Genomic DNA, 288,358 nt, shown 5'->3' on the forward strand with positions numbered 1-288,358 from the left:
TTACTAGACGGTTTGCTACATTATAAAATTATAAAATCAAACTCTTGTTTTCTAATCATTGGTAAATCAGCTTGATTTAATACAAAACTTGTTTTGTAATGCTGCAGATTTCTCCGTGTTTTCAAATAACTCTGCAGATTCCATCTGCTTGTGTTTTTTTAATTAGCTGCTGCAATTGCCTGTTTTGTCAAGCTTGATATAAATTTTATATTATAAAGCAAAAAAAAAGAAAAAAAAGAAAAAAGAAAAATAAATCAAAGTTTATCAAGCAGACTCTGTAAATGTGTTGTTACAGGCCACCTCAATCTCTGTTGAGCAGCAGTGAGATTCCAGGGGTCTTGGCAGTGAACCAAGGTTTGTGTTCCTTTGGAATGAGGCACAGTGGAAGCTGGTGTCTTTATGAAATATGGTTTATTTTACACATATTTGCAGCTTGATGGAGAGAGTGAAGAACAGTATACCCCAAGAGTGTCTCTCATTGCTTCTCTCAGCACCGGCAAGCTTGGGTCCAAAACAGTAGCCAGCCCTGCTCCCAGGTCTCTGTGTGTAGCCTCACTCAGCCAGTGCATGGAGTTCAGGCCCCTCTTTTCTCCTTCCTGAAAACCATTGTTCAGAAACCTTAGTTTCAAAGGACACCTTTTTTCCTATGGTGACATAACGCCCCCTGTTAACCTCCAGGGTAGAAATTGGGATTGCCTATAGCAGTATCTACACAAATCGTGAGGAGTACCACTATATCCAAGATTGTTGCTAAGAGAACATTAGAATTCCTTTTTAGCTTTCAGTTAATGCATGGCAAATATTCCATGGCTTTTGTATTTTGCAGTATTTACTCTGAAGGACAATTAATATACTATGAAGTCAGTTCAGCCATAATTACACAAGCAATTCTATGCTCACAGCAGTTCCAGAGATATGCCACAGCTGTCCAGGTAGGACAACCACCATATCCAATAGACTTTCAGCCTAGAAAAGTGGGAGGGGAAAACCCACAACTCAGAGAATACAAAATACAGTGGGAATATGGGAAAATGACAAAATGAAAACACCATTGCTCACCACCATGTACCATGTAGTCAAAACAAAATAAAAAAATTCCTTCCAGTAGCACCTTAAAGACCAACTAAGTTAGTTCTTGGTATGAGCTTTTGTGTGCATGCACACTTCTTCAGATACCATGTACCATGCCAGTGATGGTGTCCAAACACCACATGGATATGTAATGAGCTAGCACGCACAATATGAACCGGAAACACGTATGTTGTGTTGCCACCAATGGTGTCCTGTGGTACTGTGATTAAACAGAAACACTCAGGAGATCACTCATTCAAATCTCTTAATGGGTAAAACATTCCCACACCCCACAACTGAAGAAAGACATAAAATCAGGTGGCAGCAACAAGCAAGGTTATGCAGCACAGTCTGCAAAGTGGGCACAGCCATGGTTAGGAAGTTGTTGCTTTAAGATGTCCATGTGGGAACTTTACCCCCTTTAATCGTATCCATCTGTTATTGAAAAGGGGATAGTCCATTGTGGGGGCACATGAGCATAAAAGCATTTGTTCCCATATTCCCAGTGAAAACATCTCTCACCTCTTGCAATATTGGCTGGGAGATCTTGCATGTGGGATTGTACCATATATCTGAAGTCCTATGTACACTTTCCTGCCTTGAACACAGTGGGGTTTACTTCTTAGTAAATATGCACAGGACTGAGCTACAAGTCCCAGTGATTTCAATAGAATATTTAAACATGGGCTTAAATGGCACCAATTATGGGATGCAACCCCATAAGCAGCCAATTTTAGATGAACTAGTTATGCAGAAATCTCATTCTGATTCTGTACAAAATTGACTTCTAAAACAACAGGTTTACCATTGGTGTGCTACCTTTTTGCAGGTTACATTTTTCCAAGTACACAACTCTGCAGGAGACTTGCACATCTGAATGCTGTAGAGAGGCTGATTTGTGAATCTGCCTTCTCACTTTCACAAATTCAAATGAGAAGTACAGGCTAAAACTTCCCAAAACATTGTTTGATGTGAAAATAGAACTCATTCCATGCTGCCCTGTCACACACAGTTCAAATAATGAACTCCAGATGACATATAATTGTTTCTCCAGTCCTGAGAGAGGACAGAACTTTGATTCTCACACAATATCAGGCAGCAAAATTATGGTACAGTTGTGAAGTCTGGCATCCGATGGATCCTCAGACATTCCTGGTGCAGCCCAGAAACGTTTTTCATAGAATCATAGAATCATAGAGTTGGAAGAGACCACAAGGGCCATCGAGTCCAACCCCCTGCCAAGCAGGAAACACCATCAGAGCACTCCTGACATATGGTTGTCAAGCCTCTGCTTAAAGACCTCCAAAGAAGGAGACTCCACCGCACCATTGGGCTAGAGTTCTGTGAGGATTGCCAAAGGTTGTATGCCATTGACAAAGATCTGAGCAGCTGCTAGACAGGCACAAATATATTGAAATTATGTATTTTAAAGTTCTGTTCTTCCTTATAGGCATAACATAACACCATTAGGAGGAGTTTGGATTTGGATTTGATATCCCACTTTATCACTACCCTAAGGCGTCTCAAAGCAGCTAACATTCTCCTTTCCCTTCCTCCCCCACAACAAACACTCTGTGAGGTGAGTGAGGCTGAGAGACTTCAAAGAGAAGTGTGACTGGTCCAAGGTCACCCAGCAGCTGCATGTGGAGGAGCGAGTTCCCCAGATTACGAGTCTACCGCTCTTAACCACTATGCCACACTGGCTCTCAAAACCATCAGGCTACCATCTTACAAAACCATCTTACAAAAAACCGTCTTACAAAAACATCAGGCTAGAACTTTGGAGCAGACGTCTACGGGCTCCACTCAGCAGAATGACCAAGAGATTGCCCAAATGCAAGCAATACACATCACCATATAAAGAGAATCCCTGCCCCATTTTAATACCAATGGAGTCTAGAGTCTGAGGTTACCTAACTGTACCATTGGTCATGGCTGAAGGATGACTAGCTTTCCTTTGGATTGTGGCTCTAGATAGCTGGTTACCTACAACAGGTCCTGTCCTTGTTTACCCAGAGGTAATCCTGCTTGTTCAGTGGGGCTTATTCCTAAGCAAGTGTGTGTACAGGATCGCATTCCTAGTACAGAAGTAGGGCTTCCCCATTGCTGAGTATGGAAAAGGATGTAACTTTACATTTGCAGATCTCTCATCACTCTCTTTTGTTCACACAGCTTTTTTTTAAAGACTCACACAAATATATTTAGTGCTCATTTTTATTTTTACTTTTATTTTATTGGCTCTTGTGGCGGCTTATAACAATAAAAAAGTTAAAGAGAGGAATGCAAATAATAAAAACCAATGTAAAAACAAAATAGTGGAAAATAAAATAAGCCAAGCAGTCCTGAACAATCAGAAGCAATTTTTAGCCAGCAGAGCACAAAAATTCTCATCAAACAGAATAACCTCTGCAGGAGGGCTGGGGGAGTAGCTGCTACTGCAGTTTCTTGACCTGTTTAAATAGTTTCACTTATTTCACTTGAGAACTCTGCAAGCTTGTAGTATTAGCCTTTAAGGATGATATTACTGTGTGGGTAAGTTTGGCTTGGGAGAGAGACAAATGGATGAACTGGATGTTCCAGCCCTGGAGAAAAGCGATAGTGACACAGTGATTTGGCTTCCTGGGAACTTGGAACCAGTGATCAACTCCATACTACAAACAAATGCAGAAGTGACAACATGAGACTTGCAGGAAAAGCGATGCAGTTAAAAATCATTACAGTTGTGCACAACATATCAACACGAACCCACAAAACTATTTTGTGAACCTATGGAACGTATCAACCTTGTGCATTCAGGCTTTCAGCCTCATGTACTATATATTTTGAAAATTTATTTGTCTTTTTGTCTGTCCTATATATACCGTATTTTTCGCTCTATAAGACGCACCAGACCACAAGACGCACCTAGTTTTTAGAGGAGGAAAACAAGAAAAAAAATATTCTGAATCTCAGAAGCCAGAACAGCAAGAGGGATCGCTGCGCAGCGAAAGCAGCAATCCCTCTTGCTGTTCTGGCTTCTGGGATAGCTGCGCAGCCTGCGTTCGCTCCATAAGACGCACACACATTCCCCCTTACTTTTTAGGAGGGGAAAAGTGAGTCTTATAGAGCAAAAAATACGGTACTTAAGGCACCATAAGCAAAGTGTGCATTATGGTTCCTGATATCAAGGAGAAAGTTTTTTGTCTGTTTGGTTACAATTGGACACAATTTTGAATCAAGATGGCAGACTGAACATTTTAAAATTACATTGAAATGTTACACTGATTTCAAAATAACACTGATTTCCCCCCTTTTCTTATAATTCCTGAGCAACTACAGGTAGTTTTAGCTAGTAAAACCATACATGATCTGTGTATGTCATCACTACATTGATAAATTGTTGTTATGCCAACATTTCCTTTAGGCAACTGACAAGAGGACCTTCCATGAAAACATGAATTTAGAGAAAAGTATCATTTTGCCTAATGTTAACAGATTTTACAAACTTTTAAAAAATCTGAATCTGTGTTGTTCAGAATTGTCTTGTTTGCTTTGTAATATCATGAATACTTGGAGCATGAGAAAGAAGTCTTTTCTTGTCTGGGCCATAGCAGCAGATTTATAGTTGTTCCTCATCCCTTACGAATAAGTCATTATTACGCAGGCCCATAGGAGCCTCGCAGTACATGTATGTCTACTCATAAGTAATTTATAACTCAATTTCAAGGGGGCTTATTCTCTACTAAGTGGGTCTAGGATTGCAGCCTTAGGCATTTTGGCAAAGTGAAATAATTTCCCCCCTTGCATCAGATCCTGGAGCTCTTTTGCTGGGCCACCCTTCCCCATCCACTGCTATCTGTCAAAAGCTTGTCAAGTCCCTTCACTATCTTTATTCTCAGAGTCTCCCAGAAAGGTTACCCTTATGAGGTTCCAGTTGGCCCTCAACTGCAGCTCTGCAACATAAAGAATGTAAGTTTATTTATTTTTAAATGAAGGCTGGGATTCTCTGGATTCTCAGAAGAGCCTACGGGATATACAGGAGGGACTCAAGTGCTGCAAGTTGCTTTCCCTAATTAATGCAATTTGGAGAGTGGTGCATAACTATGTAGTCACAGGTGCTTTCTTAACAATTGCATTTATCTATTGCTTTTGAAGGAGCCGCACAGCAGGTATATTATTATTATGTTCTCCTAATTTCAAAACTGAAGCTAAGAGAGATCAATGCAATCCTATGCATGGTCTCAGAAGTACTCCCCATTTAGGATATGAGCCTAAGACTACTTAGTTCATGGCTGAGGAAAGCTTTGAAGTGGAGACTTTTGGGCTTGCAGCTCACACTCTGACCCAGATCTAGACCTTTGACCAAGATCTAGAACTGACTTCTGTATTTATTTTGGGAAGGAGTGGGGGTGGATTTCAAAGTAGCTTTGGATGGCACTGGGAGCTCTAATTCTGAAGGGCAACATGGCATACAGCACCGTCAGCTTGCATGTGCCAATATTAGAAACTCGGAGACAGCTCTCTGAAACAGATGGACTTTTTAAATGGATGTCTGCATGCTGAGATAAGGTCAGAAATAATGAGCTGGTTCTGAACTGAGGCTATGAATTAGCAGCTTAAAATGCAGCAAGGCCATTTTCCCCAATGTATCTCAGGTTTGCACACTGTTGTACACACCAGAGAGGGGGCAGGGGTGTCTCTACCCAATGCACGTTACCTGTGTGGTTTCCCCCAACCTTGCAACCCCCTAATTCCTTTTCACTTCTATTTCAGTGGTTCCCAAACTCCCACTCCCCCACAGATCACTTGAAAATTGCTGAGGGTCTTGATGAACCATGGAAATGATCCCCGCCCGACTGTTACAGCAGTTGTAATTCCATTGAATTCAAATTGTAATACAATAAAATATAAGATATAAACAATACAAATACAATTAAACATAATACATATTTGCTGTGATGGATTTTCCAGCTTTCATTTTCAATCACAAATGCACAGACATGTCAAGTACCACCCAAATAAAGCTCACGGACTAACATACATAGTTATGGAACCCCTGACCTATTCCATTTCAGCAGGCCAATAATATACGGGATATTATTTATTTATTTGTGATCACATCACAAATCTATGTCTGGCAGAACAACCGAAAAAAGTGTGCCAATTTTTGTTCTTGTTGTTAAAGCTGAGTATTATGAGACAATTGGAACCCTGAATAATAACGACATATATTATTAGTCATGCTTAATAAAATGTAGCTTGGGTTGCAAAAGGGAATATCTTTCCTTTTTTAGGAAATTGGAGGAACAATATGGTTTCAATTATCTTTGTAAAGGACTTGAACAAAAATACAGAATACTTGTAATTAGGAGATGCGCGGAACAATTATTTTTTAAAAAATGATTAAACATTCCACACTCATAGCAATATTTAATAAGATTTCTGTTGGTCTGAGATGAGAGGGCAGGATCATGGAGCCAGTCACAAAGCATTGAGCACCCCAAGCAATTTTGTATATACAGCATTGCGTTAACCAGCAGGAGGTTGCAAACTGTTGTGATGTGAGCAGCACATGTAATGCTAATAGCTTGCACTATAAGATGCACTACAGGGTGGTCCAGTGTGTGGCCAAAGGGGCACATGCGGCACTTGGTGCTTTTTTTGGTGGCCCTCAGCAAAATTTGGCACTCCCCAGTCCTTGTGCTGCCTTCCCAAAGCTGGGAAAGCGCTAAGTAGGCTTTTGGATGGAGGCAAGAGGACTAGGACCTTGTCAGAGCCCTCAAGCCTGCTTCCCAAAGCCCAGAGCCTCACTTGCTCAGTTTTTGGAAGGCAGCATGAGGGCAGGGGAAGCATCAAATGTTGTTGAGGGCCACAAAAAAGGTATCAAGGTCTGCATGTGTGTTGGACTATGAGCAATAAGCACCATTATCAGCATCCAAGCATCCAGCCTAAGCACCATTATCAGCATCCAAAAAGAATGGGTTGGGATACTAGAGATACAACTAAGTGAAGGTACTCTCTTTGCAAACAAGTGAGCCTTACACTCCTCTTCACCTAGCTGGTAGATAAAGAACAATAGCTGGTGTTGTGGGAGAGCTGAACTAGAAGCAGGCAGAAACTAGAGAGACAGAACCATGCTTGATTTATGCTGGCATCCAAAGCCGTGACTAATGGGGAAGCAATACTATTTGGGGTGTTAATGCTGTGAGCCCTTTCACCTTAGGTTTAGGTTGTCTATAAGTCTAAATAAACCATATAGTCTAAAGACACCACAGTCTCCACTTTCCCCCATTCCAAGGAAACCAAACCCTGGCTAAGCACTTGAAACCTCTGGAATCTCTCACCACTTGGAGACTGGGGCAGCATGTAACATTAACAATAAAAAGCTTACAAGAAATAACCTTTCTCCAACTTCTAGCTGTGCTGTAACTTCAGAAGTCAGGGGAAGGACACTCTGGCTTTTTTGTTCTTCACAAATGACATGTGGAAACAGCTGTGGATGAAAAAGTCTGGCTAATTAAAAAATAGTATTATAGCTAGAGGGGTTGGGGGATCCACATGTTGCTTGACTCAAACTACCTTCAGCCCCAGTCAGCATGGCCAATGGCTAGGGGTGATGAGAGGACCCACAATATATGGAGGGCCACAGGATCCCCAGTCTATGTAGTGCACTTCTGAGAAATAGATTCTAGAACAAATTCTTAATAGTAATTATTATTCTCAAAAAAACTCCCTACTCTGTTGTATTTTCCCCAGCTCACTAATTTTTCACTAAGAAAGCTACAAAATATACATTCTCCAAATATGATAAATGGCAATGAGAAATGCCCCATTTATTTTTGTACACTTTTGATCCCAACAAGTACTCCTGAAAGCCTTTCAGATAAGAGAAGTCTTATAGATCATCATGCTTAAAACTGCTGTGTTCTCAAGGCTGCTTGACTTCTTGTTTATCTTTGGCAATGAACAGGGGAGATCACGCAAAATGAATTCAGTTGGAGCATGACTGTACTCATTTCCAACAAGAAGATGTTTATTATGATTGTCTTCCTTTTTCTGGAGAGATGCACTGTGTGTGAAAGTGAGGCCTCATGTGACTTGATTTTGAACTTGTTACTAATCTTAGCCAGATGGTCAACTGAGAGAGGTTTGCAAAAAGGTTGATATGTATCATTTGTTTTTATTTAAGAAGCAAGAGATGCCGACCATGAAAGCCAGAAAAAATATGGCATGGATGTTTAGTTGTTCAAAACTTGAGAATTAACTGTGACAGTTAGAGGCTATAAGTGCTAGAAATTGTGCTAAGGGCATGGAAACTAGCCCTTTCCTAAATTCCAGTAGTCATGATTCTTGTGATTGATCTAATTTGATCTGCCATGTATTGATTTTGCAGTCTCAATAAATTAAAGAGAGGTTCTTCAGTGGAGTTGTGTTGATTTATATCACAATTGTATGTTGTATTTTCCACATTTATTTGGCCCAACAAAAGGAAAAAACTCAAAAGGAATGTTGCAAAGAGACACATCCCAGTACAGATGATGCATCAACGAAAAGGGATACATACACACATAGCCCTGTTTGGTATTCATACCAATAAACAATCTAGTGTGGAGTAGAGGAGACTAAATCTAGCTCTTCCGCCTGAATTAGCTCAGTGCTAGCACATATTCTCTAACAGACCTACATGTGGACAACCGTAACAACAGAATAATGGGAGGAACTATAAACACAGCACCTATCTCCATTGGCCGGTTATTCTTCCACCAAGGAATATGCCCACAGAAGTGTCTTTTGTGAGCATATACTTCCTAACTTGATCAGGCACCAGTGTCCAGATGGGCAAAGAGAAAACTTTATGCAGAAATAAGCAAACCCCCCCCTCCAAACCTTTCTACTCTACAGATGGCCCTTCATCAGGTACTTTGTGTGTATCTTGAATCTAAGTTCTGGGATCCTCATAGGCTATGTACACACTATACCCCCTTTAAGAATTCTGGGCACTCTAGTTCACCTGTCACATAGTTACAGTTCCCAGCAACAAACTACATTGCCCAAAATTCTTTGAGGCATGGGAGCCAACTCCCAGGAGCCAAGCGAGCTCTGCTCTCCCAATAAAATATTTGAGGGAGTTGAGCCCCCCCCCCCCAAGTTGATGGACATTGCCATTGAAATGGTGTGCATGCACTGTGTCATGTGGTCCATTATGTATGGTGAGGGTTACCTGGGCCCCCCAATGTTTTGTTCAAGTTGGCACCCCTGCTTTGAGGTAAAGAATGTGCTTCAAATTTGCTTTGTGTTGTGTACACAGCCATAAACAGCAGATCAGGCGGCAATGCTGTTTTTCGTGGGGGAACATGTGAACCTTCACAGTCTGAAGGGGCATTGCTGAGGCACGGGTTACCACCTCAATAGCTGTATCTGATCTGATCTATAGATTATTTATTTATTTAGGACAGCTCATGGTTATACGCATATTCCTAATTTACAATACTTACAAGCAACAGCCACTCAGTCACACAGCAGACTAACAAACGCGTGGAACTAAACCTAGCAACAAGCCTACATGCTAACTCTGTCCTCATATGTACCCAGACAACTCTGCTACAGGATCTAGTAATATTTGCTACAACACTGTTTATTCACTTTCAGATGGAATACATGTTATCACCTGCCAGCCTGCATTAAACAATAAAAAGATACAAGTCAAAAGAGTAAGACACAAATCTCACAATGTAAATGGTAATATTAAGAAAGCATGGTGAGACGATTTCAGCATCCCAGTACACACCAAAACTGATCTGAAAGCTACCATTTTTTTAACAAAGGATTTTCAGAGGGAGATTCTAGCACGGAATGACGATTTAAACGTATTAAGTACTTTGGCAAAATATTAACAATATTTATTTAAGATTATTATTATTATATATATATCCAGCCTTCCGTCCAAGGAGCTCAAAGGGGTGTACTGTACATGCTTCTCCCCATTTTCTCTTCACAACAGCCCTGTGAAGTAGGTTATTCTTGCCTAATGCCATCATGTGGTGGTAGTGGGATTTATTTGGGAAACAATGGACCCTGGGCTGGCTCAGCCCCACCCACTCCCTAACTCCAGAAACCCCTGACTTCATATCAACTTAGCTTTGTAGCCAATTGAAACAAACAAACAGCCCATAATTTATATAAATTCCACTATTCATGCAACAAGGAAGGGTAAGAAATCACGGCATAATTCAGCGCCACGTAGAGATGGAAAGAGTACCCTTAAATCTGACAAGATTATTTTATTGTTTCCTCAGTGTTCTACTGTGCCACTTCACATAAGATTAATTTCCTGCAGTGAAGACACTTCTATGTAGGAAACTGCAGAAATCATAGGTGAAGACTGATCACAGGTGACAAATCCATGTGCAACTATTTCATTATGCACACTGTGCTATGTGTGTGGTAAAATATCTGTCAGATATTTAATGCAGGGTGAAGCAGACCCCAGCCTTCCTGTGCTCCGAAGAGCACAAAATGCTATTAATAGCAACTCTGCTTCTGAATAGATGTGGATAAAAGCTGAATGAATTTGCTACCAGGAAAGGCCTTGCCTCTTTCATGTTAAGGTTGGTTGTATTTTCTCTCCTCCCACTCAGGAATTTAAAGGTTGCCTTCCGGTTCTTGCATTACTTTTATCCACAACATGTACTCTGCTGGAGGAACATTTCAGGCAGGCACGTGGAGCCACCTGTCACTCGTGTTGGACAGTAGCTGCTGAATGAACGTCACAGCCTATGAAGTCAAGGCACATGCTCAACCTACATTTCTCCTCATGGATAATTAATAAGTGTTCTTGGTAGAAAAAAGGTTATTTATACCCTGCCTCTCACTTGCATGTCAGTGAAATCTCACATGTAGGCAATTATGGGATACTGTCATGAGCACCCAGAGATGCCTGCTCTCAGTGGAAAATAAAAGCCTTCAGGAATTTGCTTTCTTTTTTTAGCACTCCACTAGGGACTAGCTGATGATATCCAATTGCAAAGCTCACGTGGAGTTGGGAAGTACGAAGGATGTTGCAGATGTGAAACTTTAGTTTAGAGCCGTGCTTAGAATAAATGAGTGCATCTTGTCTGACGGTTCTCCTTCCAGATTTTCAAGGAATAGGTTGTGTACAGGGCTGATGTGGCCTCAATGGCTAGAAATGTCCTTTACCAGCTGTGCCTGGTGTGACAGTTGCTACTGTTCCTGGACTGAGAGAGCTTGACCGCTGTAGTTCAGGTACTGCTGACTTCAAAATACCATTGCCATTATCAGAGAACAAGGGAGGTGTTCATGGTGAGTCCTGCACCTCTTTAAAAAGAAAAAAGGGGGAAATGCACTGCACATTACCATCCCTTTTGAATGAACTTACAGGGCCTTACAAAAAGTGAGTGCTGCCATACTCACATCCCAATAGATAAAACCTCTGTTTTCTTCAATGAAAAACACAGATTCCCTCAGCTCAAAATTCCAGAATGTCTATTATCTCCTCTTAGTGCAGAGTAACCAGAGGACTTTGGGTTGCAGAACTGTCTGTGTCAGTCTCTATCTCCCTCCTGTCCTGTCACATCATTTCTTAGAGTTTCATTTCTTATAAGCAGCATGCGAAAAAGGAAGGTTGCATATTTCAAAAATGATTATCAAACTACCGTATTTTTCGCTCTATAAGACGCACCAGACCACAAGACACACCTAGTTTTTGGAGGAGGAAAACAAGAAAAAAAAAAATCTGAATCTCAGAAGCCAGAACAGCAAGAGGGATCGCTGCGCAGTGAAAGCAGCAATCCCTCTTGCTGTTCTGGCTTCTGGGATAGCTGCGCAGCCTGCGTTTGCTCCATAAGACGCACACACATTTCCCCTTACTTTTTAAGAGGGAAAAAGTGAGTCTTATAGAGCAAAAAATACGGTATATAGATCTGATCTTCATTTGTATGTGCTGACAACAGTACTGCTTTGATAACTACAGAAAATATTACTGCAAGTTTTCAAAGGTAAAACAAAACATATTGTTCTTTATAAAACTTTGGAGTACGCATGTTAAAAAGGTGACATCTAGTGGTAGTATCAAATATTGGCAATGCTTACAATCCTAGCTGCCCAGTTTCTGTGATATTTCAGTCTTTTCTTCCTCTCCTTCTAATTAGAAAAGGTAAATTGATCAGATTGACGTCTTAAGCACTGCTTACCCCTCTTCAAGTGTTCCAAATGGGGTTAATTAAACACATGATAGGTAGGCAGTGGGAATGAGCGAGTTAATTCTTGTCTAGTGTTAGGAGCCTATCTTCAGTGGGGAAACTTTTCTATCTGTGGGGGCTCCACACACATTTTTTTGTTGGTTATAGTCATGCTTAGGTATTCACCTACACACATAGGGTGTTAAAATAGAAATGAGAGCAAAGGCACTCATGCAAGTCCTATCCCCAACACCTTTGGGCACACAAAGCGCTTGTCAGACCTTTGTGTATTTACCACTAAGATCTGAAAAGGGTTTTAAAGTGTGTTCCGTTGAATCTCCCTGAAATCAAAACCCTGATAGCACATGGGAAGAGTAAAAAAAAGTATGACAAGTGGGGTGCTGCAGGGTTCTGTCCTGCACCCATTGTTGTTCAGCTTCTTCATAAATGAAATAATTGAAGGGATGTTCATCAAATTTCCAGGTGACAGCAAACTGGAAGGGGTAGCTAATGCCTCAGAAGACAGAAATAGGATTCAAGGTGACATTAAAAGACTGGAGAACTGAGTCAAAAGTAACCAAATGAATTTCAATATGGACAAATACAAGGTTCTGCACTTAGGCTGGAAGAACCAGCAGCAAAAATATAAGATGGCTTGCCAGTAGTACAGTGGTACCTCAGGTTACATACACTTCAGGATACATACACTTCATGTTACAGACTCTGCTAACCCAGAAATAGTGCTTCAGGTTAAGAACTTTGCTTCAGGATGAGAACAGAAATTGTGCTCCGGCGGCACGGCAGCAGCGGGAGGCCCCATTAGCTAAAGTGGTGCTTCAGGTTAAGAACAGTTTCAGGTTAAGAACAGACCTCCGGAACGAATTAAGTACTTAACCTGAGGTACAACTGTATATGTGAAAACCTTCTGGTTTTCCATTGCATCCTCCCCAGTCAGTGAGCTTTGTATACTCATGCATACTGAGTATGCTTAGTCCTCACTGTGACGTTTGGGTCCCCACCCATTCTAAGGTTTTCTTTTTCCTATTCTTTTTTTTAAAGTAGTTTTTAGTGCCTCTGCAAAATCTTGTGCTGGGTTCTGCTTCCAGGCTCCCCACAGGCATTTGGTTCGCCAATGTGAGAACGGGATGCTGGACTAAGAAGGGCTCTCCTTTCGTCGCAGGTTCCGCATTGGCCCGGGGAGCGGGCCGGCGCGCGCTTCCTTCCTCGCGCCTGCCCGCCTTTCCAACCCACGCGAGCGTGAGCGGCGCGCGCTCCCCCCCGCCCCCCGCCGCCACCCGCGCGACACGGAGTTCTGCAGTTCCCCTTCGTCACGCCGTGGAGCCCCCCCCCCCGCGCGCGCGCGCCAGCCCGGGCACCCCGCACTTTCCCTCCACCGCCGCAGTCCGAGAGAGACCTGCTGGTGGGAGGAGGCAGGTCTCGGGAAAAGAACAAGAGCAGCAAGCCGAGCGGAGAGAAAGCGGCTAGGGATGCCCGGACGGCAACCGCTCCCAGCCTGCGGCAGGATGGCGAGGCGGGCAGCGTCGGCCAAGGAACCAGCAGCGGGGGCTTCCGGTGGGCTGAGAGGACCCGGAGCCAAACGGCAGCAGCTTCCCCTCAGGAGGCGTTGCTGAAACACCTCTCCTTCCCGCCTCACAGGGGGAGCGCCAAGTTCGGACTGCAGGGAGGGACCACAGCGACACCCCCTCCCACACTTTCCTCAGCGTCTTTCACCTGCGTCATGAAGCATCGCCCTCCTCCCTTCGCGGCTGCGGGCGCTCGCCCTTTTCCTTGACGCCTCCCTTTGGGGTGGCGCGCGCTGCCCCCTTCCCGCCTTCCGCTCCGTTCTGTGCCCCCCCCCCGCCGCGCCGGACCTTCTCTCCCTCCCCAGGTTGGCCCATCCTGTGTGGGATACCCTCGCCCCGCTGACCATGCCTGGGAGTCCGTCCCCGCTGGTGGGGCTCCCTGCTCTCCCGAGGCCTCGCTCTTGGCTTCGTGGTCTGTCTTAGCAGCTGGTTTGGCTTGGCATCCAGTCCGTGGGCAGCCTGCTTTTTCTTTATTTTTATTTGGGTGGGGGTGGGGTTTGCACCTTCAAGCCTGGGAAGCGCAGCCGCCACTTGCAGCCGGGGGGAGGGAGGGGGGTGGCCTGCCTCTCTGCCCCGGAATAGGAGGATGTCTCTCTTCACCAAGGCGCTGCGAGTCTCCAACCGCTCGATTTTCGTCTTCCTCTTCTTCTTTTCCTTCTCCTCCTCTTGCCTGTATTTCATTTATGTGGCTCCCGGAATAGGTAAGAAGGGATCCCCGGCTTGCGTTTTTTCAAGGTCGGTGGGTGGGATTAAAGGGCATGTCGTTCCAAAACGGCTCCAAGGATTCACCAGGGACTTGGTTCATTCATACATGTGCACATGCGTGTTTTTTCTTTCCTCCTCACATGCGATTCTCCATTGAAAAACATTATGTTTGAGATTGTACTAGGAGCTGATGATCAAAAAGTCTATGTTGTTTGATCTTGTGGTGGCTGATCTCACACTTGCCAGTCATTATTACCTGATGCTGCAGGTGTTGAGTGAGCAATGCACAAGTGTGAACTCATAAATTGACATGCTACACTGATGCAGTTTCATTGTGTTGGGTGAATGGCAAAGCATACGGTGGTCAAACATTCCTGTGTGTACACAGTCAATAAATGCATTTTGGAAGTACATATGTTTTCAAAGGGATGGATTGTTCTTGTCCTTGTGTTGTGAGAGATGCACACTTGTCTGTTATAACATGCTATTACAGGAGTAGGGCTTCTAACAAAAGAAAATACCAGTTTTACCTGCATTCCGTTTGGTAATTCTAGTTGGTGATGAAATCAGATCCACTCTTCTGCTCATTATGACACTTGAATATATAAGACTTGTGAGATATGGGAGCGTGTTGGACAGCGCTTGTGACATAGTTTCTAATGAGAACAGCCCATGCAAATATGCTGAGAGAGCTTTGGACAATTTTACATTTTATTTCTATAAAGCCTGAGTTCTCAGCCTTTCCACACAAATACTCTATAGCAGTCATTTAAAAACAATTCCTCCTGCGAAAAATATTGTGGCCACATCTACTACATTAATCCACTTGTAGATGATTTGAAAACTTCCCTTGGTCCAAATTACAACAGCAAGATTACTGGGTGGGGTTCCATTTAGATCTCTCATAACTCCTGTTTTAAAACAGCTGCACTGGTTGCCATTTCACTTCTGGACTCATTTCAAGGTACAGTCGTACCTTGGTTGCCGAATGCCTTGGAACTCATATGTTTCGGCTCTTGAACGAAGTGAGTGTTCCGGTTTTGGGAAGCTGAACATTTGGCGTGGCTTCTGCAGCTTCTAATTGGCTGCAGGACGCTCATGCAGCCAATCGGAATCCGCGCCTTGGTTTTTGAATGGTTCTGGGAGTCAAACAGACTCCTGGAATGCATTCTGCTCAAGAACCAAGGTACGACTGTACTCTCATTAGTTCCTAAATTCCTAAATCAGGGGTGGTGCATCCCAATTCACTACTTGAGGTGAAATGGGAAGTTCCAATTTGCCTTGCTGCTGCTGCTGCTCCTGGCACCACCTACTTGGCTCCTGTTGTCCTATCTGCTCTGCTGCCACCACGCGCCCTGCCTCATCTGACATGGGCAGAGAAATGGCACAATTTTGGGAAAGATCTTGCCCCAAATGGCTTCAATTTTGCCCCAATTCAGCACCAATGGTGGAAGTGGCAGGGCAGAGAGGCTTCTGCTGCCTGAAGCAGTTGCTTCACCTGCCCCATCTGGGCCAGCTCTGTCCTAAACGACTTGGGCACTAAATACCTGAAAGACCACCTCCTTCCCTACAGACCCCCTTCAGGTGTTAAGATCAACAGAGGGGCCATATTGGTTCCGGATGTAGTCCCCCAAGAGAGGACATTCTCTGTAGCAGCGTCTAAGTTGTTGAACTATCCACAGAGGTGCATCCAGCATCTTCATTGTACAGCTTTTGGTGAGTGCTGAAAGCATACCTGTTTAACCTGGCTTTTGACATATTAGATGAGGGTATTTTTAAAGAGGTGGTGCGCCACTCTCTCCTTAAAGGCAATTGCTTTCTCTCCCTTCTCCAGTGAAGTATTTGTCACTCCCTGGATCCACCCTGTCAATCCCCTACGGCAGTATTGGCCAAACTTGGGTCTCCAGCTGTTTTGGGACTACAGTTCCCATCATTCCTGACCACTAGTCCTGTTAGCTAGGGATGATGGGTGTTGTTGTTCAGAAACAGCTGTAGACCCAAGTTTGGCCAACACTGCCCTAAGGCTAGCTCTAAGAAGCTAAGATGGGCCACCTTCTCACAGTACATTAATCTAAACTGATCCAGTATAGATGGAACGGATAGTACTCTAGTTGCCTCCATTGGACTGGCTCCAACTCTGACTCTAGTCACCAATCCTCCTGTGTACCTGAAATACTAAGGTGATCTACATGCCCCACAGTAATGGCAAGGGCATTCAGGAGTGATTGTTTTGGTGGTTCTACTTCTCATCATTCTACAGTGAGACAAGAGCCTTGAAAGGGGCACCAGCCATGTCAGTCAGAAAATCCCCCAGGGCACTCAGGAATCCATCTGGTTCCATTGGTCTCTGAGGGTGAACTAACCCTTGCGGAGTGGAGTTACTACATTTAGCTCACCCAGAGAATGATCCACCCATGACAACAGACTAACAGCAAGCCCACAACCTGCTCAGTGGCAAGACTAGGTTGAGAGTATGCCCACCCACATTTGTTGGACCACTGATGCAGTGAGACAGCCCCATGGTTGTCACAGAGGCCATGTGGTCCTTAGCTGGCCCATTTGTGGCAGCCTTAGCCTGAATATTAAGTTTCCCAACACCACCATGAAAGGGTTCTCCAGCACCACATGTCAGACAAGCTCTGTGAGTTTTGTTAGGAAGGTTGAAGAGCAGTGGGGTGGATGGCACACAAAAAAACCCCCTCTCTGGCCCAACACCACAAATTAGACTACATAAACTACCTTCAAACAGAAGTGATTACTTCATATGCTTCTTGGTACAATTAAGTAGGAAATCTGGAAATAGATTTGGATATGAACTTGTCTCAAAAAGGGAGAATATAAAATTGAGAAGATCCTATATGATTTAGGATGTATCAGTATTCATGATAGTGCATAGTATTCAGTAGGAAAATGAATCTTTTCTGGCGTAAGTCCTAATATTTACTTGCACTGAACTTTCATATTGTGGAATGACTACCTATTTTTACAATCAAGTTCACATTTCTTTATACAGCACCCTTTAATTACTAATTGAACAAAATTGATTTCACGTTGGTTTCAAAGGGAATATGTTTCCTTAGAGGATGTCTGCCTGTGGATTAAACTACAGTGCAGTGGTGCAATAACAAGTTTAATTGATTTAAGTAACAATAATCTAGTTGTGAAAGCCTCATGACTTTATGATACCTCCTTACCTTTTCTTTGGTTCTGATGTGTGATTTGGTTACCATATTGAAGTGTTTTACTGTGGTAACTAAGGAAGAAATTCATTGTAGTGCTATGGCAAAAGTTCTATCAGCACAAGCGTTTCAGTTTGCCAGATGGAATGATCCTCTGTCTCCTCCCACTGTGTGCTGTTCTGGGGGTTCTCCTGACCCCCTCAAATTAATTTGAGGTGTGTGTACAGGGGGCTCACAGGGGAAAGGGGGGAAAGCCCTGTCACACTAATGGAAGTCCTTGTGCAGGCTTCCATTCACGTGACTCGTGAGTTGAATCCGGACCTAAATTTGTTTACATTCAGGATAATAATTCTGTATTACAGGATATCTAAAATGACATGGACCAAACTTACACATGTCCAACTAGTTTATGTGATAGTTTGCATTCTTGATACTAGCATTGACATTTCAGCTAGCTGAAAACACAGTTTGAGTTCTTCTTACAATTTATGTTACAACAAAGGCTGCTTTGGGTAAATAATATTTTTATGTACAGTCGGGTCTGATTCATATCCAGCTTTTGCATGGTTGTTCTGTGGCATGCCAGTAGCCACATAAATCAAGCAACAATGTGTTTTTTCCACTTGGGAAGAGAAAATGGCATAAGCAGAAATCATGACAGCGGGTTGGCAAACTTATTATGCAGGTTTCCCATAAGCATCTGGTTGACCACTGTGAGAGCAGGATGCCAGACAAGATGGACCCATTGGCCTGATCCAGCAGGCTCTTTTCATATTCTCATGTTTCCTCATTATAATGTAACTGTTGTATCATGATACAGGGGCATGCAGAAGCACATCTGATGGTATGGCTCTCTTCTCTGCTTGCATATACCGTATTTTTCGCTCTATAAGATGCACTAGACCATAAGACGCACCTAGTTTTTGGAGGAGGAAAACAAGAAAAAAAATATTCTGAATCCCAGAAGCCAGAACAGCAAGAGGGATTGTTGCGCAGTGCTCCCTCTCACTGTTCTGGCTTCTGGGATAGCTGTGCAGCCTCTTCAGGGCAGCGGGATGAAGGCTCCCCGCTGCCCTGAAGAGGCTGCGCGCGGCTAAGCCAGAAGCTAGAACAGCGAGATGGAGCGCTGCACAGCGATCCCTCTCACTGTTCTGGCTTCTGAGATAGCTGCGCAGCCTGTATTCGCTCCATAAGATGCACACACATTTCTCCTTACTTTTTAGGAGGGAAAAAGTGCGTCTTATAGAGCAAAAAATACGGCATATTATTTGACAGAACGTGCCAGCATTGTCAATGCTGACTGCATCCATCACTTGTTAAAACAGAGAGATGCCAGATGTCAGGCTTATAAGTAATTCCTCCTTCTTCTTTCTTCCCTTTGCATAAAGTAAGTTCAAAAATATATTACCATGTTCTCATATTTAATTGATTTTTTTCAGAGTTAGTGAAGAAAAAGACAGGTACTCTACACTGAATATTGAACTTTGTACATTTCACTTCCAACTATTATTGAGGTCCCACAGCTTTCCCCCCCTTTTTTCAGTGCCTTAATTCATATTTGGCAATGACTATATATATTATTATATTATATTTGTCAATCATGTAATTGTGCAATAATGAGTAACATTTATAGTTTCAGTTTCAAATTGAAGCCAATTTTGAATGATTTTTCATCTCTCAACAGCAAATACGTATCTATTTATGGTTCAAGCACGAGGTATAATGCTGAAAGAAAATGTGAAAACAATAGGGCATATGATCAGGCTGTACACTAATAAAAATGCTACTTTAAATGGCACAGGTAAGAACGTTATGCTTTTCATTTTTTAATCTTATAACATTTTCATAACCATCTGTTGAGTGAATCGTAGATTACAATGCATTTGTTTATTGTAAAAATTTCTAAAATGCCCTTGAAATAGATCCTAGTATAGCATATAATAAGATTGGAATAAGAATAGAATAAGAGCAGCAAGAATAGAACCCAATAAATGCAAAACATAAAAGAATACAAACTAAACAACAGCAGCTGAAAACAAACAAAGACAAACTAAAGACAAATGTAACCCTTTTAAAATGTCCAGACAATCAGAAAAACCTTAATCTGGCACCAAAAACATTGTAATGTCAGAATCAGATGATTAATAGAAAGGAAATTGTTGATGGGAGCTAGACATTTTGATTCCAGCACACTAATTTGACTGCAGGTTTGTTTCTGGGCTGAATTCAAGGAACTGGTGTTAACCTGAAAGTGGTTTGGGGTCTGGGAAATCTAAGGACTGCCTTGTTCTGTATGTTTCTCCCAGCATTCACCAATCATCACCTGAGGCTCTGCTCCAGATCTCTTGAAGTTGTGAAGCACAGCTGATGGCAAACTGGGCTAGGGTATTCCACTTTGTTAATCAGGCCATATCGCCATATGGTTTCAGGCAGTTGTTGAAACATGATTGTTCAAAAAGGACGTGGCTGATTATTTTTTTGTTCTGCCTGGCTGTTCTGAAATTATTATTGTGCTGTGGGCTTTTGGGGGTGGGGATTGTTTTTCACATAGGGATTGTTTTTTATCTTAGAATCTTAGAGCTATAGAATTGTAGCTTTGGGAGGAACCTCGAGGTTCATCCAACCCCCTACAATGCAGGAATCATAGCTAAAGAATACCTGACAAATGGCTTCTCAACCTCTGTTTAAAAAACCTCAATGAAGGAGAATCTATCACCTTCAGACGTAACTTTTCCCACTGTTGAACAGCTCTTACCATTGGAATGTTCCTCCTAACATTTAGTTGGGATCTCCTTTCTTGTAATTTGAATCCATTGGTTTGGAACACCAGAAAATATGCTTGCTACATCTTCCATGGGACAGCCCTTCAGATATTTGAACATGGCTATCATATCACCTCTCAGGCTTCTATTTTCTAGGCTAACCGTACTCAACTCTCTCAACCATTTTTCATAAGGCTTAACCATTTTGGTTGCTATCCTTTGTACACATTCCAGCTTGTTGATATTCTTTTTAAACTGTGGTGCCCAGAACTGGACAAAGTATTCCAGGTAGAATACTGCTATAGTCAGTAATAATATTTTATTAATTCTAATTCTGTGTTCTACAGTATTAGCTACCCCTCCCAGTTTGGTGTCGTTGATGTCAAAATGCCTTCATCCAAGTCATTTATAAATATATTGAACAACATCATGCTCAGGACATAACCCTTTATCACTCCACTGGCGTTCTTGAAATACTGTTTTTCTATTGTATCTTTCTGAGTTCCTCAGAAAGTATATGAGAGAGATGTTTTAAAATTAAATAATATGCAGATGGCAATGCTACCTTATAAACATAGAAACAATTGTGTTTTTTCTTTCTCTTTTAAATTGAAATTGTATTTTTTTCTATGAAGATTACCCTGAAGGCAACAATTCAAGTGATAACCTTGCACAAACTGTGATGTACCTTCCAGAAAATTTCACTTATTCTCCTAGCCAACCTTGTCCGGAAAAGTTGCCCTACATGAGTAAGTTCACATTGACATATGATCTGTTTTGCTACAGATTGCTTTGAAATAGTCTCTTTCAATAAAATGTATTGAAATTATTTCCTAGATGAGTATGGATATAATTTATATTAAAACTATTTCTTAGATGAATATGGTTATAATTTATATAACTAGAATCCTCAAAGTAGAAGAAAAACAGGTTAGATTTATTTATTTTTAATAAACAGAAAACTGTTTAGTAGAAAAATAAGTTTTGGAAGTTCATACCACAGTTCAGAGCTGGCTATGAGAATGCATTTTTTGAAAGCAGTGCATTCAGGTGCAGTGTTCTTTTCAGTTAGAGGATTCTGTCATCTTGCAGGAGAGAACTTTTACCCATTGCTGCATTTAACCGCAATTTATTTTATTTATTAATAAAAACATTTACCGTATTTTTCGCTCTGTAAGACGCACCAGACGATAAGACGCACCTAGTTTTTGGAGGAGGAAAGCAAGAAAAAAAAAATATTCTGAATCCCAGAAGCCAGAACAGCAAGAGGGATCTGGCTTCTGGGATAGCCTCTTGCTGTTCTGGCTTCTGGGATAGCCGCCGAAGCCTCTCCCGGGCAGCTGCCCTCTGTTCCTTCCCCCACCTCCCACAAAAACCAGGCAAGAGCCGTGAGCTCTTTAAAGGGAGTGCGGCTTTTGTGGGCTTTTCTACGAGGTGGGAGAAGCCCTGTCAGCATGCCTGTCAGCATTCGCTCCATAAGACGCACACACATTTCCCCTTACTTTTTAGGAGGGAAAAAGTGTATCTTATAGAGCGAAAAATACAGTATAAACCACTATTCATGAAAAATATCAGAGTGGTTTACAAAAGTTATATGTAAGGAAGGCCATACAGTGAAAACCATATGATTTATTTATTTTCAATCAGAAATCAGCTAATTATTATGGAAATTGCCTGATGGAATAGAAAAGTTTTCAGCCCACTTTTCAAGATTGAAACATTCTGAAATAGAATGATCCTGTTGAATCTCTATTGGAAGAGTGTTCCACAAGACTGGGCCAATGACACTAATAGCTTGAACTCAAATGGGGACTGCAAAGGAAGATCCCTGCTTAAGGGGGTTGCAGTTGGTGGCAATAAACTTTTGGAAGCTCTGAGGTGGATCCAATTCTAGCAGGGCTTGCATTTGGTGCCAAACATTAGAAATGTCAAAGAAAAATAAGGAGTGCTCTTAAAGGCTCCCAATTGTTCCGTTTGTACCTGCCCCGCACTTAATTTGGCCAGTATTTCAGAGGTTCCCCATGCCTGACCTATGGTGTTTATATATTTTAATCACAGTAGTGTTTTATTTTAAGTGATAATTATGAATAACTTCAGGTTTGTTTTTTAAATTCACATTAATACTTCATTCTTGTCACAACCCAGGAGGCTTTATTGATGTCAATATGAGTGAAATTGGTTTGGATGAAATTCAGAAGATATTTTCAAAAGATTTAGACATTGAACCAGGTGGTCATTGGAGGCCCAAGGACTGTAAACCACGGTGGAAGGTGAGGTGAAGGTGAAGATGATATTTTCTTAACGTCTAAAAATACTTCTTAAATGTTTCAGTCTATGTGCAGCATGATCTAATAAAGCTAGGTGATTTTTTCAAAGTCTTGGCATGGTTTTTCTTTTGCAATACTGGAACACATCTTCAAAATGATATAAAATATATATGTTAAGTATATGTGTAATTTGTGTTTTTCAGACCAGAAGCTGACATTGAAATGTAGTTTAAAAGTAATACTGTATGTATGATAGATGCAGGGTAACAAATACACACATACTCATACACACATACTCATTGTATTTGAAGGTTGCAATACTCATTCCTTTTCGGAATCGCCATGAACATCTTCCAATATTTTTCCGACACCTGATACCAGTGTTACAAAACCAAAGGCTGGAATTTGCTTTTTATGTTGTTGAACAGGTGAGCGGCTTTATATTTGTTTTAGAATGAATTCAAATATATTATTGTAAATAATGCATTGTATCTATGTTAATCATGGTTTCCAAGGTGGAATCTACACACATATAAAAAACGCTATGAAAATGCTTTTTTAAAATAAATGTTTTAAAATAAATGTCACCATCTAGTGCCAGATTTGTATATTGCACTTTACAACACATTTAAAACGTTTTATTTACAGCTGTGTAGCTGAGTCCCAGGTGGCGCTGTGGTCTAAACCACTGAGCCTAGGGCTTGCCGATCGGAAGGTTGGCGGTTCAAATCTCCACGATGGGGTGAGCTCCCATTGCTCGGTCCCAGCTCCTGCCAAACTAGCAGTTTGAAAGCACGTCAAAGTGCAAGTAGATAAATAGGTACCACTCCAGTGGGAAGGTAAACGGTGTTTCAGTGCGCTGCTCTGGTTTCGCCAGAAGTGGCTTAGTCATGCTGGCCACATGACCCAGAAAAACTATCTGTGAACAAACGCCAGCTCCCTCGGCCAGTAAAGCGAGATGAGCGCCGCAACCCCAGAGTCGTTCAAGACTGGACTTAACTGTCAGGGGTCCTTTACCTTTACCTTTTAGCTGAATCCCAAGAAATATTACTCTTGCAAGGTTTGGGCAAAATTCCTTAAAATGTTTCCTTTAATCAGGTGAATTAAAAACTAATTATTTTGCTTCAAAAGATTGCATCTTAGTTTATATAATTTTAACTGTGGCATTGCATATCTGGTTTTGTGGGTTGTTCCAAATCAGCTGTGATCACTCAGTCAGTAGAGCATGAGTCTCTCTCAGGGTCATGGGTTCGAGATCGGCATTGGGCAAAAGATTCCTACATTGCAGTGGGGTTGGACTAGATGACCCTCGTGGTCCCTTTCAACTCTACAATTTTATGAATATATCATACTATGACTTTAACAATGTTTCTGCTACTCTGCAGTTAGAAGAGGAATGTAGCCAGGGGTGCCAACTTGATTAAAATATTTGGGCGGGGGGCCCAGGTAAGCCCCGCCCTGTTCAATCAATCACATGACATGTCATGCACACCATTCAAATTGCAATGCCCATCAACTTTGGGGGGCTTGGCCTTCTCAAATATTTTATTGGGGGGGGGGAACGTTTGCTATGAAGTAGCAAACATTATATATTAAGAAAACTTTTTATGTTAAAGTTTTGTATATATCTAGCTTATGTCAATAGTCAATCCTTTTATGTCAGTTCTTATTTAACACATTTACAGCACTATCCTAACCATATTGCCTAGAAGTGCCATAGAATTCAAAGGGGCTTAGTCCTGGGTGAGGATTACAGTCTTAACGTCTTGTTTTTTCCTCTTATTAAGACTGGAACACAGCCATTTAACCGAGCAATGCTCTTCAACATTGGTTTTAAAGAAGCCATGAAGGATGGTGACTGGGACTGTGTAATTTTTCATGATGTGGATCACTTACCTGAAAACGATCGAAATTATTATGGATGTGGTGAGATGCCACGACATTTCGCCGCAAAGCTGGACAAATATATGTACATGTAAGTAATGAATTCAATTAATTTGTGATTGTAGAAAATTCATTCTGAATCTCTATAGTTATAACCAATGTTTACAATTAGACAAAGCTTTGCGATTAGGAAATGGCACAACATTGGAAAATAAATATTTAAGTCAGTCATTCCTCCTGCTGTCCCACAAGTATGGGTTAAATTTAGTACTACTAGACATTCCTTGAAACAGTATAAAACAGAAAAGTTAGTATTTGTGTATAACAAAAGTTAAGCAGTTCATGCAGACGATCTATGGATTAAAAGGCTCATGCATTCCATATAACTTCCATATATGACTATGGGTTTTTAAGCTTTGGCATAGAATTTGGTAATTATAAATATGGATATGGCAGTGAAAAAGTTTTGGACTGTAACTACTTTGAGGTACATCTCATATCTCAAAAGTTCAGCATTAACTTGCAAATGTGAAGGTTTTAAAACACGTTTAATTGACAAAATGCGTACAGTTTTATTACCTAGCCCTTCTACTGAGGCAGTTTCCTTTCTATGAAATTGGGCTTTCTAAGATGTTTCCTTGTTAACCTTATTGACATGTATTGCATTGGCATAGCTATGTAGTTACGTTGTGCAAATAGGCTGAAAGTCACTCCCTATCATTCTTTGACAAACAACCCTCCCATAATAAAACTTGCTTAATAGATGAAATCACAAAAAACTATCTCTTCTCAGTGATGTATGCACTTCTGACTAAATTTCTCCCTTACCTAAAAACCTGTTCCCGTAGCTTAATCTCGCAATGGCCACGGCAGATTTAGTTTCTATCTTCTAAAGCTCCTGGTCTTTGTGATTCAGCTGCCCATTTACTCCATGGCTGTCTTTTATTCCTATGGCTCTCAGCCTACATTTTCCCTCACACCTTGCATATGTTTATTGCTCAGCTGCTTTATATCATACCTCCTTGCTTTTATTTTCTTGCACTTTACAGATAGTCACTGCTTTTGTCTAGAAAAAATACAGCATCAAAAGATTATGGCTGGGTTCTATAGGTGCACACCCAATATGATTTTTGCTTCCTCCCCTATGCTTTGTAAAGTAGATTCTCATGCCATATCACAACCTGCTTTTGAAAGTCTCTTTATTTTTGTTTTAAATATATTATTATGTGAATAGGGGCTGCTCCTAAAACATCATTTGGTTTCATGGAGCTAGTTGTGCCCATATTTTCAAAGCTTTATTTTACACTTGTATGCCTAAATCCAACCTCCTGACTATGTGGTTAGTGTTTTCCTTGTGTGATTTCTATGAGATGGTGTCTTTGTACACAGCTGTAAGATGACCTTATAGAAATACACTTGGCTTCTGCCTTTATTGAATTGATTTAACAAAATTGTGAAGGCTTTGATTTTAAAAGGTATATTCATTTCTTCAGAAAGGTTAATTGTTTGTCAAATGTGGAAAGTTGTAGGAAGAAATAATTATTTTTACCTAAATGCACTAAAGAAAATGAAATTTGCCTGCTGTCATTTTCAGTCTTCCATACAATGAGTTCTTTGGTGGTGTAAGTGGACTAACAATAGAACAATTCAAAAAAATCAATGGATTTCCAAATGCTTTCTGGGGATGGGGTGGAGAAGATGATGATCTCTGGAACAGGTGAGTGTTTATAGAATGTATAGGTTGATCGCCTAGATGGAAGTGACTTTCAAGTTATCTTCTGGCATTGAGATAGAAGATTTATTCAGATGTGCAGGTGCCTATTAGACACTTGCAAAATAGTATCTAACAGTCATTTAACATCATGCTAATTCCTGTCACTTTAATGGCACATCAAAGCATTTTCTATTATTTGTTATTAAAATTTATATGATGCCCTTCATTATAAAGCAATCTGAGGATGGGGCACAACACACAACATTCTACATACAAGGCATCCTATTAGGCAGTCCAGATGGTAGTCTCTTTTAAAGAACTTCAAAGAAACATAACTAGGATAAGGATAAGTTTTAAAAGTGAAGTAAACTCAGTATATGTTTTGGAGAATTTTCTTTAGTTAATAAGTAGGCTATAAACAAAAGAAATGTCTCCCCTGCTCATGTTTTGAAAAGTATGACTGGATCTGCCTGATGGAACTGATGCCAGCATGTTGGAAAACTCTTCCGTTCTTCTGCGTGTTCCTGCTGTCTCACTATTGTTTTTCCAGTTTGCAGTTGCAGTTAATTGGAAGATGTGTGTTTTTAAAGACTCTTGCCAATGTTTCTGTCATGACATTTCCTCTTTAGTAGGTTGTCTAAAAACATTTATGTGAATTTCAGTATAATCTGAGAGCGAACACGTAAATCAAAGTTTATTACCCTTCCCTAACAGCTTAAAAATAAATAAAAATAAAGACATACATGTTCTGTATAGGTCAGAGACAAACAGACATGTTGCAGGATGAGTCTTGCACATTCAGATGTTTTGCATAGCTGACCAGATAAGCTATGTTCAGTTTTAAAATGTCTGACTGTAGTGAATATCTCAAAGATACCTTACATCCACAAGATTTACTCCAATTTGTGCAAATTGTTCGTAGGATTGCAACCACAGTCAAAATGGCTTTACAAATCTTAAGTTTTTCTTACACATGTTAACCTTTTCAATTGTAGGGTTCACTATGTAGGATACAACGTATCAAGACCAGAAGGAGAGCTAGGGAAGTATAAGTCTATTCCTCATCATCACCGAGGAGAAGTTCAATTCTTAGGACGGTAAGAAAAATGGCTTAGTGTCAAAATGCTCACAGGAGATTTTGTTTTCGGCATATTATGCTGTTAGCTGCAAAACATAACAGTTGCAACTATTCAGTGTGGTATAGTGGTTAAGAGCGGTAGACTCCTAATCTGGGGAACCGGGTTCGCGTCTCTGCTCCTCCACATGCAGCTGCTGGGTGACCTTGGGCCAGTCACACTTCTTTGAAGTTTCTCAGCCGCACTCACCTCACAGAGTGTTTGTTGTGGGGGAGGAAGGGAAAGGAGATTGTTGGCCGCTTTGAGACTCCTTTGGGTAGTGATAAAGCGGGATATCAAATCCAAACTCCTCTTCTTCATGTATATAGTTTTTTCACATGCAAAACATGTCTCAAGTTTATCATTGTTATTCCCGTTGTGATGAAGATACGATTTAAAACCCTGAATGATCACAGTTCTAATTCCTGTGGTGATCTTTCATGAGAAGAAGAGGACCTCCTCCTCTTCACATGAGTGGAACTCAAACTCACGGAGGGCTGTCAGCACAATAAAGATGGCATGACAGGACCTTCCGTGCTCTTGGGTGTGTGGACAAATATCCAAGTAGAGTTTACATCTTGAGTAACACCATGGTTGGTCTAGGATTTGAATTGGTTGGTTCTGATGTCAAAATAAGCACTAAATAGCATTAGCTTATTTTGTGTTCGCATATTCCCAGCCATAGGCCAATAGCCCATATCTGGAAGTAAGCCCCATTGAATTCAAGAGGACTTACTTCCTCATAGAGATGTATATGGTTGCACTGTTAAAGTTGTTGCGCTGGGTAAGTAATAGTATGCCATATAACCTGTAAGGTACTGTTCATATATTGTCAAAGCTTTTTTTATTTTGAATATGTTTACATTTGATAAACAATTATCTACTTGTTTGAAGGCTGAAAATCACTTTCAGATTGCAGCCATTTACAGTAAACATGACTTTCCATAGCTTTTAGCAATGCTCCTTACTTTTGCTCTCCACAGGTATAAACTATTAAGATATTCCCGAGAGCGTCAGTACATTGATGGGTTGAATAATCTGCTATATACACCTACTGTTTTAGTCAGCAAATTGTATACAAATGTAACAGTAAACCTTATGCCAGAACTAGCTCCTGTCCAAGATTATTAATGGAACAGCAGAATAAATGGATCAAACATTTGAAAATATTGATTTAAAACCGCAAGTTAAAGACATCACATCAGATATTTCTGAAGACTTAACAAAAGAAGTCAAATGGTTGTATGTATGACTATGTGCCAGTTTGTGAAAAGAAACCCGCCTAGTGGCTGCTACTTAAAATGTTTACGTCATGAAACCAACACTATTCAAGCCTTGTTTGGGCACGTTTTTCACAACAGAAACCACTCGTCTCAACTGTAATTAACAGTCGTGTTGCTTGTTTAGAAGTCAAGAAAAATCATTTTACCCAGGAAATATGCTTTCAAGAAATCACAGTTAAAATGAAGTTTTTAATATTTTTCATGTTATGTAAATATCTTTTAAATTAACAAGCTTTTGAACATGGCAGCATTCAAGAGTTCTGTATGTGCTTGAGAATACTTGTGTTCAGTCTCTTGGATTTTGTTTATTGGCATGAGATAACATGTAAGCAGTTAATTCTAGACAAAGGCTTCGATTGGTTTACAATGAAGGACCAATTTGCTGCTTATGGTTGTAAACTATTTTGAGCTCCTATATGCCTACATGCGTGATTTTACCACTAATTTTTCTGTGAATAATCCTTAATTTTTTATTCTATTTATTACTTAGGCAATGCCATGATTCCCTGATTATGCTTGAATTAATATTGTTTATGCATATTGCATGTACATTTTGGGAATCCATCAAGGATGTTATTGTGTGCCAATAGTGTTGGTATCAGATTTATGCCTAGTCAGTCTATTTATTAAGATATTGCTGCTTGTAGATTTCTTTTTAAAATAACTCCTTCCCACCTAAATGGAAAGTGCAGATATATGTGCTCATTAGAAGAGATTAATGAGTGATAATAGGAGGGGAATGATGGCAGAAATTCTTAATATGAACAGAATGAAATTTTCAGAACATTTGCCATTGGTTCAAATTTATTTACATTAAAGTCGCTGGAGCTGGGGTTACCCCAAGGGGGAATGTTTTGAAGATTTCTCACGTAATAATTGGCATTAGTGTCAAAAGCTTCTCTTTTTAAAGTTGTGTGCATTTTCTGCAACAACCTTTGACTCTTTCCTTCATGACCTCTAGAAAGAATGAGCATTCTCTGTGTTCTCTAATTTCACCAGTTTTTGTGGAATGGGTGAAGATCACCATGTTATAAGTGCTATTATTTAGTATATTCTTATATTAGTGCAGTTAATACCACGTGAAATTACTTCTTTAGAGCCTCAGCATAATTTTTTTATTATATGCTGTGCATAGTTAAACTGTGGCACTTGCTCTCTCAGGAGGCAATGATGTCCACCAACTTAGATGGCTTTAAAAGAAGATTAAACCAATGTATGGAGGAGAGGGCTGTCAATGGCTACTAGTCATGACGGCTATGCTCAACATCCACAGTTGGTGGCAGCAGTGCTTCTGATTGCCAGCTGCTGGAAACTACAAGCGGGGAGAGTGCTTTTGTGCTTGAATCCCACTTGCCGGTTTCTGAAAAACATCTGGTTGGCCTCCCTGAGAGCAGGAAACTGAACTAGATGGGCCATTGGCCTGATCCAGCAGGCTTGTCTTATGTTATGTCCTTATGTTATGTTATGATGTTGCAAGAGACACCTAAATAGTATGCAGAATTTAACTGGGCATTTTACACAGTTAAATATGAAGAGTTCTTGCTGAAAAACCAATGATGTCAGGAAGACATGATGTAAACCGGGCATTTAAAAGAGTATTTAAATTTTATCTAGATCTCTACATTGGGTGTTCTTCTTCCCCTCACCCCCAATTCATTAGTGGACTTTTACAAAGTTAAACATGCCACACGTTTACCAGATTTAATATGGCCACATTATTTGAATGCAAATGCTTAACTTTAAAATGTCAGCTTGTTGCATAACTTTTATATAGGTATATATTTATATATATATTATGCCTTCATTTTTAATCTATATATATAAAAAATCCAAGATACATTGTACATTATTTCCTGGTTGAACACACCATTCTAGAGCAGATCTTAATATGCCATGTGCCTTTAAAGTAGCATAAGACTGGAGCTGGGAGCCATTCATATTCTTTATCCATGGCCTCTTGTAAAACCCCTAAAAAGTTGAATTTGGTCTCTGGTTTCCAGTAGTTGACAATTAAGAATTTCCAATAGTTGACAATTAAAAATGCCTATATTTGGAAATATGATTTTTAAGATTAAAAAGAGAAATTATAATTAAACAAAGTAATGATAATTGTGTCACTTTGAAGTTTGCTGAGAATACTAACTTTACCCCACCCCTCTTGGTCCTTTAATATTTTGGGCTAAAATTAGAGGTAATTGATATATGGATAATAAAACATGCTTTTCCCCTTGGATGTCTGGGTCTGTTCCAGAATCTTTTTTTTTTTTTTTTGCTCTTACATTCTTTCTTTATTTTTTTTTAAAATATATTTTATTTGGGTTTTTAAACATAAATGCAAAAATAAAGAACAGTATAACAAATATCATAACATCTTTTCATAACATCCTTGGACTCCCTCACGCCTCCCGCTCCCATTTGCATCATTGTCAATTCTTGCCAGCAATTTATCATCTTGTTTACACTCTTGTGTCAAATTCATTTAAATATAATCTATAAATTCTCCAAAAGGTTTATAATTTTTTCTCAAATTTACTTATCATCTTAATTCTTTCTAATTTAGTGGTGCACAATTATTTATGATCTAGCATCCTTTCTTAACATTCAACCAAATTACAGTGTTTTTTAAAATAAATCTTGAATTTCTTCCAATCTTCTTCAACCCTCTCCTCTCCCAGGTCTCGGATTCTGCCAGTCATCTCTGCTAGTTCCATATAGTCCATCAGTTGCATCTGCCACTCTTCCAGTGTGGGTAGTTCTTGAGTTTTCCAATTCTTAGCGATGAGTATCCTTGCTGCCGTTGTTGCATACATGAAAAATGTTCGGTCCTTCTTTAACACCTTCTGGCCGACAATGCCCAGAAGGAAGGCCTCTTGTTTCTTGGTGAAGGTATACTTAAATACCTTTTTCAGCTCATTATATATCATTTCCCAGAAGGCCTTCACCCTAGGGCAAGTCCACCAGAGGTGAAAGAATGTTCCTTCATTTTCTTTACATTTCCAACATTTATTATCAGACAAATGGTATATCTTGGCAAGTTTAACTGGGGTCATGTACCATCTATATATCATTTTCATTACATTTTCCTTCAAAGCATTACATGCAGTGAAGTTCAGCCCAGTGGTCCACAACCTTTCCCAGTCCTCAAACATAATGTTATGCCCAATGTCCTGTGCCCATTTTATCATAGCCGATTTAACCATTTCGTCTTGTGTATTCCACTTTAGCAGCAAGTTATACATTCTAGATAATACCTTGGTCTTTGGTTCTAACAATTCTGTTTCTAACTTCGATTTCTCCACCTGGAACCCTAACTTTTTGTCATTTTTAAAAACTTCTTTAATCTGAGCATAATGTAACCAGTCTCGCACTTTATCCTTCATTTTCTCCAAACTCTGCAATTTCCAATTGTCTCCATCTTTTTCTAATATTTCCCAATATTTTGGCCATTTGGCCTCCATATTGGGTCTTTTTCGGGCCTTAGCTTCCAGAGGTGAGAGCCACCTTGGAGTTTTATTTTCCAATAAGTCTTTGTATTTTGTCCAGACATTAAACACTGCTTTCCTGACAATATGGTTCTTAAAGGCCTTATTGATCTTAACCTTGTCATACCATAAGTATGCATGCCAACCAAAAGCATTGTTAAAACCTTCCAGGTCCAGTACGTCAGTGTCTTCGAGAAGTAGCCAGTCTTTTAGCCAGCAGAAAGCTGCGGCTTCATAGTACAACTTTAGGTCTGGCAGGGCAAAGCCCCCTCTTTCTTTCGCATCTGTTAATATCTTAAACTTAATTCTGGGCTTTTTGCCCTGCCAGACAAATTTAGATATATCTTTCTGCCACTTCCGGAAGCACTCCGCCTTGTCCACAATCTGTAGTGTTTGAAACAAAAACAACATTTTTGGCAATACATTCATCTTAATAGCAGCAATTCGGCCTAACAAAGAAAGCTTCAGTTTTGTCCAACTGTCCAAGTCTCTCTTAATTTCAGACCAACATTTTTCATAGTTATCCTTAAATAGACTCAGATTTTTTGCTGTTATGTTTACCCCTAGGTACTTTACTTTTTTAACCACAGTTAGTTCTGTTTCTCTCTGAAACCGTTCTGACTCTGTATCTGTCAAATTTTTTCCCAACACCTTAGTTTTCTGTTTATTTAGTTTAAATCCCGCCACCCGACCAAAGTCTTGTATCAGTTGCAATACTCTTTTTGTACTAGATTCTGGCTCCTGCAAAGTCAAAACTAGGTCATCTGCAAAGGCTTTAAGTTTATATTGTTTCGCTCCGACCTGAATCCCTTCCACCAACCGGTCCCCTCTGATCATATTCAAGAGCACCTCCAGAACCGAAATGAATAACAGAGGGGAAATCGGGCAGCCTTGTCGTGTTCCTTTTTCAATTTTGAACTCTTCTGTAACCACATTGTTAACTATCAATTTGGCCTTTTGTTCTGAGTATATTGCATCAATCCCATTCTCAAAACCCCGTCCCACTCCCATTTCTTTTAAATTTCCCTTCATAAATTTCCAAGAGATATTATCAAAGGCCTTCTCCGCATCTATAAAGATTAACACTGCTTTTGTGTTTATGTCTGTTTGCAAAAGTTCCAAAATGTCAATAATGTTCCTTGTGTTAGCAAACATGTGTCTACCTGGGAGAAAGCCTGCCTGATCTTTATGAATTACTTCATTTAAAACTCTTTTAAATCTACTTGCCAAGACGTCTGCAAATATTTTGTAATCCACATTTAAAAGGGAAATGGGACGATAGTTCTTGAGTTGTGTCTTTTCAGTTTCCGATTTTGGTATCTGAAATCTTGTTAAAGAGTTGAGCTTGTATTTTTTCATGTAAACTATGTGAATTGTTAAAAAAAATGTACTTGCAGCATATCAGAGGAAAGTGTACTTAACATTATTTTACTGTTCCAGCTGTGAGATGCTCATTTAATGCACTGAAAACTAATGTTGGAAATTGTAAAGAATCATGCTATGACATTTTATTTTGCACATTAAAATGTTTGTACTTTTAAAATACATTGTCTCTTGAAATGTAGTGTGCTAAAAACTGATGTACTGTTACTTTTAGTAATATTGCGTTCATTTTGTTTGAAATACTTTTGATATAGCTTACAAAGTGTATTCCTTCAATTTCTTCTCTTTTAAAGCACAGGTTTTAGGAGAGCTCTGCATCATTATATTGTACAAAGTTTAAATGAAAAGAGGTTTTAATCTTTTGTTATTATTATTTTTCCTTAGAGTGCAATCTGACTAAGTCATATTCAGAGTAGATCCACTGAAACATGTGTTCTTATGTGAGTCATTTTTACCTTAAGTCTCTTGATTTCTAACTCAGTGCAAGCAACAACACTTAGTGCCTGGTTTTAGAAACATGCCCTTAATTACCCAATATACAATTCAGCTCATTGCTCATGCAATTTCTCTGTGCATGCACACCTAGCTATCTTCAGGTTCCTGAAGGTGCTTTTCAGGTTAGCTTTTCCTAAACTACTGGTAGTTTGATCACTGATTTTACATGGGAATACAGTGGTACCTTGGTTTTAGGACAGCTTAGTTTATGAACAGCTTGGAAATAGTCAAAACAAAACAAATTCCTTCCAGTAGCACCTTAAAGACCAACTAAGTCAGTTCTTGGTATGAGCTTTCGTGTGCATGCACACTTCTTCAGATACACTGAAACAGAAGTTTCCAGACCCTTCTATATAGTGAGAAGGTGGGGAGGGGTATTACTCAGAAGGGTGGTGGGAATGGGTGATTGGCAGATAGCTGTGATGAGCCTGTTGACGACTCTTAACGACTGCAATAGGTCTTACAGGAAAAAGCAAGTAAGACCTATTGCAGTCGTTAAGAGTCGTCAACAGGCTCATCACAGCTATCTGCCAATCACCCATTCCCACCACCCTTCTGAGTAATACCCCTCCCCACCTTCTCACTATATAGAAGGGTCTGGAAACTTCTGTTTTAGTGTATCTGAAGAAGTGTGCATGCACACGAAAGCTCATACCAAGAACTGACTTAGTTGGTCTTTAAGGTGCTACTGGAAGGAATTTGTTTTGTTTTGACTATGGCAGACCAACACGGCTACCTATCTGTAACTGGAACTTGGAAATAGAACACTGCAAACTCAGAAGAAGGTGTTTCGGTTTGTGAACTTTGCCTTGGAAGTGGAACCTGTTGAATGTGTTCCATTTGTAAATTGAGTCCCTTCTGCTAATCAGAGGCTTCCTGTTGAGTCTGTTGGCTGTTGAGTCCCGAGCACCCACGCAACACAGAGGTGATATTTGGAGCTTATGTTTTTGCTATTTTTTGTGTTTTTGTTTGTGTGGTTTTTTTTTACTATGACTTGTCCTTTGTGCACATAAGAAAAAATAATTTTAATTTTTATCATCTACAATACTGTCTTATTTATTTTATAGTACAGTACATTGATTATTGCTTTCATTTTATGGATCAGCGGTCTCGTTAGATAGTAAAATTCATGTTAAATTGCTGTTTTAGGGGTTGTTTTTAAAAGTCTGGAAAGGATTAATCCATTTTGCATTCGTTTCTATGGGAAAGTGTGCCTTGGTTTTGGAACAGACTTCCGGAACGGATTAAATTTGGGAACCAAGGTACCACTGTAATGGCTTGGACTCTACATTTTTGCTCCTTTCACAGAAGGCAAGTTGCACTCATAGTGGAAACTATTTTAAGAACACATTCCATTTGTGTGTGTGTGTGTGTGTGTGTGTGTGTGTGTGCGCGCGCATGTGCATCACTAAGAACACTGAGTGAGATCTTCAGTACAATGTCTCCTTCCCTGCCACTTCCCTCTGCATTAAGTGTGACTTATTTGCCAATGGCACTGCTTTCTCCAGGCTTCCTGGAGTGAGCATAGATGTGCCAGCAGCTTGATGTGCAATGGGTATAGACCCTATAAAAATTGAGAAAGGACCGTGGGTGCCTCATGAGCTTTTGTTAAACAAAACCGGATCTTGTTTTGTAACACAGAAAATGACACAAACTATTTAGAGAAGAAATATTTATTGATGCATTAAAAAAAAAAAAAGTTTTAGCCAAGATGTTAATGCTAGATGCTACTTTAGCAAACAAGCCATGGGTTATACAAATTAACTGCTGCCTCTAATATAATCCTACAAAAGTGGAATAGTAGAGAGAATGTTGTGAGAATAAAGTATGATGTCACTCCTTTGGGTCGCTGACAACAGCTGTGGTTGAATAAGAATAGGGACTAAGAAGAGCAGCAATGGTGTAATGACGATGACCAGAATCGTTAGCAGTAAAAACCACCTGCAAGAGGAAAACACTTAAGTTGGTCAAGCAATGCTTTTTTCTGTAAAAACCTGTATTAAAAATATTAATTCATCATAAGTTGCCTACAAACTGTCCAAGTGCTCTGACTTGTCTGGTATCCTTGGACACGCCAATTCATTTCAATAGAAGGAATACATCTGTATACAATAAAAGAATATAAAGATTGACTTCATCTGTTAAAATGAATGGCAATACCTTTGCAATTTGGGAATCCTTATATGCACATACTTGTGAAATAATCATTGGATAGGGACAGCTTTGTTTAGATTTCAGTTAAGAAGTTAATGAAAATGCTGGAAGGCATTCAGTGTGATACGGTGACTCCATAAGCATGCTAAATTTGGTTGCAAAATTTACAGCGACTTTTTAGTGCTGAGAATCATCTTGTCATTGATTGGTGAAGATATGCTTTTTATGTGGTTAGTTAATTAAAAAACCACTGAATGCATTGCACAAAAAAAACAAGTTGTTTTTATAGAAGTTTTAAGGAGTGCCCAGCTTTAACCAATATACATATTGTTTCTTTCTAAACATGCATTTGAAATTAGAGAGGCAGTAAAATATTTATGCTGTTTAACAAGAAGCACCATAGAATCTTAGAGCTGGAAGGGATCCAAGGGTCATCTAGTCCAACCCCCTGCAATGTAGGAATATTATGCAGTGAAAGGATATTATGACTTGGGGGCTTTCCTAATGTTTTGCACTTTGAGAACCAGCAGAAAAACTGATTTGGCAGAATCTACTTGTTAAGTCATGATGGCCTATTTTGTCTACATTTTTCAGGCACTGAGCCCTTCCTTATGCATGTGTGAGAAAGTTAAGGTAAGCCTGTAAGCTTACAATGTCTAACCAACAGAAGTTGGATTGTAACATTGCTTTAATTTTTTTTAAAAGTTTGTTCACTATTTAAGGAAAGTACCGGTATACTTGTAGTTCAGCTGGAGGTTCATGTATACAAATGCAAGGTTTATTGGTTTTGTACAGGGTGAAGTTCTGATAGATTTAAGGGCAGATTTGGATGTGGCTTTTTTTAGGGGATCGGACACTTAAAATGCAGCCACTCCTGTAGTCTACACATACGGAAACCTTCAGCTTTCATCCTCTTCTCTCCCCACTCCTGCTGCATAGTCAATAGCAGTAATTACCCAATCAATTGGTCCCATGATAATATTTGACTCTGGAAACTTACTATATTGTGGGATTTAAACAACTCTGCCAGTGGCTTGCATTATGGCTGCGGGAGGACAATGACCCAAATACTCACATCAGCATATTCATGAAATGGAGAAACGCCAGCTGCCTTCCAGTATGTATTGGTGTCAAACTGGACCTTGTACAAGCCTTCTGTAAATTGTTCATCTGTTGTAAGCTCATGGATTTCCCCAAATTCATTTGTTTCCCTGTAATACAGGTGTGCAAAAGTAGTAAGGATGGTATCTTTTTATATAATTTTTTTTTCTGATACAAGAAGTGGGTTGGGACTGTTATGGAGCACCAAATTTTCTCAACAAGACTTCTGTGTAGTCATGTATAAGACTGCTTTAAGTTGCAGTTCAAAGTTCGCTTGGAAATTCATTCACTTTCATTTCATAACTAGCCAGATGTCAGGGATATGCGCAGTACCGGCACCTTTTTTTTACTAGAAGAAAAGCACTGCACCTCCCTCTTACCAGCTGACAAGGCTCTAGGTGTTCTAGAGTGGGTGAGCAGTTTGCAGCCCTGTCTCCATACGTAGCTTCCTGTGAGGATATTGAAAAGGTTAGTTTTTATTCTTTTTAAGAGAGCAAACATCTAGTCTTCATAGTTGCAGAGAAATATGGCTTTCAAATGCAGATTATAGTACTAGTCATGTTCCTAGGAAGTCGTTCTGTGGTAGGTCATGTAACAAATAAGTTCACTTTACAAATGCAGGATGGGTGTGATGGTGCTCCCATAGTGATAAGGCAGAAAGTTGTTCCTGTTGCTGTGAGTAAACCTATATTATCTGTATAAATCCTTGGATATACCAGTGAGGTTTGGAACCAGAAACGTGGTTGGTGGTAGTGTTGTGGATTCACACAATTTGGAGGTGCCGTCTCAGCAAGGCTGACTTGCTCCTCAAGGCACTTTGCATGCAGGGCAACTTACCCAGTAGCAAACTCCTTCCAGGTGCCATCTTCAGCTCTTTTGGACACTTTTACCAGTAGGCTGGTAGCTGGTCTTCCTTTAACTGCATCCAGGACTTTCACCATAAGAGGACACTTTGAGTCAATGGAGCCATGGGAAACCTTGACCTGGCAGAAGAAAATATCTATCAGAGTGTCTGTGGGCCATAGCCTATTTCATGGGCATAAAGAACACATTACAAATTCTTCAACAGCCTGTACACATCCAAGAGCTGTCAAACAAACAAACAAATTAACTTGGGCTAGGAGTTACTGCGAACATTTATATACGCATAGACATGAGATGCAGCTTTGAGAAATGGTCTGTTAAGAGTAATTAAAAGCAAGCACAAAAGACAATGTTCTGCCAGTTCAAGCTTTGCTTTTAGCAAATAGATATTCCTCTTATTCCTCCCTCCACACTTTACTCTGATTTAAAGGTTCAGTGGGTCTATCATTATTAATGAATATTCAGCTAGCACAACAGTATTCTTGAAGTTGACATACATTTGAGCATTGCACTATTAATGTTTAATTATTAACTGTAGTCAATTGAGAATCAAACTTTACAACTCACTGTAAATAAAAGTAAAAATGATTTTCATTTTACAGAGTAAGAAGATGAGCTGCAAACAATTATCAGATTTGCCACTGTCACAAATTGCCTTGGGTAACATATTGCACGTTTTTAAATAATGACAAAAAATAATGAATAGTGTAGTAAAATAGAACAGACCTCTTACAAACACTTACCTGTGTGTAAATCCCCTTGAACTCAATGGGACTTACTTCTGAGTAGACATGTATGAACAGAATTGCACCAACAGTTGCTTAAAAAGCAGTGGCCTTGTAAGATTTTATGGTAACATACATTTAGAATATGCATATATGAAGAACAAATAGAGAGCTATTATTTTTTTTTAATGACAAACTTAACCAACAGATCTAGTTTTCTAACTATAAATGGCAGGTGCTAAAATTTTCCTGCATTGTATAGTAAGAAACCTTGGGATTTATGGGTACCTTTCCTGCGAACAACTGATATATTGAAAGGTGAAGTTGTCTGCAATTCCTAAGAGACAGCTACGTATCACACTGTGGCAGGCATGTGACAATATCTTGGACTATTCTTTTAATTTCTTCAGCATGATTAAATTACCAGTTGTCAGCAGTTTGGTACATATTATTTCACAAATAGAATGTGTCTCCAGCAACCTGAAAGCCATTCTAAAGTACCTTGGTAAACAATGCAGCCATCAAAAGATATGGACAGTTCACTATGGATCAGCATATGTGGTACAAATTTGGTAATAAGCTTGCAAGAAGATTGTACTCCCCCCCACCGAGAAACTGCTGTACCACTAATGCAATACTTACCAGTGGCGTAGCTTCAGTGATGTACACCATTGCAGCCAAGCAAACGAGAAGCAGAGAGGAGGAGGCCATGGTGTTATATGTGTGTGTGCAATCAGCAAAACCCTGCCAACAGCTATAGGCCGGTGAGGTTTGAGTTTTTATACTCCATCCTTCTGCAAAACAGCCTACTTATCAAGTGCCCGTATGACTTTAAACCTGCTGATTCTGATTATTTACTTAGTAAGCAGTCCAGCTGGGCAGTACTTCCATCCATTGGCCTTTTGCAGAAATCCATGGGATTATAGTATATGGAAGGAAAGACTCCACAGGCACTGTGAGTAAGCCAATGAGTAACCCACACAAACATGAACCTTGCCTATTGGGATTAGGATGTTTGGACCTAAGAGTGTGTGTGTGTGTGTGTTGGTGTTGTTGTGGGGGGCAGGGAACTGTTAAGCAACTGTTGTTTGCTTACATTTTACGGGCCACAGAATGTCCATTGCTTGTGGAAATATCCAACTTGGGAGTCAGTCTTCCTTGCATTCTTACCTGTAATGGGCTATTGGGGCATGATAGATCTTGCTTTTCTGCAGTGCGCCAAGTACTGTCATGATTCCTATCTGCCATTCTATAAAATTCTGGGGTTCTCCTTGGGGCTTGTCACTGCAAGATGTTTAACTGTTTTAGTACCTGATCATTCACATTAGGAAGCAGTCTGCATTGCAGAAGCTGACAGTTACCCCCACCAAAGCAATGATGAACTGATTGTGGCTGTGTGTCTCCATTAGTGTAGAAGATATGTGTTGCCTGCGATGCAAAATGCTGCTGAGACTTACTCAGAGAGATTCTCCTGCCATGGACAATGGAACTCTTTCTCCATGTCCTATAATTAGCAACTACTCTCTTGATCCACTGCAGTTTAACAGCATCTGCTGCTGCTGCTGCTGCTAGCAGGTGATAATGGTTATTTACATGCTGTGAAAAGCTCCAGCTGGTGATTTTGTAGATCAAGTTGTTATTAAAGGCTCAACATCAAGTTAGGCTTTTCTCATATTTTGAAATTTTTTTTTTTTTAAAGTTGTTATTGTACAATACAGAAATAATTTCTATAAGGTTACAGTAAATAAAATCCATCATACGGTTGTACATAGCCATGGTGTTTATCATTCTCAGACATAGAGAACATAGCCTATTTCTCAGATTGCTTAGGTCCTGACAGAAGAAGCATAGTTATGACACAGGCCTTCCTTCTATAATCTCCCATGTAGAGACAGATGATTAAGTGATAACCTATATGTATTTGTGGTTTTAACATTATTTATTTGAAGTATTTTAACTCCAATCTTTAACCAAAAAGGCTCCTAAAGCAGCTTCTGAGCTTCAATAATAAGACAATCCTTATTCTCTAAAAGACATGGCACAAAAAGAAAACAGATTTGGAGGAATGAGAAAGAAAGCAAACTTGAGCACTAGATCTTAGTTACAAAGTGCTTATAATGGCCAGCTGGAACTGAAAAGGTTTAAGTAAAGGTGGAGCTAACAGGTGTTGATCTTTCAGCAGAGTTGATAGAGCAATACTGCTTCTCTCTCTCCCTCCCTTCCTCTCTGCTGTAGCCTGATGGCAGCCTGCTGCCAGGTGACATTGATGAAGGGAGGACCCTGATGGAGCTGGCTTATCAGCTGATGGTGGCCCTTACCCCTCTCTCTCCTGTAGTCGGATGCAATGGCTGCTCTCCATATGATAGCTGAGGGATGGGAGGCCCAATACAACTGAACTTTCAGCACAGCTGCTTGTGGCCCAGCTTCACTTCGTCTGCTGTAGATTAGTTGCAGCTAACAAACAGCAATCCTTCCCTTCCAGAAATCCTGCAGGATTCTACACAACGCCCCTGTTTTCACTGGAGAAATGTGGAAGGCCATGGAGTTATGTGACCCCCCGAGCCAAGGAGATAAGTAACTCTATAAGCTTTAGAAGATATCTGAAGTCAGCCCTGTATAGGGAAGGTTTTTTAATGTTTAATATTTTACTATGTTTTTATATGTCTTGGAAGCTGCCCAGAGTGGCTGGGGCCACCTTGTCAGATGTGTGGGGTATGAACAAAAATATTATTGTTGTTGCTGAAGAATAGAACGTCCCTATTTTCATCAGAGAAATGTTGGAGGGTATGGAACACTCTCTCTTTTCCACCTCCTGTCCCTTTTCTTTTTTCCCTTTCATGTCGCTTAACACATCATGTAAAGTAGGGGTGGAGGACCTTTAGCTCCCACCAAGGGGTCAAATTTGGCTCACAAGGCCTTTTTCAGGAAACCGTGGCCACCTGCAACATCACTCCAATGGAGGGCGACAGCGGCAGATTGGCATGGTAGCGGGGATTGATTCAGCATTAGCTGCTCATACCAGTTGCCCTGCTGGAAAATAGTGCACACAGCCACGGCAGCAGGATTTAGTGCCTGCTCCATTTGGCTGTGCGTGCCTGTTCCCCTGCTTGAAGCAAGTGTGCACAGCCAAAACTCAGTGCAGGGCTGTTTGAAAGCCCTTTTGCTGCTCTTTGAACCTCTGAAAACCAGAGCACTGGACAACACTTGCATGCTTGTGTACATATATTGCTGGACTTGGTGGGCCTTTGAGCTGACTCAGCAGGGCTCTTAAATTTTATGATACGCTATCACTGAGTATTTGCCGCCAGCTTTAATGTCCGTATTTGCAAGTCTTCAGTCTGACACTTTAGTCCTTTCCACTTAAAATATTCCCTTAAAAACATCAGACCCATTTTTGTTTCCTAACACTGAGTCTGTTATAAATACACATCTGGTTGGATTGTATATGGACCAGATAGAGAGAAAGCTGGCTGAGCTTACATCCTGTTGAAATCTGTGGAGTAAGTTTTGCTTATGACTAGCATAAGCTCCATTGATTCAATGTGGGTGAGCATATTCTGAACTGGGGCTTTTACTGGGGCTTGTTTTGGGTGTGCTGATGCAAGTAGAACCAGAAACAGGATCCAAGATGATCTTGACAGGCTGGAGAACCGGACAAAACTAGCTAAATTAGGATAAGAGACATTCAAGGAGTGAAGGCTATGAATAGCTAAGTAGCCATGATGGCTCTGCTCTGCCTCCACAGATGGAGGGAGTATGTTTCTGAACACCAGTTGTTAGAAACCACAGGAGGGGAGAGTGTTCTTATGCTCAGATGGGCTTCACATAGACATCTGGTTGGCCACTGTGAGACTAGATGAGTCATTGGCCTGATCCAGCAAGTTCTTCTTATGTTCTTAAACAGGGATACGTGTAAACGTCCACACTTATGTCAGATCAGATGCACAAATATAGGATGGGCGGTACATGTAAAAGGTCTTGGAGGGTTTAGCAGAGCTTAATCTAAACATGTGTCAACAGTGTGATGTGGCAGCAAAAAAGGACAGTGTAATTCTAGGTTATATGAATAGGTGTATAGTTCCTATATCATGAGAAGCAATGGTGCTGCTCTATTCTGCTTTGGTCAGACCTCGTCCAGAATCTTGTATCCAGTTCTGGGCACCACAGTTTAATAAAGCTATTGCCAAAGCAGAATGTGTACAGGGTGGCAAAGGAGTCCTGGAAACACAAGCAAAGTCCCACAAGCAAAGGCTGAACAAGTTGGGTGTGTGGTTCACATGCAGAAGGGGTGATGGGAGTTGTAGTTCAGCAGCCAAAGTTTCCCCTCACCTGCTGTAAGTAGTGGATTTCCAGATTAGGTGACCTCTGAGGGTTCCTTTCAAATATATCACTCTGTAACCCAGGTTGTGCATGTGATTTCAAATCTGGAAGAGGTCAGTTGTGTTTAAGTCTCATGGAACATAGTGCGGCAATTTAGCAAATTGTGTGGGGCAAATCATATTTTCAAAGCAAACCTCCATTTGGGCTCCAATACACATATGAAGCTCCCATTTGTGTTGGCTTGGTACATGCAGAGGAGAGCATACATGGAGTTAGTTACTTGTGCTGCTGAAGTGAACAGGGAAGCCTTTGTGGTTCAAGTGTGGAACTTCCATGCACATAAAAGGAACCCTAACATTACGAGGTGCTAACTTTGATTCCAGTACTCATAAGTACCTAGATTGTCAAAGAAAGTGTCAGTTCATAGTCCACTTGTTGCAAAAGGTGGCTTGAATCAGTGCACCTGGAAATGTGACAAAAACAGTGGCCTGTTGGGAATCAGACGAAAGCAAAGGATTAGTTTGTATGTCAGGAGTCAAGCTTACTCATCGGGGGGGGGGAGGGAGTATTTATGGAAATATTTATTATGGAAATAATCCACAAATATTCAAACACGTAGTGGATTATCTAGATTCCAAAGCATTTGAAGTCCACCCGCTGCTAGTTAAAGTAAAAAATTCTAATAACAGGACCTCCCTAGAAGTAAGTTTTGTTCTTGAAATGAATTCTTTTCCTTTCCTTTTGGTTAATTCTCTTGTTTGCATCAAAGCTGTTTCGCTGTTGCTATGTACTTAAATCTCATATCTCTCCCCCACCCCACAAGTAAGCCTACTGGCCATTTTCTCATTGCAGTTGATTTCCAAAGGTATTATTTTGTATGAATAGTTTCTAAGATGACGATAGTAAGACTCCTGTAGCAGACTGGAGAAATAGCATAAGCTACACTTGCTAAAATTCCCTCTTCTACACATCTATGAAAGGTCTTGGAGTCAGGTCCTTTTTTGCACCTGACATCCCCAAAAGTAAGGTTTTCATCAAGATTTGTTGAACATAGTTATGTTTCTTATATAAACTTTTTATTTTAATTTTGAGGATTTAAGTTGCTCTCAAAGTAAATAAGGTATCAGACCCTCGAAGGCTGTAGTACTGGACCCACTTAGCCAAGTATGGTAGGATTGTGCTGTCAATCAGCTTCAGGATGCATCAGCTTCAAAAAGACTCTGGGCTCATCCACTCTTTCCAGGCATGGCTCTTTGAAACATGGAATAAAAATGAATGTGGCACAAGTCACATGTATAGGTTTATTTATCAAGGAGTTTCTGCCCTGAGATTCAGATGTCAAATTTAGATTATGATGAAAAAAATGAACAGGGTTTCTGCCCCATTGTTAGTTGTGTACAAGAGGGAATTTCAGCTGGTGTGTGACGAGTTACATGAAAGGCAGAGGAAAAACGAAATGAATTAACAATTAAAGGTGTGGCAGCTCTGTTCTCCCTTTCACCTGGTCCCCCTGTGTGCAGCCTCATCTTATGCATATTTGCTTATGTGTAAACCTAAGTTAGGAGTAAGTCCTTAATTCAAAGGGGTCTATTCACAAGGAAGCATGCACAGGATTGTAGCCTTGGTACTACTTAGTGATTGTATTATTAACAGCTGGTGCTGGTTCTTTAACAGAAGTATGCTGTGCTGGGCTGCAGTCATCTTAATGCACTGCTTAAATGGATAGTGAATTTGGGCTTTGGTGTGTTGAGACTTGTACTTTGCTTGTTTGTGCTTCTTGCTAAGATCATAAACTGCTTAGTCAATGGATCTGTCTCAGGCCCTGTTCTGGTGCTTAAAACCACTACAAATAGCAACGTGGAAATGGCTGTCTTATTTGCTAGCACTTCAGAGTTCTGCAGTTTATCTTGATGCGTCTTTAGACCTTGTGTAAATAGTGCTGTTAGGCTGACAAATAGTGAGCCACATTAAAAGCTATCAACACAATTTGCTGTGTCTGTGCATGAGAATGTTCTGATAGATTGCACTTGGCTGCATGTTGATGTCTTGGTCTCAGTGTTCATTCTGATAAAGCATAGCGGAGAACAAGCTATATCATGTTGTATGCATAACCTGTACAAGTGGTCAAAATAATGTGTATGTGTGTGTACTCATACCCAAACTATAAGCAAACCCAAATCAATTCAGACTGGTGACTATGTGTTAACACACATACTGTACACACATCTGTCTGGTGAATGCCCAAATTGTCCTTCATACTACAGTGGTACCTCGGGTTACGTACTTAATTCGTTCCGGAGGTCCGTTCTTAACCTGAAACTGTTCTTAACCTGAAGCACCACTTTAGCTAATGGGGCCTCCCACTGCTGCCGCACCGCCAGAGCACGATTTCTGTTCTCATCCTGAAGCAAAGTTCTTAACCCAAGGTACTATTTCTGGGTTAGTGGAGTTTGTAACCTGAAATGTATGTAACCTGAAGCGTATGTAACCCGAGGTACCACTGTATAGAGATAGTAGCAATTTGTTCAACCTATATAATGGAATATTCATGCCTTGTAGCAATTCCTGCATGCCTTTTTGCTGCCCTCTGTCACTTGTTAGTGGTTGGGATATTTGCAACAGCATGCCGAAATGGAGTGGCTTGGATGTACAAACAAATAAAGCAAATGCATGCACATTTAACCAGTGAGAATGTGTATACAAGTAAACAGACGTGTATACAGAAGGATTCTTCACATGCTGTGTTCACATATTATGCAGGGGGCACGGCAGGACAGAGTGAAATCATAGCAGGAAGGCCCACTTCTGCCCCTACTTGCATTCACATAATGTGAAAGAGACAAGATGCATATAAACTGTAGTCATGTAGGCTTTTGCATGTGCAAAAGGGGATTCTATCTATTAAAGGCTCCCTGATCCCTTGTGTACATTGCCTACTTGCATATACTTTTATTGTACGTAAGCTGTTTCACAGGATATGCCACACATGTGCAGGAGCAGAAACAACAGGAAGGACCCCGCTCCCCATTTATAATGTAATATGTGAAAAAGTCTGAAGAGTACACATGTTCCGTGTAATATCTGAACAATGTACCTTCAGTAGTTACACCCGTGATAGCTATTTGGATTCATCTTAATGTGGTCTTCTGGTAAGTCAGAAGTCTTTTTCTAAAATTAATTTAAGAATGCCAGTCACTGACTAATCACCCTGTTGATCTCCTTAAACCCTTCTCTCAAATATTTCTCTGCCCTACATTGCTCTAAAGCTATTGGTCTTTATTGCATACCACTGGCAATTTGAGCAAGATATAGTGGCAGTTTCTGGACTCAATGGTCCAAAATGAGGATAGAATTCCTGGGGGAAACTTCACCTGTTGAATTTCTGCATGTCATGGTGTTGAAGTCTCATGAGCTCCGCCCCAAAAGCTTTTCTAGGGAAAGTGGCAGGGCAAACAGAAAACCACTCAGACCTGCACTTTCTAGTCATGGGACAAGCAAAGTGTGGCTGGGCCCTGAGAGGGTGGCTGGGGGGGAGAGAAAGACAGATACTAACTTTTCTGAGGTGTGACACTTAAGTCCCTTAACTGAAGGACTGTCATGCATAATTTGATTAGTAGTATGTCAAGCTGTTCCTTTCAGGTATTCCTCATTAAGATAGATGTGTACATTTGGCAACATGTATGTCGCTGTTGTGGAGCTGAGATTTACGAGTAGCAAAGCTAATGAGGAAAAGTATTCACGAACATGAATATAGAGGCAGGAAACATCTGAGAAATGTGTTTTCCCTCAAATACCAATTAAAGATTTTGCCTTTTCACAAGTTTTTCTAAAAAGCTTGGTTGTAGCTTTTTGAATTGGTCCTAAAGCTCATAAAGCCTTTTCCCTTTCCCCAAAAGTAAACTTCCAAACTGAGCCAGAAAGCTAAGAAATGATCAAATCCATTCTAGATCACAATGTAGCCCAGAGATAGCCATTGGCTGGACAACAACTCCCATCATCCCCAGCCATTGACTATGATACCAGGGGCTGATGGGAGCTGTAGTCCAACAAATGCCTGGAGAACACCATTTTGTCTACTCATGTGTAGCCATTAAAAAAAGGAAAAGAGCAGCAAATATGAGACTGTAGAGAATGTCGCCAACACATTCCACATTGTGAAGATTCAGCTCTCCTTATTCCTACTTGTGGTTATCTGTGTGAAAAGGTGCAATCTACATTGTCTAAACCAGGCATAGGCAAACTCGGCAGTCCAGATGTTTTGGGACTACAACTCCCACTATTCCTAGCTAACAGGACCCAGTGGTCAGGGATGATGGGAGTTGTAGTTGGCTCCAGCCTACCCTCTCTTGGACCATGCTTTGTTCATTGCTGAGGCTACACCTTTCTTATCTTTCCTTCCCTACTCCTTACTTGCTCTTGTGCTGCCCCCTCAACCATACTGAATGCCAATTCTTACTGACTTTTCTGTGCCCGATCTACATGCACTTTATTGTGCCTCCCCAACCTTGGTTTGAAAACATTAAACCTCTGAGAAGCGATCAAACTAGCTTAGCTACAGAAGGCAACACACTTGCACTTCCCCCCCTTTAAAAAAGGATTACAGTCATTGGAGGTGAGAGGTTGGCGTTTTTATTTTCATTTTGATTTGCAAAACCAAGAAGGGAGTACTGGGTAATTTTTATTTTATAATACCAAATTTGTTCTATGTTTGCCAAATTGCCTTTGAATTTATTGTTACGTTCTGTAAACTGCTTTCTCCTGCGACCTCCATAGAACCCATGTTTTAAATGTAATGATAAGTGGGTGTTTGTGGTAAGCTGCTTCAGGCACAAGTCACTGTGGAAAGGCTGCATAGAAATAAACTCAGTCAATCATCTAAAAACATCTTTAAGGATCTCCTTGAAGACAGCAACCAGAGGGGTAGACATGCGCAAGGTATTTCAGAGGTTGGACCAACCACATAAAAGGCTTTGTCTCTGGAACTCGCCAACCTAACAGCTCTCACTAGTAGACCAGTAGCAGGGGCTCAAATGCTGATCTTAAGGCTTGGGCAGGCGTATCTACACATGGTGTGCATTATCCCTCCTACCCTTTCTTTTTGTGGTGGACAAAATTGTATACGGAGTTTTTATGGATGCTTTGATCATATGTGATGGTTACTGCTCAGTGGAGCGCATGTATGAATGAGCTTTAACCTTGCTCCCATGTTGCACCACATGTACAGAGTGTGAGTCTTGGGACGGAGATGTGTAACCGATGCTCGGTCAGGTAAAATGCTTGTGAAATTGGCTTATTTGCAGGGATTGAGTATGTATAAATAAATAAAATAAAATCCGCCTTGCCGGCTTCAATCCGTAAGCCTGTTCCTAAATGCTAGCCAAATAAGATTAACAGATCATAAATTGAATTAGATTGGCAGTCAGTACCTTTGAGTAATTATAAATTTCATTTGCTGTTTGCAGCCCCCCCCCCACCTCTAATAAACATTTCTCACTCCCCTACTAGGATAGATTATTTTTTCTGGCAGTCAGCATGACTTCTCTATTCATTGCCCTCAGGACTGTTACATAAAATGCTTTTCTCCCCCCCCCAGTTTTTTTTATATATAAAAAGGGATGGTAAAACTATTCAGTCTTATAACCTCTGTGCATGTTGTTATACAGTACTTGCTGCCTGCCTGGAGCTTGTGGGGCTGCACATGGTCTATTAGCATGTTTAAATCTGAAATGTGCATAATGTTAACAGCAGAGCCATTCTTTCACTAAGACCAGGGTTCCAGAATGCTCTGGGCCAAGAATAGATTAGTCCACCCCATGACTTAGAGTAGGGAGATGGTGAGTGGGAAGGAGAAAGACAGGGAATTTTGGAAGGAAGAACACCAGAAGGACTGAACAGAGCCTGGGAGTGGCTAGCCATTCTCCCTCTTGCAGAAATATGGAGAACCAAACTTAAGATTGGGAGGGGGGGGGGAAGAAACTGAAAGAAACCAAAATTGACAGATTTGCCCACCTTTAGTTACAAGAACTGTATAGTAACTTAAATAACATGTGCTTGAGCTTGTCCCCCCCCCCTCCTTCCGATTCCTATTTACTTGTTTTCCATGTCTTCTTCAATTGTGTGCCTGAGGCAAGTGCCATATTGGAAAAGTTTTTATAAGTTGCTCCGTGAACTTTTTTGGATAAAGGACAGAATTATAAATGCCTTATATAAATAAAACTCCAATGCCTCCGTATTTCCAATCTGTCGTCTTAAAAAGTACGGCACCTGAAACAGGGCACAGGACTCCATATAAGGTCTGCCTAGTGTGGAATAAAGTGGAACAATAACTTCTGATGACTTGGAAACTATGATTCTATTAATGCTGCCTTAAATTACATTAGCCTTGTTCGCAGCCCCAACTTGCTGTTAGCTCATGTACAGCAAATATGTCACTGGGTCAAATCTCAGCCTTCAGAAAGATGAATGTATCAGCATGTAGGCATAATGCCACTACCTTGGTGCTCTTGAATCTCTTGCCCCACTGTCCACTCTAAGTACAAAAGATGTTTCCAGGGCAGGCTCAGGTTAGAATCCTAGAATTGTAGAGTTGGAAGCATCATATAGTCTGACACCCTGTGATGCAGGAATCTCAACTACTAGATCATATATGACAGATGGCTATCCAACCTCTGCTTAAAAACCTCCAAGGAAGGAGAGTTCACCACTTTCCAAGGGAGTTCATTCCACTGTGTGACACCTTTTAATGTCAAAAAGTTCTTTTCTGTGCTCACTGGTAATTTACTTGTGTTTCGTCCCCCTGCCCTTTTGAAAATGAGGACATTTGCTGCCCCTCCAGCCTGCAGGGACTTCACTTGCTCTTCAATAATGATCAAAGATTATAGACAGAGGCTCTGAGATTATATCTGCAAACTCCTTTAGTACCCTTGGGTGCAGCTCATCAGGCCCTGGAGATCTGACTTCATTTAAAGTAACTAGTTGTTCCCTTACCACCTCTTTTCCTATCCTGGGCTGCAGCTCCCTCCTTGCACCATTTATTCTGTTATCACCAGGCTGGACACTGCTTTCCTAATGAGCGAAGTCTGAGGCAAAGTAGGTGTTGAGCAGTTCTGCCTTTTCTCTGTCATCCAGTAGCATTTTGCTGTCTTCTCCATGCAGAAAACCTACTACTAGTTTGTTCTTGCCTTAAGCTCTCTTGCAAGCCTGAGCTCATTCTTTGGCCCACCTGACCTCCTCCCTGCAACTGTTGGCTACTCGTGTATATGCCTCCTTTGTGAGTTCCCCTTATTCCATTTCTTACACATGCTCTTCTTAAATCTCAGCTCATCTGTAAGCTCCTTATGCAGCCAGATCAGTTTCCTTAAATGCTTTCCACATTACTTTAATTGGAGTTGTCTTCCTTTGTGCCTTCAATATTTCTCACACCCATCCATCTTGGACCCCTCTTTCTCTTTGACTATTTCTGACCTTGGGATCTCACCCAGTAGTTGCTTCAGCTTTTTGAAACTGGCCTTCCTAAAGTTCAGAGTGCATATCTGACTATACTAAGCTTTCCCTTGCCTATGTTTCTAGATTCAGACAGGTAGCCATGTTGGTCTGACACAGTCCAAATATAGGGGGAAAAAATTAAAAATTGTCCAGTAGCACCTTAGAGACTAACTAAGTTTGTTCTTGGTATAAGCTGAAGAAGTGTCCATGCACACAAAACCTTGCCTATGTATCATGAAACCCAGGAGGACATGATCACTTCCTCCCAAGCTTCCCAGTATTTCCACTTCGTCAATCAGTTCCTTCCTGTTGGTGAGGATCGCTTCTTCCACCTTCTGGCAAATGAAATCATCATGCATTATTTGCTTCAACTTTTTGCTTTTGTTATCTTTCACAATGGAGCAGCTCCTGTTTCTTATTCTGCCTCCCTGCTGAAGGTTGCTGTAGCAAACCTAGGCTGAACATACAGACCGTGTTAGTTTTAGTCACTTTCAAAAACAGGGCATTCCTTACATGTAGCTGTGTGCTGCAGATTGCTTAGGCTTTTAGGCACAAGTCCGCCTCTAGTATCCTCCATAGTAAATCCAGCAAGCATGGTAATTGTGCCATCTAGTGGTGCAAACGAGGAAGGATGGTGATGTGACAGATTTGTATTGAGACCGAGGAACTTGGGTGAGTGAGGCTTATTACTTGACTCTGGCCTAATTTAATCTCCAGTTAGAAAAACAAGCAACCAAAACCTGAGAGCTGAAAGCTGTTGCTCTACTACTGCTTGACTAAGAGGCATCCTAAGAAATGTATTTGAGGGCTGTATGCAACTCTAGACACCCTTGCCCCCTAGGGATGCTTTCAGACAGCGGCGTAGCATGGGTTGTCAGCACCCGGGGCAAGGCAAGTAATTTGCGCCCCTAACCCCTAACCTGCCGCCGCTGCCAGCTTCTTCTTGCTGCTGCCTGGGCTGCTGCCATGGGGCTCTGCTACAGCCTGCGCCCGAGGCTCTTTGGCGACTCCGGAGGCGGCGAGCGCCCCCCCAGATGTTGCGCCCGGCCCCCCCTGCACCCCCGCTACACCACTGCTTTCAGATACAGTGGTGCCTCGCAAGACGAAATTAATTCGTTCCGCGAGTCTCTTCGTCTTGCGGTTTTTTTGTCTTGCGAAGCATGGATATTAGCGGCTTAGCGGATTAGCGCTATTAGCGGCTATTAGCGGCTTAGAAAAAGAAAAAAGGAAAAAGGAAAAAAACTGGCAAGAACTCGCAAGACGTTTTTGTCTTGCAAAGCAAGCCCATAGGGAAATTCGTCTTGCGAAGCACCTCAAAAACGGAAAACTCTTTCGTCTAGCGAGTTTTTCGTCTTGCGGGGCACCACTGTAGAAGGCTCTTTTGAATGCTAGATGTGTTAAATTAGTGTGCCTGTGACTCATTATACATGTGGAGTATATACTGAGCTGATCATTGTTAGTCCTAATTCTCAGCGATGTGACAAAATATTACTTGGAAAGTGTCTGCCTGTGACAAGAAATGTATTAACTGTGCAATCCTATGCATGTTAATTCAGAAGTAAGCTCCTAGAAGTTCAACTGGGCTTGCTCTCAGGTATTATTATTATTATTATAAATAATATTTATTAAACATTTATACCACCCTCCATCCAATGATTACAGGGTGGGTCACAACATAAAAATACAAAATGAAAACACAAAATACATAATAAAGTAAAAGCAAAACAAACCAGTAATTCCCCTGCCATAAACACATTTAAAAGACAATCAGCCGAAGGCCTGGTTATAGATACATGATTTTGCCTGGCGCCAAAAGATATGTAATGAAGGCACCAGGCAAGACTTCTTAGGGAGACCATTCTACCAATGGGGAGCCATTGCAGAAAAGGCCTGTTCTTGTGTTACCACCCTTCAGACCTCTCATGGGGGGAGGGAGTCCTTCAGGCATTGCAGTCCTGAGCCATTTAAGGCTTTATAGGTAAAAAGCAGCACTTCAAATTGAGCCCAGAAACTAATTGGCAGCCAATGCAATTGGTTCAGGATCAGCTGAATATGCTCAAACTATCTTGTCCCAGTGAGCAACTTGGCTGCTGAATTCTGCACCAGCTGGAGTTCCTGAACTGTTTTTAGAGGCAGATATACATATAATGCATTGCAGTAATCTAACCTAGTAAACCCCACTGAGGAAAGCAGGACTCCCATTCAACCAAAAATGTATTGAATTGCACTGATGTGAAATTTGTGCACACTTTGTCAGTCACAGGCTTATCATACCAGCTGAGAACTAGACCCATGTCTCAACACTTTAATCAATAATTGGCTATACGTTCAATTTAGTTTCTCAACAGAAAATGTATTTCTCCCTTGTGTATTGTTAATTTGCAAATCTATGAGACAGCAACAAATTCTTCCTAAGGCTGCAATCCTGGGAGCAAGTCGGATGGAACTCAGTGGCGCTAATTTCTGACATGCATAGAATCTGGTTGCATGTTATTACATTACTTTCAACAATGGGCTCAGCAGTGACTACTAACCTTTGGTGAACTGTCCTCAGTAATTGTTACAGCTGTCTGAGTGGTTACATAGGGTGCATTTTTAAGCAGTTAAAATAACCGAGCAGTGCAATTATAATTTCCCCCTTTTATTTGAAATTCCACAAAAATACACAATGTAATCCATCGACACCTCAAAATTGAGATCAGTGCAAAACCACAGCTTGTTATCTAAAATAAAAAGATACCGCAAAGCTCGAGATCTGCAAATTCCATGATTAACCCTTGAAAATGAACAGGCTATACTCCAATTCCAAATGGAAAGGTACATGGGAATTAACTGTAAACTCTGCAACAGCTACCAGTGCAGTCTTAAATCTCAGTTCATTAGAAACAACTCTCCACAGGTGAAACTGTGGATTAAAACTAAAGTAAAGCTTAAAATAAGCAGTATTTCTGTCATATAAAATGTTCCTTAAATGTAAGTTTATCTTGTCCAAAAAGATTAAAATACATTTACCATTATATACATTTTATCCCATTCATTTTTGCTTTTCTTTGAATTATAAAATAGATATGTACAGAATAATAGATGAAGGAAAAAGGGAATAGGGCAACATACATTTATAGCACACTCCCCCTGCCAAGAATCCTAGGAACTATTTGTTGTTAATGCTGGGAATCGTAACTTTGTGAGAGACAAACTACAGTTACTAGGATTCTTTGAGCGTGTGTGTTGTGCTTTAAAATGTATGGTGTGTATGCAACCTAGTTCAGTGGCAGTACACCCAATCCTATTTATTGCTTTTAGCCAAAGGGCCTGAGAAAATGTAAGATACATATATAAAAAATATAAGGCACTAAGTGGTTTTTATGGGTGAGTGGGGAAGGGGTGTGAACCCAGTCCTCCTTGGTCCAAGCCCAATACTCTCTCTGCTACACCACATTGACTGTACTATACAGATATACACAAAATTACTTACTGCACGTTTGTGGCATTTGAAAAAGCACCCATCCCGCATGGGTGGGTTCCATTCATTTCAATGGATGAAGCCAATCACTGAATATGTGAAAGGATCAGCTGCCTCCACTGAAATGAATGGGACAGCCCTTGTGGCTAGTAGAGTTGAATGAATACATCAGAACTCTTAAGGATCCTGATTCAGAGATGTCAGATGAGCACATGTGCTTGTGGTTTTAAGTTACATTTTTGTATTGTCCAGCAGCTGCAACTTGGGCTAAACCTATGCTTAGCCTACATGTTGCAAAAGGAGCACAATATCTGCTAAGTGTAGGAAGGAAAATTAGACTGCATTCTTGTTTTCACTCCACCTCTTTTTACACTCATATGTGCTTTTTTCACTTAGAAGGACATTATTTTGAAAAGCAACTTAAAAATGAAGTGAAATACCTAGAGAACATACGTATTTCCTGTTGATATTAAATAGCCCGAGCAACAAGCCATCTCAGCTGTATTGTACATTTAAAGCTGCAATTCTAACCACATCCGCCAGTGAGTAACCCCCTCTGTGTTCAACCTGACTTACTTTTGAGTAAATATGTTTAGGACTGCACTGTTTGACAACTTAACTTTGAAGTCAATATGACTAATTAAGTTAATACTTTGCTAATTGGGCATTGCTAAACACACAAGGGAACAAATCCAAGAGCGACTTAATCTTGAAGCAAGGCATTTAGGATCACACAGCTAGTTAAGGTTTGCCAATAACCAACTAAACCAGTTGGACTGCCATCCAGGTCCTAGCAATGTATGCTAGAATAGAGGCTCAGGATGTTAGCAACGTTCTTTCTGGCTATGCAGCTGGAGTAGTTCCTTGTTGCTCCAAGCCTATGTTACTACAATCCAAGTTCTTTTACACTGCAATGCTATGAATCTTATACTCAGAGGTCCTACTGTATTCAGTGGGACATACTTCCTAGAAAAGTGTGTTTAGGACTGCATCCTTAATCTCGGTCTCTCTTCTCTGGGCTTTGTGTGAGTTTTCTTGTACAGAAACTACTGCAAGGAAAGCAAAGCAATTCATTTAGACCCTGAGAAAACAAACCACTAATCCCTATCACTGTTAAATGTAAATAAAAACTTATGGATGGAAGCATACCATCTATGAGCGTGTGTACTGCACAGTGCTGTATTTAACCCTTGAGGACTTGCTCAGTGTAGAACCAGGGGGAGGTGCTTCCTGTGTGCTGCCTTGGTTAAAGAAAGCATCTGCGATCAAGATTTGTCCCTGTCTATCACTCTCAGGGTAGGTGGCTTGCTCTGATGTGCCCCACATGCCAGGGGTGGGTGTAACCACCCTCTCGGTCACTACCACATTCTGTCCTCCTGCTAAATTGGGGATGCTCAAGGAACCCTTTAGCTCAGAACTAGGTACAAGGACCCTCTCCCTTTCCCTTACAACAACGTAGTTTGAATCTGTAAGGTCTGGAAAGACTCCAGAAGGCATTTCTAACACATCCTGCAAGTTAGAACCTGGAGCAAGCACTCTCTCTGTCACTACCACATTCTCTTTAAACTGGGGGTCAAAGATTACTGGAGGGGGTATTGCCCCATAAGATGTTTCTGTCACAACAACATTGCTGCTGCTGCTGCTAACCAGAGGGTTGGGTATACGTCTAACTTGCTGCAAGCCAGGTGTAGATTCAAAGGTAGTCTCAGTTACTGTCTCCTCGGCCACCATTTCTGAACCAAATCCTTTTGTGGCATCAGGTATTTGGTTGCCAGAGCCTGAAGTATAGGTGTGCTCTGCATTTTGCTGATGCAAGTATTGCACATCAGATTCACTTGCTGCAAGAGTAGGAGTTAGGTCTTTCAGGCCTTGAGAGGTGTGTAGTCCAGCTTCCATGCCAATACGTTTGCCCATGCAGATCTCAGCCAGAGTCTTAAATTTATCTCCCAGGTCATCCAGGTAATGCTCATCGAAGTCGCCCTCAATGAAACTGCAGCAGCCAACAGAACCATGGGGAGAATCTCTTTCTTCCTCCTGAGAGTAAACGAGTAGGCAGTCTTTTGCGAGGTGCCCTTCATCCTCGTCGGCAAAAGCATCAGCTTTCTAAAAATGTGGAAAAACAAGAACTGTGAGCGCTTGTGTTTCGGAAGATATAATTTTCTTTAATGAAAACAGCAGTCAGCTTGGTTGGGTGTGACACAAACTCCTTCAGGCAGAAGGCAGTGGTTTGGGGCCTTTTAGCTTAGTGAAAAGGCAACATGACAGAAGTGTATATGATTATGCAGGGCATGGAGAAAGGGAATAGTGAAAAGTTTAGCCCCTTTTCTCATTTCTAGAACTCATGGACCCCTGTTGCATCTAGACATCAAAAGAGTCAAGACAGACAAAGGAAGAACTGCTCCTCACAGTACAAGGCCAAACATTGGAATCTGTTCCCACAAGAGGCTGAGATGGCTACCAGCTTGGCTGGCTTTAAAAGAGGATTAGATAAATTTGTGGAAGATAAAAATATCAGATGCCCTGCTGGTAAGCTTCCCATTAGTATCTGGTTGGCCACTGTAAGAACAGGCTCCTAGATTAGATGGGGTCTGATCCAACAGGCTCTTCCTATGTTCTTAACAAAGAGAAACCCACCCATTTTGCAGGTGAGAGAGCCAGGCATAAAATTCTTGATATTTTCAGGGATGGGCATTTATGGGAGAAAAGTGACAGCAGAATGTCTGCATCTTATCTTCCCCACCCCCACTCTCCTTTTTAAAATTGTAGTTTGCCCACATAGTACTTTTGGAAAGGAAAGGCTTGCAAGTTCCATGCCCCAGGGAAAAATATGCAATTTTCCCCTCCTTAGAAATTGATGACAATGCCATCCCACTTCTGGGTAATAGAAGTTGTGGCATTTTTGGCTTAACTCTGTCAGAGACAGCAGGAGCAGTGATGTAGGGCAGAATTTCTTTCCCCCAGTGCTTTATTTTTCTATAGAAATTTCCCCCTTTTCATATGTTCCTTAGTAACAATGAATGAATGCCCATTGCAAATTAAAGGTAAGCATGGCAGTCTTCAAAGTGTTTAGATTTGTTTAATGAACACAAGTAAAATAAATGTGCTATATTAGATCACTTTTGAGGACATTGGGAAAAATCCTGATGCAAACTGAGAATTTTAGGGAAATGGTGATAATTTGCATAGGGAAATATTCACATTTTCCAGGAAACCCACAACACTGCATGTGAGAGATGCCCAAACCAATCCTAATAAACTAAGGAGTGGAAAATACAAAGGTCCCAGAATTAAACAAAACAGGGGAAGGGAAAGTCAACCAAGAGAGGAAGCATCTCACAAAAGTGGAAATCTTACTTCAGTGAAGTAGCTCCTTAAGAATTCTTCATTCACGGCTCCAGCATGTTCCATGTATCTGCTATCCATTGTCAGGATTTTCTGTGCTGCCATGTCTCCCCCTCCTACTCCTCTTGCTCCTGCTATGGTTGAGCCCCCACCAAAATCCATGCCTTCATGATGTGCATGAGATGTACGGGCCTCCTCCCAGCGCCTTTCGATGGTTGTGGTGTTACGCTGTCCAAATGCAGAAGAGCCAGAAACCACAGCGCCTCCTGCCACGCCTAAGCTTGACGATGCATTTCCATTTCCCATCCCTGAGGCCGAGTTGTTCACAGAAGTCATGTGGCTTAGGCTGACGGCAGCCTAACGTCAAAGAGAAAAATAAAACTGTAAAACTACATTCATTTAAGGAGGCAGGCTGAAGTCACAATCAAACAACATGCAGCAGGCTGGGCTGGGCGAGGCCAGCTAGGAGGGAAATGCGATTCAGGAACAGATAGTTTATTTGCTTCCTGCTTGGAGAAAAGAAAGAGCAGATTTGTAATATGCAAGAGGAACAGATCCCGAAAGGTTTGGCTACTTGCATGGGGGTCTGCAGGAATGTTACCAGGGTGGGGGAAGTAAAGTATGGAGTGGCCCAGTGCATACCGTCTCAGATTTCAGGTTCTACAGATGCTAGAGATCTATGATTTAAAAATGAACTCTGAAAATCTGGGGATTATGGTTCATCCAGCAGGGGACAATGTACCCCTTGCTAGAGCACCACCCCATATACAGTGTCCCCCTCCAAAAAAAGCTCCTTTCAGAACAACAGAGTTTGTAGTTAGGCAGCTTTCCAGGTCAATGGGAATATCTGCTGGATAGCAGAACGTCTTAGCAAACTTCCTTCCCAAATGCTTCTGTACAGCTGCGTCAGAAAAAGTAGCCTGAGAACAGCTGCCTCAGCCTGATCCTGCCTATTTACAAGCCCAGAAACTTCACACTAACCTCACCTATGTTTGTACAACTGTTTTTACACACACACTTTTTAATTATGTAAATGAATTACCCCATACCTATTTAAACTGATAAGAGAGTAAGCGCCATATTGTTCTAAGTAACTCAGCCCATTGTTGTCTAAAGCAGACTCTTCTGCTGCAGCCCATGCCTCCTATTTAACTCAGCAGGATTTACTTCTTAGCAGACATGCATTAAGCAGGATATCAACACTCCTTGATGCCATATACAAAATCAGGGCAAAACACAAGATACCTTGTCTTCAGGGGCTGCCCCTTCGTTGTTCCATATTCGCAACATTTCTTCGCTGTTATCGGGTATTGCCACAAAGCCTTTTGAGGCACCTGATCCACCAAAGCCACACGCCAGCAGTAAGAGAGGCACCACTGCAAAGGAACACGGCAGATCAACGAACCACCAAAGGCTGAACTTGCAGAAGCAAATCCTAAATATCTGTTCATAGCCCATTAAATATAACAAAATACTCCAAAATCCACTCGAAATATTACAATGTTCTCTAAAATAGAGCCATGTAATGCAAACATTGCACCACGAACAACAGGATGTACCAATTCTGTACTATTCTACACTTTCTGATGGCTTAGCACATTTTAAAATTCCAGTGAGGTGAGAGCACTGCAGAACCAAACATGAACAGCAGCAAGCAACTTCCATTTGCTTCAGCTTGCAGGCCTCACACATTCAGAGTTGTGCATGTTCCACAACATTACCACAAAAACACAGGATTTAGGTACAAATTTTGGCAACTTCAGGGTTTTTTTTCTAGCTCTCAGACAGTGAAGAGAGGCTTGCAGCTATGTGGGAAAGCAAGCAGCCTGCAAGACTCCAGCAGAGGGGCTGAGCACCCTTTCCAGTGATTGGCGGGGTAGGCGCCATAGTCCCTTGCATATTTAGCAAAAACACAATTTTGCTAGATAAGCAAACATGGGTAAATCAATCCCCACAGCTGCAGTGGTTGCCAGTTTATTTCCAGGCCAAATTCACGGTGCTCACCCCTGGGGTTTAAAAGCTGAATGACTTGCGCTCCAAATATCTGAAAAACCACCTCCATCCCTACATCTTGGGTGTTAAGTTCAGCAGAGGGGGTTCTCTTAGTAGTTCCACCATCTTCAGAAGTATGGCAAATGTTGACTCGGGAAAGGACTTCCTCTGTGGCAGCCCTTAAATGGTGGATCTCCCTTCACACAGACGTGGTTCCTACCATCTTCATTGTGTAACTTTTGCAGTATGCTGAAGATACACCTCTCTCCTCTGGCCTTTGACGATTAAAATATTTATGTGGGACCCACCTCTTCAACCTTTACTGTACTGCTCTGTGGAATTGTAACAGCTGCTTTAATAACTGTACAAAATGTTTTACTTGTTTTTAATAGTACAGTTATAATGTTGTAACCTGAGCAGGTTATAAGTGAGGGGTAAGAAATCTAATAAATAAAATAATTTGCAGAATTCATTGCTTCTTGGAACATTATTTTGATTATTATTTTAAATGAACAGTGTTCTTAGTCCAGACTTTAACTAGCTACTTCTAGATTGGAAAGCCTCGTGGCTTGTTGCTTGTTTTTTGGTCAAGCTGCCAAACAACATTTCACCTCATATGAAAGTTGAATTTTTGATAAAAGATAGGAAGAACAAGGATCAAAAGCTTTAAAAGGAGTGGGAAAGGTATATCAGAGACAAATAAAATTTTAACAAAGTTCCTTAAATGTATTGCTCTATGTAAAAGGTCAGAACATTAAGCTCTCTCTTAAGTCCTATCGAGAAATGGGAGAAAACCAGAAGGGGCTTAACTTTGGTTGGTTCACGCCCATAAAGCTTGCATGAAGATTGCAAGTCCCCGCAAGGAGGAGTCATTGTGTCAGAGTGCACAATGGCATTCTGCCAATTCTTCTGGAATAATGCTAGTTACTTACACAGCAGCAGCAACAACGCCAGAATTATCAGAGCAATTGCTGCAGGTCCTAGAAAAACTGATGAGCCAACAATTGCTGCCCGGCAACCACCACCTTCTGCACATTCACAAACATCCAGTCTTAGAGTTTGATACTCGGGACAGCTAAGACCCTGGTTATCTTTCACCAGGAGTGGAACTTCATATGATCCAGGCTTCAGATTCTCTGGTATAAGCTGTACTCTAGATCCTTCACAGGGAAAAAGACAGTAACAATAAATATAAATATAAAGCAATGTAATGTAAGTAGCTGAATGCATGACAGAACTGTGAGCAGATACTGACTTTAGGGATACCAACCTGATGTTCTGAAGTAAATAGTTATATTATGGAGATAAGCACATCAGTTTCTAGATTACCTAATTGTTGTAAGCCACCTTTGGCAACTGTATTTTTGGCAACAGGGATGGGAACCTGCGGCCCCTGAGATGGTGGTCTACAACTTCCACCAATGGGAGCTATAGGTCCTCTTATAGGACCACAGGTAGACACCCCAGGTCTACACAGAGACATCAGCACAATGTTTAAAGAGCTAAAATTATCAATGGATGCTAAATAGTCTTTAAATGAGCATCTCTGGTGTTACAGCAATTCCGCAAGTACCCAGTCTGTCAACCAGACAGAATATGAAGAACAGTTTTCCTAGATGTGTGTTAATTCCTTGCAGCTATGGCTTTGGGGTATCTTCCCAGCCTGTCTCAAGGAGAAGAAGCAGAAAGACCACAGAGGATTTCTCTTTCTCTACAACCAGTGCCCAAATGAGGAGAGGGGTAGTATCTTACATCTTTTCAGGTATAGCTGAAACTTTTCCATTGCCTTCAGAATCTGGCTTAATCTGAAATGAAGTTGCTCAGCTTTCAGATAGCAGTAAGTGCAGAGCATTTCTGGCATATTTCAGTGGGAGAGAAATCTTGAGAGAGATGCTTTCCTAGCATGAGAACTGACCACGAGGATCTAAGCAACATAGTGGTGTCTGCTCTTCAGACAAATAATCTCGGCCACTCAGCTACAGATGTTTTATTCTCTGCCTCTGGTGAAGCTAAGCCCCTACTTCTGAAGCTACACTTCAAAGCAATGCTACTTTGGCCAGCGCATGTTATCCAAGAGAGGATTAGCCGAGTCACAACTAAAATAACAGGCTTGTACCCAATGGATGTGAGTTTTAAGCTTGGTTTTAATATTGGTTTTAATGCTGCAACCTGTCTTGGGATCTAAGGGGCAAGTAATAAATAATCATCATCAACAATAGCTGTCCTTCCGGTTCATGGATCTCCCCTTGCACAATGGGACTGCCCCCTCCTCCTAAATCTGTTTTGGAAATGCACGGGGGCACACAGGAGGCAAAGATGGGTAGGGTAACAAATGCAAATCTTACCTAGTACAGTCAACTAGTTCTTACACACCCTCACCCCTGTCGTGAACCATGTCACAGTGACTCATACCTACCATCCACTCTGATTATCCTCCACTTGTCTGACACTCTTTCAGGCTCATCAACAATAGTGAAAGTGAAAGGGCCACGATTTAGATAACCTCCTCGATTAGTAACAGAGACGTTAACAAACTTTGCATGGGTACAGACAGTTTGACGTGGAGTCACAATGGTCGGGCAGTAGAGAGTAGTATTCTGTACCTGAATAACAATGGTACCTGTAGCCGTTTTTGGAGGCTGGTCTGCAAAATATGTAAGGTAAAGCATTTGTATTTCACTGCTTAAGAATGCAAAAACATAGTTTTATCAATGTAGAATTTCATTTGCTTCTTTGAGTGTATAAAAGGTTTTAATTTGAATTCAGTGTTCGATTTGCAATCCATTTCAACAACACAATAACTGAATATAGGATGCAATTCAAACCCATGGAAATGTTTGCTTGGCAATTATTTGAGTTGCTGGAGATGACTACCATACTGTTACTCCAATTCTTCAGACTCTGTGGGCCGTCAGACACTTTATTCAAGACTAGCAGCCTTGTATCCAGCATTTCTAGGAAACTCTACAAAAGCAAAAATATCAGTGCAATGTTGAGAGGTCCATTCTGCCATCTTAATCCCAAATGGCATCCAACTGTATCCAAACATAGACGGAAACCTGCTCCTTTATCTTGGGGACCATCCTGCAAAATTCCTTACAATATCTTAAAGAGTGTCCATGTGCATAGCGAATAAACAACTTTCTAAAATACGTATTAGATTACAGGGACTCTAATGTGAAAAGCAGATACATGTGTGTGAAGTTTGCCTCCTGGCCTTGGATTAGCAGCACATAGTGATGGAGCATTGACATTTTTGTGGAATCATATTCACATCATCAAGCCTCTACCACTACAACATTTGCCTAAATGCCAATGATGCTCCAGGTACTTACTGAAGGAAAAACTCAGTCCCTACTATCTACTCAACAGAGGTAAATGACCCTGGCTCTCTGCCCAGTCATGAAAAGCAACACCAGTCTCTCCTGAGCATGGAGAGAGAATCCTGATTTTTGCCTTCTCCATATCCCACCTCAAATGAGGGAAGAGCCTGTATGTCTCCCAAGCCCACTGTGAATGCCAGAGGATTTGAGGGAGGCAAGACAATTGATGGCAACCATGATTTATGTCCGGCTAGTAAGTGTAGCCAAGATTTTTGGAGCTGCTGGTCCCTGTGCAGAAACTTGGGAAGTTGCTTTATACAGAGACAGACCAGTGGTCCATCTAGCTCAGCCTTGTCTATGCTGACTGGCAGTGGCTCTCCATGGTTTCAGGTAAGGTTCTCTCTTAGCCCTATCTGGAGACACCAAGGAATGAAGCTGGGACCTTCTTCATGCAAAGCAGATGCTGCACCACTGAGCCACCACCCTTCGCCAAAGCTTACAGGTCAGATGGTTGCTGCCACTTTCCAAATCTAGCTTTGGGCTTTAACAAATTAAGATGTGGAGTGTGAATGAAAAGCCTGATGAATTACTCTTAAGGAAGAAATGGAAGAAGCATCACTTACCCTTACTTATAGCCAAAATTGTTGCAGTGTAAGTACCGTTGACAAGAAAAGATGAGTCATAGTCAATCACTCGGTTAAGTTTGATTTCAGCAGTCCTAGAGTCTACTGTAAACCAGTTCGCAATGTCCTGGCCTTTAACATACCTGTGCAGATTTTTAATGTATGTTAGAATGGTCACAGCAATCGGTGTATAAAGAAAATACTTTGCTCAAAGACACACATGGAACCAGGCAGAGGGCCTTCTTGGTGGTGGCGCCCGCCCTGTGGAACGCCCTCCCATCTGATGTCAAGGAAATAAACAACTATCTGATGTTTAGAAGACATCTGAAGGTAGCCCTGTTTAGGGAAGTTTTTAATGACTGATGTTTTATTGTATTTTTAATAATTTGTTGGAAGCCATCCAGAGTGGCTGGGAAAACCCAGCCAGATGGGTGGGGTATAAATAATAAATTACTACTACTACTACTACTACTACTACTACTACTACTACTACACAGGCTTGGTGGATGGTGAAACATCTTCATTTAGTTTCATCCAACAACTCAGAGCCATTTTCCACATTAAAAAATCATAGAAACATACGTTTTATGATGCATGTCAGTGTAGCACAAGAAGATAACATAGACATACATTTCTGATGGAAGTCATGCATTTATAGGAGATGCCTGGAAACTTCATGTCATCCTAAGTCTGCACAGGAAGAATGTGAATTCATGTCATTTCTTTTGCTTCCCCATCAGGTCCCCATCATGCCAGAAGACAGAAATGGGGAAGAAGGGCCACATCCTGTTCTGGGCAACCTTCTGGCGGCCACTTTTGCCTCTGGCCCCCTGCCCATTACAGGGATGCAACCAGGGGCAAAAGTAGGCAATGCAACAAATGAAAAATTCACCTTTATACAGCAGGCTAGTTTCTGTACACATTCACACCCCTGTCTCCATCCAGGTAGACAACAGGCATTATCAGAGTTCAAGGTCACCTTCCATCCAAGTGAAAACACTTCCGGAAAGGTGTGGATTGGGATTGGTGAGGGATGTGGCCTGGGGAGAGTACGAAGGACCAGGCAGAGAGCCTGGAGGACTGCATTTGGCTCCTGGACTGGAGATTTTCTACCCCTGTCATAAGATGTACAGATGTATCATAAGATGACATGGGTGGGTGCAACAGAAATAGAGCCACTCTATGCATAAAATCATTGCATCTTGTGGGTGCTGCTATTTGTTTCTTAAGTGTGCGACTGCAACCTACAGATACTGCAAGCAAAAGGCAGTGGCACAAATGAGGCAGAGACTGAGGCCTGTATTCACTCAAACTGAATGCTGCAGTTAAGCAACTCTTCAGTGATTTGCCTTGGTAACAAAGAAGAAAGGCATCTCTTACCTGATGTTTTGTGCTATCTTTCCAGTATCTTCATCATAAGCTTCGAAGCGCCCAATAACCTGGTTCACTTTCATTGTTCTATTTGCTTGAATTGTAACTCTGTTGGGCTTAAATACAGGGCCTTCAATCACATTTTCCACCTTAATTTTAACTGGAATTGGTTTTGCTTGGAAGCCCTTAGCAATAATTGATTTGTGATATGCTGCTTTGTTAGAAACAACAATATTCAAGTCAATGTTCTGCAGCTCTTCATAATTAATTTCCTGTAGGGAGAATGGAAAAAAAACCCCCAGCAACAAGTCAGAAAAGGTGCACTCTGTATTCCAAGCTAGAGAATAAGCGTTAAGACTTCACTTTCATTATCACCAGGGGAGGCCCTGCTAGAGTGTCACCACCTCCTGCAGTCCAAGGGGCAGCAGGATATGGGAGGGCTTTTCCTGGCTAAGAACTCCCTTCCCTTGGTCTTGCATATGGCACTGTCCTCTTTTCATCAGTTAATCAAGATGCACCTCTTTGCCCAGGCAGATGAATGATTTAGAACAGGCTATGATTTCTACTGATGACTTAGTTACGGTTTTAAGTGATGTTTCAAGGAATGCACATATCCTGCTCTGGGACCCTAAAGAACACATAACAAATTCAGTCAATCAGTCAATCAATCAATCAATCAATCAATCAATGCTCCATGTGTGTGTTTATACCTGCTCTGGTTTTGGGCCACTTCCCGGACAAGTGAATGATATATGCCAAAGTCCCTAGATATTTAGAACATTATAAAATATATTTGCATTTTTCTTTGGTATTCACAGTGGCATCATGGAAGTCCCACATACACCCTCTTTTCTTCACAAAACATTAAGCTCTGGGCATTAAATAGTGATCAGAGGAAGCTGCATTTTCCATTTGTAAGATTTTGTCTTCTTGGTAGAATGCAAACAAAGACAATATATCTATGGTTGCCACAGCAGGCTTTATCACAGGGTTGTGAAACATTAGCTCCCTTGACTAGAAGGCAGTATTAAGCCTCTGGATTGGCCTCACTGAGTATATGTAGCCATATGGTATTACAGCCAGTTTGGAAGTATATCCTGGCTACTTTAGGTGCAGAAAGCTTATCCACATCAGCTAGCACCCTCCCTTTCAACATTTTTTCATGCAGTTAATTTTGCATGTCTGCATTGGGACCAATGATTCAAAACACAGCCTCCGCAAACTAAACACTAACCTTAACCAGAATCAAAACTCCTTCATTGGTATGCGAATCTGTTTCTATACGGAAATAACCTCCTTCATTGCCAGACACAATGGTGAAGTTTGCCAGCCAGTTATCAGTGTACTGCTCATCGTCGTCAAAGGCCCTCAGTCGCATAATCTCCACATTAGCTGTATTTTCTTGGACGCTTCCATCATACTGTAAGCATACAAGATTTTAAATGTCTCTTCCATGTTATCAAGGCAGTAAAGGCTGTTTAGCACAAATGCATGCAAGCCTTCCAGTCAGATCACTTCACTTACCATGCTTTTTTCAAGATAAGGGATATTGTCATTGACATCCAAAACCTTGATCTGTACCGTTGTCCGTTCACCAAGCCCTATTGCATCTCCATCTCGGTCTCTTGCTTCTACAATTAAGGAGTAGCTACTTTGCACCTGCATGATATTCAAGCAGCTATGTGTAAGTAAATGAAACAGCATACTAAAATAAATCAGTATCTACCATCAGTTGCCAAATACCACTGTTTGGAGCCAAAAGAGATCACTGCCAAATACCTGGGAGCCTCCAAGAGCCAGGTAGTGGAGGTTTATGTATAAAAATATTTATATACCACCATTTATATATGACAATATCAACAATAATTGTTACTGCTCTTTTAGATACATTTTGCTGAATTTATTTTTAAAAACTATTTATTATTAGTAGACATGCCTGATGAACAGCATTTGTGGGTGCTCTGGCACTCATCACGGTGTTCCGTTGCGCCAGAAATGGTTTAGTCGTGCTGGCCACATGACCCAGAAAGCTGTCTGCCTCAGCCTGAAGCGAGATGAGCGCAGCACCCCATAGTTGTCTGTGACTGGACTTAACTGTCCACGGGTCATTTACCTTTATCTTTCCTACATGCCTGATACCCTTCCCCCCCATTGTTTTTGTATGCTGCCCTGAGCATTTTTAGAGTAGAAGGGCACTTTATACTATTTCCTAATATCAGAATCAAGCAAGCAAATCAGTTGATCAGGATTACGGTCTTAAATATTATGTTATTCTGAGGTAATTTATAAAGCGACATCAATAGCATTTTTAACTACATAAATGAGAAACTGGATAACACAGGAGAGGAAAAAACATTTACCTCCCTGTCGAGTTGAAAATGTGAAGTCCGGACCTCGCCTGTCGATCTGATAACTTCAAATGCAGGTGGATTGCTAGGCTCTTGAGAAATAATCTTGAAGGCAATTTTGGAGTTGAGGTTGCCTGGCTCATCTGCATCGGTTGCTTCTATCTTTATCACAAGAACACCTAACAATTCAAATTAAACTTAATTATAAAGTCCTATTGGACAAATTATATTGAAACGAAGGTTTCCAAATGCCCCAAATACTGTACTGAATTTTATATGGTGCACTCAAAGATTTAGGTCAGGTACAGATGCTTGGTCAAATAACATACACTGGACCAGGGATAGCTCTCCAGTTGTTGTTGGACTCCAATTCCCAACAGCCCCAGCCAGCATGGCTAATGGTCAGGGGTGATGGGAAGTACAGTCTAGTAGAATTGGGAGGACTACAAATTTTCTGTTCCTGCACTAGATCAAGACATCTAAGTCCTAAGGATTTGTATAACTTAAGATTTTTCGACGAAATTCCCTTGGAATAAATTATAAAGAATGCACTAACATTGTATTTAAAAAAAACACTATGTTAATACCAAGACTGAATAAAATCACATTTAACCCATGGTTTGACTAGTGCTCATGGCAGTGCTGCCAATTTGCTCCCCCCCCCCCACAACATAGTTCTCAGTTCCTTGTCCCATAGTTTCCTTCTGATAAAGATGTTAGAAATAGATGCAAATCAATATCCTGTCCCAAAGAGCTGAGCTAATACTACTGTGGCTTTTCAAAACAGGCAGATTTATTATTCTTATTATTTGCCTCTGGATCTGGTAGAATGGACTGCATCTCATCAAACTTCAAAATGCTTTCATGTTCGCTCAGATAGGGCTGGAATGCACAATACCATTCCCCAGCTGGAATCCCTAGCCATGGTAGTGGGTAACAGCTTGTCTTTCCTTCCTGCCCATTTGGCATAACTATCCTGCCTCCGACACCATTGTCTTACTTGGGCATTCTCCCTCAAGCAACTGCACGGCCATGCTTGTTGGCCCCACCCCCACTGTCCTGTCCCTGTTGTGCTTTCCATGCATTGGGAGGGAAAAGGTCTGAAGCAGAGAACCTGCCCTAAGCACACAGACTCCCTGTACTATTTAGAGCCCCAAGTTCTAAAGCACCATTAAAGACTGGCTTGCATGTAGGGTGTTGCAGTTATTTGGGAGTGCAGACCACGATTTTCTTAAGAGAAACCACAGCATGTAAGCATGTAGGAAAGGTGCACTCTTTCCCCTCTGCTGTGAGTAGACCTTGAAAAAATGTCCTAGCCCACCCCCATCCCCACTATGCAGCGAGCTCTTTTGTCCAAGGGGCCATTACAAAAAGAGACCTGCTAGCTGTAGTCGGAAGTAGCACAATTCAACATTTTCATTCTTTAGGGGTAGATAATAAAGTCTACACAGTCACTCTCAATGCACTCTCCCTTCCCAAACTACCATAATTATCTAGGCAGCGTCACATAATGAAAGAAAGCTTTGGTTTATTTTATCATTCATCCTGTGTGACCAGGGCAAGGTAGGATGTGAAAGAACAGGGCTCTTGCATCTTTAATAGTTTGCAGAAGAAAGGATTTCAGGTGCACCTTGCACTATTAATCTCTGCTACATTTTCCAGCATCTTCCCCTCTGAAGACCAACCTCAGATCAAATGCGTGTGATGTTCCTAACCTATTGCAATACCATGACCCTGCACATCTGTGTGAAATCAATGAAAGAGACACATCTGCTACTAAGTACAGGTTTTCAACCATAAGCAAGGGACCAAGAGATAGGGTAGTTCGGGAAAAGTACAAGGATATGCACAGAAAACAAAATTGCTATCAAGTTAGAATGAAAGTATTAAACAAAGCTCCAAGACTTACCTACTTCAGACAATTCTTCAACAGAGCCCATAAAAACTGACTTTGAAAACTTTGGGTAGTTGTCATTTATGTCTTTAACTTTAATTCTCAAGTCTAATGGTTTTTCCATGTGATTACCGTACTGATCCATTGCGTAACCTTTCAGCTGGAAGAATATTGGCAGAAAAGTAAATAATGCATATGTGTGAATTCAAATCAATACAGTAAAAGTTGAATGATGGCAATTGACATCAATCTGAGTGCTTAATAAGAAAAGGAAGTCTAATTGCTTCACTTACATGGAACATTGGCGTTTGCTCCCGATCAACTATTCTTGTTATGTTCAGGTCTCCAGTTTTTCCATTAATCACAAACAAATTATATGGTGGTTCGGTGACTCCTGTGCCTGAAATAGTGTAAGTAATAACTATCCCGGGTTCACCTTCATGATCAGATCGTATCTGTAAGGAACATGATTAAAATAATGTTCAGAGTTTTGGGAAATTAAATGCCCCTGTACAAATAAACAAGATAATTTTTTTATAAGTAGAATATCTTGTGCACCTTGTGCATTAGAAGCCTCTTGAGGACCTATCCAAACAACATGGGAAAGGTAAGGGGGATGACATACACAATCATGCTGCGGGTTGGGACAGCACATGCTCCTGCTTTCAACCATCACACTATCAGGCAAACCCCTGAACATGGCTAAAGAGGTGCGATTGCATGGGAATTGTCAGAGAAAACTTTAGGTAGAAGGGAGAAATGTGGAGCTCAGAGAGACACTAGGAGGAATGGTGGCCATATTTATTGGGAAGTAAGGGTAGGAACAGGCTTTAAAGTGAGGACAAAGTTAGTGGAGGATGTGATACCTCATGTCACCATTGAAATGCTATCAGTACAGAACAGTTTGATGTAAAATCCAGTATTTAATCAGCAATCAATTGACTTGCGTTCCCTATTCCTTTGTTTACCTATGCTGCTTTCTAGAGCAAAGCCCACACAAGGTGACTATAAAGCAGTCATAGGGTTACAGCCAACCAAGTTTTACCCAGAGTAGATCCATTGAAATGAATCAACCTAAGTTAGTTATGTTATTTTCAGTGGGTCTTCTCTGAGTAGGACTAGCATTAGATACAACCCACAGAAATTAACTATTTGTTTTTGCTAAGAAGACCAGGAAGGAGGTGCTATATGATGATGTCAAAGAGATACCCATTTCCATAGCAAACCTGCCCCACATCTCTCAGGATTCTGTTCATTTGGCTCTGACTTACTTTAGCAATTGGGTTCTTATTTTCACTCTCTTCGTTGAGGAGGGCAGGTGGGACAATCCATTCCCGCTTCTGTCTAATGTGACCATCCGAATGAAGGAGCTGCTTGTTTCTATCTCCAGGAATCTGTCAGGAAAGCATATATTTTGATAAATTTTATGTCCATTAGTTTTTCCAAGTTTGTTTCTGTCAGTATTTTTAGTGAATATTTTATATTATTCTATATGAACCCCAGAGGTTTTTGTTGACTAAGCAGCATATAAATCTTGTTAAATATAAAAAAGATGGAACACTGTGTGCATGTCAACATCCTGAATGAACATCTATAATGAACAAGGCTATTTTAAAAGTGCATTTTTGTATTTTTCCATTTAACAATTATGTGGGGCTCGTTAGAAAAAACAGATGAAACTAACATACTGTGCAGACTAACGGCACAATCCTATGCACATTTTTTCAGAAGAAAGCCTCTCCTGGATTTTAATACCATGAAATGGTTTTCAAAGGGAACCAGCCATGTACTCTCCACCCTCTAATATTCAGTGGCAAGGTCTGAAGGGGCCTTGTAATCATTTTTGTTTGAACACACTTACAAATTGCCTATGGAAACTTGCTGCTGAATGCAGTGAAGTCAGGAGTAGAGGGGATGGGGTCATTGTGCACAGGTCCCCCCCCAACTGAACACACTTTTAATTTAGTGATGGACCTCACTGACATGTTATTGCATTTTCAGTGAAGCCCTACAGATGGCAATTTAAGGGAGGAATTCAGTGTTGCACTCTACTGATGGTTCCATTTCTGCTTTCCAGATTGTATGTGTCAGGGTTTTAGGGAGAGAGGAGACAGAGAGCGAGGGCGAGGAGGAAGAGGACGACAACGAGCCGAGGTTGTCCCAAAGTCCGTCTAGCGAATCAGAGGATTCCCAGAAGGGAGCCCCCCTGGTCAGGCCAAGGGGCAATAGAGAGGGAAGCAGTCAGAAAGAGGGGAACGATGAGGGAATCCCCAGTGGGAGTGGCAAAGCGGGACCAGCTCCCCCGTCGGAAAGGAGTGGAGGGGGGGGGAGTTGCCAGTGTGTCAGAAAGAGCAGGACAGGAAGGAGGAAGGGGGAGGAGTTCGGAGCAAGACGTCCTGCCTGAAAGGGAGGAGTGTAGTACCGAGAGCAGCGTAACTGTAGAAAGGAAGGTCAGAGGCAACGTACGCGCGCCAAGTTCAAATATAGAGGCACGCGGAAATGAGGAGAGCTCTGAGGAGGAGCCTGGTGCCAAAGCACGAAGGAGGGGGGAGCAGGCGGGAGAAGACTCAGCCTCTGGGGAGTCCCGGAAAGAGGGAAGACAGGGGGGCAGGAAGACCCTGCGGAAAAGGAAAGAGAGGAAAAGGTGGAGCAGTACAAGCCTCTTAAATTGGTGCAGGGGAGGGACGGACTCAGAGGGGACTTCTAACATCTAAGGGTAACAGATGCGGAGCCACGGAGTTTGGATGTAATGACGACAATGATCTTCAATAAAACCTTTTGTATATAGCTTGGACTGGACTTTGGTCTCTTGTGAGCTGGGACCCAGGGTGGCTCTGACAGAAAGTCCCCTCCTCAGAACGCAAAATTTTTTTTTTGCAAAGCTCACGAACGGTGACAGCCATGAGTGCGGAGGAGCAGTTGACGGCGCTGCGAACTACAGTTTCCGAACTCACTGCTGCAGTCCTTGCGTCTCAGAAGAAGCATGACGAAATGGAGAAGCGCTGCCAGGACCTGCAAACAAGGTGGGAACGTGCAAGCAGGGAAGGGTTCCCAGGGTCCAGATCAGAGGGGATTGGACTTGGACGGAGGGGGGGCAGCCTAGTCACCCACTTCGATGGGAACCTGAAGCACTACCCCAGTTTCAGAGCAGACGTTTTGTATGCATTGCACTTGCTTCGTCATGACTTTAAAGATGAGGAGGAGAAAGTGGGGTTTATTGTTTCTCACTTGCATGGGCCGGCCAGAGACTGGTTGCGCAATTTGTGGCGTGAAGATGGCCCTGCCCGCCGCGATGCAGATGAATTCATTAAAGCGATGGATGCCTGCTTCCAGTCTACTGTAGATGTGGATCTTGCACGCAGGGAAATTTTTGGATTGCGGCAAGGCAAAGCCACTGTGCGTCAGTACCATTCTAGATTTTTTGCTTTACTGACTGCGCTCAGCTGGGAGAAGGATTGTGCACCTGTGAGGGATTTGTTCTGGGAGGGGCTCAGCGGTCCCATTAAGGATGAACTTGCCAGGGGAGACAGACCCCAGACCCTGGAGGAGCTTGTGCAGAGGGCTTTGGCGATTGGGATACGGCACGAGGGACGTTCTTGGCACACTGAGGAAGAACGTCAGGTGCGTCCACCAGCGAGGACGTCTTCTTTCATCCCCAGGGAGTTCAGTCAGTCACATCCTTCGCCGCTGGGAAGGCAGGGGGAGGAGCCCATGGAACTTGGTGGTGCTAAGGCTCAAGCAACAGCCAGAGCCCCAGCTTCCGGTGCAGTGAAGGCAAAGCCTCCTAGAGGGACCAGGAAGTGTTACATTTGCGACAGTGCACAGCACATGGCGAAAGAGTGTCCCCAGAGGCTGCAGAAACACACTGCAGCTTTAGCAACTGTTGCAGCAGAAATGATGCAAGCAGAGCAACCTCAGGGAAACGACAGTGCCTGGCTGGAAGCAGAGCTGCTGGGGCTCAGCCAGGCGAATCTGTAGAGCAGTCCCCAGCGCTTTTGCAACGCACAGACCCTTTACCACCCAAGCCAGCGGTGCAGCTCACTGCAACACTTCAGTTGCCGAATGGAACCACCCTGGAAGTCCCCATCACGATTGATTCTGGGAGCAACGCAGATTTTGTGGGGACGCACTTTGTCAAGCAGCATCGCATAGCGCTTCTGCCAGCGACAACACCTCTGAACGTAGTCACGGTGGATGGCAGGAAATTGCTAGGAGGACAAGTTGTGCAACAGACGCCTCCCATGGTGATGAGGATTGGAAATCATCGAGAAGTCATCAGCTTCAATGTCACCCGCCTTTCAGACACGCCTATAGTATTAGGCATGAGTTGGCTGGAGAGACACAGTCCTGCTGTAGCGTGGTACCAACGGCAGATCACCTTTTGCTCATCGTACTGTGCTCAACATTGCATCCAGTCCAGCCAGGAGGAGGGAGCTGAGCAGCAGTTGCAACTTGGCATGGTGCAGGCAGTACCCCGCAAGTACGAGGGGTTCCTGGAGGTTTTCTGCGAGAAGGAAGCTGACCAGTTGCCGCCCCACAGGCCTTATGATTGTGCCATCGACCTGGTGCCAGGGGCGCAGTTGCCGACTGCAAAGCTGTATTCCATGTCTGAGGACGAGATGCAAGAACTCAGGGAGTTCATAGAGCACAATTTGAAGCGCGGATTCATCCGAGAATCGAAAGCGGTGGGGGGCAGTCCTGTTTTCTTTGTAAAGAAGAAAGACACGCCCCAGAAAAGACTCATTGTGGACTATCGATTCATAAACAGTAAGACCAAACCCAAGGCCTTCCCCATGCCCAAGATAGATGATCTCCTGGCAACCGTAAGGAAGGGGAAGATCTTCACCAAATTGGATCTGCGTGGAGCGTATAACCTCATACGCATCCGGGAGGGCGATGAGTGGAAGACGGCCATGTTCACGCCTCTGGGCACGTACGAATACAGAGTTATGCCATTTGGTCTCCAAAATGGATCTCACGTCTTCCAAGCATTTATGCATCACGTGCTAGCGGGACTTCTCTACAAGAAATGCGTGTGTTTCCTCGACGACATCCTGATCTTTTCGGAAACGGAGGAGGCCCATGAGAAGGACGTAAAGGAAGTCCTGCAGAGACTACGGGAGAACAAGCTCTACGCCAAGTTAGAGAAGTGCCAGTTTGATGTGACGGACGTGGATTTCCTAGGCTACAAGCTGTCCGACAAGGGGCTGGCCATGGACAGCGCCAAGGTCCGCGCGGTGTTGGACTGGAAGAGCCCTCGCAATCGGAAGGAAGTCCAAAGATTCATCGGCTTCGCCAACTTCTACCGCAAATTCATCAGAGGTTTTGCAAAGGAGACGGCAGCGATCACGGACACTCTCAGTTCCAAGAAAAAGAGGTTCGTGTGGACGGAACAGGCGGAGCGCTCTTTTCAGAAGCTTAAAAGCCTTTTCGCCTCCGAGGAGCAGCTGCTGCACGTGAATCCAGGCAAGCCCATACGACTAGAGACCGACGCGTCAGACAGAGCGGTTGGAGCCGTACTCCTGCAAGAAGATCCACATGGAAACTGGAGACCCGGTGCCTTTTACTCCAGAAAGCTCAGCAAAGCGGAGCAAAACTACACCATATGGGACAGGGAGCTGTTAGCCATTCACGCAGCTTTCAAAGCGTGGCGACACTTCCTCATAGGAGCCAAGCACACAGTACAGGTCCGCACGGATCACAAGAACCTAGAGTATTGGCGCACGGCGAAGCTCCAAAGCCAGAGGCACATGCGCTGGGCGGAATTCTTCGCGGATTTCGACTTTCGGATAGAGTACGTCCCAGGAGATTCCAACGTTATAGCCGATGCGCTATCCAGGAAACCGCAATATCTCGATGAAGCGGCGCCTGTAGCAGCCAAGCACATTTTCGCACCGCAGGCGTGGTCGTGCGCTGCCGCCACAGTAGATCTGGACGCGGTGCGACGCGCGTTGCAAGTGGATCAGTTCGCACAGTCCAAGATGGAGGAATTGCGCAGAGGTGTGCAGAGTGGCGAAGAGTTCCAACTACGCGACGGGCTGCTAACTCGCAAAGGTGCCCTCTACGTGCCAAGCGACGAGCTTCGCGCAAAGGTTCTGCAGCAGTTGCACGACGCCCCCAGTGCGGGCCACTTCGGTAAGGAGAAGACAATAGAACTGGTGGCAAGAGACTTTTGGTGGCCCCGGATGCGTGGAGAGGTAGCGGATTACGTCGCCAGGTGTGACACTTGTCAGAGGTTCAAGCCAGTACACCAGAAGCCAGCGGGGCTGTTGGAACCGCTGGAAACGCCACAGCAACCGTGGGAGAGGGTAGCTCTGGACTTCGTTACTGACCTGCCCAGCTCCAGGGGGAAGACGGCGGTACTGGTGGTTGTGGACCTGTTCACCAAGATGGCGCACTTCATTCCATGCGCAAAGGTGGCGACGGCGGAACAGACTGCCAAACTCTTCATCGATCACGTGTTCAAGGTGCATGGGCTGCCGCAGTCCATCCTGTCCGACAGGGGGCGCCAGTTTGTTTCCAATTTTTGGCAGAAGCTTTTAGGTATCCTGAACGTCAAGATCAACCTCACGTCGGCGAGACACCCACAAACCAACGGCCAAGCTGAGAGGGTCAACGCGATCATGCAGCAGTACCTGAGATGTTACGCCAACCAGCGACCAGCAGTGTGGGTGGACTACCTGCCGATGGCAGAGTTTGCCTATAACAACACGAAGCACGCGTCCACGGGGGTGACGCCGTTTTTCGCGAACAATGGTCGTCATCCCAGAACCTTCCCGGGGTTCGTGGCACCGGGAGAGGGGGTGCCGCAAGGAGCCGACCAGTTTGCAGCGGAGCTGCAGGAGGTGCACGAAGAGTTGCGGAGACATTTAGAGCTGGCCAAGCAAGCATATAAGGTGCAGGCTGACAAAAACAGGAGAGAGGGAGAGGAGATCCAGGTGGGGGACTGGGTGTGGTTAGCGGCCCAAGCGATGCCAGCCAAGTCGTTGGCCAAGAAGAAGCTGGGGCACAGGCAGTTAGGGCCGTACCAGGTGGAGGCTAAAATCAACCCTGTAGCCTTTCGACTAGCCCTCCCCGAAGGTTCCAGAGTGCACCCGGTCTTTCATAGATCGGTGCTCACTCCCTACAAGGCACCGCACAGGTTTCAGGAGTCTGACACAGTCACGCAACAACACACTAAGTCACAGGAGAGGGAGAGGGCGCCTAGGGCCGAACCACTCAACGAGGTCACAGAGATCCTGGACTCGAGATGGGGGCAAGAGGGAGTAGAATATTTTCTAGTCAGAGAGGGTGCCCCAGTCAGTGCCAATGGTTGGGTGCCGGGCTACGCCTTAGACGAACCTCTTTTAAAAGACGAGTTCCATGCCCTTTTCCCTCATAGACCCATGCCAGCCGAGTACTTTGATGACTGGCTCTTTACGCCCACATGTTCAGGCAGCACTTTCCACGGCTTTTCTTCAGCCGAAGAAAGGTCGCCGGACTCCAACTCGCCCAGGGGATCGTGTTCGGGGGTGGACACAGAACCCTCTTATTGGTGGGACGAGCAACCAGAGGAGGACTGGCGCAGGAAATGGCTGACGGGACCTTGGCAGGCAGCACCGGACCAGGTACCAATGGAGGAGGGAGAAGAGAACACCTTGGGTCAAGAACCCGAATTCGAACACTCGTACAACGAACTGCAAACAGAGGAGATGGAGGTGCAGAATCTGTATCCTGCGTCCGCCTCCGAAGTGCGGCAGCTTCCACAACCTGCACCCGATGAGCGGAAGGGGGAAGGGGGGGCTTCGAGGGGGGGATGGATGTCAGGGTTTTAGGGAGAGAGGAGACAGAGAGCGAGGGCGAGGAGGAAGAGGACGACAACGAGCCGAGGTTGTCCCAAAGTCCGTCTAGCGAATCAGAGGATTCCCAGAAGGGAGCCCCCCTGGTCAGGCCAAGGGGCAATAGAGAGGGAAGCAGTCAGAAAGAGGGGAACGATGAGGGAATCCCCAGTGGGAGTGGCAAAGCGGGACCAGCTCCCCCGTCGGAAAGGAGTGGAGGGGGGGGAGTTGCCAGTGTGTCAGAAAGAGCAGGACAGGAAGGAGGAAGGGGGAGGAGTTCGGAGCAAGACGTCCTGCCTGAAAGGGAGGAGTGTAGTACCGAGAGCAGCGTAACTGTAGAAAGGAAGGTCAGAGGCAACGTACGCGCGCCAAGTTCAAATATAGAGGCGCGCGGAAATGAGGAGAGCTCTGAGGAGGAGCCTGGTGCCAAAGCACGAAGGAGGGGGGAGCAGGCGGGAGAAGACTCAGCCTCTGGGGAGTCCCGGAAAGAGGGAAGACAGGGGGGCAGGAAGACCCTGCGGAAAAGGAAAGAGAGGAAAAGGTGGAGCAGTACAAGCCTCTTAAATTGGTGCAGGGGAGGGACGGACTCAGAGGGGACTTCTAACATCTAAGGGTAACAGATGCGGAGCCACGGAGTTTGGATGTAATGACGACAATGATCTTCAATAAAACCTTTTGTATATAGCTTGGACTGGACTTTGGTCTCTTGTGAGCTGGGACCCAGGGTGGCTCTGACAGTATGATACCTCCTCTCCTCCCATGTTCTGTTTTGGAGGTCCTCATAACCCTCCAGAGAGGATTTGGGGAAGAAATGGTGGGGGGCAGGAAAGCCCTATTGTACTAGTTATGATTCCTCTAATATGCCGGGTTGGTTGAATCTGGTGCTAAATAATTTATTTTCAAAAGTATATATTTTATTTTTTGTATATAATACCTGGAATCTCTTATTTTGTAAATAAATGCAAGAATACTTTTCCGTAAGGCTTGAAAAGCTTCCCGTGTGTTATTTCAGTGTGTTTATTTATTTTGTGGAAGTGGTTAGGCATTTAACATTTTGTTTCCGCAAAACACCATCCACTCAAAAAGACATCTTATGAACTACATACATTCCCTTCTAGCTCAGTTCATTGCCCCCTCTTTGCAGCTTCATTTTGGAAGTATTTTTGTTACATTCATTACAATTTCACACAATCTCCTACCTCTATGTGAAGTCCATTCCCAAAGATGGCACAGCTCTGAAAAAAAAAATAGAGAAATGCATTTTTTAAAAGCTACAAAACAAGCATGAGAGTTAAAATTACTGTGTGCAGTGTCAGAGAAATTCAGCAAATGCATTACTCCTTGTTTGTCCACCCAGTAATGTTAAAAATGAATACAATAGAACAAACAGTAAAGCTTAAAGATTATCTTATTAAAATCCATCCAGGTACCAGCTGGTCCTGCTTAGCTTCCTGTGCTATTGCTAAGTGTAGTATGGCCAAATTCAAAACAGGCTTAATTTTATTTCATTCCACATTTAAAAGAGTCATGAGACAAAACACTGCTATTTGGCTTATCAATTCTATGAATAAACCACCATTGGAGACTTTGCCCTTGCTTCAACTCAAGCTTGATACGCATATTACCATAAATGAACAGCTGCTGCAAAAGTTCACAAAATGGCAGCCTTATACCAAGTTCCTTCCTATAACAAAAATTATAGAGATGCTAGTATTAGAGAGATGTAATTATGGATGGCTCTCCCCTTCACACGACTGAATGATTATAGCTTAACAAGCTGAGCCAGGATACACCACTGTTAGGCTGCAGTTCTCCTTGGGCCATTTCCCTTCCTGGGCCACTTCTCATCCTTCATCCAGGAATGCCTAATGATTTTCCTGCCACTTGCAGCATTTGTAATACATTGCGCAAGATGCTGTATGATATGTGGCTGTATTTTTATTGCTTCTTTTCTTTTCTTATATTTTCCGGTATTACAATTTGAATTTAACACAGGAAGACAGAACACAAGAATCAAAAGAAACAATGAAAATACATTTACAAATCAATATGAATATTTCATACAGACGTACTGTGAACTACCTGAAAGCTCACAGACCACTAATGGTCTGTCAACCACAATTTGGGAACCCCGGTATGATTTCTCAATGTTTTAAAATGTAAATCGCTAACAAGTGATTAATAAATGTAATTTATCATCATCATGCTGCTCTTTAATGACCTTCTGCCAGATGATGGTTAAAACCTTTCTGCTCAGCAGGGCTTTGGGGACATGAATGATATTAAGCCCCTGCACTAGACTGGGTTTTAACTGGCTGCACTGAATTGTTTTCATTGCTGAACAACGTCTAAAATAACTGCCTCATTCATATATTTCTGTATTGGGCTGCTTTTAGAAATGTAGATGAGAAAGAAATATTTAAAACAGATAGATGCTGTTTTGTTTTGGAGAGCTCAGAGTGCTTTATGCCCAGAGCAATAAGATAAAGTTGGCTATTTTATTACCCCCTTTTTAGGTGGAGACTAAGGAGGCCATCATGACAGAGATGAGATCTGAACTAGGGACTTTGAACTATGCAGTAGCATTATGGCAGTATACTTCCTACAACAAGCCCAGAGAGAGAGAGAGAGAGAGAGAGAGAGAGAGAGAGAGCGCTGAACAAAGAAAGACTATTATTTACAAGAATAATTTCCTGTCAAGTCCCACGTTTCCATAACCATCTCTTGGCAAACTTTACATTCAACAAACCTGCATTTGCCTCTCCATGCCTTGAAGTAAGAAACAGGGCATGGGTGATATGTGTTAACTGATCCAATCAAACTGAATTTCAACAGGCAGGTGAAGACTTCTTCAAAATCTTCTAGTAACCACCCTAGAAGCCTGTGCTGCAGCCCTGAGCTGTGGCTCCTCACATAAGAACCAGGAAGGAAAGACTCCTTCATTGCCAAGTAAACCTTGGGTATTTTCCCCACATGCATACCTGGCCTCCGCTGTCTGGCGTTCACCCAGATGTGCACCTAGTCAGGCCTCAAGGAGCACCCTCCAGGATAATGCACTGGCAGAGACCTGAATTGGTGCCCCCAATCCAATTCTGCTTCAGTAAACCTAGGCTTTTTTCTGCTTCCTCACCTGCCTGAAACCAATGCAAATCTGGCAAGCAAGCCACACCTCTTCCTGAATGCAAATTAAATTTGCCCCACAGTATGGAGCAGGCAAAAAAGGAGACCCTATGATAGGGTGCCCCCCAAATCCTACTCGGCCTACAGCTCACACTGCTTAAATGGAGGGTAGGCACTTTGAATGCAAAAAGGATGAGGTCAGTGGACGTGCAGCCTTAAAAAACCTCATCCTATTGGCTCACAGGGGGCCATGTGACCACCCCCTCACCTTTCTCCAGGGAGGGGTGGGGTCAAACACTCTCCAGCTAAATTGCAGGAGTGACATTCTCCTATTCTGTATATCAAATCCATTTATTCATTTCTGCCAACTCCTGATACATGGATAGCCCTGAACTGGAAATTTTCTGTGTGGTTTGAGAGTCTACTAGCCAGCAAGTCATGCAATACTTGCTTAAATAGTGTTTCATCCAATATAAGCTCTGTTGTGGCACCTGAACCTGCACCAACCTTGTGGTTTGTGTACTGGCCACCTGTGTCAGCAGCAAGTCAGCAAAGTAAGATTAGATTTCACAAAGAGAATGAAGACAATCCATGCACAAGTCGCATTTACCACATGGCAGTATGGTCAACAACATGCATCTTTATAAAAAACAATTTAAGTTAATCAGCTTTCATTCATTCAGATCATGAGTTCTGCTGACTTTTCTTTCAGAACGGGATCATAAACATGCCAGGGCGAAAACAGAACTTCCAAATAAAAAGGAAGAGCTTATTCCCATATCAACGTTTTCTGATGTTGGGAAATATGCTTTACATTCAGACTTTTAACATCAGAAGACACACACCCTTTGTAAGCAACTGTAAACTGTGTTTCAGGAACTGGCAGCCTATACAATAAGTATTCATTTGGGCAGCTCCCTAACTTCAATGCAGACATTTGTGTGTGTCCATATTAAATCGTTGTTTTGCAAGTCCCAGCACGCTCCCAAGTTGTGTTTCTAACCTAGGGGAGGTTCTGTTCCAGGGTGGATTTCTTTGTTTTGGGTGAGAAATGCATTTTCTTTGTCTTGTGTGAAAGCTACCCTGCCCTTGCATTACTAAACGTTCTGTCATAACACAGTTAAAACTGATTCATGCATTTTCTCGGGATTGTACAGGTATGAACCAGCAGAAGGTTCTGTAAAGCCTTCTGAGATTTAGCTCAAAATGGAAGTGCTTTAAGTACACAGACGACAAAAATCTTTTCTGCACACATAGAGAACTTTGCACACCTTCCCTTACAGACATTTCTTATGAGATAAAGTAAAGCAGACTTAAATTGGGATTTTAATCCCACAAGCAGGAGTGTTCTATCATGTTGAACCAACTTGGGAGTCAACATTGCAATTAATATTTGTACAGTTGCTAAACATCAATGCCAAATGGGCTGGTCAGACTAAGCTGTCACACAGAATTGCTTTCTGAAGTATTTCCACTATCTAAAACAAATCAGAAAGCAGCCTTGCAGTGAAACAGTAAAAGCTCCACCACACACTACAGTTCTCTTTCAATGCACTGTCCTGGAATCTGACATGTTTCCTTTGTTTTTTACATGCAAGTGGCTCTTGAAGGGCCAATCTAGAGAGGCAGTTAAATGTGTCTGTAACATGCATGTTTTAAAAACAACAGCAATAGCATGAGGCTGGTGTGGACTGATGAATTATGAAGACCACAGCAGACACACAGAGAGAATTTAACACTTTCATCTGTACTGCATTCCTGCAGAAAAGTCCTCTTTTGAAGCCAGTTTTCTGTTCAGGGTGGGAAGGAAAGGCATCATTGGGGGATTTCCAATGCAAACACCAATTGCAGAGGAGAGATTAAATGCAAGGAAACTTCTAATGCCCCATGTAGATAACCATCTCTTCTCCCTCTCTTCTCCCTCCTTTTTACTTTCCTCCCTAAGATGCCTGCAGGCTTACTGTCTAAAGATAAGGGCAACACAAGTCTTTATTTCTTAATTTTTGAACAGCACCTAGCAATTTTAGGTGCTTTCTAAAAACAGCAAGGGTTGTACGCATACAAATGCAGGATGCGAATGATACAAATGAATGTATCAAAGAGACGCATGAAGAAAACCAGTATGGCTACAATTTTGTCTTGAGCACATATATACTTTGTGGCAAGCAGGGGATCATGCTGCCATGTGTTATGCCAAGGGTGGGGCACCTCTGCTCCATGAGTCAAATTTGGCACGATTCCCAATTTGGGCCATGAGGCTGTTTTGCCCAAACCACACCCACCTGGCTCACACCTGATAGGTGTGGGGCAGACAGAGATGCAGGTGCAAAAGAACAATTGTGAATCAGCCCCAATGGGTTTGGCTGTGCTATGGATTTCCTGATCAGGAATGCAGCCATTCTTGCCCAAGGTACCAACAGTAAGTTGCCCCAGTGGGATCAGCTGTGCTACCGAGCTCTCAAGGAAGGAGACCTCCCTTCCCTGCCCAGCTGAACTTCTGACTCTTACCTGCCTTTACTCACCATTCATGGAGTTGCCAGTGTTGGCACTGGGTCCAACTGAAAGGCTACAGTTCAGCCAAGGGCTTCATTTGACCCTCTCCCTTTACTTAACCCTCTTTCAAAACAAGTTCACACTAAGCATGTGTTTGGAACACCCTATGAATTCCCATTAACCTCAACCACAAAAAATGCCTTTTAAATAAAAACTACAACCATGTAACACTACTATTGGACAAAAGCACATACTAGATTATCTCCTTGACTTTGCACAACCACTTGTTTCCCAAATCACACAGCACAAATGGAGGAAACTTTCCAGAAAAATTAACCCAGCAAATTCTATGGAAGTAAAACACACACCATCTGCCAACTGGTCTCAAATGTTTAACTGGTTCAAAATAAGCCAATTATTATCATTTCCACCCCAAATTTGGCACGGACCATCCTCAAACCCACCGCTCATACACTGACAAGTTTCAGATCAGTCTACTAAACCATTTTCCTAACTATACACCATAGAACATGCCCCCCTCGATCTCTAATCATAATGGTGGCACACAAACCAGCCGATTCACTTTATTAACATAGTGCCATAACTGTAGCTCTAGAATTACCATTCAATAAATACAAACATTACTATGCAACAAATACAAAAAAAGTGTGTTTGACTTTCCCTCCCTAGTGGGAAGAATAAGGTCATGGGAGCACAGAGCATGTGCTCTCTCCTCACCCTCATTTAGTTTCAAGCCTTCATTTATCTGCACTGTCACTGCCTTGCTACAGATTTATGATTGTTCAATAGTGTTCCTTTTATTCCATTTTATGCATCATGCCTGCATTTGGGGGTGGGGGTATCAGCATGTCCCTTGTCCTCACATGATACAGGTAAAATCTTGTCTGAGGCAGGAAATTAAGGTCTGCCTATATGCAGGTGATGTAGTATTAACAAATACTGAAGCTGAAATATGCCTAATAGAATGTTTAAATATTGTTGATGGATTTAAGCAGACAACAGAATACAAATGACAAAACTTTTAGCCTTTCATCTTACAGATGAAGAATTGAGAGACTTAGAAGATAAAACAAAAATTCAAGTTAATAATAGATCATTTAGGGATTGCCTTTTCTAAAGCAAACAAGCAATTATTGAGATGTAAACTATAGACTAGAGGGCAAGATCAAGGAGAAATTAGAGAGGAGACATTTACATTTTCTGGAAGAATTACAGCAATAAAGTCAAATATTCATCTACCCCCACCCCCACCCCCCACATATTACTTTAGCAATAAAATAAAATTGGATTAATGGCAACAGCTGATAAAAAACATGAACAAAACTAATGGGTATAAACAGGAGAAAAGGGACCCTTTCTTTACTGGATATGAAGCTACTTTCAAGCTAATTGTCTAGTATGGATCTGTGAAGTCTTTCTTCTGTAAGGTACTTAAAATATTCTATATCAAAACCACAGGAGCAGGAAACACATATATTTCCCAAAAAAGAAAAGAAAAGAAAACACTGGTTGTCGTAGAAACAGATCAAATGTTAGTGTCGACTGAAAACTACCGTACCTTTTATATATAAATAAATATAATTGCCATTTTACATTAGCAGTTTCATCTCTGACCTGAAGAGTGACCTTTCCATGTTGGCATGCAAGATATGAGTTTCTGTGTTATTAAGCATTTACATCAATGGCATGGCAGGATTAAATGAAGGTCACTTGCCACATATCTTCATGTAAGGATTTACGGGATAACTAAATGATAGGTAATTAGACCCAGAAAACTAAAACCAGACAGAGAAGTAAATAACCCTGTGCTGTGGAAAAGGAAGTGAAACAGTTCCGTATTTACTGAGGAAGGACTTGCATCTATGCATATTTACTCATGAGAATCACTACTGTAAGTTCAAGAGTAAGCTGTAGTGAGTTCAAGTGAAGCCTCTGAAAGCTGCCCCTGCTATAACAAGAATGTCAAAGAAACCCGCAGGAAATGAATATCAGAAGGGAGCAAAGAGATGTGTGTATTTGCATATGTATATAAATGTGGGTGTGTGGGTCAACTGAGTTTTTTACCAGAGTGAAAGAAAGCATAATTTAACCCCTACAACATGGTAACCAACAGTAGGCCTAGATGCTCTTGCTGTGTATAAACATATCAGACCTCAGTAGCTGCCATGGAATAAATCATCAGCAAGAAGTTCCAACTACTGACCTTACAAGAAGTATCTATGAACATGATTAACATATAGCAAATGGAAATCACAACATTTCTCTAGAGCAGCTTTTCTCAACCTGTGGGTCCCCAGATGTTGTTGAACTACAACTCTCATCACCCCTAGCTAGCAAGGCCAGAGCTCAGGGATGATGGGAGTTGTAGTCCAACAACATCTGGGGACCCACAGGTTGAGAATCACTGCTCTAGAGCATGGATTTCCAAATTGGGTCTCCAGTTGTTTTTGGACTACAATTCCCATCATCCCTGGCCACTGGTCCTGCTAGCTGGAGACCCAAGTTTGGGAAACCCTGCTCTAGAGATAACACACGGACTAATGTGCCAACTCTCCACTCTTAAGTCAAGGGGGAATTCCAATACTGGGGAAATTACATAAAGGCTCAGTTTGCACCTAACGCTAAGCACAATTGTGAATGTGAGAGCATGTAGGCTCTTGGGGAGGAAGCTGCAGGCACTTTGCTCCTCTCCTCCAGTCCTGCCACTGCTGTGAGCTAAATCATGCTTTGGCTTAGTGTACTGGCTTAGTGTACTCTCCTCCAGACAAACCATGAGCTGTAAATCAGCTCATGGTTTGTCAGGAGTGAGATAAAGAGTGAGCCTGGGTTTGGATGACACACGAAGCTAAATTATGGCTTAGCTTGCAGAAGTGGAGGTGGGTGCGAAAAAGGCCATACTGTTTCTCTCAGACTGATACTCAATCCATTCCTAGAACAATATGTAACATGTAGTTTGCTCTTAAGTAAGTCAATGGCATCTCGGCATTATCAGTTCCAATGCTGAACATATGATGTATGAAGAGGTCTACTGGAGCAGATCTAGGCTCCATCTAATTCAGGCCATAGGTTTTCCATCCCTACAATAGCTTATCCACAGTTGCTCTCCAGCAACTGCTGTTCCGTGACATAATACCTCTGCAACTGCGGGCTCTATTTAGTTACAGCTACTGTACTAGTCCTCCATGAATTTATCTAATTGGCTTGTAAAGTTGCTAAAGATAGGACCAAAAACACACCTGTCACAGAGAATGTGATAATAATTATAATTAAAATTATCATGTCTTGTGTGAAGAAGTCCTTCCTTTTGTCTGTCCTGAATCTAAGGTAAAGGTAAAGGTACCCCTGCCCGTACGGGCCAGTCGTGTCCGACTCTGGGGTTGCGCGCCCATCTCGCTTAAGAGGCCAGGGGCCAGCGCTGTCCGAAGACACTTCCGGGTCACGTGGCCAGCATGACAAGCTGCATCTGGCGAGCCAGCGCAGCACACGGAAACGCCGTTTACCTTCCCGCTAGTAAGCAATCCCTATTTATCTACTTGCACCCGGGGGTGCTTTCGAACTGCTAGGTTGGCAGGCGCTGGGACCAAGCAACGGGAGCGCACCCCGCCGCGGGGATTCGACCGCCAACCTGACGATCGGCAAGCCCTAGGCGCTGAGGTTTTACCCACAGTGCAAGCCGCGTCCCAAATCTACTTCCAATGAATTTCAAGGGGCTACTACAAATTATATTATAGTGTAAGGGGTGGGGGAGGCAGTCTATGCCCACTTTATCCATATCATGTATACATATTTTTATTGAAATATTTACAAGCTACACTTCCTTAAAATTTCAGGGTGGTGCACACCATACAGATGTTACAATAAAAACGTTCACAAAATGTTAAAACAAGATTAATAATAATAATAATAATAATAATACATTACTCATACCCTGCCCATCTGGCTGAGTTTCCCCAGCCACTCTGGGCGGCTCCCAACCAAGTATGAAAAATGCTTTGAAGGCCTGTCTAAATAACACTGTTTTTATGTGACATCTAAAAGAAAGCAGGGATGAAACCTGCTGAATCTCTACTGGAAGGAAGTTACAAAAATGCAGTCACAAAAAATAAGGCGGGTCCTGAAAATATACATTTCAGGTGTCAAAGGTCAGTGGAGAATCATCATTCCCATCAGCAAGTTGCAAGAGTGACTTGTCTACAGGTAGGGATTCTTTGTATATGTTGGGAAGTATATTCTGTTCTTTATCATTACATCATTTTTTCTAGGGCTGAACCATGACATCAGTAAGATGTTCCAGGGCAAGTTGAATGAAACCAGTCAGACAAATTCCCCCAGGGCACAATTTAAGGAATGGTGGTTGCATGGTGTCTATTGCTTCACAAGATGTGTAGGAACCAACACCATTTTCTGGAATCTTTGTCATTTCCTCAAAGTTTTATATGAGTCAGGACAAGCCTGGGTTCAGTTTTCCTATGTAAAGTACACCACTTGAGGAGGAGGAGGAGGAGGAGGAGAAGAAGAAGAGTTTGGATTTGATATCCCGCCTTTCACTCCCTTTAAGGAGTCTCAAAGCGGCTAACATTCTCCTTTCCCTTCCTCCCCCACAACAAACACTCTGTGAGGTGAGTGGGGCTGAGAGACTTCAAAGAAGTGTGACTGGCCCAAGGTCACCCAGCAGCTGCATGTGGAGGAGCGGAGACGCGAACCCGGTTCCCCAGATTACGAGACTACCGCTCTTAACCACTACACCACACTGGCTCTCAAGAGATGTTTCCAGACATGTAGATACCGAAGTGTTTTAATCTGCTGTATTTTCCTGATAATTTTAATTATTTTAAAATGTTTTTAATTGCTTTGAACTGTTTTTAATTGGCAATTCTAATATTTCTTGTAAACCACATGCTACAATCAAGAGCTATATAAATTTTGTAAAATAAATATTTGCAAAGCTGACAGAAACAATGATTTATTATTATTATTATTATTATTATTATTATTATTATTATTATTATTACTACTTTGAGGAAGGAGTGGTTTCAGTTCCAAACTTGTCTATTTCAAGATGATCTTCAATAAGATAAAATATGTGGAACTGAGTGTCTGGTATTTCCAGCAGTAGGCGGGCGAGGAAAAAAATTATTTCTTCTAAGAGAGAGAGAGAGATCTTGAACTATCTTGGGCAGCATAAGCCAGAGAAAACACTAATTGCTTTTACAATGATCTTGCAAATGCCCATGAAAGTAGAAACAGAGTTGGAAGGGAATCCAAAGGCCATCTAGTCCAACCCCTTGCAATGCAGGAAATTCAACTAAAGCATCCACGATAGATGGCCATCTAAACTCTGCTTAAAAACTTCCAAGGAAGAAGAGTCCACTGCCTTCTGGTGGAGTCTGTTCCACTGTCAAAAAGTTATTCCTGTTGTTTAGTCAGAATCTCCTTTCTTGTAACTTGAAACCATTGATTCAGGTCCTACCCTCTGGAGCAGGAGAAAACAAGCTTGCTCCATCTTCCATGTGACAACCCTTAAGATATTTGAAGGTGGCTACCATATCTCCCTCTCAGCCTCCTGTTTTCCAGGCTCAACATACCTGACTCACTCAACCGTTCCTCATAAGGCTTGGTTTCCAGACCCTTGATCATTTTGGCTGCCCTTCTTTGCACATGTTCCAGCTTGACAATATCCTTCTTAAATTGTGGCACCCAGAACTGCACACAGTACTCCAGGTGTGGTCAGAAAAAGGCAGAATAGAGTGGTACTATGTATTACTTCCCTTGATCTGAATACTATACTTCTGTTGATGCTGCCTATAATAGCATTAGTGGTTTTTGGGTTTTTTTGCTGCTGCATCACACTATTGACTCATCTTAAGCTTGTGGTTCACTAAGACCCCTTTTCATATGTACTACTAGTAAACCAGGTATTAGTTTAAATGATTAGCTTAAAATGTTTTACTGGTTGCTAGCCCACATATTGATTCTTAACCATAAGAACCTAAGAGAAGTCCAAAGTGAACCAGACCAAGTGTTCATCATCTAGTCTGGCATCCTGGGTTGTATTCAACTAAGCCCTACTCAGAGCAGACCCACTGAAATGAATAAACCTGAGTCGTGTTTATAAAGTTCAATGGGTCTACTCTGTGTGAGACTAGCATTAAACACCACTCACTGTTTCCTGCAGTGACCAACCTGATGATTCCACCAAGCAGCTCACAGAGAGGGCATGAAGGTAACAGATTTCTGCCCAACAGTGCCCTCTCCGTGCATACTGCTTCTGAATATGGCCATTCCATCACTTAAAAAATAAAATATTTACATTTACATCCTGCCTGTCCTCCAGGGAGCCTGCATGAGACTTCCCCTCCATTTTCACAACAACCCTGTGCAGTAGGATAGGCTGAGAGGTCATTCAGTGAGCTTGCTGGCCAAGTGGGGATTCGAACTTGGGTCGTCTCCACCCTAAGAAGCTACCTTTTACTGAACGGGACTATAGTTCATCCTAGTACTGTCTGCCCTGGCTGGCAGTGGCTTTCCAAGGATTCAGGCAGGAGGAGCCTCTCCCAGCCCTACCTGAAGGAGCCAAGGATTGAACCTGGGCCCTTTCACATGCTTCTTGGCCTAACACAACCTAACCACTACACCACACTGTCTAATGCCCGGCAACAGATCTCCATGTTATGTAGGGAACACCACAGCTAGAACAAAGTAAAACAACACCAACACCCCCCCCCTACAGTTACTTTCCTATTTACAAAGACTTTCCTTCATAGCTACCTGGCGGTGACCAGACAATAGATTATTATTGTCGCTCCACCCCCACCCAAAAGGCTCTTGGCAGAACTGGGAGAGACGGCCAAACTAGCAGCAACTTGCCTGGAGGGCTTCAGCTCCCGCCACCCAGACGGCAAGTCAAGTCCCCCTCCCCGCCAAGTCGAATCTCTTGACAGAACCTTCCGCCTGAAGTTGCTTGAAATAAAAGCGGGGCTCCAGGTTGCGCTTTTTAGAAAAATCAACGAGCGCGCGCGTGGGGAATCCCCTTCCCCCTGCGACGGCCGAACCTCCAAGCCACCCATTTCCCAACGTTTCCCGCGAAGGCGAAGTTTGTGACCCCGCAGGCCGGTTGTGACCTCGAGAGCCCCTCGGTGAGGGGCGTTTCCGGGCGGGCGCGCAGCCATTCCTGCCCCCGCGCAACCTCCTAGCCGAGGTTCCCGGGCGTGGCGCGCGCTCCTGCGCTCCAGGAGCAGAAACCCTTCCGCCAAGCAGCCGCCAAGCCTATTATTCGCCTGCGGGGCGACCTTTTCCCTCCCTATGCTTCGAAGTGCACAATAAAACTGGGAAAGTTAAGCTCTCTCCACACGCACACAGACACCCCCCCCCCATATATTTCTCGGGCAAATCGGATCGTGGACAAACTCCGGGTGGGCTTCAGAACTCACCACGAGCAGCAGAATCCCAGGTCCGAGATGGCAAGCCATGGCGAGAGCCCTTTGCTGCTCCCCTCCGGCTCCGAAGCCCAAAGCAGCAGAAGCAGCGGCCCGCCCGGAGAGGAAGAAGTCTCGGTGCCTTCTTCGCTGCGGGCGTCCAGCTATGCCTGCTCCTTCCCCCGGTGGCGGTGATAAGAAAATGGGGCCGGCCGCAGCTCCGGCAGGAAAGGCGAGCCGTCGAGGGGCGGAGTGTAGCGCTTTGGGAGGGTTCACCTGGAGGGTGCGCGGAGCTACCCCGCCCTCTGGCCCTGTGTGATACGGCCCTACCCGGTGCAGAGGCTTTTGGCTCCGGAAGGCAGCCTTTCTCCAGAATCGTTCCCGCCTTTGATCTTTTCCGAGGGAGAGAGAAAGCGAGGAAAGGGGTGTTTTGTCCGCCCTTGGGTTCGCAGCCAGAGACCTTTCTGCATCCAGCAGAGCCTCACTCTGAGAAAACCCACGCAGCAATCTCTCATTACTCTCCCAAATTCCAGATCACCAACAAAAAGAAGATCTTAAGCTTAAGGCACTTTGATCTTTCCCAGAAATATCCTGACATCTCCTCCCCACTCCTCGCCTTTAACCTTCCAGCCGGAGGAAGAGTTTTGAGGAATCCCGAAGCTTGTTTACTTCTTTGTGACTGTACGTAGTCCTAGGGAACATGCAGGATGTGAAGGAAAGAAGAAAGCAGAGAAATTGCTGTGAAATGGGTAACACTGGAGTGACTCTGGACGAGCCACACTCTCTCACCCAACCCTATCTCGCAGGGCTGCTGCGAGGATAAAATGAGATAAACCCTTTGCATGCTGCTAAGTGCTCATCTGAGGAAGTATGAGACACAATTTAAATTAATAGGAAATGAAAGAAAGAGGAAGAAAAGTGAATAGACTGGAGGAGGAGGAGGAGCAGGGAAAGAAGGGTGTTCAAAAGATACAGATAAAGGACAAATGTGAGGAATATTGATGGATGGAAGGATGCTACTGTGCTTGATTATGCATGTCACATTTTTGTAACGCATCAAGGGTTCACTGATAATGTATAACATTGGTTAAATGTTCATCAAGTATTGTATAGCATGATCCTAACTGAATGGTTAGAAGGTGGCTGCAGTGCCACCTTCTGCCCATCTGCTGGGCCACAGGACTTCTGCCACAGAGAACAAACCAGCCATTTGTGCCCCTTGCAGGCTATCACAGTGGAAAAGCAAGTAAGGCTGCCAGAATCCCCAGCCAGAGACGCCCGATGCCTTACATAGGCAGGTTTTGCCAGTAGCTTATAGTCAAGAGGTCTCCAAAGTTTACACAAATGTGCACGGCAAGTAATTACAATAGTAATATACACTACTATTTTCAATGCTTGCATCTGACTCTTGGTTCACTACCCCATGGAATCAAAACTGCAGGAGGCAAAGTTGAGATCAGTTAAATTATAAACTCTGAAGCTGTTGGAATAAAAGATTATCATTTTGTTACCACATAGTATGTACAACGAAGAACCCCGTGTGATCACTGAGTGTGTTTAGTCTCACAGCCATTGTCTGAATTGTGCAGGCTGTGATAAAGTTCTTTAACTTCATGGCTGATTCACCTTTATTCTGGCAGTTGAGCTTGCCTGGGACAGGTGCATGTCTGTAAACACAAAAGAAGTGCCGGGGACTGAGATCAGTGGTGTCTGTTCCTTGGTGTGTGTTCACTGTTATGTTCCTGAGTGCTTGGAAATGAATGCCATTCCTTCATGTGTGCACTTAACCACCACAGCAAACTCTCCTTATAAGTAGCTGATGAATAATGTATGGGTTGGCCTCAGTCTCAGAGATTTGCAGGTGCGTAAATGACAAATGGGACAGAGTAGTGAACTCCCTCTCCTGGTCACCCACTAACCACCATTTAGTTGATGATATCTTGTGTTTCAGACACATAATTCTTCTTCACAAGTATTCAGCTGGATTGCTTCAGTAACATTCGAAGTTCTAGTTCATGGGTAGGCAAACTAAGGCCCAGGGGCCGAATCTGGCTCAACTGCCTTCTAAATCTGGCCTGCGGACAGTCCAGGAATCAGCATGTTTTTACATGAGTAGAATATGTCCTTTTATTTAAAATGCATCTCTGGGTTATTTGTGGGGCATGGGAATTCATTTATTACCCCCCCAATATAGTCCAGCCCCCCACAAGGTCTGAGGGACAGTGGACTGGCCCCCTGCTGAAAAAGTTTGCTGACCCCTGTTCTAGTTGGTTAGTGACTCTCTTCTCCCTGTTTTTATTCTGACTTGTTCTTATAACTATTGTACCTTGTTGTTATAATTATTGCATTTTTACCCATTTTTATACTACTGGTCTATTACCATAATAAACTGATTGATTGATTGAATCTTAAATAAGTTTAATAGTAGTGAATTAGTGAACTTTAACAGGTTATTAAACTTAAAAGAGCATTTGTAAATACTATTTGTAAATAGCAAACTAAGGTAACTTTAGACAATTGGCTTACCAGGGCCCCACTCTTAAGATGGCCATGTGCATCACTTTGCTTATTTGTAAATGTAGCAAGCCATGGATATGCCTGGTAAGTTTAAAGTGAAAAACTGCAAATGCGCATAGTGTTTCTTTTTCTTTTTTAAAGTCAGGGTTGACAAACCGTTTAGTAATGTTAGGAATGTAGGAACAGTAGCAACACATGGGATGGTGTGGCGGGGGGGGGGGGAGAGAAAAGAAAAATGTGTGTTACTTATATAGTATAGTGTATACTATATCGTATAAACACTATACAGTATAGTGTATATATAGTATACACTATTTGCTTTCGTAGATTTTCACGGGTACAGGAATGCAGGTTTTGGTGTCCTCGGGTGTCTTCCCGTGTAAAAGTTGGGGTGTCTAGGCGACGTTTCGACGAGGTCTCACTCGTCATCTTCAGGCTGGTGCTTTCGGCTTCTTGTTACTGGAACAGAGCAGGATCTCAGTGTTTGAGTTCCTATAAATACTGTAGAGGGGGTGTGGTGTATAGCCTCCAATGTTCTGGGCAGAGAGGAAGTTCCCAGGCTAGAAAAGGCACACTAGCCTGGGAACTTCCTCTCTGCCCAGAACATTGGAGGCTATACACCACACCCCCTCTACAGTATTTATAGGAACTCAAACACTGAGATCCTGCTCTGTTCCAGTAACAAGAAGCCGAAAGCACCAGCCTGAAGATGACGAGTGAGACCTCGTCGAAACGTCGCCTAGACACCCCAACTTTTACATGGGAAGACACCCGAGGACACCAAAACCAGTATACACTATATATCATTCTTTCCATCATTCTGGGCACTGTAGTTTGTTAAGGATTGCTGGGAATTATAACTCTGAGGGGAAAACTACACTACCCAGAATTGGGGGCTCCCCATAAGGCCTTTAAATCCATGTTCTACTTTTCCCACTGCCCCAAAGTCTTACCCTGAGGGCACCACTGATAGACTGGACTTAAAACTCAAGTTCAGATGGATTCATGAAATGGGCCCTGCTTATTTCTGTTAACTATAACGCCCGCCTTTTCTATCCTCTTGAATCTCATACCCTCCAACTTAGCATTAAAAAACTAGCACAAAAATCAAACCCACATCTTTTCACTCGCTTTCCCAAAAGATCCATTTGTATTGGCTGACTTCGCCTGTCTCAGCAAGCCCAGGTTAAAATTTAATATGGAGGAGCCTTTTTTGCATGGAGAACAATTTCTGCTTTCCACCTCAACTGCAAAAATAATGGTGAAGTCATTTTCTTTTATGAATGCAGATTGCTGTGTTGTGACTGAATGCTTACAACAATCCTTATATTCTCAGTGAAACTTTTGCAGATCGTCATTCACAAATGCCACACCCGTCTCTAGCTGAGTAAGCCAAAGAAATGGCATTTGCCATCACGTAGATATGATTACCGGTAACTCCTTCTCAGGGAGCTTGGGAAAAAGACCAGGGCATATCTTAGACTGACTCACCTAGTATCTGATTCTGATGACTCTGAAAGGGGAAAAAACATCGAGTTTAAAGTTCTAATCTAGGGCTACATACGCACCAACCCTTTAAAGTATATTCAGAGCACATCATTTCCCTCAAAGAATTGTGGGCCCTGTAGTTTGTTAAGGGTTGCTGGAATTGTAACTCTGTGAGGGATGAACTGCAGGACCCAGAATTCTTTGAGGGAAAAGGATGTGCCTTGAATTGTGTATTCCCAATTTGAGCTTCTAGCTCTCTGGTTTATTATTCTATGATTATTTTATCCTGTTTCTAGCTTCCTTGTGTTTATTATATTCAATGCTATTTTTCTAGAAAAAAGTGCCAGAACTCACCATGAACGCCTCCCTTGTTCTCTTATACAGTGGTACCTCGGGTTACATAAGCTTCAGGTTACATACACTTCAGGTTACAGACTCCGCTAACCCAGAAATAGTGCTTCAGGTTAAGAACTTTGCTTCAGGATGAGAACAGAAATCGTGCTCCGGCGGTGCGGTGGCAGCAGAAGGCCTCATTAGCTAAAGTGGTGCTTTAGGTTAAGAACAGTATCAGGTTAAGTACAGACCTCCAGAACGAATTACATTTTTAACCCGAGGTACCACTGTAATGACAATGGCACCCACCTGAGAGATGCTGGAACTGAATTCCGGCGAGTTCCGGCTGAAAAAAGACCTGATTATATTGCTTTACTATTTATGGTGGGTAGGGGTTAAAGGTTGAAAAGCAGTACATAAATGCCTATGTAAACAAAGTCTACAAAAACCTGAAATCTGTTACTCCATAATTGTCTGGTTGTAGTATGTTAAAGTGGAGATCCAAAGTTTGCTGAATATTGCTATTAAGATGTAAATATTGACTACAGCCAGTCAGGTTTTTTTTAACATCTAAAGACTCAGAGAATAGATTTTGTACTTCAAAGAAAAGATATGATAAAACACCTTCTCCACCCCTGGTATTTCTCAAACATGGAAAAATATATCGGTATATAAAATAAGGTAGGCTGCAGAACAGTGTCTGTAACAACTTCCCCTTCAAGAAAGTTTTGTGTGGACCTTTTTAAAATATATATATACATTTTATTGAGTTTTCCTTTTTTACATTTCAAATTAAACATTTTGCAAACTTTAAAATATCCAATGACTTCCCTTTCTTCTCCTTCCATGGTTCATATTACATATCATACTTTCCTGCATATTTTACTCTAACCATTCATATCAATTTTCCACTTTTACATCAATCAAATATTATTTATTCTGTTGAATTTATCTTAATGCTGCCTGCGTTTTCAGCTGTGTACAATTATTTTCCATATATTCAATAAAAATTTTCCACTCTTCTTTAAATATGCATTCTTCTTGCTCTCTTATTCTCTGTGTTAAACCTGCAAGATCTGCATATTCTGACATCTTAAACTGCCAGTCCTCTTTACAAGGGACCTCGCTCACTTTCCATTTTGGGGCTAACAAAACACAGGCTGCTGTTGTTGCATAGATAAATAATTTTTTCTGGCACCTGGAAATTTCTGTCTGAGTTATTCCCAACAAAAAGGACTCTACTTTTTTAGGGAAGGTAAATTTAAACTTTTTTTCAACTCATTATAAATCATTTTCCAATATTCTTTCACCTTTCTACATGTCCACCATGTGTGGACCTTTCCCAGTTTCGTTGACTGCTAAAACTTATTTTGCTTTCAATCAATTTCCACAGGAATTGGTATATGCTGCTTAAGCTGCCTGTTTACCAATCAAACATTATCTACTACAGTGGTACCTTGGGTTACATACGCTTCAGGTTACATACGCTTCAAGTTACAGACTCCACTAACCCAGAAATAGTACCTCGGGTTAAGAACTTTGCTTCAGGATGAGAACAGAAATCGTGCTGCGGCTGTGCAGCGGCAGCAGGAGGCCCCATTAGCTAAAGTGGTGCTTCAGGTGAAGAACAGTTTCAGGTTAAGAACAAACCTTTGGAACGAATTAAGTACTTATCCCAAGGTACCACTGTATTGCTGACATGCTGCGTTAGGAACATGTTGTGTGTTGCGCTTTTGGGTGTATGGATGTATGCATATCCCCATCCACCCTGTGACGTGATCTATACATGTGTCCTATTGTTCTACTAACACTGACATCACTGGCTTGCAAAAGAGATCATACTCATTAGGATTAGCATATATTGCTCCATCGAGATCCTCAGGCCAATTGAAATTCATGGCATATGCAACTCCATTGCATCATGTTAGCCCTGCTCCCACCTTTCTTAATCCCTTTTAATTCATCATTGAACTCATTGCCTTTCCTTCCTGGAAGTTACCCTGGAAGTTGCCCAAGCAAAATTGCCCTCAGTCCATACCTCAGTTTAGCCCTCCGCAGATATGTTCTATGTGTGCTACCTTTCAACATAGTGTGCTCGTGTGTGTGTGGGTATGTGTCCGCATCAGAGTTTACCTGCTGGACCCAAGCGCCTGCAATGCCTCACCTGCACATGGTCCTCATAGGGATATATGTACATACACCCTGATGCTCCATTTATGCTCCTGATGCTTGGGGTCCAGAAACCAAGCATGCTGCAGATAGATCATAGCAGCCTTAGGTCGGCCAATTCAGTAGATCAGTGTCTTGGGGAGGCCACATTCCTTGGCACATCCCTGAAAAGGTTTCAGCCCTCCGGCAAGTGACTGAAACGGATACATAACCAATGCCTGAACCAAAAATTCTACCTACACCTGTAATCAATAAAGTTGTGGCCATTTTTAATCCAAATTGTTGTCTGTTAAATGTGATTCTATCACACCTCACTTGGGTCATTTGCTGGGAGGAGTGGCACTGCTACTGGGACTACGACTGTCCCTCCCCCTCCCTTTTTTGACATCCCTCCCTTGCACTCAAGGCTGGGCTTAGCATGTTGTCTGTAAGGTGTGTGTGTGTGTGCAGTACAGTGGTACCTCGGTTTTCGAACAGCTTAGTTCTCGAACTACTTGGAACCCAAATACTTCAAACCCAGAAATGAGTGTTCCGGTTTCCGAACATTTTTTGGAAGCCGAACGTACTCCGATTTGCGTGCACACTTCTGTTTTGAGCGAGCGGCTTGGCCCCAACAGTGACTGCTGCTGCTGCTTCCTTCCCTTCCCTCTGCTGGCAAGCACCTCTTTCCTAGGTACAAATTGGAGTTAAGCAGCTCCTCGGAATGTAAGTGACTCCAGAGTAGGGAGACTTGGAAGTTGGCTGCTCTCCCCCAGGGAGCAGAGAGGGGCGGTGTTTTTTTGGGGGGGGGAGCGTGTGGTGGGGGAACTATGCTGGGCCTCTCCTTCCCCCCTGTCCCAAGCCCGACCCCAAGCGAGGTCCAGGCGAGGCAGTGCGGACGCCGCATTCCGAGCAGGGGATAGGGCGCTCACACTGCGAGCAGGCTCCAGCCCACCCGGCTCAGCGTCTGCCGGCTAGGAGCGCAGCCGCCTCCTCCTCTCCATGTTCCGGTGCTGCTGTCGCATCCCGGTGCCGCCTGCCCGGGACTGGGCAGATCATGATGCCGGAAAACATGCAGGAGAGAGAAGGGGGGTTGGTTTGGGCGCGGGGAGAGAACTTTTGCCTCCCTCCCCCCCCTTTAAACTGCCCCTTCCCGCCCTGATCCAGTTAGCCACCTCCTTCCCCACACGCACTCCACGCGCTCCTCGTTCCTCCAGTTTGAGTGTTTCCACCCCTACACTTAAATTCCCCCCTCTGGTCTGGTCCCTCCAATGGCAAGACTGGTAGATCACTGCCAGTTTCTGATACTGGGTAGTACAGGTAGATTGCATGGTTTATTGCTTTCATTTTATGGATCAATGGTCTCATTAGATAGTAAAATTCATGCTGAATTGCTGTTTTGGGGGGTTGTTTTTAATTGTCTGGAATGGGTTAATTCATTTTGCCTTACTTTCTATGGGAAAGTGCACCTTGGTTTTGGAATGCTTTGGTTTTGGAACAGACTTCTGGAACGGATTAAGTATGAGAACCAAGGTACCACTGTATGTCTTATCTCACTTTGTAATTTCCTTCAACACCCTTTCCCTTTAGAGTATGAATACCTTTTCCACCCCCTTCTTTGTCTTCCAGCCATTTTTGCTCTTCACCCAAGGAGCGCAGGTGGTGCTGTGGGTTAAACCACAGAGCCTAGGACTTGCCGATCAGAAGGTTCGAATCCCCGCAACGGGGTGAGCTCCCATTGCTCGGTCCCAGCTCCTGCCCACCTAGCTGTTCGAAAGCACTTCAGAGTGCAAGTAGATAAATAGGTACCGCTCCTGTGGGAAGGTAAACGGCGTTTCCATGCGCTGCTCTGGTTCGCCATGCTGGCCACATGACCCGGAAGCTGTACACCGGCTCCCTCGGCCAGTAAAGCAAGATGAGCGCCGCAACCTTAGTCGGTCACAACTGGACCTAATGGTCAGGGGTCCCTTTACCTTTCAGGAGCTATTGGTGCTGGCATTGGCCTGACCGAAGATGTATGACATACATATATGGGGCAGGGCAGGCAAGTGAGAATATGGTACTGTGGCCCACCTGCAAGTGGCCCAAGGTCCAATGTTTAAAAAACATTAGGGTTGCAGCACAAGTATCTCTATAGATTACAAAACACTTCCATCAGTAAAGAAATCAAACAAGTTTGGCCAGAAGTTTTTATTAAACCGAATATTATTTTACATCTTCAAATATAAGCTTGTTTGCCAGTTTATTGTAACCACAGAGCTTCAGTAGTTTACTCACAAACAAAGCAATTCTTTAAAAAAAACAACAAAACCCGATCACAGCAGAAAACAGCAATAGGGGTTATTACTAACAAGTGCTTTAGGTACTTGAAGGGCAATGTTATTGCTAGTTGATAAGTGAAAAAGCAAGTGTTAAAGCCTATGTTTGCTAAGTATTAAACAGTTCATTTCTAAGGCGTATCAGTGCATCGTACTATAGACAGACAAAAACAAACCAACAAACCCTTATTTCATTAAAAAAAGGTTTTGTATTAGGATTATTTTTATTCCCAGACAGTAGTTTCAATAAACATGAAGAGAAGAGTGAAAAGTGACTGTGCTAATTACAGCCATGCAATTCTAGGGTACTAATATTTTAGACCAGCTTAAAATATATTGTGTAAGGAAGTACGTTTTTTAAAATAAAAACACCTATGTGCTGATGTCTATTATCAAATGAGTGCATGTTTCTTAAGAGAAGCTTATTTGTTACTGGCAGTCCTTGTTGTTAACACACAAAAGAGAAAGAGTTGCCTTGAAGTTTAGCTTCTTCGGGACTTCCTCATGTGTACAATTGTGGTTTGAATGAAGACTGCTCAGCAGCAATGGTTATTTACATTTATAAGTAACCATAACCAAATCAAAATTAATAGCCAACTAAATATTTTAAATACAACATAATTATTCGGACAGAATGGAACTATCTTGTACAATTGAAATATGCCAAAATGGTGACTGTCTCTGACTGTGGGCATAACTGCCAGTGGCGTAGCGTGGGGGGTGCAGGGGGGGCCGGCCGCACCGGGCGCAACATCTGGGGTTAGGGCAAATCCACGGGTTAGGGGGCGCAAATCCACGGGTTAGGGGGCGCAAATTACTTGCCTTGCCCCGGGTGCTGACAACCCACGCTACGCCACTGATAACTGCACTCACAATGACCATATATTTGCTCCTACAAGGAATTATTGAATCAGTAGTTTTGTGCCATAGAGCTCTAATAGTGAATTCTCAGGCCACCTACTCAGCTATAATTCCCAGGATTCTTTGGGTGAAACCATAATAGTTAAACTGGTCTAAAATTTATAGTGAACATTTGCCCTTGTAAGTGCTGAAAGCTATTGAAACTGAATAGATCCACAGAAATACAAAGAGAAACGAAGTTCTGTTTCTGATGTTTTAAAAACCTGTGTTGAGAAGTAGCCAGTAAATGGTTGAAGTGGAATGGCTTTGTAACACAAGGAAAGTCAAATATAAGGACCAAATAATGTTGCAGGAGCTTCATTAGAAATGGATCCTGTATTGACATGACAGTGGTGGTTAATGAGGTTAATCCAAGGCATCATTATTGCTAATTGGAAACTTTTCATTTTCTGGCTGTTCCACTACACACATTTATAAAACAACAGAAGGAAACGAAACACTGGGAGCACCTTTAAGCAGCCATAAAAACCAAGGTCCTTAAATTTCTTTAGATGTCTACCAAATATAATTAAGGCACTTCCAAGGTAAAGAGAACAGAGTATTATAATCTGAAGGGGGGGGTGTGGAACAATCATTGAAAAGAACAAATATATTTACATTACAGAGCATGTTGTCGATGCTGCAGTTACTTTCGGCTTACATATGGTAAATAACTAAGCATGTGAGCCAGAACCCAAAGAACTTTTCTAGGGCCTTTGCATGCCCAATGAAGCACCCTATGCCATATCTCCAATAAACATGTAACTGTCAGTCGAACCAACAGATGTGCCTTTACCTTCATGATCATATATAAAGTGTTAGTTTGTGATAAAGCATAGGGATATTCTTCTGGGTGCATGCAAACAGGTTCCCTTTGGTGTTCCCGAAGAAGCACTTTGGATCCTGGCCAATATAGTCTATATTTTCAGTATTTTATTGACTCAGCTTTGTGTGCATTTAAGCTTCCATGAAAGCAATAAGCAACATAGAAAAGATTTGGGTAGCTGTGCAATCTTATGCTTGTTCCACAAGTAATCCATGGTTCAGTGTGGGGACTTACTCCATGGCAGGCATAGGATTTCAGTTTTAGGGTTTTGCAGCAGCTTGAAAAAGTTAATAGCAAATATTTAGCCAGAGATGTTAAGCTTTTGTCGAAATACAGATTTATCAGAGCAAGTTTCTTCAGAGAGAAACCATTCAATAATCAAATTTGCTTTCGAGATATGATACAACAGGCTCGCTTAGTCGTACCTGTGCTCTTGGCTTGTTATCATTTTTTCCCAAGTATGTGGTTCCTTCTGCCAGTATGCCGTGCAGTTTAAGCTCTATAGGAAACTAAGTAGAGGGATGGTAATGTATACTGTCAGAAAGGTAATTGTTTCATGACCAGAGTGGTTCCTGTAGCTGGCCAGGAAGCGTTTGTATCCATCATATACAAAGTCATAAAGAGTGGCTGATATGTTCTGAGAACTGATGGCATTCAATGGGGTCTTAAACATGCATCATTCATCAATATTGCAATGACCTGTAATAATTTTGCTTAAACCAGATACAACCTGGAATCCTCTGCTGCTAGGGCTGTGTGTTGTCCTTAAAAGAGCTCATAAGAGCCTGCCATTCTGACTGTGATATCACACAGGATTTCAGTCTGTCATACGAAAGTTGATGTATTTTGTTTCTTTCCTCTTTCCCTCACTTTGTTACCTAGCGCCTTCATGTTTGCCAGCTAGAGAATTGAACTGTGCATTACATCTGATGTTACTACTTGGAAGAGATTCTATGCAAGCACTATGAAATACACCAAGCAGTTCCAAAACTGAGTGAAACAGTCCGGACAGTGTTCCTAAGGGAGCTGTTCCTAAAAGTCACCTTGAGCACAATTCCATTTCCTTTCCAGGCTGGTAAAAACAACTGAATAATGTGGCGAGCAAACACAGGGTGTTTTTAGCAAATGACATTAAGAAGGCACCACAATGGACCCACAATGCTCTCCAACACCAATGATGTATTAAAAGTCTGTGCCATTGGCTCCTGCATTATATTCACTGCCATTTGTGGATGGGGGGCGGGCAGGGTGCTAGAGTGGTCCTATATTGGCAGTGATTCTGCATTTCCTTTTTGGTCTGCATAGCTTTAAGAAGTTTTCAGGCAAGTGTCTCTCCCCCCCCCCCATGTGATTTGCTATGTATAAATAATAACATTGTTCAGTGGCAAATCTCTCTCTTAAAAAAAGGGGAGTTTTGCAGCAAGAGGCTTTATTGATTCGAATACTGAATAGTGCTGTATTTTGTCACTCGCCTTCGACTCGTACCAGGAGAAGCGGATCCTATTGTTTGGCTAAGGAGATTATCGGGACTCAGCATTTGACCTGTGATGCCACTCATGCTGCCAACACCGCCACTCATTCCTGCCCCTGACACTACTCTTTCAGTAACAACCACATTGCGTCCACCTGATAACTCAGAAGGGATGCTACTCATGCCACCAATGCCGCCACTCATTCCCGCCCCTGACACTACTCTTTCAGTAACAACCACATTGCGTCCACCTGATAACTCAGAAGGAATGCTCAAATTGCCCTGCATGCCTGCAACAGGTCGAATCACTCTTTCCGTCACCACTACATTTGACCCCTCAGACAGGTCAGGAATACTCATGGAAGGGGGTATCCTTGCATTTGGAGCAATCACCCTTTCTGTGACCACCACATTGGACCCATCTGGTAGCTCTGGAATATCTATCATGCCATGCAAATCAGTGACCGCGCCAGGAGCAAGCACCCTTTCTGTAACCACAACATTTGATCCACACAGAGGATCGACATTCATTGTAGGAGGTTTCATTGTTGGCCCCGTTGTATACGTCTCAGTCACCACTACATTGCCTTGGAGCATAGGATCAGGCCTTGGAGGCTGTACAGCAGAAGTAGTTGTGTAGGTATTTTCAGTAACAACCGTCGTGCTGCCAACAGGAGGAGGTGGAGTCATAGTTGAAGATGTATTAACAACGATGGTAGTTCCAGGCGGTGGCAGGCTTATATCGAGATCAGGATTGGGCAAAGATGGCCAATTTGAGTCAGTATCTGGGAATGCCTCAATTTGCACACCCAGGCAGATTTCTGCCAAGGTCTTAAACTTAGGTCCCAGTGTATCTAGATAGGTGTCATCCAGATCATCACCAATAAAACTGCAACAGCCAATGGAACCAACAGGAGAGCCTATACCCTCATGATCATATATCAGGAGACAGTCATTTGCAGGTCTGCCTTCGTCTTCGTCAGCATAGGCAAACGCTTTCTAAAAATGAAGAAAGGGGAAGACAGAATTGAAGTCCTTGCTTTCTTGTGATCAACATGGAGAAGAAAATAAATCTATTAGTAAGAAATGCAATGCACTGCTATTGAGCACCAGACAGAATATCAGTGGTTAAAAAATGTGCAACTGGAGTGATTAGATTTGTTCAGATAAATTCCTTCTGCTGTTAGCCAAAGGTCAGGCATGCAGAGTTTATGTTGAGGGCAGAAGGAGAAATTGATGTGCCTAGGAAATGATGTGGCAGGGGCAGATGTGGTCAGATACAACCAGCAAGTATAACTTCTCTGCACCCAGAAATACACTTGGTGCAAAGCATCCTAAAGTCACCACCTTTCCCTACCACCCCTCCAATTTGCTAAAGCAACTGCATTCAGCAACTTGGATAAAAGCAGTTTGGAGTTATCTGACCCTGAATATAGTCCTGTTTACCTGGGACTGAAATTTGCCCTACATATACTGGCAAGGACAGTTGCATACAACCATGGTAAGGACTTGTCCCAAACTGGCACATTTAGTAAACTGCCTGCGTTGAAAGAGATGAACATGGGCTACCTCCGAAAAATAGCTGTCCAAGAAAGCCATATTCACGCCACTTTCTCTGTATTCTTTTATGGTCCCTCCATATGCTTCTTTTCTTCCTGTTGTTCCATAGCCTGTAGTAGTTCCATAATCAACATTCGTTCCATAGCCTTTAACTGCTCCGAGTCCGATTGTTTCTTCAACTCCTGTACTCACTCCACCTTTATACTTAGTTGCATAGATATCTGAAAATTAGAAACAACAACAACCCCATATTAGTTTTCCATGATGCTTTCGGAGGAACAGTGGTAATTTATGTAGCCCCCAAACATCCTGGCCTAGTAGCCAATGCGGAGATGAATTCAAGCCACTTTAAACCCCATTAATATGGGCAAGCAGTAGTGGCTGGTGTCCCTTGTGTCTGGTTAGGCAAAAGGTACCGTATTTTTCCATCTATAAGACACCCCCATGTATAAGATGCCCCCTATTTTGGGGGACTCAGATTTAAGAAAATGGGGGAAGATGTATCCGTGTATAAGACGCCCCCTAATTTTTGACATTATTTTTAAGGGAAAAAACCTAGTCTTATACATGGAAAAATACGGTAGGTAGTGCTAGAGGTAATGACAGACTGAGCCAGCTAATTCTAATTTTGCACCCATCCTCTTTGTTTCTGAGTTCTACAAGGGCAATCTTGAGACTGAAGAGGAGGAAGCTGACAGCCAGTGCCACCATCAAGAAAGCTGGCAGAGGGGGGCTGGTTGAGGGCAGATTGAAGTTGTTGGAGCAGTGCATCCTAATAGGCCAACTGCTACTAGTGCTCATATACAGTGGTACCTCGGTTTACGAACAGCCCAGTTAATGAACTCTGCAAACCGGAAGTAGGTGTTTCTGTTAGCGAACTTTACCCTGGTCTACGAATGGAAGCCGAATGGTAGAAGGGCACTGGCGGTGAGAGGCCTCATTAGGGAAAGCGCACCTCAGTTTAAGAATGGTTTTGGTTTAAGAATGGACTTCCAGAATGGATTAAGTTCGTAAACCAAGGTACCACTGTATAGGTGTATCCTCCCCCCTCCCCCTCCTCTTCTTCTACTTCTTCTTCTGTGAAAGCCACACGACGAGCAGCTTATCTGTATGGATGAATGCCATATGTACAAAGGAACATCTGTTGATCTCTGGATTTCAATGGTATGGACTTCAGTTAACGTTGGAGGTGCTAACAAGATCTAAACCAAGGTTTCCCAAACTTGGGTCTCCAAGTTTTCAGGCTACAAAAACAGCTGGAGACCTAAGTCTGGGAAACCCTGATCTAAACTATAGTAGGCAAACACAGGCTGTGGAGCTGGGTTATGCTTCTGAAGCTGCCCTGTATCTCCAAGCCTTTTGTATTATCCTTCCATATATCCACTGGAAGGAATAAATATGAAAAGTATTATTTACCGAACTTACAATGTCTGTTTAGCCTTACCTGAGGAGTCACCATAGTCGCCCATGCCTGTATTTGCTACTTGCCCGCAAATATTTGAAACATCCTAAAAGAAGTGAGTAAAAATAAATTTTAAAAAGCTAGTTTAAAATTTGATTTTTTAAAAAGAGATGTAAATACAAGGTTTTTGGCTTGATTCAGAGGACCACAAGCATAATGGGAAACTAGACAGGCATTAGAAGCTGATGTTGGGTTGGAGTGGGAGCATTTACCTAACCTCCCGGCAGCAGCGCTGCTGCTCACAGGGAGTGAAGGTGGGACAAGGCAGTGGAGGGGGAGCCAATTTGCATAAGGCTGACCCTGCTGCCTGGCCCCTCCCCCTCTGCAGCAGCAACCCACCTACCAGGAGGTCAGGTAAGTGATGGGATTATACTTCTTCTGAAGGAGTGGGTATGCAACTTTGGAGTACTTTTGGATCTGCCGCTGTCACTTGTGGCTCAGGTGGCCTTGGTGGCACAGAGTACCTTCCATCTGCTTCAGCTGCACCCCTACCTAGACAAGGATAGCCTAACATTAGTTGTCTATGCTCTGTTGACCTCCAGGTTAGATTACTGCAGCATGTTATACATAGGGATGCCTCTGAAGACAATTTGGAAAGATCAGCTGGTGCAGAATTCGGAGGCCAGGTTGCTCACTGGGGCAAGACGGCTTGAGCATATAATGCCAATCCTGGCTCAACTGCACCAGCTGCCAATTAGTTTCTGGGCCCAATTCAAAGTGCTGCTTTTGACTTATAAAGCCTTAAAAAGCTCAGGACCACGCTACCTCAAAAACTGCCTCTCCCCATATGAAGTGAGCTGGACCCTGTGATCACCATCTGAGGCCCTTCTTAGTGTGCCTCCTCTGTGAGAGGTCTGGAGGGCTGCAACATGAGAACGGGCTTTTTCTGTGGTCACTCCCTCTTAGTGGAATGCTTTCCCCAGGGAAGTTCACCTGGGCTTTGGTTACATATCTCTAGGTGCTAGATAAAAACACTCCTCTGAGACATTTGGCTAATTAAAAAATCTATGGCCTTTTAAACTGGGGGTGGATGGGGGGAGAATTATTTTTTGCTTGTTATTATGGTATGTATTTTTGTGTTTTTATATTGTAAACCACCCTGTGATCTTCAGATGAAGGACGGTATAGAAATTTTAATGATGGTGATGGTGATGGTGATGGTGATACTGCACCAACCTCCCTGCTGCCTTGCTCCTCCCTCCCAGTAAACAACAGTGGCCCACCTGTCAGGAAGCTAAGCACAGCAGTTCCACCCCACCTGGTGAGCTGCTTCTGCCTGGGAGACTTGCCTCAGCTGATCCTAGCAGTTGGGCAGATCAATATGGAGGAAAATAGTCAACCATGTAATATGTTGTTTTGCTATGCTTATTTTGGTTGCTTTTATATTACTTGGGAGTCAGCTCGGAGTGAAAACACTGAAGAGTGGAATATAAATGTTGAAATGGAATAGACGGGACAGACAATAATGGTTGTGCTGGGAAGTCTGACAGGTCCATCATTGTGTTAGAGGCTTCATATTGATAATGGGATAGAGCCTGTAAAGCTTTCTGAAAAGTTATGAACCAACCCGGTCTTCAGGCTGTGCTCCTTCAATTCCCCATGAATGAATAGCTCCTTCTGAACATTCAGGCACAGGCTCAAATCCAGCCCCAACGCCACCAGTAGGACCAGATCCACAATAGCCGCAACAGTCACTCTGTGACATCAGAATTGGAACCACTAATAGAAGAGGTAAAAGAAATTGATGCCGTTTTTAAGTATTATGGCATATATTTGTCTTCAAATATAAATACACAACTTAATTTCAAGGAATGATAAGTTCTGAGACCCAAGAGTAATTTTGAATTAGACAGAACCAAGAACCCATTGATTTCTAACGACTTTTATGTTTCTTTCTTTCTTTTTTCTTATTTACTTTTCTATTATTTCTTGTCAACAGCACATACTATGTTACAATCATGCACAAAATAATAAGAAAGATAACAGCATATATATAAAACATGAATTACAATAATAATAACTTATCTATATTCATCCAAATTACTATATATCTTTACTTTTACTTCCCTTCCACTCTTTCCATGGTTTACTATTTGCTGTCCTTTTAACTGTGTTTTCTACTGTTCTAAATTATTTTCTCTTACCATCTTTATTTCTTAATCTATTTGTTTAACCATTTTTATGTTTCAATGATGAGCATTATGAACACCACATTATTTCTATTTATCCTTCTTTACATGAACAGGCATGGCTGAGACGGCATCAGGTGCCAGGATATAACTCTGATTCAAGTAGACCAGTCAGCCCACTAGTGCTGGGATCCAATTTAACACCATTCCCATTGCTGATACAGCAGCTGCCCTGACAGCTACATGAGCAGGAGCAGCACTCCTGTGGCAACTGATGCATCTCTGGATCTGCTTTGCAGGTGCAGTTGGGAAGAGCCATAGCTGAGTGGTAAAGCATCTACTTTGCATGCAGAAGGTCCCAGGTTCAATCCCCAAGATTCCCAATCCCCAATCAATCTCCAGGCACGGCTGGGGAAAACTGCTGCCTAACACCCCAGAAATGCTACTGTCAGTCAGTGTTGAGACAATACTGAGCTAGATGGAGCACTGGTCTGAATCAGCACAAGGCTACTTCCTATATTTTCATTGTTGCACCCAGAATTATCTGTTTGATGAGGCATCTTAAGGCTTTTTGGAAACAAGTAAGACAGCTATTTGGCCATTGACTCTGCTTAAAGGTAAAGGTAAAGGGACCCCTGACCATTAGGTCCAGTCGCGGATAACTCTGGGGTTGTGACACTCATCTCGCTTTATTGGCCGAGGGAGCCGGTGTACAGCTTCCGGGTCATGTGGCCAGCATGACTAAGCTGCTTCTGGTTATTCAGAGCAGCGCACGGAAATGCCGTTTACCTTCCCGCTGGAGTGGTACCTATTTATCTACTTGCACTTCATGTTTTCGAACTGCTAGCTTGGCAGGAACAGGGGCCGAGGAACGGGAGCTCACCCCTTTGCGGGGATTCGAACCACCAACCTTTTGACTGGCAAGCCCTGGACTCTGTGTTTTAACTCACAGCACCACCCACGTCCCTCTGCTTAGCCTTGTGCATTAAGCTATGGTAGCACACATTTCTGTGTTAAATGCAGCACTTGATGCTTCCTTCAAGGCAAGGTTGTGATTTTAAAGTGTGTGAACATAAACATATAATTAATGGGACTCCAAAATCTTCAACTCTCCTCTTGTCAAAACTCCTCATTTCATGGGAAGGTACACAGAGCAGCTTTCATTAATGCAATAATGTTATAGCAAAATATTAAATAAGTAAGATCAGTGGTCTAGTTCCCTTTTAAAAAACACACAGAATTCCAAAGAACAAACAAACAAAACAGAAATAGTTAATTTAGTTTCAGTAGAATACTTACACACAAATATTAGTCCTCCGAGGAACATCAGGCCAATGGCTGTAGCACTAAGTGTAGTTTCTGCGCCTCCTTGTCTGCCCCAACCATAACCATCATAACCACCATAGCCACCATAACCACCATAACCACCAGTGCCACCATCACCATAATCAATAACACCACCAGTGCCACCACCGGTTCCTCCTGTTCCGTCATCTCTTCCTCCTCCTGTTCCTCCCCAGCTGCCTGCTTCCTCACCAGTTCCTCCTCCAGTTCCTCCTCCACCAGTTCCTCCTCCACCAGTTCCTCCTCCGCCAGTTCCTCCTCCGCCAGTTCCTCCCCCTGTGCTTCCTCCCCAGCCAGTTCCTCCTCCGCTGGTTCCTCCTCCACTAGTTCCTCCCCCAATGACTCCTCCCTGGCCACCTCCACCAATAACGCCTGTTCCACCTCCTGCCATTCCTCCTCCTCCTGCTCCTCCTCCTGCTCCTCCTCCACCAGCACCACCACCACCAGCACCACCTCCACCTCCTCCACCAGCACCACCACCAATAATAGTAACAGTGATTCTTCGAGTGGCAGACTTGACACAGTTCCCATTGCGGTCACAATGACAGGCTTGCAAAGGAATAACCAGTGGCCTATCACAGCTTCTGCCACTGTTGTCGAACACTCTAACTTGGACCTCATGAATGACAAATTCTATATCCTGGGAGAACAGTGCTGCTGAGGTATCTGTTTGGGACGGGGAAAGGGAAGAAACAAAAATAATAATTTAGATTAAGAATTCTGCTTTGGAATCTCTGCTCAGGGTCAAGTTCATGTTCCTAAATAAAGTTAGCAGTCCTTACGAGGGCAGCCAAGACTACATTAATCTCTCGGGGTCACCTCCAACATAGTGCTGAGTAAGTGTGCTGTCAGCGTTAGGATTTCCTCTTGTACAATGGGATTTCCTCACCCTCTCCTTCCCATGGATTTTCACTAAATCTGTTCTAGGAGTTCTGTCAACCCTCAGGAGCAAAGCTGGGGAGGGCACAGGGAGCATGTGGGGGTAGGAAGAAGGGGGAAGTCCTGATGAGCAAGCAGAAATCCATGTGCTGATGGGAGCCTAATCCTGTGCGATGTAGGAAACAAACCTCAGAACCCATCTGGGTGCATTAAGAAAGCACATTTGAGTTTCTTTCCTGCAGCACAGTGGAGCTATGCCACTGACTTCTCTCTTTGCTTACCCTCCCATTCCCTGGGCTGATGAAGTTAATTAGCAATGTCTTGTAAGAATTGGCCATCAATTGATAAAAGTGAATGGGGGCAGGTACCCAACAGCTACATTCATGTTGATCACAGAGAAGCCAGAGAGCAGGAGAGGGTTATTTGATGGTCATGCTTGGAGAACATGTCCTCTAGCAAATGCTTTGAGCAGCCTTCCCCAGCCTTCACACACCTACCCTCTAGATGTTTTGGACTACAACTTCCATGAGTCTCAGCCAGTGTGGCCAACAGTAAGGGATGATGGGAAATGTAGTCCCAAAACCTGGAGGACATGAGGTTGAAGAAGGCTCACTCTCAGGGATGCTTTAATTGATTACAGATAGTGCAAGACATTTGCATTATATTGAAGCTGAATTACATAACATTACACAGTTGTACCATGCCTTTGCCCAAATGTCTTTGCTTGCTACAAACTCAATAGATGTTTCTCCCTTCCTGTGGCCCAGATGCTCAAACTCAGGCGTCCCCAACCTGCGGCCCTTCAGATGTTTTGGCCTACAACTCCCATGATCCCTAGGTAACAGGACCAGTGGTCAGGGATGATGGGAATTGTAGTCCAAAACATCTGGAGGGCCGAAGGTTGGGGATGCCTGCTCAAACTGTTGTGTAGGATTCCCACATGCCCAAGTTGAGAGTGACCAGAAAGCACACCGATTCTTACAAACTTACCATACAAAGAAATGGTTGGTGCAGGTATAGGAGGGAGGTGTTGGAAGGTAAAACCAGCTTAGAAAGTCAGGCAAGCATTGACTGGCAAGGTGATCTCTACATATAAATGTACTCACCATTCACTATTCTGATGTTCCATGAACTTCCTGGAGACTGTGCCACTATTGTAAATTTAAAAGGTGGACCATATGGATGGCCATCTAGATCGTGAGCTGTGATTACCGCTGTTGGATTGTCCACACATACTCTTCTGATTTCGTCTGTTACAGTAGGGCAGTTGTCATTGACATCATCAATAGTAAGCACAATGGTACCAGTAGCTGTTGTGAAAGGACTGTCTGTAATAAAAGACATCTATATGAAGATGGTGGGTGGGTGGAATCAGGTGCATCTTACTAGTCTATATTGCAGAAGAAAAATACTCCTGGTAAGCAAACAGCATGGCAAAACTACATTTGTACAAATCAGAAAAGTAAACAAGTGGTTGATTTTATTGTTTGAAGTTAAACAGCTGTTAAATACTCAATGGCTGATAATGGGATAAAAAGCGGGGGCGGGGCGGAAGGCTGTCTACAGACAGCATTTTATTCTAGAATCAGTGGAGACTTAGTACATTGTCCTCACACAATCTAGTTTTATGGGATACTTTTTGGTCCTCAAAAGTGCTTCTTGAGAAACTGGTTTCATTATGAAACTAAAATCTCATTGCAGATTGATTCTGCATTACCCTGCAGTGTGTCCATTTGAAAACTGGTGAAAATAAATGTAGGCAGTCCCAGTAATGGTGTATCTGTGCAAGCAAGAACTTTTCCAGATTCAGAAAAAAAACTATGCTTTTTTGTCACAAATGGGTTAGCAAGAGAGTGGGAATAAACAGGCAGCTCCCACAATGGAGGGATATAATAAATAGTATCTCCCAATTACAGATAGGTAGCCGTGTTGGTCTGCCATAGTCAAAACAAAACAAATTCCTTCCAGTAGCACCTTAAAGACCAACTAAGTCAGTTCTTGGTATGAGCTTTCGTGTGCATGCACACTTCTTCAGATACACCTCCCAAGGTATTGGGAACAGTGATTTTAAAAAACTTGACCTTGGAGTTAGGGTTGAGCAATGAGGTGGCCAGGTTTATTGATGGCACCAAATTGTTTAGGATGATAAAATTAAAAAGATGGATTGCAAGGAGCCTCAAAAGGAGCTCTCTGAACTGAGCAAATGTGCATTAAAATGATAAATGCAATTCAATGTAAGTAAGGGCAAAGTTCTGCATACTGAGGGCAAGAATTCCTTAATTGACATTTGTGCTAAAAGGGTTTGAACTGGCAGGGACTGATCAGGAATGAGACCTTGGGATAATAGTGGATAATTCAATGAAAATGCCAACGTAGTGTGTGGCAGTTGTGAAAAGGGTGAATTCAATGTGTGGGATTATAAGCAAAGGAACTGAAAATAAAACTGCTATACAGCTGCACAGTGGAACTGCACTTGAAATGTTGTACACTGGTCACTTTCTCTTGAAAATCGTATTTTGAAGCTGGAAGAGGTGAAGAAAAGGGCACCCAAAATGATCAAGGAGCTGGAACTACTCTCTGATGTGGAAGGGTTGCAACATTTGGGTCTTTTTAGTTTTAAAAAATGGCAAGTTAAGGGCAGAGGACATGGTGGAGGTATATAAAATTATGCATGGTTTGAAGGCAATGGATAGAGAGACATTTTCTTTCTTAGGATTCTAGAGCCTCTTAGGATTCTAGGACCTGAGCTCATCCAATGAAGCTGAATGATGGAAGATTCAGCAACAAAAGCAAGTAATCCTTCACACAGCAGAATTACAGAATTTGATTCCACAAAATATATCAATAGTCACCAGCCTCAATTCTTTAAACAGGATCAGGGGCAATATACTTCTGAATAACATTTGCTGAGAACCACAAGTGAGGAGAGTGCTTCCAGTAGGCATCTAGTTAGCCACTGTGAGAACAACATGCTGGAATGGATGGGTCTTTGGTCTGATCCAGCCCCTGCTTCTTATATGATCAGTACTAGTTCACATATGATAGTTTACATGCCTCTTATAATTTGGATAGTTTAAACAGGATATCCTCGGATATCAAGATCAACACCACTGAACAGCAGCACTGAACTGCTAGTAGGAGAAATCTTGTAGAGCCCTGTATCTCTTTAAAGCAGGCATAGGCAAACTTGGCCCTCCAGATGTTTTGGGTCTACAACTCTCACCATCTCTAGCTAACAGGACCAGTGGTCAGGGATGATGGCAATTGTAGTATCAAAACATCTGGAGGGCCGAGTTTTCCTATGCCTGCTCTAAAGCCTCAAAAGCACCTCAGTGGCAGTTTGTGTCTCCATTCATTTGAAAATATGGGTATCTTTGTAAACATTCTGTTGCATGACTGAGCAGCATGCATTTATATTGTGCTTTCAGTTTCTACTGTTGGAAGCTGAAGAAGCTGAGACAGAAGAGAGTTTACACAAAGAGGAACTCAAGAAGTGTGGAGTCTTCAGAGGTGATTTATGGGGAATCAGTTTCGTGTGTTGATTTGAAACTACCATACCAACATTTGGGTGCAGTTGTTGAAGGGGGAATATTTGTATATTTAGCTATTTGAAACCCACAAAGGCAACTTTCTTCACTAGCTCAAAAAGGACTACGAGATAGTTGGAGGAACTATCTCAATTTGCAGAATTGCATTTCTTCAAGCTGTTGCAGACTTCCTGTAAATAGCAAGGAAAATTATATTTAAAAAACCAGCTCTTTTCTTACCTCTAGTAATAGCTAGCAGCTCTGCAGAGTATACCCCATTGACTACATAGATTGATTCCCGATCAATCACTTTGTTGAAAGAGATGGCACCAGTTGTTGGGTTGACTCGAAACCAGGCGGCTGGATCACGTCCCATGACGTAGCTGTTTTTGATTAGCAGAAATGAATTGGGCTTCATTTTAAGATGTAACAGTGTTTACATTTGCACAAACTGACTGATTTTATTTGCTCAGTTTAATAGTAGAAAATACTGTTATGTGAGAGCAAACCTTTTTGTTGTATCTTAGAGTTTCCACATATTATGCAGAATGAGCAGAGGTGACAAGACTTTGCTGAAGGCACTTCAGCAGTCATCTGTAATGGGTGCTGAAACTGTGTCCTGCAGGGTCCTGAGCAGGGGTTGGACTTAACCTAGAAGACCTCTGATTGTACAGTTCCTACTTCTGCTATAGCAGGCAGGCACAATCACTGTAGGTAAGAATAATGAGTCTCCAATTTTCATGTCACCAGGAACTCCTCATGTCTGGGAAGGGCCATAATAGAACATCTGCCTTGCATTGGTTTTCATACTAAGATAACACTATTTTTATTGCTCTGTGATTTGCTATTTTAGGATTAATAATGTGCATTATTAGCACAATTAAGTATAAATCAAGTGAAAATGGGTCTTTCTTCTGCTGGAAGCTTGGGAGTCAGAGATGTTTCTTGGGTCTAGACTGGTTGAAGACCACTGGGATAGACCATGCAGCAAATATTTGTTGTGACTAAATACTAAGGTTTGAATGTAGGTAAACTATAATATTCTTTCAACAGAGGCCTCAAGAATATAAATGAGTACCATTAGTGGATTTATTTATACCACAGTCATTTGGAAGTCTCCGTCTCCACAAAACATTGACATTTGAAATTCAGAACTGTAAATGCATTCCTTTAAAAATCAACCATATAACAGCCACATTTCATTTTTGACAAACGCAGTTTAAAGAGCAGAGAAAGATCAACTTTGAAGGTCACCTATTGTATACTAAATGCAGACCCTCCAATGTCCCAGTTTTGCGGGGACAGTCCCAGAATCATAAAAGCCATCCTGGTTTCTGATTTGATCCCGGAATATCCCAGATTTTCCTTTTCCTTCCCTCCATATCTCAGAAAACAATTAAAAGTGGTGGCGAGATCAGACCCCCACCCTCCATCCTTTTTGGAAACAAGAGCCTTTGCTTTCTCTCTGTGTGTGTATGCATGTCTATGTGTGGGTGCAAAGATGGAGTCCTGCTTATACTGAACACACACACACACACACACACACACACACACACACACACTGATAAGTCTGAATTCTTGGGGTGAGCTACAAAGAAGAATCCTGAAAACAAAGCCTATCTTACCGGACGTTAGTAGCAATTTTTCCAGTATCCTGGTCAATAGCTTGGAATGTTCCAACATCATAGGTAAGTATAGTTTTAGTTGTTAAGCTTTCAGGTGCAGACACTTTTATTGAAGTTGGATAAAATGCTGGTCCTTCCACTACATTGGTTATTTGTACTGTAATTGGTGTACCCTGAGAAGCCGCTGAATATTGATATTGTGAAGCCACTGAAGAATGGAAAGGAGCTATGTTTCGCACACCAATACTTAGTGGTATGCTTGAAAATTCTTCATAGTTAATTTCCTAAAACAAAGAAAGAAACAGGATGTAATGCATGCTGTTCTCTGGTCCTTTACACAAGGTATTATGCACATCCATTTATGGATAGTAAAATCATACACATAGCATTTTTATTGTTAGAAAGCCATTCGCTGGAAAGTATCTTGTATTAAAATCATTTGCTGCTTGCATAACAAGACTCTTCCAGAAAAGCTGAATGCAGCGAAAAGGAGAGCCAGCACATACAAGTCAAATCCAAATAAAGCAGTCAAACGATCTTATGATCATTCTGTTTTTTAAAATCTGTTTAATAAATTCCATAGATTACATAGGAATCAGGAAGTTTCCCCAGATGTGCTTCAGACAGAGCACAGATGTTGACAGATGACACAAAAAATGCAGGAAACATGAAAAGCCATTGTCAGTCCACAGTCCTGTGTGGTTGATTAAGAACCTGACACATGTGGCAAAACTGCATTTCTAGCCTTGGCTCTTGGTCATACCTGCAAAAGAGCAGCATGAAAATCTGGGGAGCACCGCTGATATCACCCCCAGAACCATGCATATCACTGACCCCACACCTTCTACATCCATACACTGAGTGTGAAAGTCTGCAGATAAGTAATGTAGCCATGTCCCATGCAGGACTGCTGATTGTGTAGACACCCTTTGCAAACATGCACACTTGAGGTGTGCACAACACGGAGATGAATTAAGGCACTATATAAAGCAAGTCAATTGGGAAGCAAAGCTGAAGTTTGGAGATGGGGAACCTGTGGCTCTGCATGTGTTGTTGGACATGTCCCATCAGTTTGATGGGCAGGTATGATGGGAATTGTAATCCAGCAACATCAGGAAGGCCCCAGTTTCCTCACCCCCTGCTCGAGAGCTTATTTTATTGAGAGACTACAGTTATCTCTCACTCTGTGTTTCTTGGACAATATGAAAAAGAGTGGATATTTTCTACTTTCAATAAACAGTTATAGGATCAGAATTTGACTTTCAATGAAAATAGGAAAATTCATACCTTTATAACCCTCAGGATACCCTCGTTAGTTGCTCTGTCTAGGACTATGTCAAAGTTGCCATTTTCATTTCCTGAGATAAAATAAAATTCTGCAAACCAATTATCTGTATACTCTTGATCTAAATCAAAAACTTGTATTCTCAGAGCCTCTTGATTGAGTGTATTTTCTACAATGGTAATTGCGTACTAGAAAAGAAAGAAAACAATTGTTGACACGCATGCATGGGTTTCCCACTAACTTGAAAGGCAGTTTGCACATGGCTGCTACTCATTTCAAACTTGCTATGAACACTAATGATCTGATATGTATCATTTGTCACTCATATGGATACAATTAGCTGTACGGAATGAAACAGTATCATGCTTACTTATGGCATAGTGCACAGCAATCTATGGGTGACTGGGATAACCACAGCAAGCTGAAGAAAAGTGTTTTTAGAAGGTCAAAGTTCTCTCTGATAGCTGTGGGACACACACAGGTGGTGCTGTGGTCTAAACCACTGAGCCTCTTGGGCTTGCTGATCAGAAGGTCGGCAGTTCGAATCCATGCCATGGGGTAAGCTTCCATTGCTCTATTCTAGCTTCTGCCAACCTTGCAGTTTGAAGGTGTACCAGTGCAAGTAGATAAATAGGTACTGCTGTGGCGGGAAGGTAAATGGCATGTTTGTGCACTCTGGCTTCTGTCATAATGTCCCATTGCGCCAGAAGTGGTTTAGTCATGCTGGCCACATGACCCACTAAGCTGTTTGTGGACAAACGCCGGCTCCCTCAGCCTGAAAAGCAAGATGAGTGCCACCCCCCTGGTCACCTTTGACTGGACTTAACCATCCAGGAGTCCTTTACCTTACCTTTTTTACCTTTTGAAGCACACTGAGGACTTTATTTTTTTTTAATTGGGAAAAATAAACTATAATATATAAATGCAATGAATCAAAACACAACTCAGCTTGCTATGGTAATCCCACCGATCCATTTTTTGTTTTGCATATTTTGTTGTTCTCAGCAGCTCAATATAGAGTAACTCCCCTCAACTCCCTCCTAGTTATTTATTTTCTTTGGTTCTCTGCCATATGATTTTAATCCATAAGACGGGCAGCAGGAACCTTGAAGTTGCCCACCAACAGTTAGTATGTGTAGACAATCTCAGCTCTCTTCCATGCAACTCTGTATTTCATTTCCTGTATTTACAAGTCAGTTCGTAAATCATATGGTTTCAAAGCATGCAATCACTATTAAACTTTATTTTCCTTTGTTTTATTTAGAAATATACTGTATACCTATTCTTTTAGGTATGCAGTTGAAACGCTAAATGTTTTTATGTGCAAAATCCTTTATTTTGTGTGAACACGCTATGAAAGGTCAACTCCTGAGAGTTGGTCTAAAACAACCTTCGCCAACCTGGTGCCCTCCAGATGTTGTTGGACTTGCATTTCCCATCATCCCTGACCATCAGCCATGTTGGTTGGAGCTGATGGGAGTTGTAGTCCAGCAACATCCCCAGCTTGGAGAAGTCTGGCCTCAATAGTTGTCAGCTTAACATTATCGCAGGTTATACGACATTAGTAGGGTATTCCTTTCAGTGAAATACAGATTCATTTTCCGTTTATTTTATTTTTTTGAAGGGAAAGTAGAAACTAGGCTGATAGTCTGGACTGCTTCCATTTCTACTTCCAAAGGCATATAAACCCACCCCTGAACACCCCTCTTCTAGTTCCTGCTCCTAGAAGGTATTGCAGAATGTGGAATTGATTGTTGCTGGTGATACTGCTTTAGTCAATAGCTTACCGAGCTCTGTGCACATGTTGGAAACTGATCATTTACATCAGTTACAGAAACCTCGCAGGAACATTCAGATGATATTCCATCTGGACCTCCATCCCTGTCTGTGGCTCTCACAACCAGACTGTAGCTTGCATGTTCCTATATAAAAGTGAGGGGAAGGAAGGAAGACAAATGTTTAAACATTCACATTAGTGAGAAAGCACATTTCTACACTGTTACGCTCTTTAATCTCATCATGGAAAGTGTTTTACATGGACCATATTTTGTGGGAGGGATTTGGGTGTGTACTTGAACTTTAGGTAAAGGTACCCCTGCCCGTATGGGCCAGTCGTGTCCGACTCTAGGGTTGTGCGCCCATCTCACTTAAGAGGCTGGGGGCCAGCGCTGTCTGGAGACACTTCCGGGTCACGTGGCCAGCGTGACGAAGCTGCTCTGGCGAGCCAGCACCAGCGCAGCACACGGAACGCCGTTTACCTTCCCGCTATAAAGCGGTACCTATTTATCTACTTGCACTTAAGGGTGCTTTCGAACTGCTAGGTGGGCAGGAGCTGGGACCGAAAGACGGGAGCTCACCCCGCCGGGGGATTCGAACCGCCGACCATGCGATCGGCAAGCCCTAGGCACTGATGTTTTACCCACAGTGCCACCCGCGTCCCACAATTAAAGTGGACTGAAGCGCTAGTAAACAAATCTCTCCCCCCCTTTTAAAAAAGAATCTAACTTATTGTGCTTGAAAGTGAAGGGGGAAGTGAATTGAAAAGTGTAAGGATGAATTTTCATTTAACAGCCCTGCAAACAAATAAGAATAATGCCTGAATAAAGAACAGAGGATATAAGTGAACTTCAGTGTAAGGTTTGTGCAAGAAAATCAGGACGAATTCTCAATAAACTGGTTGTCTGGAGGGATCCTATGATGTGATGTAATGGGAAAAGTTATGAAGCATTTTAAGTGTCTTGTTCGTCTCTATTTCATTGACATCATTTTTCGCAATCTCATTCAATTTTGATGCAGAGTTCAATGGCATTTACTCCCAGGTAAACATGCACAAGGTTACAGCTTTCTGCATATCCGTCACATCAACCCATCTTATCTTTCTGATCCCCCGCCCCCCCCGGCTGATTTTCTCTTCCTGAATAGATGCACAATAGCCAATTATTTTGTGCTGACTTTTCAGAAAGCTTTCTTAAGTCCTGAATAGCTCTTTCCCCTAGCATACAAACTGCGGTATTTCTCAGGAAAAGCAATGTATTTTTACCTCTCTGTCAAGGATATTTGCAATGTGAAGTTCTCCAGTCTGTTTGTTCAAAATAAACTTTGATGGACCTCCAGGATTTTGACTCACAATCTTGAAAGCAATTTTGGAATTCAGGTTATTTGGCTCATCTGCATCTGTAGCAGTTATTTTCATCACCAATGTGTCTGGAAAGAAGGAGAGGACCACTCAAACAAAAACCTTAAGAGCTGCACTTCAGTTTATTAAAACTGTAAGGATGCCATAATTTGTGAATTCTCCAATATCTTACTAAGAGGCATTTTCCAAAATATTAGGTATGTGTCAGGGAACTGCCATCAGGGAACTGCCAGAGGGAGAGAGCAAGCTCCAGAGGGATTCCAGAGAGTGTCCCGGGATGGGGAGAGGCAGCCCATCTTCTGGGGAAGAGAATCAGCGTGGTACCAGTAGAGAAGGGGGGCAGATGGGGGAATCGGCGAGGCGGTCCCATGACTCCTTGCCGGGGACCAGCGGGGAGAGTAAGGGTCCTCCGCTGCCTACGCCCTCCTTGCGCAGAAGGCTTCCGCGCAGGGAGAGTAGGAGGAGACTAGGCGTCAAAGAGCTTCTTTGCTGGAAGAAGTTTAAGAAACACCCACTGACGGATTCTGCCAGCGATTGAGACAGCCATGGGTGAGTGGCTGTCTGGACAAAAAAGGTTCAGTGAGGCAACCCAGCCAGGTGTTGGTACCGGCTTACGCCCGAGCAACCCCTAGAACCATTACAGTATGTTTCAATGAAGTTCCCCAGTCTCTGCTAATCTGCAGCACTACAAATGTAGCAAACTCTGATGTGCCTTTAAAATGCATCATTTTGGTTATTTCTCTAAAGCAGGGACAGGGAACTTCTGCCCCCCCCCATGTCTCCAGCTCCCATCAGCTAGCATGGCCAATTCTGAGGAATGATGGGAGTTGTAGTCTAGCAATCACCTGGAGGGACTACAGTTTCCCAGATCCCTACTCTACAGACACAGGGTTTTGGCCTGCAATCCTAAACCCACCCAAGAGCAGCCCCCATCGAACGCAATGAGGCTTACTTCTAAGTACAAGTGCATAGAATTGGGGAAAGGGCAACTGAATGAGGTGGGTGAGGAATCCCAGATTGAAATGGAATATTATGAGAAAGATAGATGCATATGTATTTTATCCAGTGGCAGAAATGGCTACAATGTCTTTGTAATGTACTTACTGTCCATGCTGCCCTCTGAAATTGACCCTGAAAACACAGATTGTGTAAATATGGGTGAATTGTCATTTACATCCAGAATCCGGACTCGAAGGTCAAGTGGTGTTTCCACCGATTGTCCAGTAACAACATTTATAGCAAAGCACTTAATCTGCATTAAGAAATAAAAAACAAAAAACAAAGATTAACTTAGAAGGCGTCTGTAGTATTCTTTTTTCTTTTTGTAACTCTTAAAATTCTGAATAAACATTATTTAAAAAAAGAAGACGGCGTATGTAGTATTCAAAATACCTAACACCATTCATTTGTTAGGTAAAAAAATTAATCTAATTTAAAAATACTGCAGGATTAATAATAATAATAATAATAATAATAATGTTAACAACAATGTATTATAAAATACAGTCTGCCTTTCAAGGTGAATACCAGTGAGAAACAACAAAGCAAGCATAACCAACAAAATCAGCACTAAAAATAAAATGAGTGAAAACAGCAGAATGAATAAAAAACCTCCATAATAATTGTCCAGTAGTCACTTATGTTATAAAATCATCACCATTAGTCTACAACAAAGGAATTACCACATTTTTCTCTAAATTTTTGAAGTTTAAAATAAGGGGTCATCTTATATATGGATAGTGTATAGTGCATTTTCTTAATTTCGGGTTAAAAAAAATAAGGGTCGTCTTATACATGGGGGCGTCTTATACACAGAAAAATATGGTATGTGTTGCTCCTTAAAAGGCCCTGTAGTTTCCACCAGATGCATTTGTGATGTTAAGGGATGTAAGAACAACCCAGCTGGATTAGCCAAGTGGCTCATCTAGTCCAGAAGCCTGTTCTCACAATGGGCAGCCAGATGCTCGCGGGAAGCCTGCATGCAGGACCAAGTTCAAGAGCACTCCCTCCATCTTGGGGTTTCCAGGAACTAGCATTCAGAAGCATACTGCCTCGGACAGATATTCTAGTTGTAGGTAGTAGAGGGGGAAAACGTTATAGTTTTGCAAACACATAGTACTTACAACAAACATTGGTGTCTCCTCTCGGTCTACTATTTTTGTTATATTAATTTCCCCAGTCTTTTGATTAATGATAAACACTCCAACAGGATGCTGATCAATTCCTACTCCAGAGATTCTGTATATAAGTGACTGAGTTTCTTCACAATCTGATCGGATCTGCAACAGAAAACAAAAATTAGCTATGTTTTTCTCAACCCTAGATTTACTTATGTATTTATTTAAATGTGTACAAATGGCTCTATATTCAAGGAACATTCTCGTGAGATGGCCTACTCAAATCAGTAGTGTAGTAACAAAACAAAAAAGGGGGGGTGTAAGATTTTGCTACTTGTTTCATGCAGCTGGCATACTTTGGTGCTGGTTTAGATGCAGACCTTGGCTTAATAAACCATGGTTTATTAACCTAGGAGCAAGTGTCATTCCTGCAGTGTCATCCCCATCTTCCCAATGCCCCTTTCTCCTCACACGCCAGCTATGACATTTTGATTGTTGTTTCTTTAAACCATGGTTTCCCGCTATCTCCAAAATGCAAACAGTGGTTTCATCCTGGTTTATTCATCAAAATGTGAAACCAGGATATAAGTGCATATAGAGGATGGGGAGGTAGCACTAATTTTGATTACGTCCCCCAAGCCTCCAGGGCAAATTGAAGGGGCACAATGAGTTGAAGGGGGATGGAGGAACAGACAAGAGTTTCCTCTGCTCCTTGCACTCCAGGAGTGGAACTCTCTGGAGGGGCTTCTCCTGTCAGCAGCTGAAACTTCAGGTTGTTAGCCGGTGTATCATTTATTGTAGGCCTGTCCAACTTCCTAAAGACTGCAGTCTACTCCCAGTATAAAACAACTGGCAGTGATCTACCCATTGTCATGGGTGGTGGTGGTGGTGGGGAGAGTTGCTGAGCTTTTTAAAGGACAGGCTGGATTTCTTGACCTTTTTTGTGGGGGGGGGGGAGGTCAGAGATGCTGATCTTATTTTTAGGGCAGAGTTGTTGAGAGACACTTTTAGTTATTATTACCACCACCACCCCCCAGACTCAACCTTGAAGAAGAAAATTCCAGCACCGTGTCTTGTTACAAAACATTACGGTAGCGGACTTCCGGGTCGGCGCCATCGCCGAATGGCGGACTCCCTCCGAGCTCCGGAGGGAGCCTGCACGGCAGGGGCTGGGTCCTACCGCACCGGCGATGCGGGGACCCTTAAAAACCACGGCCACGGGGGCCGTGGACATGGAGACTCGGCTGACACCGTCAGCGCCCTCCCGACTCGTGAAGGAGCCTTTTTAAAGGCTACGGATCGGGTGCCGGGGAGAAGCGTGGTGTTTTGAGTCCTCTGCTATCCCTGCCGTGCGAAGCCGCATGCCATTCGGCGGAGAGCGCTGGCTTCTTCCTTTGAAAATTCGGACCTAAAAGAACAACCTGTAAGTAATTGGAACTTGGATTAAAAAGAGGGACAAAAATTTTAAAAATTTCGGAGCGAGCGGGGGAGGCGCAAAAAAGGAAGTCAGCCACCCCCTCCATTGTAGAAGGGTCAAAGCAAAGGATCTGATAACTAAGATCGGAGTAACATCATTTTGGCAAGTTTTTAACCTCACGAGTGAAGAATATGAGATTGAGCTGGAGGAGGAAAGTAGAATTCGGACTTAAAAACAACCCCCCCTGGAACCCCGGGAGCGATCGATGACGGAGTTTGGAGAGGAGAAAGGCAAGTTTTGACAGCTGTCAAAGAGCTGTCAAAGCGGAAAATAAGATAGAGACTATGTTACAAGGACTTTGCTGGTTATATTTGTTATAAATTGGATACAAATTGTTTTAAATATGGATTACAAAGTTACTAGGGCTAATGGATGCGATCTGGAAGAGAACTCAGTTTTTGCAATCCACCTAGAGGAGCCGAGGGATATTACAAATTTTAGCTGGAAATTGGAACTGAACTGTTTATCTCCTGGGAAACTGCAGAAATGGAACATTATTATGACTACAGAGGCCACTACACCGAAGAAGACAATGGAATTATCTGTTGTGGAATGAAAGGAACTTGACGTAATGTTTTGTTTCTGAATAACAAGCCTCTGTAAAGGAACTAACTTTTGGAATTAGGACATTTGTGCAGGAAAACAGGGACAGAAAGAAATAGAAAGAGGAGTCTGATCAATAAGAACAACAAAATAACAAGAATTGGACCAAGTCAAAAGTGGGGACATTCGGGACATCCAGATTTGACAAGCTTAAGGATTATAATTTGGAGTTTTTCACTCCTGGATATAAAAATCTGGATGGAAAAAATGGGCCTCTCTTTGAGACAGAACCCTTCCATGATTGGACATTCGAAATTAAAGAGGACTGGCAAAGGACTATGATTTAGAGAGACGTGGAAATATCGGACATTGAGGAACATTGGGAACGCAACCGGGAAAAGGGGGGGTGGGAAATGTGGAATCCTTAAAGGCGTAAACTATGTTTTATTTAGGCTATATACATCTATATGGTATTCTAAAGTGGGGAACTCGTGGTGGGAATAAGCCGATTTTAGGGGAATGGAAAATAATGTTGTTGTTTTTTTAAAAAAAAAAATTGGGTTAAGGATAACAAGTTTGAATTGAGGAGAAGAACTTGTTGAGATCATTTGAGAGATTTGGAATACAAGGGGGGGAGGGAAGGGGAAGTCCTGAAAGGATGTAATTGGAAAAAGATTTGAAATTGGATGTTTTATTAATTTGTAATTAATTGGAAAATTTTAATAAATATTATTAAAAAAAAAAAAAAACAAAACATTACGGTAGCAATTCAACTAAGTTTTACTGAGAATAGATCGATTGAAATGAATGGATTAAAGTAGGCCTACACTAAGTAACACTTACAGTAATTGACTCCCATCCTAGCAAAGGAGGGCGGGGGGCAGCTGTCCCCCCAATCAATAAAAAACAATACAAATCTGCCCCCCTAACAAAAGCCTGCCCCCAAACAAAAATCCTGGCTATGCCCGTGCACCCTTAGTCCTAGTCACACAACTAACCTTGATTTTAAAGAGAGTGTGTGTGAGTTAGACACCACACTTTCCAAAAAAATCTCCTAGACTGTAAAAAAACAGTTGTTGGTACTTTAAGTTTTTCCTCATTATCAACCTTTATCAGATCTTTGCTGTACGTTTTGCAAACTGAAACTGTGGAGTCATTTATTTAAGCCCAGTGGACTTTGCTACTTAGTCAGTACATGGGAGGATCTCTGCCTTGTTTGCTTGGTAATCTACAAGTGTTGCTTAGTAATTTACAAGTCTTGAACTCTTCTGATTTGCTTGGAACTTACCCTTGCAATTGGATTCCTCTTTGAATTATCTTCCCCTTCTCTACAGGCTGCAGCAAATTTAATCCATTCTCGTTTCTGCCTGTGGTGGCTTTTCCATCTCTCCATGCCTTTTTCATCCCATTCTTTCACCTTGAATAAACAGCACATGAGCATTAAAAGGACTAAATGAACACCATGAGAACCAGTTGTTCTGAATATTGAATGTGGTTTGATAGAAAAGTGGGTGACTCAGGGTCAGGGTTCTGAAGGAGACAGGAGAAACAAGTGGAAATAAGGCCCATGTCCAGGAAAGGATGTGTATGGTGGGTAAGAAGAGCTGGAGGAGGGCTGAATTTCATGTAACGGTTCAAAATAGGATGTTTCGTCTGCAAGTCTTTGGTTCATATGTAATAGATTTGTAGGATGCACCAGCGAATAGCTGCTTTACATAGTGATCCTGTGCTTTGAAAAATAAACAAAACCCTCAGAAGTCCCACTGTATTAAATAGCCCCTACTCCCTGATACCTGGTAGTAAGTCTCATTGAGCCTAAGTCTCATTGTCTAACTAGACAAGCATATGGTTGTGCTGCTAATAACACTGTGGTGATTAAATTACCTGAACATGAAAAGCAGCAGTGCTGAACTCCAAGGATACCTAGAAGAGGAACAAGAAAGAACCGTCAGCGGAATGCTCACCTTAATTTCCCCCACTTATAGAGCTCATAGAAACCCATCTCATCTATGTCTTTCAAAGTCTGCATCCTCAGCCTTCATATTGCTAAAATGTATACAGATTAAAAAGTAAGAATCTGATTCCACAGTGTCCTTGCACAGGTCCATTCCCTCTCCTGTATATTTTCCTTCACATTACGGCCACCTCTTCAATTAAACCAATGGATTTCATGCACCCCTCACTACTAGGGAATGCAATATGTAAATAAGAATTTGCAAGCATCTGTATAATGAATAGCCAAAACAAGAACAATTTCTCATTTTATTCATGTTACAGATAGGTAGCCGTGTTGGTCTGCCATGGTCAAAACAAAATAAAAAAATTCCTTCCAGTAGCACCTTAAAGACCAACTGAGTTAGTTCTAGGTATGAGCTTTCGTGTGCATGCACACTTTGTAAATTACTAAGCTATCTGAAGAAGTGTGCATGCACACGAAAGCTCATACCTAGAACTAACTCAGTTGGTCTTTAAGGTGCTACTGGAAGGAATTTTTTTATTTTGTTTTGATCATTTTATTCATGAATGTGAAATGCAAGTCAGTGAAATCTCTAAATCTCTATTGTAATATATGCATCAGATTACAAGCAGATTTTTTAAGGGCCTGTCCTCATGTTGGCTGCATATTTAAAAGCACTACACTGTGCAAACAGATATCTTTATATTCACACCAGAGATTTTTACAGAATGCAAACATTAGATGAAAATGAGATCATGCTCATGTGACCATAGAAATTTCAGTCAGCCATGTCTTAATCTACTACCAATAATAAAAGTAAGTCAACTCCAATAATTTCATTAGTGAATTTTTTTTTTTGCACACAGGGTCCCCTACTCAACAACAACAATTCCAATTGATAAGTCACCCTTCACCCACAGAGGCCGCCTGAGACTCCAGTGACAGTGTTGAATAAAGGAGCGCTCCCAGAATATGGATCTGCTCCTTCCAGAGGACTTGGGACACATAACACTTCTCTCTTTTCAGGATTCAGCTGCAGTTTATTGGTCCACATCACTGCCTCCAAGCACTGGTTTAACACCTCACCTGCCTCTCTTGACTCAGTTGGAACAGAGTTGGGGTGTCATCTGCATATTGATGACACTGTAATGAATAGAATAGGTTGTGGGGAGTGCTTTGTTGCAGTGAGGTTTCGGTGGCCAACAACAGTTTCCCTAGCTTTCAAATGTGGCCACGGGTCCAAAAAGGTTAGCAACCCCTGTGTGTTCTTCACACGTGTTCAGACAGCTGCTTCCTCCTCTTTAAACGCAAGCCATTGTTCTGGGGGTATCAGATTGTATTGGAGGGAATGCTTGCTGAGTGAACTAGTAGAAACACACAGCCTTTTCATCACCCGTCTTCAGACAACTGTTCAGCTCATTCTCTTACTGACCTTCAGTTATAACTTTGCCCCAAAGCCAAAGGACGACATGCTGGCATTGCACATAACAAAACTTTAGAGAAATGGTGGAGAACTTCAAGCTCAGGAGGTCCTTCTTTCTGACCCTGAGGACTCTCCCTAGACAACCCCTCCGCAGGCCACACCCCTCACTAGTGCTGTTCCACACCCTCCTTGAATGTTTTAACCTGGCTGGAACAGGCCCTTGCACTGTGAAAATGCCACTTCCTTGCCTGAATGGAGTTATTTGCTTATAGAAACCTCTGCCTTAGGTGTGGCTGGAATGTAGCCTATGATGCAAAAGTAAGAATCACCATCACTGTTCCCCTCTACCCCCAACACTTTGGATCTTGCATGTGCCCTCCACAAGGTTTTCCACAAGGGGATGTGGCTTTTGGGATGAAAAGCTAGAGGTTCTACCTTCTTCCTGACTGACAAGTCACATCTCAAATGTGGAAGACTTTTGGGAGCACTCTCCAACAAAGCATGAACAGATGTTCAGAGTGAAGCATCTGGTTGCGTATATAGAATACTTTGGATTCCTGCCTTTTCTATTAACATCAATTAAATTTATATCAAATTCTTTTGGGCAAGATTCACTGAGTCTTGGACTTCCACTTGCATAAGGGGCTTCTCCCCTCATCTCCCTGTTTGTTTCCTGCACCTCCAAATTTGACATGGGTGGTGTCAGGCAAAACCCCAGAACAGCATGTTTAGGAGAGGATTGTTCTGTTTGGCAAAGCAATATGTTTGCCCTGACAGAATGATCAACATAGCACCATGTTGAATTCCTCTATTTGAGTGCACGTGGGCAGGCAGATTTGTCCCAAAGTTCCCATCATCATCAATTTACTTAGACTGCTTTTAGCAGGTTAAAAAGATTGGGAACTTGAGGAGCAAAAGAAAAAAGGACAAATGTAGATGATGATGGGAGGAACCCAATGTAAATTTCACAGCAAACTAGCAACAGTAGACATCTTTTAAAATATATATGAATGAGAGTCAAATAAAACTCTGTTTTACAGGTTACATAAAAGACAGGTTAGCTTTCTGAGCAACACAGTCATCTGAGCATCTGTATGGATGGTAATTTTCCAACAATCATCCTCAACATGGTGCATTCAGCTTCCATCACTCTGGCCAGGGGTGCCAACTTGAATAAAATATTGGGGGGTCCAGGTAAACCCTGCCCCACATAATCAATCACAACGCTCAGCACACACACCATTTGAATGGCAATGGCCATCAACTTGGGGGGGGGGCTCAAATATTTTATTGGGGGATGAAGGGATCTCACCCCCTTGGAGTTGGCTCCTATGAGCCTGGCTGAGGTTGATGGGAGTGGTAGTACAAAACAGCTGGAAAGCATCACTTGGAGAAGGCTGATTTATAATATGTGGGCTGAGGTGGGGGGGCATACAATTTGACTAATAATAAACAACTATCTGACTTTTAGAAGACATCTGAAGGCAGCCCTGTTTAGGGAAGTTTTTAATGTCTGATGTTGTATTGTATTTTTAAAATTTTGTTGGAAGCTTCACAGAGTGGCTGGGGAAACCCAGCCAGATGAGCGGGGTATAAATAAATTATTATTATTATTATTATTATTATTATTATTATTATTATTATTATTATTGATATGTTAGCAAGTCTGAGTTGAAAAAGATTGAGGGGAGGAGTTAAGGCTCTCTTTCCAAATTAGAGATAAAAGTATCAGTCCTTCTGTAGCCAAAGTGTCAATATCCACTTGCAAGAGGCGAGTTTTGTATGCAGAATTATAAAGAGCAATCTTCAGAAGGGAAAGTCCAAGGGAATTCCCCAAAACAAACTAATGAATAAGACTGAGCATATTCAATTATGGCCTGGCCACAGAATCCTGACTGATTGTTGGGGTGGGTGGGGTGAAAATGGAATGTAGTATCACAGAGAAGAGCATGGGTGACTGGATGTAATCATGAACACCAAAATATACAGCACTACATAATGTTGCTGTTGCAGGTTCATTCTATTTCTGACGTTCAGGTGCCATTGCTTATGTCGCCAAAACAGACCCACCACCCCACAAGAGGTAATTAGCAACAGGCTTACGAGAAACCCAAGATTTGCAGAACTACAGAAGACTTTTGGGGAGGGGAACACTAAGGGGCAGGAAACCTGCAAGCAACTCAAGGAGAATAATTATCCAAATACGGTAACTCTTAAGTGGTACAGTCCAGGACCCACCCGCTGGATCATCACCTTGTCGCGGCTTGCATGTTCCTATGACCCTTGTGAGCGAAGCCGTCAGGAATCTCATACTCCCAGCAGGGTCACCCAAGGAAGTAAGGTCAAAGAGATGGAGCTAGAGAAAGAATGACCTAAGAAGTCCTCAATGGCAGAACAGGCGGGTGATAACAAGCGGTATGTTACAACGGCTGTGAAGGCGGATGAAGTCTGCAGAGGCCTCGAACTCAGGACGCAAGGGAGAAACGTGCTAAGAGGAAAGCACTCTTGGCAAATCCACACCATGATCAACTTCCGCCCAGAAACCAATGTCCCCACTGTGGAAGGATGTGTGGATCCAGAATTGGCCTCCACAGTCACTTACAGACTCACTGTTAAAACCGTGTTTATGGAAGACAATCTTACTCGGCTGCGAATGATCGCCAAAGAAGTAGACAGTCCAGGAGGCTGTATTCCAACAGATGGTATCAATGACAACTTCATAGGCAGGCTAAGGGGCAGCCCCTTTTAAGTCTGCACTAACTACTTTCTCCAAATATTTGAATGAACAGAGCACAAAAGATGACTACTGACACTCAGACACAGTTTATTACCTCAAAGAACAAAGGCAGATCTACTCCACCTATAAAGATGGGCCTGGTCTGCATTTAGTAAGCATTAACCTATTAAAATTCAGCATGTGGTTTTGCCTCACCATCCCATGAGAAAATTCAAATTTGCACCTCCACTTTTCTTCTTCTGTGGTCCAGGCAACATGAATGCTTGCTATGGCTGCTAACTTATTTAGCACTTCTTATTTCCAAAATGGATGGTGATCTTTCTTAGCTCAGTTGTCATGACACACTTATGATATACTTTACTATCTGTTTATTTAACAACATTTTTATACCACTTAAAATCGTCAATAAAAATAAATATTAGAGGGGAAAATGCCACATATGTAGGTGTTTTGAGAACCATGTACAGCCTTAGGGAAATAAGAAATGGTATTGGGAGCAACACAATGCTGGAAGATCTGGTACCAATACTACTTCCCACTTCCCTAAGGCTACAGCTGGTTCTTAAAAGCCTACATATGTAGTAATTTTCTGCAATATGTTCAGAGTTAAATTCAGAGTGTGGTGGTGGCAAGCAGACAAAGGGATGTCAAGTAGGGTTGACTTTTCCCTTTGGCTACTGTGGACTGAAATAGTGAAAAGGCCTTAAGTGCAGTGCAAATGAATGCCAAATAATCATGGACTTCACGGATCTGATGCACATCAAAGTGCATTCCAAATCATCCATTCCACAGATATGCCCCCTGTTAGACATTCATTGGTTTTCCTGTACAAGTGTAGGAGTTGTCTGAAGTCATCGTTAGAATTGCTACAACTGCTGTTAGAGACTCACACGATTTACCCCATCCATACAGTATGTGTCTCTTGGAATGAAACATATTACTAGTCCTGTTGAGTGTTACTTACTAATGGAAATATTCTGGTAGAAAGCTCAATGGAACTAGCACATAACTTTAAGACTGTCTATAATATAGCCAATGTTGCCATTCTTAAATCTATGAATTACAGTTACATCGCTGCAAGTTTATAGTAAAAAGCCACTGGACTGGGATAACTCAAATAATGAAGAGAACAATCCACTGAGAACTTTTCCTGCACAAATTCCTTTGAGAGGCATGGGAGCTACATATAAAAGCATCATAATGTTTTCATGGATTTTGACGGGGTTTGCATAGGAGATCTTCTTATGGTATTTTTGCCCATTTGCAACAGAGACACACTAACTGCAACTCATGGGTATGCATTATTTTTGCTATCTTAGCCAAGAACTAATTTGGGGAAACATATATGTGTTTATTTCTTCTTTTGCAAAAAGGGAAGAAGATTGTTTCCTGCCAGTTCTGCTTCTGAAAAGGAGAAGAATGTATATATTAAAAAAACCCAAAAAAACTTCTCATGAACATTGTCCATGTAGTGGAACTATCTTCTCTTTTTACTTATGACCACTGTAGGTTTCTCATCATTGAGGGATGAATGATTGTATATATGTATGTATGTAATTACTAATATTTAATTTTTATGTGTATATGCCACCTTACCCCAAGAAGCTGAAGACAGCCAACATGGTTCTCCCTCCATTTTATACTCACAACAACCCTGCAAGGTAGGTTAAGGTAAGATATATACTGGCTGGCCCCAAATCACCCAGTAAGCTTCATGGCTCTTTGAGAATTTGAGTCCAGGTCTCCCCAATCCTAGCACAACATTCACCAATGCACCAAAGGTCATTAGTGAGCCATCAATCAAGGGCATAGTTGGTTGCAATATACAGCAGCATGGTGTGGGAGAAATGTTCCTTGATCTGAACTTAATATTTGATATTTTTACTCAATGTGGGGGGTGATTTATTGTGGCATATTAAATTATGTGCACCAGGCCAAGAAATAAGTCTTTTGCTGCATTTGCTTTGATGCAAAATTTCTCATGCCAACAAGGACAGTGGTAAATTCAAGATGCTCATGTGGATTGTGAGAAAGGAAAATGGACACTCTAGAAACCAGCACTCATTCAAGAGTTTCCAAGATACATGCAGATTCCTGCCTGCCTCTAAAAGTTTCCCATGCATTTCAGTGGATGGAAGTTAAATCAGCATGTGCATTCCTTTGTGGGTGTTGTTCAACTCTCTCTAGTACAGTGATTTATTCCACTGTTCAGACAGGATTTCTGAAGTTATTGATCTTCCGATGCTTGAAGCAGAAATCCTAAACACACTTAATTGGGAGTAACCCCAGCTGGACTCAGAATGACTTACTTCCAAGTAAACATGTATTAGTCCATGTGTTGTTTAAGGGATGAATTGAAAAAAATTGAATGTTTTAAATGTTTGAACCCAGATTCCCAAAGTCTGAGTAGTTATTTCAGATTTGCAAGACTGCAAAAGAGATCAGCTTCAGAGTTCCATTTCTTTAATATGCTGCTCCACAACTTCTACTTCAAAGCCATTTACAAACATGAATTAATTAACTACTATCAGTGCCAAGGCAATATTATATGCAATTATGGCATACTCCCTGCTCCACCTATTTGAATCCAAGTGACTGAACATGCCCTTAATTCCTGATCTGTTCTCTTTCCCAGTGCTGTTCTTTTTAGGAGTTGAGCCTGTCTCTTTGAAGTCAGGCAGGGTATTGCTGTGAACAGGGCTGAGTATTCAAGCGCATTATACTATTAGTCATCTTTGTGCCATTGTAGTGTGCAGTTGTGTCAGCATTTTGGACTATGCATTTTATTCCTGCGCCAAAACTCCCACTGAAGAAGATTAGATCTTTCCTTTTATTACATTTATTTCCAAAGTTCTGTAACTTTGCAGTCGAAATCCTGGCAGATGGCGTCTCCAAGCCTAAACACCATTATATGGTTAGAAATCCCACAGAAATCAACAACTCAAACAGGATGTGTATCCATGTAATTGCATTCATGATTCAGGCCTAAATATCTAGGTACCTGGTATCTGTCTTCAAGTAATGTTTCTTTTAAAAAAAAGTTGATGTTTAAATCCAAGCTAAGTCATTGCATTCATGAATGTTAATAGCTTCTTTGTTTTGTTTTTTTAATTAAGAAAGGTAATTGTATTTCAAGGATACCTGCATAATTATGGGCCAAAACCTGAATTCCAGAAATAAATTTGCCAACAATTTTCAAATTTGTTTTTCTTCCAAGTTTAGGTAACAAGTCCATATATGTGACACTTGTTTCTAATTATGTAGAAAGCCAGCACCATCCCTTTGAGCTAATGGATGTAGCAAATAGTCAGCTTTGGAAACCCAGGATGACTTTTACTCAGAGTGAATGGGAATAATCTATATTATTGCTTAATTGATAAATTGAACAGGCTTTTCTTGGGCTGCAGTATAGGGAATATGCAGGGTTCCTAAGGATAATTGAGTCCTTAAACAAATTGGCCTCTGATCACATTCCAGAAGTTCAGCTCACAATAGGAAGGTTTGTGGTGGCATCATTAAATAACCCATTTTTTTGGTGCATGACACACCACCCATGTGCCAAGTGATCTTGTAACTGAGCTCTGAGCATGCACTAGACTGTAGCCATTCAGGTCAACATCCAGACTATCTTTCAAAAGGCTTAAACATGCTGAACTCTTAATACAGTGGTACCTTAGGTTAAGTACTTAATTCGTTCTGGAGGTTCGTTCTTAACCTGAAACTGTTCTTAACCTGAAGCACCACTTTCGCTAATGGGGCCTCCTGCTGCTGCCGCACCGTCAGAGCACGATTTCTGTTCTCATCCTGAAGCAAAGTTTTTAACCTGAAGCACTATTTCTGGGTCAGCAGAGTCTGTAACCTGAAGCGTATGTAAACTGAAGTGTATGTAACCCGAGGTACCACTGTACTGGATTGTCATCACAAACCTGTATGCAATGCCTCATCCTGGAAAAGATTACTTAGTCGCAGTTTGCTGTGACACTTCATTAAAAATACATACAAGTAATCTAGCTTTTTATTTTAATAATTGGAAGGGAAAATGAAGGTGTCTGGGTGAAACAATGAACAAGAGAATTGGCCAAGTGGAGATGGCATAAACTAGTTTTCATCAGGCAGGTGGTAAAGAAAAAATGCACTGCCTTCATGAAGCAAGCCTGTACAAGTACTATGAACACAGCCCAAACAGAAAAATCAGTATTTTGCAGTGAGTACTCTTCGGATCAAGCAGGTGTTGAAAATTCAGATCAGATGGGGAAATATATACTGACTCCCTCCCAGACCAGAACATTTGTTTCAAAATAAAATTGCTAGTTTTAACTTTTGATTTTTTTCTGTTCTTCTGTTATCTAGAATATTAGCACTGGTTCACATGCATATCATAATAGACATTGTGTGTGTGTGTGTGTGTGTGTGTGTGTGTGAGAGAGAGAGAGAGAGAGAGAGATTCTGTAGTTTGGGAAACTCCACATTATGAAGAGATTTCTCTTACTTCTGCCTGTGAAGTCCCCTCAGTGATCATGCTCTCAAACAAAGATTTGGATATGCCGAAGAGCTTGGGAAATGCCTGTAAGATTACTGGCCTTTCTCCCCTCCACACCCAGGCAATGCAAAGTTACAAACTTCAAAGGAAAACCCCATTCACTTTAAAAGACCCACACCCCATTGGGTTCATTGGAGTAGTTGCACAGTTATTTGGATGAAGGCCTCTACAGACGACACCTGTGTTTATAGACATTTTCTCAGCTTTGTCAAAAGACGGCTAAAAACAGACTTGTTTCATATGCTAAAAGAGACACTCTTCCCAAATAAATGTCAGAAGGCACACCTAACATATAAATCTCTGTACTTAAACCCCAGCCTTAAGAAATGCATGCTATTTAATTATTGGGTCGTGGTCTACAGATAATAATGAAAAAGATGTATCAATGGCCCAGTCTAATTTCTAAGAGCAAGCAACATTCCAGGCTTTGAAGAGACCTGAATCTTGCACCAAACATGTAGGTACTGATTCATTGCTTTGCTTTTTGCCAACCCTTAAGTTATTCACTTGGCAGCTGACTTCATTGATTAGTTCTGATTTATCAAGTGTGAAATTGTTAATTGGGTATTGCTTCTTTCCTTTGAGCAATGAACAGCAGAGTTTCGCTCGGCCACATCATCTTAGAAAAAATTGATACATTACCGGTAGGAAAAGATAGTGGTGGGGGAATGTGCAAATTTACATTTGGTCTGAAGAAATCCTATTTGAGAACAGATTGCAAAGAATTCTGTAGCATTCTTAAGATTATAAGGTCACTTGCAACTGGTGCCATTTTTGTGCCACAACTCTTCATGAACACCTCCACCATTCACTTAGAATGGCAATGGTGGCCATCTGAGAGGTGCCGGAACTGAGTTCCAGCAAGTTCCAGCTGAGACCCCCCCTGCTTGCAACCATTCTAAGTGCAAGAAAAAGCAATACAAATTACGATAAATGGAGTTACATGACAATATGGACTATGCAGCAAGGCCTCCAAGGCCACCAAGTTCTGTCTCTACAATCTCTCAACATTTGATTGCTTCAACATGCCTAAATGTCGTTTCTTCCACAGATAGCACTTTCTCGTGTATAAGAAAAACAAACGCAGCCCAAAGCTCTTACATAAAGAAGTACCATGCTGACGAATTTTCCTGTTTGCACATGTATCTAGAAGCAGGTTTTCAGTGACAGACTGGAGAAATCTAACTCCGAGGGATTTGAGCATCAAATCCCAATAATAAACAGCAAACTATACAATCTTCATGCAGTACAGGAAAAACAATATATGCCTGGATAAAGATTGAAAGAGTTTGTCCAAAGGTTTCCACTTTTTTGCTAGAAAGCATACTAGCAAAAACAGATAACAAGGGATTGCTCGTTATATAGAGTGGCTTTCAACTAAGTCATACTTGAACTAGACCCTTGACTAACACATCCATTGATTACAATGTGCAGTGAGCCCTCTCCCAGGAGTATCTGGCTCTCTGTTTTGGATATTAAACATCTAAATAAATGGATTTAATTATATTTAGAGTAGATGGGTGGTTTTGTTACTGGGCAATCCCATGATCGTTTGCTCAGAAATAAGCTCGGTCAATTTCTATGGGATTTACTCCCGAGCAAGTTAATACAGAATTGCAACAAAAGTCTTCCTCCCCCCTTCCCCAGTCTTCACTTCCGATTTACAATGCAGGAATAACCAAAGCACAGAGAATTACCAGCATCGCCAGCACAAGAACTTGAAAAGTAACACTGGGTTTGAAAACAATTCTCTTAAAATCCATTCTTACCGTTAAAATGAACAGCACAGCGGCTGCTCTGTAAGTTAGCCAATCCATTGCATCTGTTGTCTCTTAGGTCCAAGAAAGGGACGATAACACTCCAGGTGGCTGTGCCCTTCCCCCCCACCCCTTGTGACAGTGCCTGTAAAAAGACACTGCGTAGATGTTCTTTCACCCAGGCTTTGGAGGAGTCTCTGACTTCCTCAGATCAGAGCACTGAAGATGCTGCTTAACCAAGTGTGTTCCTCCACCCAAAACCTTTGGGCAGGTCTTGAAATGCTTGACAACATCATTATTGCTCCAGGGGGAAAGCCAAAGACACACCTTGATACTTTTTGCGATGAAACACTTTGCTGGGCACCAAACAGAGCATTATAGAGAGAGACAAGACAGGCTGCACTGGGGAACTACTGAATGAAAGTCAGAATTACCCACTACCACTACACAAAAAGCTGCACTTGTAAATTTTGGGCAGGTCCACACAATGGCAGGATCCCAAGTTTCAAAACCAATTTGATATTGCTGCTCTAAGTCCTAGGAGCCCACTTCCTGTGGGCATTTGGAGGTCATATTTCCACCTCCCTCCAATAATATTCTTATATGGGTTCCTCCAGCCATTGGTAAATGATGGAACTCTGGAGAAGCAGAGGGAAAGAACAACACAAACTTTGGATTTGTCCCCTTTCCTTGACATCATATAGATCTTTCTGGTGCCAGCTTAACTAAAGAGAATGCCAATAGCAGTCTTCTGCTTACTTTCAGTTTTGAGAAGCAATGTGAATTAAAATCACCATATAAATAAAGCAAAGTTTTAAAATAATAATCCCCTGTGTGCTCCCCTGCCTTCAGATTTCCCCATTCATTTTAATGCCTTATGACTCAATATAAAAAGCTGATCCTCCATTGAAGTCCTTGGAGTTATGGAAGCATCATAGTATATAGCTTACATGAAAATGTGTCTATTTTGTTTCTTATTGTATTTCTTATCTAGTTCCCTAGATCAGCTTGATATTCTTTGAAAAGAATAGTGTTTTTAAAATGTATTGAAAAGCTTATTTAGTTGAGTAATCTCACACACAACAAACAGGTGTGACAAGCAGAAGTCTATCCTTGACCAGTTAAACAGGGAGCAATGCAACAACTTTACTGTCTTACTGATGATTTGTGGGATACAAATGGAGGCATGTGGCATAACTCAGTTTGGACAGAGTGTGGATGACCACAAAGGTGATGGCGACTGACTGAAGGCTTTCACTCTTCCTAGTATTCTTCTTGGGACAGATTTTTACTCTGGACTCTTTCATCATTATTTTTTAAGAAACCGAAGGGTATGGCTCCAAAAGTCACAGCAGAATCAGTAGTGTGTGAGAAGATCTGATGTCATGTCCTGTCACTTCTCTGTATCAGCAATCTTGCAGCTGCATTCATCCGTTCATCCTGAGGACTGTGTTACCTCTTGGGCAAGCTTTTGGGGCCGACATGCCAGTTACGGGCAGGGCCAGAGGCAAAAGAGGGCAGAACAATGGATGTGACTCTTGCATCATAGCACCACAGTAGGTTATTGACAAGCTGAATATTTCTATGTTGGCTACATCTCTTCATCCTCCATGCAGGCCCTAATTGGAGCAGAAGCGATTTTTGGCCCAAACTGCTGTGAAACTGAAGTGGTGGGTGTGGCTTTGTGTCCAGGAGCACTGACCTGTAATGGATCAAGCCAGCCTCTTGCTGCATTGTGTAGAATTCCCATTTGCTTTATTTGGCTATGGTGCCACTTCAAAGAGTCATGGCTTCCCACAAATAATACCCAAGGAATTCTGGAAATCATAGCTCTGTGAGAGGAATAAGGGTTTCCTAGGAACACTCAGCTCGTTTAACAAACTACAGCACCTATAATTATTTGGGGATAGCCATGACTATTTAAAGTGGTGTCGTAGTGAGATAAAATGCATGGTGTGATGGTGGCCCCATTCTCACTAGGATTGCAGTGGTGAATAGCAAAGAATAGAGGACATACTTGAATGAGAATCTGGGCATGAGGCAGCCATGGATAAAGTCCTTGGCATAAAGTGGGTGAAGAATCTTACCTTCTGAGAATCCTTCCTTCTGGGAGCCACAAGCCTGGGCGCCCACCTATCAAGAATATCCAACACTGTCAGAGGGACTTTCAGGGACCTTTGCCACTATATGATTCCACAAAACTAAGCTGAACAAACAATACTCTCCCACTCAAAGGCAGAAGCGCACGAGTGCAAAAAAATCCCCAGGACTGACAAATGGGCAGCCAAGTCTTACCAAATGCACAAGATACTAAAAGACTGACAAAAAAGTCATTTCTGCTTTTAATTTTACTGAGGACAAACATCTGACACTGGGTTGGTTGTTAACACATCCTATAAACATATTTTTATATTTGGAAGAAAATGGTACGAACCCAGGGTATTATATCCAGGGAAGGTATTGTATGTTTCAAAAGCAAGGGTTTATAATTCAGTTGTTGGTTGGCATCCGTCTGTCTTGGGAGACAAAATCATCTACCACCTCAAGCGTGTGGTCACCAATGCTGAAGCGTGGAGTGCTGGTGTCATCCTGAACCAGAACAACACCAGGATCCTCCAAGTTTTCAAAGCTCACCCATATAACAGATTGGATCTCAAAAATACTTTATTACAATTGGAGTCCAAGTGGATTTTCCACTTGGAAACTGTCATTCCAAAGGGCTTAAATTTTAACTTAGAATTGAGTTTTTTTAAAATTAATCATTCCTATTGATGGAGAAGATTGTAATTGGAGTCATGGCCCCTTTAAGCAGAACACACAGCTGTGTCTGCATCAGCCCTTACAGAATGAGCAGAGTGCCTTTTCAATTTTATGGAGCTGACTTTTCTATTTGAGCATATGTTTTACTGTCATATGTAAGTGTAATTCCTTGAATAATTTTCAAATGTAAATTTATTATATTGTATGAAGGTTTTTATCAGCATGTTATATATAATTCAGCATTCCATTGCAGGCCAACTGGAAGAAGATATTAAAAACAAAGATTTGCATCCAGTGATCTCATCATCAGAGTCCTGCTTAGGATTTCATGCAACTGGGGCACGGCCACTGCGACTTGAGTGACTGAGAGCAAAGCTACAACACTCCCACGACAGCTTTTTCCTGGTCTGTTGATTATCCTTTAACAACAAATATACAGTCATACCTCGGGTTGAAGTAGCTTCAGGTTGAGCATTTTTGGGTTGCACCCCGCGGAGACCCGGAAGTAACGGAGCGCGTTACTTCCGGGATTTGCCACTCGCACATGCACAGATGCTCAACATGACATCACACACATGTGTGGAAGCGGCAAATCATGACCCGCGCACACGCAGACACTGGTTGCGTTCGCTTCAGGATGTGAACGGGGCTCCAGAATGGATCCCGTTTGCATCCAGAGGTACCACTGTACTTGTAGAGATACTTTTCTCTTTTTTGAATGAAGGAATATTTGGATGGAACTTTGGATTTGAGAAATCCTATATTGCACTTGGATATGATTTTGGTATTGCACACATTAGGTTAAAGCTATATTTAAAGAAAGGGACGCGGGTGGCACTGTGGGTTAAAGCACAGAGCCTAGGACTTGCTGATCAGAAGGTCGGTGGTTTGAATCCCAGTGACGGGGTGAGCTCCCGTTGCTCGGTCCCTGCTCCTGCCAACCTAGCAGTTCGAAAGCACGTCAAAGTGCAAATAGATAAATAGGTACTGCTCCGGCGGGAAGGTAAACGGCGTTTCCGTGCGCTGCTCTGGTCACCAGAAGTGGCTTAGTCATGCTGGCCACATGACCCGGAAGCTGTACTCCAGCTCCCTTGGCCAATAAAGCGAGTTGAATGCCGCAACCCCAGAGTCGGTCACAACTGGACCTAATGGTCAGGGGTCCCTTTACCCTTTACCTTTATATTTAAAGAAACAGACACTTGGTGGAATAAAAATGTCATATGTATATTTGATGTTTGGAAAGTTCTATATAATTGCATAGAGAGTTGTGTGAGCTGAATTTGGTAGGCTTCATTTCCTCAGAATATGGAACTACACCTGCAAATTTCATCCACTTCTGTCAATGTGTGTGTGTGTGTGTGTGTGTGTGTGTGTGTGTAGCCATTTGAACCTTTCCCCATATAAACCAATGCAAATATGTAAGAAGCCTTGACTGTTCAGATGTGAGATTCTGATTAAGACAAAGCAAGTGTCTTCTGCAGTGGTCCTAGCCAAATCAACCCATGTTCTGAAGCATCAAAGCAGAATCCAAACTGAGTCATGTCTTCAGAGTATACCCCTAGTTAAAATTTGTGTTGATGAAAGTAACCTACACATCTCAAAGTAGCTTGGTTCCTATCACAGTCCTTATATCTTATTGCAACTTTTGAGATCATCTAGTATCCTCCTGACTCTATTTTGCCAATCTAAATAGGAAAGAAAGCAAGAGAAATCCTATGGAGCCACTGCAAGACCAGACGTTCTATCAGCCCTAGCCAGCATGCCCAGTGGTTTGTAATAATGGCAGTTAGAGTCCAGAAACCCCTGGAGGGCCAGAGGTTAGCCAGGCTTCCTCAAACTCGGCCCCCCAGATGTTTTGAGATTACAATTCCCATTATCCCTGACCACTGGTTCTGCTAGCTAGGGATCATGGGAGTAGTAGGCTAAAAACATCTGGAGGGCCGAGTTTGAGGAAGCCTGCTGTAGACAGTGCTGAGTTAGCAGGACCAAAAGTCTGGCTTGATGTTAGGCAGCTTCCTATGTTCTTTCCTAATCATTTCTGATTTATCCAACGAATCTTCCATTCTCTTTAATTCACTATCTCATCCAGTTTCCAGTGCTTGGTTCCTCAGTATCTTACCAGTCTTTAAAATATCCTTCTTCAGTTATTTCCCCCTCTTTACACATGTAGGCCTTTTTAATGCAACTCTATGTGTTAGGCCAGGCAACACTCATTCCCAAACCATCCAAATATTTCTTGAGTGTTCATTGGTTGAATTCCCCTAGTGCAGGTATAGTTAACCTGTATTTGATGGGCCAATGATCAGGGATGATAGGAACTACAGTCCAACAACATCTGGAATGCCATAGTTTAGCCACTTCTAGTTGCTATGCCTCTAGTTCCCCAGGTCTCACTCTTCTTAAAGAATTTTGCCATACAGCATGGTAAAATCTACTCATGCATTATTCTTTAGTTCTAGTCTCCCTTGACAAACTGGAACATTTCTTCTCTCTTCATACTCTTCCTGTATATTTCAGTATTAATTCTTTTAAATGAGATCCTTCCCTTTGCCTGCAGTCTCTCTTATCCCAAGATCTGGGCTCATTCCTTATAGATGAATGTCTCTGGTCAATTTAGAATGAATCATAACTCAGCTCTGCTGAAATCAATGGGGCCAGTTAGGCCTCCTCAATGGGCTTTATTGTTCTCATTTTGACCTCTCTAACTTTGCCTCACTCATTACAGGGAGGATAATTTATCTTGTGAGGCTGACCACACCTTCAGTCTCTCCATCTCTCCCCTTTACTTCCAGCACAGACTTGTACATTTGTTCATGGGTATGTCCTTGCTACCTTTCTTTCATTTGCTCCAAGACTTTCATTCTCTACTATTTCCTAACCACAGCAATGTCTTTAAAATGGTCATTTACTTTCCAGACTTCAAAGTTTTGCAGACTTTTTTTTTTTGCAACCCCCTCTTTATTTCACAGAGCTCCTGCCAACGACAATTTTACTATATATACAATTCTACTTTATTATATTTGCAGAACTCTATACAATTGCAACTGATGCACTTGGCAAGGTAATAATGCAACCAGGCTATGCTGGGTTGACACAACTCCTCTCAGGGCAATTTGACCATCTACATAGGCCAGGGGTGGCTAGCCTGTGGCCTTCTAGGACTTTACCTCTCATCAGCCCAAGCCAGAATGGCCAATAGTCAGGAATGATTGAAGCTGGAGAGCTGCAGGCTCCCCATTCCTATAGACCCACGACATCACTTTCAGAAACCTCCCCAGGAATCCCCAGGAAAATATGCTGAGTGAGCACAATCCCTGTATCTTTTAGAAATAGTACGTATACACACACACACACACTGGGGGGAACTTCCTCCCTCCTTCTGCCACGACATAGATGTCTACAATTGCTGTATTTTAAACAATTCAAGTTTCATCTCATTGCTCATGAAAGCTAAAAATTCAGAAAACAGTATGCGTGGGCTAGTGGACAAAGTATAAAAGAAGTCTGTTTGCAGGTGAGGCCATGCTTATCAAGACTATAGGAGTTATAAAAGGTATATAATCCTTTCCACATTAGCTGGTTTGAGCGACTGAGCAATTACAGTGCGAAAGGTTTGATAAATCTGTCTTGGGAAACTTGTCTGACTTGATTTAGAACTAGGGAGTGGCATCTATGTTCCAGTGCCTCCATAGAAACCAGTAGTTTGAAACCAAGAACAAAGTCAGCCAAAGCTCCCGCTACTCTCCTGGCAGCACAAAATTAACTGACGTGCAAAGATTAAGGCATGTTTTTATGCATTGGTCTGAATCTAGCAACAATCCCAACAAATTGGATTTAAAAATATATATATTCTGGAAACAGCATGAAAACCCTTCAGCTCTTTTCTTTTCTTTTCTTTTCTTTTCTTTTCTTTTCTTTTCTTTTCTTTTCGTTTTTATCAGCATCTGGTGCAGACTTAATGAAAAAAAATAATCCTAACACAGACATATTCTTATCATTTTATATTAATGAGAGTCTTTCATAATCTGAATTCTCTTGCACATTCTGAAGGGGAGCGTGTTCTTAGTAGAAGCTTTAAAGAAAAAAATGAAGTATCTTAAACTGGAAATTGTACAGACATTCTCAATAATCTTGAAAAGTCACAAAAGTCTGATTCTCACTATTTTATTTATACCGGGCCAAATTTGACAAGTAAGTCCCTCTAGCAGAAGACCATGTACACCCCAAAATTGACCAGGGGAGGAGCGGTCAGCAGAACCCACAAAACAGCATGTGAGGGAACAGAGGGAAGAACATTCCACTGGGCAATGTGTCATAGAACGTTCACCTTAGTGCAACATTGAATTTCTCCCACTGTTATGTATGCATTCAATTAGAAACAGATATTAGTTATTTCATTTATTATAGCTATCACTCTTGCTATTTGACCAGATTCTTCACTGTTACAATATTAAAGAAAGAATGAAGAACCTGGGGCCCTACGGATGCTGTTGGACTCCAATTCACATCATCCCTGACCTTTGGCCATTCTGGCTGGGGTTGATGGGAGTTGGAGTCCAGCAATAGCTGAAAGGCCACAAGTTCCCCATCCCTGTGTTAAATGAATGTTTTGCTGTACTTCGTTATATTAATGCATATTTTGTACCATGTTGAGCCTCTGGGAAAAGTGCCACCACCACAGTTTCATTACATATACAGCTATTGGGTGAAATTACTTTACAGTTTACATATTGTTATATGAACTCAGATCACCTTGTGTTGTATTTGTTGAAAGCTGAAACAGAAATTTTTGTATCAGCATAAATTTAAGTCAACCTGATGTGCCATAGAGGAATTACTGAAGGCGATGCATCTGTGGTCAGATGACAATGACAACTGGGTTAAACTCTCATTTCCTCCTCCACTCACGTTAAATGTTCTGTTGCACTTGTTGCACCCTGGTGAGTTGTCTCTGAGTATGGCTACATGACTTCAGCTGTTACTGAACTTTTTACTTAGATGGGTGGAGATTCATAATGATATGGCCTGCAAATGATCAAGGACAAGCCCTTGATGAATACTCGGACTGGGCTGGGTGCCTAGTGCAAGTCCAATAATCAGACAGGGATTAAATGTGAAAACTGAAAATGTCTAGAAGCATCTAGTGAATTTGGCACCAACGAAACATTTGCTCCCTTCAGTAAACACAAAATTCTGACGTACACTTTCATTGTGTGAACACATCATATACACTAACAGCAAACTCATAGCTTACATACACATGGCTTTAACAAAGCAATCATCAGCAATCATGTCATGTGTTTAAAAAAATTAAATACCAGACTTGGAGGGTAATATCAAGATTGCAGTTTGGGAGCAAGAATATACACACTAATATATTCCTTTGAACCCGCTTTCAAGCATGTTAATTGAAAAAAAGCACCATAGAGCTGACCGGAGGAAAGCACCACAGCAAATATGTTAAATTAAAAGCCTATTACAGTGCAACCCTTTACAAAAAGAATGTCTCAATGGGGCTTATTCCTAGGTAAGTGGGTATGGGATTTCAGCCTACGATAACTGTGCTAATATATCAATGCTAATGTAATGAATCTAAAAAATCTTTCAAACCCCCAAAGTTTCAATAGCTTCAGGAAGGAAGGGAAGCCAGAAAGAAACCAGAAACAAGTATGAAAATGCAGGATATAATGCTGGAAAAAGAGGAGAAAATCCCAAGGTTTTCATGTAATATGAATTATGCTTTAAATGCACATATTATTATACTACTAAATTATATTAATATAATGTTAAATGCAACAACCTAGGTTGAATCAGTGTTGTATTGAACTTAATCCTTCAATTCTGTTATCTGACATATTTCCATGTGACTATAACATTTGTAGTTGTCAGAGTTATTTACCCAGGGACTTGAAACATCTGCTTCATTATATGCACCCAGGTCACAGTTAATCGTGCCTAGACATAAGATTTCTACATAAAGAGGACTGGTGATGTTGTTGTTGTTGTTGTTGTTGTTGTTGTTGTTGTTGTTGTTGTTGTCGTTGTCGTTGTCGTTGTCGTTATGAGAGTCACAGAGGCTTTAACAGGTTATTTCCTACAAGGTGTAAAATAACAGTAATTTCTCATCCTGAAAATCATGCGAGTCAGCCAATCATTTTACTTTATCATTACATTTACCATTCATAAAGTCTTCCAAGGAAAACACTAAAACAGCCAACATCAGTATTTGAATGGTGAGATGTTAAAAAACTACCAATACAGCTCACTTAAGGCCACTGAGTCTTACTAACTTTATTTTGGCTTAAGTGGGATGTAATTTTGCCTACTGATCCTTTTCATGAAGTGCAATTGAGTGCGTTGTCTAAAGGCAGCCATCTCCATGGTGGCTGCCATACAGTCACCTCAGGAATGAATGTGACCACCAGCAGGTTGCAAAGAAGCAACATTTCCCCTGGAAGCACCATTCCATGGTATGGTATCCCCACACTGTAAGCACAATATAAGCACAATGACTTTTTCATTAGTGGCACTCCCTGCATTTAGGGGCAGCCATGTCCCCCACCTCATACAATGTCTTTGGGAAGGTTGGCATAAAATGATGTTCCTTTTCTTCTAGAGTGGCCTATTTTCAATGCATGTGACAGCAGCTGTGTTTTCTGGCCACTCAGAGCAGCTTTTGCCAGTCAGGAAGGGTTTTTATTGGACCACCTTAGACAATTTGTTGTCTGAGGTGGTCCAATAAAACTGAATTATGCTTCAATCTGTAGATTAGTCCAGGAGCTGTGGATCAGGTGAGTTCACTTTGACATATGGACCCAATGAATTCATTGAGCATCCCTAATTACAGCATAAAAAACAGCTTTATAAATCAAGTTATTTATTTTTATTTAATGATGGTTTCCAGGGTCTCTCTGCCTGTGACCTTTTTCTCCTCAGGCCAAAGGAAGTGAGTGTTCCCGTCCATAACTAATTGCTGATTCATCCCTGGAAACAGAACACAAGTTTTTCTAGTGGGTCTCTTGTAGTGGTATATCTTTTCTCTTTTGAAATGAAAGGAAATGGCGAAGGGGTGTTTTTGCCCAGTTCACCCATTCCAGGTATGGTCAGACTTTGTCCTACAGTCCCATATAGAGCATGTAGAGCATGTAGTCCAATTCAGATGTAACTAATCACATAGGACCTATGGATTGGCCTGTTGAAGTATTGTTTAAAATGACTCTTGATTTACTTATTCCTGCCATGTCTTGTAATTACTACTGAATTCTCTTGAAACGCTATATTTTATTGCATGTCCCATTTTGCCCTTGTTCTAAGGGGCTTTGAACAGGGTTTACCACAGAAAAGTGGCACATAAATAAACTGAGGAGAGACAACACCCAAACAATGCAGTAGTACCCTTGGTGACATTCAGCAATGCTAAGCACATTGCAGTGTGCCCTGCACATGGGAATGGCAGGTCCACGAGTGCCTATTATGCTGACACAACCCTCCTCCACCCCAGGAGTGAAGTAGACACCCAGTGATTCAAGGATGCATCGGTGTGTGTAACGCAGCTACATAAAACAAAATCATTTTAGAAGGCTTAACTGACTTATTGACGCTTATAAATAAACTGATGATTCATTAGGGAGAAATGTGATGTTTCAAGTGCAAGCTATCACTTGTCAGCTTCTTAAGGTTATCATGGGTTTTGTATAATTGTGCAGTCAACAAAGACAAGGAATGAGAGTGAGAAGTAAGAAGACATGAGAGTTTGGCCATTACAGTACATTGAGACAAGAGATACATCCACAGTTAGCATCCTATCACCCAGGAAACCAAGGCACAGTTCCTCCATAAGGTGGTAACAATAAACCCTAGTAGTTCCAGCTATTTTCAAAATGACCTTTCAGAAATCATAGGGACACTTTAAAGCCCTGTGTAAATAGGCATTTTCTTTGCAATGAAATTGCTAATAACCATCTATTATTACTTTATTCGTCAATGCCTTTATCTTAAGATGCTTTAAAATCTCAGTCTATTATTTGTTTTGTGCTATTTTCACATTCTTCCTACTTATAGCACAAGGAAGTAACATTTAGTTCAGTGATGTTTCCATGTAGCATGTGTGTGTCCTGGGAAGAGTCTCATGAACCAGAAAGAGAGGGATGAAAGGCTACCTTTGGCCCCTGGGCTTAAAGTTCACCATCCTCACAAAAAATTAAATCCATCAATACAACTTAAAAGTGCTTCAGGTGGATCATGTCCATCATCTGGAGGAAAGAGACTGTTTGAAAGTTACCACATTATTGCTGCTGATCTGCTGAAGTATGCGATTAAGCCATTTTTAAAGCCATTTTTTTAAAAAAAATATTTTAAACAAATATTAATGTGAGTTACATTGATCTCAATCAGCAGATGGATCCTCTTCTAAAGATTTGCCCTAGTTTCAAGGTGGAAAGTCTGAAAATAAAGTTTCAAATTGAACAGAGTCTAGCTCCCTGAAAGTTTATGATTCCTTTATCCTTTTCCAGCTTCAGGTTAATCTCTTCACTTGTCTTATGCTTAGTTTTTAGGATACAGTAATGCTGTTGTCGTTTGCAATATTGAGGAACCAGTCCCAGGTACTACATTTTCCTTCTTTGAAAAATGCTTTACACACAATACAGTGGTACCTTGGGTTAAGTATTTAATTCGTTCTGGAGGTCTGTTCTTAACCTGAAACTCTTCTTATCCTGAAGACCACTTTAGCTAATGGGGCCTCCTGCTGCCGCTGCGCCACTGCTGCACAATTTCTGTTCTCATCCTGAAGCAAAGTTCTTAACCCGAGGTAATATTTCTGGGTTAGCGGAGTCTGTAACCTGAAGCGTATGTAACCTGAAGCATATGTCACCAGAGGTACCACTGTATTAATTCATCCCATGTGAGTTTTTAGACATGGGAGTCATTCTGAGGCATGCACACTCCCATGTTGTAAAACAGCTCTCGTGGGAAGCAGATATAAGCTGTCCTGTGAGTCACCATGCAATGGGGTTTCTTGAGGTGTACATCCAGATGTGGCCTCTTGTGTCAAAACTTGGAAAGGTCCCCAAAGATACTGCCAGAACCACCTGCTCACTTATGTTAAGTATGCACATCCATTTTGCTGGCCTCCAGTAATGGTATTTTCTTAAGAGGGTTTTAAATGCACACATTTCTTGAGACATATAATCAAACACTCAGCAAAGTCGCCATTTGGACAGTTTTTCAGGAAACTGTTGCAGAAGGAAAGCTGTAGCAAGCAACTACTGTAGTCCATTGTTGCAATCCTCTCTTAATATACTAAGGAGACAATCCAAACTTTATGTTGCTGTTGTCAGAGCTTTGAGGAGTGGCTGAGCCACCACCGGATCTGCAGCTCTGCACTTCTCAGCAGCCATGATGGAAGGGGAGAGAACAGGACAATCAGGCTAGTGCAGCAATCAGATCTGGTCTGGTCCTACTGCTGGCTGATGAAAGGTGTGAGAAGATCTTGGGATCAAGCAGATCACAGGCTGGCTCAGCCCCACCTTCCAAATGCCCTGCTTGGGGCTTTCCACTGGGCTCCACCTAGCAGGGATGCTGTGAGTAGACTTCCCACAAGTTTTGCAGCTGACGGGAGGCCATCTGAGCTGGTGGATTCAAGTGAAGAGATGTATCTGCTCAATCCAAACTTCTCACAGACTATTTGGATTGCTGTTAGTTTGTTTTAAGATTAATACTCTGCTTTTCTATTAAAGCAATAAAAAAGTGGCTTACAATAAACTGCAATAAAACCTTGATGAAGCTAAGCAGCTCTTGATCTGGTCAGTGCTTGGATGGAAGATCACTTGGGAACCTTCAGTTCTAATGTGGGGAAAAGCCATTATGTAAATGTACTTCATAATAACTAACTAACAAAGAACTAACAAAATTAAAACCACACATTCCTTTCAAACAAAAGCATCAACAGCTAAAATAACGAGAGGCAGCAGTACTAAAAGAAAGCCTTGTTGTTGAAAGAAACAATGACAACCATTACATATAAATATGGACTCTACATATAACCCTTCATGTAGTGTGGAACATATGACCCTCCGAACGTTGTTGGACTACAACTCCCATTATTGCCAACCACTGGTAATGCTGGCTGGGACTGATGGGAATTGGAGTCCAACAGCATCTGCCTGACTCCTGATAGAGCCTCAAGAACCGAGAAGATGCAAAATTCCCTGTTCCTCATATGAATTTCCATCTGATATCAAGAAAACTGGAAAGGATTTAGCAGATTTAATCAGAGCAATGCATCAATATCTCAGGCCCCTTTACATGTGAATGCTTTTTCCTGACAGCATCTTTACATATCATAATGTATATGGCCCTTGGGGCCTCTTGAAAAGGTAAGAAAAGGTTATAAGGGTGGTATTCTAATTAAACTTTACTCAGAGTAGACCCAATGAAATCAATGAACATGACTGCTCTGAGTAATACTTAGTTTAATACTACCCTAAGTCTGCAACAGCATTTGTAGGAAAGGGGAGCCAGAGGCAGGCTGAGCACACAGCTGGGCCAGAGCAAGGCAGAACCTGGGATTTTGAGCCACCCTCTTTCTGTCAGTCACGGGATCCTCAGAAGGTAGACTATCCTACCAGACCAATTTTGCTGACTGAGGATATGCAGAGTGGTTCCACGTCTCCACCTAATCATCATACTCAGTTTGCAAGTAGCATCATGCAGTGAGTCAGGGATGAGGGGAAAGCATTTTGCCTCTCCTCATAAGCAACTGATGGAAGGAGGCTACTTGTGCATATACTGATGGGTGCCACTAGTCAAGATCTTCCTCACGAAAACTGAACATGGCAGAAGGGACTCCACATTGCGTTTATGTTTGTAGGCAGGTACACTAGTTGTTTACGACCATTTTAAACATGTATTTTCTGGTGCCATGAATGGTTGATTCTCTGTGTTGTAATCCATAGACTACTCTGCTCTCTCATCATGAACTGAAATATCTGATTTGCAATCATTCAATCTTTCTTGCTCTCAGGCATTCCTGGCCACACCTCTCCTTAATGCACAAGTCGTTCCACAGGACAAGCTACAACAACGACTAGTTCCCTCTCTCACTTCACAAGTCTGAGAAGTTCTCATCCCTGACTGGTTATACTGGCATGATAGTTGGTTTTAAAAAAACAACAGCCAGTCATACAATAGACATCTTTTTCTTAAAGGTGAATGAGCTACTTATTTCATGCAGAAAAATGCAGAATCTTTCTCCCCCCCCCCACTTTCTCACACAGAGGGCTTCCCTGGATGAGGAAGTTTTAAACTAATGCCCAGTGGCATATATCTCCATTTGGGGCAAGGTGCTTGAGAGGGTGGTGGCAGTTGTGGTTCAGCTTTGGGCATGCTTGAAGGAGACTGAATATCTGAATCCATTTCAGCCTGTCTTCAGACCTGATCATGGCACTGAAGCTGCCTTGACCACCCTGGTTGATGACATTTGTAAGGAAAGAGATGTGGGGAGTGTGAACCTGCTTGTTCTTCTTGACCTCCTGATGGCTTTCAACATCATTGACCATGGTATCCTTCTAGAGAGGCTCATGGAATTGGAGCCTGGAGGCACTGTACTTCAGTGGTCCTGTTCCTATTTCCAGGGCTGTTTCCAAAAAGCAGTTGTGAGAGGCCCAGAGGGTTCTTGTTCTCCATGCTATTTAACATTTACATGAAGCCACTGAGAGAACTTTTGGAACCAAGTGTCACCAATATGCTGGTGACTACCTGCTCTATTTCTGTTCCATCTACATCAGGAGAGGTGGCTGAGAAGCTGGATAGGTGTTTGGAGGCAACAATGTGCTGGGTATGAGCCAAGAAATTGAAACCGAAACTGTACCCTGAAAAAACAGGTGTTATGTATTCCAAGTTCTTGAGTCGAGGATGTGGGCAGGAAGATGGCCTGTTATGAACAAGCTTGCACTGCCCTGGAAGGGGCAGGACCATAGCTTGAGGGTATTCCACTCAGGTGGCCTTGGTAGCTAGGTTTGATTATTTCTAGCTCTGGCTAGTTCACCAGGTATGGCCCATTTTGGACAGAGATGACTGGTACTCCATGCTTTGGTAACTTCTAGACTGGATTATTACGATGTGTTTGATGTGCAGCTGTCCTTGAAGCCCTCAGAAATTTCACTAGTTCAAAATGTAGCTGCCAGATTATTGACTGAGGTTCTATTTAGAACTCATATATAAACCCTGTTCTAAAACCATCGTTGACTGCCAGTTCATTTCTGGGCCCAATTTAATTTGCTTACACTAGCGTTTAAAGCCCTAAATGACTTAGGCCCCAAATATCTGAAATATCACCTCCTTTCCTACAGATACTTTTGGATGTTCACAGCTGCAATAGGGGCTCTCATTAGTTCCACAAAAGGCACAGGAGAAGGCATCCCCACAGAGGTGCATCTGGCATATTCATGGTACAGTGGTACTCCAGGTTAAGTACTTAATTTGTTCCGGAGGTCCGTACTTAACCTGAAACTGTTCTTAACCTCAAGCACCACTTTAGCTAATGGGGTCTCCTGCTGCTGCTGCGCCGCCGGAGCACGATTTCTGTTCTCATCCTGAAGCAAAGTGCTTAACCTGAAGCACTATTTCTGGGTTAACAGAGTCTGTTATCTGAAGCGTATGTAACCTGAAGCGTATGTAACCCGAGGTACCACTGTACAGCTTTTGGTGAATGCTGTAGATGCAGATCTTTATCCCAACTTTTGACACCTGAGGTGTGTTTTCAGGACCCACCCTATTCCTATAACCGTAATTTGTTTTAACTATTTTTAATTCTGAATTTTAAATTGTTGTAACTCACCCTGGGACTTGAAGTTGAAGGGCATGAAATAATTTGTTGTTGTTGTTATTAATAATAATCCAATAATTAAATAAGGCAAAACTGTAGAAAAAAATACTTCATAGGGAAACATGAACAGGTTCCCTGCCTCACACATTGCTAAACCCCACACAAAATTAATATGCTTAAAAAGAAAACAAAACAGTTGAAAGAGAAATATTCTGCCCAGTGTTGTTTGGAGAAGCTTTTTTCTCTGCAGAAAAAAATATGAACAATTCAGATGCAAGGCATGTCTGTGAAATACCTGAAGAAAGTTCCCAACTGGGTGTGGACTATAATTTGCTCCCTTGGTTCTTTTTGCTTGGGAGGCAGCCAAAGTGAACTCCCACGTTTCAAGTCAAAGGAATTTTAAAAAACTCTTTTGATCCAAAGCTTTTATTTCCCATGAATGAGCTGCTATTCACAAAGTGCTTTGAAACTCAAGAGATAACTACAGTTTAATTTTAAAAAATCAAAATGCAGTTGATTGCTGTTAGTAAAATGAATACTTCTGGGTGAAGTTTATAACCAATCAAACCAGAGGGCATTCCTTCCCTGTCCCCAGCTCTGCTGCCTTGACTTCCTTGGTTGTGGGTTGCAGCTCTCCCCACTGCAATTCAGTGAAGGTCATACAGGGTTCCATATATGGATCAGCCTTCTGGGTAGATATAACCCAAATGTGCAACAAGCTATGGGCGAATAAAACAAAAACTGTACTCAGTGCCCCAGAGTATATGCACGTATTATGCTCCTGCACCATATAGGCAGGTCAAACAATCCATACTTGTTAGTTCAGATGGTGCCACTTGGGCAATGGTGGAATTAGACACTGGATTTCATGGGCTTACTTGGGAAGGAGGGCGGAGAAAAGGTGAAAAGGTAAAATATGACTCGTGGTCATTTTTGACACGGCACCATTTTTGACACTTGTCCTTTTATTGCTTGTTTGCATTTTTCCATTTCTCTAAACTCTTAACCAACAAATGAATATTTAGCAAATATTTATTTGCTTATGTTTATTTTACCCAGGTAAAGGATTATTTTTCAATATTTCACTGAAGTACAAAGCAAAACTTCCAAAAACAGAATGCCATAAGGGCTAATATATCCAAACTCTACAACTATCTGTATAAAACAATGTGTAGTTAAGTAGGTCTAAGTTCAGGAATTATGTTAAGAAACTATTTTAGTAATTGTGCTGGTAGCAGCCTCCACTAAGTGAGATAATAATGGCAGAAAAAAATGACAATTTACTTAACTCCTACTAATATATTTGCGCATGTACGTTTGTTCATATGTGCAGATCTTAGCTTTGCTAAACTCTTAAATCAAGACAACCAGGAATAGTATGATCTCTGAAGGATAGTTTACAGCCATAGAGATTACAAATATGCAGAAAACATAAATCAGCCATCATCACTACAGTTTTTAAAAGACACAGGACACTGTTTATTATTATTATTATTATTTTATAGCATACTCATTACATATATATTTCATTTGGCAAAGCCCAGTATTCAAACACTGTAAAACCAGGAGCTGGAACAGAGCAATAGTACAGCAACATTTATTCTGGCTACACAAGCCTGGCTGTGCATCCTCTATTCATTTCAAAGAGGCTTAGATGCCCAACAGCAGGACATAGAGAACTGATTCTTCTGCTTACATGTGGAACCTGCAGGTTTGCAGGTTCTGTGCAGGTTCTGCCCCTTTCAATGATATTCATTTGCATCCTCCTACCTTTTTTTTTAATCCCACCACTGCTATCAATAGACACTGTGGCCACTGACTCTGGCCAGTCCTCAATGGGCTCTTGGCAATGGGGGGGGGGTTCCCCTCTTAGGGTATTTTCCTCACATTGTTTTTACTTTTTCAAAACTTATGGCTACCCTAAATGTGCCACTAACTCCCTCTTGTGTGTGGATGGTACAATTTTGGCTATATAAAGAGTACATCATCAGTACTGTTATAGATTTGGGCGGATTGGTTTTGATAATGCTTGTGAATCGCCAACAAACCTGTGTTTTTTGTATCTGCAAGATGGGGGCCTGTAGTAGCAGGAACTGCTAAACCCGTCATACCAGTTTCTGTGTTTAGTTGATGGCCTAGCTGGCACAAATAACTGCATGACTGAAGTGTTTGCTATGTTGCCATAGATACAAGTGAGTTATGAGGAGGGGGTAAGCCATCTCCCCTCTTACCTGCCTGGATGTCATATAATCCTAGAGTTAGGAAAACAATGAGCCAGGGAACTAGTCTTGGTGTTTAGTCTGAAGCTGGAGAGGGAAGCTGGGAAGACAGACATGTCTTGATATGTGCTGGATCCAAAGCTCTGGCTTCTGGGACCCTCCCTCTCTCCCCATAAATCTAATGAGGAGACAAGGACTTTTAGAATGTTAATGCTCTGAGCCATTCTTCACTCTCCATCAATACAATTAATACAAATAAATGTATTGGAAAATTATCAAAGCAAAACGGTTTTTGTGTAATTCTTCTGGGGAGGATCTGCACTCTATAGCCTTCCTAGTTGCCTTCCAGTGGAATACACCAGGAAGAAATTCCTCCCATTAGACTTTTTCAAATCAGGAAGTGTAGGCAGCCAGGGAGGTTGCAGGGTCCTGGAGAAATGTTTGATGGAAAGGAAGCACACCCATACCACCCCTGGCCACCGTGCAACCGTTAAGGTCAAAATCTCACAATCACATAAATTCCAAGCGAGAATGAGAAGAAAGGACATTTCTTTCACAGAGGAAGAAAACTATTGAGAAAATGGAGAACAGGTGTCAGCACAGCTCTACTAGTAGCCATTCAGTGGCCTAGCATCAAGTGTAGCATTAAATTTTGCAGACTTCTGTGCTACAAAAAACTGTTTAAAATAAGCGGGTATGCCAGCATACACATGACGCTTTATTCTAGAATCAATGGAGACTGAGCACTTGTTTTTACCCATGTAGTCCTCACACAATTTAGATCTATTGCACTACATCTCAGTGTGTCCATTTGAAAACAGATGTAAGTGGTCCTGGCAATGGATTTGCCACAGCTGTGCAATGATGCTGTGGGAGGCGCACATTACCATTTCCTTCTTCATTCATCTGGAGCATGTGCAGGGAGGAAAAGGTTTGGATAACTTAATCAAGGGGAGGGTTTCCAAGTGCATATCAAGTCACCATGACCACCCTTTGTGGATGGCAGGTTCTAGAAGCAATCTAGATTGAAAGAAGCACGTTGAGGATGAGCACGAATGATTTTGCATTAGAAACAAGTTGGCATGCACACAACCTACATGTTAAATACAAATGTGTGCAAGGAAGCCCTGATATGTCAAAATGGAAAAATAATAGGCTTGAGGGTATACTAATTTTGAATGGCCAGAAACGGAGTTGCACAGCCTGTGTAACACAGCAGTTGGGGGGTTGGACTTGGACCAAGGAGATTTAGGCTGAAATCCTCCCACAGCAACAAAGCTTACTGGGTGACTTTGGGACAGTAACCATCGCTCAGCTTAACCTATCCGACAGGTTTGTTGTGTGGATAAAAGGAGAAATATGTATGCCACTCTTAGCGCTTTACAGGAAGCATGGGACAAAACCTTTTCATAAATAAACAACTCTTTTAGCCGCCGGTTGTTTCCCCATGCAAAATTGCTCCCCAGTCTGCTGCTCCCCTCCCCTTCACAGGGTTCCAAGTGCATATTTACAATGACAATTATACAATGGAAGGACAATTGTGACCTGCAGGGAAAGGGTTAGGCACCTGGTCTCTGTATTACTCTTCTCCTGAGGCAGCTTTTCATTAAAAACAAAACAACATCACTGTCTCCAGAGGCAGCTTCTCATGAAAAATAACAGCAGCAGCAACAAAAACGTTGGGGCTTTTGCTTCATGTAATAGCATGCAATGTGTGATTTTTCCCTTAAAAGATCTCATTTGATTCATTTTTTTCTATCTTTTATAGTTTGTAAACCACCACAATTTATATGTGAAGCATGTAATGGATTTCCACAGCAAATACAGAAAAGACACATCAGGCATGTGAAGCTCCAAATGTACATGGATTAATTTTAGTTAAACATTCAGTCCTGTACTTTGAACTAGGTTACTGATAGCGTAGGAATGCAGCTCTGGTCTGGATTTTGTTGAAATTAATGGGAAGCAAAACAAATCCTGCGCTCTAGGTTGGCAATAAATGATTACCATTTTTTTATTTGTTTGTATTTTTTTGTCAACATAATATTTTTTTTTAAAAAAATGTAACATACAGTAAACTTACACTGTCATTCTGACAGGGCAGGGCCACAACTTGGCCCTTCAGTTTCTTCCCAGCAACGAATAACGTGAGATCACAAATGAGGACAAACAGAAAGTAATTTTTCTCTGTGTCTATGGCTGTCAGATATATTTCCTCTTGAGAAGTCTGTTGCCACCTCAAAAGTCAGGAGTACAGAGCTAAATATTGAGAATGACAGCATTTTCTGGATTACACAAAGCTTTGCTACCCAAAGACTATCCTTATTTGTGATTATACATAACTGTGACAATAATGGGCCAAACTTCACTAGTTCCATATTTAAAGAATTCCTAACCAAAACCAGATTTAAACATATTCAAACATCAAATCACACAGTTTCCAATGACCATGCTGCAAGAATTGCATGGACTGTCAAAGAGGAGACGGAAAAGATGACTAATTGGAGTTTGGAGACAAAGGTGGCTTGATTCCTTTTGAAATATAGAACCACACCCCAAATGATGGGTGTGCAGCCAGCCCAATTATTGATAAGAGGATAGTAACTTACTAAAACTTATTGCATTCTAGTATGAAAGAGGAAGTGCAAAGGAAATAGACACACTTGGGTTACAGCATCATGTCTACACCAAGAGTTTAATTACCAGCCAATTTAAAGAAAGATTCTTTATCTCTCAGAATTTGTTTAAATGCTGGCAGAGTGGTCAAGCAATACCAATACACACATCCACATACAGCCTGATGTGTATCTGCGAAAAGAATGATCACCCCAAAGCACAAACTGGAGGTGTTATTGAGATTTCAAAAAATAGGAGTGTGAGGACCTCTATACAGTCACTTAGCAATTAATATCTTTTTCTCTAAGGAGCTCAAGGTGATGTAGATGGTTCTTCACCTCTCCATTTTATCCTCATGACAACCCTGTGAGGTAGGTTAGGCTGAGAGACAGCAACTGGCCGTAGTTCACCATGTGAGCTTCATGGCTGAGCAGGGGTATGAACTCTGGCTGCCCGGGTCCTAATTCAACACTAACCCCTACATCATACTGCTTTCTTAAAAAAAATATGAAAAAAAAGATGTCAAACAAACAAACAAAAAAAAATAGCTTGGCATATGTTTAAGTTTTTAATTCTTCAAAGCAATCCCTGTTTTTGAACTTATTACCGTATTTTTGTCCCATAGGACGCTCCGTCCCATAGGATGCACCTAGTATTTTGGGGGGAAATAAAGGAATTCCCCCCTTTATTTCCCCCCCAAACCAGGTTGGGGAACAGCGGGATGGCGGCGCTGCGCCTCCCCGCTGTCCCCCGAGCTTGTGGGGCTGGCCGATGTCTGCCCAAAGCGCGGGGTGCTCTGCTTCAGCGCGCCCCGCGCTCCGTGCAGCAGGCTGCTATCCGCAGCCTAGGGAGCCCTGCGGGAACTCCCGCGGGCTCCCCAGGCTTGCGGATAGCTTCCTGAAGCCTGGAGAGCGAGAGGGGTCGGTGCGCACCGACCCCTCTCGCTCTCCAAGCTTCAGTGAAAGCCTGTATTCGCCCCATAGGACGCACACAGATTTCCCCTTCATTTTTGGAGGGGAAAAAGTGCATCCTATAGGGCGAAAAATACGGTAAATACTGTGAATTTTTTTTGGCAGCCAAACTAATAAAAAGGCATTGGTAACTATAGTTCATATTCTATATTTTAAATTGCACAAGCACATTCACATTGACTAATTAGGATGTTCACATGTATCTTCTTGAGCTAACCATATATCTTCTAACTGTAACATTACTAAAATATAGGTTGTACTTACTTACTTACTTAGCAGAATTTATTTATTCATTGCATTTATATCACACCTTCCACCCCACCCCACAAGCAGCTCGGAGTGGCATATATGGTTCTCCTCAACAACCCCTCTGCAGAGGTTGGGCTGAGAGGGAATGATTGGCCCAAGGTCACCCATTAGTTTCATGGCCATGTGGGGGTTTGATCCTTGGTCTCCTGGTCCCTAATCCAACATTCTAACAATACACCAAGGGGGCTCCCATCAAGTACATTGGAGCTTACTCTAGATAAATGGGTACAGAATTGCAGGCTCAATGCATGATTTCCATTCTACGTATAAAATAACCTCTCTTAATTTCAGGATATTATCTGCCAGGTCATAACAAATACATCCAAAATGCCTTAGTTTTGCTGTTGTTGTTGTTGTTAATTGGAAGTTTCTCTTGCAGGAGAATTTGGAAACAGAACCTTGATTTTCTGGAGAATCACACACACACACACACACACACACATTCCATGTGTGATGTAGTCCAGAGAATGTTATGAATATCTAAATTCCATCAGCAGGATTTAATTTCATTACAGCACTCTGAAATATACTGATCTTAGTCAAATATAGTTATAACTTCTTTCTTGAAATTGTGTGTGTGTGTGTGTGTGTGTGTGTGTGTGTGTGTGTACATATATATATACACATACATATACTGGAATTAGGACAGAATCAGATTAGTACGGGGAACTTCTGGCCTGTGGATCTAATAAGGTTTGCCAGGCCATTTTAGTCAAACCATGCCCACTTGTCCTATGTTGTCAGATGGACTCAAAGCAGGGTTTGCACTCAGGCCCCACCAAACAGCTCATTTGTGGCCTGGGCAAAGCCATTTTGGTGCCTTTGGAATGATTCTGGCAAGTGCCAGAATCATTGGTGCCTTTGTGATGATTTGTAATTGCTGCTAATTAATAATTTGTTAGACTAATCAATTAACAACAACAACAACAACAAAGTGTTTATGTGGAGGAAGTCTTTCCCTGTCCCTTCAGAATGATTGACTCACATGCAGATTTAATTAATTTAAGGCTGCAATACGATACACTTATCTGAGATTAAGTCTCATTGAATTCACTATAGTTTACTTCTGAGTAAACATGCATAGGATTGCATGATACTTGATTCACGGTGCAATTTTATGCTCATTTAATCAGAAATAAGGGCCATTGTGTTCCATGGGGCTTACTCTCAGGTAAGTATGCATAGGATAACAGCTTAAAATTCATACCACTCAAATACTAAGTGTGGTATTCAATGCTAGGACCAGTGAAATTAATAGACATGACTAGCTTAGGTCTACTAATTTCAATGAGTCTACTCTGAGTAGGGCTTAGTTGACTACAACTCTTATGGGAGGATCCAATGTTACTCTTACATATGGTAAATTCACTGAAATTAATAAACATGCTTAATGAACTGTTTTCAGTGGATCCACTCTGAATAGGACTAACATTGGAGACAACTCTAAGATATATTTAACTTGGTGACAGTTCTGATTTGGACTGACGTAATCAAATATTTGCACAGCATTTTCAGATGTCAGACTTAGATCACCTCTGAGCCTCTTGCACACTATTTATGCTAATATGTCACTTGCCAATGCAGAAAAGAATACAGAAGAGATGCATTTGGAAAGTCAGTTCTCCAGCCAGCAAATATTTTAAATTTATATTAGGAACCAGAATGAAGCAAAAAGAGCTTTGACTTCATGTTTGGAAGTCCTGCTGTGTTCTGTGAACTCTTTGAGCTATGAAGCATTTCTGTCAGAATATCTCCAAAGGTGTTATCCTCCCCTCTTATGTTAATAGCTATGGAAACAGGGAGGTTTAGGCAGAAGTGATCAAAAAGATAATCAGCACCTGAAGAGCATCACTTCAGGCTTCAAGGGTACAGAACTAGACGGGAATGCCATGAAATTTGTCTGAAGCAATTGGATCAAGCAACTACTGGGAGCAAGTTGTCCACTACTGGGAGCAAGTTGTCCACTACTGGGAGCAAGTTGTCCAAGTTGTCCAATAGCTTCGTATTCTTTATGATAACAATAGGACCATGAACTTGGAACAAAACTAAAGATGCTATGAGGATTCATCATTAATCCACTGCCCCATAGACCACCAAATGCCGTCTGTAGCTATTCACAGAACAGGAGAGAAAAGCAATTTTGCAGACTCTCAAAGCAGAAATGCTCCCAAACGTGAATACTGAAGTTCCTAAAAGAGATAGCAACCAAACCAACTGTTTGGATGCTTCTGAGGACCAAACTAGGCATGCACTTATATACATTTCAGACAGCTACATAACTTGTTTTTTTCCTTAACTAATTACGGGGGTGGGGGAGCCCAATTCTTAAGGTGAAGGCAGTGCATGGGCAGGGGAACTTTCTGTCTTCACTCCCTCATTGAGGTTGGAATGAAAATCATCTGCCCTGCCTTGCCCCCAGGACTAAGCAGCCTTAGAAAGATGTCCCCAAATGCATAAGTGCCACTACATGCTATATATTAAATTGCCCCTCTCACTGCTACAAAGGTTATTATGTCAGCACCTAAGTTCCAGCAAACCTTTCTCTCTCTCTCTCCCAGGGGGACACCCTACAGCTCAGACCAATCCCCAATTACACCCTTCAGGCTGTTGCATCCTGATAAAATCTCTCCTCAAGAGCCAAGGAGGCTGGAGAACTTGAGACAGATTCAGTTCCTACCTTGGAGTCGCCACTATTTGCATATTATTTTAGTAACTGCATGGCATATGGAAGTGCAACAGAAGATGCATCTCCTGGCTTACGGATGCAGGAATGATAGCAGCCTGTCCCACCGTTGTTGTTGTTGTTGTTGTGTGTGGGAGTAGATAAGGTTAAGGGTGTTTATTGTCAGGGACATGCCACAGCCATGGGCAAGTGTACTTGAATATTAATGGGGGAAGGTGTGTTCTTTAGCTCAGGATCATTGAGATAAGCTGCTGGAGCTGGCACCAGAGAGGCTGCAGGCCAGGGATGGGGAACATTTCTAGCCTGAATACCACACTCCCTCACAGACAACCTGCCAGGCCACATTTGTGGTGGGTGGGCCATAGAAAAACGTGGGTGGAGCAATGGAGGTGATTTGGTCACACTGGGCATGGAGCTTCAGGGGCACCACAGGGGCCCCACAACTATGATGTAGAATGGAAGGTGAGAGGCAGGTGGGAGGATTTTGGCACCACACAGGGCACCGCTGAAATTTGAGACCCAAAGGTCTGCCACTGGGAAAATGTCTGGAATGGAAAGGGTTCAACCCAGTCCACACATGGCCTCCCCATTCTGTTGCTCACAAACCTCTAAGGGCAGTTTGGAATAAGTGCATCTCCAGCTGAGCCTGGGTTCAGCCAGGGTTATGCCAGCCAAATTCCCCTGCCTGGCTCAGCTGAAGATACACTGGTGTAAGTCTTCCATCCTAGCTCAGCTGGCTCTCATCTCTCTTTGCGAAGTCTGGCAGAAGACCTGAAAGGGGCCGTTTTAGATGAGTGTGTGTGGCAGTGGTGGGGCAGGGCAGGGGGAGACGCATTCCTATTCCAAACTCCTTATATCTCAGTCATCTGACCCAGCAACCCAACTGAAGTTACACTGGCAAAAATGATGGTGTGCGTCAAACTCTGTTTGAAAGTTTTGTTTTTCTTCTGCCTGGCTTGGACCGATTCAGCAGCCTCCCTTCTGAGCAGGGTTTGGAACCGGGGTAACTTTGGCTGGCTTATGATATTTTGGGCTTTTGTTATAGCTTTTAACAAAAGTTAATTGGAGAGGTTTGCCCACTGACATCTAACTCTTCTTTTGTAGCTCCTTACCTATATTCTGGGTTATTTAGAATTATATATTTATTAAAAAATATACCCTGCCCTTCATCAACAGGTGATCTCAGGGCAGTCAGCAGAATAAGCAAATACACACTGTATTTTATTATTTGGTCCATTGGAGCCGGCCCCATGGAGATCCGCGGTGCCTGATGCCCGGTTCGAAGACAAAGATGGCAAGCAGGAGGGGCGCCGTGAGCACCTGCACCTCAACCCATTGGGCTCCTGCTGAGCGTCGGCTTGATTTTTTCCCTTTTAGCCTTCTGTCGCCCCACAGAATTTGGTGCCTGCAGGCTAAAAGGGAAAAAACCAAGCCAATGCTCGGTGGGAGCGGCTCATGCACCTTTGCTCACTCAGCGCGCTCGTTTGGTGTTGCCTGGACTCTCGCCTGGCACCCTCCAGAACCTGGCGCCCCGGCGCCCCGCACCACTAGTGTCTATGGGTAAGACGGTGCTGACTTAGTTTTTGTGCTTAGTTTTTCCCAATGAACATTTACTGCAGCCCTTTAAGACAAGACTTGGGAACATTTTTGGATCAAAGGGTTGCATTATCTTGTGGTAAATCTCTTAGAAGCCACATACCAAATATGGGTGGGACTGAAGTCATCAGTGGGTGGTGCCAAAGCCAAAATTAATTGGGGCCAGAGCTAGTGATGAGACACTCTTCTTTTTTCTTCTAGCCACCCTTTTAAGTTTCAGAAAAAAATGATTATAGGATATGAGACTTTATACCCCTTTTAAATTCCTGTCTTAGATTAATGAAGTAGAAGACATTAGCAACATTATCATGATTAGGGTATCATAATAGCTCATTAAAAGATTTGCCTTTCTCTTTAACACTTTAAAATAAGGCTGTCCTTTAAATAAGACAAATTCAGATGGTGTGTTGCAGGTATTCTTGATGGCGTTATCACAGAAGTATGTGTCAAACAATTTTGGATTCTTGAGGTGGGGCTGAAAAGAATAAGAAAGTTCTCATAGTGGAGGTAAATACCAAAGCATTCTAAAGAACCTGCCACACCAAAATGAAGTATTGGGCTTCCAGCACAATTAAGCTGATGGCTTCAACAGCTGTACCGGCACAGAAGAAATATATTTACACATATATATAATAAACAGTGTCAATGCTTTTATCATGAGAAGGATCAAGATTGTAGCATCCCTGTCATAATGTGGTTCCAGCAGTGAGAGGAGAAATCAGAGAGTCAAGCAAGGTGTGGCTCTGGAGTTTCATTGCTCAAGGCTAATTATTCACCCAAGTCCCCACCCGAGAAAAGCTGCTTGGCAGGTTTGGTGTTGCAGACAGCTGTCAAAGGAGACCAGCCAAGCCAAACTGTTTTTGATGAGATTGCCTACACTGTACCTTTAAAACACATTTTAAGCACATTTCCTTCCTCAAAGAATTCTGGCCACTGTAGTCCATTGAGGGTGGCTGTCTACTGAAGCTCTGCAAGGGGTAAACTCAAGTGCCCAGAATTCTTTGAGAGGAGAAATGTGATTTGAACATGCTTCCAGGATACAGTGTGTATGCAGCCCAAGATTGCACTGCACTCAGCAAAATAATCCCATACCTTCTGGCACACATTCAGTTCTCAGCCATTATACGTTGTATTGTATAAGAAGATGTATTTTTTCAACGTTTAACGATATGTGTCTTGAAACCCTACAAGGCTAATCTTTTTTTAAAATATAATTTTGCTCAAGGAAAATGTACAGCTGTGGGCATTTCTGGACATCCCATTACGGAATATTTTACCATTTATTTATCCAGTTCAGAATATTTATTTGGTGGGATAGGGAGAATAGCGGAGCATAGAGAAGCACAGCTCTAAGTCCTATTTTTCAGAGTATGGGTGATGACATTATCAACACTGGGATATTGGGTGAACCCTTCATAATCTGCTAAGTGAACGATGGTGACCACAAGGCTTTCAAGTTTGTTTGTGAGAACCTAGAAATCAGAGAATGATAAAAATAACTGAGCAGAGGTTGGATATTCCTTTCCTTTTCTTTACTCAGGTTCCTTAGGCATGCTGATGCTAATAAATTTGGTATTATGTACTGCTGCTGTTTGATGTATAACTGCCTGTATTTTTGGATTCTCCTTGTGAACATGGCAATGGGGGTTGTTATTATGAGCTCCTGAACTTAAAGATGTACTACTGTGCCACTGGGTGGGATGCCAACAAGAAAATCTGCCACATATTCCTACACAAAATCCCCAGACATTGGTCTTGATGGTTAGAGGTAAGCAAGAGCTACTTGAAGTTTTACGTCTTCTGAAGGGAGCTATGCAGAACCCTGGTTCTGCAATTCCCCTCCCAGCGCATCAGCCAGTGCCTATGAACTACAGCAGAGGGTGCTAATATAGGTTCCCAGAAAATTTCTTCCTTACTGGGAATGTCTTGCAGGTGCTTCTTATACTTTTCATTAAAGCATTATTTGGTTTACAGTGCTTGTGGAAAACAAATGGCTAAATGGTACCTTAAACCTCGGTTATGGCCACAACAATGGAATGTCCAGGTGTGCTTTTTTAATAACAAAAATACAAAGCTAAAAATGAATGAACTACCAAGGTAAAATATTATGTTAATTTTTCACATGGTCTAGTCCTTCCCCTGCCCCACCCCCTGTTGTTAAGAGGCTCTCTTCTCCAGAGAGTAGCAGGAAGTAGAGAGGCAGAAAAAGGTCCTCCTTTCCTTCCACTCTGCAGTTTTAATCTGAAATCTTAGGCATAGTACTGTGCCCAGAACTCAGAAACTGCTTGCGCTAATGAAATTCCCTGTCACAAAAATGCAGCTAGAACAATGGGAGTTTTGAACACTGCAAACACCTATAATATATTTCTCTCCTAAGAGACAGAGGAATGTAGTATGCACAGATGTACTGGTTAGTTGTGTCTATACGTAATATGTAGCATTATATATATAAAGTAATAGCAGCCTCATACCTGGTGTTGCTTAGGAAATTTGAGAAGTGAAAAAAATAAAAATTAGTTCAGTTTGGAGAAGTTAAGTCCACTAACTTGATTCAAAATTTCATCAACTTATATCCAAAATTGCTCTTTCATCTCAGAAATCATGCAAAAATTGGTTTTGATATCATATGAGGTGTCCAAATGCATCACAAGCTAACAACTTTCCAAAAAATATGGAGTAGATGGAAGTCAGAAATGGGATAGGGAAGAATTTTATGTAACATCTGTTTTACAACTGATGTCTTAATGCCTCAGAACGCCCCCTCTTTTCTTAAGGGGTGAATTAAATGCCAGTAGTGTGTGTTTTGTGGGTGGAGTGGAATGAAGACTACACTGTAAATAAAAACACTGCCTGCTGTAAAAATTCCAAAAACAGGTATTTTTAGCAACCGTACTGGAAGAATTTAACCCATCAAATAAAGTAGAAGCTGCAAAATTAAAGCCAAGCACTTGTTTTCATGAGCTTCTGCAGCAGGTACACCCTATTTTAACCAATCATTATAGAAATAATCAGCTGCAGAAATAATTGCTTCCTTGGCTAAAGGACAAAGGCATTCTTCTTTCCAGTGTGCACACTGTTGAATCCCTAAGGCACTGAACATGTCAAGACTAATGCTTTGTACTTAATATCTAGCTTCAGAGGGATAGTTCTCAGATCTACTTTGGATATGAAAAATTGGGGCTTGTCCTTAGTACAAAAATCCAGTACTGAGAGCTCACAGCTTCATTTCCCTCAATCTCATAGAAACACAGAAAACTATGCGTAAAATATGTTGGAAAAATATATCCATTTGGACATATATCCATCAGGACCAAAGAGACTTTGAGGTTCCATATGTTTTACATTGCTTTGTGATGGATGGTAATTATTAATCAGGTCTGTACCAAGACATTTTGGCACCTGAGGTGGACCGCAAGTAGCACCCCCTTCCTCACCAGGGAAGAAGGTGTGAGGGAAGATCCACATCAGGAACTGGGGGGGAGGGGAGAGAAAGATTGACACTGGGATCTACTGTCCCTGTGGATTCTGCTGCCTGAGGTGGTCTCCTCACCTTGGCAGGCCGGCCCTGTTATTAATGCAACTGTTGCAGCTTCTTAGATTGCAATCCCATTCCTTCTTACCTAAAGGAAATCTCACTGAACTCAGTGAGCCAAGCAAATACTGTATGTATAAGCTTGTGCAGTGAGAGTCTTAAAAGTAAAGAGAAAAGCATAAGTGTTCTAGCTGATACACAAGCTCTCTTTGTTCCTTGAATGTAGAGAGGTATCATAAACTTCCCCTCCCTTTTAGCTAGAACAGAAAACTTAGAGGTTTATCTTGCATTTATAGTGGCTTGATGGTATTTGTTGTTCCATGGATTTTTTTTTGAAAGTATATAACCACCCACTGTTTTCAGTAGATGTGGTGTTAAATATTGCTTCCTTATGTGTGTGAGATCAAAGGTGGATTCTGATGTGACAGAAGCAGCAACCTCTTCCATGTTCCAGTTACAGATAGGTAGCCGTGTTGGTCTGCCATGGTCAAAACAAAATAAAAAAATTCCTTCCAGTAGCACCTTAAAGACCAACTGAGTTAGTTCTAGGTATGAGCTTTCGTGTGCATGCACACTTCTTCAGATACACATGGAAGATTCTCTTCCATGTTGTCTTCCAAGTGTACACAATGAAGGCGTGGCACTTGATCAAACCTCTGCCCCTGCCTGTCACACTTTGATTGTTGGAGTGCACAAAACCTATGATTTCTTCCCCTTGTCTCTTTGCTGTCGAGAAGATAGTAGGCCAAGCTGGAATTTGGAAACAAATCAAGAGAGCAGAGAGAGTTTTCAGCTACAGATAGCTGAACTGGAAGGAGCCAGGTTGCGAGGGCCCATGCTCCTCTTTGGGGAATCTGAAGTGGGATCAGTGGCTGTGCTGCATGCTTTTGGAATCTATCTTGATTGTAGTATGCTCTGCTTTGAAAATTACACCCATATTATAAAGACACCATAACAAGTGTTCTCTCTCTCTCTGTCTCTCTGACACACACAGACACATGTATCCAAGAGCTTCACTATGTCTAATGGGATTTTTGATGCTTTCCTTTGCATAGGCGATATCTGTGCTATATCACAATTCTTCCTGAAACACCCCACAGTTTAAAAAAAAAAACAAAACAATTTAGCATACCACATGGGAGGTCTGCTCTTTGGGAAAATAGAAGTCCAAAATCCCCTTGGGGCATGTTGAACTAGTCATAGAATATTTATGTGCCAACTAGAGGCTAAAATAGGTGTAGTTGCACCTGTCTAATCTCTTAAGTCCAGTCATAATATTAGGTTAAGGCAATAAGTCACCACCTTCTCCATCATTTATGAGTCTTATCTTCTGCATGAAGTTTCAGAAACTGGGTGTGGAGAGTGGGCACAGCAAGCCCTGGGGGGTCATTAGGTACATCAAGCAAATTTTAATAAATGAAAACACAAAAGCTATCAGTTATACTCATCTTATAGCTAAATAAGGATAATGAGCTACTATTAGAATAAGCTGTTCCTCCTTCCGTTAAAGTATGACCTTTAATCTTGGGCAAGAACTACACCCAGATAAAAATCAATGCGCTAGGACTACTTAGGTGAAAATGACTTTTTTCTTTCCCATATGACTTTTGTTCTTTACAAATCTCCTTGTTTACATTTCAAGAACTTTTAGCACCTGATGCATTTAAATTTGCTTATGAATGCATTATTGCCTTCTTCCTTTCCAGAAGCCAACTGTTAATAATGTGCAGGAGTATTTGTGGTAGATGGACTCCTGCCATACGTATGTATTGCCACTAGAGAGTTATTTATGTTGGTGGATTAAAGATTTGCCAAACAGAGAGAAAGTCAGGGACGTGGCTGAATCAAATGCCTGGGAAGAGTCTGACTCGGGAGATGAAGGATTGCCAGTACAAAGAGAGCCAGAGTCTGACTCTGGAGATGAAAGAATGCAGACAGAACAGGAGTGGGTGAGCTCGACCCCCTTTCACAAAGAGTTCCCAGACTCATCCAGAGCAGCAGATTTGGACAGTTCCCAGGAAGGAGGAGGGGAGAGAGAGACGGCATTGAGGGGGTTGCTAGGCAACCAGCAGAGAAATAGCATGCAGAGAGTTCTTCTTTTGAGAGCGGGGAGGGGGGAGAACTCCACCCGCTTTCTCCCCGAGCTGAAAGGGTTAAAATACAACTGAAGTGCAAAAGAGGAAGGACTGGACATTGGCACCCTTCTTGCTGTGACAGGCTTGGAGACTTAGAATGACCAACTTGTATCAAAGAGCGGCAGGCTAGGAGCCACGCTCTGGGTGTAATTTGTAAATAAATGTAACTAACAGTGCCAGAGAGTTGTTAATTCTTATCGGGATTTGCCTGCCTGCCTGAGATCATTACAGAGAAGTTGCTTTGGGAAAAAAAAAATCCTTGTTAATAAAGGGCTCAGCTAGGAATAGCTCCACATCATGTTGCTCCATTGTTTCCTTCAGCAAACATGTGTGTCGTTGATGACATACTGGTATGCACTGTGTGCCTTATGCCACTGTCTAACCAAACATTTTTCCATACTACACAGAATGCACCATATTGTGGCTCTGGTCCATCCTATCCCTTTGTGCAAGACTAGCAGTGCTCCCTTAGGGAGCAGGCAGGTAAGTTTGTCCTGTCACGTAGGTTCCCAGGGTGCCACTCCTGCCCTCAGAAGACTCCACTGCCCCAAATATTCCATAATTAAGTCTTCATAAGCTTTACATTCAATATACTCCAAGGCCTCAAGACTATAGGCTTGCTTATTTATTTATTTATTTATTTATTTATTTATTTAGTAAAGTACTTACATTGTTGGAGGCCAGCTACTATGATACACCCAAATTACAGATGGAAAAAAATACAGTGCATAAACATTAGGGCCTACGTCATAGCCACTTTCATACTGTCCAAGGAGTCGATTAAAGTAAGTAAATCAGTGCTCATCAGCCACTTTTTCATTCAGGTTAGAAAAATAAAAATATGAACATCTCACAAAGGGAGCAATCTACCAAGGAATGCTGCTCTGCAACCACTTCTGATTTCAGGGACAAAACTGGCCTCAGGGCCAAAGTAAGCAATGGCTTGGTTTGCATGACCAATGGTGCTGGCTCCTGAAGAGGAGCTGAAAGTGGCTTTGTTCCTCTGCAGTCCTTTTTTGCTCCTGCGCTGAGCTAAGCCATGGTGTTGTCTGAACCTGGGCTTGTGTTTAAGCTCTTTCTTCACTAGCCACAAGCTGCAGCCAAGCGAGAAGACACAAGCCCCTGTTTGGGTGATGCAGTTATGCCACACCTTAGCTAAGCTGAAGGACTGGGGAGAAGCAAAACAGCTGTGACCTCCTCTCTGGGAGCCTGTGAGTTTATGCAGTCTTCGTAAGCCATATTGTGTGAACTGGGCTTATATAAGAAACGTTTGATTGCATTATACATATCTGTCTTGCTGTTGATTGCATGGTGAGTTCCTGTCCCCCCCCCCCCCCCGTGGAAATAAAGACACATGACACAATTATTTAAGGTCATTGGGCTAAATATGGCCACAACTTTATTGGTTACAGGTGATGAGCGGTATCGGCTTAGGCATTGGTCCTATCCGGCTTCAGCCCGTCTGCTTGAAATCCGAGAAGGGTTAACCACCAGTAGGGGGAGTCCTGCTGATGCACATCAACTAGGAACTCCCCCGGGGTCACAGCTCGGGGGCGTGCCTTATGCCCTACATCCATAGGCTTCGGTCAGGGCCATGCCCCCCGGAATCCTTTATCGGACTACCCTTCAATATGCAGGGCAGGTGATGGAGCTTCCTCCCCTCTTCCATTTACAAGACAATACCAATACCAATGCCTAACCGCCAATACTAAGAAAGTTGTGACGATTTGCTATGAGGTAGGCAAAAACCAAGTGGCTGGTGCCAATTTGCCAAGTGGAAAAATTCCTACCAGGCCCCTCAACGGTGACCAACCAAGGTCCATAGCAAGGTGAAGGAACGAAAAGCTTAAAGGGTGGGAGGGTGGGAAACAGGAACAGCTGGTATGCAGGAAAAGAGGGAGATCCACGGCCGCGCCTGCGTTTAAATTGGGTGGGCCATGCCCCCAAAGCCAGCCAAATGGCTGGCCAGGGGGTGACACGGCTGGGGATTTCCCCAATCGTGTGGGGGCTGGGCTCCAGCCACTGTGTGCGTGGTGGGGCCGTGATGCCTGCAATCCCACCTCCTCTGCAGAGCGGAAGTGGCTTTGTCAAAATAACAGCTCTGAAGTTACAGTGCATTGAAGTTGTAATTAACCTCAGGAGGAAAGCCTGCAAATGGTAGTATTCCTTCCAAGGTATGTAGCAGTTGGTGGGGAGGATTTGTATTGGAACTGCAAGCGCATGGGGAAAGAGTTAACCTTCTCCGTACATGCCACAATTCTGATCACAACCCCTTTCCATGGCTGCTATTTATTAACAGATATATGTGCAATACAGTAATGCATCTCACATTCTGTCTAATTTGGACCTCATATGGAGACACATGATGGTTATGCTTCGTAGATCACACCCTTGCTTATATATAACTGAGGTCTCTTTTAGATTTCTTCTGACAGTAGGTCATCTACTTTTACAGCGTCCAACCTGAGACACTGCAGATTAGTAATAATTATTTAAGTACTTTGCATGGACATTTTCTAAATATATCTCATGGCTGCTACTTATATCAAGTGTACACCAGGAGCATAATAATTATTCAAACCGAGAGTGTTTGATGTGGATTTTGAACATTACAGTTTCCTGCCCATAAAGAACAGTGATGCTTTAAGCATTAAAGACCTTTACATTATAAATATATGTACTCACAAATAAGTATACATGAACTGTATTCTATAAGAGTACACAGCTCTAGTATGGCTAATTTGGAACCTAAGTACAAGAAATATGTAGTCAAGTCTATCCATTAAGTCAGCTGAACAAATGCTTCAGAACAAGTTGCATCCTTGGCATCTTTACATTATGTTACCTGGAAAATCTTGAGTACCTGTGACGCCACAGAGAAATTATGTCACATTCGCAGTCATTTAGGCATCCCAACAATTTAATGTTCAGCACCCTTAACAAATCACAGTTCCCAGGATGGCCTGGGGGAAACAAAATGGTATAGTTCAGGCATAGGCAAACTTGGCCCTCCAGATGTTTTGAGACTACAACTCCCATCATCCCTAGCTAACAGGAACAGTGGTCAGGGATGAAGGGAGCTGTAGTCCCAAAACATCTGGAGGGCCGAGTTTGCCTATGTTTAAAGTGCTTTGATATTGCTTGAAAGCAGCCCTTCTTCAGAGCGAATGTTCCAGAGATTGTCTCAGTTGCCACAGTACAACAACTGGGGAAGAACACTTACACATACAACAGCAAAGGTGACAGTTGTAGCATGGCAGCAGTGCCACCCACAACACCCAGGAGGAGAAAGGAGGCACAGTGGTGGGTGAGGAGGCAGTGGTGTAGCGGAGGAGGAAGAGGCAGTCCTCCACACTTGCACCAGGCCTGTTATTCAACAGTTTTATTCAGGTCTTCTTGATGACTGTGCCATGTCTGTACAATTCTCTCCCCTTAAGAGTCATGGATGGTAATGTTACTAAGGGTCTTCTGCTCTCCAGTCAATATCTTTTCTCAAAAGCCTTTGGAGCAACTGACTAATTCTGCCTTTGGGCTTTGGCTGTCTGTATTGCCTTGATGCTGTAATTAATATTTGTATGGTACTGAATGGATTTTATTTTAATTGATTGTGCTTTGTAGATGACATTATTTCACAGTCAGCGTACACTTTGGGAGCTTTGGAAAAAGATAGTTTATAAATTCTATGAAGTAAATTATAATAATTATTTTTTTTGCATGGTGTCCTTCAAGATGCTTATGCCATATTTTGTTTTATCCTCATCTCAATCCGGTGAGGTAGGTTTGGCTCAGAGTGATGGAGTGCAGTGGGGTTGCAGTAACTGGGGTGGTGTCAGCAGAATCATCCCTGCTCTCCCCTCACATGCAATTGCAGTTAGGTAGAGGGGAATGCCAGATATGGCTATTTAGTTGAGCTTCTTGGCAGAAAGAGATTGGGTCTCTGTACAGTTTACCTGCTGTGCTACTTTAAATCAGCATCCAATTTTTAATGTCACATTAAAAACAACAACACACACCATCCTTGTGGTAAAACACCACAGTATTACTACAAGAGAAAAAGTATACTTGGACAGTTACTATGAAGTGTCTGACCTCATCACAGGATGATTCATTGTTCCTCTGTCAGAAAATGAATGAGATGTGAGGATGCATTCTGAGGAGCATCTCCCTCTTGAGCCAACAAGCAACATCACCTTGACTCACTGGGGATCTCAGAGTGCAACCTTATTACTTTTATTGTACATGGAGGGAGGAGGTCAGGAGAGGGTGGACCCTGGGTTTGTGGAAGTAGAAGGCATCCTCATTCCATAACTGACAACAGGCCAGCAAGTCTGATCAGTGCAATTTCATGACTAATTGTGACAAACTCTTCAAGACAGCTTGAAGTTGTTACCAACTGCCTCTGAAGGTTCACGTCAAGATCAGTGGCTCTGTCAAACAATGGATCTGTATTCCAAATTTTATTCCACTTTAACACACCTTCAGTTTTGCTTCCCTCTCCTCCTTTAAGTCACTGCTTGAGATTTAATCAAAGCCTTTCTGGAACTAGAGCTACTCCAATAAGCTACACCTGCTCTTTTATTGCCTACCTCACTATCCCTGTTATTCATAGGTCATTGTCTGCCTCGTCCTGGTTTTCTCTCTTGCTTAACAGATCTGACTTAACATACCATCAGCAGACTCAGACTGTGTACACGCCAACCCTTCTATAGCACAAAAACGTAGTTCATGCTGATCCTTAACATGCTTCTTTTGATCTAGATTGATTCTAGATCCTGCTATCGTCAAGAGTGGGTATGGTTACTTGATATGTGTTTGAAATCCCCTCCCCTTTGATTAATTTATCCATGCCTTTTCCTCCCTGCCCATGCCCAAGGCAAATGAAGCAAGAAATGATCATAATTTTGATATATACCCACTTACAACACCATTGGGCAGGTATGGATGCAGCCCATTGTCAGGACTGGTGGCATCTGCTTTCAACTGCATTACACTGCAGAATAATGCAGAATCAATCTACAAGGAGCTTTTATTCTTAAAATGAAGCTTGTTTCTTAAGAAATGACTTTCAGGGTAAAAAAATAATGCACTAGATCTAGACTGTGTGTGACCTACATAGAAAAAGCAAGTACCCATTCTCCATTGTTTTGTAGATTGGCATTAATTCATCAGAATTTATTTTATTTCATAAAAATTTTATACCACTTGATTGTAAAAACAACAATCTCAAAGTGGTTACTGAACCTGTAAAAAGACACTACAGTGGTACCTCCAGTTATGAAAAGGATCCGTTCTGGAGGCCCAGCTGTATCCCAAAAAATTCATAACCGGAGGACTATTTCTGCGTACATGAAAGCAGCAAACCCACTTCCGGGTTTGCTGCAGCCGTAACCTGAAGATGCTGTAACTTGGAGGTTACAAAACATGAGGTACCATTGTATAGGTGCTTTAGACAGGATTTGTGTAAATTTGTTTTTTGTATTCCGTGCAGCCTCAAGCACATCTGATAGTAAGTAAATAAATGGAAATGTTTAAGATGTCTGTGTTGCCTCTTTCTCCAAAGGCACTAAAGGAGCTAACAAACAGTAATAAAAACAGATTTATTAATTTTTTTAAAAATGATCATTACCTCACAATACATGTTCAAATAATAAGTTAACAAAATCTGAGCTGTTCAGCAAATCCTAGAAGCACAAAAGTAACACTGAGGCAAAATGAGAAGTGCTGACCTACCCCTGTTGAAGCATCTCATACCTAGGTTGCACAGCAGTGGCACAAAGCACCAACACTGATGCCAACCTCTGGCGAGATCTAGCAATATTTTAGTGAGATCTTGCTGGAAGTCGGCACCAATGCCAGTGCCGCTTCTCCACCAGTGTGGTACTTTTTGCACCCAATATGACATCCTGCCAAGATCATGTGACCACACAAAGCAGCTTGATTTGGTCTTGAAAAATGGTTATGTGATGAAAAGTCAAAGAAAAGGAATGCAGACATCTATGAAAATCCAAGTGGAACAGACAGGCCATGTCCTCAGAAGACACCGTCCCAAAGTATTGTCTCAAGAGAAGTTAACTTAGACTATAATGGGTGGAGGGTGAGTAGGTGAGGCAGAATAGATTTGTCTTCACCACTATGGTTTCTATTATTCTGAAGCTGATCTTTCAGGATTTCTATTTTGCAAAGAAGTAGATAAAACCGGTAAAAATGGAATCTTTGTCCTCCAGATGTGGACTCCCATCATTTCCAACCAGCATGGCCAATGGCTAGGAATGATGGGAGCTGGACTTTAGCAACATCTGAGGGGCCACAGGTTTGCCACTCCTGGCCTGAATGTGTTGAAATAAAATGGACAGAACCCCAGACAACCTATTTAAGGCACAGGAGAAAAGAAAACAGCTGGCCTTGAACTATTCAGAAATGACAGATTTCGCCTCTTGAATCATAGTCTGGGAGGTTGTTACATCTTGTAGTTAGGTCTGTAGCTATTTTAGCTCAAGTCAGCAGTGAGTCATGAATTTGAAGACAACCTGTAGAAATCAAATTTCTTAGGCCTGACTTTTTTCTGGGAAATTGTGCAAGACAGAAACACATAAATGAAAATGGGAAAATGGACGTGATAAACCTCTGACCGTAACCTTTTAAATTCCTGCTACAGAATGCACATGCTTTGGCTGGTGAGTAGGGCCTCCCTGCATGCATTCAATTGACACAAGGAGTGAAAGCCTGAAAAAGCTATTACTTTGTTTATGCACAATTACTGATTCATACATCCAATTTGTATCCACTTAATATAGCAGGTTCTCTAAGCAATTTACATAAAATATGCAAAATATAAGCCATAGGCAAATATTAGGGAAAATACCAATATTATTTATTTATTTTTATTTATTATATTTGTCAGTCACTTTATCTTGTCCAGCGAAACCCAAAAAGACTTGCATACAACAAAACAAATAGACAATAAACCCCATTTAGATACATTAAAGTCAAGAGGAAAGAGAAATACATTAAAACATCCCACCCACTTAAATATGAATACAATACTGTACTTAATATAACAAGATTTGGTAAAAATTATATAGACTGAGTAAAAATAAATAAATCCAATGAGACTATATGAAATTAAATGAAGTTGAACAATGGAAAAATAAATAAATAATTAAGAGTTAGAGTGTGGGACAGCCTAGGTAAGCATTCACAATTTTAAGAAGTCTTTAAAGCTCTTTGTTGTCTATGCCTCCTGAATTACTCAAGGAGGGCATTCCAAAGCTAAATTTATTTACACAGTTATCTGAGGATAGGATACATGCCATTATACTTTTTTCAATTCCTAGGCCTGGAATAGAATGCAGTTACAGAAAAATTGTATGCTCAAATACGTTGTGGGCATCTTCAGGGAGAGAGTTTTAGCACATCTCCATGAGCACTTGGGGTATTAGAACATGTGGAAACCTTCACGTCCACAGTTGTACATGTGAAGGCTCCCCTTCTTGCAGAGGTATGTGCTGTAACATATGGACTCCCAGATAATGGTACTAGTTTCAGCACATGATGTCAAAGGTGGGGCTAGTTGACACTGATAGCATGTAAGCAGTAAGGCAGGGGGAAAGCAGACTCTAGTTCCCCTCTTACACATGCATGCTTTATTGTAAAAATTATACCAGCACCACTAGCTAAGGTATAAAGTATAAAACCACTAGTTTTAAACATAAATGGCACAGCCGTGTGAATAACAAATGTCATTTTTTTTAATAATAATTTTTATTCAGTTTTTAAAACACATAATTAAAAAACAAACACATCACAAAATACAAACAAACATAAACAAATCAAACATAAATAAATTCATAATCTTATTTTCTTGTAACTTCTTTCAATCGACTTCCTCTTACCTCCCTTTCACTGCATCCTTATTTTAAATTTTTTTAGCAACCCTTTAGTCAATTTATCCATTTAGTTCCCTTCATTAAATTCCCATAAATTTGTTGGTTACAGCTGTAGTTCTCTGCTTCTTACCCCTTGACATCTTAACACTCCTCAATTTTACAACAGTTTTTAAGATATATTTTAAATTTCTTCCAGTCTTCTTCCACTGCCTCTTTCCCCTGGTCACGAATTCTGCCGGTCATCTCTGCCAGTCCCATGAAGTCAATCACCTTTGTCTGCCATTCTTCAAGAGTAGGTAGTTCTTGCATCTTCCAATACTTTGCCAGAAGAATTCTTGCTGCAGTAGTAGCATACATAAAGAAAGTCCTATCCTTCTTTGGCACCAATTGGCCAACCATGCCCAGGAGAAAAGCCTCTGGTTTCTTAGTAAATGTCCATTTAAGGACTTTCTTAATTTCATTATAGATCATTTCCCAGAATGCTTTCACCCTCGGGCAGGTCCACCATAGGTGATAAAAGGTACCTTCATTCTCATTACATTTCCAACATTTATTATTGGGCAAATGGTAAATTTTTGCAAGCTTGACTAGGGTCATGTACCACCTGTAGATCATTTTCATTATATTTTCTTTTAAGGCATTACATGCCGTAAACTTAACACCAGTGGTCCATAACTGTTCCCAGTCAGCAAACATAATGTCATGACCGATATCCTGTGCCCATTTAATCATAGCTGATTTCACCGTTTCCTCCTGTGTATTCCATTTAAGCAGCAAATTATACATTCTTGACAGATTCTTAGTATTGGGTTCTAACAGTTCCGTTTCTAAATTTGACCTCTCCTTCTGAAATCCTATTTTCCTGTCCTCTTTAAATGTCTCATTTATCTGATAGTAATGCAGCCAATCTCGAACTTTGGACTTTAGTTTTTCGTAACTCTGAAGCTTTACCCTTTCACCTTCATATTCTAAGATTTCACAATATTTTGGCCATTTAGAATCCATATTAAGTTTTTTCACCCCCTTGGCTTCCATTGGTGACAACCACCTGGGAGTTTTAGTTTCCAGTAGATCTTTGTATCTGCTCCAAACATTATATAATGCTTTTCTAACAGTATGGTTTTTAAAACCTTTGTACACCATTGCCTTGTTATACCATAAGTATGCATGCCAACCAAAACAATTATCATATCCTTCCAAATCTAAGATGTCTGTGTTCTCAAGAAGTAGCCAGTCTTTCAGCCAGCAGAAAGCTGCTGCTTCGTAGTATAATCTTAAGTCCGGCAGGGCAAATCCCCCTCTATCCTTTGCATCAGTTAAAATCTTAAACTTAATTCTGGGCTTTTTGCCCTGCCAGACAAATTTTGATATATCTTTCTGCCACCTCTTGAAACAATCCATCTTGTCCAGAATTTGTAAGTTCTGAAACAAAAAAAGCATTCTAGGCAATACATTCATCTTAATAATAGCAATTCGACCTAACAAGGACAATTTCAACCTTGACCATGTTTCTAAATCTTTCTTTACTTCTGACCAACATTTTTCATAATTGTCTTTAAATAAATTCAGATTCTTAGATGTTAAATTTACCCCCAGGTATTTCACTTTTTTCGTTATTTCCAAACCTGTTTCACTCTGAAACCTCTCTCTTTCTTCCATTGTTAAATTTTTCTCCAAAACCTTTGTTTTCTGTTTATTCAATTTAAATCCTGCTACTTGACCAAATATTTCAATTAATTCCAACACTCTTTTGGTACTAATGTCTGGCTGTTGTAAAGTCAAAACTAGGTCATCTGCAAATGCTCTTAGTTTATAATGTCTGGCTCCGACCTGAACTCCTTTAACCAACTGGTCCTTTCTAATCATATTTAACAAAACCTCCAGGACTGATATAAAAAGTAGAGGAGATATTGGGCAACCCTGTCGTGTACCTTTTTCTATAGGTATTTCTTCCGTTACCACATTATTTACAATTAACTTTGCTTTTTGTTCCGAATATATTGCACCTATACCGTTTTCAAAACCTTGGCCTACCCCCATCCCTTGGAGATTCTTTTTCATAAAGCTCCAACAAATGTTGTCAAAGGCTTTCTCCGCATCCACAAAAATCAAAACAGCCTTTCTATTAATGTCAACTTCTAACAGCTCCAAAATATCGATAATGTTCCTCACATTGTCTGACATATGTCTCCCTGGGAGAAAGCCAGTTTGGTCCTTATGAATCTCCCCTAGTAACACTCGCTTCAATCTTTTTGCCAAAATGTCTGCAAAAATTTTATAATCCACATTGAGTAAAGATATAGGGCGGTAGTTTTTAACCTGGTTTTTTTCAGTCTCTGATTTCGGTATAAGTGAGATGAAAGCCTCTTTCCACGATTCAGGTGCCTTTTCCCCCTCCATAATTTCATTGCAAACTTCCTTTAGAGGTTGTATTAACCAATCCTTCAGCTTCTTGTAGTAACTGGCGGTCAAGCCGTCTGGTCCTGGTGATTTTCCCAGTTGCATATTCTGGATGGCACCCTCTATCTCTTGTTCTGTTATTTTCTCATTCAGGATCCTTTTATTCTGTTCTGAAATTTTTGGTAATCCGTAGTTTCTAAGGAATTTTTCAATTTCCTGTTCGTTTACTGGCCCTTGTGCATATAATTTCCTAAAAAAGCTTTGAAAACAATTACTTATCTCATTGGGTTTGTAGATGGTCTTTCCCTCCATCTCTAAGCTGGTCACTGTATTCAGTTTCTGCCTCTTTTTTAATTGCCATGACAAAAGTTTCCCACATTTATCTGCAGATTCAAATGTTTTTTGTCTCATTTGCTTTATTTTCCATTCTATTTCTTGATTCATCAATTCCATGTATTGCGTCTGATAATACTTTATCTCTCTCAAGATCTCTTGGGACTTTGGTTTGGACCTCAATTTCTTTTCTCCTTCTTTCATTTTTCCTAAAAATTTTTATTTCCTCTCATTTTGTCTTTTCCTTTTTATAGAGTTCTGTTGAATTAGGAAACCTCGCATCACGGCTTTGCTAGCGTCCCAAATTGTTCTTTTCTCCACATCTGTTCTCAAATTTATCTCAAAATAATCTTTCAATGTTTTTTGGGACTTTTTATAAATCTCTTCATCTTTAAATAGGGTGTCATTCATTCTCCATCTGAAGGATCCAGTTGTTGTTAATTTCATCTCCATCTTTACAGCGTTATGGTCGGAGCAGGTTTTTGGGCAGATTTCTATTTTTTTGGTTCTTGGCGCCAGGCTGCTAGTAATCCAAATTTGGTCAATTCTTGTCCATGTCATTTTTGCTTCAGAAAAGAAGGTTTCCTCTCTTTCAAGAGGGTTCCTTGTTCTCCAGATATCAATCAAGTCCATAGTTTCAGTCATTTCAAAAAAAGTCTTTGTGTGCTGGTCCCAGGGGGGATGAGGTACTATTACCGTAGGCCAAGATCAACAGGGAGCCGGGCGGGGTAGCAGGAACGATGGTAGGGCAGAAGCAGGAAGCCAGGCGAGGAACCGGAACACTGGTAGGGTAGAAGCAGGAGTCCAGGCGGGGAACAGGAACACTGGTAAGGCAGAAGCAGGAGTCCAGGCGGGGAACAGGAACACTGGTAAGGCAGAAGCAGGAAGCCGGGCGAGGAACAGGCACACTGGGAGTGCCGAACAAGGACTGGGTAAAGCAGATACTTCACAACGACGTTGCTCCCGCAACCTGGGACCGGGCTGCCTGACCTTTATCTTCTTCTAAGGCCGGGGGCGGTCCCGGCCCCCAGAAGCCCCGCCTCTCTTGGCCTTAAGGCGAGCACTCCTCCTGGGAGACACCAGTTCCCTTCGCCTCTCTGCCCTAAGCCTCTGCAGATCAGGAGAGGCCGAAGGGTTACTGGGCCCCGGGGGAGGCTCACCTGTAGCCACTGAGTCTTCCAGCACCTCTGGGGCCTGAATGATTTCACCTGGTGCCTGCTCTTGAGTTTCCTCAGCAACTAGGCCTTGCCCCAGTTCAGCCGGCCCTGGAGGCGGGGACTCCTGCGCCGGCTGGGATTCCTCCGGATCACTCTCAGACTCGGAATCCCAGGCCATCACACCATCCCCCCTCCCAGGCCCCCCCCTCACTTGAGGGCCCGGACCCGGCTTGCTGGGATACGCTGCATGAAACTCCCGGATGCAGGCAGGTGCGTGGACGTTGACCGCTGGTTCCCAGGAACGGTCCTCTGGCCCATACCCCTTCCAGTCAATGAGATACTGCAGCCTTCCCCTGCGGTATCGGGAGTCCAGAATGCGTTCCACCTCGTACTCAGGCTCTCCCTGCACCAAGACTGGCTGCGGTCGGGGACGGTCCGGGTGGAACTCGTCGGGTGGGGCCACCGGACTCAGAAGGGACCTGTGGAATACCGGGTGAACCTTCAGGTTTGCTGGCAACCGGAGACGGAATGCCACAGGCGAGACCTGGTCCACGATAGGGAACGGGCCGGTGAACCGGGCGTCCAGCTTCCGCGAAGGTCGAGAAGGGTGGAGGTGGCGAGTGGAAAGCCATACCAAGTCACCGACGTGAAGTTCCGGCCCCACCTGGCGGTGGCGGTCGGCCTGGACCTTGTACGCCTCCTTGGCCTGGTGCAGCTGCTCCATCAACAGCTGTTGCTGGGACTGGAGCTCCTGAAGCCACTCTGTCACTGCAGGGACCGTAGATGCCGGCAGCACATCCGGAAACAACCGTGGATGAAGGCCATAACTGGCTTGGAACGGGGTCTGCTGGGTGGACGCATTCACCGCGTTGTTATAAGCGAACTCCGCCAATGCTAGGTGGTCGACCCAGTCGTCCTGCTGGTAGCTGCAGTAACACCGGAGGTACTGTTCCAGTACCGCGTTCGCCCGTTCCGTCTGGCCATCAGTCTGTGGGTGGTAAGCAGATGAAAGACAGACCTCTGTTCCGAGGGCCTGGTGCAAAGCACGCCAAAACCGGGACGTGAACTGAACGCCGCGGTCGGATACTACACGCTCAGGTAGGCCATGCAGGCGGAAGACATGCTGAAGGTACAGCTGCGCGGTTTCCTTAGCTGAGGGTATGGATGGGCAGGGGGCACAGTGCACCATCTTCGTGAAGTGGTCGGAGAAAACTAGAAGGCAGGTGCAGCCACGAGACGGGGGTAACTCCACTACAAAGTCTAGAGAAACTGTGTGCCAAGGACGTGGTGGAACCGGCAACGGCTGAAGGAGGCCGGGGGGTCGCCCGGTAGGCCCCTTGGCCCGCCTGCAGACATCACAACCAGCAACGTAGCGAGCCACGTCAGCCTTTAAACGGGGCCACCAAAACTCACGGCTTACCAGATGGGTGGTCCGATACCGCCCAAAGTGCCCCACCGCTGGAGCGTCATGGGTCATCCGGAGAACCTCAGCCCGCAGCGGCCCTGGTGGGATGTACAGGCGCCCGTAGTGCAGCAGAAGACCCTGATGCGAGACCAGCCCTGGATACTGAGGGCATGATCCTTCGGCCAGTTCCCGGAGTCGTTCCTGGGCCCAAGCGTCGACCCGCTGCTGTTCCCGCACCCGAGCCTGCAGTGGCTCGACCTCCTGGGTGGCCAGGAACGCAGCTGGTGGTAGGATCGTGGTGGGTGCTGCTTGCTGAACCGTGTCTGCGTTGTCTTCAGGTTTCCGGGACAGGGCATCCGCCTTCTGGTTTTGGGAGCTAGGGATGTAGCGGATCCGGAACTGGAACCGGGAAAAGAACAACGCCCACCGGATCTGCCTTTGGTTCAGCTTGCGGGTGGTCTGGAGGTATTCCAGGTTCCGGTGGTCGGTTCTCACCTCCACCGGGTGTCTTGCTCCTTCAAGATGGTGGCGCCAAACCTCAAAGGCCACCTTGATGGCCAGCAGTTCCCGCTCCCACACGGTATAGTTACGCTCCGCTGGAAGGAGCTGGCGGGAATAGAAGGCGCAGGGTAAGAGTGGCGCTTCCGGTCCGTGCTGCTGAGACAAGACGGCACCGAGAGCCGTACTGGAGGCGTCAGTCTCTACCACAAAGGGTCGAGAAGGATCCGGATGTTGCAAGATTGGCGCTCTCTGGAAACAGGCCTTCAACCCTTGAAATGCCTCCTCCGCCTCCTTGTCCCAGGAAAACGGCGTCTTGGGGCGCAGAAGCCGGGTCAACGGGGTGGTGCGGTGAGCATAATCCGCAATGAAGGTCCGGTAATAGTTGGCGAACCCCAGGAAACGCTGTAGGTCCTTGCGGTTCCGAGGTGCCGCCCATTCTCGAACCGCTGCCACCTTCCCAGGATCCATTTGCACCCCACCTGGTGAGAGTCGATGACCCAGGAAGTCCACTGACTGCTGATGGAACTCGCACTTGCTGAGCTTTGCATACAGACGATGCTCGCGCAAGCGCTGCAGCACGGTCCGGACATGGCCCTCGTGGCACGCCGGGTCACGGGAGTAAACCAGAATGTCATCCAAGTACACCACCACGTACTTGTCTAGCAAGTCCTGGAACACGTGGTTGATGTACCGTTGGAACACAGCAGGCGCGTTGCACAAACCAAAGGGCATAACCAGGTATTCAAACTGTCCGTACCGGGTCCCGAATGCTGTCTTCCACTCATCCCCGGCGCGGATCCGAATCAAATTGTAGGCTCCCCGGAGGTCTAGCTTGGTGAACACCTGCGCCCCTTGCACCCGCTCCAGTAACTCCGAAATAAGGGGCAAGGGGTACCGGTCCGGGATGGTAATTTTGTTCAGGGCCCGGTAATCATGGCAAAGGCGGAGCTCCCCACATTTCTTTTTAACAAAGAGCACTGGTGCAGCAGTGGGCGAGGTAGAGGGTCTAATGAACCCACGCTCCAGGTTCTTGCGCAAGAAGTCCTGCAAAGCCTCGCGCTCTGGCTCTGTTAACGAGTATAAGCGACTCACCGGTAGAGGCGCTCCGGGCTGGAGGTCTATGCCGCAGTCAAAGGACCGATGCGGCGGCAGCTGGTCTGCCCCCCGTTCCTCGAACACGTCGTGATAGTCCCGGTACTCAGCGGGGAGCGTCGCAGCCGCCTCCTCAGTGGGCGCAGCTGCTAGCATCTCAGTCTCAGCAGGAGAATTGGGGTCTGGGAAGTGTACAGTCCGTTTGACCCAGTCAATCTGCACATTGTGAGCCTCTAGCCAGTCCATCCCAAGCACCAGGGGGAACCGGGGCATGGAAGCAATATCCACAGTTCGCATCTCACGGTGCTGCTGGAGGCACAGGACCAGGGGCTGGGTCTCTTGAGTGACGGCGCCCGAACGCAGTGGCCGTCCGTCGATTGCCTCCACCTGTACCGGTTCTGGCTTGTTCCGAAGTGGCACCCGATGCTGGGCAGCAAAAGCAGCGTCCATATAAGAGCGGGTTGCCCCTGAATCCACCAGAGCATGGGTAAGAATCCATGGCCCTCCTGGAGGGTATAGATGTACCGGAACCATAAGGTGTTGTAATTCAATTGGTGCGGCCCCATTCTGTGCTGTTTGGGACCCCCGGTAGCTAGGGCCATCAGCTACTGGGGTTGGCGGTTTCCCTGCGGCTGGCGTTTCTCTGGACAAGACCGAGCGAAGTGTCCACTTCCGCCACAGTAAAGACAGAGATTTCCCTCCCGACGCCGCGCCTTCTCTGCAGGGGAAAGGCGTGGCCGCACTGCCCCGAGCTGCATAGGCTCCTCCGTTAAATCAGTTGTGACCGTGGGGCTGCTGGAAAAAGCTGGTGCCGTGAACTGGAAGTGTCGGCGACCCCGGGCCTGACGACGATCCTCCAACCGATCGTCTATTTGTAGACACCGTTGAATGAGAGTGTCTAGCGTGGTGGGGCGTTCCATTGTGGCCAACTGGTCCAGTACCTCGTCTGAAAGCCCCTCGAGATACTGGTCCCGCAGTGCCGAATCATTCCAGGTCAAGTCCTGTGCCAGCAGCCGAAACTCCGTGGTATATGCGGCCACCGTGGACTTGCCCTGTTTCAAACGCCGAATCGCCCGGTTGGCTTGACTCCCTTTCTGGGAATTGCCGAACGCGGCCTCCAAATGATTGCAAAACCCCGTATAGTCTGCCAGCAAGGGGGAGTCTTGCCTGAGTAGCGGCAACGCCCACTTGGCCGCCTGGTCCTTTAACAAACTAATCAAAAAGTGCACCTTGGTGCGGTCGTCAGGAAAGTTCCGGGCTCGCCCCTGAATATACAGCTTGGCCTGGGCCAGGAACATGGGAAAGCTGGCCGGGGCTCCATCAAATTTCTCAGGCAAAGCCACTGGGTACTTGCCAGGAGCCGGGGCGTCGGCCCCAGGAGCCGGTAGGGCTTCCAAGCGTTGCTGAAGTGCCACAACCGCGTCACTGAGCTGCTGCACGGTGTGAGTCAAGGTCTGGTTCCTCTGGGCCAAATCCACCAGTGCAGCCGCCTGGTCAGCCATGGCCTCTGGCTCTTCCCGAACGCACCCCTACGAAGGGGGAGTGCGGGTAAGGCGGGAGCAAACTGTGCTGGTCCCAGGGGGGATGAGGTACTATTACCGTAGGCCAAGATCAACAGGGAGCCGGGCGGGGTAGCAGGAACGATGGTAGGGCAGAAGCAGGAAGCCAGGCGAGGAACCGGAACACTGGTAGGGTAGAAGCAGGAGTCCAGGCGGGGAACAGGAACACTGGTAAGGCAGAAGCAGGAGTCCAGGCGGGGAACAGGAACACTGGTAAGGCAGAAGCAGGAAGCCGGGCGAGGAACAGGCACACTGGGAGTGCCGAACAAGGACTGGGTAAAGCAGATACTTCACAACGACGTTGCTCCCGCAACCTGGGACCGGGCTGCCTGACCTTTATCTTCTTCTAAGGCCGGGGGCGGTCCCGGCCCCCAGAAGCCCCGCCTCTCTTGGCCTTAAGGCGAGCACTCCTCCTGGGAGACACCAGTTCCCTTCGCCTCTCTGCCCTAAGCCTCTGCAGATCAGGAGAGGCCGAAGGGTTACTGGGCCCCGGGGGAGGCTCACCTGTAGCCACTGAGTCTTCCAGCACCTCTGGGGCCTGAATGATTTCACCTGGTGCCTGCTCTTGAGTTTCCTCAGCAACTAGGCCTTGCCCCAGTTCAGCCGGCCCTGGAGGCGGGGACTCCTGCGCCGGCTGGGATTCCTCCGGATCACTCTCAGACTCGGAATCCCAGGCCATCACACTTTGGTAGTCTCCCCTCCTTTGAAATCACTTGTCTCTGTGCTTTATCCATTTTTGTGGAGACGACTCCATTCATATCTCCCATCAATACGATTTTATAATCCAGAAAGTCCATTAAGGTCTCATGCAACTTCTTAAAAAATTCAGCCTTCCCTTCATTTGGTGCATAAACTCCGACTATCAGAATTTTTTCTCCTTGAATTTGTATTTCAATTGCCAGGTATCTTCCTTGTTCATCTTTTTCTTTTGCATAGATCACCACTCCTCTTTTTTTCACTTTGTCTGATGAGATAAATTCCTGTCCCAGTCTCTTATTTATCAATAATTTCCTGTGTGTCCTGACAATATGGGTTTCTTGCAAGCATATTAAGTCTAACTGCTCTCTCTTCAAAATATGAAAGACTTGGCGTCTTTTTCGGGGAAGGTTCAAACCGTTACAGTTCCAGCTAAGAAGTTGCAGAGACATTTTGTTACTAAGTACCTGTTCCTCCAACTGCTCCAAGTTTCTGTTCTTCTTCTGATGGTGGTAACAAAAGTCCAAATGACAGATTAGCAATATCAGTTGGTTCTTCCTCGTCTACAGTTCCTTTCTGCAAGTCTTCCCGGTGTCTCCCCAAAAACTGTTCTTTATCTTGGATTGTTCTTATTTTAATCTTCTTTCCTTTGAAGTTAAAGGACAAACCCTGTGGAAATTCCCATCTAAAAGGAATGGCGTTTTTCTTGAGCAGATCAACCAATTCTTTAAAGAGGGTTCTCACCTCCAAAATGTATTTAGGGATATCTTTAAAAATCTGTACCTGAGAATTTTGTATCACCAAGGCTTTTTGGTAGTGTAGATTCAATATTTTATCTCTCTGTTCCTTGGATCCCAATGTGATTAAACAGTCCCTTGGTTTCTTTGTCTGCCTCCTACCTAGCCGAAAGGCTGTTGTTATTTCAATCTCAACTCCTTCTCCTTCTCCCCATTCCTCATGCCAAAATTCTGCAAAGTTGTTTTTAAGGAATCCCACAAGGTTGTCGCCCTCACTCTCAGGAACCAATCTAAGTTTTAAATTCTTCTCCTTTCTCTGTAGTTCCCATAAAGAGAGGGTTGCATCATGTTCATTTACTTTTTTTTCGATCGGCTCAAATCTTCCCCTTGTTTCCTCTGCAGTTTTTTTTGCACTTTCAGCAATCCTTCGTGTTTCAGAACTTTCTTGAATTAATTTATTTATAGAATCTGTGTTAGATGACACGCTTGCCGTGTTCAAGTCCAATCTTGCTGTCAATTCTGTCATTTTTTTAGAATTTTCTGTGGACTGCTTTGTCAGTTCTATAGATTGCTTTGTCAGAGCTTCCAAAGATTGATTTATTTTGACCAGTGCCTGAGTCATAGATTCCATAGAAGCTGTTACTGTCTTTTCCTGTGCAGCTGGTGTTATATCTGGTATTGAGCTCCTTTTCTTCTGTGCTTGTGCTTGTGCTTGTTTTGATTTATGTCTAGTTACTATCTCATCCACAGGGCCACTCATGGCCTCAAGGTCGTTCTCACAGAGTAGACTTGCAAGTGGAAAATCCCACTGTTTCTTTTTTTCAGTGTACAAAGTTTCTCTTTAAACCCTCTAGAGGGAGCTTTCAATTGTGTCCAAAAGGAAATGAGTAACAAAGAAGCAAGGGAAACATAGAGCAATGAGCCAAAAGTTCAAGAGTCGATACTGTAAATCCACAAATGTTTCAGTTTAACCATAAGTTCAACAGCTTTATTAAAGTCCAACAGCTAAGTTTCCCCAAAAAACCTTACTTTGTATCCAATTTAGACTGACAGTTCTCCTTTCCCGGTGCCTTTCTCAGGCAGCTCGATCTGGGGGAGTTTGGCAGTGAAAAGTCTTTTTTTACGATTATTTCCGCGCAGGAACAATATCCAATTTTATCTTCCCCCCTTCTCCTGCCAATTGGGGGGAATATTAAGTCCAATGTCAGGTTTGACAGTTTGCGAAAGGTTTTTCCTTCAAATACAGCTTGCTATTTTCGTTGCTTCGCTAATCATGCAGTTCGGGGGGGCAGACTTCCTTGTTTAATGCCTTCCCCGTTTTCAGCCAATTTTCAAATTTAGTGTCCCGTTCAGTCCCTCAATCTTACTCACGGGTGTTGCAGTCAAATCTTTATTTCAGGAAGGAATCGGCGCTCTCCGTTCATGGCGACGCGGCTTCACTCCACAAGCTGGGTAGCGACTCTCAGCACCGCGCTCTCCCCGATGCCGCTCCGGAGCCTTTAAAAAGGCTCCTTTACAGTATCGAGGGGCGCAAAAGGTTCCCGCCGAGTCTCCTTGTTTACAGGCTTCCGCGCCTGTAATTTTAGGGGTCCCCCGCTCGCCATAGCGGGTTGGACCCGAACTTGCGGAGCAGTCCTGCCTCGGAGCTCGAGGCTAGAACCGCCATTAAACGATGGCGCCGACCGGAAGTCGAATAACAAATGTCATTGGGCCTGAGAATGATTGCATTCAAAATGCAGGAACATCAAACACCAGAACATCCCTGCTGAATCAAGCCAGTGGACCACCTTGTCCAGCTTCCCGTTCTCACAGTGACCAACCAGATGCCCACAAACAGGATTTGACTGCAACAGCAAGCTGCCTTCCTGGTATTTTCAGCAACTGGTATTGAGAAGTGTACTGTCTCTGATCCTGGAGGCAGAACATAGCCTCTGTTAATTTGTCTAAGCCTCTTTTAGAGGCATCCAAGCCAGTGGCCAGCACTGCCTCTTGTGGGAGCGATTTCCACAGTTTATGTGCTGTGTGATTTGCAACAGGGACATTGGGTTGCAGAGGCTTTTTACTGGTTGCAGGGGACTGCAGGGGGGGAGGAGATGAAGAGAGAACTCCATTGCATGAACTTACATGTGTTTGGAATTTTACTACATGGCATTGCAGAGGGGAGGCAGTGCAAAGAAGGCAGGTTTCTTCTTGTATAAGCTTCCTGAGAAGTTTTATAAGAAGGTGGGAAGTGTTGACGTACATTGTCAGTGTTGATGTCGCTAGCTGAAGGCAAGCGGTAACCTTGTGTCATTTCAGTGATGGGTGGAACGTGGTATTTCCCAAATCAGATTATTCACAACAAGACAAAGTAATTGGTGTCATTATCTGAAATAATAAAGCTGCTGTTTTCTGCTTGTCCGAAAGGTTTTGTCGCCATGATCAAAGAGGGCAGGGAGAAGACAGGAAATGTCAAAAGGCATCATATGCTAATTGTCTATTGTAAATACATAACCCTGATTGTCAGACTGGTTAAAGGTAGTAGTGCAAAGACCCAATTTGTGCTCACACTTACGGCAACAGCATGGACAAATTAGATAAGGATGGTGCATTATCACAGGGACAGATAAGTTTGCATACACAGTTTCCAGGTTACCTCCCACATTAAAAAAATAAATTAAGAATGTGCGACATCCCACATACAAAAACCAGCCATGCCTTTTGCAGAGCTAAATGTGTGAGATGAAAATCTGTCACATTTACAGCCAGTAAGGTGTGAATAATATGCTAGACTTGGACTGCAGATACATGAGCTCAAATCCATGCTCAGGCACGAAGCTCAGTGGGTGAACTTGAAACAATTGGGTCTATTTTTAAGAGTCATGGAGAATTCTGGGACCTTTAGTTTGTTAAGAGTGCTGTAGGTCTGTGAGGCCAGCACCCTTAACAAACTATAGTTCCCAGGTTCCTTTAGGGATGTGGAAGGCAGGACTGATAAAGTGGTATAAGAGTGCATGGTATGGATATGATACCTCATAGGATTGCTCTGTGGATAAACTGGCATAACCCTACATATGACACCCTGAGGTCCATGGAGGAAAAAGTGCTATTTTTGTTAAGACTAATGCATAAGAACAGGGAGTGCTACAAAGAATGCAGGTGCTACAAAGTCTACTTCCTCTGGCCAGGGCTTAGGCAGCAGAATCTTGTGGGGCAGTGAGTGCCCCGCCCTCCCCTGTTCATCAAGCCCTATTCAGCTTGCCAGCCAGGTTCTTGGCAACCCCCACCCCCAGCTTCTGCAGTTCTAGATAGGCAGTCAGGGTGTATGGGGTGTTAGGGGAAGGGTAGTACCTCTGGTGTGGGGCACATCATGCTGCTTCTGGGGTAGTTTGTCCACCTTTGGTCTCTGCATGCAGTTCTCAACTGTGGCTCCTAGAAGCTATCAGCATGTGATAGTGGCCACATCCCAGGAATGGCTCTGACTGGCCAACTAAACCATGTGAGGGTAACTAATGAGTCTCAAACTCTTGGAGAGTTAAGAACTTCCTCTGCATGCAAAGTCAAGCTATGGCAGATTGAGCAGACAAGACTAATACTGGGTTCAATGGTCAAGAAGGCACTTTTTGCACATATGCTAGAGCAGCCTTTCTCAACCTTGGGTCCCCAGATGTTGTTAGACTATGGCTCCCATTATCCCAGCCTAGCAGGACCAGTAGTCAGGGATGATGGGAGTTGTAGTCCAATAACATCTGGGGACCCAATGTTGAGAAAGGCTGTGCTAGAGGGAAATGAGGGGCTGATGGGGCTCATCAACCTGGAAAAGTAGCCCATTTAGGAGAAGGATAATTCTGGTCGTAAACCTCTGTTTCCTTGCACAATATATTCAGGAGAAGAAAAGACTAAGGAATAAATACCACACAAATCTGGACTGGAGTCGCTAAAACGGTTGGATGGTACTTTGTACACCTCCTTTCGACAACTCCATCAGCCAAGCTGGTCCGAAAAGTATTGCTCTGCTTTCATTTGGTCACATCAGTGAGGCTGAAAGGAGGGGGGTCTTGTTGTATGGGCATCCCAGGACCTCCAGACACACTGCCCAGGCTTGCTGCCCGAGGATGTCATTTTGGTGCTGCTAATGCAGTGGTTTGGATTCACCCCTGGAGGCACACTCCACTGTCTCTCAAGACATATGGATGCCAACAAGCTACAGGAGGGTTCTTGGTGAATTACCATATAGGGTTTGTGGGCTATGCTCAGATTGACAAGTCACAAGCTTGTTTTAATTTCAGCTGAAGTATGCCTGCAAGATTGGTCTGCGATAGCAAATTTTGCATGCTGCTACAGTAGTGCCCTCAATGTATCCATGCAGTCTTCACTTATCCTCAAATCTGCAGGATATTACAGATGTAGGTTAATTCCAACTCCTGGGCCTCTCATGCTGGAGCTTTATGGAACTTTATGTTGCTTACTGTTTTGAGGTGGGGTTGGAAATTTAAATGTATTGTTTCTAAATGGTTTCTTCTTGCTAAGCAGCAGAGTTGAAGCTGTGTGGAGTCAGTATAAAGAGGGCTGCAGTCCACACAGCTGTGGAAAAGTAGAAAGGGCAGCTTTTCTCAGTTTCCAGTTTAGCAGTAACTCACCAAACCAGCAATGTGGGAAGCTCATGAATGGACTTGCCTTGGGTTAAGCTGTTTGGTAGGAACTAAGGAGTTAACAACAGCCCATTGTTGTAGCTGCCTCCCTCTTCTCCCCCTCCCTCTTCCCTTTTCCCCATGCCAGACTAGTTCAGAGGTACCTGGGGCAGTTGGGACATTATATTAGACTGCCTCTTGAAAAAATGAAATAAAATGACAGGTGACATGTAGACACTTTCTTTCTAAGGCACGGGCATGTCCTTTTCTTTTAATTGAAGCCTAGTTTCTTTATTGTTTAATCACAGGCCATGACAGAAACAGAGGGAAACCAATCTGTGTTTTCCCAGTGCCAGCTAACTAATGAGTCATGGCGTCTTAGCCAAGCAGGTGTGACATCTGATACAATATAAGTACGCACACCACCCTTCCTTGAAGCGTTTCTTTACCCAAAGGAGGGGTATCTAAATTAACTTGTAAACTCAGTACCAAGCCCTCTTTTAATTGGCAAGCTGAGTGTGTGAAAATGCTGACTGAATGCTATTCATAAGTGCTAGCATTTTAGAAGGACATACTTGTGGGTGGGGCATGTGAGGGAAGGTGAGGAGGGGGAACCTCCCATGAATATGGTTTCCCTACAGGTTTAGGATTGGCTGAAAAACTGTGCTTTGAAATTTATGTTGCCCTTTGATATCTGCCCACGGAATATAGTAATGAGAACTATGGAACCTGGAACAACTGAATGAAACTCCTCCTCTGATATCAAGGGTGGACTCAGATGACACAGCATTGCATGACTGCCACTTGCAAGCTCATTGTGCAGAGGATTCCAGAGGAGTAGCCTGTTAGTCTGGAGCAAAAGCAACAAAGAATGGGAGTCTGCAGCCACAGGGGAGCCAATTATCTTTAATGAGACCCAGCAGCAAAGGATGTGTGAATCAGCCCAGAAGCACCAGCTCGTTCAGAGATATATCTATGTATGTGCATATATGTATATATGGAGGGAGAGAGGTGCACACACATACACACACATGCACACCAATCACATATAAAATACAGTAAATTTAAGACAGTGAAGTATCCTGATCTAGACGAGCAAAGGTAAAACACGGAGCAACAACAGTTTTACAACTCCACCAGCAATAGCAAAATAAGAACCGATTGGAATACGAAGTTTTAAAGGTTTGTGTAGAAGCAACTAAAAGGGGTACAAAACACACCTCCTGAGAGGTGGAGGTCTATGGAGATGGGACAACCACCAATAAGGCCTGTCTCATGTGCCTACTAATCTAATTGACCCTGATGACTAGCTGGCAACAAAGGTCTCTGTAGCTGATCTTAGGGCCTGGGCAGGTTCATTGTAGTGCAAGCGAACCGTCAAATACCCAGGTCACAAGCGATTTGTGGCTTTAAAGATATCCACCTGCACTTTAAATTGGCCTGAAAGTGCATCAGCAACCAACACAGCTGATGCAGAACTATGACTTATACTCTGACTACTTGGTCCCCACAAACAGCCAGGAAGCTGTGCCTAGCCAAAACTTCTGAACCATCTTCAGAGACACTCCCATATTGTGCATTACAGTAGCCTAATATATGTGAAACACTTTGAATTTTTGAAAAGTTCCTTCTGGAGGAAGGGCAGGATATAAACTGAATGAATAATAACATAAATGTGTCTGACTACAGGGTGAACTGAGTCTACCAGAGCTGAAAATTATGAGGTTGGGGGCAGGGAGAGGTATTAAGTTCTAATTCAGGGCAAGGAAAGAAAGAAAGAAAGAGTAGGCTAATTACCATTGTACATACTTTGAACCCTCAGGATGGAGCAGACTATGTGTCCAGTAAAATAGTCTGAAAGGCTATTTCAAAAGCATAATTTTGTCAGTTGTTTGAGAATTAGCATGATGCATTCTAGCACTGCAAAGAAGAACAGCACAATTTCTACGGGAACAGTCTCACTAAAACATTAGATACAGCAGGAACTTGGCAGTGTTCCAGTGATTAGGGTTGTCATATTTCAAAAAGTAAAAACAAAGACATCCCAAAAATGTGATTTTTCAATTGAATTGCCTAAAATCCAGAACAAAAATTCAGAAATCCCCCCTGGATGTAATCTTTGCCTTTGAAAGCCTGGTAATGTCTGGGAAAATCTGGATGTATGGCAGCTCTACCAGTGATGGATAAGTGGGACAGGAAACTACAAACAGAACTGAAACCAAGGAAGACTGGTGGGGGGAATTAGACATATTGTAAACTGATGGAATAGTATCATCTCAGTAGCATCTATTTATGGGATATTGTTGGAATTTAGTGAGTATGTATTTTAATCAACCAAGGCCTAAACAAAGGTTTATCTTTTGCAGACTGTTTTGAAGGAGTTGTATTATCCTAAGTACTTTCCCATGGAAGCATTTGACATGATGAATTTTGTCAAGTGCATGTCACGGATAGGGGGAGGATACAAATGATTATTCGGCTTGGTTATAAATGCCAATCTCAGTGCAGTCATCATTAAATCTATACCAGTTTCATGAGAAAGCAGGAAGAGGCATGTTCTAGTGATAGATCCAAGGGTAACCATCTTCTCAAGTGGCTTTAATGAGATAAATCTATACAAAGGAAACACAAAAGTTTACAATGTGCAGGATTAACCTCGGTTTCTTCCTTTTTCTCCTTCTCTAAGCCAAATAATACATTCCATTGATGTCAGTGTATGTTCATTCCTGCACATGTGGGATTCTGTTCATGTTCATCTAGTGCCATTCTGCTCATTACCACTTTAAACACTTGTTTTGTAAGCTACATGGCTTTGGAATAGATTATAAAAATGGTCTAATTCACATAACCTTATTTTTGCCTTTTAAAGTCACATGGAAGTGAATTTTTGTGATTTGCATTTATTGAGATGGTTTGGTTGTGCCAACCAAGCTAAGGTATATGCCCTTAAAAATACAGACTAAACTGCATACTAGGCCACTGCATAGCCATAGGTCAACTCTTGTTCTTTTGAACTTCGGAATGAATTTCCCCCAAATACTTAGTATCAGCTGGTTTGGACAATGTGTTCTGCATCTAATGACAGTCCATGACATTTGACTGTTCCATAATTACAGCTTTAAATGAGAAGATATTTCATGGCAAATGTTGTTGGCATCTGTCTGTCTTGAGAGGCAATGGAGTGTACCTCCAGGGATGAAGTCAAACCCTGTAGTGACCTCTCCGGGGCGCAAGCTTGGACAGTGTATAATGTGCCACTAATTTCTGTAAGGACACATATATAGCTGACATTTGCACTTGCTGGGTGTAGGATCTATGAAGTGTTACATGTGTCAAAAGATGCATAAGACTTAAATCTGCTTCCAATGAAAATGTGTATGTGGAGGGAATCTATTGCTTCACTGAAAATGTCCATTAGTTTCACTACCTTAACATCTGTCAATTCTTTCTAAAGGACTCATAATCCTTTGCCATTTCTACATAAGATCCAAGTTAATTTCTTAAAGGGAGCTTTGTCTAGACTCTTTGCCTCCATTAAAAAAAAAAAGTAACTGCTGGCACTCGGTAGCTTGCAAGACTAGATAGTCAGGATGAAAACCTGTGCAGTAAACATAACACAGCGATTAGGAGGAGTTAAGTTGCATTGCTCCAGGGAGGAGCTTCAGTGGAACGGTGTGTGGTATGAATATCCTTGGTAGTGCTTCTGAAAAATGCAAAAGTAAAATCTATAGATAGACAGATTGCCAGATATGTAAACTAGTAACTTTGGACACTTCAAACACCTGTGAGTCTACTCTCATGCAGTTTACAAACATTAAAAACAGTAGACTGTCTTCTGCATTATAGAACTACCATGTTGTCTATCTTCTCTCTTTGGGAAATAAAGGTTTACTTTGAGATAGGTATTTTTTTATATATCAGATTGTATTGTTTGCCACATTAAAATGTCTGAGAAGCTTGTTCCATTGGGAGTTTTTCTTAGAAAAGGCAGGGACCAGGTGAGTGCTTGAAGATAGTCCTGTTTTCTGCAGGGTGGATGGGGTGCTTGATGGATTACACATGTTCCCTCATGAAGAGGTTGACGAGTCTTAGCTAGTTCAGGCAGCTTGGCAGATAAACAATGCTGGCAACACATAGCAGAGAGGTTGGCTTAGGGGTTTGCATTGTTAAAGCCTGTGTTTAGCTTTCAGTGAAACATGGTCAATAAAGCATTTAACTGTGTATTTCAACTCATAGCTATCTTAAAGTGTGAAATATGTAATTTACAGGTGCTTAGCACACATGTCTTCCTTAAGAAGCACATGTGCTTTAATATCTGGCTAATTAGGGTGGAAGCTCATGCTAGGTTTGAAGAACAAGAGTGCTCAGATCAGGGCCACAGCATGAGGGTAGGAGAGCTTTAACCCTTTGCCACTGTTTGACTGCCACCCCCCCCCCTCTGCTGTTAGCTTTCGGGGAAAGCTCCTTGCAACTGTAATATACTTTAGAAAGCCACTCATGCAATCTGCTAATAGTGCGAATGGCATCAAATCTGGTTTGACCTTTGGTGACCCTTGCCCAAAGGATGTTTTTCTGCAAGATGCTGCTTAGTTTTCTCCACACATTTTCCATTTAGCACAAAAGACATGAACGAGGGTATAGCTCTCTTCAGGCTTTTTGACTTATTTCTTTATTTACTTATATTACATTCAGATGTTTCTGCAGACAAGCGGAAGCCACACCTTGGTTTCCGAACATTTTCGAAGTTGAACGAACTTCCGGAACGCATTCTGTTCGAAAACCAAGGTACAACTGTATGCAATTTTGCCTAATATGCACATTTCTGCAAAGCAGTTTTACCTAATATAATGCATTTTTGTATGCTACTATATGCACACTTTACCCAGGTATATGCATTTTTGTACACATTACTTGGGATGTGGGTGGCGCTGTGGTCTAAACCACAGAGCCTAGGGCTTGCCAATCAGAAGGTCAGCAGTTCGAATCCCTGCGGTGGGGTGAGCTCCTGTTGTTCGGTCCCAGCTCCTGCCCACCTAGCAGTTCGAAAGCACGTCAAAGTGCAAGTAGATAAATAGGTACCGCTCTGGCGGGAAGGTAAACGGCATTTCTGTGTGCTGCTCTGGTTCGCCAGAAGCGGTTTAGTCATGCTGGCCACATGACCTGGAAGCTGTCTGCGGACAAACGCTGGCTCCCTCGGCCTATGGAGCGAGATGAGCGCGCAACCCCAGAGTCGTCCGTGACTGGACCTAACAGTCAGGGGTACCTTTATCTTTACCTTACACGTTACTTGGTTGGAGAACTGCATTACAAAATTCGGAGAAGTGCAAGTTTTGAAGAACCATCTCTTATTCTTTTGCAAGGTAAGCATGCTCACCTTTAAATGAAAACTGAATCCAATTTCTTCTTCATCCCTACCTACAATGTCCATCAGCTCCCAGACAGCCCTCTTTTGTAGTCCAAAACATCTGGAGAGCTCTAGGTTGCTGAAGGCTGTGATAAAGCAATGCCTGATCACCGTATTGTCATAGTGTCAAATTTTCAGTGGAATTTAATTTTCAGAATCTTCAGTTCTGCAGCCAAGTGTAACATCGACAAGGAATAGGATGCTATTTATGGAAATCAGTTATTTTTCCTGTTCAACAAAAATCAAATAGCAGCAGTTACTGAACAACCTTCTGTGTTTTTACTGGAAAAACATTTAACTTTCCTTCAGCTGCCCATGCCGACACCCACATTGTGTGATGAGATAAATATTTTCACCTAGACTTTCCAAGCACAACACACACTAAAAATACCCCTACATATTTGTATCAGCCACAGATATTGACATAGCTAGAGCATTAAGGAGCTGCCAAGACCAATTTCCTGTGTTTTCAAATAAGGAAACAATTGGAGATATTCTGATTAGAAGTCAGACAACCAGATCTGGAAACAGCCATTTATCTACTGTGATAGAAATGGAAGCTTGTACTCCGCCAGATAACATGATATTCTACATGTTAGCAAATAGGGCTGAACCATAAAACACTTCCTTACTAACCACTGAAAAGGAATGTTAAAATATTCTTTATTGGTACATGGCAATATCTCTTACTCTTTTCATTTCCTTTTAACATTGAAATACTAACCCCTTATTATGAAGGCATTTGTGACATTAGATACACTTGGAAATGCAGATGGTTGTGTGTTACTATGTATTACTAAGTGTGTTGCTATGGCATGTAGTGCCCCTCTTCCAGCTTCTGTTGGCGAAGAGGGATGTCATGACAGCTTCAAACCCCAGCTTTGCCGACTTGGGTAGAAATCCTCTGCTGGTGGTAGTGCTGCTGGCAGTAACTGGCAGGAAGGCTTGGAACAGGGTGTTTCAGGATGGGGTGGGGTGGTGGTGACTTTAGATAACTGGATCCTGTAGATCCTCTGAGGGGGGCTATTCCTGGGCACTTGGACTATGCCAGCCTGGAGGTGGTGTGGCAATAAGAAAACAAAACACTACCCCCACTTTCTATATTATGAGAACCAGCAGGACTTGGGGTCTAGCACTCCACTACTTCCTATCCCATTAGGATTGCTCTGCCTGAGATCTGAACCTTCTCATGCTTAGATTAGTCTCATTTATTTCACTGGGATTACTCTATGCTTCCATCCAATATGTAACTTGTTTTTCTTTTTTCTTTTTAAACCACTAAGTTGTGGTCAAGGCACAATTCATCCTTGTTCTCACAGTCTGAAACAATCGTTTTAACACAGGTGGGGTTTTGTCCTCACTTTTGAAGGTAAGGTATTGTTTTGTTCCCTTGCTTATAAATGCACAGATGGAAAGAGTTTAGCTCTTTTGTACTGTGGTTTCTTCATAAAGTAACTATGACAATCAGTTGCTTAGCTCAGGTACCATCCTCTGCTTTCCCTTCTTCGACCTGAATTTTACAGCATATTACTAATTTTAATGAAGGATTACTTGAACTATGCAAACCTTGATAAGTTGGTAAATGTATCATTGGCTATGGCCATTCATTTTTGGCTTTTGATGACATAAACCTTTGATACATTTATTACAAACTAGCTGGTAATAAATATAATATTGGTTAGTAGAAATGGCAATTGGGTTTTTAATTATATAAATCTGATTCATATGGAACTAGGGACTCTTGGCAGCCTATGATAGTTGGACCACACCTATAGAAGGAATGGTAGTTGCCATTTTGGGGTGTGTCTGATGGTAATATGGACCTCCATGTTTTTTTCTTAATGCCCATCATTTATTCATTATTTACCAATTATGTAGATACATCAAATAGTTTCCTGGTTTAGAGGTAACTGTATGCATTTGCTCTTTATGCTTCTGAAATTCCCCAGAAACCACATCACTGGTGAGGTCCAAGCTTTCAAATTGGCATGACCTGACTTGCTGTGTGGAACTCATCATAAAGAGTATCGTTTAACACATTATTCATAGGGATGATATAAAAATTAATACAGTGGTGTGTGATCAAATACAGAGTGCCCAGCAATTAAAATTGAGCACTATGCAATTGTTTATTATAGGACAATTTTATTAGCTGGTAGGAGGTGTGTTTTGTATGCTTGTGAAGCTTTTTTGGGGCATGATTAAAGAAGGGGATTGAACTATTTTGCCACACAGCCTTCAGATGCTAAATGAATCACTATGATAGAAGCTGGGAATGCTTCCTACTAAGGCTACATCATTCATGTGATTACTATGACAAGAGACATTTTCTACCCCTTACATCACTCCATGTACCTCCACTGCTGTCCCACTGCCACTGATGTAAAGGAAAGAGAGCATATGGTGGGCATAGCATGGCTGTTTTTTGTGTATGGATGAGAGAAATAGAGATATACAAATTCTTATTTCTGAGAAGTTAAGAAAACCCTTGGTTATACTTTGTATTGTGCCTAACTAAGTTATATTCAGAGCAGACCTATTGAAATAAAAGAGTCCTAAATTATTCATGTCCATTTATTTCAGTGGGTGATTAGGATTAAGACTGGATACAACCCTTTATACCTTGTGGTTTTGTTCTTTCTTTCTAGCAATATGCAGCATACAGCAGAGGCATCACATCTAAAAAACCCACACAAACCATTCCAACTTCACACATTCAAACAAGCAGTGTTTGCAGGAATGGGGGAGAAATTTTATTAAGTTTGCATTTAAAGGTGACCTTATCTAACTTGCACTTTCTGAAACGAGATGTGAATGGAAACACAGCAATCCTTTGAAATTTGCTATTCTTCATTTTAATAGTGCAGTTCTCCAGCCAAGCAATGTGTACAAAAATGCATATAATAGTGCAAAGTGTGCATGTAAATGTGAAAATATACAAAAATGCACTCTATTAGGAAAAAAAATGTTTTGCAAAAATATGTATACTAGACAAAATTGCACATAAATTTGTATATTAGGAAAAGTTTGCACTGATGATGATTTTTTCATGAGAACCCTTAAAAAACCAAAACTGCAAGCTCATGTGGAAATGTGGAAATCTGAATGTAAGTTTGAAAAAAATGAGAAACTTAAGAGAAACCGAAATTGACATATTCGTCCATCCTTAGTGACCTGCCTATCTTATTTTCATACTTCCTGCAGAGCATGTGCCATGGTGAAATGTGTTGAAATGTGTTCAGGGTGCAAGTAGAACCTGCTCATCTCATGAGGCATGAATTGACACTCCACACATTACACATTATTCAGGAATTGCAAGCAAGCCATAAGCACAGAGGTGTGGAGGGACTCAAGTCTGCTGAGAAGCTATATCCTTTGACCAGGAAGAACTAACCATAGATGACTTGGAAATGGATGCTACTCAGAAAGGGGAGAAAGTGTTTCAGAATTTGGAACAACTATATTCTGTATCCTTAACTTCATTTCTCTGAACCCTGTAATTAAAAGCAAGTTCCACAGTTGAGATCTGGGAGTTCTTGCTGAGATTAACTTCTCATACATAAATCCTTAGGATGGGGATTGGGAGCCTGTGACCCTCCAGATGTTACTGGACTACAATACCCATCATGCCTTACCACTGCTGGAGCTGCTGGAAGTTTTGAGTGTAACAGCTGCCTTGGAACTTTCAGTGTACGTCTCCAGAGTTCCTATTCACTAGACACACTGTGCTATCCTTTGTGTCCACTCAGAAGCAAGCCCCATCGAGTTAAGTGAGGGTTGTTCCCAGATAATAAGGTATAAGATTGTAGCAGGACCATAGATAACTGATAATTCGCTTTTCATTGCCAGTGAGAACCACAATTGCCAAGCACTGGGAAGATTTACAAATAAATGGCCTTGCATATTGATATAAAAAGTTGTGGCACATTGCCCTGGTAGAGAAACTCACACAAAAGGTGGTAATTGCCAGGGTACAAAGAACACAGTGAACACAGGGTAAGTTCACTGCTGTATGACTTTGCTTTATTGAACATACAGGAGTTGGTTGTCCCTCCCCCCTGCAGCATATGCTTGTTTGTGGTTATGGTAATAACTATTGGTTTGGGAGGAAGTAAAGGGTAATCTAGAAGCTGTAAGTAAGATGCTTATTAATTTGAAATTGACAACAAGCTATATTTTATTTATTTGCTTGCTCATTTTCCAGTTGATGAGGTAATAGTATAGTTCATTTGTAACAATCCTTCACCTACTTTATGTTTTGTGATTTGTTTTGTACTGATTGAAACAGTTTATTTACACACACAGAGACTTTTTTCTCTCTTAAAGATTGAAGCAGCAGCCCCTTTTCTGATTATGTATCCCTGATAAATCCCCCCTTTAGAGATGCCTTGTTAAAATGTTGTCTGTGTGAGTTGCCAGCATTGTTGTTCTTTGGGGTTTACCTAGGGTAGCTTTATGCTGGTTGTAATCCAATGATGCCTGAAGACCTAAGGCAAGGGAATGGTGAGCTGGGTTATTTAGATGTATCAGAGTGCAAGGATTAACATATACAGGACATTATGTTGTATTTTTAGACCACCCTTCATCCCAAGGGATTCCAAGGTGGTATGCAAAGTACAGAATCATATAACACATGTATTTAAACCATAAACACTACCATCTCAGAAGTTCAAAAACAAACAAATAAATAAAACAATCCTGCTGTGATCCAAACAGAATTTAGCTCACCCTTCCCGGAAGGGTAAGTATGCCTTTGCTTGGCAATAAAAAGATGGCAAATGGGAAGGAGTTCTACAACCAGAGTGCCATGACAGAGAAGGCTGCCATTTCACATTGCTTTTTGGGGAAGTTGCCATGCATCTATCTGCCTTTCATGTAAAAGGTCTCGGATTTAATCCGTGCCATCTCGAAGTAAAGTCTGGGAATGTCCCCTGCCTGAAATCCTGGAATGCCATTGCCAGTCAGTGCAGATTATAGGCTTCAACCAGTGGCCACGAGGCCCTACCATGTGGGTTGCAAGGCAACACTATTTGGGTCACAGCAAAGCTTCCACAGCCAGATTGGATTCCAACTGACCAGACCAAAGGAACATTGCATATGGGACTGGACTAAGACGCACTCATTTTATCAATGTCCACAAGTGCTGCAATGTGGCAAGAGAAAAGCCTGAGCCATTTTAAAATAAGATACATATTTCTGGCCAACTACATGCTCACTCCTTTCCGTTGCCACACTGCAGCACTGTTTTTCATTTAGTAGTATTGCTAAGGTATATTGCTTTGTGATTTGCCATTTTAGTATTAATAATATGTATTATTAGCACTATTATGTATAAAGAAAATGTGAAAGTGGGTCTCATGTTGCAGTTTGGGAGTGAGAAGTGGGTCTTGGGTCACTCTTCTAACACAATACTGACCTGCATAGACCAATGGCCTGATTGAGTATAACACAGCTTCTTATGTTCATTCAGGGCTGCAGTTGCTATAAAAAGTGTTGAATTGTGGGGCACATGTTCTTCTGGTATTTCTTTAACTCAAAGGACACTCACCCTCTGTAAATCATGGAAGGACAGGATGCTGCACACACACAAAGAATACAGTATGAAAACAGGCAGAGCCTTCAGGCATGTTACAAGGAGAGTTGGCTGTTCAACAGCAATTCTTCATATAATGGTGCTCCAGGTGTGTCACTATTTCCCTATTTGAAGTGTTGGAGGGTTATGATTCAATGATCTAAAATGGCTACCAATGATAAAGATCTAAAGCCCTGAATCAAATTTTTACAGGTTCCACAATCAAATTCACGCAGCATATGAAGTTCTAACAACCTAAATGCAATCTTCATGCAGAATTGAGCCAGCTGCCCTTTGATTCCAATGAACACAGGGTGTGTTGGATACCATGCAAGTCTTTCCTTTCCTTTGCAGCCACGCCAAAATATTACTACCTTCTTTTCTTAGACATCATTTTCTGAGTCATGAGGTTGGCCTTCTCAAGCTTTGACACTACCAACCTGAAAGTCATGGTCCTTCAAAGCAAGGCAGTCTAAAAAGCACCCCTTCTTGCTTATACTGCTCCTTTAGAAATGTTTCTACTGGATGGAATGAGGCACACCCATCTCCTTAAGGGCTGAGTTATCCAAACACACCCAGTAGATGAAACAAATCCAGATTAGGAAAAGAAGCAGCAACTCTCTGGGCAGGCCTAACCTGATCTTCTGCTCTTTGCTTAACCTAAAGCCTATTTTATTTTTAAAAATTATTATTATAAACTGTCATGTTTCTGTATTGTCGTGTCCCCATCCTCTTATTCTAAAAATACATAAATCTCAATGTTCATGTAATGTTAAGTTTGGAAGGTTAGCTGACAGTTATTGGTTGCTGTTCTTATTGTTTTGCTTTAGTTTTCTTTGCTCCTTTTAGGTACATTTTGAAACTTTCCTCAGTTTCAAAATCCATGGGGACAGGCCAGGGTGAGACTGGTGTTTAAGAAAAAGGGCGGTTCTATAATCCCTCTGGGTTAATGTTAATTTACATGAAGTTCATGTAAATGAGCTCCCTTTCCAAAAGGTACTGTATTATGTTGTAGTAGAATGGTTCTGGATCACATAAGACATGAACCCAGATCATGAACCAACAGTGTGACGTGGCAGCTAAAAAAGCCAATGCAATTCTGGGCTGCATCAATAGGAGTATAGCATCTAGATCAAGGGAAGTAATAGTGCCACTGTATTCTGCTCTGGTCAGACCTCACCTGGAGTACTGTGTCCAGTTCTGGGCACCACAGTTCAAGAAGGACACTGACAAACTGGAACGTGTCCAGAGGAGGGCAACCAAAATGGTCAAAGGCCTGGAAACGATGCCTTATGAGGAGCGGCTAAGGGAGCTGGGCATGTTTAGCCTGGAGAAGAGGAGGTTAAGGGGTGATATGATAGCCATGTTCAAATATATAAAAGGATGTCACATAGAGGAGGGAGAAAGGTTGTTTTCTGCTGCTCCAGAGAAGCGGACACGGAGCAATGGTTCCAAACTACAAGAAAAAAGATTCCACCTAAACATTAGGAAGAACTTCCTGACAGTAAGAGCTGTTCGACAGTGGAATTTGCTGCCAAGGAGTGTGGTGGAGTCTCCTTCTTTGGAGGTCTTTAAGCAGAGGCTTGACAACCATATGTCAGGAGTGCTCTGATGGTGTTTCCTGCTTGGCAGGGGGTTGGACTCGATGGCCCTTGTGGTCTCTTCCAACTCTATGATTCTATGATTCTATGAAACTGCAGTAATGCTGTGCCTGTTTCATCATCCTTGAACTATACCTTAAAAGAATTGTAAAACACAATATTAAGGCAATGCACTGATGCAAAATGCAAGTTAATGTATTGCTGTTGCTACTGCTGTTATCAGAGGGGGAAATTCTAAAGGTACTGTATTATTCTTAAAAGTATTGGATTACTCCTGTTACAGAAGTAGGGTTTTTTTACATGAATGACCTTATGATGAAGCATGACCTAATGATGGGTACCAGTTTTATAGGTAACTTTCTTTCTTCTCTGAATAGGCTCATGTGCTCTTTTTTTATCTCAAGCACAGAGTAAACCCATGCATATTCACTTAGAAAAACGTCCCTCAGGTAAATGTGTATAGGATTGCAGGCTCAATCACACAGAAAACTGAATATAAATATTATATTTAGCAAATGCCCTTAATAGTGATGCTCAGTGCTTTAATTTCACCCAGCATTTGCTCCAAAGGCTCTTGAGCAGAGGTGATTAACCTGTGGCCTTCCAGATGTTGTTGGACTCCAGTGTCATCTGCTCCAGCCAGAAATGCCAAGTGGCTAAGGATGATGGGAGTTGAAGTCCAGCAAAAGATGGAGGGAAAAGGTTAGCCACACATGCTCTATAGACTGCATCTTCTAACTCATAGAGAAAGCAATAAAAAGTTCCAGTCTTGAATTTAGTGTTGAACTTGGTCAGATATTTAGACCTACTAGAGTGAGTGGAACTAAATTTGCTTTATTCCTAATAAATCAGTGTTGGTGGATTATTGATTGAGCTGTATGCATCCCACCACTTTACAGACCAGGGTTGGGGGAACCTGTAGCCCTGTAGATGCTATGCAAAGGTCTTCTTTTTTTGTTGCTGACCTCGCCCCCCTTCCCATAAGGTGCACCCCCGTACTGCATTGCATGCCATTCTGTCTTTTCAGACAGAGCTGCACCAGAGACGTGGAAAAGACCTATTGCATAAGTAGAATTGTGCCTGCAGTTGTTAGGCTCCAAGCCCCTACGTATTCATTACTATGAAATGACTGTTTAACATGGGTAAAATTATGCATGTTTTCTTGCATTTATTTTGTAGACACAAAACAGAAGGTCACAGAAAACAGATTTCTAGTGACACCCAGTCTCAATTATCTAAGGCTCTCCTGGAAGAAGGCTCCAAATCAATCATTTCCTGATGTGAAGTCTTCTGGAACATGTCCCCGCAAAATGTTAGTTTGCTCAGAATCCTAAAATCAATATTGTGGTTTCATATTCAGTCCAAAACACACACACACACACACACACACACACACACACACACACACACTTCAATGGTACTTGCTTAGAAATGGATATGCTTATGAGTGGAATGTCAATGTACTGTGTATGGACTATGAAGATTTACTGAACAAAAAGAAATGAAATATGATAATAAGAGCCATCAACTATTCTTTTAATGATGATAAAGACTGTCCAGAAGAGATGTATTATCTATATGTATAACACCAATCCCCAGTATTCCACCATTCTCAAGAAGTATCACAATTCTAGTATCCTATGATGAAGAATCATAGCCCATAATATAGCTATGCAGAACCAAGAATAGGGCTATGCAGACAGGAACGTATGATAATATCTGGGATCCCCAGGAAGCAAGGAGCAAATTTGGCCTCTTTTACTAGTGTACCCCATACATTCCTCCTGTTGCAAGAAGGAAGTGCTATTCTCTCCAGTCTTAAGCACTGGGAAATTGAACACTGTGCCCAGGAGCACTGAAGTAGAGGTTGAAAAACACATCTGACAATAGGTGATGAGTTCTCACTAGAGAGAATCTGGGGCAGGGAACTTCAGGCAAATACCTCCCATATTTCTTGTCATAATGGCAGGAATGTTGCTGTTGTTGCTAGTCTCATATAAATGATAGGAAGCAAGAATCATCAAACAATTAGGAATTCATGGCACAAACTATGTATCATAATGATTTCACAAAGCATTTAAATGAATAAATATGAAATCTGTGCTGAAACCAACATGCACAGGCAAGTTTGAGCTTAGGTAGGATATGGATCAATTGCAAAGAACATGTCAAAGAAGGTAGTAAAATAATATACACAGAACCACACCTTTTTTTGAGTCTTCAGATACAGATGACATACATGGCACTTAGTTCTATGTAAGTCATAAGCACAGTATTTCCAGTGAATAAATTAATATTGGGAGAGAAGCTCAACCTCCTCCTCCTCTTCTTCAAACAATAAATTGAATGAACCAGCTTATCTAGCTGGTTGTAATACAAATAAAGAATATCTGTTCAAGATGCGTTGGATGAACAAGATTCACCTCCAGGCTGGATTACTGCAGTGTGCTGTATGTGGGGCTGCTTTGAAGGCTGTTCAGGAACTTAGAATCACAGTTGAAAGAGACCCAAGGGTCATCTAGTCCAACCCCCTGCAGTGCAGGAATCCCAACTAAAGCAACCATGACAGGTGGTCATCCAACTTCTGCTTTAAAACTTCCAGTAAAGGAAAGTCCACAACCTCCCGAGGGAGTTCATTCCACTGTGTGACACCTTTTACTGTCAAAAAGTTATTTCTGATGCTTAGTCAGAATCTCCTTTCTTGTTGAAGCCATTGATTCAGGTCCTACCCTCTGGAGCAGGAGAAAACAAGCTTGCTCTATCTTCCACCTGACAGCCGTTAAGATATTTGAAGATGGCCATCATCTCTCTTCTCAGTCTCCCTTTTTCCAGGCTAAACATACCCAACTCTCTCAAGGGTTCTTCTTAAGGCTTGGTTTCCTTGATCATCTTGATTGCCCATCTCCGCACACGTTCCAGCTTGTCAGTATCCTTCCTCAATTGTTGTGCCTAGAACTGGAAGCAGTGCTCCAGGTGTGGTTTGAGGCAGAACAGAGAGTTCTTTTACTTTCTTTGATCTGGACACTATACTTCTCTTGATGCAGCCTAGGAAAGGTACCCCTGCCCGTACGGGCCAGTCTTGCCAGACTCTAGGGTTGTGTGCTCATCTCACTCTATAGGCCGGGAGCCAGCGCTGTCCGCAGACACTTCCGGGTCACGTGGCCAGTGTGACAAGCTGCATCTGGCGAGCCAGCGCAGCACACGGAACGCCGTTTACCTTCCCGCTGGTAAGCGGTCCCTATTTATCTACTTGCACCCGGGGGTGCTTTCGAACTGCTAGGTTGGCAGGTGCTGGGACTGAACGACAGGAGCGCATCCCACCGCGAGGATTCGAACCGCCGACCATGCGATCGGCAAGTCCTAGGCGCTGAGGTTTTACCCACAGCGCCACCCGTGTCCCACGGGTAGCAGCCTCGGATAGCATTAGCATTTTCTGCTGCTGTATCACACTGTTGACTCATGTTATATTTGTGGTCTATTAAGACCCTCAGATCCTTTTCACATGTACTACTGGCAAACCAGGTGTCTCTCATCTTATATTTTTGCAGATGGTTATTCCTACCTAAGTGTAGAACCTTACATTCATCCCTATTAAATTTCATTTACTTAGTTTTTGCCCAGTTCTCCAATCTGTTAAGGTCATACTGAATCCCAGTTCTGTCTTCTGTGGCATTCACTACCCTTCCCTGTTTGGTGTCATCTGCAAATTTGATGAGCATCCCCTCAATACCTGGACAGAACCCTGCAGGACTCATGTGTCCCTTTTTTCCAGGGTGTTGAGGAACCATTAGTTCTAGGATCTTTCCTGGTATCAATGTTAAGCTTACCAGTTGGTAGTTACCTGGGTCTTCTTTCACTCCCCTTTTGAAGATGAGGACAACATTTGCCCATCTCCAGCCTGCAGGGACCTCACCTGTCCTCCAATACTTTTCCAAGATTATAGACAGTTCTGCTTTTGATCTTTGAAAACCATATACAGTACCGCTCAGGATGCTTGCACCATCAGTAGAGCATGAGACTCTTAATCTTAGGGTTGTGCGTTCGAACTCCATGTTGCGCAAAAGATTCCTGCATTGCAGGGGTTGGACCAGATCTCCTTATTTGTGAGTGGCAAGTTAACCAAGTAATTTTCAGAGAGATATGCCTTTCTTTTGCACATAACTCTTGCAAAATAAGCAAATGGGTGTGTTTTAAATGAAAAATATGTGGCGGTAACTGAGCTTCTTGGCCTATCAAGTGTATTCTACATATTTTTCCAAATGGCTTGAAAAATTTGCATGGAATCTGCCTTAGATGAATCACATCTCTTGCATTTATCAGCGCTAGCTGAGTAAAGCTTAGTTGGCTTGTGCACCATTTGCTTATAAGATTCATTAACTTAGGGCATGTAATTAACAGCTGAAATTCAGATTTTGTTTGTAAATGCCTATATTTAAGTATAGGTTGATTTATAATATGCCTTAGCTGAAAATATTGGAACATCTGGATGATATACATTCATTCTATTCTTTACTGTCTCATACAATATCACATATTTTCCATCACCAAATTTTGCAATTAAGTTAAAGGTCATAGTCCCACTGGACATATGATAAACCTTGTAATTTGCAAGTTTCTTTTAGTTATAATTCTTTCCTCAACATGTAAAAAAATTGCATAACTTATACTTTATGTTGATGTTAAACTAACTTTTGTCCCTCTTTAGCTTCCTTGTACAATTTTGATCTTTTATTTTTAAAAAAGTAGGCAAGATATGTAAGCCACAAAGAGAGCATTTTACTGGGCCATTTAACTTCTGGAGAAAAAAGAAGCCTTCCATGTATTTTTTAATATAAGCAAATTATCTGTGCAAGTAATTAAGTAAGATTTTTCTGTGCAAATCCTATGGGTGTGAAGAAGCAACTAGTGCCATCACCCCTAGTGGGACTTGTTCTATGTTCACTCAAGGCATGTGGGGCTAAGAAGCCCTGTATGTAACCTGCTGACTCTATTCCAAAAGTTTTAAAGAAAAAATGGGGGAGGGATAAAAGAGGCATATAAGCTTTCGGCCACCACATAAGTACTTTTAAATGTTTTTTTCCAGGCAGATTTTTAAGGATGTGACATCAAAAATCTGCCTGGAAACAGGTTGAGGCAGACTATATTCTATCCCCTCTGAGATCTGAGAAGGACCAGACTTTAATGGGTCTGGTGGTTTACAGGCGGTTTATTCTCTAGTATTCTAATGTTAATGCTCTTGTCTAAAACTATTTGAACCATGATTGTTTTGCCAAGTGTATGTACATACATTAGCTTTTAATTTCAGAGCAGTCAGTCATATTTTTTTTATTAAGTGTTTGTTCCTTCTCCAGTTCTTAAAGCAATTATCTGAATCTAGATAATCCAAAACAGGTTATAAAGGAGATATGTGCATGCTTAATAACCACTTATTACAATGCCATACCTTTAATCAATGTGAAATTAAAGAGTTTTTGTTAATTTTGGTAAATTGGTTCTATCCCCTCACAGTGTTTTATGCAATGGAGATTTTAGGGGTTCTCCTAAATTTGCAATACTGAGGAATCTGGAGTCCATGTCCAGTGTACTAAAGTAGCATTGCTCATAGACGATGTTCACATTTAGAACCAACAACCCACCCCTATTTATTCAGCATGAAAATCCTTTGCTTGTTTTTTTTCCTTATTTTAGATATACTTTTATATAAGATATTGCCCCTTTTTGATTTGCTGGTTTGTTATCCTAACTGAAAGTGTCCAATTCTTGATTTTTTAAAAAAACCAATATTGGTAGTAATACCATTTTTTACCATAGTTATTCTTCCTGGAAAGTAGTTTCCCCTAGTGTATTATAAAACCTTCACACTCTTTATAAAAGGATTCATGATTATTTGCATGGCGACCACAAATTCAAGATCATTCCATTGAAAAGTGGGATATATGTGCATTTATTTGAATGAATAAAATTTCATTCTCCTCTTACATTTATAACAAATGGAATTGTGAATATTTCATGCTTTGATAATATAACTGCCAAATGCAAAGTCCCTTTACAATGGCCAGGTATGATAGGAGTTGTTATCCAAAGTATCTGGAAAGATCACCAAGGTTGATTTAGCTAGTACTCTGAAGCTCCTCTTTTCTGAAGCAAGGAACCCCCACCATCATTTACAAATCAATAGGTTTATAAGGATGATATTTAAATTAATCAATGTCCTTTGAATAAAGGACAACTGAAAACCTTGGTGATGAAATGGAAGGCTAGAGCTTCTTCTATAAATAGAAAAGAATTGTTTTATATTAATTTAATTGGGATCCCGGCAATCAAGAAAGATATGGTAGATGAGACAAAGTGGCATGGCTGACTGGGGAGCATGGTCCTTGAATGAGGAGGCCAGAATCTTTGCACTGGTCTTGGCTGAAAGCTCACTGCTTCAGCCTCTAGCTTAAGATTCTATGAAACCAAGAATTATCTCTGTGAAACCAAAAACAATTTAGTCCTAAGCAATTGGGAAGGGAAGGGCAAGCCCAGGAGCCCAATCCATCCAACTTCTCCCTTTCCCCCAGCATTTCACCAGGGCAAGGAAAGTCTGAAATGAAATAGAGCACGTTCCACAAGTCTCTTTCAGGACAAGCCCCATGACATTTAGCAAGAGAGCTGAATTAACAACCCGGCCCTTCTTAGACAGCAAAAGCTTTAAGTGAAAGGGAAGAAAAGGAAGAAAGTTGCATTCACTTTTTGCACCATATACTCGCTGCTGCTGCTGCCTTGCAGTGTTTCCTTTCACCCTGACTCCTCTGGGGACTATCACCAGACCCAGCAAGTCAGTAGCTGGAAAAGCCCTGCAGCCCACTGAATTTCTATACTGGAAATGGTGCTACTAGCTGTAAGATGGTCTAAAGGCAGCATCTTATGTAGAGCTATCTGGCTACAGCTTCTCTTCAGTCTACTGGTGAGTAGAACAGAATGTTGAATTGGTTGTATATCAATAGTAAGTAGTCAGAATTCATCATGAAATAAAGGGACCAAATAAAATCTATGTAGATATTTGTATTGAACTATTCTTTGCCAAAGACTACGGCCATTATAGAGCTGTTCTCTGGAGTATGGTGAGAATAGTATCTGCTAAAATAAAGAACATCTGCTTTATTTTATGTAGCTGATGTAGTTTTAAATATGTTGCATGTCTTAGTACAGGAGACATCCCTTACACTGACTCTTGGCAATGCTGAATACGAAACAGTTGCTATTATTATTTAAACTTCTTGCAACAATTCCAGTATGCCTTTCTAATTGTCAAAATAACACTGAAAGTCTAAAGATCATTGTGGGGTCCTATTTATTGTTTTTAAAACGGTATGCTAATAAGCTGATTACATCTAAAGTAATTGATGCATGGAACTGTTTGGTACAGTTTACTGGAATCACTGTGTTCCAGCATCAGGGATATTAATTTTGATTTAAGGAACTTTAATATTCTGATATCAACAAACTTTTGAGAGGTCTGGAAAGTTACCATCACAGAAAATGTCTAAGCCTGAAATCCTGTGCCCATTTATCTGGGAGTAAGCCCTAATGAACTTAAATGAATTTACTTCTGAGTAGATATGAATAGAATTGTGCTCTAAGTATTCTATATTAATTTCTTTGCATCAGGTATTGGCTCTCTTCAGAATTTTTTAGAAGGGGAAATACTCAGTGACAGATAATATCAGCAGGATTGTTTCTGCATTTGTACTGAAATATTATAATAAGGATTATGCTAAAATAAATGAGTTTTTATTTGATTCTTTGGGCAAAGTCCTAGTTAAATGTGTGTGTGTGTGGGGGGGGGGACAATTTCTGGTTTTGTTAAATTCTCTTGTATTTATTTCTTGTGGGAATTTATGGTCAGTAAATTATTGCTGAGATCCTATCCTGGCTATGTATTGGAAGTGGTTTGTAATATTTAATAAGAATATGATTGCAGATAGAGATATTTATGGTCATTCTGAACAAGGAGTCTGTTATGTTACTCTATTTACATAAAATAAAAAAGGAGAAGAAAAAGCAGAGAGCCAATTGTCAGAAATGATGGGAGTTGTAGCCAATAAAGGCCACAGATTTCCTACCCCTGAGGCAAAGGAAATGAGACTGGGGCCAGACCACAAATCAGGAGAAATTTGGTTCGGTATTAGAACTTGTACTAAATAAAATAAAACAAAAAGTTGGAGATAAGGAATTTATGAAAAACCTGGCCATGTCAGGGACACAACAGGAGTGCAATATGTAATGCACATCATCACATTTAGGAACTTCCAGGAAAAGACTCACATCCTTTCACTTCAGTCAATTCAAACCATTAGGAAGGCATATGGTATAGGTCATATATGACTGTACAACTTCTGAATGAATGTGGGGCGGGGGTTGCTTGTTTTTAGTTTTGGCTGAGATCTGAAGGTTTGTGTCTGACTCTTACACCTTGTTTGGGCCTTTGGATTGGAACAACTATTGACTAGTTGCAAATACACCCTTTTGGGAGAAGGTGATAGAGGCTGTGGTGGAATAGCTGCACATTTTTGGAGGACACAGATTATCTGGGCCACAGAACCGAGTTGCTCTTGGTCGTCTTGATGGATGACCTCTGCAGAGTGTGACCTTGCTCCTGCTTCTTGATCTCTCAACAGCATTTGATACCATCAACCAAGGTATCCTCCTGGAACAACTCCAGGGAATGGGAATTGCAGGCACCATATTACAGTGGTACCTTGGTTCTGAAATTTAATCCATTCCAGAAGTCCGTTCCAAAACCAAAGCATTCCAAAACTAAGGTGCGCTTTCCCATAGAAAGTAATGCAAAATGGATTAATCCGTTCTAGACTTTTAAAAACAACCCCTAAAACATCAATTTAACATGAATTTTACTATCCCATGAGACCATTAATTCATAAAATGAAAGCAATAAACAATGTACTGCAGTCACACAATCAATCAATCAATCAATCAATCAATCAGTAGCTGAACTGGGTTTCACACAGTCACAAAAACAAAACAAAAAAGCCACAAAAACAAAAATGCAAAATAAATAGCAAAAACAGACAGACCTCAGCTTAACAATCAAAACGGAAGTGTGGCACTCAAATCAGAAGTGTAACACTCAAAACAGAGCATGTTTGGCTTCCAAAAAATGTTCACAAACTGGAACACTTACTTCTGGGTTTGCAGTGTTTGGGTTCCAAGCTGTTTGAGTACCAAGGCATTTGAGAACAAAGGTAGCACTGTACAGTGGTTCTGATCCTACCTTTGGGACCGAGTTCAGAGAGTAGCATTGAGAGATTGCTATTTAACATCTCCATTGCTATTTAACATCTCCATTGCTATTTAACATCTACATGAAGTCTCCATTGCTATTTAACATCTACATTGCTATTTAACATCTACATTGCTATTTAACATCTACATGAAGTCACTGTGAGCAGTCATTGGGAGTTTTAGAGTGAGGTGCCAGCAGTCCCCCCTTGCCTCCACAGGTCCTCAGCAGTCCCCCCTTGCCTCCACAGCGGCCCCTCTAGGAGGCACTGCTGGTCTCCTTCCACCCTGCTCCCAATGTTATTATTTATCTCACCCTTGTTCCTGATGTAAACCTTGACTCCCTCTTCTTCCCTGGTGATGGGAGGGGGGCACCATTTTATGATTTGCCTCAGGTGCCAAAATGACTTGGGCTGGCCTTGAAGCAGCAGGTTCACAGTTTGGGGATGCTTCTAGATCCAGCTCTGTCACTAGAGGCTCAGACAGCCGCAGTGGCTAGAAGTGCCTTTTACCAAGGGCAGCTGGTTCAACAGCGACGGCCATTCCTGGACCAGGAAAGCCTTGCCACAATAGTTTATGCGTTGGTAACTTCAAGACTGGACTATTGCAATGTGCTCTATGTGGGGGCTTCCCTCACGCTTGATGCTGAAGCTGCAGCTAGTGCAGATGTTTATAAAATTTGTAGGAGTTTTAATATTTTTAGTCTTTTATTGTGGTTTTAACCTTTTTATGTTTTAAATTACAGCTGTATAATTTTTAGTTACAATTTCATTGTTTTATCCTTTTTGTAAACCACTGAGGTTTTTTCTACAAGCAAGCAGTATATAAATATAAATAAATAAAACAAAGGGAAGCTTTGTAACACATGGTTTGCAATATATTTCCCCCTAGTCCATTCATACATCTTGAATGTGATTAGATGCTGAATGATACATCATTTACTTTTTACCAGAACTAATATTCTCTTCCTGCATTTGCTTGCTTTAATGATGTCTCTTGCAAGTGCAATACAAATATTGGTGGCTTGTAATACTAATCTGAAATACGATACAAGAAGTCTGGCTTCCAAAGTTCTTCTCTAAGTATTACAAAATATGGTCTGGAGAATAATATACATCCAGCTTCCTGCCGACTCCCTTACCCACTTAATTTCCTTGCAGCTTCAGAAATGGTGGAATGGAAACAGGAAGCGGGTCCCTCTCCATTCTTCCTTGGTTCCTGACTAATGGCCATAGCAGCAAGTAAAGCATAACAGAAAGAGTGAAGAGGGAGATACACTCCTGTCACTCTTGCTTCAAGACCACCATTGTAGGAACACCAAACCTAGTTAGTGGGAAGACAGGAGATGGCTTGCAAACAGATGGTAAAATCATGGGAAGAAGGAAGGGAATTAAGGGGCTCACTGGGCTGGGGGAAACTGTTGCATTCCTGAAAATATAATTAGGGATATGAGGGATGGAGTTTGAGTTTTTTTCCCAGTTTTGAGGGAAACTGTTCCATATTCCAAGCCCAGTTTATTTATTTATTTCACTACATTTATACAGTATATCACTTGACTGCAATAAAATCTCTAAGCAGTTTGCAAAATTCCAAGGACAATATTCTTCATTACTGATATGTTTAATTCTCTCTCTTTGTGTGTTAACTTTTAGTAGAGCCTTTGAGTAGAGTCTCTTATTTGGTGTAAAGGAACCTGAAGCAACATATATTTTGAAGATATATGAGATCCATTAATGGACATTTTGCTTCTCAAATGAACCCTTTACAATTCACTGGTCTTTTGAATTTGGGGTCAGCAAAGAAATTTGCTGGAATGAGGAATACAGGACTGGGCTATGAGAACTCTACAGTTCCACTGATGTAGATGTTTGTTGTCATCAAAGCAAACTAACTGCTGAATACTTTTAGAATTTAAATAACAAGCCAATCAATACAAAGTTTGTATTGAAATAATTTTGTTGCTTCATGAAAAAAGAATATTTAAGGTTTTGGTCTCTCTCTCTCTTTAAGGTATTGAGTTTATCTTCTGAAGCTTGCAAGAAAGTAACTTTTCATGTCCCTCATAATCTAAAGGCAGGGGCATTTGTTGGCCAAGGTGAGAATCCAATAATGCGTTGTTGCTGTTGTTGTCAAATATGTACTATTTGAAAACCAATAATATATAGGGAAATTAAAATTTAACCTGAGTTGTTTCCAGATTCTGGAGTTCAAATTCTAAGGTTACCTAAATTATCCTACATATTATGTGAATTGTACCGATCCGGAGGACAATAGGTTATGGGGAGTGCCCAGACCACCTGTGCCATCAACAGCTAATTAATTTTTGGCCAGGGCAGTGGGGACTCCTCTGCCTGTATATCATAAATTTGATTTGGCACTAAATACAGTTTTAGGCACCTTTGTTTGGAATTACGTCCTTGTAAACTATTTTTCCTCCTCATTTCAACTAGTCCTTTAAATTTATATTTTCCTACAGTAAACATGAAACAGTGTCTTAATCATTCTGAAATTATTTACTCAAACAATCCCAATTTCACAATTCAAGAAGATGGCTCATTGTATACAACAAGGGATGTTTCCCTGACTTCCCATGAAATCATCATCACCATATTTCTTAAAAGCAATCATGAACAGGAACAAAAGAAGATACATATTAGTTTGCTCACACATTCCAAAAAGGTAAGCATATCTGATTTGCATCAGTATATCTTATCCTGCTTTTTTCTGCTCTTTTCACTTCTTCCTCATCTTTTAGTGCTGCTGTTTTACTTTGAAGGACAATTTTCATGACTCTGTGATCAGAATCTGAATGTGTATTCCCATATGCTACAATTATCCTAGAAGTCAGGAAGTCTTATTAACTGTTAAAATATTTGTAATTCTAGCAGAGAGATAGACACAGAGGGACTGAAAAATAAAGTGATGCAACACATAGGGTGGCATCCAACTTAATCAGAGGAGACCCATTGAAATCAATGGATTTAGGTGCCTTGAGTATGACTTGGCTGAATACTGCTCATGATTGCTATTGTTGTTTGCTTAGTTATCTCTCCCGTTCTTCTAGGTCCCAATAGCAAAGGCAAGACATTTACGAGATACTTTTCTTAGACGGACTAAACGGAGATGGGGTCCTGTCCCAACTATTTTAATGGAAAACTCACTTGGACCTTATCCAATGCAGATTCAACAGGTATGTTTTAAATTCACCTCTTCATTTTTACTTTTCAAATTATCAGTCAAGGATTTTTGAGCAGCTTGGCATATGTTATAAGTGATCAGTAACAGAACTTCAATCAATAGGAACTATGATTGAAGCCTTCAGATACACAGCATACTCTCTGCCCCCCAATTCTTGCTAGGCAGCCAAGAACTTTACTGTTAAACACATCGTTTGTGTCTATAAATGTCTACCCCATCTGGTAAACTCATCTGTCTGGGGGAATTGTTTGTTGCATCACTGCTGCTGATATATACATTGCTGCAGAAATCTGGGATTAGGGAAACCAGTTTGTCTCTGCCTACATCTTTTGAAGAAGCTTGTAATTGCAATGTAAATATCTAAAGTCAGCTATTTAACACCAGAGATGGAAATCCATTTAAATGCTTCAGCTTTTGCCTGGAAGTACCAAGGAAACAACAGCTTGAGTCTGATGGGAGTTCAATATAAGGCTTTTACATTTGTAAGCAACTAGCTATGTGGAACAGCCTAATCATATGAATTCTCCCTACTCTCACCAGGAACATGGTAAGCAAGTCACAAGCATTTTAGACTTTACATGGAGCTACTATCACATGAAACATTTATTTCCTGTGTCCATAATATTTGAATTGATGTGTAAATATTTTGTTTTTGCATCTTGGGATTGCTAACGGATTCTGAATAAATAGACAAGAAAACAAGATTTTGTTAATTATTATTTCTGTTTCAAATTGGTTTGCATTTACACAGCTGCTTTCCGACACATCACTAACATACGATATCAGATACTCCATAAGTGGCCATGGTGTTGACAAACCACCATATAATTATTTCTACATAGAGGAGGACACTGGAAATCTATTTGTTACCTGTCCAATCGATCGGGAAGAGTACCCAGAATTTCAGGTATGGGTTTCAGACTTCTGTTTACATATTTACTGATAAGTAACAATTGGACAGATCCATGGTATTTCTTTTACTAAAAGTTTCTCTGAACAGGGCTGCCTTCAGATGTTTTCTAAAAGTTGTGCAATTCTTTATCTCCCTGACATCTGATGGGAGGACATTCCACAGGGAGGGCCCCCACTGCTAAGAAGGTCCTCTGCAGTATAGTCTCCTCAAGGTAAAGAATTAAAAATGAATGAACAGATGCAACAATTATCTGTTGCAGCTGTCTGTATGTTACTTTTTTGACAGGTAACTGCATGATTGAGGGAAACACGCGGGGAAATGAGTTTTCAAACACTGTATCCACTACAGAGAAGCTGTTTTTGGTAGCCTCACAATGTTTACATTAGTCCTCAGTTCTTCAGTAGAAGGTGAGAGGGATTTGGTTGGTGAGCAACATGTAGAATCATCAACAGGCCATGCACAGCATCAACTTGCCAATCAGAGCCAGATGTTCCTGTACATGTAAATAGGTGGGGGGAGAAGACTGATTTACTGGCTGCTAGCAGTACCAAGGCACTCAAGGAAACCTGAGAAGGCATTTGTGGGTTTTCTTACAGATGAAAGATAGCAACCAGCCTGCGCTCACCCCAGCCTATTATCTTCCTTTACTTCACAGCTTTCTGATAACACTTGCCCAATCATACTAGTGAAACAGTTCAGGAAAAGGTGAGGAGGCAAGCAGACACAAAGAACATGATGCTTGAACCAGGCATTTGACTGACTAGATGTCTTTCCTCCTAAACTGTTGTTCTGGGCTGCTGTGTTGATATTTTGTCATTGGCTGTATTGTGGTTTTATTTTATGATTTCAATGAAAATTGTACTTCCTATAACCATTCAGTAAAGAGGAGACTACAATAATAAATATATAAATACTAACACTCAAGGTGCAGCGCCAATTGATGGGGATATATATGAAAACTTGTCCACAAAGATGGATTATAGTTGAACCAGCAAAAAGGTACTTGCCCCACCTTCCCTTCACTGTTCCCCTGTGGTCTTTCCTATCTTTCCCATATCTCCTTCTTCCTTCATCTCTCCTTTCCATGGCCCAAATGGCTGTGCCTAGTCCCTTATTTGTTTCCTTGCCTCAGACCCCTGTTCCAACACACAATTGCCTTGCACAAGTCCTTCTTTCCCAGGCCATTCAATGGACTACTTTATTTGACCATTGCTTCCTCTGTACTTTACTTTGTATGACGCACAACTCCTTTGTACCTCCTTCCCATGGCTCTTGGACTCTGTCCATTTCCTCTTATGCCACTTTACCTCATGTCCCTGCCTCCTTTCTCGCTTCTTCTTAGTCCAACTCAACTGTAGCCTATCCTTATGTCTGTTTTTAAATGCATATTCTCTGGGAGATCATGGGGACAGAATGTCCCATGCTTTTCTGGATGTACAGTTGGACTGCTCACCACAATGGCCACACACAGCATATAACAGCCTGTTCACCTTGGCAGATTCCTGTTTAGAAACTTGGACTGAAGTAATTGTGTCCTGATTTGTTAAAAATATTTTTTTTCTGCTTCAGATCAACTAGCAAATAAAAGTTTGTTTGTTTGTTTGCTCTCTTTTATACAGTTGATTTGCTATGCAATGACAACAGATGGATATACACCAGAGATACCGCTTGTGCATATAATTAGAATAGAAGATGATAATGATAATGCCCCAGTGTTTGAGCAGGACGTTTATACTTTTCTTGTCTTTGAAAACTGTGGAATTGGTAATTTTAAAAAACTTTTCTTTTTTAAATAAATCATGTTTAGTTTAGACAGCAATATTTTAAAGTACTAATTAAAAACTGAGGTGCTGTGAATTGTTATGTAAGCTCCATATCATTTTTATTTGCTATAATTCTGAGCTTATATCTGAGTTCAGACAAATATTAATCTACATATAGCCCTATACAAGGATTCTGATTCTGGTTAGAGTAATCATGTAACAGCCCCCATCCTCAGTCACACGGGGATGAGAGGCCTACCTCCATCTTCATAGCCATCATTTTTGTTACTCTACATAGGAGCCAACTCCTAGGGGCTGGGGTGTGTGTCTTTGCTCCCCCAGTAAAATATTTGAGGGGGTCAGGGGCCCCTAAGGGTTATGGGTATTGCCATCCAAATGGCTTCCATGCAACGTATCATGTGAAACGATTATGCAGGGCATAATTCATTCAAGTTGGCACCCCCTGTTGCTCTCCATGAGTTAGAGGGCAACTGTGTGAAATGGGGAGCCTTCTATACTTGTGGAGCCTCCCCATGCATTTTAAAATACTGATTTTCCAGGTGTCTACAAGCCCTACAAATACAGTAGGTTCCCTGCTTCCCACAATTGCTCTCTAACTGATGAGAATGATGATGAGTAAGCATGACACTGGTAAAGTCATCTCCAGAGTGTACCTGTCCCCCAAATGAGTTGTTGCTATAACCAGCAGGAGAACTTCGGTTTCTCATCAAAGAAAGGGTGGTGAACTACTGTTCAACAATGCAGTCCTAAAATAACGAACTTCACTATTTATGCAGTAGGAAGTCCCCAACAGCGGGGGAAACCAATCTGTTTCAAATAAGAATATAGAAAGATGCATAGACAGATATATCTGTTTCGTTGATCAAATGTTAAGAACGGTTATATTTCTCTACAGATGTTTTAAAATAGGTATACTTAGGTATACAAAAGTGATTTTTTAAAAAAGAATTCTGACATATATGCCTGGATTTACATGTTTAGATTAAGTGAAAAATCACCACATCTAAATAATTATTTTAAAACTATTTTATGAAGGAAAGCTGGAAATTTAAAGATGATGTATTGTACATGCAGGGACGCTAGTTGGACAAGTGACTGCAACAGACAATGATGAGCCATACACCCTACATACTGAAGTGAAATACAGAATTGTATCCCAGGATCTTCAAAGTTATCAGAATTTAAGGGTATTTGCTATAAATCCAGATTCAGGCTCTATTACGGTGGTAACATCACATCTGGACAGAGAGGTAAATTTCCTGTGCACCTAGCCTTCATTCACATGCCAAAACTCTATCAAGAAGGGCAACTTGGAGCTTTTTAGAGGGAAGGTAGATTTTAAGTGAAATAAATTGGTACATCGCCATGCAATTGTTGTTTAGGATCAGAATGTGAAGTCATTCTTGCTCCCTCTTTAAAAAAATACGGAGATGTGTTTGATGTTGCAAACAGATCATTTAAAGCATATATTGCTCAAATGCTATTTTGTAGGCTCAAACAATGCCAAGCTGTTTTTTTTCAATGCAGCATCCATCATCTTGGCTAATATTATACAAATGTGTAACTATCTGAAGAACTGCGCAGTCCCATGGTCTCTGGTTTTCCTTTTCATAAAATCTTGTGATTTCAATCAGAACAGGGAAATTATGTTTATATATTCTTTTTAATGCAGACAACACCAGAGTATAAGCTACAAATTGAAGCAAGAGATATGGGAGGCCAGGAATTTGGTCTGTGCACTACAGCACAAGTTATAATTACAGTTGGAGATGTAAATGACAATGCTCCACAATTAGAACAAAATGTGGTAAGTTTGTTATTGTTAAAATTCAACAGAGCTTTAAAAAACGTGGGGACCTCCTGAGAAGCCAGCATTTCCTATGGTGTAAATGTAATCATAATAAATGTTAAATTGAGGAAAAATATAATTATTTGCATTTTAGCTATAGAGAATTCTATCAGGATGAAACATGTATTTACAGAATCATTGTCAAGACTATTCTATTTCTCTGAATCCTTCAAAATTACAGCTTTGTTATAGTGCAATCCTACAGATATCTGCCCAGAAGCATGGCCTATTAAATTCAGTTGGGCTTACTCACTGGTACATGAATATAGGATTGCAGCCCAAGTCCCAAAGTAGCAAAAGTATGTGTCTATCAGATTCTACTCTGTTAGATGCATGAAGGGTTAACCTCAGTTTGCAGCTATATAGACATGTGGGTAAAAAAGAAGAGGTGGGAGTGGAATGCTATTACCATGTCTGGCCAGGAGGCCACTAAAACAAGAGATACATGTGTCCTATTACTATGGTAACTAAAATACAAATGCAAACAAGGCATAGATGCAAACAAATTCCCATCCTAGGGGTAAAGTATCAACTCAAGAGTTGATGTGGTCTAATCTCCAAAGATAATGAACAGGAAAAGCAAAATGAATAATACTGTATATGTAAACACCAAGGGACAATCACATCCTGTAGTGAGCTAGCCATTCCCATTTGCGGCTCATTTCAGGTCTGGTAGTGTCAGATCTGCACAAGGCTTGAAACTCTGCAGCTTCACCACTGGAGTTAAAATATTTTATTGTTGCCTTTGGAAAATCATTTCACTGTTCTAGAAGTGTTTATTAATTGCTTATTTGAAAACGTCATTTCAGTATGAAGTGAAAATATATGAAAACGAAGAAAATATAGAAATATTGTGCATTCCTGTAAGAGATAATGATGAACCTGGGACTCCTTCATGGTTGGCTGTATTCACAATTATAAAAGGAAATGAAGATAATGTTTTTTCTATGAATATTGATCAAGAGAGGAATGTCGGGTGTTTACTTGCTTTAAAGGTAAATGCAGATGGGGAAAAATTACCTATGGTACAAAGGTATATTACTAATGGGAATCATCTAGAGTTTTTTTTGGAAATTATTTGATGGTATGCAACATAATTTTAAGCCCTGAAAGGCTGTTCTTGAAATGTTATATTTGTAACTATTTTCCAAGGGTTCCCAAGCTTGAAATCCTCTAAAGGAAATTTATCCATGGTTTATGCAATTTGGGGGAAATAAGCAAGTATGAGGAAAAGGAAGGGCGGCAAGAAACTTAATGAAATTGCAAAATACCAATTGATAACTATTGTGTGGAATCCAAAAGGTGCCATTCCACTAATGGAAGGAATCCACTATACCAACAGGGAGGCAATTTTTGAAGACTCCCTATGCAGCCCACATCCCTTTAATCTACTCTACAGGGTCCCTGGCCAGAGAAATCACCCCAAAAAATTGTCCTCTCCCTGTTCTGCTTATGCATGTCTTCTGTCAGCAGAGTGACACCCATTGGATTCCACTCATTATTTTTACCATATTTGTTCAAAGTTTATAACTGCAACCCAGTAATAAATATTGTGTTAGTTTTAACAGAAATGTGTTTGTTTCCAGGGACTGGACCATGAAACTTCCAAGGAGAGAAGATTAGAAATTGTTGTAAATAATGAAGCACCTTATATCCTAGCACCAAATTCAAGAGCCCCATCAAGAAACCCCACCACAATTGTCATTGAAGTTATGGATGTGGATGAGGGGCCAACATTTGCCACTGAATATATTATAACTTTAAGGGAATCTTTCCCAAAAGGAACAGTGGTTGGAATCTATCAAGCATATGACCCAGAAACTGGAGATAGCACAGGCATAAGGTACACTTTTAATTATAACACAGTAATTTGGTTTATAGATTGTGGTTAAAAACAGGGAACAATTATAACTGGTTTATATTATCACATTGTACTAATGGTATACAACCCTCCTAAAATGTTCTCAATAGTTACGGAATAATAAATGACCCATGCAACTGGATCACCATTGATGAAACAGGACAGCTGATAACCACTACAATTTTAGACAGAGATATATTAAATGAGGAATACAGTCAATGCATTGTAACAGTCTCTGCAACTGACCAAAGTGAGTAACAAATGCTTGTAAACTGCTGATTATGCTATCTACATATTTGCAGTAGTATTTTGTATCTTACTTTTTAACCACAATTTAAGATACAAAGTATTTTGTATCTTACTTTTAAACCACAAACTCCATCTTCTGTTGCTGAACTGAATTCCTAGTTTGTTGCCCTGTTGCCACAGAAATAAGTCTAAAAGCTAGCTTTAATCCATGAGAGAGAGAGAGAGAAATTCTTATAATTTTCTATATTTGGGGCAGAACTTTTTTTCCACTACTACATATTTCCACAGATTAGCTGAAGCCTGCTACTGTGTCAGTGTGTGACTATTTACAGCATTAAATCATGAAAAACTTCCATTTTCCAGGTGGTAAAACAGGTCAAGGGAAAATTGTGATAAACATCATGGATGAGAATGACAATTTCCCAGTGATTATGACAAAGAATTACACCATGTGTAAGGACAAAACACCAATTTGTATTACGGCCTTTGATGCCGATCTACCTCCTTACACTGGACCTTTCCATTTTGAAATAGAGAATCGAATGGGCTTAACATGGAGGTTAACACCGAATGATGGTATGTACATGGTTTTCCCTGTCCCACTTCTGTAATAACAACTGTAGCTAACAGAACAAATAATGTAAAAATGTTCATCATTGCACAATTTGTTTTACAGATGAATCAGCATTGCTTTCACCCGTGGAAGATATTGACTATGGCTATTATATAATACCTGTTAGGATATATGATAATGAAGGTAACAGTGGAATAAGTGAAATAACAGTTCACTACTGTGACTGTGACATTCCAAGTAATTGTTCTGAACGCAGCACAGTCGCTGCTCTGGAGAATGGGGCAATCCCTGTAGATCGCGTTCCATATCAAGCAGAATCTGCTTTTGGTCCCTGGGGCATTGCTGCAACAGTCCTTGGATCAGTATTATCACTGTGTAAGTATATCGCTCTCTTATAGATGATATACAAAATGAGCCATTAACTCCAGTCTGTTGCAAAACTGCTTCTCCCTTGACTCTTCCTTGGAGTTCTAAATGTTCAGTTAAGGTGGCTTAGTCCCATGTTTGTGTATATAGGTATGTTAAATGGAAAATGCACATAGCAATTGGCTACTGTGCACATTCACCAGGTGTCCTGGAAAATGTGCACATGTCCATAAAGATGGACTTCTGCACATTTCCCGGTCAATTTGTACAATCCACAACAAGCTTTGGGCATTGTGCATGTATCAGCTACATTAGGTATGTTCTCTGGCCAATATGCATTATCTCCAACAGGCTTTGCAAAACGTGCATATCTCAACTGCATTCTGTACATACATGCTGACTGTTTGCTGTTTGGGAGAACTAGGCCTCTTTTCCAGAGCTATCAAATCTTCCAAAGGAAGAAAAGGGGGGGGGGGAATGCCCTGAATTGAAAAATCATGCGTAGCATTTTATTATTAGAGGTACTCATTAGATTTGTACACCACCCTTCATCCGTAGATCTCAGGGTAGTTCAGAGCATAAAAATACAAGCTAAAGACACAAATAAACATAATAAGAACAAGAAGAAGCCAAACCAAACCAATAACCTCCTTCTGCTCCCCCCAAAACATTTAAAACGCTATAGGATGTTAATCAGCCAAAGGCTTAGTTGAAGAGGAACATTTTAACCTGGTGCCCAACGGTGTATGATGAAGGTATCAGCTGAACATCCCTGGAGAGAGCATTTCACAAATGGGGAGCCACCCTTTACTTTATTGTATTTACTTCTCCAGCCCCCCACTTCCTGAGGTACATGCCAGCCTCCGATGCTATTTGCTTTATAGAAAATATGTAACAATTTACTTATTGTTTACTTATTTAAATTTACTTATTTAAATTCAGTTCCCTTCATGCATGACTTTGAATCACATAATTAAAAACTAAAGCTCAGATTATGTGTATTTCTTTCTACAGCAGGGATGATGGTACCCTGTGGTTACTGGCTCCATAAAAGAAATTCCAATACTGAAGAAGCGCCTGGAGAAGCACCTGGAGAAGCGTCTAATAATGCAGCTTTTGAGAACTTAATGATGTCAAACACAGAGGCACCAGGTGAAGAAATGACAGTAAGTAGCATTTTTTGGCTAAAAGTTATGAAGTTCCATACTGCATTTGCTTTCTAAAAAGTGGGGTGTGGGTGGGTGGGTGCACACTAAATATTAGAGTTGCTGTGTTACTATAAAAGGGGAAAAACATGCTTGCAATGTTTTATCTTTTTAGTGTGTGTACTTTTGAGCTAACTCCTGCACTGTGGGTGTGAGAGAGCGTGTGAGTGAGAGACAGAGAAAGGTAGGGGATCAGTAAGAAGACTGCTGGGCACCCAAAAAATTCCAAAACATAAGGTGGTATTCAACTAAGTTTTATTCGGAATATACACATGGAAATTAATGAACATGGCTACGTTTCTGGGTTCAGAAAAGATTGGGATTCATTTTCTTGGGTTTGGAAGTCAAGTTAAGCCAACTCTACGTGCCAAATAAGATGGTGGGCAGTAAGTTAGCTGCAGCACTTTATCATGGTTATAAGAGGACCTACAGGTTGTAATGTGGCCTGGTGCTGCAAAATGTATTTCTGGATCCTGGAATGGCATGCAGGCAAGAGAGTTGCTGAGTTGTGGAGATGGTAAGGCCCACAAGTTACTGCTTTGAGTTGGTATGGGATATGTATACATAATGGGGAAAATAGTTGGTTTGGGTTCAGGCCCTGTTTTTCCGAGAATTCAGGAATCTTATCTCCCAAACTATAGATGGTAAAAAGAAACTGCTGCTTCTTTTACAAAATTCTGCTGTTATCTTTCTTTTCAGGTTCTAAATATACTTCCAGTGAGCACACTGAATACAGCTGTAAGCATGGGCACAGTTGCAGAGAAAACTGGAAAGCAGGAAAGTTTGGAAGTGATAAAAGGAGAAGGCCATCACCCACCAGAATTGGTCAAAGGTGGAGGAAATAAACTGGCAGCATCTTTACATGACATCAGAGGGCAAAGCAAACCAGAATTAGTCAAAGGAGGAGGAAAACTCTTGGCATCATCTTTACATGATATTACAGGGCATCACAAACCAGAACTAGTCAAAGGCGGAGGAAATATCGTGGCAGCATCTTTACATGATATTAGAGGGCTTCGCAAACCAGAATTAGTAAAAGGCGGAGGAACTCTATTGGCAGCATCTTTACATGATATCAGAGGGTATCGCAAACCAGAATTATTCAAAGGTGGAGGAAATCACTTGACAGCATCTTTACACAATATCAAACAACCCATACGGAGTTCCTCCAGGGATTTGTGCTCACAATGGCAGGAATTTACCAATCCTCATTTAGCTAAAGTAAGCATTCTGATACAGATTTCCCATGGTTTATGTTTGGATTAATGTTAAGACTATCCACCATAGTGTGATATATTTCAGTTAAGTAGCTACAGTTCATATTCTGGATTTTAATATTGGCTGTAGCTCTCTAGTTATTTGATGCACTTGGGCTGTTTTACTGGAAAGATCCATGTTGTTCATGCTTGTGAGGTGTTTGTGTGGCCCACAATTATTAATATATTTCCAAAAAAGAGTCGAAGGTCACTCACAGCATAGTATACTGTTAAAACAATACAATAAAAGCTAAAAATTCAGTTATAATACTAAATAGCGTAAAGCAGTGAGATAAAACATAATCCATAAAGATGACAGCAGAAAACACATCAATACCATCAATTAACGCCTCATACAATCAGCATAAAATAGTATCAGTCACTTATCAAGCAAGGCAACATAGCCCAAAGAGTGGGGGAAATCAGATCACCTTCCTTTGGGATGCTGTTTCAGAGCTTTGGTGCAACTACTGAGAAAGTCCTACCTATTCAAATGCTTCCATTATTTGAATGCAAAGCCTAATGCTGATGCTCAAGGTATCCCACAGTTCTTGCCATCAAAATTTTAAAAGGAAACTGAGAAAAGAAAGCAAGCCCACAGATCCTGTACTGACCAGGAAGGGGGCATTTTGTTCACTGCCCAGGCATTCTGTTGGATGAAGGGTGACATAAAAACACAATAAATATTAATAAATAGGCGGCCAGAAAATCCGTTTCAACCCGATGATTCTATCCTGTGTAGTATGGGATAGATTGACACAAGAAGCTGATCATTGCCTTTAATAAATAGTATGCAAACTGCATTGTTATGCTTTATAGAAAGGGATTTAAATAGTATGAATCATATACATGAATTATATTCATCTTTGTATGCAGGAACCAGTTAGAAGCTCTGATTTATGTTTAGGTGCATTTAAGAAAATGGTTAACATGTACTTTCTTTGTGTGCAGAAGGTGTTTTTGTGTGAACAGGAGGAAGAATGTAAACGTGTCGGCGAATATGTACATTCATATAAATATGAAGGAAAAGGATCGCTGGTTGGTTCCCTAAGCTCCTGTACTGGCGAGTCATCATCAGAAGAACTTGAGTTTTTAAATGAGCCAGAGCCTGCTTTTAAGACATTGGTTGAAGCCTTTGTAATGAAGAAGCATGCTTCCATTGGTTCTGAAACCCACCTGCACAATTCTACAGGAAGCTATGTGCTGACTTCCACAGTTGGAGGCAGCAATGCTTCTGAATACCAGCTGCTAGAAACCACAGGACAGAAGAGTGCTCTCGTGCCCAGAACGTGCTTGCTGGTTTCCCAAAGGCAACTTGTTGGCCACTGTGAGAACAGGATGCTGGACCAGATGGGCCACTGGTCTGACACAGCAGGCTCGTCTTATCTTCTTAACTCCATTGAAATGAATTAATGTTCTTGTACCTCCCTAGTTCATCCCAATAGGATTTGAGCAGGAAAGCATGGCCTACTGTAGGCTGTCCCCATTCACATCTCCCCCCCCCCCCATTTTTTATTTAAGTAGGCTCTAAAAGAGTTGATTTAGTGGGTTTTTAAAAAATAATAATTGAGATTCTGAAATTTGACCTAACTGCACAAAACAGTTTTAAGCTCAGGTGCCTAATTTTATATTTTTAACAAAATGTAGTTTCGTCCTTATCTTTAAAAACACCCTTTGGAAACAGTAACACTCTATTATTTCAATTTCAATATTATCTGTCACATGTCTAGTAAATAGAAAGTATTACTTGGTTTAGTGTCTCTTTTCAAAGACTTCTAGTAATAACCATGAAATGCTACTGGTGTGCATGTTATAGTATTTTCTTAGTTTCTTACTTATATTAATTGCTTATTTATATTCTTTTAATTTCTTACATATCATCTGTGTACTGGGTTCTGAACTAAGGTTCTGAACTAAGCCAGAGCATAGTTGCCTAGGAAGTCCAACTGAAATCAACACAACTCATGTGCATAACAATGTACTGGATACAACGTTTAGATTTTATAGCCTGAACTGTGGAAATAAGATTAAATTGGAATGCAGCACTAGTCCACTAGCAAATAAATGCCATTAAAAGCCCTCCATACTTTATCTCTGTCCACACAGCAGTTGTAAGCATGCAGTTATTTTTCTGTAGCTCCTCCTGCAATGAAATAAAAAATAAAGCCCTCATGCCGTGTGTGTATGAGAGCAATCATGTGCAAACTGCTGCCAGGCCCACACGTCACATGCTATTTGCCTTTCAGATCCTTTTTCACTCTTGCCTCTGGCTTCTGTCCATATTGATTAGATTATATGGCTTGGGGCAAGTGCTTGAAGAATCATAGCAATAACAAGGACTACTGATATGTCTAACATTTGCCTGGTGTTATATTTGGTTCCTGACCACAAGGTAATTGAACTTGAGCATAAAATGAAGATCAGCTAACCAAGCAAAAAACTAAATTTCAGATACATTATGTATTTTCTAACATTGTAAACAGTGAGGTCAAAAGGCCATGAAATCAAATTCAAAAAGTTTTGTATGCAAAGCTCAGGTCAGTGAATACATCAGCCTTTGCCAACCTTGTGCTTTCCAGATGTTTTGGGCTACTACAAGTTCCCATCATTCCCAAGCAACACAACCATACTAGCTGGGCTGATGGGAATCATAGTCAAAACATCTGGAGGGCACCAAGTTGGCAAAGATAAGTATGCAAGACTGGCATAGCAACCTTTCAGAAATAATCTTTCTTAACATTCTAATATTCTCAATTTTATCTAAGCTTTACCAAAATGCATTAAGGCTGTTTCCATACACTTATTCCAGATGAGTGCTGTTCTGGATTGAAATAAAAGAGAGTTACTGATATTTCATCAACAAGGTTACTTTTGAGAACTGCCCAGTCGCTAGCTTTTTCAGACCTTTAACCTAAACATGCATTTGGAGGCCCATTTCTTAATTTTATACAGTGTATTTATTTGGTGATGGTAGTGCTGCTGTTGTGACCCAGCAGTGAGTCCTGACCCACTGGATGAAGACAAATGGCCTAGTTGAATATATATATTTCTTCCTTGCTGATTATTTTAAATATCTGATCAAGTTTTGTTCTTTCAAAAATAAACTGGCATTTAAACAGGAGCTCATTTGTTTTGTATGCTAAAAATATTAATATACTTCTGTATAATAGTCACATCATAAATTAATGTTGTACAGTATGACTGAAAGTGACCTGTTATGATTGTAAGCTGCTTGTGGTAATGGGAAATGCTGAAAGCAGAATATGACAAAGTTTCTTCTCATGACACTTCTGCAGTGAGAAGGAATTAGAACACTGCCCTGCAGCCTCTAGGAACATAACTCAGAACTGTGCCTCCCATACCGGAAATACTACCCTGACAGGGTAAAGTGTATCTTCCAGATGCCTTGAGAGATGTTTAAGGCATTGTTTGCACACTTTTACATGTAATTTATTAATTGCCCAAATGTCAACCCTAACAGACATGCATGCAAACGCAGCAGTCTTCTTCTACTCTACTACATTAGGCTGCTTTCATGTTGCTGAAATTGAGGCTTTTCCTGCTGGACCAATTATCTGTTTTGACAGTGCTGATGGTTTCGGAGAGTAGAAAAAGCTGATGACTAGAATAAGAGCTGTTCAGTGCTGTGGGCAAAACTCCTACCCAGCTACAGTTACAGCAGATAAAACCCTAAAAATATGGTGTAGATTTCCATGCCCCTAATCCAGATGGGTGATTTGTGTGCAGAAAACATGATTTTGTTCAACTGTTTCCTTGTTTTATCTACCAAAGAAAACAGCTATTTGGACTAATATAGCTAAGTAGACCATTAAAATCTCTGCCTGTTTTGCATCTTTACAAAATTGTGCTTATTTGTTACGACAGCCTTATAAAAGGCAGGAAAATGTAGTAATATAGCCCCAATCTGTGGCAAAATAGTTGATCGTAAAAGCAGCTGGGATCCTTTTGCTGTGATAAAAAGGGTGCCTGTGCACACTTAGCTTCGCTGATCTTCTGCTATCAGAATATATTGATTTATATATTAAAGTTTTCATGTTTTAAAATGAGGCCTAGTTCTCTAAAACTGTGGATAAGGACACATTTGGGGCAGATGTGTCATGTGAATTAATCCTCTTCTATTCACAAAAGGATCTGGTATGTAGAAAACAAAGGAGTGAAGCAGGCACCCCCAAACTTGGCCCTCCAGATGTTTTGGGACTACAACTCCCATCATCCCTAGCTAACAGGACCAGTGGTCAGGGATGATGGGAATTGTAGTCCTAAAACATCTGGAGGGCAGAGTTTGAGGATGCCTGGAGTAAAGGTTCTAGCTGCCCCTTGCAGAGAAGGAGAGGGGAGGGGAAAGGGGCAGATTGTGGTGGAGCCAAGCCGACAGTCCTGCTACTGTTTTTCTTATGATGGTACAGCTATTTGGGGAATTTTTGTGTAGGAAAGATCATTCAGTCGTGTGGGCCCCTACCGTCAATCTGAAGAGATGCAGCCTTCATATATACCGGAAGGTTCACCAGCCCATTTGCTCTCTGTGACAACTAGGTCGATGACTGCCTTTTATTAATGCCAAGCTTTGTTTAGAATACAAGACTGGTCAGAGAAGGGAAAGGTAAAGCATATAAATGAGATTACACAAAACACGTCAGAGCTTATTCAGCACCGTTTTACACATATACCTAAGCTTTCCAGGTGAGCAGCTATCTAAATGTCCCTGTTGTCACCCAAACAATTAACACAGCAACCATAGTGCGAAAGCACCACAGTGTCGGACAGTCATTATAGTATGTAGTCACCTCTTTCTTCTCATGCTTGTATATTACTCATCATCCAAAGTGTTTATAACCTAATAAGAACCCTTAAAGAGAGATAAATTTGGAAGGTAATGGTTTACCAAAGGCCATCAAGTGCACTTCCTAGCCAAGTCAGGATTTATTATGGGGTTTTCCACATTCAAACCCAACAAGTCAGCCACCAAGCACACAAGGTTTTCCTGTAACACCCTCTCCGCCCCAGGCATCATGGCTGCAGAAACTGCTATGTGATTTATGATTGATCATGTCTTATAGGTTGCATTGTACGGACTTTTAGGCTGCAAGTCAATATCCTCTTTCCTCTCAGTAAGCTCTGTTGACTCAATGTCTAAGATGAAACATACAGGATTGCACTGTTAGTCTCTTCCATCATTGTAAATGTGAGAACATAAGACAGATAATTTCCAGTGATTTCTGAGATGCCTATAACATGTATTCCCAATATATTGTTATAGGAGAACAATTATGAAAGAGATTTACTTTTTAAGCACTCACTGTGGTTACAGAGAAATTGCAACAATACTTTGAAAAAAAATGTATACAATCGAAAGACTTACAAGCTACTGGAAAAACATTGCAATAAAATATTGTTAAGGACACTTTGTTATATATCTCAATGACAACAGCACCATGTACTCAGGCAGAATTGGATACAACATTTACACAAATTTTATTCAGGTAGTAATTCTTCTATGTTTTTAGCAGTGACTCCTATGTGATATCATAAATTACCGGTAGCTTTGAAAACCCCAATTTCAAAAGCAGTTTGCCATGTGGAATGGGTGGCTTCTCTCTGAGGGAAAAACCCTTGGGCTCACAAAACCACAACCCTGAACCAGCAAATAATTGTTTAAAATAAGGAACAATTATTGCTGTAGTGGCTGAAGCTCCTCATAAGATCATAAGAAGAATGTTGTTGGGTGAGGCTAAAGGCCTATCTAGTCCAGCATCCTGTTCTTATGGTGGCCAACCAGATGCCTATAGGAAGCAGGCAAGCAGGACCCAAGTGCAGGTCTTCCCTTGCAATAACTGCCTCTGCCCTTTGCTGGCTACCCCACAGTTATGACATTGCATCCATGCCCAATATAATAGTGCTCAGGCAACACTATGCATACTCCGAAGCTTCCCACCCATACCACATTTGCATTAATAACAGGTGGTTGACTGGTACTTAATAACAGGATTGAAAATAATAGCACAACAGATCATAGATTGTTCTGCAGATACATTAGTGCAATTCCTTTCTAGTGCAACTATTCCTATATGGAATGTGAATCCTATGTGGTTCATCAGGACAGGAAAAAAGAATGTGCTATAAAATCACTGTGCCAATTCCATGCTCTATTCAGTCATGGAGTCTAAAGTATGAATAATAACTGAATAGCACATAGGTTATTATGGGTAATTATTCTCTAAGCAAAATACAAGTTGTGTGTCATCTACATGGATGGGATAACCATAAATAAAAAGAGAAATAAAAAGTGGTGCAAATCTCTTAGGCAGGGCTTTATTTATTTGTACATTGTTTATTCAGTTTTCATTTTGGATATGGGTCTACCTTCTAAATAAAAGGGAATCTTTCAACAACATCCCCACAAAAGAGAAAGATCAGTTCAGAAATAAAAAACAAGCATATAAGTATCGTACCAGTTTTGAGTATGGTAAGCAGTCTAAATTCTTGTTTAAATGGCAGTGAAAGAACACAAACGAAATATGTACTGAACTCTGAAGAAATTATAAATAGTGTTTATATATATATATAGAGAGAGAGAGAGAGAGAGAGCGCAAACAGCAAACAGACCTCAGAATCAATAGTAACACTAAAAACATATAAACATATAAACATCTGTATGTACACGGAGGCTGAAAACTTTAGTCCTTGTATCTTCAGTGAGCAGTATACATTCAGAAAAAATTAACAATCATAGATACTTTTAAAATAAAAAGTAAGAAGTAATGTAGAATAACAATATTGGAAGTATCACGCCTTACCTATTTCACATGCATCCAATATAACTTGAAAACCTGCTTCTCTTGGTCTAGTCTGAGTCTAGTATTGAATAAAAAAGATGATTTAGTTAAAAACACACACAAACACACCTGCATCACCTCCCGCCGTGTCTTCCAAAGCATGTTAATTTATTCATTAACATTTTACTTCATACTTTTCATTTTCATGCCTCAATATATGGAAGTTGAAGCCTATGGCAGCTTTACCAGCAATATACGAAATGCCATTAAAATGCTACAAACATAATACTCTATGCACATGCACACACATGGCTGTGCCCTTGGTCGCTAAACTCATCAACCTCCTTCCAGGTTCTGAATCACCCCCTGCTTCCTTCTCCTGCTTTCCACAGCAACTGTGTTCCTCCCCCCTACTGCTGCCCAAGTAGAAAGTGAGAAAGCTTGCATTTTGCAAGCCCACCCCACACTGAACCTTTCAACACCAGGCATCAATTAGAAGGATCAGTGCAAGGGAGCTGAGACCTTCCCCTTAGCACCTCGTGCTGCTCCTGACGCTATGGATCCTGAGTCTGGCTGGCTGCCACTTTGTCCTTTTCCACCTCATGCCACTATGGATCATGAGGCTGGCCAATGCTTCTGGGTATCTTTTTCTTTCCCACGCCACTCCTCATACTAACTGGTGCTAACTGGTGGCCAGCTGCAGAGGATGAGGGCAGTCAGTAGTGGTGCCAGCCTGCTTGAGGATCTGGATCCTGGGGGCAGGGCCGCTGACACTGGAAAGTGGAGGAGTCAGCAGCTGCATATTCTTGCTGCCCCTCTGCAGTTCCCCATCGCTGTCCATCCACTGCTTCTTGTCACACACGCACTGCAGTTTGCATCGCCATCTGTTACCAGCTATGCAAACTACTGCATAATGGTGGGCAAGTGCAAATACACACATACACACAGAGAGTTCCCAACAGAACTATAAGAGGGCCACATACTTTCCTCTATAATCCTCCCTATAATCCAGTTACAGATAGGTAGCCGTGTTGGTCTGCCATGGTCAAAACAAAATAAAAAAAATATCCTTCCAGTAGCACCTTAAAGACCAACTGAGTTAGTTCTAGGTATGAGCTTTCGTGTGCATGCACACTTCTTCAGATACCCACTTCTTCGTATACCACTTCAGATACCCACACTTCTTCGTATCTGAAGAAGTGTGCATGCACACGAAAGCTCATACCTAGAACTAACTCAGTTGGTCTTTAAGGTGCTACTGGAAGGATATTTTTTTTATTTTGTTTCCTCCCTATAATCCTTTGATAATCAATAGTATTTGTCTCATTGCCTCATTGCCATGGTTAATTCCCACTGTATGTGTTAACATGAACCTCTTATGGTACCGTAACTCCAATTTAACTCAGATCTGGATAATCTTATTTGGGTGAAATAGCCATCTTTAGATGGCCTTACAGGTTTGCATTATTGGCCATCCTGTTCTGACAGGGCTGTGATGATATGGAATAGGCAACATCTATTTTAAATATGGACCTGCCTCAACTGGGGGAATATGGCACCTCTCATTGTATTAGCATTATTGTCAATTCAAAATTCTGGGTGGTGGGCAACCTTATTGTAGTTGAAAATCACATTCCTTCGGAGGAAAGAGGTCAAGGGCTATATAGATCAGAGACTATGCACCCCTTTTCTCTCCATCTATCTATCTCCTCCCTCTCTCACACATAGGCTTTCCCAAACCCTACTGGCCAGCCTTCCTACCTCCCTTTGGGGTTATCTTCCACTCACCCTTAATCTTTCTTTCATTAATTCACTGTGCTCTCTCTCTCTCTCTCTCTCTCTCTCTCTCACACACACACACACACACACACACCAACACTGGGTAGTCTCATTGTGAAATACAATTTGAACTATCCCGTTGTGCAAAATATGACACCTATTGTATGCTAAAGACTGCAGTGTCAGAGGATCGCCCTGAAAAGTTTTTTCCCCTGTCATAGTAGCTGGTATTTCACAACCCAGGAATCTGATAATTTAGGATTGCTCAGTGATAGTTACTTTCTTCTGCAGCAACTGGTTTGCCTTTCCATGTAATCAAGAAAAAAATCAATAAGCATACTTGTATTAACAGAAGTAAACAGTGGTGGTTGGTTAATTAGTAATGTAAAATTGAGCTGTGGTATAGAATATAGGCAGAATCCCTTAAAAATGTTTCCCGATTGCAGTATAACATACACTTCTCCATACCATTCAGAATGCATGCTTGTGCAACAGTTCCCAAATGCTAAAACATTTCCTAATAAATCAGGTGGTGTTCTGCCACATCGAAAGGTGCTTCTCTGTGGGTACCCCCATTTTTCTTTATTGTGTGTCTTTCGCCTCAGTAAAAAAGATCCCATCTGTACTGGATAAAATGTTTTAAAGGCGCCTATGCTCGTCTGTTATGAGAGTAATCATGTTTAGTACTACTCAATCTACGTTTGCAAATAATTCTGTTATTAATAAGAGAATATGAGCCAGGCGCAGACTTGCAGGCTCTCTGCTCAGCAACCTGTGCACCACGAGAGAAAAGAGGGCGCGGCTGCAGGACCTCGCTTTGGCCTGCGAAAGCAGAGCGCGAGAGAGGAATGGACGCATTGAAAGCGGGTCTAGCAAAGCGAAACTAGACTTCGTAGGGACTTTTCCCCTGTTCAGAATGAGGTGTTTGTTTGTTTTTAAAGACAGCTATGTGAACTCCTGATCTGAGTGTGGGCGAGGGCGCCTGCCTCTGCAGGGTCTCCCCTGGTGGGGGGCTCTGCTGGTGTCCCAGACGTCCATGGAAGCAGCCCAGGCTTGCCTGGAGAGGCGGCCCTGGACGTCCAGGGCAACCTGAAGACCGAGGCCGTGACGTCGCGGCCCGTCTCGCCCCTTTGCCCTGCCTGCGCGCGAGTCTCGCTCTCCGGGCACAGGCAGGGGCCAAGCAGCTGGGAACGGCGTGTGTTAATCCTCCGCGCATCTCCTATCGGCCCAGCAGCGGGGCGGGGTCGGAGCCAACCAGGGTGTCTCCCGCTCCACTCCCTGGCCGAGTAGAAAGAAAGAAAAAGTGGGGCGGGGCGAAGGGAGGAGGGAGAGAGAGAGAGAAAAGGAAACCTAATTAAAGGTGCTCGCTCAGAAGAGCCGCTGAGGTAAACTCACCTCCCTTCGCCTCGCCCCACTCCCTCGCTCGGAGGCAAATCCTCCAGCGGACGGGAGGAGACTTGAGTTAACAGAAGAAGGACAAAAAAAAAAAAAAAAGTAGGAGAAAACAACCGTCTCCGCCTCTCTGCTGATCCACTATCGCTGCCGCCACCACCCTTGCAGCTCCTGCTGTGGAGACAGGCGGGTCGCCTCAGACTCACCTGGTCGCTCGTCCTGCGCGCGCGCGCGCCGCCGTTTCCGCTGCTCTCTTTTTCCCGCCGAGCCCACCTTCGCTCGCTCGCTCGCGCGCGCGACCCCAATCCGGCTGCAGCATGGCCCCGCTAGCGAGAGCGCGGCGCAGGGGGGGCTGGTGGACGGACGCCGGCCTCCGGGTCTTCGCCGGCCTTCTGGTGAGTAGGAGTAGGAGTAGGAGTCGCGCCTTGGGGAGCGGGAGAAGGGAGGCCGAGGGTGGGCTGAAGGGAGAGAGGCGCGGGAAGTCTGGGCGGCGGCGGCGGCGGCGGCGGCCACAGGTAACGGCGCCGCAGTGGGAACTTGCGGGGCGCAGTTGGTTGGGTTCGGCCTGGCGGACGTGCCGCGGGGCTCTGGGGCGGGAGGCGCTGCGGGGGGGGGGGAGGGGGAGGGCAGCGCCCACCTGGATTTTCCAGGGACGCCTCTTCGGGAGAAACAAAAAGCCGGACTCTTTATGCTATTTGCGCACACCGAAAAGTAATTTTTCGTTCTTAGGCTTTCGAAGCTGGGAGAAGCTTTCCCTCGCCAGATTCCGACTCGCATATTCGCAGAGAGAGAGAGAAAATGGGGGGGGGGGGTTCTCGTAGGAGTTGCGAAACTCGGAAGTTTTTAAAAGTGGGAATGGGGAGACTTCACTGCGCTGTGGCGAGGAGAGAAAATGCAGAGACTCCTTTCAAAAAGGAGAGACGCGTTTACTCGGAAGCGAGTTCCCTTTTTTTCAAGTAGCTTTTTTTTTTCACACGGTGACTTCAGGGGCGTTCAGGGTGGAAGTTTCGTCCTGGAATTTGCTGTGGGGTTTTTGGGGGGTGGGTGGGGAGAGTTAGGATCCGATGGAATATACCGTGGGACTGGCTTCTTAAAATCGGCGACGCGCCTTGGCTCAGTGGCGTTTGTGTGCTCTGCGGGTTTCGCCCTGCCCTTATTAACTCGTGCCTTTGATCTGCCTTAGTCTTGCCCGGGATGGTTCCCACTTTGAAAAGGAAATGTGCTGGTTAAGAATTGACGGCATGCTTTTATTATACCTGTGAGATGGTTAATCTGTGTGCTTACATATCAGTATTAGACTTGGGAATATATTTGCCTGGAAGAGGTCCTGAAGTGGGGGCAAAACTCTCTAGAGGCACAGGAAATTCAGTACCTCTTCTTCCTACATTTCTCTACTGTATTTGAAACGGATTATTTGAGACTGGGAGGAGGCGACTTTTAGGTTGCTTTTCATTTTTATTATGTACAGTGGTACCTCGGGTTATATATGCTTCAGGTTACATACCCTTCAGGTTACAGACTCCACTAACCCAGAAATATTGCTTCAGGTTAAGAACTTTGCTTCAGGATGAGAACAGAAATCGTGCTCTGGCAGCGCGGCAGCAGGAGGAGGCCCCATTAGCTAAAGTGGTGCTTCAGGTTAAGAATAGTTTCAGGTTAAGTACGGACCTCCGGAACGAATTAAGTACTTAACCCAAGGTACCACTGTATTTTGTGTTTTCATATTGTGATTTTATGTTGTAACTGCCCTGAGACCTGCAGGTATAGGACGGTATACAGATTTAATAAAAAATAAAAAATAACAATTTTCTAGCCATTTGCTATCAGTAAACTATTGCTGTTCTCTGAGTTTGGCTTCTGTTGCCAGTGGGTTTAAGTTCACCAGAAAAGCTGTAAGCAAATAGGAGATTGGAAATATTTCCCCCCCTTGTCAGTCTTGTAGGAAATAACAGCTGCGGTACACTCAGTGAATTTGATTTGCATGTTTCAAATAATAATTCTAAGGTTGCATCTAAGAACATAAGAGCTCTGTTGGATCAGGCCAAAGTCCCCTTCTAGTTCTCACAGTGGCCAACCAGATGCACCTATGGGAAACCCACAAGCAGGACATGAGACAGTACCCTGCTCCCCAGACGGTGGTGTCACATATCATCCAATGCTGGAGGAGCGCACGAAAATCATGACTAGAAGACATTGATGGGTATAGCCTTCTTGAATTTGTCCAATTCCACTTTAAAGCTGTCCAAAGTGTTGGCTGTCTAGTAGAAAAAAGAAGCTTATATAAATTACCAACCCTTTGTCAAATACAGACAATGGGTTGGGTCCAGATTTAGTCATGCTGGGAGTAGACCCATTGAAATAAAAGCCACGGCTAACTTGTCCCCTTGGTTTCAATAGGCCTGCTTTGCCTGTATGCTTGTCTAGATCCAACCCACAAATGGGGAACATGATTAACAGTGTGAACATCCTTTTTAAAATCTATAAAAACTAGCGATTGTGCAGACATAGACATGTTGGTTGAAATTTGAGCTTCTAATCCTTTGTAAGCAATAGGCCAGTTAATATGAATAGGCTCATTTACACAGCCCAGACATAGACATGTTGGTTGAAATTTGAGCTTCTAATCCTTTGTAAGCAATAGGCCAGTTAATATGAATAGGCTCATTTACACAGCCCAGAGTCTCTATATGAATTTTATTTTAAGAAATGTACCTTACTTCCTTTGTCCAGTATCTTCCTTTGTCCAGTATCATGCTAGACTTATGGAAAACATTGGGCTTCCTTTCTTACTGAGATCTTTATAGACCCCATAGCCTTTCTGTGGCTCCCCGTACCTTACTGTATTGAGTTACGGTTCGGAATTTTCTCTCACAATTGTTTGTATCATTCCTTAACATCAAAAAAATTGGAGTAATGACTGTAGTCATGTGCACATTTGCTTCAGACTAAGTCCCACTCTGGATTATTTTGATATCTTTTAAAACGAATTAAATCAACATTCTAATTTCTTTCAAGGTCGTCAACCTACCGTAATTCTGTGATCCATACAAAAGCACAACCAGAGTGCTGCTCAGATTCATTTTGAAAGCCTGCATGTTTATCAGATTTTCGTTTCAAGACGCAAATAGTTCACTTGCCCCTTGCCTTCAATACATTAATAATAATATAACTATTAATTGGTGGCTCTTCTAGCTTGCCATTTGTGGCCAGAAATAGCAAGTAATTTAATTTCCTAATTGATTGGTTTTACTTCCCCTTCAATAGACTTTTCCTGCTTTTTTTTTTAAAAAAAGTACCCTCTGCTACTGATGGTATTCAATCTGCACTCTAGCCTTTACAGCATTAATTTCATTATTTATTTTTGGAATATCTAATGTATAGTAACTGCTTACACTCACTCCTATTCTATGTGAATTAGTTGACAGTGTATCAAATTGACTTCCATGGAACCCACTTGTTTCAATTAATGTTGCAGTATAGAGAAACTTGCACTCTTCCATCTAAGTACTTCACAATTTTAGATACATTATTACTTATAAGGCCTGCTGATATAATTGTACCTTGTTTTCAAACAAGGTGTTTAGGAACAGGATGTTTAATATGTTTGAATCCCACTGAAATCATAAGATTTATACATACCACCCAAGTCCCATTTTTATAATGCTTTCATTGCGACACAATACTTTAAAATAAATAAAGCCTATCTTATTGGACAGAATTCCATTGTTCTAAAATGCAAACACTTCAGAAAAAGTTTGCTATCTTTTTTGGGATGAAAATAGGAACTTCACAAAGAAAACAATGAGTTAAAGTATTTGATTTACAAAACAGAGCTCTGTAAATCCCATCCCTGGCACTGGTAATTCTGTGAATGTTTAGAATGTTTGTATGTGTTTAAACCAGTTTGAAAGTGCTGAATGTGTTACCTGAATTGTAATATACAAATAAAACCTGCAAAGTGATTTTTAGACTGCAATCCTACTATACACACCTCTGAGTAAATCCCATGGAATTCAGAAGGACTTCCTTCTAAAAGGCCATGCATAGAAGCACACGGCTATTTTCTCTCTTATTCTTAATGTTCTTTAAACATAGCTAGGAAGAATGGAACTGTGCTGCATATATGAAACACTTGATTCTCAAATTGACATGAATTGCTTTCAATAAGACAACTCTACACTAACTTTAACTGGTTATTGTTTGGTGTGACATATTCTCTTCGACTTACTCATACTGAATTTATTGACACTCCTGTAATTCCAAGACCATTTGTAGTGCCTTTAACAACCTTTTGCAATGATCATAAACCCACTTATTCCAGGGTAGAAATAATGAAGCAACGTGACGTCACTAGACTTTTGTAAAAGTATAAGACAGTAATGGAAAATTGGAATGCAGGAAAAATGTCACTGCTTTTGCTCTTAAAAACTTTAATCCATTTTACATTTAAAGTGGTAATTTAATCTACATACTATTTTCCTGGGCACTTTTGTTAGAAACCCAGTAATACCTTTTAATTACCTCACTTTCACTTTCTTGCTACTTGATAAAGGAGTGCTCCTAATCTGTATTCTGTTGCATCCCTCCTTCCCACGCCCAAATATTAGTAGTTCCATGCGAATTACCATTATTTATAATTTGCCCTGAGCACAATGGAAGGATGGGGTAAAAATTAAATAATAATAATAATAATAATAATTGTACATATAGATAAATCTACTGCAGCAGCAGATACATTCAATACTCTGTGATTGTGACCCTGTAGGTGTTCAATTTATCAAGTAGTCTCCTTTTATGCTTCTGTTATCAGATTCTGTTATATCTGCCACTTTATTATTATTAATTTATTATCTTTTTATGTCTCTATTATATTGCCCCAGGGAAGGTCACAACAGTTTAAAACACAACATTAAAAATAGTTTTAAAACAAATTACAATCACAGTGTTTCTCAGTTTGGTCTTATGGACTTGATACAACATGATGCTTGACAGCTTTCCTACAGAGGGCAAAGTCACTATGGAGAGGAACCATGAGAGTAATGGTTCTGTGTTAAATGGTAGACTGAAAAATGTCCCAACAGGTGAATATTTATTTCCCCGAGCCCCGTGTGCTGGCTCCCTCCAAAGCTTCTCCTAGCCATGTAGCAATGGCACAATCCTCATTCACTGAAGAGGTTGCAGTGGAATCTGTTCCTTATCAAATGGAAATCTCCACTTGAAATGAATGATATGCTCAGAGATGCATCTAGTAATGCCAAACCTTTCATTAGTCGCTCCAGTAAGGCAATGTCTACTGATGTAAAAATAATAAAAAGAGGAGAGGAATAATTAAAAACATTTATTTGTGTGTTGTTTTTTGAGACTCCTTGATTTAGGGGATCAGCTGATTCCAGTGAAAGGGGGCATATGGTAAGGGTTCCAATTTTTGGAATTGCCAGCGCTGTTAGCCTCAAAGCTGTTGGGAATAAAATTCTGAAAACTTCTGGGCACTGTATTCACAGGTTCCCCATCAGTATCATAATGGAAAGGATCTTAGAAGGTGTGTTTTCTTAACTACCAAGCTGAATTCTTGCCTGTTGAACTTAGGGCGGAAGCTTCCTCAATTTGTATTTTTTATTTTTTAAAATATATAACAGCCAATGAGCCTTTCTTACTACAGTGGTACCTCGGGTTACATACGCTTCAGGTTACATATGCTTCAGGTTAGACTCCGCTAACCCAGAAATAATACCTCGGGTTAAGAACTTTGCTTCAGGATGAGAAAATAAATTGTGCTCTGGCAGCGGGAGGCCCCATTAGCTAAAGTGGTGCTTCAGGTTAAGAATGGACCTCCGGAACGAATTATGGTAAATACTTAACCCGAGGTACCACTGTATAAGTGGCACCACACTCATCTGATAACATGGTGGTAGGACTGGATGACAACAACTGCCTCAAGATGGGTTTGATCTGCTGCTGACCCTCTATAACCAGATCATGTGTATCTAGATTTGTTATAGAGAATATAGACTATCACAAAGTACCTCCTTTGAAGCGTGGTTTGAATCCTATGGTTTTAGTATATCCACCTGTTGTTTTGACATGCCATGTTGGAAAGCTTCTGAAATGCATGATCAGCATTCATGAGACCCAACAACATACTGGCAAATACTCAATATAGTTTCTGCAGACACTTATCACCTGATTAAGCTGGAAATCAGATCAACTGATAGTTCACTTAAAAAGAAGAAGGAAAGGCTTATGAAATATGAAATCAACAGAAAGTCTTATAATTTTGGATTAAGAAGCAATCTCCTCATCTTCATACAGATCCTTTTGAGGAAATGTGCATTCCAGGTTCACATTAGTTTTGACTTTCAAGTGGGAGAAAAGTGTCCCTCAAGGTAGTGTTCTCGGTGTGTTTGTCTTCTCTGTAAAGATTTGTTGCAGTGTGATATCATATCTTATAGCATACAGTTGCCTTTTTGCAGATAATTTCCAGATGTTCTGTAGGTCTTTTGTTACATGGTTTAATGAAAGATAACTACAACAAGCTTCCCGCTCTCTCAATATATATTGGTGTATACCAATCGGCTGTACTTTGTGACTGTACCTTTCTCAAACAAAAATCATTTGTTTGTACTTTTGCTGAAGGTGTAGCTTACATCCTGAAGTTACATTGAAATTCCTAGTAGTTTCATACCTAGTAGTTTCAGAGTGTATGTATCTAGGGTTGAACAAGACGCTCACATTCTTACTGCACATTAACTTCCTAAAGGTGTTATACATGAAGGCACTGAATGTCCTGTTTTGCATTCTTCAACCACTTCAGGAACAGACTACACTTATATACTGCAAATCTACAGGGTGTTGATCTACTCCAGACTAGATTTGGGGCTCCATAATGTACAGTTCTGCAAAGCTGTTTGCACTGAAGAAACTATATCCTGCTTATTGGGGAATTAAATTGAGCATTGGAGCATATTACACCTCAACTCCTTATAGCCTTGGTACAGACTATATGCAACAATTTGTGGAAATCTCATTGATTCCCACATATCTCTGAACTAATTCTCATGTTAATTCCAGCCACAGGCTCATTCAGCTATAGCTTACATCTGTTATTTTTTTGTCTTTTTTCCCATTTGAAGACTGCCTAGAGAAATGTCATGTTGTTTTTGCTGGGTTCCTGGGCATGCTGGAATTAAATTTGGTTGCCCAAGCTGCCAAGATGGCAACTCACCTTGCAACTAAGATTCCCATTTAGTGATTCTCCCTCCCCCAAGCTAAATCAATGGTACAGTGCCAAGAGCTGTGAGACAGCTGGAACAACAGACTTTGAATTCAAAATCAGTATTCCCATCATAAATACTTCCCTAAAAGAGCACTTCTCAAGAATTGCATGCCATTAACATTCCAGCAGTTCCTTCTGAAGAGAGAGGGCCTAATGGTGTTGGTGCTTTGCAACACTTCCCTCTGTCAAATATCTTTTTATCTGCTTGTCAAAACTGTCTCTAAATCCAGCCATCTGATTGGCACCACATGAGCCTAACTTCATTTTCTGGGTGAATACATTAATTAATGTGTCAATTTTCTGGTTTGCTGCCAATTTCCTCTGGTTTGCTGACCAGAAGATGCTTTATCAACAGAACATAACCTTCTAGATGGCTTACTGAAATGCATCTTGTGCACATAACAGTGCAATATGGCTTAGATGTTGTTGCATCAAAATAATCTCAAATCCTTCCTTATATTGACATCAAATAGTATGAAGGCCTGTCAACCATTCTTAATGGGGGAACCTGGAAATGTATATGTGCAAATTTCAGTCATATTAAGGAATATTACAATCTAATTCATGGATAAGGTTAGATCACTATGCTATATTTCGGCCTATTGTTTATAGTTCTGTATATACAAAAATAACAAAAAATAATAATGCGATTCTTTTACTCCTCAGGTACTAAGTTTATTTTGTGAAGCTAGCAAGAAAGTGACTTTTAACGTGCCTTCCAAACTAGAAGCAGGAACATTAATTGGCAGATGTGAGTAACAATTACTAGAGCCTCTTTCTGTTGCTTTCACAATGATGTTCTGTTTTCTTCTCCCTGCAACCCATCTCATATTTACAGCGCACTCCAATGTACATCATTTTGGAAGCCTATCTGTGTTCAGTGGGGCTTATGCTTAGTTACAGTATAGCATAAGCTTACAACTTCAATCCTGGACACACTTAATGGGCAGCAAGCCCCAACTGAATGGGGTTCCTTTCAAATAAATATGCATTGGATTGTGCTGCTATTCTGAAATCTTATGGTCCTTAGGAGGGTGCCCATGGGGTCATAGGAAGTATTGGATCTCACTTTCTGAAGGCAGAGAGAGCGCTCTGACCTTGGAGAAGGAGATCAGATGCTAGATTCCCCCACCCACACCACTGTGAAAACTTCATTGACTTAGTGTCAGGGGTCAGACATCAGTGGAGCCAGAAAGGGTGGTGGTGTAAGGGGTAGACAAGTAGAAGTATTGAACCTGAAGGATCACATGCATTTCTGCTCTCCTGACATGCCCCCTAAGCATACTAAACACCCCCTGCCCTAAACCCAGCCCCAGAAAATGACAGAGGAGTGCAAGAGGGCTCCTCTGCCCTTACAGTTGAAGCAGATGAACTGCCTCTAGTTGTGCTGCACTCTGCCATGCCTTAGGCAGCATGGGATATGTATTTCATTATTGATTGTAAATAAAGCTTGCTTTTGAATCTATAACCAACAAAACTACTAAATAAGTTTTTGGATTTTGCATTTCATTCTCATCTGTAACCAGTTTATTTATCCATTCGCTTATTCGCTATTTGTTCATTTAATTGTTCTTAGTTTGAGTCATAGCCTTTTCCCCCAGTTGTGAAGGCTCTGGGTGGATAAGATCGACTTATTAGATTCATACTAGAGTGTCATGATAATGCTCTAGAAACTTTACCCTGACACTGCAACTATGTACAAATTTTAAAATTGTAAGCATGCAAATATAAATTTAGGACATGGATTTGGGAGTTGTTCTTTGCTGCTTTGTTTCTTGGTTTACAGTTTTTACTGTTTTTGTTTTGTTTTACAGTAAATCTGAGACAGTATCTTAGGACATCTGACCTGATCAGTTCAAGTGATCCTGATTTCATAGTACTAGAAGATGGTTCTGTATATACAACAAATGCTGTTTCTTTGTCTTCTGAGAAGAAAGCTTTTACCATATCACTTAATGACTTGCAAGGTCATCTGCAAAAGAAAATACATGTCAATTTGCTATCACATCCAAAAAAGGTAAGTGACATGCAATTTTTTTTTAGATCAAAGTACATTTCAGTTATCTTCCTCGTTAGGCAAATATAGATGTTATAGGTACTGAAAAAGAGGTGGGGTTTTAGGGCGGGGAGAAGCAATGCTTGACATGACAGAACTGCACTGAAAGTTTCCTTGCCCCTGCAAGCAAACTTCAGCCATTGAAAAGGAGTGAGAACATTATGATTATGTCATATATACATTCCAGGATACATAATTCTGCTTCTTTTGACAGCAGCTTTGCAGTTCCTGTAATGTCTATTTTTGGCCTTAATTGACTGTCAACAGAACATTTGATTTAGCATATAACTTAAGCTCTCACTTCAGGTAAAGAGGAGGGCTGAATCTGTCTCTTTATTGCCCAGTTAAAATTGATGTAGCAAAAAAGGAATTATCTTCATCAAGGACATTAGAATTCCAAAAACACACACAAACATAATGAAAATAGAGGCATGAAAAACTGAAAACAGTTATGCAGGGTTGAAGTACTCAAAAATCACCGTACCAGAATGTTATAGCAATTCATGGAGAAAAAGATGGATACCATGGTGAAATGCTGGAGAACGTTAATAGGAACAACACAGTATAGGAGAATGGAAAAAGTAAGGAATTACTAGAATATATTACTAATGTTCGTTTCTATTTCCTGAACACAGGCTCATAAAACAGGAGAGACTGTTCTTAGACGAACTAAACGAAGATGGAGTCCTCTTCCAACCCTAATAATGGAAAACTCACTAGGACCTTTCCCAATGCAAATTCAGCAGGTAACGTTTAATAAACCAGTCTGATTATACTCTACGCTCTAGCAAATGTGTTTTATGAATAAGATGAGTAGAAGAAACCTATGATTTTAGGATAATTCTAATGACTTTTTGAGAAGCCTTGAACATGAAAAAGGAAACATCAATGATATCAATAATGACTAAGTAGTTGCTGGAGAGTAATTTGTACCAGATAGAGTGATCCTAAGCACACTTGAAAATCAGTTCTATTAAAACAGGACTTACTGCCTCAGTGTGATTATGATCTCACAAGCTAAACAGTGTGTACTAAATTACACTCCTGTATAAATGGTGAAGGATTTTAAATGAACAAATATTTATCATGTTCTTCAGGAGTCTGAACTAACTTTGGTACTAGAAAATTAAGAGACAAATTGATACTTTAATTCTGAGATACTAGCTATAGTATGATGACTTACGTTTTTCTGTTTCATACATCATTCTCTTTATACAGCTGTCTTCTGATACAGCCCAAAAATACAACATCACATATTCTATAAGTGGTCGTGGAGTCGACCAACCACCACTAAATTATTTTTATATTGAGAGGGAAACAGGAAATCTCTTTGTTACTGTCCCAATAGATCGGGAAGAGTATTCAGAATTTGAGGTAAGAATGCAAACTTTGTCAGTTGTAACAGTTATAATATGAAGCCAAATGTGTTGTAAGTATAAAATGATGTGTTTTGAACAATGGATCAGTAGTGTTCATTGACACTTTGTTCATTTTGAGTATTTGAATTGGAATGGTAGGATCTGCAACCTTGTTCTGCTTTTACTAAGCAAAACTTTTTCTGAGACACTGAATAGAACTTTATCTGATAGATGTTAATGATGGAGAAGTTTGACAGGGCAAAAGAATGTATAAAGTAAAAAGTTTGGATTCCTTTCTGATGAAACACAGAAATGTACTTGAGTTTAAGAATTCTACAGAAAGATGGCTATTGGTAAAATGGAAACTGTAAACCTGTCAGTCTTTCACTGTTAAAGTATAAGAAACGTAAAACATTGGAAGTTCTTGTGTTTGTTCAGAAGCAAATAGCAATGCATTACAATAAAACCAATTGTCCTTACATAGGTAGCTACTAAAAGTGTTCCCTCTTTTTTTTTTTTTTTTTTTTTACAGATAATTTGCAATGCAAGGACATTAGATGGCTATACTCCAGAGGTACCACTTAGACATGTAATCCGAATTGAGGATGATAATGACAACCCACCAATATTTGACCCAGTTACTTGGGCTTTTAATGTTGTAGAAAACTGCAGAGCTGGTAAGCAACTAGAAATTTTATAATATCATTTCAATTACTTTTCTCTATTGGTGCCCTTCCACCAGTGGAATGAACCTTCACATGTGCAACATGACTAGCTCTCTTTCCCCTCCTCCCTCCAGACATCTGTGTGCTCCCAAAATCTTTGCTGAAGGATTGGCAAACCATCTGGAGCAGATGGGGGAGCAGTAAAGAGGGAGGAAAAAAAAAAAAAGGAAAACCTGGATGTATAATCAGACATCTATTTGCCTGTCATTGAATGTTGCCCAGTGTTAAGATCTTCAATCTTCTTACTGGATGTTATATAATGGCAGATGTTAAGCCAGTGTAGGTTAATATTAATTTGTTTTACTATACTATTTTGGATTTTAAAAGTATTGACTGCACCATCCCCTTGGAATGGGGCAGGTTAGTAATCTAATAAATAAATGCATGGGCAAACACACAAGTACATACAATTTCACTAATTATGCATGAATGTCCCACATTATTATTATATTGAGCACTGATATATATGAACATACACCAAGTCAAATGACTAGCCCATCTAGTCCAGAATTGTCTACTCTTATTAACACCAGCATTTTAGGGACTGAAGCAGAAATCTTTCCCATCACCTGCTCCCTGATCATTTAACTGGCGGTGCCTGTGATTGAACCTGGGAGTCAGGACCTTCTGCTTTCAAAATATGCATTACCACTGAGCTATAATCCTTCCCATCACATTTTTCAAAAGCTTTCAGATTAGACCATGTATTTGCATCCATATTCATTTCAATGACTCTTGATATAAATGCTAGTCAGATTTATAACTGGTCTGTCCAGTTTGAAGAGTGTTTTCATTTATCTGTGTATGTTTGTAACTGGGTAAACCTTTGCTCCAAAATAGTGAAGATATTATTTTCTATGTAGAATAAAAGTTGTATCTCATCAAAACATGTTTTCATCATTCAGCATTTAACTGCTGCTTATGAAGACAGGGATAAATGTTAGACGGTCATTAACAAAATGAATGTAACACGAACAGCATCAGTGAAAAGATCTGCGCCTACTGTACACCGAGAATATCGTTTGACAGCAGCAATTGCGCACATGCTTATCTGGTGCAATTTCATGTAATTGCTAACTTAACAAATTTCCATAGGTATACATGGGGAGCAAGTGATTGTAAGACCACATTTTAGACATCGGCCTGCATAGATTTATCAGAATATGATAATATGAAACCTAGATTATTTTCTTAGGCAATGTCCTCCATTAGGAATCTCTGTGATTCAAAATCTGTAGATCATTACAAATATATGTAATTATCTGAAAGCTCAGAATTACTACTTTTTAAAAATCACATAAACAGTGCAGGGCTTCTTCATCTACTGCTGCATATCTTCTGTTCATTTCACCAGGGCTTGGGCTGGAATCCCTTGCACTAACCCAGGCATAGGCAAATTCGGCCCTCCAGATGTTTTGGGACTACAACTCCCATCACCCCTAGCTAATAGGACCAGTGGTCAGGGATGATGGGAGTTGTAGTCCCAAAACATCTGGAGGGCTGAGTTTGCCTAGGCCTGCACTAACCCAAATGAAGTAAGGAGAGGTTTCAAAGCAAAGCAGCAGTCCATAAGCTTTATTAAGGGTGAAGTTAACAACCATGTATTGTATTTTCTTTTCGAGTACTTTAGGCGGGAGTTGCATGTGTGCCGTATTATTAGGCTAGATCTCCAACGATAATTTGATCAGTATTTTATAGTATAATCTTAAAAAGGTTACAATGATAATCTGTGTATGCAGGTACCGTGGTTGGACAAATAACTGCAACGGACAGAGATGAACCTGGTACACTGCACACTAAACTGAAATACAGAATTGTGGGCCAGAATCCTATACCACTTCAAGGTTCCAATACGTTCTCTATACATCCAGATACAGGTTCTATTACTGTGGCATATCCAGTTCTGGACAGAGAGGTAATTTTATTGAAAGTCTAATGTTGTTATTTAGCATTATGCCTATGAGTAAGATATAATTTGATGGGGAGGCGGGGAGAGGACGCATGAATCTCTGGGAAATTTATAGTTTGCTTGCTTGACAAACTCATTATTTTGTTGTTGTCGTTGACACCTCCCTTCTCTAAATCCTATGCAGAAAAGAGAGTTTGTGTTAGTGGCAGGTTGTTGCAGGAGATACAAGCTGCTGCTTAGTCCTGCAAAAATACAACAGAAAGGGAGGTGACCTATCTTGTCTTTCATCAACGGGGGAAAAGGGAGAGGTTCTCTCTCTTTCCATCACTTTTTTGCAGGAGGCAGCAGTGAGAATGAGAGAAAGGGTACTTGATGGACTTCTGCATAAGAAGCCTTAAAAGCATTTGTTTAGCTAGGAACTCTGGTGGTTCCCTCTGGTGAAGTTCTGGTGGTTTCCTTACTGCGAGAAGTGAAGTTACAGGGAACCATGCAGGGACTTCTTGGCAGTGGTGCCCACCCTGTGGAACACCCTCCCATCAGATGTCGGTGAGATAAAGTACTACACAACTTTTGGAAGACATTTGAAGGCAGCCATGTATCAGGAAGTTTTTAATGTTTGGCGTTTTACTATGTTTTTATATGTGTTGTAAGCTGCCCAGAGTGGCTGGGGAAACCCAGTTAGATGGACGGGGTATAATAATAATAATAATAATAATAATAATAATAATAATAATAATATAATTATTATTATATGACTAAAGAGAGTCAGTATTAAGAGGATATTGTGTTCCATTGGCCTTCCCCTCCCATTACTGTGTTTATATTGTACTATATTCATATACTGTTTGCTGTGTTCTTTTTCAGAAAATAACGACATACACAATACTGGTAGAAGCAAGAGATATGGGAGGTCAGCCCTTTGGTTTGTGCAATACTGCAACAGTTGTAATTGAAGTTGATGATGCAAATGATCATGCACCCATGTGTGAGCACAGTATGGTATGTTTGCTACCTTCACACTTCTTAGAACATTACTCTTCTTTTTAAGATCTTCTGCATTCTCTCTCTTTTATTTTGTTTTTGTCATTTGCATGAGTTTCATAATTATGTGTCCAATCCTGCAGCTTTTAACTCTATTCTGATTGCATCAGCCCTGGTTAAGAAGCTGGTCAATAAGAAGGATAAAGACACACACTTTGTTTCAGTTGCTGGCAGAGATTTAATCTCATCATTGCATTATATCTTAAGCATTAATATTTTAAGGCTATGATTTATCAACCCATAGCAATTTGCAAAAACATATATGACAGCATGTGCATAGAAAACTATGTTGTGGTGACCATATGGTTTTGAAACAAATTTCTGAAAATCTTGTTCATTTCAGTATGAAGCATATGTTAGTGAAAACACAGTTGGCGAAAAAGTAATGGACATCGGTGTCGTAGACAAAGATTCACCTGGAACACCTGCCTGGCATGCTACCTTCAACATTATAAAGGGAAATGAAGATGGTGCCTTCAAAATTGTAAAAAATCCTGATTCAAATATTGGTACACTATGTGTTGAAAAGGTAATTACATTTCACAGCTTTTCTATATCCAATTGAATATAGTTTAATAAGTATTATGATAATTCCATTCATACTGACCAATACAGAAGTGGGTAATAATTTTCAGCAGAGTTTAACACTTCTGACCTTCTGTGGCAGCACTGAGGTCCCTGAATTTAAATTTATAATTATTTCTCAGCAATGATTTTCCAATCTGTATATTGATCACATAATGGCTGTGGTTGCATGACACGCTAAGCCAAATCTTGGTTACAGTTAAGAGCATAATCAGAAGCCCCTGTTCAGAAGACACACTAAGTTAAACCTTGACTTAGCTTAATGTCGCATAGCAGCAAGAAGTGCTGGGTAGAAACAAAGCAGCTGTGAGCTTCTCTCTGAGAGCCTAGATGCTTACTTGTTTGTGGTAAGCCAGAGTGGAGCATCTCCACCCCCACTGTGCAGCTCAGACATTGTGGTCCAGCTCGAAGGGCCTTCTGGCAGTTCCTTCACTGAAAGAAGTGAAGTTACAGGGAACTAGGCAGAGGGTCTTCTTGGAAGTGGCGCCCACCCTGTGGAACACCCTCCCATCAGATGTCAAACAGATTACCAATTATATGACTTTTAGAAGACATCTGAAGGCAGCTCTGTACAGGGAAGTCTTTTTATTTTTGAGCTTTTTAATATTTTGTTGGGAGCCGCCCAGAGTGGCTGGGGCAACCTAGTCGCATAGGTGGCATATTAAATAATAAAATTATTATTATTATTTATTATTTGGTTTAGCATGTTCTGTGAACCAAGCCATTGTAGATGTTTTATTCTTTTCATTTTAAAGTAGATGTGTGGGAAAGTAAGAAACTCACAATGCATTTGCATTACGTAAAACTGTACCATCATTCCCAGTGTTCAGGTTTTGAGTGCCGTTGCTTATGTTGTCAAAATACCACTACCTCTGTACAAGAGGGAGGTATTAACAGGCTTTTCATAAGCACAAAATCTTTACATAAAATGCTAAGGGAGCGGACCACAAAAATACATTGAATTTTCCATAAGGCTCACCATCGCCACCTAGGGTCACATTGTATATTGCAATTAAAACACACTTAAATCGTTTTATTTGCAGCTGTATAGCTGAGTCCATGATGTCATCTGTGGGAAAATGGCTTCATGGACCTAATTTGGCCTGCAGGCTGTGGGCCCCTTATGCTTGTTTTAAGGCAAGTGAAAAGGTTCAGGGCTAGAAGTGGGCTTCTGGTCCAGCAGACAAAAGAGCCAATAAAAACCCTTACTTCATTGACAAACCTATCTGGGAGGCAGAGACATTCCATCCACAACCTGCTTCTGAATAGGGAATCATCCCTCCATGATTGTCTGTTTTTGCTGTGAATATTAGAAAAATCTTGCAATTGACACACACATTTATTTATTTTCCAGGGGCTAGACTACGAAAGAAACAAGGAGAGAAAGTTGGAAATTGTTGTAAATAATGAAGCACCTTATTTCCTCCCACCAAATTCAAGAGCAGTTTCTACAAGTACTTGCGTCGTTGTTGTCAAAGTGCGGGATATGGACGAAGGCCCTGTATTTGATCCTTGTGTATTTTTTTTGAACATCAAGGAATGTTTGCCTGCTGAAACGATGGTTGGCCAGTACACAGCAAGGGACCCAGAAACTGGAAATTCTGAAGGCATAATGTATAGTATTTTGTTGGCTAATTCATGTTATACTATTAGTGTTAGTATTAATACAACCATCTGATTCACAGATGTAGCAGCTGGCAGAGCAGGGTAGGAGCAGGCAGTGCATTGCTTTCCAAGGGAGAGTTTGCCGCTTATAACCAGGGGAGAGGGGTGATGTGGCAATGAGGTCAGTAGGTGTAAGCTCAATGGCAGCAGCATTGGCTTGGCTCTGCCACTGTACCTGCACTGCCCAAACTTCCCTCCTACCTCACCCTCCCCTCTTCGTTAAAAGCAATGACCTCTGTGTTGGGAAGCCAGGCAAGCAGTGCTGTTCTATCCCAGTCTGCCAGCTGTTACTGGTGATGGATAAACATTGTTGTACCTCTGTTGTTGCACCACTACACTGGGGGCTATCTGCACATTACACAAGCAAACCTCGTTCTGTTACATAGGAGTACATGTGGGTATTGGGTTCATTCTGTGAGTTTTATACTGGCCTGATGGTACTGCCATCCTTGTGGAGTAAAGCCAGAAATGCCAGTGGGGAGCAGATCAGGCTGGAAGAACTAAGTATACTCTAAATTTATTGGACACCAGCACAGCAGGGAAATGCTCTGAACTATAGAAATGTCTTACGTATATACTAAAGACTACTACCTAGTATGAGGCTGCTTGAGAATCTCTTGCTGTGTGATGGTGCAACACAGAGATTTGTACCAGCTTATTTAACTGCACCAGGCCTAAAAACCATTAAGATATAATAAAGCATATATTTTGGTGTTTGTTTCTAACAGCTGTATTTATTCCTAACAGTTATAGAATAATAAATGATCCCTGTAACTGGATCACCATTGACAACGCAGGTCAGATCAGAACCACTAGACTCCTAGACAGGGAGCAACCACAAATGCAGCTCTACCAGTGTAACGTAACAGTCTCTGCAACGGACAGGAGTGAGTATTACATACTATAAATAGACTACAAAGTTCAATAAAGTAGCCTACAAAACTACTGAAAACGTATGTGGCAGAGCAAATACCACATCCAAAGCTGTGTTTGCTAGCTTCAACTGGGGCGGGAAGTGTGTATATGTGGGGGAAGCTTTTTCTTCCATTTATTCTTTCTCAACCGTTCCTTGACTCCAGTGAGAGAGAGGGAAATCACACTGCTACTCCCAGGGCTCATCATTTTGGGTCTTGTTTTTCTTTTGCCAGGGGTGGGGCTTATTTTTTTTATTTATTTATTTATTGGGTGTACCATTGCTCAGTATAATCACTTATAATACTTTTGTCTATACGATCAAACCCTTTTCAAACTAAGTTAAATAATGAACAATTAGAGCCAGTACTCATGCCATGCCTCTGAATGCTTAACCACAATTAAGAAATTAGAATTAACCTACAAACCCATGCATTCATTCCTTGGCCTTTCTTTGCTGATTGTGGATTCCCCCCTGCCAGCATTAACCATGGTTAAGATTAACGTTGGGACCAGTGTTAACTATGTTTGAAGCTAGCCATGATATTTTCTTAACCAGGTTTCTTAACAGTTTTTTTTTTAATGTTTATATACATTAATTAAATTGACATTTTAAAACAAATTTGTACATGAGCTATGTATATCATAAGGCCACATAGAATATTACACAACATCAACAAACTATGAAACACATTACTGTAAAATGAAATCCACATAGAGGTTTACAAAGCAAGGGAAGATTCAGGCAGCACTGCTCCCCTCATAAATCGGTATAAAAATGTAACTGCCATCCTTTACAAAGAAAATATTGCCATTCAGGAATTAATTATTTTGTTTCCAGAGGGGCTGGCATGGGTGCTCAAAGTCTTTTGTGAATATCCCAAGCCTCTGGATTTGCTTTCAGTCCATTTACATGATGTGGACACATGCCTTGCTCTTAGGGGTGCACACAACTTTCCCAGGCCTCTGTGTCAAAGAAAGGAAGGACCCGGTTCACTCTTCTGTTATTTAAAAAGCAATGCCTTTCCTCAGTGCTTTTTTCCCCTAAAAAATTGTTTAGGGGTACTCATATTTTCCTACTCATATTGAAATACTGCCCCTCAATGAGGCCAAACTTAGATTCACAAAATGTTTAGGGGTATGCATACCCCAGCGTACCCCCAGAAAAAAGCATTGCCTTTCCTCATGAATGCTAGTCGAAAAATGGAACATCAGCCTGGAAATGCCTTGTAATTAACATTGAGTATGTAGGGGTGGGATCCATCTTGGACACAGGCTATCTTATTGAGCCCATCTCAGATTCTATTGTTTGGGTGAGTTTCCTTGCAAGTATTTGTTGTGAACTGCTGTTGGAAATAGTAAAATTAATAATTTCAGAAGTGTAACTTATGAGTAGGACAAAGATATGTTAAACCATGGAAACAGCATTAAATTGTAAGGCTATAACTCATTCTTTGTTATTTCCTAGGTGGTAAAACAGGCACTGGAGTAATAGTGGTTAATCTATTAGATGAGAACGACAATTTCCCAGTCATTCCCAAGAAAGAGTACATAATTTGCAGAGACAGACAACCAGTTTGCCTTACTGCTGTGGATGCTGATTTACCTGAACATGGAGCCCCTTTCAGTTTTACTCTTCCTGACCGCATGATCCCACAGTGGAAATTGACACAACATGATGGTGTGTGCTGCATTCCAAAATTCTTGCATCTGCAGTAATTAATGATTTTGAAAGAATGCTCGTCACTGAGTTGTGTTTTTGTTTCATTTTTGGCAGAGAACTCTGCATACCTGGTACCAGCAGAGAATTTGCCATTTGGCGCTTATGAGATCCCTGTGATGGTAACTGATCGTGCAGGCAAAGGTGGAATCACTGAAGTTCGTGTAATTATGTGTGATTGCACCACCCCTAGTGATTGCCGTTACTGGCCACGGGTGGGGCCACCGGTTGCACGTCAGACTCCTAATGTGACTCTTGGTCTTTGGGCCATCCTTGCAATGATTGGGGGATCCTTGTTGCTATTATGTAAGTATGTTATATATGAAATGTAGCATTTGCCATGAATGTCAAGTTGAAGGGCTATGTTATAAGATTGTTAAGACTGCTTTGGACACTTGAAGTTTGCAAAGCTGTGAAGATGGCTTATTTAATTCATTTATGTAAACAATTGTCCATTAAACACTGCGTTGAAATGATACTATTGGCAATAAAAGAACTAATAATTTTTAAAAATGTCAAATGTACTTCAGGCTCTTTAAGTCCCATAAAGGTTCCTTTCCTTAAATGCATAGGCACCCCAATACAGCTAGCATATCTCTGCAGATTGAAGTAGGTTTCTATAGGTGTATCCCTAGCTGGATAGGGATGCACCTATACAAGTAAATGCTATGTGCCTGGCTATCCCCTCCAAGTCAGTTGCCAGGACTGATTGTATGGAGTCATTATTTAAATCTAGAATTCAAGCAATTGACATTTGGGAAGGTGGAGCAGGGGGCTGGGTCCCTTTGCCTAATTATTTCCTTCCAGCTAGTGAACATATTGGAGAAAGAGCTCATATGGTTTCCACTGGATAAAATTGTGCATTTAAATTATTTTTAGACATCCAGTGGATTATGTGACTACTCTTGGCTTTTGCTTCTGATATGTACAATACTGTGCCTTGATTTTAACTAGAGAGAAGTGCTGAAACTTGCTCTGATTCTTAAAATACTGCAGTAGTTTGTGGTGGTTGCTTTTGAATAGTAAAAAAAAGAAATATATTGTATTTTCTAAGCATTTAAATTGCATTTTATGGCAAGGTGACTTATATCAGTGACAACTGCAATTAAACCAGTACACTACTGAATATGGACTGGGTGAGGTAGATTTTCAGGGAAGTACTCACTGTCATATCCAGGCCCTTGGGCAAGACACCCTCCCTTCATTCCCCTGCTCAGTGAGGCTGCTTCATGTTGGTAGGTCCACCCTTGCCAGAGGGTGGGCTCTTGGCAAGTACCCAGTCCTGTCAACCTTTGATGCCAGTTCTGTTAGTATTTAACCAACACATTATTTGACCTGCTCATTTACTCTAACAGAGTGAATGGCACTTCTGTGTCTTTCTTACACATACTGTTTAGAAGCAAGTTCAACTGAAGCTGGTCTGGAGCTTTCTTGGAAGCACATATATTTTTTTATTAGGTCTAAGTAGCGGATTTTTGTGATGGTACTCACTAGTATGGAGTACTGCCACACCTCTTTTTTGCTGTCCGTGGCAGACATTTTGTGCATGAACCCGCAGCACTTTTATCAAGTTATGAATACCAGCACCTCACTTTTTACCCCAAAACACTGGGTCTGAGCATTCATAAAGAAAACCTGTGTGGATTGTAGTTAAGAGTGTTGAACATAGATTGGTGAGACCCAGGTTCAAATCCCCAATCATCCACTGGGGGATTGCTAGGTCACTTTGGGCCACTGATTTTCTATCCTCTTTGAAACTATTTCATGAGCATATTGTGTGGATGAATGTGGGGGCAGGGCATAGACTGCTGATGATGCCATCTTGGAGGAAGAGGGTGGTAAAAATATTGTTAAGAAATAAAAGGCTAATAATATGTAGATGCCCTGATGCCTTATTGTATCTGATTCTTTTTCCTCTCCCCATCCACTTTTCCAGTAATCCTGATAACACTTTGCGGCTGTTGTGGTGCTGCACCTGTGAGTAGCAGTAAGCATGTGTGTGATGATTTAGCTAATCAGAACTTGATCATTTCAAACACTGAAGCACCTGGTGAAGAAGTAATGGTAAGTTGTTTTATCTGCTCATTATTTCTTGGGCAATAGATGCCATACCCACCCACCCACAGAGCTTCAGAGCAAGTGGAAGGAGGTGGAGGGAACTTGATTTGAGAAAGTTTTAATATTGTTTAAATGCTGAAGCAGAGAGGGCTAGATGGGAACAGATCCGAGAGTGAAGGCATTCTAATTATGTGGAATGACAAGACATAAGAAACTACAGTATAAGCTTTGTTAAACAACTTTTTTTAAAAACAAAAACTGGCCTTGCACTGGTATTCTATCAGCCTCCTGGCTGCTATTTACCCCTAAAGATGATGTCACAATCCTAGGGAACAAATAGTAATGGGGAAGACAATTTTTGGCATTGGGTCCCCAATCTGTATTGGGAAAGCAGCACTGCATCAGGACTGCCTCACGATCGAAATTAAATGCCGCCAATATACATGCTTTTAAAAAGCTATTAGTTTGGCTTTTAAGGGAGATAAAGAAGGAGAATGGGACAAAAGGAGAGACTATATATAAGGTGCTAGGGAAAAATATTAGTTGTAGTTTGAATGCTGGAACTAATATAAATCCCATGGTATCTCAGCCAATTAATCCCAAGAATAAAAAATAGGGATAATGTATTTCTGATTACTGTGTTAATTTTTAAATCGGAGTTTAAATTCATATATACACCACAGTATATAGTAGATTCTTATTCTTATAGTGGATGGTAATAAGCATTTGACACTTAATTCTTAACTAGCTTGAATGAGAGAACTGAACTTAGTGAAATGTTACATCATGCACACAACTATAGAATATTAAGTGTACTTAGCATTACCTACTACCTTTGCTTTAAGGAAAGCTGCTTATTATTTCAGTTAAAAGTATTTCAATGGCTCAAGCAAAGAAAATGAGACACTGAACAGTTCAAGTTTTCTTTCTGCACATACACCCATTTTAGCTAGAATTTAACAGGTCAGGTTGAGCTGCACTTTCTAGGCTAAGGTTAACTGAGTCATTTGCTTTTCCGAGTGTTCATCCTCCACTGGAGAAATAGTTATGATATTTTGCAGTGGGTAACAGACAACAATTACTCCAATCCTGAACATCTGTGTGTGTAGGGAGGACTTCAGAATTGGGGTATTTTGAATTCCATTTATCCCAGGGCCACAGAAGTTGCCTATGTCTGTCACAAATGTAAGTGGAGGAGGATAAACAGGAGCTATTACTTGATATTAAGCAAAATCAGGGATAGTTAATTGGATTGGCTTCCATTATATACCTACTGGAGAGACTGAATACCCAGCAGGGAATACAGAAATCCAAATGCCATTCCTTGTTCTCGTGGTTTCTCATAATGTCCAATTCCTTCTTCCCAAGCACCCTAATGTATTTCTTTTGCTGTTTTTTCTTTCTTTTTAGGACCCCAATATACTTCCTGTGAAAACAGGAAACATGGTTACTTGTGATCAAGGAACTCTTGGAGTGAAAACTGGAGGACAGGAAAGCTTTGAGATGGTCAAGGGACACCAGACACTGGAATCAGTCAAGGGCGGAGGACACCACACCTTAGACTCTGTTAAAATGGGGCATCAGACATTAGAAAGAGGAGGATATGGACAATCTGCGATGGATGCATATAGATACAATTATTCAGAATGGCAAAATTTTACACACCCTCGCCTAACTGAGGTAAGCACTGTTAAACATACTTTTATTCAGAGCTCACATCTTCTTAGCTGGATATTATATTAATGGCCTGCAACTATAGGTGATATTTTCTGAGCAAATGTTTAGGATTTACTTTGAAATCACCCTGCAGCTTGGAATGTGAAAAGCAATCCTTTAGTTTTAGTGTTTGGATTTAGAAAAGGTAACCTGACCAGGTATTTGTTTCGTATATCTGTGTTGTTTTAACTTGTTTTTCCTGTAGTGATTCTCTCCTGCTTTGACCTCATCTCTCATTACTCCTCCAGTATTGACCACGGTTGATAGTAATGGCTGTAATGTCACCCAAGAAACTGTATATGTTATGAACTGGGCTCCTAAATCTGAGCCTGCCCTGTAATAAGCAATATATAACTAGGGTGTCCCCACCCCCAATTTATCTGAACATTGTTTTTTAAAAAAACTGATAAGGAAGTTCATTGCATTTGATTATTACGTATGTGATCAGTAGGTCTGATTTTGTTAAATTCGTCATAGAATGAATGATATAGACCAATCATGTGCATTTTTTGTATATAGGAACCCATTAGAGGACACACTCTGATTAAAAATTAAACATTGAAAGGTAAATCCACGAAATCATTTTTATGTCATGTTCAGGTTAGTTTAAGAAAACAAGTAACACCCAGTTTTTCCCCCCTATGCAGAAGGTATATCTCTGTGGACAGGATGAAGAGCATAAGCATTCCGAAGACTATGTCCTTTCATATAATTATGAAGGAAGAGGATCGCTGGCTGGCTCTGTAGGCTGCTGCACTGATCAGCAAGATGAAGAGGCGCTTGACTTTTTAGATCAGCTGGAACCAAAGTTTAGGACATTAGCAGAAACCTGTATAAAGAGATAAATGTGCTGACAACAACAATGCAGAGAATTGTCGCCCTTTCCACAGGATAGCAACTTGAATACAAAATATTTTTATCTCTCCCCCCCCCCCCACTTTTCTCATGGGAGTAGTTAATCAGAAGACATTCTGACATTAGGTTTGTCAGTATCAAACTTTCTGCTCTTAAACCTCTGGATGCTATTTGACCTACCTACATGTGTACTGCCTTAGATTTACACCAAAAAGTATTTTTTTAAACCAAATGTACAGACAATATTGTAGTCACATAACTTTTCAAAATAGCAACAGAGTTTCTAGTGTTCTCTGCATCTACCGTTACAGGGAGGCAAAATGCATTCTTTATCATTTTAAGAACTGAGCTTCAAAAATTTCTGGCTGTTTGGGTCTGGGTTATAGCAAGCATGGTTTGATTCATATGAATCTTTCCTTTAGTTTTATAGAAATAAACGCTAAATACTACTGCTGAATGTTAAAATAGTTATTCATTTCTTACATTCTTAAGAAAAACAGGGTTTCTAAGTATTTTTTTAAAGTGGGATCTCTAACAAAATTTGCAGCCAGCCATGACCTTTTCTCGAATACTCCACACCCCCCTACAGTTCCAGTTCCCCCAAAACACAGCTTATTGTGGCTACTGAGCATGCATGCATTGAGCCGATTTGATTCTCCCTTTACATTTTTCTTTTTAAGCATATTCACTAACCTGATGAGCACCTCCTCCTTGAGTATGGACAGTGTTGCTTTGATTATGTAATGATTGATACTCATAGAATGCGTTCATTATTAGCAGGGCTTTTTTTCATCCTGAACTCACCGGAATTCAGTTCTGCCACCTCTCAGGTGGGCGCCATTGCCATTCTATGAGAATGAGGGAGGTGTTCGTGGTGTGTTCCGGCATCTCTTTTTCTAAAAAAATAGCACTGATTATTAGCATATATGGAATGGCAGAGGGGAGCTGGCCCTGTGAACGCTAATATTGCTTTAGCATACATGAATGGAGCACAGTGGTAGTGAGATCAGTCCGTGCAGGTGCACTGGCAAAGCTCACCTGGCACAGCTCCAGCCTCACCAGCTGCAGTGATACTGGTGTTGAGAGGGCTACGCTGTATGGACTGCTAGGTGAGTTTAATTAGGCCAAAGCTCCTAAATTAGTAAATAGAGAAGGAGGAGAGTGAAATGTTTTAATGTATATATGTACACATTTTTCTTTGTACTGAATTTTTGTGTTCACCAAATCTGACAGCATTAGTTTGTATGTTCAAATCCACTGGAGGAATAAGTATAGAAATTAAAATGTGACATTGAAAACATTTGCCAAGGCCACAGTTTCCACCCAAAAGACTTTGAATTAATCTAAAGTATAGTACTTGTATTTGCCATTCTAATACAGCTGAGTGTTAAAATACTACGATAGGAACTGGAGAAAATTGCTAGTATTAAGGCACTACTTATTGTTGACTCCTCCCATCTCAGGAAAAGTGGGGAGCTGAACTTGGAGCAACAAAGGTATGATCTGTGCTGATTCTGTGTTATCATGTAGTGACTGGTGCTTTGCACTTAACATGCATGAATGTGCTTGTTGTATTCGGTTCTGATGGAATAAACATTGACTGATATTTTTTATACATCTGTATACATACAGTTTTTTTTGGGAATTCAAGAGAAATGTATTGGAAATTTTGAATTGTAAATAAAGGGAAGGAGGTGTGCTGTAGCTGCTGTTTTGGTGTTACACATCATAGTCTTCTCTTTAATCAAGTGGATTTAAAGATATGCATTTAAAAAACTGATTTTAAAAAAGCAGGTGTTGTTTCTTTGCTAGAAATTAATTGACCTAAAATGAAAGACCTAAAATTCTCATCAAGCTGGTATTTTAGGCTTTTCTTTTGTGCTTTATTATGCTCATGTCAGTGCCACTGAGCAGAGAATAACATGAAGTTGCTGCAGCAATAGAATAATGAGTTTGATTCTTCTGGTGCACTAAGGATCTTAAACACTGAAGATCCTGTTACTTTGGTGAAATTGGTATATAGTCTATTTTAAATAGGTCTTTTTCCTAATACATCTCATATTAGTCTTCTAGCCTTTTATGCAATACAGACATATTTCTCTAGATCTGCAGAATCCAGAGAAGATATTTAAAATGTTGCAAAGCATTACAAGGCCTTAACTTACCAATAATATAGCTTTTAGGTTCAGGGTATTTTCAGGGATTGGGTTTCTAATGCACAGACTTCTGAAGTCACTTCTTCACACTTAACACTCACTGGCTTACATGGGTGTGTTATTAAAAAAACAGGCCCTACTTTGAACATCAGAGCCCTTAACCAGTTTACAATCGAAATAATTTGGATTTAATTTACACATGAGTATCTTCTTGCATTTGCTTCAGTAGGACATGGATGAGTGATTAACCTTAGGTAGATTGTAGCCCCCATACAAAAGACAAAGCAAAAGAAGTAAAAACTGATGGAACAGAAAGAAGATGAATGAATGGGCTGTATCAAATACTACATTCTTGGTATTTTTTTCTGGCAATAATAATAATATAAAAAGAAAATGGAGAAATCATGGGTTTTGTGGTTTACTTTTAAGCTTTGGAAAAAAGTAAAAACAGAAATACACGCTTCTCTGTTTGTATCTTACACTCCAAATAATTCATATACCGATGTATAAAGCAAAATCTAAGAGCAAATTAAGTATATAGTATTCTGAACTAATTCTGCTAAATTGCAAGCTTGCAAAAGTAGCAGCTATGCCTTATTGAGTAAGAGTTTTTGTATGTCGGGCTAGCTTACCCATCAGTTTAAATCTGCTTAAGTAATGTTGCAATGTTAATGGGTGCTGCACTGAGTCACAACAGCTATAAATCTGATGCAGGGGCTTTTGCTGAAAAGAAAACACAGTATGGCATAAAAGTACTAACTGATGAGCTATCACAGAAGGTTTCAATTCAGCTCTTTCCCCTCATTTGTGTAACATTTAAACATCTAAGAAGAACCTGTTCAAAGTTATTGGAGAAGATGGAAGTCTCCAGTAGAATACTTTACTTTGAGAAGTTTTCTGTGGTTTTAAAATGGAGACCAGCTTTGGGTCCCTAATTTGTCACTACCCAACCCCCGCTAATCCTGAGTTGTGTCAGTGACTGTATTTATTGAAACCAAGGTAGTCTTACAAATCTATTTTGTTTTTTAAAAGAATATAAATTGCAAAAAGCCAATTACAGTCTAAACTAAGAAAAATGTTGCTATTTCTATTGGTTTTCTTCTAAATACAAAATGCTATGAAATAAAATATGAACTCCAAATCATACACTATATTTTCTGTTTCCTTAATTTAGTTCATGTTTGTAAAAGGAACCCTAGAATCATAGTGTTGGAAGGGGCCACAATGGTCATCTTGTACAACTTCCTGAAATGCAGGAATCTTTTTGCCCAGTGTGGGGCTCAAACCCATGACTCTGAGGTTAAGAGTCTGATGCTCTACCAACTAAGCTATCTCTCTCTGATGAAGAGTGCAGTCTTAAATGGGGAATGAAGTAGTGGATGATATGCCACTAGCAAACCTTTGCTGGTTTGTGCTGTTGGGCAGGGGTTGGGTGTAGATTATCTATCTGCACACACATGTCCTGACCTTCTCAAAGCAGTGGATCTGGGGTTAGGATTGCTTTGAGCAGTTGGAAGTGAGATGTGCCCAGTTAAAAGCTTAACTTACCTGTAATTTTACTAGATGACCTGAGGCAACCCAATATCTCTCAGATCCCTAGATTACAACTGGTGGGCTAATAGTGCCCTCCATATTAATGCTGACGCACTCTGTGTAAAGTCCTTTGAGCGCTGAGGCAAAGTGCTGTAAAGTAATGCAACATATTAATAGGTAATTGTTTTTAGCATTTTGCACTGGGTTATTTCCTCTGCCTCTTCAACCAGTTACTCCCTATTTGCTTGCTCTGCTTTTGGGTACAAACTATTAGAATCCCAAAGATGACAAGTATCTGTTTAAATTTAACAAAGCGTTAATTTAACTATGTTATTTGTAATGTTTATTTGTTACTACGGTGTGCAAATATGGTGCCTTTCCTAGCTGCATCTGTTTATCAAAGAGTCTTTGATTATCAATAATGGTGGACAAGCCCTCTAAGAGTCAGGGTGTCAACCACTATCCATCTTCCATTGCAGTGTGTAGCTCAAATGGAGCATAACAGACCTTGTTTGCATCCTGCATGAATCACGTGTACCCTAGAATGTGGCCAAACACTTCTTTAAACTGCATCAAGGTTCTGTGGCAGTCTGCTTGATATGGAAAGGCTGCCTGACAGCAGAAATTGTGAGAACCCCTGTACCAGGCAATCCACAGAATTATAAAATTTGCTGGCCTGGAGAGATAAAAATGTAAAATAACACATGATTGTCATGTAAAGTTGAGAGATTTGTTTTAGGTATTTATAACTTTACAGGCTATAGGTGTATATCATCTTTTATGTTCTTTACCTCACCAACAAAATGCTTTGACTCAAAATGAAAAATGATTCCCAATGACGTTCTTATCAAGAACTGTCTCATTGTGTAAACATCTTGTTTAATTTCGTATTTTAAATACATTTTGTACAAGAGTAATAAAGTTGCTTTTATTTCAAAATCAAAGGGACCTACTATAGAATTTGCTTATTTCTTATGTGTTCTGTCTGATGCTCACTGGCAGGTACTGTTGCAAATATGGGCCGAGTTTCACCAGGGGCTCATTCATTGCCTAGTCTATAGCGCTACTTCTTTCTTCTAAGTTGTCCAGATGGCAACCAGTACCCATTTCATAGATGTTGGGCAATATAATATCCTTGTTTTCCAGATATAATGATTTACTAGGCCCAGTTTCTAGCCACTGGCAACATGGTTGGGCAGTTCGTGAGTCCTGCAGGTTTTCTAGATCACACTTTTCATCACAACGATGAAAGAAGCTTTTAAAATGGGTAAGCTGCCTAATGTACTGTCTATTTGGAAGTAAATGGAACAGATAGGATGGAGAAGATATACAGTAGTCATTGCAGCAAACTGATGGATGTGTGAAAAGACAACACATGGGAGCCTCAAAAGGATATTTCCCAACTTTGTATAGTTCTATACCAGAAATACAATTGCTGCAACCTTAAATCATTCAGAACATAAAACTGCATGTATCCCAAAAACCTCAAACATTTGACAACTTCAAAAGTAGCACCGCCTACTATATGGAAAATCAGTAAGTGGATAGGAAAAAATGTCTCTGCTTTGAAAGCTGCAATTCTTGATTAGTAGGTTCTCTCTAATGCTGCTCTGGACAATATCTAGTGCTGTTTACAGAATCCAGCAATACAAGCCTGATAAGGCATAATCAAAGGGACTTTTTAAAAGGGTTAATTCAAGAATCAAGCCCTCAAGAAGAGCCAGGGGCCAAGAACCCTTTGGCTCCTGCATCTGGGTGGGTACCTCCCACTTAAATACTTGAGGGGTGGGAGGAAGAAACACAAGCTCAGGATACAGACTGAAGCTCCCAGGTGTTTTCCTTCACTTCCACACCAACTCCCCACTCCCTGAGTTGAAATGAGCTGTTCTGCTGAGGCAGCACTTCATAGGAAAAGCATAATGATGCTGGCATAAGATCTAGGGATCTGCCAAAACTTGTCCTCCAAGTTCTCCAGGGTTTTCTTCTCCTGCTTAAAGAGGCTTCTGATTTTGTTCTCTGCCTCACTTGCAGGGTGTTTCAGAATTCCTTTATAAATATGGCGAGACATTCACAAGGATTCCCATCTCTATGTTGGAAATCCTACATGTAAGCCAGCTTGCTTTAGGCCAGAGCTTTCCAAACGGTGTGTCGCGTGAATGCTTCCCATGTTCTTCCCGTGGCTGGAAAGGAGTTTAACCTCTGGTTTGCTAGTATGGTGGTACCTCGGGTTAAGAACTTAATTCGTTCTGGAGGTCTGTTCTTAACCTGAGGTACCACTTTAGCTAATGAGGACTCCCGCTGCCGCCACTGCATGATTTCTGTTCTTATCCTGAAGCAAAGTTCTTAACCCCATGTACTATTTCTGGGTTAGCGGAGTCTGTAACCTGAAGCGTCTGTAACCCGAGATACTACTGTAAAACTGCACTACTGTGTTGTGAAATTATGCATGTCTAAAAGGTGTGTCACCAATATGAAAAGTTTGGAGAGCTCTGCTTTAGACTAAGGCCAATCATACATTAACCGGGGAGTCTGCCCCGTGTCTCCCATGTCAGGCCTTGCTGGTGCATTTTTGCTCATAAGGTCAAACTGAATGCCTGAAAAAGGGCAAGAGTCTTACAAAATCCTTGGCTACAGTACCACAACATAGTGTTTCTATGTTGCAGCTGCGATCTTACACAGGCATTTTAGTACAGCCAAGGATGCAAGACAGAACGAAGAACCGAAGAGTTCTTTTCAAACTCTTTTTTGTGTGAAGCACTACATGAAGCAGTATGTTCAACACAGTGGAATGACTGAGAAAAGAGGTCATCAGACAAATACGGAATTCCACCAAGAAATGAAATAAGTCATATATAAATCTACCAGACTCTGTTTCAGAGTGATGCATTCTTGTAGAACATGTTCTAAGATGCAGGTATCGGTACATGATTTTTCACGCTCAGCATGATTCAATCCTGTTACCAGAGGAAAGGCACATGGGAATGTTCAAACATGTTTTATCAACCCAAATGGTTGCACTGCAAAATTTCTGAGCAAGGGTTGCAAAACACATTTCAACATGACTCACTTGCTGACAAGTTGAAACAGACTCAAAGGAATGAGCAACGGGCGTGAGCATTGAGCAACTAATTCTACCCACTGCCACGTGAGATTTTATTTTTTTTAATCAAAGGCATTTTTTTAAAACCTTAAATTATGCCAGTTTCTAAGATTCTCATGTCAATGCTAGGTCTGGGAAACAGGACAGAAGACCAAACATATTTCTGGCTTTCAGCAGAATCTGGGTGTGGAAGAGTTCAGAAAGACAAAGAGAGAAACTGATGTAATTTTGCCAACTGAGCAAAGGGAAGAGACCTTCTGATGTATATATACACGTGCACACACACTAAATTTATAGACTGAAATTAGCATAGACATCTTCGCCTTAGCTTGCTCAAATGCAAATGGGGATCATTAACACCCCCCTCACTTTCACTTCATCAGTGCCAATATATCTTACTCTATCAGTGTTTTGCTGGCTCCAGTAATGGTTTCGGGTGCATATACATAAGTTCCCACTCACAATACCTTGAAGAGAAAGCTCCACTTTTAGGGATCTCACAATCTGGAAGCTTGTGTACAGCCTGGTCTGGACTGGGTCACATTATCCCATCCCTAATCCCAGAGCAGAATGTTCACATGTTCAGGATCTTCAGAATCTGCCTCTGGATACTCCGGGGCGGATGCTGCCTGAGCAGGTTCTGGTGGCAGCATAGTGCCCTGCTCAGTTGCCTCCTTTAAAGCAGGCAGATTAGAGATGGGCGAGCATTAGGGATAGAAGAAGAAGAAGAGTTTGGATTTGATATCCTGCTTTATCACTACGCAAAGGAGTCTCAAGGTGGCTAACCTTTCCCTTCCCCCTTCCCCCTTCCCCCTTCCCCCTTCCCCCTTCCCCTTCCCCCGTTCCCCTTTCCCCTTCCTTTCCCTTCCCTTCACAAACACTCTGTGAGGTGAAAACAAAATAAAAAAATTCCTTCCAGTAGCACCTTAAAGACCAACTAAGTTAGTTCTAGGTATGAGCTTTCGTGTGCATGCACACTTCTTCAGATACACTGAAACAGAAGTCACAGACCCTTCTATATAGTGAGAAGGTGGGGAGGGGTATTACTCAGGAGGGTGGTGGGAATGGGTGATTGGCAGAGAACTGTCATTGTCCAGGAGAGGTTGTAGATCTCTGTCTGTCTAAGACCCAAAAAAGAAAATAACAGAACACCTCTAGTCATCACATACAGCTCCCAAGTTAAAACAGTACAACGCATCATCAGAGATCTACAACCTCTCCTGGACAATGACAGTTCTCTTTCTCAAGCTCTGGGAGGAAGACCTTTCATTGCCTACAGACAGCCTCCCAATCTTAAACAACTCCTAACCCACAATAACACTACAACCAGACTTAACACGGACACTGGCACCAGAGCCTGCAATAAACCCAGATGCCAACTTTGCTGCCACATACACCTGGACAACACCATTACTGGCCCCAACAACATCACACATACCATCTCGGGACTATTTAATTGCTCATCGTCTAACATTGTGTATGCCATCAAATGCCAACAGTGTCCTTCAGCTCTCTATATTGGACAAACAGGCCAAACCTTACGCCAAAGAATAAACGGACATAAATCTGACATCAGGAATCACAAGACAGAGAAACCAGTAGGAGAACACTTCAATCTCCCAGGACATTCTATACAAGATCTCAAAGTAGCTGTTCTATTACAAAGGAATTTCAGAAATAGACTGGAAAGAGAAGCTGCTGAATTGCAACTTATTACCAAACTTAAAACCATGGAGAGACCTGGTCTGAACAAAGACATTGGATTCTTATCTCATTAAGAGATAAGCCATTTTTCACCTTCTCACCCCTTGCTTTTTCCTGTAAGACCTATTGCAGTCATTAAGAGTCGTCAACAGGCTCATCACAGCTATCTGCCAATCACCCATTCCCACCACCCTCCTGAGTAATACCCCTCCCCACCTTCTCACTATATAGAAGGGTCTGTGACTTCTGTTTCAGTGTATCTGAAGAAGTGTGCATGCACACGAAAGCTCATACCTAGAACTAACTTAGTTGGTCTTTAAGGTGCTACTGGAAGGAATTTTTTTATTTTGTTTTGACTATGGCAGACCAACACGGCTACCTATCTGTATCTGTGAGGTGAGTGGGGCTGAGAGACTTCAAAGAAGTGTGACTGGCCCAAGGTCACCCAGCAGCTGCATGTGGAGGAGCTGAGATGCGAACCCGGTTCCCCAGATTACGAGTCTACTGCTCTTAACCAGTACACCACACTGTTTGCATGCACACTTATCAAAACAATACAGGGATGGAAACACAGCCATGCTTTGAAATTCACACTTCTCTGAATTTAGCAATGCACTTCTCCAGCCAAGTAACACACAAAATTGCATGTAGTGGCGTGAAATGTCCATAAAAATGCACATACGAGTAGGAAAAACATACAAAATGTCATTTTAGGTGAAATTGCTCTGCAAAAATGTGTCTCCACCTGGTGTTTGGGGGTTCAATCTAAAGCAACTGCAAATACACATACCGGGTGGGATCCGATTGAGGCTGTTGCACTATTGTAAGGGTGATCCAGTGGGTGACACTGCTAACGGAAAAGGGGAAGAGATTTATTTATTTTTGGCCAATTTTCTTTCACCTGGTGTCCCCTAAATTTCCCCCATGCAGTTAGAGGACCTTCCAATAAAGTGAATGCAAGGGCATTCATGAGATCCCACCCACTGTCACTTATACATAGCAACAGAAGTCCAACAACAATGTAAGTGGTTTGAGGCATCTTGGTCAAGCCTATTCTCAAGGTCCGGGTTTACTTGCTAATTCAAACCTGCCATCTTGCAGCTGAACCAGTAGCAGAGAAAGAATACATACTCGTAAGGAAACCAATTCATTGCTGGAAGGCTACATTGGGAAGGTAAGAGCAGGACGTGCATGGATATTAAATTAGTCTCACACACTGAAAGTGTTCCCTTCAGGGCAGTGCTGGATGGATCCACATTTATGCAGGTAGCATGTGATGAATCTTTCCCAGATTCAATCTTATACCATTTATTTCAGAAGTATTTTGCTTTCATACCGTTTCCCAGGTTCATATAAATTCAGTAAAATGATAGCTCATGTCGACTCAGAGTAAGAGATACATTAGCACCTTTGAGCCGCTCCTCAATACTGCTGTAAAAGGCCTGCTTCGTATTCTACAAGCTGAATATTCCACAAGGAAGCCATTTCCATGCAGAAAATATTATATAACTTTTTTTAGGCCATCACATATGATGAGCATACCTCATTCTTTCTATTATAGACTCCCAATGTGCCAAAAGCAGATAAATGTGTATTATACACATGCAGTATTCATGCAATTTTCTCTGCAGAAGTTAAAATTCATTGGGTGTGAAATGGGGCTTAATGCAACGCTGGGAAAAGCCTTAAAGAGAGTTATGCAACCACAGCTCTGCCCATACATGCTATTTTTTTTTTCTTGTTCAGCAGCTCTATAAGCCTGAGAAAAAGCTATTGACTGACAACATGCATGAGCAAATTATTTGGATGGGAGGGATAGTTTCTTTCTCTCTTTTTAAAAAAGACACATATTTCTTCCTAAGTGACAACCATTTCTGAAGATACCTTAAAATAATTTAGAGGTAGTCAAATGGTATGTATATTAGCTCATACATTAAAAAAAGAAAACTTTGTAGCTTCACAGTGGCACTCCTTTTTTGGTACCCATCTGTGTTCTTTAATAGGTGTTACAGACCTCTGAAAGGATTTAAAACATGAAACTCTCCAAATTTTTTCCTATGGAGTTATGAAGAGCTCTGGTTTTGCTGTTGTTGCTAAAGCAGAGAAACATAAGATTAAAAAACATATGAAATGAAGCTTTTAACTTTTTTAAAAGTACAACTTTTTACTTTACTGCTGCGTTTTTTAAAAATGAAAACTATTAATACAGAAGAAAAATATCCATTGCTCTGCAGGCAACAGGTGGAATTGTCTCACTTGTTGTAAAGCCCATGGATCAATGTAGAGCTGTAGGGTACAGAAGAGTACAGAAAGAACGGATTGAAATAAGGCTTCAATGAGGCCCTGTTCCAATTGAGGTGGATTGTTGACCTGGGAGTGGGGAAAGACTCCCAAATAACCCAACTTCACATTGTTACTCACCTGCCCCAAACTGATACCCCAAGCTTCCACATGTATATGCAATGCCATATTCTTCGTATTTTATACTTTACATATTATATTTACATTATGAAAATTAAATTAAGCTATTTTTAAAAAAATCTGCTGGGTCAAGATGTTATAACAGTTTCTCTGAAGTACATATGAAACATATGCCCTGTAAGCGGTACAGAAGCTCCGATAGATAGTCTACTTGATGAGACCCTGCAGAGCTATTCTTCTCAAACAGAAATTTTCCACAATAGAAATATAATCTGCTGAGCCTATTCAGCTTAGGACAAGGCTTAGACTTCATAATTCATAGGAGGCAAAGTAGTACAGCTGCAAAGGCAGGAGGCTTTCAGAAGTCAGACCCTAGTAAACGTCATTTAAAGGGATTTCTTTCAGTCAAAAACAACAATTGCCTCATTTTTAATTTGAATGATTTGTGCATTAAGGTAAAGGCAGCATTGTACAGACTACTATCTGCACCAGATGTGGGGGGCCTTTGGTTCCCGAGATGTCATTGAACTACTACTCTTATCATCCCTGGTCATTGGCTGTGTTGCTGGAGTTGATAGGAGTTGTAGATCATATAAACAGCATCTAAATTAAACAAGAGGAGAAACATCTGGAGGTCCTATGTTGGTCTATGCATCCTGCAGCTAGCTTTCCATGCTAACTGAAATATATTCAGAGTCCTGTAGTGATTTCATGCTCTTTATTACAGCTAGTAAAATAGTGATTGAATTGCCCCCCAAACCTCAGGCTTTTATAAACATTATTTACACAATGAGTCCTGTCTGATTGGCTGATTCTGCTTCCCTCCTGGAGTCTGATTGGTCTTTTCCTGCAGGCCAATCAGTTGTTGCATTATAGGATCCTACTTGCCTATTGTTCTAGGATCCTAGGTTATAGTACATAATACCAACTGTGGAATCTGTCCTGTGGATTTCAAACCAAGGCACTGGGATCCCCAGGCTTGCATGTTTTATCTATTGAGAATATATCCAAGTTTATGATCAGCATCATCATCATCATCAATGCACCAGGTTGCTCCAGCCCTTTTTGGTCATGTTTACTGACAAATGAATTTGGAAATATGTATGAAATTCTGCAGTTGTTTTTCCGACATATTGCATCTGGCATCCAGAATTTTTGCATTCTATAATGTACACTGCATTCCTGGGCTTGCAAGTGATAGTCTATCATGCCTGTCAGTCTGTGTTGGAAAGTGGCAGTTTTCCAGTTTTAATGGAGGTGGCCGTTGTCTGTCAGATGTGAATACTGCAAAGAAATCCGCTACTGGTTTATTGGAATGTGAAGAGAAAAAATGGCGGAATGTTTACAGACAACAACCGAACATCACATGTTCTTAATGTGGAGGATAATATTTAAACTTTTGATTCTTAAAACAAGCAAGCAAAAGTAAAAACAAATGAAAACAATCAAAAACTTTCCCCCACTTGGTTAGCAAATGTTATCTGACCATATGGTAATTATGTATCATCTTGCCAGAAAATATTCTGCCCCGAGTCGGGGGCGCCTATGTGTCGCTTTCATAGACTTAAAGGCCGCCTTCGACAGTATCCCAAGAAACTGTCTATGGAAGAAATTAGAGAGATGGGGCATAGATAGAAGGCTGTTATGGCTTATAACCCAATTACACCACGGGTCGTCGGCTAGAGTGAGACTCACACCGGCGGGAAACCTATCCAATGAGGTCCCAATAAATAGAGGAGTGCGCCAAGGCTGCATTTTGGCCCCACTCCTCTTCAACTTGTTTATTAGCGACATGAAGCTCTTTCTGAGTGAGTCTCAAGCCAACATTCATGCCCCCTGCCTAGCTGATTTTCGCTGCCCTCTGCTCCTATATGCTGACGATGCAGCAATCCTTTCCTACTCTAGAGTCGGTTTATGCAGAGCTCTAAAGATTTTTGCGGCTTATTGCAAACTCAACCATCTGACAATTAATCATGGAAAATCTAAAGTACTGGTCTTTACCAGGTCTCGGAAAACTTACAGCTGGAAGTTAGATGGAGTCCAATTAGAACAGGTTTTCAAATTTAAATACCTGGGAGTCTTTTTTCACTACAACCTAAGCTGGAAGCCACAGATACAGTATTTACTGAACAAAGGGAAAACAATACTTTACACTCTACTCCAATTTTTTGCGGTCGACGGAGCCTCCCACATCCCTTCTGCATTGAAGGTGTACCACGCAAAAGTGGTTTCCACCCTCTGTTATGCTGCCCCGCTCTGGGCCCCAGGGTCCAATTTAACATCACTGGGGACATCGCAGAATCAGTTTCTCCGTCGCCTCCTGAAACTCCCCATGTGTGTGAGCAATGCAGCCATACATCTGGAGCTAAGGATTGCATCATTGGAGACTGTCATCTGGAAGCGAGTCTTTGGCTATTGGCTGTCCAGCTGGCATAGGCTTCCCGACCATTACCTCTTTCAGTGCCTCTGGCGGGATGACTTTGTTAATCCGTGGGTAGGAAAAATCCATGCCAAACTTCTGAGCATCGGAATTTCCCCAGCGGACTCCTTAAAGATGAACCTACGCTCAGCCAAAAGCCTTATCGAGCAAAGATTAGCAGACATTGAAAATCAACACAACCTCTCCAGGGGTGGGGGTGTCTGCTCCCCCAGGTATCATGGAATAACCCCACCACTTGGCCTTCCATCATACATGTCATCTCTTTCATCTGTACCACACCGACTTGCATTTATTCGCGCAAGGTTCAATGTTTTTCCATCGAACCTGCTGAGCCACAGATTTTCCAAGGGTTTGGTGTCTCCGCTATGCGAGTGTGACGGGAAAACAGTTGAATCTCTTCCACATATAATGTTCAACTGTCCCTTACATAGCATAGCCAGGACTAAATTCCTGGGTCCTGCTTTATTGCGCTTGGTTGGCAGGCCTGTTGAGTCACATGCCGCACTGCTTTTGCAGGATACAGATCCTTCTGTAACTCTGCAGGTGGCGAGATTCCTGAATGCGGTTATCTCACACACAAAAACCACCAAAAAACAACATCATCAACAAAAACTAATTGGACAGTTATGATGAGAGTGCATGACGGATCTCGTCTCCAGTTCTCCTTTTTCTGTGAACCGTCCCTTGGATCTTTCCGGGCTCCAAGCTGTTATTTGTCACTGCTCAATGACCCACCCTTGCATCGTGGTGTTCCCCTTCTGTTGTTAGATGTATTGGTTTTTATGTTTCTGTGCTTTTATGTTTGTACATATTTTATGGGCTAATAGCCGTAAATAAATAAATTTAAATCTTTGGGAGAGTTCTTTCCATTTTCATCCTACTTAGGTCTATCACACTGGACAGCATGCTTGCTTGGAAAGCCAATGAACTTAGTGATAAAGGAGGAAGCTGAGAGCTTTAGCTAAGGTTGAAATCCTGAGCATGGGAGTAGCTCCTATGACACTCAGTAGAACTACACTGAGTAAACGTGCTTAAGATTGCGCTTCCTTTATCAGTTTTGTCAGTTATTTATATAACCTTTTTTTTTGTTTGACTGCATCTTGCTAAGCTCCTGAGAAGCACTGTTTAGGGTACCACACACCTCTGATCACAGATTTAGGGAACACTCCGCTGTAAAAAGAACTAGAGTTTTTGTGTGTGTAACTAAATGTGGTGAATACTTTTATTTTTATTTTTAAATGAACAAATTAGCTTAGCCCTGAAAGAGGCTTATTTAGTAGAACTGAATGATGATTTTGTTAAGTATAATTAGGAATATCCTAAGATGATTGAGTGGCCTGGGTGTACCACAGTTTGCCAGTCTGCACACACTGTTATAACAAGGGTTGGCCACAGGATGTCAGCACATAATGCAAAGTTGAAGGCTTCCTCCCCCTTCTTGCTTTCCAAAACATTATAACCAACCATGAATAAAAAAGAAGAGTAGGTATATGCATGACCAGACACACACAAAATTGTGAACCGTGACTCTGAATAACTTATGAGCAGAATTGTAAATTCATTACCTGATACTAAAAAGCCCAAAGTGAAGGACTGGGAGAATAGTTCAAATCAATATGTCAAATTCCGAACCTCAAATTCCAGACCTTTCCAATTGCTTCCTTTTTCATCCACCTGAAATTCTACCAGGTTCTTTACCTCACCTTCTACTTTGACATGTTCCTTCAGCCACCCTCACACTGGGAATCCTGCGGTTCCTTAACTTCCCTGCCTTTGGTGACCCCTCCTCAGTCAATTTCCTCAGCTCCAGCCCTTACCACAAACTCTCCTATCTATATGTGAGGTATTAATCCCATAAAAACTTGAAACCTCCCCTCCCCTTGTAGAAGTAGACTAAAAATCTTCTGTTGCGAGTCCATCTCTGACTCGCCGTGATGTCACAAAATGTGCGCAGCTTAGCCAATAGGGGTCAGAGGGCCCAGGTTCATAAATGGAATAGAATACAGAATCCTTTTTTTGATGACAATATTTTCAGTTTTACAGTATCATTTTTGTTGTTTGGTCAACTGAAAAAAGGAGAAATGGGTACCTATCACTAGAGAGCTAAGAGCACAAAAATAAATGGAGAGGCAAGCAGCCACATATATAAGGAAGGCTCTCAAAAATACCATAGGCCATTTTCAAGCTCTGACTGGACACTGGGGGATGTATGGGACTAACTAGCTGGTTAATTTCATCTATTTTGTTACTGGATCTCTCATGCTTTCTGCCAACCCTACTAGATCCAGTCACTCACTCCCATGGAGTTGTACACATTAAACAGAGTCTATGTGAGCACTGCTGCCTCCATGCTTGCATGGCAGCACACAAACACAGACATGAACTACTGTGGGGTCAGTTGCTGGAGGAGATCACATCACAGGAATCAATGGGACAGAAGCCCCCGAAGAGCTTTTTTCAGGTCTCACCTTTAAGTTCAGTAAAGACAGAACATCCAAATGAACTGGAGTTATATACAGAGAATCATGCTGCTTTCAGGACAAAAGAAAAAGAAAACGCCATCACAAAGATGGAAGATCTAGATAACTCTCCCTTACATAAAGCAAGGAAGAAAAAGTTACTTTCTCAAGAAGATCCAGACGCACATTCCATTTTGCCAAAAAAAAGCCCAACTGTAGGGAAAGATAAAGCCTGGGTGGGTACACAAATTTGAAACAATGAAATAGGAACCTGTCCTGTTAAGCAAGCTTCTTCAGAATTCTTCATCTGGGTATTGAACAAAAGGGGTGAAGGGGGAGAGAGTGGTTTAACCGCCTCCCTTCCCCAGTGGCCAATTGATAACAATATTGAACTGGAATGCAGGAGGAATTTTACAGACAAAATTTAATCCCTCATGGTAGACGTCTGATTGTAAGACTACAAGAGCGTTGAAGACAATGGGTGGCAATTATACATTTTATAGTTTCTCCATGTCTCTCTTAACATTTTATTGGGAACATGGTGCATTGCATCAAAAAACCTTTATGTTGCATAATCTGTCAACCAAAAGAGGCACTATTATTATCACCACTACTACTATTACTCACTTAATTCACCATTTTCAATGGCTTCAATTATTTTTCTACCACAGCAAGCCAATATACAGGATGTACTGCCATCGTGTGGTAATTTCATGAATCTGCAGAACAATAACATGTAAAACCTATTTTGACCAGTATTATTTTAGTAGATCCACAATATGTATGTAGTACTTTTTTTCCTTAAAAAATGTTTGGGGGGTACTCTCATTTTGACTCAAAAAAACCACCATTTTATAGTTCAAATCAGGGAAAATAAATACAGTAAATGGACAAAAGTACAAAGATTCACAAAATGTTTAGGGGTATGCTGAACGCGGGTAGCGCTGTGGGTAAAACCTCAGTGCCTAGGGCATTGCCGATCGCATGGTCGGCGGTTCAAATCCCCGCGGTGGGGTGCGCTCCCGTCATTCGGTCCCAGCGCCTGCCAACCTAGCAGTTCGAAAGCATCCCCGGGTGCAAGTAGATAAATAGGGACCGCTTACCAGCGGGAAGGTAAACGGCGTTCCGTGTGCTGCGCTGGCTCGCCAGATGCAGCTTGTCATGCTGGCCACGTGACCCGGAAGTGTCTGCGGACAGCGCTGGCTCCCAGCCTCTAGAGTGAGATGAGCACACAACCCTAGAGTCTGTCAAGACTGGCCCGTACGGGCAGGGGTACCTTTACCTTTTTACCCCTGCCCCCCCGAAAAAAGCACTGTGTGTATGTATGTATGTATGTATGTATGTGGGTTGCTGGTGTGTATTTGAATAATGGAGCTGATTCCTCATCTCCATCTTTCTGTGTCTTTGTCACAGAAAAAAACTGTCAGTCCAGGTAAAGTGGTTTTTGGTTGATTCTGCTAATTTGTTCTTAAACTGCATTAACTACCTTATTTTTCTGTAACAGCTGCAATTTCCTCTTGGAGTGCCATTTAGGCTTTGTACCTACATAAAAAACTTACCTCAAAATATTGCAGCTCTGTGGTAATACATGTTTGTGTAGTGTATGATAAGAGACACCTGCAGGCTTGGTAAAAAAGAAAGAAGGAAGGAAGGAAGGTGTTCTTACTGTATTTGTGCTGGGCCTGGAGGTAACGCGTGAAACACGGTCCAGGACTGGTCCAGAATCCGAAGGTTTGGTTGGAAGTCAGTCCAACAGGGCCGAGGCAGGAAACCAGGCAAGGACAGGTGCAGGATCTAGCATACAGCAATGTTGCTCCCGCAACCTGGCGCAGGGTCCGACAGCCTTTTATCTTTGTTGGGGTAGTGGCTGGTCCTGATCCCCCAGTGACTCACCTCCCTGTTTCGCCTAAAGGCGAGCACTCCTCCTGCGAGTACTCAGGTCTCTCCTTCTCTCAGTCCTTAGTCTCTGCAGCTCGGGAGATGTCAGTGGGTTAGTAGACCCAGGGGCTGCCTCAACCTCCCCTGACCAAACCGGTAGTGGAACAGCTGTAAGTGATGGCCCAGCTGAAGGCAACAAGGTAATCCCCGTACCTGGAGCCAGGGCAGGCTCAGGCCCCTGACTCGGCCCAGCTGGTGTGTGTTGCAGGGGAACTTTTGCAGACTGGGACTCTTCAGGATCAGGCCCCAGACTTGGTTCAGATGATGCCTGAGGAAAAGGATCTGGTGCATAGCTGTCAACTTTTCCCTTTTCTTGCGAGGAATCCTGTTCAGAATAAGGGAATTTCCCTTAAAAAAAGGGAAAAGTTGACAGCTATGATCTGGTGCAGACTGAGTCTCCTCTGGTTCTGAGTCAAAGCCCAAGTCCCAGGCCATCACAGTATTTGAGAATAATTATGCCTCAGATATTAAACAAATTCTCTTACTTAGGCAGAACTACACCACCCCCTTCAATTATGTGTTATATAAAATGATGGTTGCTTATCAGTATCTCTCTGTCACTAAATAAAATAATCATCAAGTTGTTTTGTGTAAATAGTCTCATTGAGCTGTATTTTTCTTCTCCGCTGTTCCTTTCCATCATAGATATATATCTTTTTATATATAAGATACAAGAACTCAAATTTACCACTTATATCTGCCCCTGTTTATTCATCACTTCATTGAGAAGAAAAACTCAGACTAAGTAACTGGTTCAGATCTCACTCTTCAATGAAAGAAAATAAAAAGAATTCTAAAAATTATCAATAAAGTGTATTACCACAGCCCTCATCAGAGACAACTGCATGCCAAAGCATAAGGAAGGTGGTTTATTGTTCTCAGGACTGCTAAGGGGGCAGACAAGATGTTTGCTTATTACATAGGATGTAGGGTTGCCATATTTCAAAAAGTAAAATTCCTGACAACCGCAAAGTTGTTGCTTTTTCCATCACTTTGCCATACATCCAGGTTTCCCCTGACATTTTGCAAATTTGCCAAAATTCTCCCCAGATGCCATTTTTACACTGGAAAATCAGGACATGTCAGGAATTTTCCTGATGTATGGCAAGCCTAATAGTATGCAGCTATGCAGGAAAACTCTGGTCCTAAACCTCTATTGTCTTGCAGGATATTTTTGGGAGAAGAAAAGGCTGAGGAGTAAACCCTACACAAACCTGGAATACAGTCCCTAAGACAGTTGGATGGTGCCTTGCAAACCTCCTACTGGCAACTCCTGCAGCTAAGCTGGTGCCAGCTGTATTGCTCTGCTTTCCTTTGGACAAGATGAGCAAAGCTGAGAGAGGGGTCTTGTCATCTGGGCAGCCCAGGACCTTCATCCTCAAGGCTCAATGCAGCAGTTTGACTTCACCTGCAGAGGTGCACTCCATTGTCTCTCATGGAAGACAGATGCCAGCAACAGTTACAGGCATGGGAAAGGGGGTGATGCAGGGAGCGGAAGCTCACCTTCTCATTCTCATACAATCACCCCCAAATCAAGGAGCCTTACAGAAAAGAACCCTATTCAGCATGCTGGCAATCCTTTCAGTGAGCTCCCTGCAGAGTGGAGAGAGAAAGGCTTTATTGTCCTTCCAGTGCCCAAAACAGCTTTATCCCACCACCTTCCCAATCGACTGACCTGTCTATCTATAAATACATTCAGCCCTCAATTCCTAGAGTTCCCTAGGAAGATGGATTGACCGTTAAACCAGTGTTTCCCAACCTTTTTTGGGCAAAGGCACACTTGTTTCATGAAAAAAATCTCGAGGCACACCACCATTAGAAAATGTTTAAAAAATTAACTCTGTGCCTATATTGACTATATATAAAGTAACTCTCTTTAATAGGCATCAAATAAACACAAAGAAAGTACCGTATTTTTCGCCCCATAGGACGCACTTTTTCCCCTCCAAAAATAAAGGGGAAATGTGTGTGCGTCCTATGGGGCGAATGCAGGCTTTCGCTGAAGCCTGGAGAGCAAGAGGCATCGGTGCGCACTGACCCCTCTTGCTCTCCAGGCTTCAGGAAGCTGTCCGCAAGCCTTGCGCGCCCGGCAGGAGCTCCCGCCCAGCGCGCAAGGCTTGGGGCGGCAGCCTGTTGCCCGAAGCACAGGGAGCCCTCCGGAGGGCTCCCCGTGCTTCGGGCGAGTGTCTGCAAGGCTTGCGCGCCCGGCAGGAGCTCCCGCTGGGCGCGCAAGGCTTGAGGCGGCAGCCTGTTGCCCGAAGCACAGGGAGCCCTCCGGAAGGCTCCCCGTGCTTCGGGCGAGTGTCTGCAAGCCTTGCGCGCCCGGCAGGAGCTCCCGCCAGGCGCGCAAGGCTTGGGGTGGCAGCCTGTTGCCCGAAGCACGCGGAGCCCTCCGGAGGGCTCCCCGTGCTTCGGGCGAGTGTCTGCAAGCCTTGCGCGCCCGGCAGGAGCTCCCGCCAGGCGCGCAAGGCTTGGGGCGGCAGCCTGTTGCCCGAAGCACAGGGAGCCCTCCGAAGGGCTCCCCGTGCTTCGGGCGAGTGTCTGCAAGCCTTGCGCGCCCGGCAGGAGCTCCCGCCAGGCGCGCAAGGCTTGGGGCGGCAGCCTGTTGCCCGAAGCACGCGGAGCCCTCCGGAGGGTGCCCCGTGCTTCGGCGAGTGTCTGCAAGCCTTGCGCGCCCGGCAGGAGCTCCCGCCAGGCGCGCAAGGCTTGGGGCGGCAGCCTGTTGCCCGAAGCACAGGGAGCCCTCCGGAGGGCTCCCCGTGCTTCGGGCGAGTGTCTGCAAGCCTTGCGCGCCCAGCAGGAGCTCCCGCTGGGCGCGCGAGGCTTGGGACGGCGGCACGGGGCGGCCGGCCGAAGCGAGCGGCGATGGGATTTGGGAGGGAGCTCGCTCGCCGCCCCGCGTGTGCTCGCCGCCGCCGTCGCCCCGCCTCTCGCCGCCGGACTCGCCCGCCTCCCTCCCACGGCACACCAGGCAACGTCTTGCGGCACACTAGTGTGCCGCGGAACACCGGTTGGGAAACACTGCGTTAAACCACACTGATATTGCAGAACTGCAGGGGTCTCCTAACAACTCTCAGCAACGCAATAGAGTGCCCAGGATTCTGTGGGGGAAGCTGTGGCTGTTTAAAGTTCTATGATAGTGCTTTAAACATATGGTGTGAATATGTTTTGTAAGTGCAAATAAAATTTATCACAAAAACAGCACAGGCCTCCAGTAACCTCTTTCCAAGGAAGCACAATGTTTTGCTTCTGGACTTCTCACCACTCAGAGATCTGGGGTGCATGCAAAGATTTGTAATGGCAAGCAAACAGTCAGTTGCTGATTGGCTCTGTCCCATCTTCTCTGCTTAATGCACTGCTTAAACTTCAGTAATGTAAACCCCTTTTGCAGCCCACTGGGTTTGGGTTGTGTGAACAAAAATGCAGGCATTTCATCCATTACGGCTATTTTTTTTTTTTACTGCAGGAGGAATAATACAATACACCCTGCCAAATCAATGGGAAATGGAAGCACTAAATGGCAGCATGAAAAATAAATATCACAAAGCAATTCCCCACCCATGATTCAATTATCTCTATACCGAGTTGGCTTCCCTAAATGAAATTAATTTTTCCAAATGAATTATGCAAGCCATTTTTTCTCCCTGTTAATGTTTTCTCATAATCATTAAGGTTCATCAATGGACCAAAAAAAGAAACCTCTGGAATTTTAGTCTAGCCCATTGATGTTTCTGAGCTTCACTTGAACACAACGAGTTTCCTGTATGTAATCAGATTTGAATCTGTGAAATCAGTTTATTTATGAATGCCCTTTTGGAAATGTATCTGTTTAGATGGTTGATGGAGGACCCTGGGCGAGAGACCGGGAAACGCTGGTGCCCCAGGGTGAGAGTCTGGGAGGAGCTACTGTCCTCTGTGGGTGGTAACGGCAAATAATTACTTTTAAGAGAGGACTCTGTGTTCTATGTATTTGTTGCAGTTATAATTTTACTGTATTGTGGAACTTAAAAAAAAAAAATATTAATTTTAAAAATGAATAATAAAAAGGTAATGTAGCCCTTTGATAAGAATTACTTCGTTGCAGAAGAGTAGGAATCAAGACTCAGAAGATAAAAATTAGTTGGATCCAGACTAACCATTGGATGCTCCTATCAGTGGAATTGGGGGGCGGGGAGAGGGAAGCAATTTTTGGCTATTCTCCCTTCCCCCTGAAGTTCTCTCTGCCTCCTAAAAACCTTCTCCAAAAGTTTGGGGATCTTTTAGAACAGAGTGGGGTATGGCATGGCTTCAGGGGCCTTTGGCAAATGACATATCCTCCCTTCTTCCATTGGTCAGAGTCTCTTCCCTGAACTGCATGGATCCACTTAAAAACATGCATTTGACTTTCATAGAAACAACATTTTCTTGGAACAACTCTCAATGATCTAAACTAGAGTTTAAAAAAATGATGGCTCTGGAATGAAATGTCTAAAACCAACCACCCTACTCTGTTTGTTTTAATTTGTACACTACCATGGTTCTGAACTGAATTGCAGGGAGTTCATCCATTCCATCTGTGAGATCCTCAGGGCCTTTGGAAATGGGCAGGTGAACATTGCAAATAAAAAACATCTGAGTCTAATGCCATTGGGAGTTCAGTGACTTTAGAAAAACTCCGATGGGGACCTAAATGGCTGAACCAATCAGAACAGAAAATCTAATGCAGTAGCCTCCAAGACTTCAATTAGTTGCATATTCCTGGGCTCAGGTATTTTGCTGTCTCAAGTCACTGAAATAACTTCAGATGTAATGGCAAATTATGGTTTGCTATAACATGCTAGTTCCTCCTTCTCTTTCCCTGTGTGGAATGTAGGTTAGTTGCAAATCATAGTTTGCTATTTTAGACACAGTGGCAAACTATGGTTTGCTGCTAAACAGAAGATAAAACTTCTAATCTCCTATGACATGTTGTTGCATTTGAAGGAATATTTAGCATTTGTTATCCAACTGCATAATGGAAATACTGGTGACCTGTCTCCCTGTGTTGCTTGAGCCCTGAAATGCTTTGTAAAATTATGGTGAAATGAACTCACCTTGCCTGTTGTTTATTTGTGATCTATTTACAAAACCTCTTTAGTACTCCCAATCCGTCTAAGTAAGTCATGGAAAATTGTTTGTTACCTCATTGAGTAGATGAAGCATTTTAAAAAAGATGAATAATGAATAACAGACACTTTATTTTCTCATTAGTTTCCCTTCGTTTCATGTGATTGTAGAATTTCATTACAGTCACCATTCTACAAACATTCAAGTGTGACCCATTCTCATAAAGACAATGCTAACAACAATTTGGAAAATAAACATGCATCCGCGAGCAGTATTGGGGCAATTTTGGATACACATGGTTTGGAAATACATAGCATGTGAGTGCTATTTTGAAATCCACTTTAAGTAGGATACAGTGGTCTCATTGTACAATATACAAAAAAAACCCCTGAATACTTTGTATTACTATTCAACGATTCCTACATTGTAACTGCAGTACTATCAATATAACACAGAAAATATACTGCTCAAATTACTAAAAACAATATTGAAAATGCCAAGAAAAATATATAACACCCCAGTCAAGCCTCACTAAGTTTCACCTCTGTTTCAATCCCTGCTGAACTGTTGTAACACAGGTCTGTTTTTGCTGTCTTGTCCTGGTATCTTCCTGTGGCTCTTCTAGCACACATAAGAGCCTAACATTCCAAACTTCCTCTCATTTCTTCTCCCTCTACACTGAAGTCAGGTTCTCTCTTTGCCAAGTGATTCAGCTACCCCAGATGAGACTAACAGTGGGTCAGACATGTTTGTTGCTGGCATGATGTGAGATGTTCCACCATTTTTCCTAGACAGCAGATGCCATCGTTTCATCTTGTAATCCACAAATAGCCTTTACTGGTATTCAGAGTCACCAAACATGCAGCTAACACGACATATTAGCAACATTCAGTCACCTAGAAAACAATTTATTTAATCTAAAGGTCTCAAAAAGGGCTTAAATCCTCTTTAAGTTTCCCCTGAATTGCAATTGCAGAATATACAGAAGATGTACACTATTAGCTTTAACTATTAGCTCACATTACTCACAGTAATTATGCAGTTACCATTGTGTTTACTGTGGCACTAATTTGATTATAAATGCTAGACATTACTGTGATAAAATATTAATTTGCTTGTAATGGCACATTTAGGAAAATCATAATTATACTAGAACTTCCTATCTTGCTATGTGCCTACACAAACCTGCTGGGGAGGGAAAGGGGCACTAAAAGTAAACACCCATTAGAATATACTTGCCAGAAGGTGTTCTGTTCTATTTTATTTGGAACCCGCCCCCCCCAATTTTAAACAATCCTTGGAATCATGAACCAAGAAATAGGATGTGAAATATTTAAAGAAAACTTAAGCGAAATCACCAGAATCCATCTGAGGATTGGAGCATCTTTCCCCACCCCAAGTATGCAATGATCAAATAATGAGCAAATCAAGGACACCCGATTAACGTCACGGTTAGTGGTAAGTTTAATGGTAAGATGATGATTCCACTTATGACATATATGAAGGTGCAACGAAAGTACCAAAAAGAGGCCAGTTTCAATAAATTACTAGTAGTATATAAAACTCAGCAGTTTGGGACCAGTGCACTTGAAGGAAATCCTCACTCCATATGTGTCAATTCAACAATCAACTGGCACTTTTACAAGCATGGCGTATTTTTCATTCTGCACTTGCAAGGAATCACGGCTTCAGCACAGCAGCACCAACTTTCTGCCTATTAATATGTTTTAGGCACCTTTGCTGTACAGTTTTTGTTGCCTGTTGAAAACATTTTAGTTAAGGCAGGTAATTTATTTTGATTTTGTATACTTGCGTGCATTTCTTTAAAATAAAAAACCTGTTGATTTTTTCTATATGTGCTAAATTCCATTATGTTTACTTGTTTTTAAAGGTTGTTTTTATCATTATTTCCTTATGAATATTTTATATTCATGAACCCACTCTTTTCTGATCAAGTGGCATATAAATCTTGTTAGATAAATAAATATACAGCTCAACAGTCACTCTGAAACAGGAAGTACCTATGTATGGAGGAACAGGCTTCTGCATGCTTGGTGGATTAGAAGCAAAAAGTTGCAGAATTCATGGCACAATATTTTGCATTTGTCTTTCAAGGTTCTTTCCTTTAAAATACAAAACTAAAAACAACTCCAGTTCACCATGGCATGGAAAGTGTTTGTTAAATGTAGTCTAACATGGTTCTAGTCCTCAAGACCATCTATGCCTCTCAAGACCATCTATGTGTGCACACCTATTGTGTGTGTGCTTTCCTTCCGAGAAGCCCAGCCCTCTCCACTAAACTGTCAAATCACTTTTCTCAAATCCTGCTTGCAGTTTGGCAAGACACAAAGACAAAAATGAAAGGGGAAAGAAAAGCTTGGTATGGGCACATATGCACATTCTCTTGGGTGCCCACCAGTGACTTCTCTTGCCCCTGGCCACTGCATTATGTCATTATGAACACTGAAGCCTCCACTTGTCCATTGCAAGCTGGCAGGAAAGTTCATTCATGCTGAAAAACACAGTTGTACAATTCTCCCCTCAGTCATAGAGTTGGACATTTTATAAAGCTTGACAGTCATGAAAACCACCAATCATTTAGCCTTGCCTCAGAGTGTCCCTCGGGATGCAAAACTGCAATGTTTCAAAGCACCCCCTCCCCCGCAGGTTGCAAACCGTATCAAGAAAATCAGCTGGGATGGCAGCTTTATTTAAGAACACCCTGCAAATCGAAGGCCAATATTCTCCAGGGATTATCCGTTGAGCTACCCCAGAAGCTGTACAAATAAAATTCCTAAAAATTTCCTTAGGGCTAGCAGGTGCCCCAGAGAGGGCTGCTTTGGTGATGGAACGCCTTAGAGGAGATTACTTAATCTTTTCACTTTGCTGCTGGGGAAAACTATACAACAAAGGGAGTGTTAGGCATGCTCTCGAACAGTTCATGCAACTCTCTTTCTAGCTGAATATTAATCCCCCCTAGCTCAAAAAGTTTTGATACAATAAGCAGTTGCACCCATGAAACCCATGTATTCATCTATGCTGTACTCAGAAGAGACTCATTGAACTCAGCAAACCAAAGTTAGCCATTTTTAGACAACACATCTAAACCACTGAGCCCCTTGGGCTTGCTGATCAGAAGGTCAGCGGTTCGAATCCATGTGATGGGGTGAGCTCCCGTTACTCTGTCCCAGCTTCTGCCAACCTAGCAGTTTGAAAACGTGACAGTGCAAGTAGATAAATAGGTACCACGGCAGCGCGAAGGTGACAGGGGTGTAGGAAGGGGGGTGCGGGGGATGTGGACTGCCTCGGGTCTCATCCTTGAGGGGTGTGTGTGACAAAATGGCACACCGCAGGGGTCAGCACTTACCGCGGGGCCTGGCCTGCAGCGTGCCTGAGCCACATGTCTCTCCTGGGAGTGATGCGGTGGCTCAGGGCTCTGAGCTGCCCAAAATGGCAGTGTGGGGCTTGCGTACCCCAGGCAGACTCTGTTGGCAGCTTGCCACTCCCTGGGCGGATCACCATGGCATCCCCATGTGGCGCCCCGTGTGTGGATTGCTGCGGCACCCCTGTGAGTGGCTTGCCCTGCCCCCGCCGCTCTGGGTGCCGGAGCAGCTAGCCACACCCCTGGAAGGTAAATGGTGTTTCCTTGTGCTCTGGCACTTGTCACAGTCCTCCGTGTGCCAGTAGCGGTTTAGTCCTGCCAGACACATGACCCAGAAAACTATCTGTGGACAAACACCGGCTCCCTCGGCCTGAAGTGAGATGAGTGCCACAATCCCATAGTCACCTTTGACTGGACTTAACCATCCAGGGATCCTTTACCTTTACCTTTACTCTGAATAGCACTAGTGTTGAATACCATTCACATTATTTTCTCCAAACCATTTGCTCTATTAATAAACTGCATCGTTATCGGTTATTATTGACAAGCATCTAAACATTTCACACTGTTATATACTCCCTGCTTTTCTGAGTGATGGAGGCTTTCAGGGGCAGTGCTACTGGGCTGAGTTTCTTTTGGGTGAGAGCGCACTGGGGATTTAAATAAAGCGTCTTTGCTTTATTAACAAATATACAACTAGAATTGCTGCTACACTTCAGATCCCAAGTGAAAGTGTCTGTGTTCCCATGGTGCTACACTTTCAGCCAACTCTTCTGTCTCCATTTGAAGAACCACTGGCAAGAGCTGCATGAAGGCCAAGCTACCAGTTAGCTTCTTAATCCAAATATGATTAAATGTGAACCAGTTACCAGATGAATTAGACTGCCACCTGGCAGCTTGATGTTTACAGAATAAGTTTTTATTTAAGAAGGCTTTCCCTGAAGTGCCACTCATCTGTTTATGGAAATAAAGCATACCTAAAATAATAAAATAAAATAAAATAAAATAAAATAAAATAAAATAAAATAAAATAAAATAAAATAAAATAAAATAAAATAAAATAAAATAAAATAAAATAAAAGGTTTCATTGCTCCCATTGCTTCTTCTGACCATTCACACAGGAGCAGTGAATGAACATGTTTTCATTCGTCTGATGTTTATAGTGTCCCAACTGGAAATTGAACTCCACTGGTGCCAGGCAGCAGTTTAAACGCTTGGGACTGTAACATCAGAAGCTGCCAAGGAGAATGCAGTGTGTTCACAAATGCATCCAAACAATGACCTATAATTCATGTTCACATCTTTACATAGCTCATTGTCAAACTATGGTATTTGCTTCTGGAAGGAATGAAGATTGTTGCTTTTTCATAAAAGGGTCAAAAGGCCTCAGATAGTTGCAGCATCTGAGCAGAAATTGCAACAGCTAAAAAAACCCCCACAGACTTGCTTGGGGACTTATCTTTACTGGCTTGGGGTTAGAATGCCCAAAAACAGGGTGGCTTGCTGCTAGAATGTGGTTTATCTAGACCCTTCAGCAGGATAGGAATTGTGTACACCTAAGGGGTGGTCAGGGTGTGACTTTATCGCTTGGGTAGATGTGCAAGAGCATAGGAACATGCTTCCTTATTTGGGCAAAAGTAATTAAGAGTGATGGTCCTTAAATTCAGAGGATGGGAGATGTCAAAAGAGGTAGAAAATTTAGTATTTTAATTAGGCAGCTGTGATAGGCTGTCCCAACCAATGGGGAGGCATGGAAGGGAACTTTGCACTCGGTTGACGGGATATATGTTTGTGTTTCACTGAACTGGAGTGTGCCTGCTTTTGGGACACCCGCTTCTTGCAAGAAACGTCGGTAGATCAATAAACTCCTTGCTGCTTCACCAATTTTGCTCAGATCTTATTTTTAGGGTCCCAGGACCCTGAGTCTTGGGACCTGTGTTATATATCTCACACTCCCTTAAGAGGTAGTAATGGCCACCAACATGGACAGCTCTGAAAGAGGAGTAAACAAATTCATGTCTATGTTCAACTTCCACTGTTGGAAGCAATGGAGTACTCTGAATGACGGTTGCTGGGAATCCCAACTGGGAATCCAAAGTGCTGTTGTGCTCAAGTCCCATAGGCCATTGTAAGAATTTGATGCTGAACTAGATGGGCCCTGGGCCTGATCTAGCAGGGTTCTTATTATGTTCTCAATCTTGATCCCATACCTATGAGAATGCAGTTCAGGTGTCAGTGGCTGTTAATTCTGGCACAATAATTCAATATCCTGAACCACAGAAAATCTCCCATCCTTTTGAGATGCCAACCATTGTTAATGCACTAATTAAGCAGGGGCCCTGATTATAGGGGGGGTTGCTGGATGGGTGCTGCTATTGCTCCTCACCCCATGGACTGCTGCTAAAAAGAAGGAACTTTAATTCTAAGAAGGCAAGCTCCATCTCACACGCGCCAATTTCATGTTTTAACCCAAAGGGTTTGAGACCATGTGAAGAACCTTGTAATAGAAGAACTGCTCCAGGCTACAATTTACAGTTAAAATCCAGGAAATTAATATTTATACCTACAGGAGTTGAAGCTGCAGGAGTGAACGTGCTTCAGCACACTGTTATTTTTATAACATTATATCATTTATATACTACTTGCTATAAATCTTTGCAAGCACAATGAGACAATCTGCAGACAACTAGATCTTTTGAGGACCTAAAGTTTAGGCAATACCTTTTAAAACACCAACTCACTTCTAAGGCTTCCCATTAAAGGCAGAATCCCATGCAGTTCTGCATGTTTAAAAATTAAAAATAAAATTTGATTCTAAGACATTGTTCCTGTGCACCACCGGAGTCACTGTTTAACATTCCATCTCCATGTACTGCCGGCATTGTTAAATTGCTTGCAACTGCAGAGCAGTCAAGCAGTACACAAATTAAGCCACAAAGTAATCGGATTTCAATCACTGAATATGCACAGTTCAATTAAGTTATTTATTGAAATGTTTGTCTTTGCTGCTGAATCCTTTGCATATTTATTGCCGTTCTAAATAAACCTTTTCTTTCTCCCATTAAAATATCCTGATGCGAAAATAAAATGTAACATTTGTTTCATAATTCAGGTTATGTCCCCCCCCTCCAGGTATTTAAGAAGGAACAAAAAGTCAATTACCTTGAAGTTTGCCAAGGGTGTGATTAAGCACACATAATCAAAAAAGAATAAATTGCACTATTTTTCCTCAAGGAAGCTATATTAAAAAGTGTATTTTGGGCAATCTTTCATCCTACCGTTCCTTTTAAACCTACTCCCTCATGTGTTAAAATAAAAGGCGCTGATCAGTACCAACCAATTCAATCTGCTGGAGGAGTCAAAACACCCAGCAATATTGTTTTGCTGCCCTGGAATCCTATTACTAGATTATATTGTCCAAATTCCATTGAAAATACTGAAAGATTACTTTGGGGCAAGGAAATGACATAGACTTTAGTCCACACACAGTCTTTGCTACCTTGCTAAATGGTGCTGGGGGCTATGAGTGGAATGATAAATGAGTTGCAATGAACTTGTGGTGTTTAGAGCATTACTGAATCAAGCGTATTACCTGGAATTCTGGTTAAATCTACCAGCTACCACTGCAGGAAAGTGCAATGAATATTTAAAATAGCTAGACCTGATTTTTGAACTAAACAACACAATGTTT

At 41.8% G+C, this 288,358-nt stretch overlaps 6 protein-coding genes and 1 long non-coding RNA gene across 9 annotated transcripts; 4 read left to right on the forward strand and 3 right to left on the reverse strand.

Annotated features, from left to right (window-relative positions):
• The first annotated feature begins 13,516 nt into the window (after positions 1–13,516).
• Positions 13,517–31,000, forward strand: B4GALT6 (beta-1,4-galactosyltransferase 6). Of its 2 annotated transcripts, XM_081873713.1 has the most exons (9): positions 13,518–14,532; positions 19,400–19,516; positions 21,113–21,226; positions 22,623–22,747; positions 23,056–23,172; positions 24,532–24,719; positions 26,223–26,345; positions 27,338–27,439; positions 28,441–31,000. In XM_081873713.1, exons 1-9 carry the CDS (start codon positions 14,418–14,420, stop codon positions 28,586–28,588), a joined length of 1,149 nt encoding a protein of 382 aa, XP_081729839.1. In that variant the 5' UTR covers positions 13,518–14,417; the 3' UTR covers positions 28,589–31,000. The 2 variants fall into 2 exon arrangements, with proteins under 2 accessions (XP_081729840.1, XP_081729839.1); XM_081873714.1 differs by lacking the exon at positions 26,223–26,345 and having other exon boundaries at positions 13,517–14,532.
• Positions 31,001–35,137: 4,137 nt separating this feature from the next.
• Positions 35,138–61,952, forward strand: LOC309348499. The gene is made up of 3 exons (XR_014159436.1): positions 35,138–35,411; positions 36,849–36,887; positions 61,184–61,952. It is a non-coding gene; the product is annotated as an uncharacterized lncRNA (long non-coding RNA).
• Positions 35,758–39,738, reverse strand: TTR (transthyretin). The gene is made up of 4 exons (XM_081873733.1): positions 39,587–39,738; positions 38,193–38,338; positions 37,330–37,465; positions 35,758–36,041 (listed from the first exon to the last, which is right to left on the reverse strand). Exons 1-4 carry the CDS (start codon positions 39,653–39,655, stop codon positions 35,934–35,936), a joined length of 459 nt encoding a protein of 152 aa, XP_081729859.1. The 5' UTR covers positions 39,656–39,738; the 3' UTR covers positions 35,758–35,933.
• On the reverse strand, positions 53,375–90,183 carry DSG2 (desmoglein 2). Its single transcript, XM_081873624.1, has 15 exons — positions 89,987–90,183; positions 78,122–78,157; positions 70,377–70,499; positions 69,399–69,560; positions 69,121–69,265; positions 67,224–67,390; positions 66,388–66,522; positions 66,098–66,283; positions 64,873–65,135; positions 63,493–63,635; positions 61,963–62,190; positions 60,479–60,706; positions 58,800–58,930; positions 57,567–57,911; positions 53,375–56,315 (listed from the first exon to the last, which is right to left on the reverse strand). Exons 1-15 carry the CDS (start codon positions 90,023–90,025, stop codon positions 55,365–55,367), a joined length of 3,282 nt encoding a protein of 1,093 aa, XP_081729750.1. The 5' UTR covers positions 90,026–90,183; the 3' UTR covers positions 53,375–55,364.
• Positions 90,184–100,630: 10,447 nt separating this feature from the next.
• On the reverse strand, positions 100,631–135,661 carry LOC309348446 (desmoglein-1-like). The gene is made up of 16 exons (XM_081873621.1): positions 135,483–135,661; positions 124,941–124,979; positions 124,345–124,473; positions 121,043–121,198; positions 120,024–120,171; positions 118,824–118,987; positions 117,571–117,705; positions 115,786–115,971; positions 114,499–114,782; positions 113,114–113,256; positions 110,453–110,674; positions 108,423–109,133; positions 106,562–106,713; positions 104,977–105,040; positions 103,542–103,753; positions 100,631–102,971 (listed from the first exon to the last, which is right to left on the reverse strand). The coding sequence occupies exons 1-16, from the start codon at positions 135,528–135,530 to the stop codon at positions 101,931–101,933; spliced, it is 3,834 nt and encodes a 1,277-aa protein (XP_081729747.1). The 5' UTR covers positions 135,531–135,661; the 3' UTR covers positions 100,631–101,930.
• Positions 135,662–211,801: 76,140 nt separating this feature from the next.
• On the forward strand, positions 211,802–226,293 carry LOC309349220 (desmocollin-1-like; the record flags this gene model as incomplete). Its single annotated transcript, XM_081874968.1, has 15 exons — positions 211,802–212,036; positions 213,832–214,034; positions 214,420–214,545; positions 215,305–215,460; positions 217,086–217,230; positions 218,325–218,500; positions 218,923–219,057; positions 219,909–220,094; positions 220,686–220,942; positions 221,071–221,210; positions 221,573–221,785; positions 221,886–222,158; positions 223,164–223,315; positions 224,054–224,575; positions 225,562–226,293. 15 exons carry the CDS (start codon positions 211,802–211,804, stop codon positions 226,021–226,023), a joined length of 3,381 nt encoding a protein of 1,126 aa, XP_081731094.1. The 3' UTR covers positions 226,024–226,293.
• Positions 226,294–234,554: 8,261 nt separating this feature from the next.
• On the forward strand, positions 234,555–263,081 carry LOC309348455 (desmocollin-1-like). 2 transcript variants are annotated; one of them, XM_081873666.1, is made up of 17 exons: positions 234,555–234,970; positions 242,515–242,599; positions 243,663–243,865; positions 244,540–244,650; positions 245,123–245,278; positions 245,795–245,939; positions 247,727–247,902; positions 248,761–248,895; positions 249,281–249,466; positions 250,877–251,136; positions 251,935–252,074; positions 253,568–253,780; positions 253,877–254,125; positions 255,756–255,883; positions 257,288–257,557; positions 258,113–258,158; positions 258,241–258,380. In XM_081873666.1, the coding sequence occupies exons 1-16, from the start codon at positions 234,893–234,895 to the stop codon at positions 258,146–258,148; spliced, it is 2,571 nt and encodes an 856-aa protein (XP_081729792.1). In that variant the 5' UTR covers positions 234,555–234,892; the 3' UTR covers positions 258,149–258,158; positions 258,241–258,380. The 2 variants fall into 2 exon arrangements, with proteins under 2 accessions (XP_081729792.1, XP_081729791.1); XM_081873665.1 differs by lacking the exon at positions 258,113–258,158 and having other exon boundaries at positions 258,241–263,081.
• The last annotated feature ends 25,277 nt before the right edge of the window (positions 263,082–288,358 follow it).

This window comes from Podarcis erhardii (assembly GCF_964252035.2).
Source record: "Podarcis erhardii genome assembly, chromosome: 8".
NCBI lineage: Eukaryota > Metazoa > Chordata > Lepidosauria > Squamata > Lacertidae > Podarcis > Podarcis erhardii.

What these genes read in the sequence shown, in the direction of transcription:
- B4GALT6 (XM_081873713.1), top strand. Translation starts at nt 14,418, where the DNA reads ATGTCTCTCTTCACCAAGGCGCTGCGAGTCTCCAACCGCTCGATTTTC. An exon ending in ACTGTAAACCACGGTGGAAG is followed by an intron (nt 22,748 to 23,055) that starts GTGAGGTGAAGG and finishes TTGTATTTGAAG; the next exon opens with GTTGCAATACTCATTCCTTT. An exon ending in GAAGTTCAATTCTTAGGACG is followed by an intron (nt 27,440 to 28,440) that starts GTAAGAAAAATG and finishes TGCTCTCCACAG; the next exon opens with GTATAAACTATTAAGATATT.
- LOC309348446 (XM_081873621.1), bottom strand. Translation starts at nt 135,530, where the DNA reads ATGGATTGGCTAACTTACAGAGCAGCCGCTGTGCTGTTCATTTTAACG. An exon ending in AGAGGAATCCAATTGCAAGG is followed by an intron (nt 121,199 to 124,344) that starts GTAAGTTCCAAG and finishes TTTCTGTTGCAG; the next exon opens with ATCCGATCAGATTGTGAAGA. An exon ending in AGGAGACACCAATGTTTGTT is followed by an intron (nt 120,172 to 121,042) that starts GTAAGTACTATG and finishes TTCTTAATGCAG; the next exon opens with ATTAAGTGCTTTGCTATAAA.
- DSG2 (XM_081873624.1), bottom strand. Translation starts at nt 90,025, where the DNA reads ATGGCTTGCCATCTCGGACCTGGGATTCTGCTGCTCGTG. An exon ending in GGAATGGACTTCACATAGAG is followed by an intron (nt 70,500 to 78,121) that starts GTAGGAGATTGT and finishes CTTTCCTGACAG; the next exon opens with ATTCCTGGAGATAGAAACAA. An exon ending in AATTTTGGCTATAAGTAAGG is followed by an intron (nt 62,191 to 63,492) that starts GTAAGTGATGCT and finishes CATATTTTGCAG; the next exon opens with ACCAGCCTCCAAAAACGGCT.
- TTR (XM_081873733.1), bottom strand. Translation starts at nt 39,655, where the DNA reads ATGGCCTCCTCCTCTCTGCTTCTCGTTTGCTTGGCTGCAATGGTGTAC. An exon ending in TCACTGAAGCTACGCCACTG is followed by an intron (nt 38,339 to 39,586) that starts GTAAGTATTGCA and finishes TTCTTCTGCCAG; the next exon opens with GTCAAGGTTTCCCATGGCTC. An exon ending in CATTTCATGAATATGCTGAT is followed by an intron (nt 36,042 to 37,329) that starts GTGAGTATTTGG and finishes TTCCTCTTGCAG; the next exon opens with GTGGTTTTTACTGCTAACGA.
- LOC309348455 (XM_081873665.1), top strand. Translation starts at nt 234,893, where the DNA reads ATGGCCCCGCTAGCGAGAGCGCGGCGCAGGGGGGGCTGGTGGACGGAC. An exon ending in GGGTCTTCGCCGGCCTTCTG is followed by an intron (nt 234,971 to 242,514) that starts GTGAGTAGGAGT and finishes TTTACTCCTCAG; the next exon opens with GTACTAAGTTTATTTTGTGA. An exon ending in GAAATTGACACAACATGATG is followed by an intron (nt 253,781 to 253,876) that starts GTGTGTGCTGCA and finishes CATTTTTGGCAG; the next exon opens with AGAACTCTGCATACCTGGTA.